This window comes from Phyllostomus hastatus, unplaced genomic scaffold (assembly GCF_019186645.2).
Source record: "Phyllostomus hastatus isolate PE091 unplaced genomic scaffold, TTU_PhHast_1.1 phas_scaffold_46, whole genome shotgun sequence".
NCBI classification, from domain to species: domain Eukaryota; kingdom Metazoa; phylum Chordata; class Mammalia; order Chiroptera; family Phyllostomidae; genus Phyllostomus; species Phyllostomus hastatus.
In genome coordinates this window covers 16,828,732-17,117,089 of record NW_025334032.1, presented here as the reverse complement: position 1 = coordinate 17,117,089, position 288,358 = coordinate 16,828,732, and the positions used below count along the sequence as shown (strand labels likewise).

Sequence of the window (288,358 nt, the reverse complement as noted above, 5' to 3'; positions counted from 1 at the left end):
CTCTAGGCAAAACCATTTATTTAAATTATTGTTTACATTTCCCAGAGTGTTGAGGTTTTTTCTTGAAGTTTCATTGACATACCGTTTATCTGGTGCTCGATGCACACATAAGCTTGAATGGAATTTTTTAAATTGGGTTTTTCTAAACTCCAGTGTCTGAAAGGATGTCATGTTATACTAAATTGACATCCCCAGGTAACAGAGGAGACAATTGCACTAAAAGTTAAAACAAGACCCAGATTATATATGCTTCCTCAATAGCAGAGTCGGAAACAGTCCATCGTCACAAAGTTATATACCTGAAATTTGTATACTCTTGCAAACAGAGAACACAATCACATTCTTATTCAATCCACACAACTAGCTTTGTGGTGCACGAGGAAGAGAGTTTTATACCCATTTTATAGATGAGAAAACTGAGACCAGGTTCATGAACTCCAACAAGTATTAGAAGCTGTTTCATTGTTTAAGGCCAGTGGGTTTCCAGATTCCAATGTGGACTTTTTTTTTAACTGTAGTAAAAAAAAATTTAAAACATATAAAGTTTACCATCTTAACTATTTCTTAGTATACCATGCAGTCCTGTTAACTGTATTCACACTGCCGTCCAAGAGATACCTAGAACTATTCCATCTTGCAAAACTGAAATTCTGTACCCAGTTAAACAACTCCCTTCTCTCCCCTTCCCAGTCCCTGGCACCCACCATTCTAGTTTCTAGTCTCTAATACTCTAACTATGTCAGGGACCGCCAATAAGTCCAATAAAACAGCATTTGTATATTTGTGAGTGGCTTATTTCACTTAGCACAATGTCCACAGGTTCGTGCACTTCATAGCATATCAGAATTCCCTCCCTTTTTTATGGCATTGTGTGTGTGTATCTATACCACATTTTGCTTACCATTCACCTATCAGTGGGCATTTGGATAGTTTCCAGTATCTGGGCTGCTGTGAACAATGTCACGATGAACATGGGAGTGCAGGTGTCTCTTTGAGACGCTGATTTCAGTTCTTTTGGATATACACCCAGAAGCGGGACTGCTAGACCATAGGCTAATCCTGTTTTCAAGTTTTTGAGGAAACACCATACTGTTTTCCACAGCAGCTGCATTTTACCTTCCCACCAGCCCTGCACAGCTCCCAGGTTCTCCACATCCTCGCCAATGCCTGCCACCCTCCGGTGTTTGGATAGCAGCCATTCTGGTGAGTGTGAGGTGGTATCTCTTTAGTAGATACACTTGGAGACATAAAAACAATCTCAATTTAGTGTACTGAAGCCTGCAGCCCATGATTTTAGATGATATTAGGAAATTATCATTAATTTTCTTAAGTGTGATTGTATAATTGTGATTATGTGGAAGAATGATCTTACTAGGAGATGCATGCTAAAGCACTTTGAGGTGAAGTGTCAGACTATCTGAAAATTACTATCAAGTTGTTCAAAAAGTCCAGACAGATAGACAGACAGACAGACGGACAGATATCAATGGGCAGGTCGGTAGGTAGATAGACAGGCAGACAGACATAGGCAGGATAGGACAGGGAAATTATAGAGTGAACAGAGAGGAAACAAGGGTGGCCAAGCCTATTGCTGAATCTAAGTGAAGGGTATTTAGGTGTTCATTGTTTCTGTTTGAAAATTTCCCAGACAACAGCCTAGAAGAAACAGAACCAGTGTGGCATGCACACCCACACACACACCCAGTCCTGCCGACCCACTGCTCTCCTGCCCTCCTCTGCCCCAGCTGTCTCTACTACCAGCTGGGCTCTGTTGGGCCTGGAAAGGGGGCTGCTGCCCCCACATCACTGTGCCCCAACTCGCTGCACTCTCAGGGGCCACAGGGCCTCCCTGGAGGTGAGTGTGGGCACCTCTGCCCTGTGGGTCCCACAGGAAGCTTCATACAATTCCATTGGTTCATATCCCCTGACTTCCCTCCTCTTGATGCCCTAAACCCTCTACCAATGAAGTGAAAGGTGCCTGCATCTCCTCTGGGCCATCTGTCAAGGCCTGCGAGTGGTCTGTCCCAGCACAGCAGACAGGCTGGCACCTAAATACCTGAGCTTAGATGTTGCCATCCTCTCCCAGCTATCTGCGGCATTGCTTACTAAGCCCTTGTCATTTTTTTACAGTGACTGATAATCACATGTTCATTAATCTTCACCTGTAGTCTCGACCTTATCTTATTTGTGTTCAAAGGGGTTTGCGTATTTCTCTCTAAAACGACAAGAAAAATTATCTTCAGAGGTACTTGTGTACCTCAGAAACACATATTCTAAACTAGGTGATAATTAATTGTCCCAACTCTTTTCATTTCCACCGTGAGGCAAAGGACACGGGACAGAACATGGCAGTGTGTAACAGAAGTATGGTACACCACCATCTTTCTGCACCAGACTCAGCAATGTCTTCCAGCATCTCATCACTAGATGGCAGTGACCCTCACAAATTCCTAATCAATGAGCCACTGTGGTTACTCCAGACAGGCCGTTGGTTGTTTCCTGCAGTTTTCCCTATGGAAAAACACCCCACACAGTGCTTCATTTTGCCGTGACTGCTTAGAGCCTCTCCATCAGGCTGGGAAACATACTCATGAAGAAACTTAGTTTAAATCCCTCAGCTCAGAGCAGGACACTTAGAGAACTGGATGTTCAAGTCTTCCTCTGTACATGGCAGAGATTGCTATACTGCCTGCTTCACAAACAAAATGCACTACTTCAAACCATTTTCCAGCTAAACACAGTCGAGAAAGCCAAATATACTACTGTAGAAGCCTTCCTCCCCCCACCCCATACCCCACTTCACTTTGAGGGCACTAGGCCCTAGAAGACAGGAATATCCCAGGCTAATTTTACAGTTGGTGTGGTCAGCATGGCAGAAACTACTTTTTATCTGTAATACAGAACTTAAAATCTTAAGTTAACCCACCTTCAGTCATTAATATTTTTCCCCTCTTTATCTGTCTCTGTCTCTCTGTCTCTCATACACACACACACACACACAGCACCATCTCCTCCTTTCCCTCCAAAGCATTCATGAGTTATTTCACCAAAGAGCACAAGGAGAAAGCAACACTGAAGGTCAGGATCTCAGGCCATGCAGGCCCACGCAACAGGAGGGCAGGCAAAGAGCCTTGATTCTGCCTCACTCTTTGCAACTGGGACCTTCCCAGGTGAACCTGTACCTGGGAGTCAGCCAGCCTGACATTGGAACCTGGGGGCAGCTGTGCCAGTGTTTTGTCAATGGTGAATCAGAGCTAGGTGGCATGGGGCTAAGGAAAACATCTTGCAACCCAAACTCTGAGATTCTCTGATTTCACAGATACTCAATGTTAAAGGTGCTAGGAAGACTTGTTTTTCAAAAGAGACTCCATGCTTAAAAGCCACATAAAATTGCTGGATCCCAGGGGCCGGTCAAATATGGGAACAAGAACATTCCCAAGAACTGTGATTCATGCAAATGCCCAGGCCCTACGCTGAACTGGAATACTTAAATGGCACACAGCCAGGATTAGAGTAGGCAGTATTTAGTGAAATGAAGCTTTGAACCAAAGTGAGACTCAATTTGTACCAAAGTAGTTTCATACTTTTAAATCTGCTCTTTATTTTAGTTTTACAAAAATACACTTCTAAAAACCATTTAAATGTTCCCATTAGTGATCATTTATATATATATACTTATGATTCCGATAGAGTTTAACTTTTACAGGGAACTATCTTTAGAGTCTCTCTGTGTGACTGGAGGCTCTCAACTGCTTCTCTGTACCCGAGTCACCAAGGATGTGCCAAACACTGAGTTGAGTGCTGAAGACGGAGACTGGAACTCTGCATGCTAACATGTTCCCTAAGTGGCCCTTCTGCTCTGGTCTAGATCATATACTCCAGCCAGCTACCCCTGGAGAAGGCTCAACCAGTTGCTTAATTGGGCCACACTGACAAGAAACCCTCAATCCAGGTAAATACCAGCTAGCCAAGACCTACTGAGGATATAGCTACTCCTTGGGCCCCTGCCCATCATCACCTCCTCAGGGAGGGCCTCTGGACACTTGGGTCCTCCTTCCCCTGCTTTAAGTCTGCATCTCTCAGCACAGACATCAACCTTTTGTTGTCTTTGAGTTTCTGGCAGAACACCTTGTCCATTAAGTACCCATAAATGCTTCGAGATGGAAGAAAGAGAAGGATGGAGTTCCTGCTACCATTTGGGGTTTGAAGGTTGACTCTAAAATGGTAGCAGATGCCACGCCTACACACGTTAAAGATGTGGGGATGTGTGGTTAGGCCAGCACATGCAGTAGGTCTAAGTGGACTCAAGTGCTGTGCCTGTGCAACTAGGGAAGCAGGGTGTACAATGAAGAGGAAAGAGCATAGGACTGCACCTTGGACACCTCTGAGTTTAATCTTGACCCACTCACCAGCAATAAGGCCTTGGTTGTCTGGCCTAATGTCGCTGGAAATTCCTACATTGGCAAAATAAAAATACTTACCTGGCAATGTGAATGTGAGGAGTAAGAAGGTAGAACAAGGGCTTCAGCTAAAACTTTGGGACCCCTGGCTCCCAAAGTTTTCAGGTCAAAATCCTAGGATTATTGACCTATAATTGACTACAAAAATGAAAAGTCTAGAAAACATGGCTTATTCATCACCAGGTAATGTTATTCATTTAATAAGTATGTACTGAGTCCCTATTATTTTCCAGGCATGGTACTGCCCACTGGGGAAGACCCCCTTCCTGCCCTGGTGGATGTAAAAGTCCAGATTTCCAGACTACCAGCAAATTGCAGACCTTTCCTTAAGAACTGCCAACAGTATGAAATGGAGGAAAATCCAAGAAGATCCTATCATATTTACTTATTGATTTTTGAGAGAGAGAAAGAGAGAGAGAGAGAGAGAGAGAGGAAGAGGGGAGAGAGAGAAGGAAAGGGAGAGAGACATTAATTTGTAGATTCACTTATTTATGCAATTATTAATTGATTCTTATAATGTGCCCTGACCAGGGATTGAACCCACAACCTTGGCATATCCAGATGATGCTGTAGCCAGTGAGGTACCTGGCCAGGGCTTTGCTGTGAATATTTATATTAAGAATAATAGTTGCCATAGTATCTAGGACGTTCCCTACAAAAGAACAGCACTCTACCTAACCAGTATATTCACTGTACAGAAGTTTTATGTGCTGGATATTCAAGACAGAGTGGTGATTTAAGTCACTATTTAGGAGCCATTAACTCAACAGATAACGATGTAATTAACATTAGGTTTCATTATTATTGGGAGGGTACTTGTGACTTTACTTTGAGTTAATTTGCTATCTTTGCTACATATAAATAATTCCAAAGATACTAATCCAGGGTCTTTGCAGGCTATGTATTGTACATGTTAACTTCAAAGAAAATCATTAGAGGAAAGGTAACACATATTTTTATGGAATTAAAATCTCCATTTTGTAAACTTCCACCAAAGAGTTATGAGCTCCCTGGGAGCATATAGGACTGTGGAATTAAATCCATATGTCAGTGAAGAATTTTCCTGATACTGACTTTGATTTACAGCATACCTCTCTGGTATAGGGTTTGCTTCTGGTGCACAGTGAGCCATTAGAAGCTTCCTGAAAAGTTATTGGCTGTGTTTTCTGGGAATAAAAATGAAAGAGTCCTTCTGCCCCATGAAACCAAGTTAGCTGGGAGTAGAAAACAAGGGAGACATCGACTAAGGTTTCAACTGTGGGCCATACACTTATGAGCTTGGGGAACGATCACTTTGTTCATTATCTGGTGAAATTCATTACTAATTTGTAAGTCACACACAATAAGACTGCTACTACCCAGACCTATACTTGTGGGGATAAGAGAAAATGACAGCAGGTAAGACTCAGTGCACCCACCCAGACAAGTCCCTTGCCTTTGGTTATTGTCCAAAATGAAAAGGGTTTCTGGTGGAGAACACCCCCTCCCCACCAGAAAATCCCTCCCCAACTGTTTTTGCAGAAACTACTTGGCACCAGCTTCATTTACAAATGCTGCAGATTTGCACAGTTGGCCTTGCCCAGATCGTGGTCACACTGGGTAATCTCTGAGCACAGTCTCACCAAATATACCCATACACGTTCTATATTTTGTGTCCTGTAAGACCCTGTTAAGAGGAGACTAAATTATTGCACTGTTTCTTGCATGTGGTTCAAGAACTGATGCCTTTTCTTCCATAGTCTCCCTCAGTATGGTTCACTTAGCGGGCACTCAGTGCCCTTAGGTGTTGCCAAAGGGGAAAGGTACTCTGGAAATAGATGAAGGGTGAATGTGTTCTTCAAAGCTGACACTGTCTAGAGATAACAAAGTGCCGATGATGGAGTATAGAAGCCAGACATAAAAGAGTGCATGCTCCCTGAAGGTGAGTTCAGGGCTGCTGGGAAAGCAGAGACAAAGAACAGAGTCATAGATTGAGATTACCTCCCTGCTTGAGTCCCACAGGTATAATTACATCTTTAAACTTTTTTATTAATTTTGAGAGGAGAGAGATCTATTTGTTGTTCCACTTAATTTACGCATTCATTGGTTGAATCTTGTATGTTCTATGAAGAGAGATCAAACCTGCCACCTTGGCAAATCAGGATGACACTCTAACCAACTGAGCTTCCCAGCTAGGGCTGATAATTACACCATTAAAAACCCGAGAACATTTCAAAAAAAAAAAAAAGGCTCTTCAGTATTTTACTACATGTCTATCTGATCATCGAGCCTTGCTCCAAATCACGTGAAAGTATTTGAAAGTTTTAGTATCGCATGCTTTACAGATCAAAATGTTAGTGTCTTCCCACAAATATCTGCCCTACCCTAATCTACACAGGAGAAACTTTGAGTAGATAATGTATAGATGTATGGTAATTTGAATTTTTATGATGTGATAGGGAAGGAAACTAACATTTACTGAGGGCACATTATGTCAGGCACTATGCTAGATGCATGAAATATATAGCCTCACTTAGGTTCTGCCTAAATACATTTCTCTTATATACAGTTTTATTTGATTTTGGAGAGAATAATATATTTTTTACTGAAATGTAATTAACATACAATGAGCTGAACATATTTAAAGTGAGAATTTGATGCATTTTGAGGTATAAATATACACCCATAGAGCCATCACCACAGTCAAGACAGTGAACATACCCATCACCCCAAATTTCCTCCTCCATCTTTATAATCTTTCCCTCCCACCCTTCCCCACCCACCCAGGCCCAAGACAATCACAGTTCTATGTCTGTCACTGTAGATTAGCTTACATTTTCCAGAATTATATATATATGAAACTATAAAGGGTGTGCTCTCTGGCTGAGGAGCATTTGTGTTGTTTCCACTTTCGGGTTATTACAAATGCTATGAACATTCACGTCCAAGTCTTTGGATATGTGATTTGTTTCCTTTCGAGTAAATAGCTAAAAGTGGATTGCCTAGGTAAGGATATGCTTAACCTTTTGAGAAAGTATCAGATTGCCCTCTGCATATCATCTCTGAGTTCTTTTTATAATCTAGATGCACGTTATCAGAGATGTGTTTTTCTCCCAGGTTGTGGCTTGACTTTTCATTCTCTAAAAGGCATTTTTTGAAAAACAGAATTTCTTCATTTTGATGAAGCCCAATACAGCAATTCTTTTTTTTTATTATTGTGCTTTTGATGATATATCTAAGAAATCTTTGATTATCAAGGTCATGAAAACTTTATCTTATGTTTTCTTCTTGGAGTTTTATAATTTTAGGTTTTATATTTAGATATTACATTTGGGTTTATTTAGTATATTTACACTTAGGTTTTACATTTACATTTAGATAACAATATATTTTGAGTTCATCTTTGTGGTATCAGGTATAAATTGAAGTTTTCCTTTTGCCTGTAGATATTCAATTATTCTGGCATCATATTTTAAAAACAATCCTTTCTCCACTGAATTGCCTTTGTTGAAAATCAAGTAATATACATGTGGGCCTATTTCTGCACTCTCTATTCTGTTTAATTGATTTATTTATCTACCTGGATACCCCACCCATACTGTTTTGGTCACTATAGCTTTATAATTAGTCTTGAAGTCAGGTAGAGTTAGTCTTCCAACTCTGTTCCACTTTCTCAAAGATGTTTTGGCTATTCTAGGTCCTTTGCACTTTCATAAATGCAAATTTTCTGAATCATTTTGTTAATGCTTTTTTTAAAAGCCTTCTCAAATTTGGTTGGTATCATATTGAATCTTCAGATCAATTTAGGGAGACTTGAGACCTTAAGAATATTAAATCTTCTGACTCATGAATATGGCATATTTTCCCTATTATTTAGGTCTTCTTTAAATTATCTCAGCAATATTTTATAGTTTTCAATGAATGATTCTTTCACATCTTTTGTCAGATTTATCCCTAAATATTTCATATTATTTTATGCTATTGTAAAATAGTATTTTTTTAATTTCTCTGTGTTATTAGTACACAGAAATTCAAAATATTTCTGCACATTATTCTTGAATTCTATAATCTTGCTAAACTCACTGATTAGCTCTAATAGTTGTTTTAATAGATTCCATTACAGTCTGGCTAAAGGAAGCTAAACTAAAAGTAGTATTTACATAAAACCCTAGAAAATATAAACTATAGTGACAGAGTATTATCCAGGAAAGGGAAGTGGGGAAGGAGGTTAGGGAAAGGAACCAGGGAACTTTTAGGGGCTGTGGATGCATTAGGGGCTACGGATGTATTAATTCTCTTCAATGTGATGATGATTTCCTATTTATATGCAAATGTCAAAACCTTATAACAAAACCTTATACACCTTAAATATATACAGGTTATTATGTATCAATTTAGCCTCAAAAAGTTGTTTAAAAATTTTGTAATAAGTTGGAACTAAATCTGATCCAAATACATAGAGTTACAAAGAGAGAATGGTGGAGCCAGGAAGGAAGAAAGCAAAGGACTGTTGTCTTCTTTAGGGCTCAAAGAGGAGGGACTGTGAAGACTATTCAGTCCTAAAATCCATGCTGTAGAGAATGTGGGCAAGGTGAGAGTAGTCAGCTGGATCTATAACTGCTTAAAGGCTTGATGCACCAAACATTGTGGTTGGGATCAATTCATATAAGGACACTCTCTTCCTGGACTGTTCTTTCCCATAAGTATGAGTGCCTTGAATCATGACAGAGAAGACATGCTTTAAGAAATTTACAGATAATTTCACATAATTGTGATTGGTGGCTAAAATTCTAGATGCGAAACCATGATTAAAAATCATTTTAATACACAAAGATGATACTCCAAAATTAACATTAAATTCATTGGGAATAAACATAAAATACTGATGCTATGTTTAAAAATTTATTGTACAAGGTCAGCATAGGTGATATCTTACATGATAGTAATTTTTATCAAAGAGACCTAGTAAGGCTAGCTGACCAAAACCAAAACATAGGGAAAGAATACGGAAAATAGAGACTTCCAGCCAAGATAGAGGCATAGGTAGGTACACGTTGCCTCCTTGCACAACCAAAAGAAGGACAACAACAAATTTAAAAATAAAAAATAACCAGAACTGCCAGAAAACTGAACTGCATGGAAGTCTGACAACCAAGGAGTTAAAGAAGAAATATTCATTCAGTCTGGTAGGAGGCGTGGAGATGGGCACCTGGGGTGGAAAGGATATGCAGCAAGGTAGTGCCTAGCAGACTGGGCAGTCCCACATTTGCATGTGGATAAACTGGGAGGGACAACTGGGGCACAAGACAAACCACACAAGCCAGGGTTCCAGTGCAGGGAAATAAGCCTCAAAACCTCTGGCTGTAAAAAACCTTTGGGGGTTGTGGCAGTGGGAGAAACTCCAAGACTCACAGAAGAGTTTGTTGGAGAGATCTACACAGTTCTAGAATGTACACAAACCCATCCACCTGGGAATCAACACCAGAAGGACCCAATTTGCTTGTGGGTAGCGAGGGAAGTGACTGAAAGCCAGTCAAGAGCCTAGCAAGCAGTACTGTTCCCTCTTGGACCTCTCCCACACATACACTGCCACAATGCAGCAATGTGGGCTACCCCATGCTGGCAAATACCTAAGGCTCTGCCCCTTATATATAATGTAACAGCTACACTGACACAAAGAAATATGGCCCAAATGAAAGAATAAATCAATGCTCCAAAAATTGAACTAAGTGATGAATAAATAGGCAACCTATCACATGCAGAGTTCAAAACACTGGTAATCAGGATGCTCGAAGAATCATCCTGATTACCAGTGTGAGTTGAGTATGGTTGCAAAATGGATGAAAAAGTGAAGCTATGAAAGTGAAATAAAGCAAAATATATGGGAAACCAACAGTGAAGGGAAGGAAACTGGGGCTCATACCAATGATTTGAACCAGAAGGAAGAAATAAACATTCAACCAGAACAGAATGAAGAAACAAGAAATCAAAAAAATGAGGAGAAGCTTAGGACCCTCTGGGACAACCTAAAACGTTCCAACATCCAAATCATAGGGGTGCCAGAAGGAGAAGAGGAAGAGCAAGAAATTGAAAACATATCTGAAAAAAAATAATGAAGGAGAACTTCCCTAATCTGGCAAAGGAAATATAGTTCCAGGAAGTCCAGGAAGCTCAGAGAATCCCAAAGGTGGATCCAAGGAAGCACTCACCAAGGTACATCATTATTACATTACCCAATATTAGAGATAAGGAGAGAATCTTTTTTAAAATATATTTTATTGATTATGCTATTACAGTTGTCCCATTACCCTCCTTTATTCCCCTCCATCCTGCACACCCTCTCCCACCCACATTCCCCCTCTTTAGTTCATGTCCATGTGTCATAAGTTCTTTAGCTTCTACATTTCCCATACTATTCTTGCCCTCCCCCTGTCTATTTTTTACCTACCATCTATGCTACTTATTCTCTGTACCTTTTCTCCCTCTCTCCTCTTCCCACTTACCTGTTGCTAACCCTCCATGTGATCTCCATTTCTGTGCTTCTGTTCCTGTTCTAGTTGGTTGCTTAGTTTCTTTTTGTTTTAGGTGTGGTTGTTAATAATTGTGAGTTTGCTGTCATTTTACTATACATGTTTTTCATCTTCTTTTTCTTAGATAAATCCCTTTAACATTTCATATAATAAGGGCTTGGTGATGATGAACTCCTTTAACTTGGTCTTATCTGAGAAGCACTTTATCTGTCCTTCCATTCTAAATGAAAGCTTTGCTGGATAGAGCAATCTTGGATGTAGGTCCTCGCCTTTCATGACTTGGAATACTTCTTTCCAGCCCCTCCTTGCCTGTAAGGTCTCTTTTGAGAAATCAGCTGACAGTCTGATGGGAACTCCTTTGTAGGTGACTGTCCCCTTATCTGTTGCTGCTTCTAGAATTCTCTCCTTCATTTTTACCTTGGCTAATGTAATTATGATGTGCTTTGGTGTGTTCCTCCTTGGGTCCAACCTCCTTGGGACTCTCTGAGATTCCTGGATTTCCTGGAAGTCTATTTCCCTTGCCAGATTGGGGAAATTCTCCTTTATTATTTGTTCAAATAACTTTTCCACTTGTTGCTCTTCCTCTTCTTCTGGTACCCCTATAATTCGGATGTTGGAACGTTAAAGATGCCTAGAGACTCCTAAGCCTCTCCTCATTTTTTTTTATTCTTTTTCTTCATTCTTTTCTGTTTGATTGTTTCCTTCTTCCTTCTGGTCCACTCCATTGATTTGAGTCCCAGTTTTCTTCCCATCACTATTGGTTCCCTGTGTATTTTCCTTCATTTCACTTAGCATAGCCTTCATTTTTTCACCTAATTTGTGACCAAATTCAACCAATTCTGTGAGCACCCTGATCACCAGTGCTTTGAACTGTGCATGTGATAGGTTGGCTATCTCTTCGTCGCTTAGTTGTATTTGCTGTGGAGCTTTCATCTGTTCTTCCATTTGAGCCATTTTTTTGTGTTATTGCACCTGTTATGTATGAGGGGCAGAGCCTTAGATGTTCACCAGGGTAGGGTAACCCAGTCACTGGGTTGAGATGTTTTATGTGGGGGCAAGATCTAAGGGGGAACAGTAGCTCTTGTTCCACTCTCTGTCAGATTTCAGTCCCTTTCGCCACTTCCCCCAAGCAAACTGGGCCTTTCTGGTGCTGATTCCCATGTGGGTGGGTCTCTCCAACAAACTCTCCTGTGAGGCTGGGAGTATCTCCCTGTGCCTCAACCCCCACAGGTGTTTTCAATTGGTGTTTTGAAGTTTTATTTCCCAGCACTGGGACCCTGGGTTGTGTGGTCTGTCTCACTGTCCAGTGTCACCTGGTTTATCTGCACTTGAATGTGGGACCACCTGGTCAGCTAGCCACCTTGTGCGCCATGCCTCGCTTCACAATTGCTGCCTTGCTAGGTCTGCCCATTGCCCCCCCACCCCCAGCATCCAGGGTCCACCTGCTGCCGTCTTGTGCACCTGGGGTTTGTCAGCTGCTGCTTTGCGCACCCAGTGCCACTGCTTTTTTTACCACAACCCCTCTCCGCCCATCTCTGTCTCTCCTACCGGTCTGGATGAATGTGTCTGTTTTAACTCCTTAGTTGTCAGACTTCCATACAGTTCAATTTTCTATCAGTTCTGGTTGTTATTTTATTGCTAAATTGTTGTTGTCCTTATTTTGGTTGTATAAGGAGGCACAGTGTGTCTACCTGAACCTCCATCTTGGCTGGAAGTCTAGCGATAAGGAGAGAATATTAAAAGCATCAAGAGAAAAGGAGACAGTTACCTACAAAGGAGTGCCCATACGACTATTAGCTGATCTCTCAAAAGAGTCTTTACAGGCAAGAAGCGGCAGGAAAGAAGTATTTGAAGTCATGAAAGGCAAGGACCTACAACCAAAATTACTCTACCCAGCAAAGCTATCATTTAGAATGGAAGGGCAGATAAAGTGCTTCCCAGATGAGGTCAAGTTAAAGGAGTTCATCATCACCAAGCCCTTATTATATGAAATGTTAAAGAGATTTATATAAGAAAAAGAAGGTGATCAAAACTATGAAGAGTAAAATGACAACAAACTCACAGCTATCAACAACTGAACTTAAAAACAACAAAAACAAATTAAGCAAACAACTAGAACAGGAACAGAATCACAGAAATGGAGATCACATGGAGGGTGATCAGCGGTGAGGGGGAAGGAGGAGAATGGGGAAATGATACAGGGAATAAGAAGCATAAATGGTAGGTAGAAAATAGACAGGGTGAGGGTAAGAATAGTATGGGAAATGGAAAAGCCAAAGAACTTATATGTAGGACCCATGGACATGATCTAAGTGGAGGTGGGGTGGGGGGAATGCTGGTTCGAGGGTGGTGTAGGATGGAAGGGAATAAAGAGGAGAAAAAAATGGGGAAATTGTAATAGCATAATCAATAAAATACATTTACAAAAAGAATATGGAAAATAAGTGATGCTGTGGGTTATATTAATAGAAGCAATAGAAGACTCTAAACCTGGTGACAGATAAGGCCTTTCTCCTTTACCACATCTGGAAAAGTGCATCCAGCCAAGTCCCATATTTTATGAGAAACAGGAACAAAAGGGAAACATCTAAAAGTGAGTTAGTGTTGAAACAATCTTGAGGAATTATACAAACAAGAATAGAAGGAGTTCCATGTTTAACTGGAAAGAGGGGGCTCAGGACATCTGGTCGTAGCTGCAGATATGTGTTTTTATAATATGAGAGAGATCTGTAAAAATCAGAGCAATAGAAAAGTCAATGGGTGAGAAGTGGAAAAGAAGAAAACCTCTAGAAGCACAATGGCAGCCTCACAAAAAGATGAGTGTCTCATCCCTGGCAGCATTCCAGATCTTTCCAAGTCGATATTAGAAGGAGGATTGCCTTTATTGGACAAGAAATGCACTGAGTATCTGCTAAACAACTTCCCAAATCTGACAATCCATGACATAGGGAACTCAGTGGGTAAAGGAAAACATGATTACCTTGTTTTTCTCATATTATTAGTCTTAAAAGGATTCACATCAGAGTCCATAGTCACAGTTTTTATCTTAATGTAAACCTCATACCTATCTGCTCCACAAACAACTGTGCCTAACCCATTAGCTTTTCCATAACAGCAAATGTGATTCACAAAAGGGATAACAGAGTGTTATTCTAGGTTTCTCTTTTAAATCTAAAGTTAAGGACATTATTTTCCTCATTAGAGGCCTTAAGGCAGGGGTGTCAAACTCCTTTTCACTGGGGACCACATCAGCCTCATGGTTGCCTTCAAAGGGCTGAATGTAATTTTAGGACTGTATAAATGTAACTACTCCTTAACAGTTAAGCAAGAGCTCAGAACTACTTCGAGGTAGAAACAAGGTGCTGGGCTGGATAAAAGGTGGAGGACCAGATTCCACCCACAGGCCTTGTGTTTGCCACCTGTGCCTTAAGGAATATTAGTTTAGAGCTGATGCAGAGCATGAGGTCTCAGAGGACCAAAGATGAGGGCAAGACCTACATACACTGAGCACCAGCCACATGCCAGCAGCATGACCTCATGGGAAGTTGGCTTCACCCCCACCTGCCTCCTGAACAAACAGCTGCATGTCATGTAAACCACTAGGACTCACACAGGGGTTGGGCAGCAGTTCCCAGATTCAAATCCACACCTGAAACCATTGCCGGGGACTTTGTCCCTGTACCTGCTTGTCCTGAGCATAAAGTAAGCCTTTGATAAATGCTTTATAAGAGGATCCCCACAGCACAGTAGATAAATGAATACAAGCTTGGATATGTCATCCCAGGGGTAGAAATGTTCTAGTTCACCTCTGTATTGTCAGGGCACCATACAGAGTGTGGTACACATAGTTCCTTTAAAATCATTTATTAGTTATGTAAGCAAGAGTTACTTGTTTAGCATGCATTTGAGTACCAATATTGTCCAATGCACTATGGGCAATGAAAGATAAGACAAGACCCTCTTCCTCTCAGAACTCATAATCAGGAGATTGAAAATCAGAGAAAGGCCTCTATGACAATAGAAGGAAAAAGAGAGGGCTTCATAAGAAATCTCTGTTTGGAATGTTGATGAGAAATCTTTTAAATATTTTTGTAAACTAATTATGAGAACAATAATACTATACTGAACACCACTATGGTCTGGACACAAAGCATTCTACATATGCTGTTGTACTTCTCTCTCCTGATTTTGACTTGATAAAATAACCAAACAGTGTCAGTTTTAGACCTAGAAGCCAGCTTGTCCAACCTCTCATCAAAGGAAGACTGTCCTCTTCATAAAACACCTAGCAAACAATTGTCCAGCCTCTGCTAAAAACATCCCCAGTGATGGACCAGTAGTAAACATCTTGCAAAATCTGACCACATGCTGAGAAGAAAGACACAACAGTCTTGTGCAAAAGCCTGATTAGATCACAGAACTGAGGACAGTGCCCCGAAATAAGAGGGAAAGAGAATGTATCATACAGACTTCTGGTCAAGATGGAGGTGTAGGTAAACACAGCTCACCTCCTCACACAACCACATCAAAATTACAGCTAAACTATAGAACAACCATCATTCAGAACTGTCAGAATCAAGTTGACTGGAAATCCAAAACTATGGAATTAAAAAAACTACACCCATCCAGACTGGTAGGAGGAGAGGAGAAACCGAGTTGCAGAAGAGGCTGATCCTATACCCACATGTGGTGGTTAAGAATCCCAGAGGGATACCTCAGGAGTGAGGGGCCCCAGCCCCACATCAGACACCCCCAGCCCAGGATTCCAGTGTCAGGAAGATAAGTTCCCATAACTTCTGGCTGCAAAATCCATCAGAGGCTGAGTCAGTGGAAGAAACTCCTGAATTCCTCTTAAATGATTCACACGCAACTTACTCAGACTCACTCCTTCTGAGCTCCAGCACCAGGGTAGCAGCTTGAAAGGCACCAGTGGCATATGGGGAGGAACTGATGTGTCTGGCATCAGGGCAAGAGCTTGGGGGCAGTTTTCTCCCAGAGAGAACAACAGGCATAGGCCACTGTTCCTCTTCTGAATCCTCCCTGCACACAGCCACAGAGCTGGCCGAGGGTGCCATATCTGAGACTCCATCAACCTGGTTCACACTGTTTGCCCCACCCTAGTGAGTATCTGAGGCTCTGCCCCACCCAACTTATGGCCCCAACAAAGCTGTTAATGATGGCTTTACCAGAGGAATGGCTTGTCATGGTTCATGCTTCACATCTCCCTAAATCCTCTCAAACAAGCAACAGCCAGTCTCAGCAAGCCCTCACCCCCCATACTTCTCACTAAGTGGCCCCAGGCCTGGCACTACCATCATCCAGCCTAAGTTTACAGCTGGGATTTGCTGGGAACCTCCAACTCCAGAAAAAATAGCAGCCATCTTGGATAGCTTTATAGCTCATGCAGGGTGGCCCCAGGCAGAACACAGGTGTGGGCTGACCTTGGCCTGCACCACCCAGGAAACCCCAGAGCTTACATACCCAATGGAGAACAACAGACCACATGGGAGCACCACCACCCTGCCCCTGCACAGCTGATCCCTCCACAGAGGATGGAGGTTAATGGTCAGTAGTTGCAGCCAGTCCTTGCAGCTGACTGGCCTGGGTAAGTCCCTCCCATTGACCTTCAAACAGCAATCAAGGCTCAACTACAAAAGGAGAGTGTACTCTGCTCACATACATGGTGCACCTCGAGTACCCAGCTTGTGTGATAGGAGAGGCTGTACCACTGGACCCTATAGGACACCCACTAATTAGGCCATGCTACCAAGACAGGGAGTCATAGAAGTTCTACCTATTACATAAAAACAGACATAGGGAGGATGCCACAATGAGGAGACAAAGAAACACGGCCCAAATGAAAGAACAGATCAAAACTCCAGGTAAAGAACTAAACAAAGTGGACATAAGCAATCTATCAGATGCAGAGTTCAAAATAATTGTTATAAGTATGCTCAAGGAGCCCTTGCTGTTGTGGTTCAGTGGATTGAGGGCCAGTCTGTGAAGCAAAGAGTCCCCAGTTCGATTCCCAGTCAGGACACACGCCTGGGTTGTGGTCCAGGTCCCCAGTAGGGGCAAGTGAGAAGCAGCCACACATTGTTGTTTCTCTCTCTTTCTTTCTCCCTCCATTTCCTTCTGTCTGAAAATAAATAAAATATTTTTTAAAAAAAAAGGATGCTCAAGGAACTTAGTGAGGACCTCAACAGCATAAAAAAGATTCAATCAGTTAGGAAGGATACAGTAATTGAAATAAATAACAATTTATAGGGAATCAACAGGAGAGTAGATGAAGCTGAGTATCAAATCAATGATTCAGAACATAAGGAAGCAAAAAAAACTCCAATCATAACAAGAAGAAAAAATAATTTTTAAAATTATTTTAAATAGGAGATTATTTTAGTAAGGAGACTCTGGGACAACTTGAAGTATTCCAACATTTGCCTCATAGTGTGCCAGAAGGAGAAAAAAAAGAGTAAGAAACTGGAAATCTATTTGGAAAAATAATGAAAGAAAACTTCCCTAATTTGTTGAGGGAAATAGACATGCAAGTTTAGGAAACACAGAAAGTCCCAAACAAGTTGGACACAAAGAGGCCCATACCAAGACATAATCATAATTAAAATGCCAAAGGTTAAAAATAAAAAGAGAATCTCAAAAGCAACAAGGGAAAAGTAGTTAATTACATATAGGGGAGTTCCCTTAAGACTGTCAGCTAATTTCTCAAAAGAAACTTTGCCTGTTAGAAGGGATTGGCAAGACATATTCAAAGTCATGACATGCAAGGACCTACAACCAATATTAATCTACCTAGCAAAGCTATCATTAAGAATTGAAGGCCAGATAAAGAGCTTCACAGGCATGAAAAAACTAAAGGAGTTTATCATCACCAAACCATTATTATATGAGATGTTAGAGGGACTTATTTAAGAAAAAGAAGATCAAAACTGTGAACAATAAAATGGCAACAGATATGTATCTCTCAACAATTAAATCCAAAAAACAAACTAAGCAAACAAGAAGAACAGAGACAGAATCATGGATACAGAAAGTGTTTTGATGGTTGCCAAATGGTAGGAGGGTGTGAGGGAATGGGTGAACAGGTGAGAGAATTAAGAAGTACATATAGGTAGTTATAGAATAGCCACAGGGATGTAAAATACAATATAGAAAATAAAGTAGCCAAAGAACTTATACTCATGACCTATGGCATGAACTAGGTGTGGGATTGCCTGAGGGAGTATGGGGGTGCCGAGTGAAGGGGGCAAAGGGGAAAAAATGGGGCAATTGTAATAGTGTAATCAATAAAATATAAGTTGTTTAAAAAGGGAAAGAGAGAGCAGCGTGAGGCTGGACACACTTGCTTTAAACCACAGATCTCAGTGGTAGTCAATTTCCTGCAGGCTCTTAGTCCCCAAATTTGGTGCCATGCTTAGCTGATAATAGTTCCAAAAAGATTTGTTCAGTGAAACCCATGAAGCACCATCTAGAGGAGGACGCATGGCTAAGATGAGTGGTAGCTTCTTTAAGATTCTGCCCTAGATCATTTCCCTGGGAAAATCCAGTCCCAAATTCTCAAGGTCAGACTCCTATAGTTCTTGGCTACTGCATAAGGCAACTGATGTTAGGTATTGGCCTTTGGAGAAACTACTACACATTTTAAAGATGAAAGAAGTAACAGATTGGCAAAATTGCTCCTCAATGACTGAATGCACAATTATTGCTGAGAAATAAAACATTCTGGAACTGAAGCCCAGAGAGAACAAAGCGTGAGTGTGTGATGTTGGCTTCTATGCCAAAAACTACAGACTGTAAGCGACTTCTGGATCTATTACTGGGTGTCTGCTGGCAGAAATCTTTGTTGTTTCTGGTACAACAATAAGAAGAGTTCTTTCTGTTTGCACAGGCGTGAGTTCATGTGTGGGATGGAGACAGAATGCACAAAATAAGTCTTCTGTCATTTCTAGACACAGAGAAATTAAACTAGTTCTTCTGGGTCATAGAAAACCTCCAACTCTTCAAGATCCAATCTCCAGATTAACACAGAATAAAAGGGCTGAATCGAAGTCTGTAAATACATGCACACCTTCACTAACAAAGAGGCTCCTGCTCAAAATTGTTAGGAGTGTGAGCACCTAAGTCTACCTCCCAACCACTCAGTGCAAACATCTGACCCCCACTTTCGGGTAGCCACACAATAGGCCTGCTCTGTCCACCCACTCCGAATCTTACCCCTTCCTTTCCCTGGATTCTAGCTCCAGCTGAACTAAAGGAATAAAAATAAAAATAACAAAGGGGCCATTTTTTTAGTACTTCCTATCAGACACTATATATGGTGTATGCATGTGTGTGTGTTCATGTATATATCTGTATCTTTTTGAGCTTGCGTGTGTGTTTATATGCATATTTGTATGTATTTATGTGTTTGCACACATGTGTTTGTGTGTGAAAACATTTGGAGATTTTGAAGAGCAGTTTTTGATTGAAGAAAGGAAAGTTATTTAAGAAAAGACATCACAAAGGAGATGTCCTATACAGGAAGTGAGGCCTTGAGACACAAAGCCAAATTTTCTGTGTGGTCAACTCTGGACTCAGATGCTCTGTCTGGTTCAGTCCATGTACTGCTAATTACATCTCTCCCTTAGTATCTCTCTCTCTGAAAGTAATGTTATTTCCCAGTTAACATATGATATAACAGATACACGTCTATAATGGTCCCGAATAGTGCAAATATTCCATAAGAATCCCGGCTTTGCCAGGCCAGGATCCCTCAAAGATTTCCAATTATTTTCTTAGGCTATCCAAAAACATCCTCTTCTTAAAAACCCAGACACCAAATGCATGCTTTAAGCCAAGCCTGAGAGCAAGAATGCCTTCCCATGTCATTTGTGTATAACAAACTCAGTAACTTCAGTAGCCATAGCACATCTAGAGTCCTGAGAAGACTTGCCTACTCTTAAAATAGTCCATCAAACCCAAACCACCCTAGAACATCAGCTGTGTGCGGGAGCATATAGAGGTGAAACCAGTAAGACATCAGCTCATGAAATTAGCTGGGAGAAGAAAAACACAGTCATTTCAATAACAAGAGATAAATATAGTGCACCACATGTTTGTTGTTAAGGGGGTAAAAATTGCTGTAGAAGATGGAGTTACAGGTGCCGAGCAGTGGACTGGGATAGTAAAGCACATGCGGAGTTGGAGCCAGGAGACCAGGAGCTCTGGCCAGAGAAGGAGGAGGAGGTCAGGGTAAGGAGATTGATGCCCATACACTGGCACAGGAGAGCCTGCTGTGGGCACAAGGTCACAGGTCACATACAGTTCATCCCTACAAGTATGGAAGAGTAACCCCCTGGGGCAGAAGGACACACAAGAAGGTGTCCTTATATGCCCTTCCACCCACTGGGCCCAGGGATCACAGTTCCTCAAATTGTCTTAGGTGTCGATTAAACACAAAGCACCATACCAAGTATTAAAGGGATACAAAAGAAAGAATAAAGGACACCTTCATAGTCCCCAAAGAAAATATCTCTCAGTCTGGGGAGAGCGCAAGCTAGCACTTGGTGGCACCATGTGGAGCCAAAACAACCGAGATTGCGGATGAGAGTTTTAGGGCTACAAAGGTGTGCTGCAAGTTCATGTTCAGTGAGCAGACAGGAGGGAGGGAGAGGAGGAAATAAAGGTCCTGCAGCTATCAGAGCACTGAGTCAGGACACCAGTCACCCACTGAGCACAGTGCCACCTAAAGCACAAGACACCTTGGGTACCAGCAGGTGTCAGCCACAATCACACTTACTGGGCAAGTGCCTTCCTTGTCCTATCCTATGATGAATTCCACGTCTGGTGGCAATTATCCTGCAGTTTGGAATTTCTCCTGAGTCAATACGAACTTTGGTTTCTGAGACAGAAATGGGAATACAGTTAGATATAAAAATTCATCAAATGGTGCTTCTATCAACCCTAGCAGCTAGAAACAGGTGAGATGGAAGGGCTGGAGGATCTGCTGATGGCCTCCTCATTGCATTCTCCCAGGAAGTCGATGTTCTGTCTACAGCCCCCTACCTGGCCATGGCAAGACTCCACATGGAGTGCCTGAGTGGATGGAGGGGTCACTCCTGGCTTCTATGTGAAGTGGCCACATGGCCCTAAACATGTCATATTATTTCTCTGGGCCTCAGTTTCCCCATCAGCCAAATGGGGTTGTCATTCCTACTTTCTTGAGACCTTGCAGGGTGCCTAGTTTTGAGCCTCCAAGTTTCTCTGCCCTCCAGACTGCCGGTACTTTATCCCACTCCCTCCTCTAAAAGTCATCCTGCCCATATCCAACAAAATCCTAAGTGGGAGGAATGTCTCATTTCAGGATGCTAGAGCAGAATCTGTCATCCCTCACTTTGATTTCCCCAGAAAGCTACCCAAACAAGCAGGTTACCTACCACCCCACATGAATGGCACCCCAACATCACTTCTTCAGAAGCTGTCCCACCTTCCCTTGATCCTATCCTACTCAGTCTCCCTGCTTTGTATTCCCATGAACCCCTTACTCTGCTCTATCATTTAACACAATACAGTAATTATCACGCATTATTATCTGTCTTCTCCCCTCAGACTCCGCACTCAGTGAGGGCAAGGAACGCATCCTTCCTGATCATTACGATACTGCCTTGTTGAGCACAGAGGTGACCAGCAAAAACTTATCACACTTAATTTTCTTTAAAACTAGAGATTGACAGCTTTGTGCAGTGACAGCACCATAGCCAATGAGGTTTATCTGAGACACGATTATTGGTAATTGTACACTAGAGATTGAATGGGATTTCTGGAATTCAGGATTTCTATATAATCACCCAGCTGCTCAGCTTAGGCAGTTGGGGGAAGGGATATGCAAGGGAAAATGTTCCTCTACAGGTTTCCAATCTGCAGGCCTACCTGGCAGGCTTTGGACTTGCCAGCACCCACAATCATGTGGCCAGTTCTTTAAAATAAACCTCTTTTGTCTCTCCTCTCCTCTTCTCTCTTCTTCTTGCCTCTGAGGAAATGCTGTACCTGAACAGACCCCAGAAAGGTTTGGGACCCAGAAACACCAGGTTTGAAAAAGAACACAGCTGAGAAGAGGGACCAAACATGCAAGGATTAGCAGAGAATTTGTGAAAGACCTGGCTACACAGAGACCTCCTGACCTCACACAGAGCACAAGCCACAGCCAGGCATGTGTCCACTAGGCTTTCCTTTAAGAAAAGTGAACATGGTAGAGACCAGAGCAGCGAATATTGACCACAGAATGAACACTTCCACATTCTGCCTCTTAGCAGTCTTCCAGCTTAATAATGGTCTCCTAGCTTCCTCATCATTAGCAAAGTCCACTAGCCAGCAAAACCCAACCATCTACTCTGAGCTCCCATGGAATGTTCTACATTTCACTCTTACTATGCATGAACATGCACAGTTCTCCAGATATTTGAGGGGATCCAGCTACATAAAAGATAAAGTACTAGGCAAACGTGAAGAAAATAAGATAGTACAGGATACAGGTAATTCAGGAAAGATAACAGAACTTAAATTATTTTCTGTTTTCAGGGATATTCAATGGAACACTGCCAATGAACAAAAGAACTGCATGTTATAAAGAAAGTACTGAACAATATGAAAGAGACTTTAAATGTAAAAACAAATAGTTGGCAAAAATGTAAAACTATAGAAAATTAAGGAGCTAAAATTTTGTAATTCTTCTAGAAAACAGAATGAAATACAAAGAAAAGAATAATGAGTGCCAGCAGAATGAGACAGAAATTTCAGAATATCAAAGATAAAGACATGATCCTAAACCCTTACAGGGGGAAGAAACTATCAAGATTTCCTATGTGTCTTTCCGGCACCAGTCTTCTAATCACCATTGCTAGATACCAGAAGGCAATGAAGCCAAAGTCTTCAACCATAGAATGTTTTTTTCAAACTAGATTTGTACATCTAGCTAAATGACAATCAAATGCAAAAACTTAAAGATACATTTTCAAACATGGCAAATAAAAAGAAACTTCACCTTGGATGTACATTTTTTAAAGAAGCAGAGAAACTAGGAATACATTCCAGGAAAACAAACGCATAAAACAAGATACAAGTTCTGGTTGTGCTCATTAGTTTTTATTTTTCTCCCTCTGCCTCCCAAGAATATTCTCATGGTTAGGGTAGTTTTGCTTTGTTCTGCTTTTTGGATGGATGGTATTTGTAACACCAAATCAATGGGAGAAGTAGAAAGACAAAAGATAGAAAAGGTTAGAAGTAGAAAATAGGTTTTGAAAGAATTTAATAGAGATATTGAGACACTGATTAAAAAAAGAAAACATACAGGGGAGGAAAGGAGAATTTTTAAGAATTATTGTTGTCTATAGAGCCTCAATGTGGTGCTTGAGAAGTCAACTATAAGTAGGAATTTGAGTTATTTTTAAACAAATTTTCAATTGGTGGGATATCTTCCTTTAACCTCAAAGCTACTACAAGGCTAAACCACTTGGGTCATGTCCTTATAATGTTATCAACTGACAACAATAATCTCAGTCTCAAACCACAGATTATATAATCAAAGGATGTATGTGGTAAGTCTGAGAAGAGAGGCATCTGATTTAAGTGGAATCAAGATATAACATTTGAGGACTTCCTGCCAAGATGGAGGCATAGGTAGTTGCACTGTGCCTTTTCACACAACCAAAACGAAGGACAACAAAAATTTATAAACAAAAAACAATCAGAATAGAGAGAAATGAACTAAAAAGAAGTTTGACTACCATACATCCAGACTGGTAAGGAGGGGCGGAGTCAGAGGCCTACAGAGAGGGGTCGAGTGGTCCTGGCAGGAAAAAGTGGTGGCAGACCCTGGACCTGGGAGGCAACAAGCAGACCCAGTGAGGAACTCAAGGCAGCTGGCTGTCTGCAGCCACACATTCTCGCGCAGACAAACTAAGCAAAAACAGGCAGCAACACAGACCACACAACCCAGGGACCCAGCACCAAGAAACAAAGCCTAAAGGCACCAATTGAAAACACCTGTGGGAGTTGAGGCTGGGAGATTCTCTCAGTCTCACAGGAAGCTCCTTAGGGAAACTCACAGAGTCCGAGAAAGTGCACAAGCCCACCTGCCCAGGAGCCAGCACCAGAAGGGCCCAATTTGCTTGTGGGAAACAGCAAAGGGGACTGAAGTCCTAGAGAGAGTGGAGCAGGTGCCATCGTTCCCTCTCAGACCCCGCCCCCACATACAACATCACAACCCAGCAACTGGGTTTCCCTGCCCTGGTGAACACCTAAGGCTCTCCCCTCATACGTAACAGGCGCGACCAGACCAAAGGAAAAAATTAACAATAAAATTAAAAAGATGGCTCAAAAAGAATTAAAAGCCCCAGAGCCAGTATTTTTAGCCAACCTATCACATGCACAATTCAAAGCACTGATGATCAGGATGCTCACAGAATTGGTTGACTTTGGACATAAAATAGATGAACAAATGCAGGCTACAATAAGAGAAGTGAAGGAAAATGCACAGGGAACCAATAGTGATGGAAAGAACACTGGGTTTCAAATCAATGGAGTGGACCAGAAAGAAGAAAGAAACAACCAAACAGAAAAGAATGAAGAAACAAGAATTCAAACAAATGCGGAGAGGCTTAGGGACCTCCAGGATATCTTTAAACGTTCCAACATCTGAATTATAGGGTGCCAGAAGGGGAAGAGGAAAAACAACAAGTGGAAAAGTTATTTGAACAAATAATAAAGGAGAATTTCTCCAATTTGGCAAGGGAAATAGACTTCCAGGAAGTCCAGGAATCTCAGAGAGTCCCAAAGAACTTGGACCCAAGGAGGAACACACCAAGGCACATCATAATTACATTAGCCAAGGTAAAAATGAAGGAGAGAATTCAGGAAGCAGCAACAGATAAGGGGACAGTCACCTACAAAGGAGTTCCCATCAGACTGTCAGCTGATTTCTCAAAAGAGACCTTACAGGCAAGAAGGGGCTGGAAAGAAGTATTCCAAGTCATGAAAGGCAAGGACCTACATCCAAGATTGCTCTGTCCAGCAAAGCTTTCATTTAGAATGGAAGGACAGATAAAGTGCTTCTCAGATAAGACCAAGTTAAAGGAGTTCATCATCACCAAGCCCTTATTATATGAAATGTTAAAAGGACTTATCTAAGAAAAAGAAGATGAAAAAACATGTATAGTAAAAAATGACAGCAAACTCACAGTTATTAACAACCACACCTAAAACAAAAAGCAAACTAAGCAACCAACTAGAACAGGAACAGAAGCACAGAAATGGAGATCACATGGAGGGTTAGCAACAGGGTAAGTGGGAGGAGGAGAGAGGGAGAAAAGGTACAGAGAATAAGTAGCATAGATGGTAGGTAAAAAATAGACAGGGGGAGGGCAAGAATAGTATGGGAAATGTAGAAGCTAAAGAACTTATGACACATGGACATGAAATAAGGGGAGAATGTGGGTGGGAGGGTGTGAGCAGGGTGGAGGGGAGTGAAGGGGGAAAATGGGACAACTGTAATAGCATAATCAATAAAATATATTTTAAAAAAGAAAAAAGATATAACATTTATTCTTTTATCAAAGAAAACTGAAAGGTAAAATTAACTGCAGATATATACATACTAAATAACAGTAGAAGATAAAATAAACAAAGGATTTTTTTAAGTAATAGTAAGAAACACACAAAAAAAGGACTTGTACACCAGAAGAGGACTTGGAAAGCTCTGCCTCTTGTTCCTTGCTCTGCAGTAGTTTATACTGCTTCACAACTGAATGTTCCCTGAAATAGGGCATCTCCTCAGCAAACTCCCCAGCTGATTATTTGCACTGGAAATCCACTTGCACTCTTGATAGCTAATGCAATGATACTTGAAGTGAAAATAAGAATTACTTATGTTAAAAAGTAAAAATTACATTATAATTTTCAAATATTAATATAATTATTTGCTTAGAAAATTCAATAAAAGCAACATTAATAGCAACCACCACAACAAAGCCACCTTAACTATGAGGAATTAATAAAGTGTCCAGAATCAAAATCAATCTACCAAAATTATAAGCATCCTAAGGCCTCTTGCCTCATATTTGTAATTGTTCAATGTTTTTGTATTCTCTTGTTAGCTCTTCTGAATTCCCTGATATAATGATTATGAGAAATAACAATAGTAACAATCATTTATCAAGTGCTTACTATGTTCTAGAAACTGAGCCACAGGACTTATTCATCACATGTAATGTTAATAGCTTTCAATAAAGCATGCTCTTCAGTTTGTAGACTGGGATACTAAAGTTTAGCAAGGCTGAATGCTTCCCACACAGTTGCATTTATAATAACTAGAGCCCTGGCTGGTGTGGCTCAGTGGATTGAGTGCTGGCTTGTGAACCAAAAAGGCACTGGTTCAATTCCCAGTCAGGACATATGCCTGAGTTGTGGATCATGTCTTCAGTTGGAAGCATTTGAGAGGCAACTGATGGATGTTTCTCTAACACACAGATGTTCTCTCCTTCTCTTTTTCCCTTCCCTTCCCTTCTCTCTAAAAATAAATAAATAAAAATTATTATAGTGAATAGAAAACCTGTATTTTCAGCCCATGTTTCTCTGGATACAAAGTCTGTTTCCTTTACTACATAGACCTATCCTAGGTATGTGTACATGTAAATGTTGCCTTCTCACATTTCATCAGTAATTGTTAGCAGAAGGTATGTTTGTAAATGTACACATTTACATGTGTACATGTAAATGTTGCCTTCTCACATTTCATCAGTAATTGTTAGCAGAAGGTACGTTTGTGGGAAATGGGACCTTACAAAAAGGATGTCACCTACACAAAAGATTAAACACTTGCCAAGTACATAGGACCCTGTGAATCTGGGGCTGCAGATGCATGAAGTTCAGCTACAAGTAGTAATGATTCTTACTCTACCAGAATAAACTTCTCCAGCACCTGTTCTATACTTTCAAAAGATTAAAATGCATACTGCTGCTTCAGTGATCTCTAATTCAATGCCTTTCTGACGATGATCAGCAGTATTTACTCAGAATGTTTTTCCAGTCATTTTATTTTTGTCCTCATCCAGCTGACAGTCTATTTTTCACTCATTTTATTTAGTTTCTTTCACATTTTGTATTGTTCTTCTTTAAGTTCTTATTTTTACTCTAACTTTTATACTCATTTTAGCAGAACAGAGATGGTCTACCCTTTGTCCCTTTTAGACTCAGCACCCTATCCTCACTGGGTTTGGTTTAGGACTGAGTTTAATGTCTACCATCACTATTGACTGTGGGAATGTCAGCAGAGGGACATCAGTTTCCAGGCCCAAGTCCTTCAAGGACTCAGGCATAAGCTCATGCAGCGGTCAGTGCTCACAGGCACAGGTGAAGCTGTCTGGCATGGGAAGTTCAGTAAGCAGTGCTTGGGGACCAGGGCCTTCACTTTCCCTAAAGTTAAAAAAGAGAATGAATACTTAGGGGGGAAAATTAAAGAGAAAAATCTATGAATTTCCTCCAGAAGGTCACTGACATAGACAGCTGCACATTTTCATAGTTACTTTTTTTAAAATCCTCGTCCAAGGATATGTTTGTTGATTTTAGAGAGAGGAAGGGAGAGAGAGAGAGAGAAACATTGATCAGTTGCCTCTTGTTTGTACCCAGACCATGGATCAAACCTGCAACCTAGGTACATGCCCTGACCAGGAATCAAACTGGCAAACTTTTGGTATACAAGACAACACTCCAACCAACTGAGCCATCCAGCCAGGGCTCATAGTAACTTTTAAAATAGGGATTGTGTATACCTAGAAAGTTCTATCTATGCCTGTTCATCGAAAAAGGTAAATTTATATTCTTAGAAAAGGGAATGTGTACATAAAAAGATCTCAGCATCACTACTCACTAGGGAAGTGCAAATTAAAACTACATTCACACTCATTAGGGTGGGCCTATCAAAAACATAACCCCACAGAATATATCAAATATTGATGATGATGTGAAGAAATATGAACACACACAGTGCTGGTGCAGCCAGTATGAAAAACAGCATAGCGGTTTCTCAGAAATGTAAACATAGAATTCCCATATGATCTAGCAATCCTAAGTATGAGTATATATATAAAATAATTAAAAGCAAGGACTCAAGTACTTGCACACCATATTCATAGCAGCATACATACATTAGCAAAAAGGTGGGAATAACACAAATGTCCATTGACAAATCAACAGATAAACAAAATTTGGCACATTCATACAATTGGATATTATTCAGCCCTGAAGAAGAAAATGCTGACACATGCTACAATATGATGAACCTTGTAGACATGGTGAAATAAGCCAGTCACAAACTGATGAATATTATATGGTTCAACTCACATAAGGTCCCTAGAGTAGTCAAATTCATAGCAACTAAGATTGAATGGTGAGTGACAGATGTTGGGGAAAAGGGACATGGGACAGACAGAGTTTCAGTTTGGGAAGATGAAAAATTTTCTGGAGATGGACGATGGTGATGGCTACATAACAATATAAGTGTACTTAATGTGACTGAACTCTACACTTAACTATGGTTAACATGGTAAATTTTATTTGTACATTTTATCACTATTCAAACTAAAATTTTAAAGGGGTTATCAATTTATTCTGGTGGCCTCCAAACACAAATTCAATGCAGACAGAGTTACTAGGGATCAGCATGGTGGGAAGCAAGTCAAGAGACTAGCAAGGGGAGAATTTAAACTGAATAGGGCCCAGGGAGGTCAGCTACAATGAGAGGGCAATGGGGACAAGGAGGAAAGGCACCAAAGGTAAAAGGGACCAAGATGGTATGCAAAACAATGAATGAGAAGCAAACCACTGAGTGTTCCAGACTTATCCCTGCCACCCCTGACATCATTAACCTCTCAGACTTACCATCTTGCATTACCATCATAATTCAGTAAGGAGTTGAGAGGAAAAGACAAGCACACAGACATGTACACATTCACACACACATTCACACACAGCCTAATATCTTTCTGTGGCTGGCAACATCCTCCTTGGTGATGCATGTGTCACAAGTGGGATGTAAACAGGCTGACATGTGCTGAGAATTGATCCTGACATGTGTTTTACAGAGCTCAGTGGAAGCTCTAAAAATGGCTTTACCCTTTGTCCACCTCATTCATATCTGCCTACCACGTCATCCCCTGGCTCAAAGCATTCAGTATTTAAGGATAACAAGAACAGAGGAATCAAAAGAGAGGCTCATTGGCATTCACCCTGCCAACATCACTATTCTCCCATCAGTGTCATATGCAGGTCTAAGTCACCTTGAAATTTGGTGCTACTTGGGAGAAAAGAGTTACTTATAGTGGATAAACCTGGTAGAATTTACCTTAACCAACTAATAAAGCCAACATCACCAATATTGAAACAAATGGATAATTTGCACCTCCTGATATGATATACTGAGAAGAACATAACCTCACTCTGTGGTATACCTGCCCAAAATGCATAGCTGGAATCTAATTATGAGGAAACATTAGACAAGCCCAAATTAAGGGATATTTTACAAGATAACTGACCTGTTCTAAAAATATCAAGAAAAACAAAGAAAGTTTAAAGCACTGTTACTTATCTACAGAGATGATTCTGGATGAGAAAAAAACTGTATAAAGGACATGATTGAGACAACTAATAAAATTTGGATATGTACTGTGTATTAGGTAATATCATTGAGCAAAGTTAAGTGGGTTGATTTTAGATTATACCATTGCTGTGATATGTAAAGGCAGAGGCAGAGGTTGTTGTAGTGCATTTACAAACCAAGGAACATCAAAATCACCAGCAAACCATCACAAGCTGGGGAGAGGCCTGGAACAGATTCTCCCTCACAGCCTCAGATGGAACCAACTCTGCAGACAATGTGATCTGGGACTTCCAGCCTCCATAACTGTGAGAAGTAAATGTCTGTTGTTTTAAGGTATCCAGTCTCAGTACTTTGTTAAAGAAGCCTGAGCTGGCTGAGATAGTGATCATTTTAAGGGCTTGGTTTCTGGTCTGAATGCAATAGGAGGGAGGGCATTGGTGAGTTTTAAGCAGAGGAGGACCATGATTTGAGTGACTTTTAAGTGGATCTCTCTAGCTTTGGTGGTAATAAAGACCATGGGAGGAAGGGGCAAGTAGGAAAGCAGAAAGGGTGGTGGCTTAGGGCAGGGTGGTAATGGTGGTGATGGAAGTGAAAAGTGGACAGATTCTAAATATTTCTATGGGTGGAGACAATAAGAACTCTTGATAGGTTAACATGGGGTCTGAGAAGTTTGGTCTGAGCAACTCGGAGGATGAAGTTGCCTTCAACATAGTTAGGGAGATCTGCAGAGGGCAGGTTTGGGGAGGAAATTGGGTCCTTTGTTCAAACAGGACTGAGATGACCATGAACATTCGACCAAAGTTGTCGGCTAGCCAACTGGTTGTACTTGCCTTGGTTCAGGAAAGGACAGGGCTAGAGATCCAAGTTTGTGAGTCATAAGCAGGGAGGTGGTATATAATATCACAGGTGGGATCCCTAAGTGGGGAGTACAGCAGAGAAGCCCCCAGGTCACCCCAGCTATAAGAACACTCAGCAAAGGGGAGTGCACAGATCAGGGTGGGCTGGCTGCTATAACAAACAGGGCAAAATGTTCATGGCATATCACAATGGAATTCACATTTCATTTACATGACATAAATTGTGAGATTCCTCAGTACTCCTAGTCTAGGGGCTCCTTGGCAACAGAAACTGCATCTGTGCTTCACATCTTCACATCCTTCCACTCAGGTCTCCTACACTGATTCTGTGTGCTTCTAGGCAACTGTCAGTCTGCCGACACCAACCTCAGGTAACAGGCTGGGGCTTTGAAGACCATTCCCTGTTCATCAAGTCTCTTGCCACCTTAATCCCATTCACTTCCCTTTTGCCCCATTCAAGAGAGCCATGGCACCTCACAGAGGTAGCCCACCAGCCTCATTTGTGCTAGTGTCCACTGTACAGTTCTGAAGGAAGAGAGGATGGAGGAAATAGTCACCAATCATCTCTGACCTGTCCCCAACAAATGGTATCTATCATGCCTTGAATATCTGCCTTGCACATTTGACTGGCAAGCTGGAGGAAGAAGGGAAGTAGGAAAGCTGCCCAGTAGATTGACTAGGTTCATAATACTCACTCACTGTGCTGGGCTCATTAGCCAGGTCAGAATGAAGGGAGGCAGCCAGGACTCTCACATCCAAAGCAGAGGAAAATTGCCTCAGAAAACCCATTCCTTGCCTTAGCCAGGTGGTTCAGTTGGTTGGAACATCATCCCATACACCAAAAATGTTGAGGGTTTGATTCCCAGTCAGGACACATACCTCAGTTGCAGGCTTGATCATTGGTTGGAGTGTGTAGGGGAGGCAATTGATGTCTCTCCCTCTTTCTCTCTGTCCCTCTCTCCCTTCCTCTCTCTCTCTCTAAAATTAATAAACATATCCTCAGGTGAGGATTAAAAAGAAAGAAAACCCACTCCTCACACAAATCCCTCACTGCACCACACCCAGTGGGCCCCAGAAAATGCCTTTTTTTATAACATAAGCCTGAGCTAAGTCATGAATATTTCCCAGAGTCCTCCTGTGAAATGTCAAATCTTCAGAAACACAGGATTGCCTAATCTCTAAACACAGGGAAAAAAGAACCAGAAATCCGGCAAAGTGCCTTCCCCCAGGTGGGAAATAGATTGAATATTGGAAGAAAGAGGAAAATGAAATGTCTGTTAAAGAGAACGCTGTGCCTAAGAACAATGTATCATTGACAGGGGAAGTAATACTTTAGAAAAATATGAATAAATGGAGATTTTATTTATAATTGGCAATTAATATGGGCTCATTATGCTAATCTAAGAATTAGGAGAAGGCCAGGATTGCCTTTAATGACTTTTAATTGGGTTAATTTGAGGCTGCTAGCTTATTTCCCACAGAGTGGGACTGCAGTTGAAGGAATATGTTGTACAAATCACATTGGGGTTGGGGAGCCCATCTTCGGGACAGAAGGATGGAAGAAGAGGATGGGAACATACTGTCCCTGTGACTTTAGCCAATACCCTGGGCCCTCCTGAGCCTTTGCTCAGTCCAGGGCAGAGAGGTCCATGACTCAGCTTATGGCAACAGTCCCATGGACTCCAAGATAATGACACTGCATGAGGAGGGTGGAAATGGAGGAGTTGGTACAAACAATACCCTCCACAGGCTTCCTTTCATCAGGTTATTAAACAAAAGGCACTTAAGTCTGCATGTGAACTTTATCATTCTCTGAAAACTGCCTCTCACAATGTCAGGCTTATTAAAATCATTGGTTCAATTGACTAAAAGTTTCATGTCTCCTAAACACACCATTTTATTGGTAACTACACAGGCCCATCCACACTGAATATCGACAACATGGAGCCTTGCCAAGGGCAGACTCTGGGCCAATGACTGTTACCACCTTACACACACATTTTACCTTCCCCACAATAGCCACACAGATTGCCACTTGAAAAATGAGGAAAATGATGTCCAGCCAAAAACTCAGAGCTGGTCAGTGCCTGAGCCAGGATGGCCTGCCCCCTTAGCCACTAAGCACCCCTGCACCTAGAGAGTGAGCACCTTACTCCTGAGCCTTGAGAGGCCAAGTGTTCCTGCTCACCTTGTCTTCTATCCTATTGACCCAGGCACTTCCTGCCTGGCCCTCATCTGCCACTTAAACCAGTGAACTGGGAGCAGAAAGGCTCCAGTTGTGCCCCAGACCCATCCTGCTCCCAGAGACAGGATGGTGCAGCAATGATTATAGGTTCTCCTTTCATGAGAAACATGAGTACAGAAGCATGATGACTGCAGATACCAGGAGGAGCAGGAAAGCTGAGTGGGACCAAGCAGGGTACGCCCCAGCACCTTCTCTTTATGTTTGGAGACTAGGCTTGGGAGGAATAGGGGCTTCAAAGAAATGAAGGCCAGTCTAGATGTGCTTAGTTTGGACTGCCCAAATTTCAGAACATTCAGCTGAATACATCCAATAGACAGTAGAAATTTAAAGCTGATGCTTAGCAGAGAGGTGAGTCTAAAACTAAAGATCCAGGGTGAACTTAGGTGCAAATTGCAGTTGAAGGCATGTGAATGTAAAGTAAAAAATAAAGAAAGCTGAGGATGGAATCTGAAGAAGGAGAAATTTGAATGTTTGCCCAAAACCAGCCTTTGAGGTCAACTAGTCCCTAAACAACCTAAATAACCTAACCTTGGCCTTTGCTCTACATTACTAATATAGACCCTTATGATTAAAATAATACATGTGATCTTTTTCCCACTCAAATCTCAGATTTTGAAAAGAATAATCATAGGAGCAAGAAAAATTATGATCTTTAAAATGAGGAATTTAAAATCTGGGATTGCATTACATAAAAAACAATGTATGTAATGATTATACTATCCCCCCTCAAATCCTTAGAAAAAATAAAATAAAGACTTCCAAGCAAACAGAGAGAGAAGGCACAAAGGTCACCCCCCACTGCTCACCTCCCACTGCTGCAGAAGAGACACCAACCTACATGCCATCTCCACATGGTAATCCATAGTTAATATGTGCTGGGAGTTCAGGAAACAGTCCGACTGTGAAAAATGAAGTAAGACCTCTTCAGTGTTTAAAGAAAAGGAAGAACTACAGCCTGTTAACTCCCATGCCACAAAAATATGAAATATATTTCATAAAAGTCACAGCTAGGGTCACCAATAGTTCTTTTTCGTCTACATCCAGTGTCCTCTTTGCACACCTGACCTTACTGCCAATGACATTTCACACAATGACAATCCCTTCTGCTCTTTGGGTGTTCCTGCTTTGTGATTTTGGTCAGTTTCTTCAATCTACCCACTACCTTCATGTCAGTGTCTTCAGACCTCTTTCCCAAGTCTGCTTTTGTTTTCACGCTTCATGCTCTCCCTAGCTGATGAAGTCACTCGACTTTCCGTCAATCTCCCCCTACACTCAATCAATCACCAAGTCCTGTCAATCATAATTCCTAAACATTCCTCAAATCTGATCACTTCTCCCCATCATGGCTGTTGCCCTACATTAGATCACCAATATATCTCATCTGTTTCTGTAGCAGTTTTCTCATTCATCTACTGTCTCCAGCCCAGCAGCTCCATTTCACAGCTTCCTTTTCATCCATTCATTTATGTATCTATGTATCTGTGCATCCATCCATCAATCCACCTCCCTATACCCAACCATGCACCCATGTATCCACTCATTCATTCACCCATCTACTCATTTATTCACTACCCATAAATTAATTCATTAATTCATCTATCCATGCACTAATCCACCCATCCACCTGTCCACTTGCCTACCCATTTACCCATCCACCTATCCATTCACTCACTCATTCACCCATCTCCCATTCATCACCCATCTACTGACCCAAACATACATCCACCTACCCATTCACCAATTCATTCATTCACCCATCCCCCCATCTATTTATCCATTCATACATACACTTACCCATCTATCCATCCATCTATTCACCCACCCAACTATCAATCCATCCATTCATCTAGTCACATCCACCCATTAACCCACCCATTCATCAATTCATTCATCCACTCATCTATCCATCCATCCCCCAGACCTATCCACCCATTCATCATCCATCCATTAATCAATTACCCATCCACCCATCCATCCATCTGGTGGCCATACCATAGTCAGTGTGCCCCACCTAGAAAGAAGGCTTGTAGCTTTTCCTACAATGGCTCTTCAGTGCTCTCAGATGGAGTAAAACTTCTCAAAGTGATAGATAATGTCCTCTGTGGTTCATCCTTGTTTACTGTCCTGACCTCATCTCTTGTTTTCCTTCCATTTTTTGCTTTCCAAGCTTTACACGAGGAGTTCATCTCATTCCCAAGCAGATTACCCTCTGAGTCTCTCACCTCTATCCAGTTCTCAGCACAACCTGTTATAAGGTACATTCTTGACCACCCACATGCCCTTATAGTTAGCTATAAGAAGGACAGGGTAGGGGAAGAATAAGAAATCTTAAGGTCAGATTGAGTGTCCTTGAATTTTAAAATAAGGAAGTTGGCCACTTTTAAATGAACTACCTAACCTTATTTATGGAATTGTGTACATCAAAACTCTATTTTTTTCTAATAATAAACAGTGTGTTAGAGTAAATGTATACACAAAAACCTTCCACAGTGCAGTTTTGGTGTTAAAACAAATGTTTATAGAAAGATTTCACACATGCAATGAGGAAGTTTAGTAAGTGTTTTTCCACTAGTTTTTTTTTACTAGGAAGCTTCCCTTATCTTGATGCAAGGCACCATCCAGATGATGCACCTCTGGAGAGGAAAAAGTGAACAAATAAAAGCATTCACATCTGTGCCAGATGCTCTTCTCAATAACACTTCATCCAGGGAACACGATAAAGAGCACACCAGGTACAGATTTTTTTCAACATTTCCAAGTGGAATTCATTTGAATATCCTGACTGTGGTGTGATGTTCAAACTTGCAGTATTGCCATTGTGAGAGTGCAGATGAATGGTCTCTGTCATAAAGTCCCCTTTGGCTCTATCTGACATAACCTACACAATGCCTTCACTCCTCTTCCTGTGACTGAGGGGAATTTGCAAGGCTGACTTTCTCCACTTCTTTATTAAGGCATATCACAACAATGCCTAGATATCTAGAAGAACTATTTTCATTCCTAACATCACATCACTTTTTTCAAGACTCACTTCACAATCAGCATTTTTAACAATTTGTTTTAATAATTAATGAGGTCAAAAATGCTAACTCATTGAAGATGTTATTTCCATCTTTACTAAGATTTCCCATGGGGTCCAATCCTATATCACTAACGTGACTCCAGAGACATTTCCTAAAGACTCAAAAGAACATTTCATATTTAAGTTGAGTTAAAATGTCTATGAAAAACAAATAAGCAAATAAAACCCAACAAAAAGTGTGCTAAGGCTTAGTAGTAGTGGTTGTAAACTACTTAAATATGCAAAGGTGCCCATGTCACAAAAACAAGTAAATCACAGAACAACCTCTCTTTTTTTTGGAGGTGGTTTATATGGGGCTCTTCATAATGGTAAGAAAATGAATCTTTTAATGTCTTTTTAAAGTAGTTGATTTTTCTAATAACAGCTGTCATTCTACTGACATTTTCTGTGTTAATTCTGTTATATAAATTCTTTCAGTCAAGCTAGTGGGTCACTAAGTTTTCATCCAGCAAAGCCTTGTTGAACATCAGCTGTGTGTCAAACACTAATCTAGGTAGGACAGATTTAAAGATGATTAAAAGATTAGGACAAGTTGATAGGCAAGGACAGTCTACTGGGCAAGATCTAATGTAAACAAGTAATTAAGTCTGGTGAGATGCATAACCTAATAGAGGTTGGTATCATAAAGTGACTGATGCTTGGAAGAAAGGCAAGGAGGGAAGCAACCAGCAACTGGATCACAGAAGAAAATAGGTTTAGCCTGGAAGTGGCCATGTTAGGCAATAGCTCTTTACAGGAAGACAGGGAGAGATCAGCATGGGCAGCACCCAGAGAAGAAGAAAGCAGGAATGGGTATGTTATATTAGGGAACAATAAATACTGCAAAGCGAACAAATCATGGGCATCCTCTGAAACAGCCTAGGAGATGGGGTTGCAAAGGCCAATGGCAGGTCATAGATGTCAGTCAACCCAAACAACCCAGCTTGCACCAGATGGGAAGACATGAAAGTTTTAAACAGAGGAGTAGGATAGATAGGTTTGCATTGGATACAGTCAATCCAGAAGCAAAGTGGAGGATGGACTAGGGTAGGTGAGAAGCATACCAAACAGAATCAAATTATGAGACCAGTAGAATTGTTGTAGCTAGAGAAGGGAAAAATAAGGCAGCAGTTATGGGAAGAGGAAAAATACAGGGACTTGATATGATTCAACTAAACTAACATATTTTTTAACAAAAATGTGTAAAAACTACAAGGTTTATTGCAAACAGGTCTTTAAGGATAGGTAGACAAGATCTTCATATTGCGAAAGAGGAAGAACAGAATAAAGCTCCATGGAGCCAAAGGTATTGAGTTAATTATCACAAAGTTGATTGATAAAATCTACCTTTGATGATAAAGATAATTTTTAATTAAACTTAACTCTGACAGACAGAAGATAGTGGCGAGATCAGTGGGAGCAGAGTCCACTTCCCCCTGCGCAGGAATAGAACATCTAGCGGATCTTCTGAGGAACAGAGTGAACAACCAACAGTATCTCAGCATATATGAAGATTGGAGGCCAAAATAGTCGAGAACATTGAAAAATCAGATGGTAAGGAGAGTGCTTCGGGACAATAAGGTCCCGGGACCAGCACAGACACCAGGGCTGCTGCAGCCCCAGGCCCCGTGCCCACCTTGTCTGCTGCAAGATTCTTGGTTGAGAGCCAGGTCAATAGCTCCCTCCCCTGACAAACAAGGTTTGAGCAGCACCAGGAGGGCCCTGGATGCTTGAAATCACTGGCAGAATAAGAACAAAGTGGCAAACACACAAGGGTGATGTGCACCGGCTGAGACTGTGGACCCAGGCTGGGAAGAGTTGGGCCATAATGGGACCTGACCGGGACAGTCCCTGGTCTGATTGGAAAGTTGGGCTGTGCAAGAGGCCAGACCCTTTTATGGAGCAGCAAGCTTGAGCAGGAGGAATTTTTCAAAAAGAAAAAGAAAAAAAGAGGCACTCAGCAGCTGCTTGGAGAATTCTTCAGATGCAGCCACCCCCACCTTTCCTGGCTGCACCTGAGTAGCCTCCACAGACTCAGCCATGGGCCCACCTCTGCTGCCAGGACTTCAACTGTTCCCCTAACCCCAGTCCCAGTGGCAGAGGGCACCCAGCTGCACCTGCAACCCCAGAGGTATACCACCAACCCAGACACCTCCTACCCGGCCTGGCTGCCACCACATTGGCTGAGCACTCACACCCAAAACCTCCAGGATGGTGCACACCAAAACCCACTGCCCAGCACCAGTCCCACTCAAGCAGAGGAGGCCAAACACCCACACCTGCAGCCCAAGAGCAGAGTGAGCCTGACTCTACCACCCCAGCCACCACAGCAAGGTGGCAGAGGCTGAGCACTCACACCTGAGGCCCACAGGACAGTAAGCACCCAGACCCGTGGTCTAGCAGATGTCCCTCACACTCCAAAGGAGGAGGCCAAGAGCTTATGCCCACAGCCTCCCCAACCCTGGGGGCGGAGTGCGCTTGACACCCCTGACACTACAGCCCAGAGTTACCTCATGCCCAACTGCATCAATCTCCCTTCAGCTTGCTGCAGCCAGGAAGACCAGCAGAACTAGTTTGGCTTGTGTAAAGCCAACAGGAGACTTCCTTTTTTTTTCCTTTTTCTTTTCTATTTTTTAATGCCTTCTTCCTTTCTTTCCTTCTTTCCTTTTTGACTCCTTCCTTCCTTCCTTTCTTTAATTCCTTCTTCTTTCCTTCCCTTTTCTTTCTTTCTTTTTTTTATTCCCATAAGTGAGACTTTAAAACGTGGAGCTGTGAAAGGACCAGAGTTAGACCCAAAAAGGGGTCATCCCAACAACTGAGATGGTGAGACAAATTTTACTTTGCTACTCCAGAGAACTTTCAAGTTATTGTGTATTTGTATTATTATTATTATTTCATTATTTTTACATCTTTTATTTTATTAGTATTTTTTATTTTCTTTTAGTCATCTTTGCTTGGTTTGTTAAGTTGCATTGTTTGACTTGTTTCCCTTGTTCTTGCTTTCATAGTGTATTTTTAATTTTCCACCTTTCATTTCACATGTGCTTCAATAGCACACTACTCTAGGTCCTGTACTTTCTATTCTTGTTACTCAGATCACATATATTCTATCATATGATTGTTGCTACATTATGATTGTAAATAACTGCAGTTCCATACAATTGTAAACACTACACAGCACCACTCTCAGACCTCATTTCACTTCACTGTTTCCAGAACTTCAGTACTGTTGTGGTTAACCCTATTCTCTTGCACACTACACCTATTTTTTATACTCCTTTACTCTCTTGTTACCTCATAATCTGACCTCCCACAAGCTCACTACTTTCTAGATTCAACTCACAATCCATTCCCCACCCTAACAAGAGTCTTATCTATTTTCCACCCTTTTTAAAAAGTGACTACTTGGGTGAAATATCACAGTTCACACTATACATATCCAAAGGATTTCCTATGTCTTCTCTATTGGTTGGTACTTTAAATACTATAGAATACATTCCCACTGTATTAAACCATTTTGCCTTCTGCCTCCAACTGAACACAAACAAACAATGAGAAGACAAAGAAACAATCCCCAAATGAAAGGAAAGAAGGAAGCCTCAGAAAGAATGTTAAATGAAACAGAGGCAAGTCAATTATCAGATACTGAGTTCAAAGCAATGGTTATCAGGAAGTTCAATGAGCTCGCAGAGAATTACCAAACACTAAAGGGAAACTAGAATGAACTCACTGCAAACTGTATCAACATAAAAAAGGAAATAGAAACTATCAACAAGGACCAAGAGGAAATGAATAATATAATTTCTGAATTGAAGAACACAGTTGAAGGAATCAAAAGCAGGATCGATGAAGCAAAGGATCAGATTAGTGAGCTGGAGGACAAGGTACAAAGAAACACCCAGAAAGAGCAAGAAGAGGAAAAGAGGCTCAGAAAGAATCAAGAGGGATTAAGAAAAAAGCAGGACAACATGAAACATAATAATATCCATATAATAGGGGTACCAGAAGGAGAAGAAGAGCAAGGGATAGAAAATCTATTTGAAAAAGTAATGATGGAAAACTTCTCTAATTTGATGAGAGAAAAAGTCACGCAAATTCAGGAAACACAGAGAGTCCCAATCAAGAGGAACCCAAAGAGGCCCACTTCAAGACACATCATAATTAAAATGGCAAAATTCCAAGACAAAGAGAGAATCCTAATGGCAGCAAGGGAAAAACAGGAAGTAAAATATAAGGGAGCCCAAATAAGACTAGCAGCTGAATTCTCAGTGGAAATGCTCCAAGCCACAAGGGAATGGCAAGAAATATTCCAACTAATGAAAACCAGAGTCCTGCAACCAAGAGCACTTTATCCAGCAAGGCTGTCAATTAAAATAGAAGGCCAAATAAGCTTCCCAGACAAAAGAAGCCTCAAAGAATATATCCCCTCCAAACCAGCTCTGCAAGACATGCTAAAGGGTCTGCTTTAAGAACAGGAAGAAAAACAGTGAGAGAAACAGGAACACAGGTACAAAAAAATGGCAATAAATAAGTACCTATTGATAATAACATTAAACATAAATGGATTAAATGCCCCAATCAAAAGACACAGAATAGCAGAATGGATAAGAAAGCATGACCCTCACATATGCTGCCTACAAGAGACCCACCTTAGAACAAAAGAGCTACACAGACTGAAAGTAAAGGCCTGGAAACAAATATTCCAAGCAAATGGACAGGAAAAAAAAGCCAGGGTAGCAATACTCATATCAGACAAAATGGACTTCAAAAAAAGAGCCATTAAAAGAGACCCAGAAGGTCACTGCATAATACTCAAGGGAAGATTCCATCAAGAAGACATAAACATTGTAAATATATATGTACCCAACATTGGAGCACCCAAATACATAAAGAAAATCTTGGAGGACTTCAAGAAAGATATTGACAATGACACAATTATAGTAGAGGATTTTAACACCTCACTGTCAAAAATGGATAGATCTTCCAAACAAAATATCAATGAAGATATTGTGGCATTGAACAATGACCTACATCAAATGGACTTAACTGATATATATATATAGCCTTTCATCCCAAAGAAACAAAATACACATTCTTTTCAAATGCACATGGAACATTTTCAAAGATAGACCACATGATAAGACATAACACAAGCCTCAACAAATTCAAGAAAATTGGAATCATATCAAGCATTTGCTCTGACCACAAGGGACTGAAATTAGAAACCATCCTCAAGGAAAGAGCCCAAAAACATTCAAACTCATGGAGATTGAATAGCATGCTATTAAACAATGAATGGGTCAAAAATGAGATTAAGGAAGAAATCAAAAAGTTTCTGGAAACAAATGAAAATGAACTTACAATAATCCAAAACTTATGGGACACAGAAAAGGCAGTCCTAAGAGGGAAGTTGATAGCAATACAGGCCTACCTAAAAAAGGGACATTTCAAATAAACAACCTAACCATACACCTACAAGAACTTGAGGACCAACAAAGACAGCCCAGAGCAAGTAGAAGGAAGGAAATAACAAATATCAGAGCAGAATTAAATGACATAGAAACTAAAAGCACAATTCTAAGGATCAATAAATCCAGGAGCTGATTCTTTGAAAAGCTAAACAAAATCGACAAGCCTTTAAGCAGACTCATCAAGAGAAAAACAGAGAGGACCCAAATAAGCACAATCATAAATGAAAGAGGAGAGATTACAACTGACACCACAGAAATACAAAAGATTGTAAGAAATTACTATGAAGAACTGTATGCCAAGAAATTTGGAAAACCTGGACAAATTTCTAGAAAAATATAATCTTCCACAACTCAGTGAAAAAGAAGCAGAAAGCCTGAACAGACCAATATACAGCCAATGAAATTGAAGCAGTAGTCAAGCAGCTCCTGACACACAAAAGCCCTGGACCAGATGGTTTCACAGGAGAATTTTACACAGCATTTAAGGAAGAGCTAGCCCCTACCCTTCACAGATTTTTCAAAAAAAATCAAGAAGATGAAAGACTCCCAAACACTTTTTATGAAGCCAGCATCATCCTAATCCTGAAACCAGATAGAGATATAACAAAGAAAGAAAACTTCAGACCAATATTGCTGATGAACATAGACACTAAAATCCTCAACAAAATATTGGCAAACCACATCTAGTGATACACTAAAAAGATCATACACCATGACCAAGTGGGATTCATCCCAGGGATGCAAAGATGGTTCAATATTCACAAATCAGTAAATGTAATACATCACATAAACAAAAGCAAAGACAAAAATCACATGATCATATCAATAGATGCAGAAAAGCATTTGATAAGGTACAGCACCCATTTATGATAAAAACACAGCAAAGTGGGAATAGAGGGAGCATTCCTCAACATAATAAAGGCCATATATGAGAGACCTACATCCAACACCAAACTCAATGGGCAAAAATTTAGAGCTTTCCCACTAAGATCAAGAACAGCACAAGGATGCCTGCTTTCAGCACTCCTATTCAACATAGTGCTGGAAGTTCTAGCCACAGCAATCAGACAAGAAAAAGAAAATAAAAGGCATCCAAATTGGAAAGGAGGAAGCAAAACTGTCATTGTTTTCAGATGACATGATAGTGTACATAGAAAATCCCATAGACTGCACCAAGAAACTACTCTACCTAATAAGTGAATTTGGCAAAACAGCAGGATACAAAGTCAATATTCAGAAATCAAAGTCATTTTTTGTACACCAACAATGAAACATCAGAAACAGAAATGGGTGGGGGGGAATCCCATTTGATATAGCAACAAGAAAAATAAAATACCTAGGAATAAACCTGACCAATGAGGTAAAAGACCTGTACTCAGAAAACTATACAACATTGAAGAAAGAAATTAAGGAAGACACAAACCAATGGAAGCATGTGCCATGTTCATGGATTGGAAGAATTAATATCATCAAAATGTCCACACTACGCAAAGAAATTTATAGATTCAATGCAATCCCTATTAAAATACCAATGACATATTTCACAGATACAAAACAAACATTTCAAAAATTTATATGGAACAATAAACAGCCCCAAATAGCTGCAGCAATTTTGAGAAAGAAGAACAAAGCAGGAGGGATCACAGTACCTGACATCAAATTGTATTACAAGGCCACTGTAATCAAAATAGCCTGATACTGGCATAAGAACAGACACATAGATCAATGGAACAGAATAGAAAGCCCAGAAATAAACCCAAGTCTCTATGGCCAATTAATATTTGACAAGGGGGAAAGATGCATAGAATGGAGTAAAAATAGCCTCCTCAACAAATGGTGTTGGGGGATCTGGACAGCTACAAGCAAAAAAAGAAACTCAATCACCAACTTACACCATACACAAAAATAAATTCAAGGTGGATAAAAGACTTTATATAAATCATGACAGCATAAAAGTCCTAAGAAGAAAACATTGGCAGAAAAATCTCAGACATTCCATGAAGCAACATCTTCACTGATACATCCCCTAAAGCAAGGGACATAAAAGAAAGAATAAACAAATGGAACCTCATCAAATTAAAAAGCTTCTTCATGGCCAAAGAAAACAGCATTAAAATGAAAAGAGAACCAACTATATGAGAAAACATATTTGCCAATGATACCTCTTTGTTTGATACCAACAAAAGGTTTGTTCTCCAAAATATATAAAGAACTCACATGACTCTACTCCAGGAGGACAACAAAAAAACAACGATTAAAATGTGGGAAAAGACTTGAACAGACACTTCTCCAAGGAGGACACACAGAGGGCCCAGAGACATATCAAAAGATGTTCGGCATCACTAGCCATCAGAGAGATGCAAATTAAAACCACAATGAGATACCACTTCATAGGAGTCAGAATGGCCATCATAAACAAATCAACAAACAAGTGTTAGAGAGGATGTGGAGAAAAAGGAATCCTACTGCACTGTTGGTGGGAATGCAGATTGGTACAGCCACTGTGGAAGACAGTATAGAATCTCCTCAGAAAATTAAAAATAGAACTGCCTTTTGACCCAGCAATTCCACTGCTGGGATTATATCCCAATAACCCTGAAACACCAATCCAAAAGAACTTATGCACCCCAGTGTTCATAGCAGCACAATTTACAATAGCCAAGTGCTGGAAGCAACCTAAGTGCCCATCAGTAAATGAGTGGATCAAAAAACTATGGTACATTTACACAATGGAATATTATGCATCAGAGAGAAAGAAGGAGCTCCTACCCTTTGCAACAACATAGATGGAACTAAAGGACATTATGCTAAGTGAAATAAGCCAGGAGGTGAAGGACAAATAGCATATGATCTCATCTTTAACTGGAACATAATAGGCAAAAGAAAAAAGCAAGCAAAATATAACCAGAGACATAGAAATTCAGAACAATTTGACAGTAACCAGAGGGGAAGTGGGAGGGGATAATGAGGGGAAGGGTTTTCAGGAAATACTATGAGGGACACATAAACAGAACCAGGGGAGTAGGATGGAAGCAACGGGGGGATGTGGGTTTGGCTAGGGTCGGGGTGAATGGTTGAGGGAAAATGCAGACAACTGTAATTGAACAATAAAATAATTATTAAAAATAATAATAAAATAAAATTAATTTTATTTTCTACAACAAATATTTTCAGAAAAATAAATTTCTAAAACAAATACTTCTCAAGGTTACATGTCAACAGATTTTGGAACTAGTAAAACAAGACTTTAATACATATAGGTGCCTTTCTCTCTTCATAGATTTAGAAACTCAACATCATGATAATAAGATGTGGAATGCATATGGTTTTAACTTGAATTTTAAAACAACAATTATATAAATAACCCCCAACTTATTCCTTATCTCTCTAACAATATACAGTGGATTTGTTCCCTCAGGGCAAGTTTTTCATTGTTTCAATGAGCTTCATCAAACTTCAAATTAGAATTACAATTTCTAGCCAGTGCTAAATTGAAGATTCTAGGATTTCTGATATTATGTCCATAACTTAAAATGAAAGCTGAGGGAGAAGCAAATCTAGAGTAACTCTGGTTTGGATAACTAGGAAAATGGCAGTACTGTTAACTGAGAGAGTTAATAAGAGAAGAACACAAAGTTGGTAAGGGAATAACAAGTAATTCAGGTTAAGTGCTTGCAGACTTTCAAGTAGAGAAGATGTCTTACTGCATTCAAGTAGAGACATTCAGTCTAGTTTGAGAAATCTGGATTAAAAATATCTATTAGGAAGCTGTTAACCTAGTGGCAGCAACTGAAGACAAAGAAGTAACTGAGGGAGCTCAGGGTGCAGATAAAATGAGAACAGAAGAAGGGGGCAAGCTGATCCAGGACCTTAAATAAGGACCAGGTATGCAGGGATAATCATCCCTCAGGAGAGATTGGGAAGAGTAGAGAGAGAAGGAGTAGGACCAGAGAAAGTCATGCCACAGAAGTCAAGGAAAAAGGAGTTCCAAGTGTAACAGTGAGGAATTGTAACCCACCCCACCATTTTTTTGGCATTGGTTTAAATGCTGGCTCTAATATATAACTTGTAGGTGAACAACATATTTGTATAAGACTTGTAGGAACTGACTTCAAAAGACACTGACTCTGACCTTTGGCCATCCCAGCCCTGGGAGATTTGCTGACCTTCCATCATAAAGCCAGAATGAGGCACACCAGACCATCGTTTGACCAATTGCAAGGTCCTTATCAGAATGGACTTTGCTGGTCTGCATGCAGAGAACTTTTCAACCCCCAATCTCTGTTCTGCCTTCCCTCTCCCTTCTTATTAAAAATTCTGCCAGCACTGAGATGTTAAGATGGGCTGTCAGACATGAGTCCATCATCTTCTCAGGTGGCTAGAACTTGAATAAATACCTTACTTTTCACCAGCACCTGTCTCACGAGTTTGGCTTTCACTGTGGCAGGCAGCCAAACCTGGCTTCATTACACAAGGACAATGTTGTCAATGGAGCTGCAAGCTCTAGAGGGAAATAGACATGAGAACTGGAAAGTCTCCATGGATGTGGTAATTAGGAGGGCATTAGTGACCATAGGAACACACAATTTAATTCATCAAAATGTCCTTTCCTAATGTCAAGTTTTAGGTTTCTGAGAAGGTGAGCAGAACTGTAGAATATCAGCTTAGTTCCTGGCTGCCAAAGATTTCATGACCATAGGTCATGGAATAATCAAACAAGTTTTATGGACCTCCCAATGGCCAAATCTGGAAAAATTTGATTGCTGAAATAAATAATAATAGCAATGAATTATAACTCATTGACTAAACTAAGAATTTAAAATCTGTAAAGATGTAAATCAATAAATAAATGGGAGAAAGAAAGCTCTGATAGTAGAATGCATATATCTGTGTCATGATATGATGTGATATGATATGTGACATTTTGTTATGTTGTATTATATCCTATTATATTTGTTATACATATATTAATACCTAACAATAGATAAAGAAGAAATGAAAGACTTAGAAAATCACCGAGATGTTAAAATTAGTGAATAAAAATTGAATGAGGAACAGAATATGTCTAGGCTCAGTGTATGTCCCCATAAATTACTAATTAAATTGGGTAACATGTAAGTTTATAGTAAAGAAACCTGACAGACACATATTAACCAAGTGCTCAAAGCCAGCATCACCAAGATTGAAACAACCAAAGTCAGTGCCTCCTGGAGGAAGACCCAGCACACTTCAGTAGGCACTCTGCCCCAAGTGCAGAGCTTGAATCCAGTTGTTCAGGAGAACAAGATACATCTAAGTAATGGGCTGACCTCTTCAAAATCAAATGCATCAAGATTAAGAAAGACCAGGAAAAGCTGAGAAATTGTTCTAAAGTGAAGAGCACTAAATAGACATGATAACTAAATGTACCTCATAATCCTGGATCAGATTGTAGGTAGGGAAAATATGGATATAAATGATGCTGGGTTGATAGATAACATCTGAATATTACCTGTGAATTAGACCAGCAATTCTAAAACCCTCACTGCATCAGAGTCACCTGGAGGGCTTGTCAAAACAAAGCTTTTTGGGCCCCATCACTAGGGTTTCTGATTCAAAGGGTCTGGGGCGGAACTGAGAATATGCATTTCTAATAAGTTCCCAGGAGATGCTGATGTTGATGGCACAGGGACCTCACCTGGAAAACCACTGGGTTAATAATATAACTGGGTCAATGTTAAATCTCCTGACCTTGATAACTAAATTGTATGTATGTGAAAGAATATCCTGTCATAGTAAATGCACACTGGAGTAGAAGGACTTGACTTAATCTCATTAATTTCACATGGTTGCAAAACTGAGCATGTGTTTGTGTAAAAAGAGAGGAAACAATGATAAACAAATGGTGCACAAGGTAAATAATTAATGAACCTAACTAAAAAGTATATGGAAGTTAACTGAGCTATTCTTTCAGCTTTTCTTTAAGATTGAAATAATATCAAAATTAGAATTGGCCAAAAATATTTTTTTTAAAAATATCATCCCTTGTGCAGTCCCCAGCAATGGTGAAAGCTGATTGCTACCTGACTCTACTAGCATGAGATCAAATACCTGCACAGGAGGTAACAGAACTGTCTTTTGTCTACCTCCTCGCTGCAGATAAAGTGCTCTGTGATACGTGAGAACATCAACAAGCCTATAAACCCTTCAATTTGTAAGCAAAATTGAGTTTGTAAATACCTTTTTCTGGAGAGAGTGTCCTTAGTTTTCAAACTAAGAATATCACACTACAGTAAGTTAAAAAAAAATTACTGCACTACAAAAAAAATACCATAAAATTAGCAGCTTTTCTTGCCCTCTTAGTTTAGTAAGACCTGGCTGGAAAGGCTAACAATGATCTGAGAAGCAGCTGTACTGATGTTCACTGTAGTCATCCTTTCTGGCTAGTGGGTGCCCCGGCCTTACAGGTTGCTAAATATTTAGAATATCACCCTACCATGTAGGGTACCAATTGTGCACCAAGGAAAAAAGCAAAGGACTTCCTTGGCATACATAAAAGTCCAAATAGGTAAGCAAAATTTAGTTAATGACAAGTGCACCAGACACAAGTTGCATCAGATAGGTCATAGAATCTGAAGGCAATGATGTTTGTCAAAGTCCTCTGCAGTTATCTCAGTCATTCCTTAAAAGGTACAGGAAGGGATAAACCTGTCATTAATGCCTGTGCATTCAACTGTCTTCAGGTATAAGCACAGACCAGGCTGTTCTGTAATTACCTGGGAAAGAAAGGGAATTCAGCTGTCTAAATATTCCATTTCTCCAATACCTCCTTTAACACCCCCAATGCAGAACATTATAAAGGCACTCACAAAACACAAAGCATTTCTATAACCATTTAAAGCACTACACATCACAGTGGTTGCCGTTCCTGATGTGGTACAAGCAAGCACCAGGCAGGCAGCTCCAGCTCAGAGGAGCTCCATTTCCATAATGAGAGTCCACTTTGTGCCTCGGGAGCATAGCGGTTGTGAAACAATTGGAGTGGACACTTGGGAGTGCAACTTCTTAGTCTAGAGTCAATTTTCATTTTACCTGCCCACCCCCAATAATTATGTAACATCATTAATTACCTGCCCTGTTATTTTGTTAGCAATATATGAAAGTCCTGCTATTTTTATATAAACAAACTACCTGGTCCCCATTCACAGCAGTGGGGTAAATTCTGCCACTTTCTCTCTGCTACTGATATTACAGAGTCCCTGAGCAGGCTGAGATGGCTTTTTTGTTAAACAGTGGCATATTAAGAATTTGATGTTTAATGCTGGATGGAACTAAAGGCTGTTGGAAGGAGACCATGGCTGCAAACTTGGGCCCAAATATTCAAATGATTATCTGTAGGGTTACTTAACTTCCCAGGAGAGGCATGTGTGAGGTTCTAAACACCTTATTATTGTACTTGGGGAAACTTGAGGGTTGTTCTAAGGCCCTCTCCACCATGAACAAGTTTGCCCTTGAACAATTTTTTAAAATATTTTCTTTATTTCAGAGAGAAGAAGGGAGGGAGAGAAGGAGAGAAACATCAATGCATGGTTTTCTCTCAGGCACCCCCTACCGGGGACCTGGCCCACAACCCAGGTGTGTGCCCTGATTAGGAATCGAACTAGTGACCTTTTGGTTCACAGGCCAGCACTCAATCCACTGAGCCACACCAGCCAGGGCCGTTAACAATTTAAAGACATCTTTCAACATGTAATTTAAGCTTTATTTTTGATACCTACTACAGGTTACATATCATAGGGTAGGTCTTTCTCACCTATACTTTTCTTCAATTTGCTTGATAGGAAACAGAAGAGAAAAATTGAAATTAAAGAAAATGTTTTTTCTCAACATGTCTCTTTCCTATAATGGGAGGGAAAATGCAAGTTTTAGAAAAGTGTGATTTCAGCACACAAAGGGGAGCCGTGGACTGGAACACACCACAGTCGCTGCAGTCAGAAACCTCTGTGGGATTGACCATGAGATGTGGGGTTATTTCTGATCCCAGCACTGACTGATGGTGAGAGCCAGGCAAGCTCAGGATCTCTCCACCTCAATCTCCTTGTCCATGGCATGAAGGCGACAAGAGCAGAACTTCACTAGTTATTTGTGTGGATTAAAGAAGATAGCATTTAGCAAAATGCCGGTAGACATTAAACAATAAACGTGAGCTATTGTTTCTTAAAAACTGGGCAAGGCTGTCCATGTATCTCCCCACTCCTGTTGACTTCGGCCATATCTCTTTCCACAGCGCTGCAGATAAATTTTCCCACAGCAACCAGAAGGCCTATCTATCCAATAATCCCTACCTCTGATGGAGTCTTTGCTTCCTTTGGTCAAAAAATCTGAAATCTTAATAACTGAGGTTTTCTTTAAGATAGGTGAGTCCTTTACCAAATGCCACTGCAGAGACAGGGGCACTGCTAGGTTCTGTGAGTTGTTGTCTTGGGGCAGGAGGTGCCAGGAAGCATCAATTCCCAGACAGCGGGTCCCCCCAGCAGAGCTGCAAGGAATGGAGGGAAGGGTTCAGTGGAAAGTGCCCATCAGCTGGGGAACTGTGGGCACCTGGTTGCATCAGGTTCCTCAGGAATTGGAGAAAACTGAAGGTGAGAAACATCACAGGCTGACAGCCCCATCTCACTGTCGCATCTGTGATTATTCCAAGCCTGTGACTCATCCCTCATATAACTCACACCAGCTTTCAATGATGGGATGAGTTAGTGGAGTCCACAGAACACACTAATCACTGAACATCTGCCAAGGACCAGACCTGAGAGGTCTTCACTGTCCAATATGGTAGCTGCCTACCACGTTTGGCCAACTAAATTTGAATTAATTAAAATCAAGAACTCAGTTCCTAAATCGTATCAGCCACATTTTAAGTACTCAACAACCACACACAGCCCATGGCTATCATAGTGGACAGCACAGTAAGAGCATTTTCATCACCACAGAAAATTCTTTTACTGCAAAGCACTGTTACTGATCCATAAAATTACACAAAACAAAATGTGAAACAGTGCCCAGCTGGGATGACTGCGGGGAAGAGGTAACAGATGAAATAAGAAGATATGACAAACAGAATAATGGTTTATTTAGATTTTACTCTTCTTTCTTCTTCTTTTTATTTCATTTATTTTTAGAGAGAGGAGAAGGGAAAGAGAAATATCAATGTGAGAGAGAGACACTGATCAGTTGCCACTCATATGTGCCCAGTCCAGGGACCAAATCTGCAACCCAGGTGTGTGCCCTGATCGGGAACCGAACTGGCGATATTTTGCTTTAAGGCACAATGCTCAACCAACTGAGCCATATTGGTTAGGGCTTCTTTCTGCTTCTCCCAGTTCTTTCCTCAGAATTTAATTAAATTTTATGTACAATTTATTTCTCAGAAAAAAAACATGGAATATGGGAATCTTTATGGGTCAGGTGCTTTCATGTACAGTTGATTCTTATAATTTGTGGTATGTGTGTTGTATAAAGTTGCCTTAAAAACAGAATTATCCCCAAGAAAAATGCAGGGATAGGCTCCAGCAAGCCTCTGATCACATTTTCATCAACAGATCAATACATAGTCATGTACTTTATGTGTATTTCTTTTATTTGTCAACTTGATGGGGCCATGGGTGCCTACATATTTGGCCAAACATTATCTTGGGTGTGTCTGTGAGGGTTTCTGGATGAGATTATCATTTCAATCAGTGGACTCAGTAAAACAGATTGCCCTCCCTAATGTGAGTGTACCTCATCCAATCAGATGAAGGTCTGCATAAAACAAAAAGCTGGGTAAGAGGTAACTCCTGCCTGACTACTGAGCTGGGATAGTGATCTTTTCCAGCCTTCAGACTCGAACTGGAACATTGGCTCTTCCTGGGTCTCCAGCATGTTAACTATAGATCTCGGGACTCTACAACCTCTATAATCATATGAGCCAACTTCTTGTAATAAACCTGTTTTCCATACATATATACCCATCCTTGTTGGTTCTGTTTCTCTGGAGAATCCTGACTACTTCAGACACTTTATTTAGTATATACTGTTGAGTTATTAACATGGAACTCATAGTCAACAGCACTATAACAAATGACTGAACAAAGCTTATTTAACACATGTATTTTCTCTGCAAGGCACATCACGGTCTTCTAATGTTTAGGAATACTAGACAGCATGCCAGCACTCTGCTTGGAGACCAGTTTAAGTGACTAACTCACCAACAAAAATCACAAACATGACACCAAATAAAAACTAAAAGAGCCTCAGTCTCCTTCAAAGTAGGCATGTTGGGACCTCACACAGTTCTCTCACCAGGAGCACAATGTTCCTTCTGCTCTAGTAGCAGAAGCAGCAGAACAAACTTTGTCACAATATGTTTCATGCCAAGATCCTGCACCAAAATCTCTGACACAGTAGTTTTTGGAAACCCAGGTCAGCTTCTAGTTCTCACACTGTCAGCTGCTAGTTTTCGTTGATTGCAATACATGGTCAACATTCTCAGGTCTTCTGCTTATTGCAGGCCTTCCAGAAGGTGGATCACTTTCAACAGATTCTTGACCATCTTTGAAGCATTTGTGTCACACTTTTACTTGTGCTGCACTCATTGCATTGTCCCCAAAGGCCTTCTGAATCATCCAAATAGTTTCCACAGAGGAATGTTCAAGCTTAATGCAAAATGTGATACAGATTCATTTCTCTATTCATTCACTCAGTCATTTTGAGTGTAACAGCCATACAGTACACATGCTCACACCGTGCCATCTACCACCCCCCTGACTAGTACAGTAAAGTCGTCATTGTCCATGCATGCACATTCCAGTCTACTCTCCTTGGCTGCCAGGTTACATCAATGTCACACAAACTGTTTTCATTATATTAACAATGGCTGGACTTTTTCCGGGAAGTCCTCATTGTATATTGGAATAGTATGCAAATTCTCTTGCATGCAAAGACCACAGCTCCAGATTGCCCTTCTCAATCAGTATTAATGTCAGTGCCCCTCTAAGGCTTTCTTTCCTATCCAGGTGACCCTGAAACTTTCCAAATACTTACAGGTAAGAGTTTAGAAAAGGCATACATAGAGAGCCTGGCACACAGGAAAGAGTTGGAGGAATCTGGCTTCCCCATGTCCTCCAGGTGACCTTGCCAATATCTGAGAGACCTGGGTCTCTTCAACCTCCACTTTTCATGTCCAGTACCCCTCCAGTGAGAGCAATCCTCTGCAGTCTGTCCAGCATTGCAGGCCATGCACACAGTCCCTCAAAATTAACAAGATGACAATATTCTCTTTTCTTGGGTACTAGCCACAGAGCACCTATTCCTCATTTTCTTCAGAAAGCTTTCTTTTTTTTTTTTTTTGAAGGCTCCTCAGGAACAGAACCTGGCTCTTTGGAGAAAAGGAACCAGGTTCTCTGATCGTGCCAGGGCAACAGGAGCAGAAAACAGACAAGCTGTGGAAAATGTGAATGCTGCAATCCTAGTCAGAGAGAAAAAACACGTGGGTCATTAGAGTGCCACTTTGAAGTTTAGCATGTGGGTGAGTATTGTCAGTAGCACTCAACAGCACTGTGCCCTAAAATAAGATGAGGTAGACATGAGAAGCTGTGCTAGACATCTGGTGCGGGATGTCCATGTGTTTGGAATGAATAGGAAAGGTGAGGATTCTGAGAGAACTTTCACTTTGTTTATAATGCTACATCATGAATATAATTGATCTCCTTCCAAGGAAAGGGCAAAAGATTTCAAGTCAATTATCTTCTGCTTATAAACTCAGTTTGTGCCTAGGACAGAAGACAAAATGTTTTGTCCCTTTCAAAATAGACTAATTTATGTCTTCTTGAACATGAGGTGCTCTGGCAATGATTGTGTGGCTTTTTGCTTCAAGATGCTGCTTGTTCAACATCTCAGTTTCAATGATTTGACCATTGTAAATCTAAATACTCACTCCATGGTTTCTCTTTACCTGAACATTTCATGGAAATGGATTTTGGAAGGCAGATTTTCAACAATAATTAATTCAGATATCTTTCCCTTCTCAGAAATCCAACTAATCCTCAGATTAAGGAATTCATTCATTGTTGAAGAGTTAATCAGATTGATTAACCATATTTCAGCAAATCCAAACTATTACAGTAGAGACATCCTGATTTCAAAAATATTAAAATCTTTAAATGTTCATGTTAGAATCAATGAGGTACAGCAATAACAATAGCCAACATTTAATAAAAGCTTATCATGTACTAACTGTGATTGTAAGACCTTTGGATATATTAGCTCATTTAAACCTCAGCACATACCTGTGAGTTAGATCTTATTGTCTTCCCAGCTTCATAGATGTATAAAGCCAGGATCAGAGAGAGAAAGTGACAGAGGAAAGGGGTATCCAGACAGTTGGACTCTGGGTCCTGAGGCCCATTGTTCCCCTGTAAATTATTCCTGCTACCAACTGAAGGGATGTCCACTCTCTGTGGGCAATGTTATGTATAAATTCCAGCATCTACTTAAGGTTCAACAAAGTCCATGTTTGCTAAATGAAATAAATATTATTTTAAAGACAAATAGCCTTTAAAAAATAGTACTAATCAAGAGTTGAATAACCATAATATTAAGACTTCATAGACCAAGAGAGATGCAGCCCACAGTTTTGTATTCTGGCCCATTTTCCACAGAATGACATAGCAAAGGAGATCACTGATTATGTTTAGACCAAGAACAGAGGGTGGTTCCTGCTCTGGCCACCACCACCACCCCCCAGTCAACCCCACCCCAATGGACAGTGAGGGACCAAGAGAAAATACTCACTCAGATTGGACCTTCATACCACACTAGGGCTGCCAGAACCTCTGAATTCCCTGGGCAAATGGACTCAAGCCCGTTCCTGGGCCTGCACAGACCATTTCCTTGACTCATCATCCCAAAGAAGGATTAAGACAAAGCTGCTTGTGGGTTACAGACATAGCTGAGATTTGCAGGGCAAGAATGGAGCGATTGGCTGTGGCTCTGCGGCCAATTTGCCTGAACCTACTAGGTTCCTGTGCCAAGTTCCTGAAGGTTTGAGTTCCACATTCATACCAGGCCTTCAGGTTATCATGAAGGCTCTTTTGTCAAGGTAGAAGGCAGAAGCTACATTTGTCAGCTTTATATGTAACTGAAATATCAAGACATGTAATATATGGGCCTCCATTTGTACTCTAGCTCTGGGCCCACACATATTAAGGGCTGAGAATGCAAATCAGCCTGCTTTGAAGTGTGGCTGTTTGAGTGCTGGGTGTGTGTTCATTGAAAACAAGAATCGTGAGAATTTAAATGACCCCAGGGACCAGTGCAAGTAACTCCTTTATTTTCAGCTAAAGGTCATAAGGCCCAGAGAAGCAGCTAATGTCAGGAATGGAAACGATGGGCAGTTTCAAATAATAAACAAACCCAAAAGAAGGGAAATTATCAATTTACATGCAAAGGTAATAAACTACTTCTATTTTTTATTTTTAAAGAATTAAAATGACCCAGGGTGAAGGGACTCTCATGCTGCCAGACGGCATACTTAATGTTCAGTGTTGTTCATTGAGGGCACTGCTAGGGCCTTAATTATTTTTTCCTTTAAACGTACATTTTCAAATCTCTACTTCAAATCTATCATAGGTTAATAGCAAAAAATGTTTTTTAGCAGAACTCAACTACTATAATTTAAATAAAGCCAATAAATCCAACTAGATAGATGATACATTTCATAAAATGTACTCTTACACACATTCTTTAAAATTAAAGATACCTGCCATATAAGTTAATACTGAGAAAAGAATAAAAATTAACTCTAGTAATAACAAACATTGTCTCCATAAATAAACACACTTGTAAGTTCTTAAACATCAATTCTAAAGGACACTCAAAACCATGATGTGACAAATAACTGTTCTTTATATTGGAAATACACACTAGATATTTCTACAGTGACATAGAAAAATTCTCTAACTGAATGCTTCATACCCAGTACCAGAAATTTTGATATAACAATTATATCCAAAAACATTGTTTTACCTTTTCAAAAACAAAAGAAATAATATTTGGAGAATGTATCCAATATCTTCCAAAGAATGTCAGAGTCATTTTTTTTTTTTTTGCTTTTTAGATAAAAACATTCCAGATACCTGATGGACGCCATCCTCAGTAGCGTACACTGAGGCAAAACTAAAACTGGGTAGAGTAGATGATTGCATATTTCAGGTTTGTCTTTCAGTAACCTGCAATTTTTCAGAAATAGCTGGATGAAGATTCAGCCACTAGGTTTATGAAATGTGTGCTTGGATGAAAATACAACATAAAGTGGGGCTTGTAAATCTGATGTGCTGGCTGTGTACAAGAAGCAATCATCTGTAAATAAGCTCTTAATTTTCAATAGCACAAAGAAGTCGTCAAAGTCATAACAGGCTTTGTACCAGATCTTTGACCTTTAGAGATGTGATTTGCATAGGGCAGTGGAAAAGCATTTAACCTAAGCCCTTAAAGTTTCAGAGAGGATAAGGTCAAGTAGTGCCAATTAAAAAGAAAAGAAAAGGAAAGGAAAGGAAAGGAAAGAAGAGAAGAGAAGAGAAGAGAAGAGAATTCAATTTTTGATAAAGGATTATCTGCATAATATTCTTTGAAATTGTTGATATTGTCTGTTAGTGTTTTAAAAACTGCCTACATTGTACCCAGTTTTTATATATAACCTTTTTCTGGTGATCAAAAGTCATCATTAGTTTTAATCTACCTTCTGGTTCCTTAAAAAATAAAAATATGCATTCAAACATTTCTATTACACACATAATACACTTCCTTGTCTTGTAGAAAAGCTACTCTGTCCAACATAACCAAAAATCAAGGCTAATCAAGTATTAAAAGGTTTAAATGATGTTAGTGGGAGAATAGAGGTCCATAAAAATAAATGATAAAACACCTTTAGACTTCATTGACATTCACCTTAGTACAAATTCACATTACTTGCCCATGCATTTACAGGATCAGCTCACCTTGTGGTAGGCAACATTACTAATGTGAGACAAGTCACAATGGAACACGTCAGTGTTTTCCTCCATGGGTTCTTACCCCCTTTTTGTTATTCCTCCATCCTCCACCTTGCTAGTCAGTTCTACTCTTAAAGTAAAGATCATTAGAGAAACACTTACTCAATCTCTCAGCGCTGATCTACGTCACCTGGCAGTGGGAGGGGCAAGTGACTGCCTATGTTCCACAGAGCAAGCTCACCATGGTGGAGAGTCAGCCTCCCTCTCTTCATGGAAACCAAAGAAGCTACTGCCACCCATACTGGTCTCAACAGCAAGTGGGCCCAGAGCATAAGAAGGAGCCTTGAGGTGGTGGTGGACACTCAGCCTTAAAGGGCCTCCAGGTTGGAGACCAAAGACTTGGTGTCACCATTCAAAATGAGATGAGCATGATGCTGCTATGATGCATGAGCTGGCAGAATCTAGTGGGGTTGCTGCTCTAACCCCAACCAGCAGTTGGAGGTTTACCAAGACAGGTTTCTGTGCCTCACCTGAGAAAGCTCTAAACTAAGACCCTGCCTTGTCAGTGTGTCTGCCATCTGATTCCTTGAGCCACTCATTTTTCTCACCCCATCTGCCCTGGGAATTCCAAATCCCCAGGGGAGAAAAATGGCTCCTCTTCCAACAGAGATGGACAATCACCTCTTGAGTGTGAGACTGCGATGGGGGCCTCAGTAGGAGAACAAGAGGTTCCTTGTCCCTAGACCAAGGACGAAACCAGAGCAAGGATAGAGCGTGGGTGTAGCACACAACTGGGGAGTGAAAGAACTGACCTCGGTGGTCAGCAGAGAGGGGTAGAGGATACCTTTACATTCTCCCCTCTGCTGTTACAAATTTTATAGACAACCATGCATCCAACTTGTCTGGTAGGAGACTCGCCCTCCATGGTGACATCCAGTCTTCGATTCCAGTCTGAAGGCTGCTTGGGTGGAATGTCCAACATGCTCCTCAGTGCAGCCCACCTTTCATGCTCTGGGGAAGATGTAAGAGGCTGTGCCGGGACCAGTAGGGCATGTGGAAACTGTAGCTCACTGCTGAAAGATGGAATGCAGGAAAAAAATCCACTTGGTCATAACCAACTCTTCTCTTTTTAAATAACTGGAGAGAAAAATCGGACACAAGACCAGAGTCCCACACACCAACATTCTCCTTTTCAGACACCTACCCACTGACTAGGCACCCCTCCTGGCATTGTTGGTTCCCCAAAACCAGCCAACAGAAACTGGTTATCCTTCCTCTCTCCTTGCCACACATGTGTCAGGTATACAAAAGCAAAGCCACTGCACATTAAAACAGGAATTAATTATTAAAAGGACAACTTTTCAACAAGACCACCAAATAGTTAAAATGAAGACAATTATAATTTTCAAGTTGAAAACAAGCTGCGATACTTGATCAATGGTTTCCATAATGAATAAACTCTGTATTTCTTCATCATTTCTTCCATAGTAAAAATACCCCCATGAACTTTTCTTTGTCATTTCTTTTACATAAAGCTGAAAGGTAATTCTCTGACAATTAGCAATCTTCTCTTTCACAGGGATTCAACTTTAGCATAAGAATAAAGCCGCCATGCAATGCAGCTCTGTCAGTGGGAGAAAGTAAGAGGAAATTGTCAGGGGGGTTCTGACAAAGTGTATAATGAAAGCCAAAAGAATCCTGGCTTCTTTCCCCCAAAAATGAATGATAAATAGATTTAAAAATCAAAATTGATTAAGGTGCTCAAGATTCTGAAAAGCACAGAAGACTAACTGCAGCAGAGTATAATATATACAATTAGAGTTCTCATTCTGAAAGACTTCGATGAAAGTCATGTTTGTTGGAGTTGAAAACACACAGAGGTGTGTTAAGTAAAGCATAGAAACATACACTCATGTAAACTAATTGGATAATGGCATATATTACCACGACTGTCAATTTCCCCTGTGCCTTTAAAAGTTCCTTTTGTTAAGCACACAGTTTCATTGTTTAAATACCCAAACAACACAAAAATACCTGTTAGCCAGCAGTAAACCTAGCACACATTTCTGCCACATCTGAGTGCAAAAAAACACTTTGCTATTCTCCCATTTTGTTTTCTGATTGTTTCCACGGGGTAGGTTCACTGTCTATTGATTCAGGTTCTTTGAAACAGTCAAAGTTTCATAGTTAAAAACTGCATTCTGTGGTATTCATTTCAATTTCTCCATTCTTCACTTCTGAACTAAAAATCAAGTTTGCAGAACCTTGAGGCTAAGCCAGAAAAATACCAATTATTGCCTCAGATCCTCACAAAAAGAACGTAACCCAGAGTGAAACTATCAGTGGACATAAAAGGACCGTTGTCCGCCAAACAATCAAAATACAGCAAGAATAACATTATTCTGACCAGTGTTAACCTACCCACACCACACTGTACAATTCTCAGCATTCAGGGGTTTTTTCCTCTTTTCTTTTCTGTTAGTCCATTGAACTCTTTTCAGATCCAAGAAACTGGAACTTAAAAGGCAACCAAAAATGATTCCCAAATGAACAGCTAAAGCACTTTATCAGAAGGAACTTCAGTGGTCAAGTTGATGCTTCATTATAGCTCTGTGTTAAATGGTAATAGAAAATGACCTCCTTTATCTGACCAGCCCAGGCCTCTAAATCTGGGTCCAAGAACACCATGGCTATTTTCATAATTCAACATAAAGATAGGGCTTGCACATATTTTTGCAATCACCAGAGCCCAACTTTTTACCAACTTGAGAGAGAGAACAAAAGTCACCATTGCCCAAGCAGCAACAGTCAGTGATGAGTCTGTGCGTGGCGATCCAGCCCCACCTAAATCCCAACAGCATGTTCCTCCTGCACCGGGGCTTCCAAGCTGAGTTCGGCAAACACAGATCTCACCGGAAGAAACAGTCGTTCTGCCCCCAGGTCACACACTGCTCTGCACCCAGGTTCCACCAGGTCCTCAAGGACTCCAAGCGTAGCCCCAGTGGCCAGCAGACATACACCCCAGTCTCCCTCAAAAAGGTCCTGCACCATTTCAGCAACAGAACCACACTGGCTTCACCTGTGACACAGTTGGAAGTCACCGCAGTTCAGACAACCAGACACTCTCTCCCTCCACACCTCCGAGCACTCAGTGAAAAGGCACAGCAAATTGTCCCCCCAACATTCACCCTCTTCCCATGGAGCCCAAGGGCACCCTCCTCCTCTTGCAGCCTACCTCCCGTGCCCACATCCAGCTGCCTGTCTGTCTGGTCCAGGGCTCTGAGACTCCAGTCCTCGTGGGTGCTGAGAGCCAGTTCCTGTGAATTGCGAACGTCCTGTGGCAGCAGGCTGGGTCTCTAGCAGCCGCAGCAGCCGTGGCCGTGATGAGCACAGCTGGAGACCAATTAACCAAACATTGTATGGCAGCAACAAATCAACAACTAAAACCTGCGCACAAATCAAGCAAAGTACCATTTCAGAGGGATGCTGAAAGCTGAAGTCACCGACCGCTACATTTCTTCTTCAAGATCATTCCAGCCAGCTCCTTCTGCTATTTTTACTGTACCATAATGCACTAGGTCTGGCTTTTACCCTATTGAAAGAACATGAATATATTATTATCCACACAAAAGAGCAGGTTATTGTTTATGAATTACCAGCCTTCCCAGCAACAAAGGCTATTTTCATAAGAAAACTCAATTTCATTTTAGCTCCAATTTGATTACCAGCTGAAGAAAAGAAGCTCTGCTCCTAACCCTCAAAGGATTTTTATTCATACCATTGAATGGGCTTTATTGCTTCCTTTTCAAAACTGACGTAGAAAGCTTTTAGAGTAAAACATTGACAAAAAATTATTGCGCTGCTATTTTGTGCAATAACAGAGCTGAAGAGGGCAATGATTTCTCAGCCATCCTTCACTGTACTTCAGAATAGCAAAGGCTGGAATTAATGACAGACCAGAGAGAGGAGGCAAGCTCAGGTCTCACAATGCACGTCAAATCTAAATGATCACTATACATTGAAAGGCCCCCAAAAAAGCCCACAGCTGATTGATTCATGGCTTTCACAAGAAAGACAGGCTTGAAGAGTTTATTGCACCACAATTTACTCGGAATTATCATAAAAATAAATGTAGAGGCTGAATGTCACCCTGGCACACTCCAAAACACACACCCAGGGACAAAGTTCACGCAGGCATTGTCGTGTGCACACTGTTGCAGCCGGAGCTGAGGCTGGGAAGGTGTCCATGATTGGAGCTTAACTTGCTGTTGAAATGTTGGACCAGGCTTGATCTGGGCTCTGTGGAGGAGAATATTGCCCTCCCCACTACAATTTTTTTTCATCTTCACAATTCAAATGGGAAAAATCTGCAGCTGTGAATAGCCTGGTGTCCCTGAGGCCAGACCTGCTTGCCTCACACCTGGACTGTCCTGAGGCTGCCCTGGAGGGTGTGGGTCTGTCAGTTGGTTTGTGTTCATTCCCCGAGGAAGCTGTAAGTTTGCAAGAACTCAATCGCCCGCAAGAACAGTTTGGGGGTAAATGTTTAAATGATACAGGTAGTTGTTGCTAAAATGGCTTTCTCTGCATGCACAGCACTTGTCTTTTCATTAAAATTTGAGCAATAATGGCTAAGCTAGCAGGGTTGCCAAAGAAACCTGCACTTGATATTATGCAAATAGAGTCTACTGTGTAATAACTTGGTGTTCCAGGTACCCCAGCCGATGGCCTTGATCATGTAGGTACCTCAGGGAGGGCTGAACCAACCAAAACTGAAAGGAATGTATTAAAATCTATTTATTAGCCAAGAGGTGAATTCTTCTACTTGCTTATATTTATGGCATAATTGGGATTTGTAAGTGAAGAATGTGCAATGTGATGTTGTATTGGATGTTGTATTTATATTTTAAAATAAACCAATGAAAGGCAAACTACCCCAGCTGGCCATGACATTTTTTGAAGGGTATTGAACTCATTAGTCAAATGCTGGTGTTTTGCACTTCGCTGTCAGTCGAGTGATCTGAGCTTCACTGTTTAGTAGGAAACAGGGAGATTTCCAGTTGTTTGTTATTAGTTGTTTTCCATAACTCCCCCCGCCCCACCCCCCTCATTGCTCCAGAGCAGGAGCAGCCACTATGTTGTAACCACTAGCACTGTATGTTGACAATGTCAAAGAGCCAAATAACTAATGCAAGTTGCACCTTTCTTCGGGTTTTTTGGCATTCTGCATACACAGCCTGTTCAATTAAAAGTATATAATCTATTCCATAATAGAATAGTCAATGTAATTATGTTCTATAAAGCCGCCATGATCAATATATTAGCAAATCCTGACCATAGTCCCTGGGGAAATAGAAGTGTAGGTTCCTGTGAGCCTCTGGTCACAACATGTTCATCAACCAATTGTATCATAACCTAGTTTTACATGTTTCTGTTTAATATACAGTGTTGATTCATTACCATTGAACTCAGAGTAACAGCACTATAACTCATGCCCAAAAGAAGCTTATCTAGCACACACATTTTCTCCATGAGACACATCACAGCTTCTTTGACTTAGAAACACCACACAGCACCTGTCAGCACTATGCTCAGGGCCATTTTAAACAGCAAAATCACCCATAAAAAATGCACAAAAATTTGGACAGTGCAGCACTAAGACTGTGAAAAGGACAGGTGCTTATTGTACTAGAATTGAAACAAGAAGGGAAGGTATTGTCTTGTTCCACCTCAGCCAGGAACTTTTGAGATGATCGACTCAGATTTTTTCACTGTACACACTGTGCATGTCCACAAGTGACCTCGAGAGCTCTACAACTAGGACGTGGGGTACAAATAAATTTTAGCAAGTAGGCAAATTTGCAGATACAGAACCCATGAATAATGAGGATCAACTTGATTCTTTTTTGACTTAAGGCCATTTGCTATGTATTGAACTGTGTCTCCCCAAAGTCCATATGTTAAAGCCCCAACCCCCAATGTGATTGTATCTGAAGATGATAGGTCCCTTAGGGGCTATTTAAGGTTAAATGAGGTCCTAAGGGTAGGTCCCTGCTTGGATAGAATTGGTGTTCCTATAAGAAGAGGAAGAGACAGAGAAAGCTTTTGTTCTCTTTATATAACTCACAGGTGGCAAACACAAGGCCTGTGGGCCAAATCCAGCCCTCCACCTTGTTTGATCCACTCAGCACCTTGTTTCTACCCTGTGGCAGCACCAAGCTCCTTGCCCCTAGTTAAGGAGTAGTTACATTTATACAGTCCTAAAATTACATTCAGCCCTTTGAAGGCAACCATGATGCTGATGTGGCCCCTAGCAAAAATGAGTTTGACACCCCTGGCATGAATACACTGAGAAAAGGCCATGTGAGGACTCAGCAAGAAGACAGCCATCTACAAGCAAGGAGAGAACCCCTACTAGACACCAACCCTGCCAGCACCTTGATGTCGGACATCCAGCCTCCAACACTGTGAGAAATAAATGTCTAGTGTTTAAGCCACCCAGTCTTAATACACTGTGTTTCAAAATTATATTCTAGACAATTTAAGTCTATAACTTGATTATGTACCTACCTCTCTCTATTCTCTTTTTCTCCCTCCTCCAATTATGCAAAGAGAGAATCTGTCCTCAAGTCATTGGTCAGAAGCTCTTACAATAAATGCACATCCACAAATTAGAATTCAGATGGGCATGAGCCATGTTAGCCTCTATTTACATATACAGAACAGTCAGAAAATGGACCAGATTCAACACAGAGTATAAATTTAGGAAATTGTAATTTAAAATCCTTCTGAATTTTGACAGGAGTGTTTTGAATTTGGTCCAGTGCTATTACTTCATTGATGGGCTAAGTTTTAGGCTCAAAGCCTTCTCAGGAGACATGTTAGAACAGGTATGGCCATCTTATGCTCTTCCAATAAAGTACACCCCCAGCTATATGTATATATGTATACATACAGAAAATGCATCAAAACAACCTAAAGAATGACCACTACAGTTGTAAAAAGAAAATGTGTGCCCAATCACCCACTTCCACTCAACACCTGTCAGGAGGCTTCCCACTGAGTTAAAGCCTAGCATGGCCCACTGATGGGTTTCAGGACAAATGCTATTTTAATATGAAGAACACACATGACTTTGGAACTAATGATGCATAGTATTAACCAGCCCTGGAGCAGTTATATTTTTACCCAGTATGCTATAATAACAATTCTCCAACACCAACTGGGTGTCATAATTCAATCTAGTTCTGGCACTAACTACCCAGAGTTAACTTATACCCTACAGGTTAAGGACTCAGTCCCACAAGACTGCCCCCACCTCATATTCCAGGTCTCTAGACCACCAGCATTTCTGTCCAGCCAGCTACAAAACTAGGGTTTCTTCAACCCCACTTCAGGTTCAGTAAATCCACTAGAACAACTTACATAACTCAGGAAAACACTATATGTATGACTTTTTTAATAAAGTATACTAATGAGTATCCAGATGAACAGATACCCAAGGTGGCAAGATCTGAGGAAGAAGGTGAGCACAGAGTTTCCATGCCCTCTCCAGGCATACTACCCTCCCAACCCATCAATGTACTTACCTACCAGGAAGCTTGCAGAACCTACTGAGAGCAGGGTTTTTACATGGCATTTCAGTACACAGGCATGATTGACTGAATGCTAGTTCCAGTCCTTTCCCCTCTCAGAAGTTCAAGGAGTAGGGCTCAGAGTCCTAACCCTTTTATTGTTTCATTTGTGGATGGTTCCTGGAGACACAGAGGGGCTCGTTATGAATAATAAAAGATACTCCTATCACTCAGGAAATTCCTAAGGCTTTAAGAGCCCTGTGCCAAAAACTGGAGCAAAGACCAAATACACTTTCTAGTCTACCACATCTAGGCCCATAGCTGAGCCCATGCCCTTGGATTATCACCCAAGCACACAGTAGGTTTGTGGGCCTCTCTGAGCATCCCATCAAGGTTGGCCTAGCTTAAGGTTTTTACTAACATGAGGTTGACATGAAGAACAGAAGTAGCTCAAGTGTGTAAGTTGGGGTTGGAGCCACTTTGCCTTGGAGGAGGTGGTTCTTCTCACTGCCTGTCCTTTTCTGGGTAACACACTCCGTCCTGCCAACACCACCAGACCCAGTATGGCTGGCCCAGGACTGGTTACCTGTGTCCCATCTCATGCTCCTCTCTCTTCCAGTTTATACTCAAAGGCATGAGGATGAGGACTGGCCTCTGTGGTAGGGGCATGAGATCTAAAGACCCCTCCAAATGCAAATATTAGCTAACACACCCTCATCTTATTGTCATCTGTCCTGTATGGGTAAGAATGGAGTGGAGGTATGTGGACATTACAGGAGAGCTGGAGTTAATGCCAAGTACTCACAGAAGTATAAACCTCACCAGTATTATAGTGTGAGTCCTATAGTGTATTAGTCAAGATTCTTCAGAACCAAAAGGATATAGATAACACAGAGATTTATTATAAGGTATTAGCTCACACAATTATGGAGGCTGAGAAGTCCCACCATCTGTCATCGGCAGGCTAGAGACCCAGGAAGGCCTAACAGCTGATAGGTCAATGGTATAGGTTCCAGTCTGGGTCTGAAGGCCCGAGACCAGGAGTGCTGTGGGCTGAAGAAGATAATGTCTCCTGATCAACAGCCAGGCAGAGAGAGAAAATAAACCTTCTTCCTCCTTTTGCTCTTCAGCCCTCTACAGATTAGAGGAGGCCCACACCTGTTGGGAAGAGCAACCTGCTTTAATTAGTCTAAAAATTCAAATGTTAGTCTTATCTAGAAACCCCCTCACAGACACACCCAGAATATTGTCTAACTGGATATCTGATCACCCTTTGGCCCAGTCAGATGGACACATAAAATTAACCACAAAATGTGTGCTATGCTGTGTTGTAAGTGCTTTACATGTCTTATCTCATTACTCTCACAACAACCCTGGGGAATGGGGATAGCTCTTATTTTACAGATAAGAGTCTGGGTGCAAATGATGAGTTATGCAGCTGAGAAGTGGCTGCTATGGGATTCCCAGGAGAGCCACCCAGCAACCTGCTCTAGTTCAGACTCTGGCTTGGAAATTCCTCCCAGATGTCAGTGTTTCCCTAGCCCACTGGACCCCACAGCCAGATTTAGCTTCGAGTACTACTTCACTCTTCTCTCTCCTCCTCAGTACCTTCCATTGCCTCTGTGTTTGCTGGGAACTACCTGACCAAGGTAGCTCCTCACACTACTGAGATTCCATGCAACAGTGCTCAGCAGCCTCCAGAGACTAGCGGGAGGCAGGGGCCTCAGGTCTCCTTCTTCCTGACCTGCACCAGAAGGCTGATTGCCCATCTATGTGCTAATGAACAGCAAGCATGGAGCCCAACTTCCTGGCCTAGCAGCTTAGTGAAGGCCCAGCCCCCATCCCTCAAAAGCTCTAGGTAGTTTGCATAACACTCTTACTTCAAGTGGACAAGACAAGAGTCAAGTTCAGTCTCATTGAGGCCTCTGTCTGGTAAGTGTGGGAACCCAGAGCCACAGACCAAAACCTTCACTGAGTCACACCAGAACCCACACTCCCTCTGGACTTGGCGCTACCTAAGGTGCCTTTATAAGTTTATACGTATTTGAACTGTGCCACCTAAGGGATACTCCACATTATGATGAGCTGAATGGCACTGGAGATGAAGTCCTGTGACTTCAAACACTTTCTCCACCATCCTCCCAGGTGTGTGCCCCATAAAGTCTTACTGGAGTTATGGCCCTACAGTCTGTGCCTGTGTCCTGCTCCGGGCCTAGTGATACCCACAGGGCTCTTGAGAGTGCATCACGAGGGTCTGTACTAAATGGGAGAGAGCTACACAAGGTGCTCCATGGGCCCTGCTGGGATCAACAGCCAGGTCAGCAGAGGGGCCAGTTACACAAGGATGAAAAGAGCATTAAGTCAGGATAGAGGACAGGAGGCCCTGATGGCTGAGAGGCAGCAGTCTGGGGCAAGCTAAAATCAGGTCAAGCTATTGAGAGATGTTTACAGGCTTCAGGGGGGATGAGACACAGGCCATTGTCTTTGATTGTGGCATCTGGTTTGTGCTTCAATCCAGGTTAATCTGCTTCAATTGTACAAATAGGCCCCAGACTGGCCAGTCAGGTGCACCTTTTCCCAGAGCATGGTGGATGGGGGCAGAGGTGTTAGACACAGACAAAACTGGCCTTGAATCTGTATCCTGTGGCCTTTTCATACCCACAAGCCAGGTGTTCTCAGCAGTGAAATGATCTCCTATGGTCCCCTCATGGCTCACATTTCCCCGTCCCAGGGACGGAGTCCCAGAACTGTTACTCAGCATGTTATCTATTTTTTTCACCTACTTTAAGGAGTGTGGTTTGAGTGCAGACTCTACTCACCCTCAAGCATTTCACATGGAAGAAGCAGTGTGTGGTCCATATTATCAGAGGAACTTCCCCATCCTCCAGAGATGTGGAATGCCACAGGCGTGCTAATGTGTCCTCACCTTGGATACTCCTAGCCCTGTGGGTCACATCTGAGTTCAGAATCTCTTTATATCTGAACACAAATTCATTATGAAAATAATCAGCCAGTACATCAAGAACAGCTATAGGTATTTTCTTTTACTAAGAAAGATAAATAAAGATAGAAAAAGCCTAGAGAGAGTATAAAAACCAGGGAAACAGAAGAATAAGTATTTGAAAAGAAGAGACAACCGGTCCATATTAGAAAACATTGGCATGGGACAAGAGCATGGGGAAAGTATGTGGAGGGTGAAACATCAGAGAAAGATTAGGAAGCTCATGAAGACTCAGGGCCAAGGAGAGGGGTCAGACAGAAGAGAACACAGTATGATGATCTCTTAATGGAGATGGTATATGTAGAACCCATTAAGCATAGGAGAATGCAGCACTCACTAATAAAAACATCTTTTCTCTTAGAGAAATCAAGATATTACTGCAAAAGTCAAAATCGCCCTTGTAAGTCAGGCTTGCAATAAAAAAAAAACATAACTTAATGGTCAGCTAGCATAGGAATAGCTAAACAAAGTGTTGACACCAAGTTCATTTTCATCACACACACACACACACACACACACACACACGCACACCGAGGCCTTAGAAAGAAAGTCCTGGAGATGCTCCTGTGTATCCAAATCAAAGAAAGGAAATAAATATTGCTGAAGGTTTTTAAATGAGGAGGCAAAGCTGTTAGAGAGAGTTAAATGGCAGAAGCACAAAGCCTCTTCACAATGTAGGAAAAAAGTAGCTGTCAATGAGAAGAATATTCCAGAGGAAAAAGAGGGGATAAAAGGCAAAGGAGAGGTTAGTTCAAAAGAACACTGTGGTAAGTGATGGCCTGAAACAAATGTGCATTGTAGAAAGTGTCTTCAAGAATATCAGACAAGATTTGGCTTCTACAAAGGCCTGGAAGCAGAGTTACAGACATAGCTGAGTCCTGCCTGCAAAGCTGTTCCAAGGTAATTTGGGTAAAACTGGTGTCGTAATGACTGAGAACCCAGTGAAAGCTGAATGAAGGACAATTGAAAATCTTAAATTTCACCTGATAATCCATCACCAATGAGCCAGCTACCTTGCCTTATTGCTTATCCATCAATGGAGACATTAACCCCTGACCTCAGGCTCAAGGTCAGGCTCCCCTCTGTATCATTTGTTTGATCAGCAGCAATTGAGCAGCTACTATGTAAGACCAGCACCCAATTTACAGGACATTGAAGCATCGTCCCCATTTCACAGGTGAGGAAACAAGGGTTCCCACCACAATCCAATGGCTTGGTTCCAACTTGGATCTTCAAACTCCAGGCCCAACACAAGAGACCTCCCAAGGAGTTCTGCTGGCCCCTCCACCTTCTTCTGGCCCCACAGGATTTGAGGGGCTCTGTGGTGACCATGTCTTTTGTCTCCCAAATGGGACAGTTTAGAGAATATAGGGGGATATAAATGAACACACCAGGTGACAGGCTAGAGCCAGGACTGGCCTGGGTGACAGGAGGTATAGGGGTCCCACGCACAGCCCAGCTGCCTCAGCCCAAAGAGAAATGGGCATGTCCCTTGCTGGCCTCTGCAAGTGCTTAACACACATTCTATGTTGCTTGTATGTCAGAGTAGCCTGAGGAAAAAAAAGAGATGAGGCTTGGGAGAGGCCGAGCTGAGGGCCAGCTCAGGTATGGACACAGCCAGCTGCCATGCAGATGCCCTCCCAGCCCAACAGTTGCTAATGGCAGGGGTGACAATCAAAATACTTCACACCATTGGCATGGGCACTGACCCTAAAAAAAAAAGACATTGTACAAAGGCAGGGGCCTGAGAGCCCTGATTCACTAGTTATTACTCCTCCAGCTGCCCCAGGGGTCCCAGGTGATGTGGTGGCAGAGGAGTGGGGACTCAGGAAGCCTGAGAGAGTGTCTGTTACCACCACTGCAGGAGGGTTTCAATTTCTAACAACGAGCATAGCTATACCACAGTCACTGAACTGAGATAAACCAGGAAAACATAGGGGGAAACCTGTAATGGTCAGTTTTTGCTGCATAAAAAACCAAACTTAGTGACTTACACAACAGCAATTGATTTACATTAGATTATGGTTCCTGGGGTCAGCAAACTGGGCAAGGCTCAGCTGGGAGGCACACCTCATCCATCTGGGCTCTGTCACACATCTGCAGTCAGTGGTCATCAGCTAGTACTTCTGCAGGTTGGCCAGCTCGGGGCTGTGTGGGAGGTGGCTGAGCTTGGCATCACCAGCCTCCAGCAGGAAAGTGTGGGGGTGTTCACTGGGTGGCAGCTGCCTTCTAGAAGTGGGAGGAAGAAACAAGACCTCTGGAGGACTGGGCTCAGGACAGAGACAAAGATAATCCTACATCATTCTGTTAGCCACAGTGAACCACAGGGTCAGTCCAGATGCGAGGGATGAAGAAACAGACTCAGCTTCTCTGGGAGGAGCATTGCAGAGAAAAGACAAGAACCATCTCTTCAATCTATCACAAAGTTCTAGAAACAAATGATGTCCCTATAGCCTCGAGACTTAGTGAGGCCAGAGAGAGGGTGCCAGGCAGGGCCTAATCTGGAGAGCTATTCAATTTTCAATTCAAAATGTTAGAAGGAATGGAGAAGAGGTGGTTCTGGATATTTCCGCCTGGAGACCAAGAATAAAACCTTAGGCCAGTGAAGTCAATTTTTGTTTAATGTATTTGTTATTTTTTCTTTTACTTATTTATGAAATAAGCTGAATCCAGGAGTAATTTTCCTCTGTGCTTTCAAATAAGGCTGTAAAAGGTTATGCCCTGGGCTTTGCATTTCCCTGCCAGAGCCACCGAACACTGCTTTGTAGACAATTGAGGGAGGATGTATTTATATTTAATGCTGTCACATTTGATGGATATTTGGGGGAGGGATTTTTAAATAGGAAAAAAAGAACTGGGTGCACAAAGGATCAGAAAGGACATGCATAGCAAAGGCTGAAAGAGACACAAAGGAGGCCTGGGATTCTGTGATTGTTCTTCAAGTGCATTAAGCCCATTATGACAAAAGCGAGTTTTATTGCTCTCTGCCCAACCTAATGAAGCCAGAAACTCTTGACAGTGGACAAAGCCATTTTTCTTTAGATAAAACAAAATTCTTCTATTGATTTGTTTTGCATATAATCTGAATAAATCAGAATGTTTAAAATGTATTTAGTTTGATGAAATATTCACCATTTCATGTAGAAAATAGTTGCAGGCAGCTGGGATCCTCTTGGCATACTGGGGAAGCTTTTTTTACTAGTGTTCTAATGACAGCCCTTCAGTTAAGGACCATGGCACCTCCAGATTGCAGAGCAGAATGCCAAAGACCAAAGATGCCCCAAAGTCCCAGAATATGCACCTGCTGGTGTTGCCCACAGGCATGATGTGTGTGAGCTTTCCTTCCCGTCGCTGCTCTGCCTGCTTCCCAAGGATGACCTCCAACTTAGGATCCATGACCAACCCAAAGAACACACTGTGACAGTTCACTTCAGCAAAATGTCCCCAGCAATGTTTGTTTGTTTTTCCTTCAGTTTGATTCCATGAGGTGATTATCATACAATTCTTTCTGGGCTAGCTATGTGTCAGCATAGAGTGTTCTGCCCTGAGACGGAGGCTCTGAGCCATGGGATTTGCCCAGTATGCCCTTCGGAGGCCCTCAGTGAGCCCACCCTGCAGGAAGGGACACTGCTCCAGACCAGCACCCAGCAGACCTGACTGACGGGGTTCTCTAGCTTCACCAACGATAAGCTGTAGGCGTAAGTTCTGGCTTCCTTCTCTGGGTTCATGTTCTTGATAAGATGAGGAGCAAAGAACTCCCTCTCAGTCCCATTGCTCTGGGAATTTTCTCCCAGGGATGTTGACACCATCATTACCACTTCTTGCAAAAATATTAAATACAGTGAAACCCTTCAGCTCTCAAAGCATTTGTCTTAGACACCTGAGCTAAGAGGATTCATGGACATTGCCTTTATCTTGTACCCTCCTCCATCTCAGAGGGGTACATGGAGGCTCAGAGAAGTGACATGACCTAGTCAAGTGGCCCAATTCCTCAGACAAGAGGGTGGAAGAGTCTGGCCACTTGTTTACTCTGCATGGGGGCAGGCATCTCCGGGGGCTCAGACTGACATTTTGATTCTCCCAGGGTGGTTGCCCACATGAAGCACAGAGCTGTCTGTGGGCAGGAAGAGGGGACCCAGATCCTAGTTTATGAAATAAGGATTTTGTTGGGATGTAACCAGGGGGTGTGGCCTGAAACTTAAATAACCTGGGGAGTCCTCTTTTAAAAAAGAATCCCAAATTGCAAATACAAAATCACGAATAGGCCTTGGAGGGTGCCTGAATCTTTCCATGTCCATAGCTTCACAGTAAATCCACTTCTGAAAGTAGTCTGAGGAGAGATAGAGAATTGGACCAGGAAACAGACCTGCCATCTGAATATAATAGTAGTCATCTTCAGATATAAGTCCCTAAACCCTGAGAAAGGAAAGAGGAAGGCAGTCCTGACAGCTGGATTGGCCCACAAGCAGCCAGGTGGAGTGTTCTCCTGTTGAACATACACAGATACACAGAATGTCAGAGAAGCCAGCAGTGGTCCAGAAGGACCCCAAATCGCTCAGTGCTTGCGTCTGTGCCCACACAACACATGAACATAGCCCAACAATGATGACGCATCCTCTCACCCTTGCTAACACAGGCGATGCTGCTTCTTCACCAATCACAGCTTCAGACAACTCTGGCCTTTCCTCCTCACAGACCAGATTTATGAACATTACCCCTGCTTCCTGACAGTATCCAATCCAGAGCAAAGCACTTCCTTAAGCCCTCCCTAAAATCTTTGTTCAGTTTCCTGATGAGCACCTCCAACCCCTCTCACTGAGATGCCCCACAATTCCCCACTCATGTGCTCTCTGCAAGGGCTCACCCACCATACCACCTCAGGTGTGTCCTGGGGTCTTTGCTGAAGGCGCCGACAACACGAGAACCGCTAGTGCCAAAGCTGGGAGGGGCTGCCTTGCCTGGTGTTTATTTTAGCCTTGTCCCACCCCTCAGAGTAAAAAAGAAAGAAAGTGAAAAAAGGAAGAGGTGAGAAGGGGAGGGGAGGGGAGGGGAGGGAAGGGGAGGAGAGAGGAAGGTAAGGGGTGGGGGAAGGTAAGAGGGAGGAAGAGACAGTATTTCCTAGACACTGGAAGAGGGAGGAGTACAACTGCCCAGGGCACTGCACCACCCCACCCACCACAATGTCTAGGACCACCCACATCCAAAGAAGACCACAGGGCATGCCTCACCCCTCCCTGACAGCAACCCTGATCTTCCACCTCAGCCTTGGCACCTTAAGGCTTAAGCAATCCATCTAAATCCACAGCATGGCCCAGAAGGGTGCCTGATCCCAGAGTTTTGGGAGCCTTCCAAGGTTGGCCCCAGTCCCCCAACCACTGTACTCTCTCTCAGCTGGCAGGCTCCTGGGGACCCAACCTCTCTGGGTGGGATCTATTGAGCCCTATATGTGTTCCTCAAGCAAACATTTCCCACAAGACACTGAGACCAGTTCCTCTCATATAGGTCACAGCACCCAGAACCCCCTCTGGCATCAGAGCCTGGACCCTCCCCTTGCCTGCACATCTGGAGGTGCCTTTCTGATTAGCCTGATTCAGAAGTCGCATGGCACAGAAGTGTAGAGGGTGTATGACAGAGACAGCTAATATTTGAATCCTGAACTATGTGACTGTGGGACAGTTTCTTAGCCTCTCCGCTCTTTAATGTTCTACTGGGAGTGGGAAGTGGGAGTGATTGTTGTACTTCATCTTGCTGGCTGGTTGTGAGGATTAAATGAAATAATAAAAAAAATAATGCTTAGGATAGTGTCTGGCATTGAGGAAGCACCCTAAATGAGCTGGTATTGATGCCATTATCAGAAGGGGTATTGCTAACCATTGCACTTCCCATCACAGGTACCTATAAGGAAATAACTAAGATCACATATTGCTGATGCTGTATCAGCTCTTTGTTTTCTCTTTCCCCTATTCTCCATGATCTCATCATTGCATTCTTTAGGACTCATCCCACTCTATTCAGTTTCCGCTGTGCCCAGGGGACTGTGGTTGACAGATTCAGTCCACCTCGATTCTAGATGCCCTGTTTCCAATTTTGATTCTGCCATAGGGATGAGCAGAATTCATCTTCACTTCTTTATGTCTCAAATTTTCCATCTGTGAAAGAAATGTCATTCCTGCCAAATACCTGTCCTCCCAGAGATGGGGCCAGAATGAAACATGTCTGCTCAATAGTTTGATATTTGGAAACAACAGGAGCCACAGAAGCAGAAAGCATTGTTTGTATGTGTGATGGGTTTGGACTTGTTTTAAACAGGGTGGATATATCCTGCAGAAACAATGTGAATGCCAGCCTTTACTACCATCTCATCCCCATGGGTGAGCCCAGGTCCAATTCTAGCCTCTCTCCTCATGAACCCTCCATGACTTAGGCTGAGGCACACCTTCTGTGCCACAGACTGGATGTTCGTTTGCCCCAGACCCTGGCCAGCTACTCCCATCAGTCTTGGCCATGAGGCAACACAGATGATATTGAGAATATAGTTGAAAGTTCTTGTCTTCCTGTTAGCAGTCCTTACAGCCATTTTCACACATACTCCTACAGTATAGTGACCCTTCAATACCTTACGTTGTGACATCTCACACAGCATGGGTTTCACCTGCATATTCTGAAATTCTAAAACCATTCATCTTTTCAGTGACTAATTCAGTGCTAAGCATATTGCATATTTCTATTCCTGAGGTGGAAATATTCATGGTGAGTAACCTTGGTTCTCTAGAGATGGGAAGGTATGCCAGGCCTGATCTCACAAGTCCTGGATTACATTCTCTACAGTTTAAAATTTACTTACCAATCTCTTACTGATTATCCTGAGGTCAAGGAAGAATCTTTCAAAACCTGTTTTTTTTTTTAAGTGATTAACCAAGATGATTAACTGTTGCCCTGACCTCTTTCCCTGGAACTCTCTCACATGTCCATGCCTCTTCTTATTACTCCATACTGTTAATTTTTTTAAAAGAAAAGGAAAATAGAACAGGGTCCCAAAGTTTCTATTTTTCAAAAACACATTTTTGTTACTTGGAGAAGCAGATCAAGTCAACGAAAAAAGTGCCAAGTTCTGGAGGGTGGCATCCCTCATTATTTTTGGCCTCTGCAATGCACACGACAGTGCCACTGCCACAGTGTAAATGATTGTTGTCAGCCCAGGAGTTAACCCAACACACAGTGAAAAGCAGAGCCTGCTACCTTCCCTCATTAGGTGTCTGGGCTACATGCACCTCTGTTTCTAAGAGGTGAGGTTCTGCTGACTTCAGGATCAGAGTGAGTGGGAGGTTTGTGGTTGCCGATTGTTCTAGAAATCACTTACAAAGCAGATAAAGCAGCCATCTGGAAAGAGCAGAAGGGTTTGCTCTCACACCATTCATGTCATTCATGATTCTGAATGTGAGACGCATCTTTGAGGTACATCCTCCAGTGTGTGTCCAGAGTTTACACACTGACCTGGTTTCACTCAAATGGGTCCCTAGGTGTCCAGTGGACTGAACTGACAAGAGAAATTAAATAAATGAAATGACAAACAAAGGGGAAAAGAGGAAAGGAGAAAACAAGTGGACGAAGTGTAGGAAATGGGAAGGAATGAGACATGTATACTTTTGTTATAGCCTATAAAATTCATTCCTCCTAAGAACTGAAATCTGGAGCCCACATTGAAATGTGAGCAGGGCCCCCTGGCTCTTGTGCTATCAGGAGACAGTGGCTCACCTGGAAGTGTGTCTGGCCCCTCACCCCACAGTACTCTCATGTTTACCTTTCTAGGTTCCTGTCACCCCTTATCATTTATGCCTCTTAGTCACAAAACTAGGCAGTTGGGTAATAGTAGGAAACAAATCCGTTAATGGATTAAGAATTGAGAGCATATTTTGTTCCAACCCCCTAAAAATCAATATAGGAAATACCATAATATTTATTAATGTAATTCATGATGTATTAAGAGTAGCCAATTTTCTTTCTTTGGGGTGAGGGGGTAGATCAGAAGCGTTGTGTTTTACAAGACCTCTAGCTAGGTTCTCATGTCTGCAAATTAGAGATTTTTTTTTCCACTTAACACTGTGGTCCTGGGGCCTGGGGGTGGGTAGGGGGTTGGGCAAGAGAAGAACAAATCACAGTTCCTGATCCCAACCAACTTGGAGATTAGATGTTTGAAAGGTTATATCCAGGGCACTATTTTTCACACAAGATATTGCCCAGGAATATAGATAAACAAGAAAGCATATAAGAGTGGAGCTGCTCTGCTAAAGTGGCAGGGTGTGGGGGGGGCCTGGACCTCCAAGTCAGGCAGTGGGGGTCCTCTCATTTCTCTGTCTCCAGGATTTAAGAACCCTTAGAGACCCTAGGAACACAGCTTGCAAACCACCAGTCAGCTCACGACAGTGCTTTGGCAGGAATCTTGTCCCTGCCCTCACCAGGTTATGTACACTCAGAAACGTCATTCGTCCTCACTGCCTCATGTGTTGAATATCATCAGATTAAGCAATCTCCAAAATCCTGTATCTTTCATTTTCAAGTGACAGAAACTCCTCAACTATTTCAAGCAAAGTAAAACAAACAAACAAAAAAGAAAGTTGGGGAGACGTATTGACTCATGTACCTAAAAAAATTTAACAACCATGTTACAACTTTGTTAACTTAATATCTGTTTGTATATCTATATATGTGTATATACATATATGTGTATGTGTGTGTATTCTTAAATAACATGTAGTTAACAGTTAATACTGAACTTGAAAATTTTTTAACAGAAGAACAACCCTAGACCACAAACTCCCCAGGTGACAGCAGTTTCTTCTGACTTTGCCAAGCAAGCCCTATAGAGATAGAGCATACCAGAAGAGAAGCCGCACGTGTAAAGTATCTTCTCTTTCACTCATGTCAGAATACTTCAGAAAGCTTTCCCTACCAAATGGGAATTGCAATTGTGGAGGTTCCCTGGCCATCAGAGGCCTCTGAACCCCCACACTTGTACCAAGAGATCCTCACTCACCACCTTGGGTCCCAGCTTCTCTTGGCCCCGATCTTGATGTTAACCCTCCATCCAGCTCAGGTTCCCAGAGGCCATCTGGGGTGAGCATAATTGTGTCCAGACACTCAGCACAGGAGTTCTTCCATAGACAACTCAAGTGTCAGGTAGTACCGGACAGAAGGAAAAGCCTCACTCTGGACCACCACAGCCTGGCCATTGTCACCCACCCATAAGGTCAGACCCTGCTCCACCCTTGGTGACACAGAGTGGCAAACCCACCATTTCTGCCACAGTGCTGTGCTCTCAGGAATTCAATCTTTTGTAAATGTGAGTTATGAACTCCTTGTTAGATGGTTGCTCTGAGGATGAGAAAGAATGTGTGTAATGTGTTTGGCACACATCTCACTCAACACTGGATGGTACATGGGATGATGGAGCCCTCTCCTCCTACTTTCCGGAAAAAGTCAGTTGTTATAAAGCTACCTCTCCAGTGGATCTCAGCTAAGCCCAAAAATATTTCCCTAATCCAGTCAGTGCCTAGACCAGCAGCATCAGGAGCACCTGGGATCCTGGTAGAAAGGCAGATTCTGGGGACCATCCCCAGAAGTGCTGAGTCAGTAGGGCCCAGCAATCAGGTTTCAACAACATCAAGGCAATCTAAGTTTAAGATCCTCTTCCCTAACTCAAGTACCTTCTTATAATTCATACAGATTTAGAATCCAGAGAATGTCTTTCCAAGGACACCCCTGCTTGTCATTTCTGTCTCATCTTCCTATGAAAGCCACAGAAGGCAGCTGTTGTTACCAAGCCACAAACAGAACGTACAAGGCTCCAAAACCAAGGTTTCTTCACTTTTCATCACCATGGACCACCCTGGGCTGTGCCTTGTATCCAAGGAATATTTAAACTGTTCATTTACATTTATGAAGCATTCATCTCCATAGTACCAGGCATTGCAACAGCAAACAATCATACATGAATGAAAATGTATTTGTCAATGTGTTAATCCTCCCTAGGAGCTGGGTTGGCATTATTTTATAAATAGATTAAACTGCTTTCTAGAAACACTTCTAAGAATAGTCACAGAGCTAAGCATACCTTAGTTCCTGGATCCACAGCAGTTCCCTGCTTGGCGGTACCTCAGCAGATAGGAAGTGGACAGAAGTTCACTAAGAACCTTGTAGTTCTGTTAGCTTGTGCAATGCTATCAGCAAGGAACCAGTCAACTGCCTTCCTGTAGGGAATATTAAACTGCATCCTTGGTTTTGCCTTCTGCACACATTTGTGTCTTTAACATAATACTATAATGAGGGAGGAAGCAGGCAGGAGAAGGCTGCCCTGTACCTGCAGCGAGGTTCTTGAACTGGAGGCTGACATGTTCCTAGCTCACTGAAAGTTAAAAAGGAAAACTAAAGGCATTGACAAGTGTCCAACAGGGCACCTGACCCAAGCTCAGGGTCAGACCTTGGTGGTCCCTAATTAAACAAGCTGATCTTTATCATAAGATCAATGGAACATTACTGAAGGGTGAAGCCCAAAGGAGTATAATCAACTTCGCATTTGGGAGAGCTATGTGCAGCTGCAGTGTGAAGAGTGAAGAAGAAATGGAGGCTCAGTCAGGAGGCTATTTTGATGTGCCAATGAGTGATGGAGCTTAGTTGGGCCAGGAGCTGGGAGCACAGATTGGGAGAAGCAGGGAGACCTCAGAGCCATGGTGGGGGGAAGGGGGGAGGGGGGAGGGGTGGGGCCCCTGTCTCCTTTCTCCGCTGCAAATCTGGACAAAGGAATTAAATACACATTGTCTCCTAACAAAACTGAGGGCAAATATGTAGGTGTTTCCAACTGTTCTACAACTGAATTGTAGAATCATAATGTTTTAGACATGGAATACCATCTAGCTGTGGTTTTCCACCCAACTGACCAAATGCCCCTTTTTTTCATGACGATATTTGGTAACAGACCTTTTACTGTCTCAAAATGAAAGTTAAAAATATATTATCTTCCTACAGCTATAGTTCCAGATATATATATAATACTGTAACTATAATATAAATAAGAAATGAAAGTAATTCAGTCTGATAACACGTGCACCCAGACCCAGGTGTGTACCATAGGCATAAAGAAGGGCCTGCGCCGAACCTGCGTGTGGAATCACGGTGCATGCACTGACACACCCGTGAGAGAGCAGCTCCTCTTCTGCAGATGTTCTACAGTGCTGAGTGACACCTGGTCAATCCCAAATAAAGCATATCTCCATTTTATTATAACTGCATTCTTTAAAAAAGTAGTGTATGTTAAAGTGTGCAAAAATGCAGTGTGCATATGTGAGATGGGGTTAAGGTTTAAGTTCAGATAATGAACAACTTTCTTACCTACATGAATATCTGGCAGGATATTCAAAAGGAATGAGGGATACAGAACAAATCTGCTTTTCCTCCCACACTTCATGAGTTAGCTGAGGTCTGGCATGGCTGAACTCAACCCACTGTATACCCTTTCAGCCCACCCCACATCATTGGGACACCCAAAGCGCCCCCTTTGGTAAAAAATACTGGTGTAGCCCAAGCCTGTCATGGACATGTGAGGACATGAACACCCAGAAAGTGAGTGATTTGTCCAGGGATATACAGCTGCTCAGTGGCAGTGCTGAGACTGGAACACAGATCTGCCTTCCCTCTCCCAGCACCTCCCGTGAACCTTCCAGTTTCGCCCGTACTGATGTCTCCAGTGACACACTGGGAAGAGGAGGAGATTCCTGATGTTCCAGGAAGAGGGGAATGTCAACCTCTCAAATATATCACTGTTGAACAGCCAGTCCTAGAAATACCAAGAGTCAAGTGGATTTCACACAGTAGACTTGGGGCCCAAGAGTTGTAAAAGTGTGTTTTGTTGTATTATTTCTCATTGCAAAATAAAATGTGTTCATTGCAAAAAAATTTAGAAAAGGCAAACATGCAAAAAAAATCAACAGGTAAGCATTTTGTTGTATTTTCTTTTATTTTTATTGATTGTAAAAAGAGAGAGAGAAAAGAAGATCAATTTGCTGTTCCATTTACTTATGCATTCATTGTCTGCTTCTTGTATGTGCCCTGACTAGAGATCAAACTCACAACCTTGGCTTATCGGGACAACACTCTAACCAAATGAGCTACCCAGCCAGGGTGATATATTTTCATATATATAATTGTGAGGGTTAATTTCATGTGTCAACTTGGTTAGGTCATGCTGCCCAGATGTTAAGTCAAAGGTCAGCCAGTCTGGACATCGCTGTGAAGGTATATTTCAAGATGTACTTAAGATTTAAATCAGTAGACTTTGAGCAAAGCAGAGTACCCTCCACAATGTTGATGACCCTCATCAATCAGCTGAAAGTCTCCAGAAAAAAAGACAGAGGTTTGCAAGGAAGAGAGAATTCTGCCTCCAGACAGACTTTGGAACTGCAGATGGTCTCTTCCCTGGGTCTCCAGCCTGCCAGCCCATCCTGCAGAGTTTAGACTTGCCAGACTCTATAATCATTTGAGTGCCATGGAAGCCAATTCCTTAAAATCTCTCTCTCTTTCCTCCTCTTTCTAATATATATAATATTATAATGTAAATTAAAGACATATATCATATATATTTGTCTATTTAACTGTAGATAAATACACACACATATTCTATTGGTTATGTTTCTCCAGAAAACTAGAGAAAATTAGTTTCCTAATTAACACATACACACACACACACACACACACACACACACACACACACACATTTTTAATAAAAATAGAATCTTATTGCTCTTGTTGAAGTAAATCTTGATTTATTCACTTGAGAGTAATGTGGATATATTTGTTCATCATGAATGGTTCTCCCCACCTTGCTCTTTTCCAACAGCTACCATTCAATTGCATGGATATGCCAGAGTTATTTAACCAAGGGCTTACTGATTTTACAGATGACTCTCCTTTCCTACTTCCCTTCAATATTTCTTATAAACTCTCTTTCAAAGGTGACAAAGGGAAAGCCATCCAGGACCCAATGTGAATAGGCCTCTACCAAGGCTCCTCCCTACCTAATGTTGAGGAGTCTCAGAGTTTGTGGCTCTTCTGCCCTTCATTGGCTTTGGGGGCACAGGACATGGAGGGGTATGAGGAGACCAGTCCATTCCACTGGGACCCAAGTTCCCCTTCATGATGCACCTTGGACCTGCTGCTTGACAGGTCTTTCCAGGTAAGTAGTATGAGCCCAATGACAGCCTACACCTAGACTGCACCCTCGTTGATAATGTAATTATCAGGACAGTCATATTGCTGCACACACAGCATTTTGAACCATTTATCACAATGTTGATCTTTATTTTAAATATAAATCAGGCAATCATTTATGTCTTTTATGTTCTTTGTATTTATTCAAGAATATTTAACTGTAGACAAAAGGTGACTTATTCATTATTCATCCTGAACAAGGCAAGTATGGCAATTTGAAAAGGCTGACATTTGAGCTTTTTGCCAACACTAGCAAAATTATATCCTTCCCATTGTAAATCAATGAAGTAGAATCATTGTGCACAAAGGAATTAAATTGCCTTGTCACTTTAATAAGGCCACCTTATATACAACCTTCAACCAATGCCATTGTGTAGAGAAAGGGTGAATCCTCGTCCTCAGCTGCCTCAGATCTCAGCTGGCTTTCCAATTACACGGGCATCCTCTAAGTCCTTCTCTTTCCTGAGAGACCATGTCAGAATGTCACAGGCACAACTTGCTATCAGTGACATGCACGCATCGGAGCAAATTAGCATGCCAGCCATAGCCTTGTTTGGGATTTTGTAAACTTGTTCAGTAGGTCTCCCTAGACTTGCACCCCACTTCTATCACTTTGTTTACCACTTCTTCCACCCATGAGTGCATCTTCCTCTCTCTCTCCCTCTCTCTCTCTCTCTCTCTCTCTCTCTCTCACTCTCTCTTGCTCTTGCTCTCACTCTCTCACACACAAACACAGACATACTATTAACTCATTTTTCTTTATTTCATTGAAAAAGGTCCAAATTTTCCAGGCAGGAAACATTTTGGTAACAACAAATGACAATCCCCCAGATTTAAACATCTTAGGTAGACAGTCCAGAAAAAGGGGAAAGTAGATTTGAGGAGCAAGGCAAAATTATAACATAAAGAAAATTTGATGGCAGCACAGAAGACAGCTTCCACCTTAACACAGCTGCAACATCCTTCATCCCTGCTCCTCTACATTAGATTCATCACAACAGAAGGGAAAAGATGGGCACAGTAAAGACAAAGGGCACAGAAAAGGCACTGATAGTAGATACAAAGTACTAATGCATTTTTGAAAGATGGAAATCAGGTAGATAATGGCAACGGACATAGAAAAGTAGATAACGTCCCTGGCCGAAGTAGCTCAGTGGATTGAGCTCGGGCCTGTGAATCAAAGGGTTGCCAGTTCAATTTCTATTCAGGGCACATGACTGTGTTGCAGGCCAGGCCTCCAGTAGGGGTCACACAAGAGGCAACCACATATTGATGGTTCTATATGTCTTTCTCCTTCCCTTTCCCTGCTCTCTAAAAATAAACAAATACAATCTTTATTTTTAAAAAAGTAGATAAAGGTGAAATCTGAGAGCCTACAGAGTGCAAAAGGCAACAAAAGCTAGCTGAGTCACCCCACAGGATCCCAAAAGGCTCAGGAATTGCAGCCAACACTGTCTCTCAAAGTAGAAGTATGAGAAAGTGTTCAGGACAAAGATTTGTTGAAATTCTGATGAGACATATTTAGATCCCAGGTCCCCTTTTCTAGTGTCTACCACCAGGATACAGATCCCTCTCCACCCCAGCCCAATGCAGGAAGTTTCGTCTCTGAGGAGTTTGAATCAATAAACTCTAGAATGAAGGACAAGAGGACCAGCATGAAGGATGTAATAAAAGACATTGTTCAGAAAGCAAAAGAGAAAATATAAGACTTTTTTTTTAAGTTATTGGAGGTAATAGAGAAAAATCATTCAGATAAGGGAAAAGACATGGGAATTTAGAGAGAAAATGTTCAAGGATTAATCTAAGAATGTTAACATCTGTTTTCAATTAGAATTTTTTTTAAAAAAATAGAGAAAGAGGTAGTAATGTTTCCCCTGTTCCAGAGAGCTGGAGCCTGAGTCCCTGGTGGGTTGTGAGTCCCAGGAAGTCACATCCAGGGCTGTGACTTCTCCTCTCCAGGCCAGAGAGAGGTTGTGCTGGGGGCCAATTCTGTCACCCAGTGAACTCCCCATGTGGTGACTCTAAACATCCAGATTCCCTCTCTGGGCCTTGAGTGTCTCGTCAGGTGCTGGCACCCACACCTAACAGATGAGCAGCAGCATGCTGAGGAGAGGAAAGATTCCCTGGGAGGAGTAGAAGATGCAGGACTGTTTTCTCTGCAACAAAGAATTTCACTTCGGAACCAGGCTGGCTGTGAGCATAGGGGGTTGAGTTGAGTCACATCTACTGGGTAAGTGAGCTTGAGTGACATAAAGTGACTTGCTCAGGTCACCCCGTAGATGAAGGAGAAGTCACCAGATATCATTTGAAGCTAATAAAAAGAACATAGAGGATGCCTAAATAAGAGGAAAAAATACTAAAACATTATGAAAACTTTTAGTATAGAGTACAAAGAAATAAGCCTCCTAATTACTGAAAGAAAACAAATTATTTAAAAAAATAGATTTTGTTATGATATAATATACACATAATATAACATTTAATAATATAATATAGTTGAGATCAAACATAACATCAAAAACTCAAGATTTTCAAATTGGTTCACAAAGTAAAACCCAACCGTATATATACAAGACACATGTCTACACCAAGTATTTCCCATTGCTAAATCAGCAAACAGTTACCAGCACATGCAACCAATAGTAAAGCAGGGAGGTGAATAGTCACTATAAAATAGAGAACATGGTCCTTTTCAAATGCTTATGGGGTAGTCACAAAAATTTACCCCATATTAGTCACAAATAAAAATTTAATAATAAAAGGCAAATAGAAATACAAAAAACTTAGAAATTAATACAGAATCAAAATACCAAAAGGCCTTTTCTCTTGAAAATTAAAAGGAAAAAAATAATGCTGTATTAAACAACAATTCACCAAAGACAAAAGTACAAATAAAAATTTCAGAATTACTAAAAATTAGTGTGATAAAAATACTATATCAAAATATATGGTGTATAATTAAAATAGTGATCAGGGGAAATTGCATAATTTTAAATAATTGTGCCAACACAATAAAAGAATTAAAAAAGGGACTTAAGTTCCTAACTCAAAAAGATAAAAAATAATAGCTAAAATAAACCAAGAAGGAAGAAAATAATAAAGGTAAAAGCACACATGACACAAAATAGAAACTAAATATTTACTTAATATTTATTAAATAACATTAAATAGCACTATTTAATTGTTTCTTTTTTAACAAATTAACAAATAGACACTTTTATAACTTGCCTTATCAAGAAACTAATGAAAAAAAAGAAATGATAAAGGATAAACAACCATGAAAAGGATAAACATAAAAAACAGAAAAAAATACTTGTACAACTCTATGCAACTTCATTTAAAATCTATAACTTCCTAGGAGAAAACAATTTGCTAAAATTGACACAAGTAAATATAGAAAGTTATACAGATCTATCTCTACAAAGAAAATACAGAAAATTATGAAAGAACTGTCTCATAAAAAAGGATAACACCTAGATGATTTCACAGGGACAAGATGACCTGGATGTTATATTATTTGTCCCAGAGTATACAAAGAAGGAATTTTCCAAATTGTTTCTTGAAGCAAACATAACATTGATATCTAAACCAAAATGTAGCTCCAAAAAGAAAGCTATGGACCTAGATTTTTTTATAAATTAATATAAAAAATCTAAATAAACATTAGCACACAGAATCCAAAAAGATGTTAAAAAATAGTACATCAGGTCCAAGTAGAACTTATTCTAGAAATGTGAGGCTGCATCAGTATTATAAAATCCATCCATATATATATACATATATATATGTAAAATATAATTTGGCATGCTAATACAAACTGTAAGGAAAAGATTATACATTTTTCCCCATAACACTAAAAAATGCCTTCAACAAAATTTAATAATTCCTGATGAAGAATAATCAGTAAAAATCCATGGATACTTCTCTAAATATACATATATACATATCTATATCTATATTATCTATACACATGTATATACATGCATATATATGTATATACATAGATCAATGTATGTATGTATATATTCATAAAACAGCCTTTAAATCATTATCTTAATTTCCTAATAGGAAAACAATGAAGGCATTTCTTATTAAGACCAGAAACAAGGGACTACTATTTAACTGCACTGAAAACAAAATGAATACAATTAAATAAAAAAAAGTCAGAGGCCAGCCAAGATGGAGGTGTAGGTAGAAACCATTCGCTTCCTCGCACAACCAAAAGGAGGATAACAACCAATCTAAAAACAATAAACAATCAGAAGTACCAGAAAATCAAATTTCATGGAACTCCGACAAACAAGGAATTAAAGAATCAGTCAACCAGACCAACCAGGCCAGTAGGAGGGAGACGGGCAGACAGGACCACAGAGAGAACCCAGGCAAGGTGTGGACCTTACGGGCAGGGCTGGCTGAAAGGACCCTTGAGAGGTGGCAGACCACATGAGCAGACCTAGCTGAATGGGAAAATGGGACTTAGAGCTGACTGTGGACTACTGCGGGGGTTGCCATGGTGGGAGAAACTCCTGGTCTCACATGAGAGTTTGTTGTAAAGTGGGCTAGAGCCAAGCAGGTGACCTGCATTGTTCCCTCTCTGACCTCTCCCCGACAAACAGAACCACAACACAGCAAAGACGGTTGCCCTGCCCTGGAGAATATCTAAGGCCCCACCCCCTACAACTTAACAGGTGTGCCAAGACAAAGAAACATGGCATAAATGAAAAACAGAGAAAAACTCCAGAGAAAGAGCTAAGCAATGAGGAGATAGCCAACCTATCTGATGTAGAATTCAAAACATTGGTAATCAAGATGCTCACAAAACTGATTCAGCTCGGTTGAAAAATGAAAGAACAAATGAAAACTATCCAAAGTAAAATAAAGCAAGAAATAAAGCAAGTAAATAAATCTATTTAGGGAACCAACAGTGACAGGAAGGAAACCAGGACTCAAATCAACAACTTGGAACTAAAGGAAGAAATAAACATCCAACTGGAACAAAATGAAGAAACGATAATTCAAAAAAATGAAAAGAGGCTTACAAACCTCTGGGACAACTTTAAATGTTCCAATATCCGAATTATAGGGGTGCTAGAAGGAGAACAACAGCAAGAAATTGAAAACTTATTTGAACAAAAAATGAAGGAAAACTTCCCCAATCTGGTGAAGGAAATAGACTTCCAGGAAGTTCAGGGAGCTCAGAGAGTCCCAAAGAAGTTGGACCCAAGGAGGAACACACCAAGGCACATCATCATTAAGTTACCCAAGATTAAAGATAAGGAGAGACTCTTAAAAGCAGCAAGATAAAAGGAGACAGTTACCTACAAAGGAATACCCATAAGGCTATCAGCTGATTTCTCAAATCAGGCAAGAAGGGTCTGGAAAGAAGTATTCTAAGTCATGAAAGGCAAGGACCTACATCCCAGATTACTCTATCCAGCAAAGCTATCATTTAGAATGCAGAGACAGATAAAGTGCTTCCCACATAAGGTCAAGTTCAAGGAGTTCATCATCACCAAGCCATTATTATATGAAATGTTAAAGGGACTTATCTAAGAAATGGAAAAAACTGAAAAACTATGAACAGTAAAATGACAACAAACTCACAACTATCAAAAACTGAACCTAAAAAAAAATGCTAAGCAAACATCTAGAACAGAAACAGAATCAGAGAAATGGACGTCACATGGAGGTTTTCAGTGGGGAGGGAGAGGGGAAGAATAGGGGGTGAAAGGTACAGGGAATAAGAAACATAATTGGTAGGCATAAAATAGATTGAGAGAGTTTAAGAATGGTACAGGAAACAGAGAAGTCAAAGAACTTACATGTACAACCCACGGACATGAATTAAGGGTGCAGGGTGGGGGAAGGCTGGAGGGTTGTGGAGTGTGGGGCAGAGAGGGATAAAGGAAGAAAATTGGGAAAACTGTAATAGCATAATCAATAAAATATACTTTAAAAAAGAGAAAAGTCATTATAGAATTATAACTTTTGAAAGAAATAAAACTCTATTTGCAATATGTAATGATAAAAGAATTCAAAAAATAGAATACAAAACAAATCTATAAAAATAAATAGTGTGTGTGTGTTTGTGTGCACACACAAACAATAAACAATATAATGGAAGAGAAACTCTCTATGTACAAAAGCAACAAAAACAATAAATACTTAGGAATAAACTTACCAAGGAAAATACAAAACCCACATGAAAATAATTTCAAACCAATTATTAAAAATTCAAAATGACTTAAACAATCACAAAAGCATCCCTTGTTTTTGGATAGAATAATTTAATATTATAAAAATATCAATCCTTCTAGAGATAATATATAAATTTAACAAAATTAAAATAAAACTGCCAGGAAATTTTCATTCTGGACTAATGCAAGTTGATTCTAAAGTTTAAATGAATGATTAAGCATGTAATAATAGGAAAAACTCTAAAATAAGAGTAATGAGGGAGGATTACTCCTGCCAAATATTAAAACATACTTTAAAATCTCAATAATTATAACTGTGGCATTGGCAAATGAATAGATAGACAATGAAAAATTCTAGGCATAGGCCCAAGTATATATGGAAATATAGTACGTGATAAAGGTGACATCTCAAATTACTGAGAACAGATAGACTTTTTAAAAAATATATTTTATTGATTATGCTATTACAGTTGTCCCATTTCCCCCCTTCACTCCCCTCCACCCTGCACACCCTCTCCCACCCATATCCCTCCCCTTTATTTCATGTCCATGTGTCATAAGTTCTTTAGCTTCTACATTTCCCATACTATTCTTGCCCTCCCCCTGTCTATTTTCTACCTACCATCTATGCTACTTATTCTCTGTACCTTTTCCCCCCTCTCTCCTCCTCCCACTCCCCTGTTGCTAACCCTCCATGTGATCTCCATTTCTGTGGTTCTGTTCCTGTTCTAGTTGATTGCTTAGTTTCTTTTTGTTTTTGTTTTAGGTGTGGTTGTTAATAATTGTGAGTTTGCTGTCATTTTACTATACATGTTTTTTATCTTCTTTTTCTTAGATAAGTCCCTTTAACATTTCATATAATAATGGCTTGGTGATGATGAACTCCTTTAACTTGGCCTTATCTGAGAAGCACTTTATCTGTCCTTCCATTCTAAATGAAAGCTTTGCTGGATAGAGCAATCTAGGATGTAGTTCCTTGCCTTTCATGACTTAGAATACTTCTTTCCAGACCCTTCTTGCCTGATTTGAGAAATCAGCTGATAGCCTTATGGGCATTCCTTTGTAAATAACTGTCTTCTTTTATCTTGCTGCTTTTAAGAGTCTCTCCTTATCTTTAATCTTGGGTAACTTAATGATGATGTGCCTTGGTGTGTTCCTCCTTGGGTCCAACTTCTTTGGGACTCTCTGAGCTCCCTGGACTTCCTGGAAGTCTATTTCCTTCACCAGATTGGGGAAGTTTTCCTTCATTATTTGTTCAAATAACTTTTCCACTTGTTGCTCTTCCTCTTCCCCTTCTGGTACCACTATAATTCAGATGCTGGAACATTTAAAGATGTCCTGGAGGTTCCTAAGCCTCTCCTCATATTTTTTGAGTTCTTGTTTCTTCATTCTTTTCTGTTTGGGTGATTCTTCCTTCTGGTCCACTCCATTGATTTGAGTCCCAGTTTTCATCCCATCACTATTGGTTCCCTTTGCATTTTCTTTCAGTTCATTTAGCATAGTCTTCATTTTTTCATCTAATTTGCAACCAAATTCGACCAGTTCTGTTAGCACCCTGATCACCAGTGCTTTGAACTGTGCATCTGATAGGTTAGCTATCTCTTCATCACTTAATTGTATTTGCTCTGAAGCTTTGATCTATTCTTCTGTCTGGGCCATTTTTTTTTTGTCATGTTGTGCCTGTTACATATGAGGGGCAGAGCCTTAGGTGTTCACCAGGGCGAGGCAACCCAGTCACTGGGTTGTGACACTTTATGTGGGGGTGGGGTCCAAAAGGGAACAATGGTGCTTGCTCTGCTCTCTGCCGGATTTCAGTCCCTTATACTGCTTCCTCCAAGCAAACTGGGCCTTTCTGGTGCTGGTTCCTGGGTGGGTGGGCTTGTGTACATTCTAGGACCCTGTGGGTCTCTCCAATGAACTCTCCTGTGATGCTGGGAGTCTTTCCCTGCACCTCAACTCCCACAGGTGTTTTCAATCAGTGTTTTGAGGCTTTATTTCCCTGTGCTGGGACCCAGGTTGCTCAGTCTGTCTTGCTCCCCAGTTTCGCCTGGTTTATCTGCATGCAAATGCAGGATCACCCAGTCAGCCAGCCACCTTGTGCACCATGCCTCACTTCACAATCACCGCCTCGTTGAGTTTGCCCATTGCCACCCTGTGCCAGGGATCTTCCAGCCACCACCTGCGCACCCAGGGTCCACCCACTGTAATCTTGCGTGCCTGGGGTCTGTCAGCTGCTGCCTTGTATACCCACTGCCACCACTTTTTTTTGCCCCGACCCCTCTTCACCCGGCTGCCTGACTCCACCCCACCTACCGGTCTGGATGAACGTGTCTATTTTAACTCCTTGGTTATTGGACTTCCATACAGTTCAATTTCCTGTCAGTCCTGGTTGTTATTCTGTTTCTAAATTGTTGTTGTCCTTATTTTGGTTGTGTGAGGAGGCACAGTGTGTCTACCTACGCCTCCATCTTGGCTGGAAATCCCAGATAGACTTTTCGATAATAAAAAATAGTGTGATTCTAGGATGGTCACTTGGAGAAGGGTAGAAATGGGCACATACCACATACCATCCAAGGTCTGTCCAGAAAAAGTCCAGCCATAATTAATATGTTGAGCATTGTTTGTGCAACATCAAAGTAACCTGGCAGCCAAGGAGGTTGGGCTGGAATAATATGCATGTGTGAACAATGACAAATTCACTGGACTAGTCAGTGGGGTTGGTAGACGCCATTGAATGAGCATGTGGTTGTCGAAATCAAAACGACTGAGCAAGTAGAACAATAAATCTGTATCAAATTTTGTGCTAAGCTTGAACATTCCTCCATGGAAACTATTCAGATGACTCAGAAGGCCACAAATATGGGCAACCAGTGATGGGCAGCTTTATCAGAACAATACACCCACTCATGTATCACGTCTCATGCTCAGTTTTTTTGTGAAACATCAAATCACCCAGGTGACTCAGTCCACTACATCACAGATTTGTTGCCCTGTGACTTCTGGCTATTCCCAAAACTAAAATCACCTTTGAATGTGAAGATGTTTAAGACCATCAGTGAGATTTGGGAAAATATAACAGGGCAGCTGATGGTGACTGAGAGAACTGTGTGAGGGCCCAAGGTGCCTACTTTAAAGGCAACTGAAGCATCATTGTCCTGTGCATAATGTTTCTTGTATCTTTTATCTTCTTCAATAAATGTCTCTATTTTCATGTTATATGGCTGGATACCTTCTGAATAGACATTGTATACCAGAATAAAGACCAAACAGATCAGTGATGTAAATGAAAAAACTTCAGGAAGAAAACATGTGAATTCTTTTATATTCTGGATATGAAGGATGTGAAGAAAGGTTTTAAACCATAACATCATTAACATGCAATAAAAGAAATGATTGGTTAATTTCACTATAAAACTCTTTTAATATTTAAAAACCACTGTAAACCAGGCCAAATACCAAGAGATAAACTGGTAGAAAATCTGTGCGATATTTCTCACAGATAAAGTACTGATCTCCCTAATATAAAAAATAATCTCAAAAATACAGGAAAGGAAAGATTTAAAAAATTCAGTAGAAAAATGGACATAAACAGTTGACAGAAAACAATATACAAAATGGTGTTAACGTATGAAAAGATGCTCAACTTCACCCACAAATAAAAATTAAAACTACACTGGATACTGTCTCTCACTTATCATGTTGGCAAAAACGAAAAGCATGACCATGCACACTGTTGGAAAGACTACAGGAGAAGCAGGCAGTTGGACACATTGCTGGTAGGAATGCAAAGTGGTACCTTATCTATGGAAGGATGTTTGGCAACAACTAAGAAAACTATGCATTTATGCTTTGACCAAGAAATCCCACTTCTAGGAACTAGCCCTGAAAACATCTTCACAAATATATGCCCAAGGTTATTCACTGTGGCAATATTGCAACTTATAACAACTTAAGGGCCTGCTGATAGGCAATGAGTTACATAAACTATACTACAGCTGCAAAATGTGTTGTGCTAAACTGGAAAATATTATAAACTACAGAGTGATTTCCAGGATATGTTTTAAGTTAAAAAAGTAAAATACAGAGGAGTATATATAGCATACTACCTTTTATGTACAAAGGAAGGTTAAATAAGAAATATATATAATACATATCTAATATACATATATATTCATGTATATACACACATATTTACACAGAAGGATTAACCAGAAACTAATAAAAACTATGACCTAGAGGCTGGTGGATGGGAAATAAATGAAAGGGATATAGATGGGAATTAGAATTCTCTATCATTTTTCATATAGTTTTGTCTTTTGAGCATGTAAAAGCTTAACATGTTTAAAAAGTAAGTCAAGTATGGTGATAAATGCATACTCTAAAACTATAAACCCACAGAAACAAATGAACTCAATGGCATATCAAACTGATAACACAACCACATAGAAAGAAGAATTAATGCAAGTGAATTTTTAACCAAGTTCTTTGGCTATCCTCACTTTCTGTTATACATTCTAAGGACAAAAATTATTCCAACAAAATCTTGAATTTTTCTTTATAAGTTTGTTGTTAGTAGTGGTATTGGTATAGTAATCCTGAAGTGCGTTTGTGCATGCTAGAGCAAATAGGTGAACTATATTAAACTTCTGGAAATCCAGAGTCTTAAGAGAAGGGAAATACAAATAAGGAACAAAAAACCCTGTGGTATTAGACTTAAATTGGAGTAGCTTCTAACTCTGTCCATCTAAAAGGCCAGAAACAATGACATCCCAGTTGCAATTAGCACACTTAATAGCCAGGTCTTTATTTATAAAACAACTCCCTACACAAAGTAACCAGGAAGCCTTAGAAAATTAGGTAATTCCAGGTCTCATGCAGAGAAAGTGCAAAGTGGCATTGAACCATCTTTTATGTCAGAAAGCAAAGATGCATTTCAAAATGAATGGGCATATCAAAAAGATACAAGAACCTGAGTGAAGAGGCTCCTACTGGCCAAACTTGGAACAATTTCATTTAAAAAAATGACTATAATCAATTATAAAACATTGAATTAAAAAAGAATAATTGAGTCTATGGTGAATTAATTTTTTAAAAGACTGAAGAGATAAAGTTATTCTTTACAGAAGAAAGTCAGTTAATAAATGGGAGAAATGATAGAATTAAAATATCATCATTCCAGAACTATAATTGATTTAAGCAAAAATCACTGAATAAAAGGTTATTGGGGAACAGAGTATTCATATAGGTTTAATATATCATCCCACAGATTTCTTACCAATTACAAAAGGAAAAGGTTTTTACACTAGAGTAATCTGGTAGTCATCCTAAACAAATGATTAAATATAATAAATTGTTATACACTCCTAGTGCAATGAAATGGGAAATACACATTATCACTGATGTAGCAGTCTTGCCACAATATTTGACCTGAATCAGATTTTGAGGACATAACCAAATAATCCCAATTATAGACATTAACCAGACAACTCACATGACCATGATGGCTTGGAAGAGGAAAAAGGAAGGTCACAGGTACTATTCTAGATTAAAGAAAATTATGGAAACAATAGAAACAATCATCATGTGTGATCTTTAATTATACCTAGATTGAAAAAAATATGTAAAAGACATTTTGGAACCCACTGAGTAAATTGGAATATGGGTGTCTATGATTTGGGGGAGATGAGAATAGCACTGTCAGTTGGGAAAATGTCATTGTTCCTTGTAGACACAGGCTGAAGTAGTTTCACATGATTCAAAACTTGTGTGTGTGCCTCTGTGCACAAGTGTGAGAGACAGAGAGATACAGAGAGAGCACACAAAAGTGCACGAATTAGTGTTCTATGCAGGAAAAATCGAGTGAAGGAAAGGTATGAGAATGGAGGATGTGAGAGTAGTCTTGGCCTCCCACGACAGTAAGTCAGTACCTAATACACAGCACTGCTAAGTCAAAAAGGTGGTGTCAGAATGTCAGGGTTCAAATCCCCGTCTTAGCCTTTCACCCTGTGTTTGGGCGACCTACTTAACCTCTCTGTGCCTCAGTTTTCTTATAAGCCAATAGCAGTACCTACCAAGTTGGGTTGTTGAGAGAATGAATAGTTAGAACACATAAGGAACTTCGGAGAGTGGCACAGCGTAAGCCCTGGTGAAACAGCTACTTAAGTAGATATAAACAGTGATCAAGGAGATTGCTTAGAAATATGAAGACAAATACCGAAGTTAACACTAAAAACAATTAGCAGTGGCAGCCTCTGGGGAGCAGGACCTGGGGTGGGAAGAAAAGAGGCAGGGGGCTGCCGTTTCTAATTATGAACTGCATAAAACTATTCGCCTGTTAAACTATGCTCATATGTAATTATGATAGGAAGTAATTCTTAAGAAAGAAGAAGCACAAGAGTAGAAGTGCAGCTTTCAATACCATCTGTATGGAAATAAGCTCTAAGGCTGAGGCACCTCTGTGCTTCCATTTCTTCCCCTAAAAAATAAAAGGGTGAAAGATCTGAGCACCCAGAACACAGCTGAGGTGATTCTTCTTGTGAGAAACAAAAACCCATAGCCACTGAAATGTTATATAAAATCTTGAGGTTAAATGAAAAACAACAACAACAAAAATATATTCCATTGTCTGACCCACTGCAGGCTCTACTATAACACTCAAAGTTAGCTGGTCTGCCCAGAGTCACCTGGGGGCACAGCTCTGTGGAAGTCGGCGCCTCTGGAAGCCACTCTGCCCACAGGGTCATTTCTCCCATTAATTAGTGCCAGGCACATTCCATGTCTGACAAAAGCAGGGAGCCTCTCTCAATCTCAGCCCACACTGGGATCAAGGAAACTGCAAAATGTCATCATCAAAAGCCAGTAAATCTTGGCCTGCCACCACAAGAAACAAAATAAATACATTTTTTTTCAAATTTAGAAACACACATACACACACGTTGTAGCATTAGAGCTCTTTCTACTCTCAATATTTAGTCCTGTTTTGAGAGTTTCCTGAAAATACATGACTGAAAACAGACCCACAGAAGAACAGTGTGTGGTGACAATGTCTTAACACTACTTACATTGCTAGTTTCAGCTGGAAAACATTAATATCGAATGACCTTTTTCTGAAGGGTACTTTATGGAGACAAAGCAATTTTTTGTAATATGGTTACCATAGTGATTGGCCCTTTTAAAAGGCTGGGGGAGAAATGATGTACATCTGTAATCAACAGCCACTGAAACAACAAATGGTTTGATAAAGCCACGTTTGGGAATTAATTTGAAGCAGATAGATAAGCAGGTTTTTTAAAGACAACCAAAAAGAAAAAGAAAAGAACACTGTGGTGCTGCACAGCGGAGCTTTGGTGACTAGCATGGACCTCTGCTCAGGAAGAAGGGGTAACTGCTTAGGGACCCAGGGAGGGCTCACTGAAACACAAAGGCCTGTGGGTTCTCACAGGTGACAAGTCAGCAGCCTCCACCCTGTGGAGTGAGGAAAGATCCTCCTGCCCCCTCTCCTAGTCAAGTTTGGCCAGAGCTGGCATCTCCTCTGTCTGAATAAAGGAGGCACTACTTATAAGAACCAGGGCTTCTTAGAGAAAATGCTGGCCCCAGGGCTGGGGACAGAAAGGTACAGGAGGAGCCTGAAATATTGTGTTGTGTCAGAAAGCAGGAAACTGCGCAAGGAATGATGCCAAAGGGATGAGCAAGCCAGCTTGCAGGAGCTTCCTCTGGCCAAACATGAGAGGATTTAAGCATCAAAATAAATAATGATAGTAACAGATTATAATCCATAAAACCATTGCATCATAAGTCCATACAGACTGAATGAATGAATGAATGAATATACAAATTGGAAGTTTAATGAGGGTACTTACACAATTTCAAAGTACCTGCACACAAAATACTAAATAAGAAGGAGAAAAGAGTAACATATAATGCATTAGCCTTAGAGATGTCATCTTAATCTAGTGATTAAAATGACAAATATATGATTTCATTTATGTGTGGAATCTAAAGAACAATAATAATGAACGAACAAAACAGAAACAGACTCACAGATACAGAGAACAGACTGATGGTTGCCTGAGGGGAAGGAGTTTAGGGGAAGGGTGAAAAAGATGAAGGGACTGAGAAATACAAATTGATAGTTACAAAACAGTCACAGGGATATAAAGTACATCATAGGGAATGTAGTCAATAATATTGTAATACCTAGGTATGATGTCTGGTGGGTCCTGGAAATACCAGGGAGAACACTTTGTAAAGTATATAATTATCTAGCCACTACGCTGTACACCTGAAACTGATACAAAATAATATTGAATGTAAACTGTAATTGAAAATAAGTAAAAATTAAAATAAAATAAAATTACCATTACCAGCAATGGAGCTATTTAAAAGTGATACCTGATAGATGAAGACAAGACATAGCACCTCTTCTGTAGTGTTCACTGCAAAGATGCACAGCCTAAGTGTATTCATGAGGGAAACATTGGACAAATCCAAAGTAAGGAATCCTACTAAGTCATTGATCTACAATCTTCACAAGTGACTTTTCTATGGTAGTCCAGGCAATGTTCCAGAATGAACAAGACTAAAGTGACCTGACAGGCATGCTGAACCAAATTCTTTTTATATAAATGGCATTACTGGGAGAATGGAAACATTTTCATGGGGTCCAAGGATTAGATGGTAGTAAATATCAATGTTAATGGCCTGATATTGATAGTTGGATTATTGTTATACAAGAGAATGTCTTTGCTTATTGGAAATACACATTAGAATATTTGGGAGAAGGACATTATTTCAGCAATTCTGAAATGGTTCAGTGTAGAAAAATATTTTGTACTGTAACTTCCAACTTTTCTGTAAGTTTGAGAGTTTTAAAAAATAGATTTAAAAAAGAAGGCAGAGGCTTCAGGCCAAGATGGAGGCATAGGTAGATACACTTTGCCTCTTCGTACAACCAAAAGAAGGACAACAAGTTTAAAAACAAAAAAAAGAACCAAAACTGCCAGAAAATCAAACTGAATGGAAGTCCAACAACCAAGGAGTTAAAGAAGAAACATTCATTCAGACTGGTAGGAAGAGTGGAGATAAACAGCAGTGGGGGAGGACATATGGCTTGGCAGTGGCTAGAGGACCTGGGGGGCAAGGCCGTGGCTGGCTGAGCAGGCAGTCCCACATTTGCATACAGATAACCAGGAAGAACAACTGGGGAGCAAGACAGACCACACAACCTGGGGTTCCAGTGCGGGGAAATAATGCCTCAAAACCTCTGGCAATAAAAACCTTTGGGGTTGTGGCAGTGGGAGAAACTCTCAGCCTCACAGGAGAAATCATTGGAGAGATCAACAGGGTCCTAGAATGTACACAAACCTACCTACCCAGGGAATCAGCACCAGAAGGGCCCAATTTGCTTGTGGGTAGCAGGGGAAGTGATTATAAGTGGGCAGAAAGCTGAGCAAGTGGCATTGTTCCCTCTCAACCCCTCCCCCACATACACTGCCACAACACAATGACATGGGTTGTCCCACCCTAATGAATACCTAAGGCTCTGCCCCTTACAATGCAACAGGTACACAAAGGCAAAATATATATATGTCCCAAATGAAAGAACAAATCAATGCTCCAAAAACAGAACTAAATGATGAAAAGATAGCCAACCTATCAGGTGCAGAGTTCAAAACACTGGTAATTGGGATGTTCACAGAAATGGTTGAGTATGGTCACAAAATGGAGGAAAAATTGAAGGCTATACAAAGTGAAATGAAGGAAAATGTACAGGGAACCAACAGTGAAGGGAAGGAAACCAGGACTCAAATCAATGACTTGGACCAGAAGGAAGAAATAAACATTTAACCAGACTAGAATGAAGAAACAAGAATCCAAAAAAAAGGGGACTGGCATAGGAACCACTGGGTCAACTTTAAACATTCCAACATCCAAATCATAGGGGTGCCAGAAGAAAAGGAAGATCATGAAATGGAAAACTATTTGAAAAAATAATGAAGGAGAACTTCCCCACTCTGACAAAGGAAGCAGACTTCCAGGAAGTCCAGGAAGCTCAGAGAGTCCAAAGAAGTTGGATACAAGGAAGCACACACCAAAGCACATTATAATTACATTAGCCAAGATGAAAGATAAGGAGAGAATCTTAAAGGCACCAAGAGAGAAGGAGACAGTAACCTACAAAGGAGTGCCCATAAGGCTATCAGCTGATTTCTCAAAAGAGATCTTGCAGGCAAGAAGGGTCTGGAAAGAAGTATTGAAGTCATGAAAGGCAAGGACCTACATCCAAGATGATTCTATCCAGCAAAGCTTTCATTTAGAATGGAAGGGCAGATAAAGTGCTTCCCAGATAAGGTCAAGTTAAAGGAGTTCATCATCACCAAGCCCTCGTTATATGAAATGTTAAAGGAACTTACCTAAGAAAAAGAAGATAAAAAATATGAACAGTAAAATGACAACACACTCATAACTATCAACAACTGAACCTAAAAACAACAAAAACAAACTAAGCAAATAACTAGAACAGAAACAGAATCACAGAAATAGACATCTCATCGAGGATTATCAGCGGGGGTGCCAAGCGGAGAGAATAGGGAAAAGGTACAGGGAATAAGAAGCATAAATGGTAGGTACAAAATAGACAGTGGGAGGCAAAGAATAGTATAGGAAATGGAGAAGCCGAAAAACTTATATATATGGCCCATGGACACGAACTAAGGGGGAGTGGCAATGCTGGTGGGAGGGGAGATGCAGAGTAGAGAGGAATAAAGGGAGAGAAAATGGTATGACTGTAATAGCACAATCAATAAAATACATTTTTAAAAATCACAGAAAAATTAAAAAGAAGGCAAATTACTAATATCAAAAATCAAAGAAAGGACATTACTAAAGATTTCATGGACTTTGAAAGTATAATAAAGGAGTACTATAAAAAACTTTATACCCACAAATTGAATAAGCCAGATGAAATGGACCACTTCCTTGAATGAAAATCTTAAAGAATTCACACAACCACTCCTGGAACTAATGAGCAAGTATACCAAGGTTGCAAGGTACAAAGTCAATATGCAAAATTCAGTTCTTATGTACCAGCAATGAAAGAATGAAATTTGAAATTAAAAACACATACCATTTCATTATTACCTCCCCAAATGAAATACTTAGTTAAAAATATACCAAAATACATATGTGCAAACCTATATGAGAAAAAGAACAAAACTGTGGTGAACAAAATCAAACTAAATAGAGAGCTATTCTTTGTTCATGGATAGGAAGTCTCAGTATTGTCAAGATGTCAGGTCTTCCCAAATTGACCTATGGACTCAATGTAATCCCAATCTAAATCCCAGAAAGTTGTTTTGTGGAGACTGACAAACTGACTGTAAAGTTTACATAGAGGCAAAAGATCCAGCATAGCCAACACAATATTGAAGAAGAGCAAAGTTGGAGGACTGACACTACCTGACTTCAAGACTTACTATAAAACCACAGTAATCAGAACAGTTTGGTATATTCAGGGTGATCACTTTGTAAGTTATATAAATGTCTAATCATTATGTTGTACACCTGAAAGCAATATAGTATTGTATGTCAACTGTAGTGGAAAAAAATTTAATTTAAAAAGGTAATAAAAATTAAAAGACAGTGTGGTGTTGTTAAATGAATAGACAAATAGATCAACGGAACAGAACAGAATGCCCCAAAATAGACTCACACAAATACAGTGAACTCATCTTTGCCAAAGGAGCAAAAACAATACAGTGAAGCAAAATTCTTTTCAAAAAATAGTGCCAGATCAACTGCATATACACCCACATGCAAAAATTAATTTAGAAACATACCTTACACCCTTCAGAAAAATTAACTCAGAATGGATCACAGACCTATGGGGAACTGTTCCGTGTGGCACGGGAAATGTATCCCAGCCCCTGATTCAGAAAACTGACAGGGAGCAAGGTTGGCTCACAAAGACCCACACCCACAAATAGGTTTTCCCATGGGGAATTAGGCCTGCATTGTACCTAAGCTGCTTTGAGGCTTGCTTTTACTAAAACTCTCTCACCTTCAATTGAAACAGCAAATGTTTACTGCATATCTCTAAAGTAACTTCCTAAAATCTGTGCTAAGCCTCCCAAGTATGGAGTGTAACCAGTTCAACCACTTCTCCCCTTGGTCTGCAACATCCTTCTCTTTGACGTAATTTGCAACATTCTTTCCGTTGTTATCTGTAAAAGGCAATCACCTACAGCAAACCTGTGCATAGTAAATGAGGACCATCCTCCATGTAATGTACCCAGAGAAGCAATAAAAGCTTGTCCAGGCAGGGGTCAGAGCCCTCTCTCTCAATTAGAGAGTGGCCATGCTGTCCCTTTTTCTCCACAGGACTTCTGCAGTTCGTGTGAATTTGTTCGTCACATCCACAACACACAGACCCCGCGGGCCAGGGTCCACATCACAGACCTAAATGTAAAATGTAAAACTATAAAATTATTATTTTCCAAGGTCCTTTTATTAGAATTTCATTTATACATCCTTAACCCCCTGGCTCCCCCTTCTTTCATCGTACTTTATTGGCTAAACTACAAACCTAGGTGTCCATCATGTCTTCACTTGCACCCACAAGACTAAAAGAGTTGATGCAACCCACAACTCCCCTGACTCATCTCACCTTAAATTCACAACCACTTGCCTTGCAGGTACTCAGAGGCCCTTGCAGGGCCTACCTGTCTGTACGTACCCAGTCCCTACTTTCCTAGCCTGAGCAGATGGTTGCTAGGAACACTTGTAAATGCACATTCTGACCTTGTCTGTCTGGTGTGGGCAGTGGGGGCCTGCATTTCTAACAAGCGCTCAGATGATGCTGACACAGCTGCATCTAGCACACTTGGTACCCAAGGTCCTAGTGGAGACTTTACAGGAGTCCCTCTCTCCTCAAAACTCCAACATCACCATGTTAGTTTTCTATTGTTGCCATAACCAATTACCCAAGATTTAGTGGAACGATACAATGCAAATGTGTTATCTTACAGTTCTGCAGGTCAGAAATACAACAGTCTCAATGTACCAAAGTCAAGTTGTCCACAGGGCTGCGTTCTGTCCAGAGACTCTGGGGAGCATGTTTCTTGCTTTTTTCTAGCTTCTAGAAGTGCCCAAATTTTTGGCTCCTGGCTCATCCTCCATCTTCAAAGCCCACAAGGAAACATCCCTATGCCTTCCTTCCATGGTCACTTCTCCCTCTGACCCCTGCCGGGAGAACCTCTGCTTGTCGGGACCCTTCTGACTAGTTGGGTTCTGCTCGGATGATCCCAGATTATCTCCCCACCTCAAGGTCACTATCTGCCATCACACCTGTGAACTAATTCACATATTCACCTCGTCCAGGAATTAGGAAGCGGACATCTAAGGGACACTTATTCTGTCTCTTGCCTGCCCTCTCTCCCAGCTGAGGACAGTGCCTTATCCTCAGGATGTAGTCAGTTTCACTCTCACTCCTGCAGACCTCGGCAGGCTCTGCATTTCCCAAGGGTCTCACCTAGAACCTGGTATGTGCAGACGCGTCATCAGAGCTTCTCCCTTCATTCATCCGAAAGCGCTGATTGGGTGCTGCTCTCAGTCGAGATGAAATCCTCTACTCTCAGCGACTGGACCAGAGAAAAGGCTCCACTCCAGCTCGCCCCCATGTCGCCTGTGGCCTTGTTCACTCCCTCCTGTGATGACACAAACAACGTCCCAGACCAGGATGTTCCACATGGAGCATCCCCAAGACCCACCCTCATCCCAAGCCTCAGCCAATTGCTTTGTTCTCTGTTTCTATTTAAAGATATATCCACAGACGTGAAGGTACAAATTGTGCTCATTCCACTTTCCAACCACTCTTCAGAAAGAAAAAAAAGCCTCCAGGTAGAGGGAGGACAAAACCTTCCCAGCAGAGGGACTTCCGGTGACCTTTATTCTAAGTATCCATGTTTAATTTATAAGCTCTCTCTATGAAGGCAAGAGATTGAGATTCATCTTTTAAAATCTATTTGCAAGCTAAAAACAACTTTTTAAAAAAATTCTCTGGAAATCATCATGGAAGGGAAGGAAGGGTTTAGAACCAGAGAAAAAGCTCTGACTTTATTTTTCTTCTTTGTGAAGAACCAATAGCAGACTCTGAGTGGATTAGACCCGGAAATCACCATGTGCCCATGGGGTGACAAGTCAATACTCGTGTACACACAGAGAATGGGGGAACTTGCTAAACTGCCTCAGGCAGTTAAATGCACTGGCTCCAAATTAAGACTTATCAGCAAGTTCATTATCTAAAAATAAATCAGCTTTTCTTTGCTTCATCAAAAGATCAGATTATAGTGTATGCAGCCTTACTTTCAGAATAAAATGCTTTTATTCTTAGACAAGTGAGAAAAGTGAAAATTATTACATAATCTGTTAGGTACTGTATGGGCCAACCGTGAAAGGGGACTGTCTGTCTAAAAGAGGGTCATCTGGTGGTTCCCCCCACTATAAAAGTAGCAGAGACTTCAGCAGTTAAAAACGACTCCCAAGTTCAGATGTAAAACAGAAAACATCAACTGCAAGCCTCAGCCAGGACTTCAGGTTTCCTTCAGGCTCAGATGGTCTTGGGCCCCCAAGATCAGACTTTGGTCCTCTTCCACATTCTGCACGATCTTGGCTAAGTCTCTTCTTTTTTGTGTATGTTTACAAACCTGGGATGACTCTACATAGACCTATCCCCTTCCAGTGTGATGAGAGCAAAAAAGAAGGTGGGTCTAATGTTCCCCACTGTGGGCACCAGAGCCAATCTTTGCATAAGCATGTAAATCTACCTCCTGCCCCAGCCAGTGGGGGGAGTCAGGCACTAAAATTACTGCAGTGACAGGGGGTACAGGGACTGTCATCAAAGTGCACCATCTGAGGGAGCAATTTCCACAAGACGGCTCTCACTTCAGGTGCCAGTGACAAGTCAGGGGGTCCCCAGACCACCCATACACTTCAGACCATCTGGTTGTGAATTCAAGGGTCTTCACTATCACACTCATGTTCCATAATTTGATAGAACAACTCATTGAACTCAGGAAAGCACTATAATGACTTCTATTTTATCATAACAAAGGATGCAAATTGGAGCCAGCAAAAGGAAGGGTGAGGTGTGAGGTGGGACCCCACGGGACATGCTTCCATGTCCAGGACACGCTTCTATGTCCAGGACACATCTGCTGGCACAGTGGTGTAGGTCACCAACCAGGGATGCTCAGCTCAGCCTCAGTGTGCAGTGTTTACTGGGGCTCCATTCTAGAGACATGACTGAGTGAATCAATATCCATGTGGTTTAACCCAATCACCAGCCCTTTTCCCTCCTGGAAAGGGGGCCAAGATCACCTGGTTGGTCTTTTTGGAGTGACCAGCCCCTGTCCTTAGTCACCTCATTAGCATAAACTCTCCAGGGGTCCATTCTGAATCACAAAGACACTCCTTTTCTGAAAGAAACTCCAAGGGCTTTGAGGTTACCTCCCAGGCATGAGAGACAAAGGCCAAACCTCTCTTTGATTGAGGCCAACTTCTTTATTCCACAGCGGATAAACTGGTCAGTGTTTTCAGATAAAGAGAACCAACAGGAGATTTACTTATATACTTATTATAAGAAATTGGCTCATACAATTGTGGAGGTTGCTAAGTCCCAAGGTCTGCAGTCAATACAATGAAGACGCAAAAATCCAATGGTTTAAGTTCCAATCTATAGGTTGGCAGGCTGGAGACTCGAAACCGCCCATGTTTCAATTCAAATCCAAAGGCAAGAAAAAGCTGTTGTCTCAGTTCAAAGGCCATTGGGCAGCAGAAGTGCCCTCCTACTTGTAAGAGGGTCAGCTTGTTAATTTTAGGCCTTCAGCTCAGCTGAGGCTCACACACAGTGAGAAGGACAATCTGCTTTCCTCGGTCTACTGATTTAAATGTTAAACTCAACCCAAAATGTCTTCCCAGAAATACCCAGAATTGTGTTCAACTAAATATCTGGGTTCCCCCTGGACCAGCCAAACTGATAAGTAAAACTAACCATCATAGAGGGCAAAGACAAGTGCCCATTATTGTCCCAGTGGACAGGATGGACTCCAAATACTGTGCTGTTAGGGAAGGAATGGGAAGAAAATACGGTACCACCTACAATCAAATATTAACTATGGTAATTTGAGATCCTGGGAACAATTTATTTTTATCTTCTTTTCTGGATTTTTCATATTCCTTCTTTTCTTCTTGAGGGCATTATGGCAAGTAAAATAAGTCAGACAGAAAAAGGCAAAGACCATATGATCTCATTTATATGTGGAATCTAAAACCAAAAAAATAGCTCGTGACTATAGAGAACAGATTGGTGGTTGCCTAAGACACAAGTTGAGGGGTACGCAAAATGGGTGGAAGAGATTAAAAGGTGCAAATTTCCTGTTACAAAATGAGTAAGTCCTGAGAATATAAAAAATATTCTACCATCCTCTTCCTTAGGTTATAAGTTCTAAAAAGGCAAGAACTTTGTCCTAATTTTATGCTGTTTATTATGGTATTTTCCATTCTCTCCATCCCACCTCTTACTGATAATTCAAATATAAAGTTATTCAAATTTATGTAGCCTTACTAATAATTTAAAATTAATTTTAAAAATTAAGTTTGACTTGTAAATCATGGAAAATATTCCCAATCAAAAGACATTGCTTCCCTTCTCTATCAGAAACATCTTTCCCACTGAGCATATACTAGCTACATAGTATTTTGTAATCATTCTTTCCAGCTGGTGTTAAGTACTGTGCATCCAGAAACTCTGTTGTGTACAGTATTTCCAGCTTGTATTATGTGTGAGACTGCTTTACAGACTCGAGTTTTTTAAGGCCAACAATACAACACAATCTTGACACCTCTCAGACCTCTGGTGTTCATGGTATGGAAAGGGTATATTAATTCCTGGAAGTGGCCTGTAAGAGCTCACATTAGATTCTAGAATTAAATTGACCTTGTTTCCATCACCCACATCAGAAAAAGACAAGAGGGCTAGGCTACCATTTGCCAGAAGACTCACCCTTTTCAACACGCTACTCCATTCTTTGGGTAGATGATGTCTCTGTCAAGTTTATTTGAGTTCACTCCAGACAAAGTAATCTGGGCATAAAACACTGCAAGATATTTCCCACCATTGAAAAGAATCACTGCAGTTCCTAAACCTAGAAGACATCTGAAACCACTCTTGGGGCTCTTACCAACGTTCCAGGCTCCAGAATCAAGTGTGATCATGGTCTCTGTCAATCTGGAGACCTCTGAGGTCAGCTTCACAGCCATGTCGCTGTCAAGAAAACATTATTCAGCCAACTTCCCTCTCCTGCTCTAAATATTTGCAAAATTGTCAGAGTTTCACTCCCCAAACACCCAGAAGCTCTGCTGTGCACAGTAATTCTTTGTGGTAGCCTCCTCCAATTATCAGGTATCTCTTCAGCACAATGAAGCTCCAGCTATTTGTGGCTCCCTGGGAAGTGTCTTCCACTCTCCCAGGTTTTCTTTGGGGGAGTAAGTGTGCAGGTCATTGTGCTCTCTACACCTCTGCCTCTATTATCTACAAGGAAGGTTGCACATTTCCTTGTTAATAATTCCTTTATCTTTACTGCGTAAGTTTCCACCTTGCCAGTTTCTATATCATCAGTGTGTCAACCTAATCAAATGTCATTGCAAAATCTCTGGCCTCCCTGTTTATTGATGTTTTGTTCCTATACGATGACATTTTACAGACCGTATTTTTGGATAAGTAAATATGTTTTTGCCATCACTTAGTTTGTGAAGTTAAAATATCTAAAACAATTTCTTCATAAAGGACTTACCATAAAAGTCTATTTATTCTGAAGCATTTGGGGATACTTAAGGAAACTGGGAAATATAAACCACCTATGTTGGGGTTAGAGTGAATATAATTCTAGATGTATTGAAGAGGGAGGTTCAAGTCCATAGAGTAGTTCATGGTTATAAACTCGTAGTTCACAGTCTAAGAAAGAAGAAAGAAGCAACATTCAATGTACCAGGCCAAGTTTGATAGTTTAATCAGAAATTAAGTAAAAGCAGGGTCAAGACAAGGACACAGAGGTACAGTATTACAGAAGTGACAGAGAAGAAAATAAAGACACTTGGTTGGTGTGGGAGGGGAAGGTAGGCAAGATTTTTCTGTCCTTGAGAGAAAATGTATGTGTAGTCTGGGTCACTGGGCATTCAGAAAAGAAAGGCCATGGGACAAAAGAGTTTTTACACAGGGGCCTGAAATCTTTTATAGAAGAGTCCTTTAAAATTTTCTCTTTTATCATCCTGATCAATATGAAAAGATACTCAAGCATAATTAGTACAACACTCTAAATGTGGAAAGACTTTTTCCTTTTTTTTTTTTTTTTTTTTTTGCAAAATTGTGTCACAGTGAAAATACAGAAGAAAAGATGCAGAATAATTAAGGAACCGTGAACTATTGCAGGGAGCTCTGATCTTGTTAAAGATTCATCGTTGACTTTTTAAAAAGTAAAGGATTGTGTTGGTAGGGTAAAAAGCAGAGCTCCACTCCAGGGAACACAAAAGACATATGATATATCACATGTGTTTGTGTAACTTATTAGAATTACAGTGGAGGCCTGTATTTTATCATAGTAGTTTAATTCTCGTCTGATTTACAGCTCTCAAAATGCATAGTAACTAGTACTTCCCTTTTGCTGTTTAGACAAACATCGCACCCATGTTTGTGATCTCTACAGACTAGTTTCATGCTGGTTGACTTTTTAGAATATCATGGCCATTTCATTGGTCTTCTTTTCTATGTCAGAAAGACTTCTTTTAACATTTTTTAACTTTTTATTTCAAAATAATCAGAGTTTGCAGAGGTTGAATAAGTAGTACAGAGGGGTCCTGTGTACCCTTTACTCAGACTCTCCTAAGGGCTACATCTTACATGGCTACAGTACAAAATCAAAACCAGGAAAGTAACTGGTCCAGTGTGTGTGTGTGTGTGGAGCACTATGCCATGTTGTCATATGTTGGGAACCACTCTGCCTGGTTTCAGAAGCTGTAACCACCACCCCCCCCCCACTCCATGGCTAAGGCTGAGTGAGCGACCTTCAGGCCATAAGCCACTAAGGAGACAAAGCTTATCTCCTTGGCAGGAGTGCTGCTTCTGCTCCTTTTACTTCACCCTGCCTGGCCCCCAATGCTTGATCGGTTAGCCAATGACGGGTAAGATTCCTCAAGGGGGGAACAACCTAAGACAGGCACGATCATGGGAAAACCCCAGGGAGGTACTTGGGGGGGCTATAGCAAAAGGGGGTGATGGACCCTCACCCCTCAGCTTTGACAAAGCCTAAGTCCTCATTCTGTCTGCAAGAAGTCTTCTAATCTCTTGGCTGCCTTACTTTCCCCTGCCTGACTTAAGCCTGAAACAATGACAGAGGGCAGTGCAGCCCTGTGCTGGAAAGGGCAGGTTCCCCGGGCAATCAAGCCTAAGAAAGAATATGTAAAACCCTGTGAAACCTGCTTTGTTTAGAATGCTCTCAGTTGAATGATAAGGGTCCAAAAAAGAAGTAAGTTTGTTCTTCAAAAGTTGTATTGCTTTTTAGCTATCAGGCCCTGACTCAAAATAGGCCCTCAGAGTTCTTTGTTATGTATTGTTTAATCCTTATTGCCTGATAATGATTAATGAGCTTTTCCTGTATTCTAGTGCAAATGAACCCAATAAAAGCCCATTGAGGAAAAGGCTCTTGGCCCTTCTCCTTTGAGAGATCGGCCACCTTTCCTCCCCAAGCAGATCATGTCTTGGTAGACTTATTCTAATCCATGGTGGCCAGGGGGGCCCTGTGGGTGGAGCCCCCCCACAGGGAGTGATTTGGTATACACCTAGTGGTCAATTTGGTATATTTCCCAACTATTGTAGAAATACAGGCAGACGCTATAAAGTAATATGTAGTATTAATTAACTTTTGGTACTTCAGAGAATTTTTGGACCTGTATAGTAAAAGTAGTAAGTAATAGTTAAAGTGCTACATCTAGATTATGATAGTTTTCCCCTCCAGAATCTTAAACCATTCTCTACACGCTATCACTACTCCTCAGCTCATGATAACATGAAACATGATGTAAGGATCAAATAGTTGGCTGCAAATAGGAAACAAGTGAAGATAGTAAAAGACTCAGACGACACAGCAGTGGGTTGTGCTGAACCAAGCCACAGGGCTATGTGCCTGGGAACTAGAAGCAGACATCATTCTTTTTTTCCCGGATGGTCCCAAACACCACCAGACCCACAGCTAACCATCCTCCCAGAAAAGTGCCCTCCCAGGAATCAGCTCAACTCCTCTCCAGTGAAAACTGAGCTCACGCAAGGCTTTTTGTTTACAGCTCCTCCATTGGAGAACTGAAACCATGGGTCTGACAAGGAAGGGTGTTAGAAATGATGCCTGGGGTTACCAGCCACCTGGTGGATATGCAACTCTAAATCCTATTCCTATCCCTTTCTCAGTTATGGGCAGTCCAGAATTTCTTCTTTTTTTCTCCTTCTCTGTGCCTGGCTAGAAATTGTAACTGATTCAAATATTTAAAACATAGGTTTACATATTCTGGCTTTTTAAAAGTGTTGCTACTCTTGATAAAAATGCTGCTTTTGCTAACTGAGCACCTGTCAGACCACTAATACAATGCTAAGACAGCTGGTAATTCTCTGTTGCGGGGCTCTCCCATCCACTGTAGGATGTTTTGCACCTACCAGATGCCAACAGTACCTTCCCCCAGTTTTGACAACCAAAAATGTCTCCAGGCATTGCCAAATGTCCATCAGGGGTTAAAACTGCTCAGGGTTGAGCACCACTGGTATAGAGGAAGGTGAACAAGGATAAGAATGCTGACGGATCTTTTATAAGCCACTTGCTCAGTCAAACCTCCGGAAGAGAACCAACAGAACATTCCATTCACATTGGCATAAAAAATGAATCCTTGAAAAGCTCTTTGAGGGCCACCCTGTGCAGGATGTAAATGAATTAATAATGTTAATTCCTGATCTTATTAGAACAATGGGATATCAGCATGAGAAAGCCAGGTGTTGGTTGTTAGCAGAGTCAGGTTGGACGGTTACAATAAGCTATAGGAATAAATTGACCATTAGAGGTTTTGAACTACAGAGATCACAGAAATGTCTAATTATGGAATCCCTAGAAAAAGATGAGCAAAATAATAGGGTTGTTATACCACAGCTTGCAGACCAAATCCAGCCCATCACCTAATTTTATATAGCTTTATTGGAACCTGGCCACATCTGTGCATTTCCACTGTCTCTGGCTATCAGCAGAGTTATCAGAACTTATGGGCCACAAAGCTTAAAATAGTTGTTGCCTAGTCCTTTGGAAAAAGCATGCTGACTCCTGACATAGACAAATATTAGGGCCAATGACTAAGGCAGTAAGGCCTTCACCAAACTTCCACTGGTCACATGCACAGAATTTACCAGCTAGGGATATGTATTTATATATATAAAATATTTTTTTTGCTTGCAATGTATGGATATATAAGTTACAGCTGCTCTAGAGAATACAAGCTTCCAAGGTAAAAAACAGATCCTCCATGGGCTGACTTGCATGACCCACAGTTGGCACTGTCAGTCTCTGGAACCTATGTGCATACTGCCCTGGTTGAAGGACTTGGAGGAAGAAGCTGCAGAGGATGGTTCTGCATCTCTCCGAAACTGATGCTGCTCTTCCTATTAGCACAGCTTACTGCTGGGCCAGCCCTGAATTTCTTGCACACCTGACTGACAATTGCACCCTATGAAAGTGTAGCCTGTCTTCTGAAAAGGGGGCCTTGGGGACATCACCTTGTGTCAATGCTATAAGCTACCTTGATTTTGGTATCAGTAACAAACAGCGCCATTGAAAAAAATCAAAGCTTCTGGTAATGTTCTCACACTCCAAAGTTTTTCTCTCTCCTGAAATAAAAATACAGCATTGACTTAGGCAACATGAAACAAAAGCACTTAAAATACTTTTATTTTTATTTTTCCTAATTGGGTTGTCATTCCATCACACATGTTAACAGTAGTTCTCCAGCTATACCATTTCATTTGGATATTTCTGCCATGCTCCTCATTTTCCTCATCATGCATTTCAATCCTCAGTTTCTTCATCATTCATTAGTATCACTGCTGCTGAATTTAAAACAAAAATAGATGGTTTTTTAAAAATGGAATATTCAGCAATGCCAAGGAAATTTTATCAAGTTCTGTGAACACATCTATATGGCCTTCGATTGGCCATGATCTACTCAATTATGTTTGGTAGGTGGGTTTGTCCTGTTCTCTCTCTCCACGCATTCCTGGGAGGGAATGAGATTACTGAGGGGAGAACAGGCTCCCCTCTTGAGGCCCCACTCTGCAGAAAGCACCCTGAGAAGGCGGCATCGTGCCCTGGGGGAAAGCATTGTTGCAAAGACACAGCCTCAGTTAGGGGCAAGCGTCCAGATCCATCCAAGCGACGTTTAGGCAGGCTGCTTCTCTCTGCCTCTTCCTTTTCCCATTTGTTCCAGTAAAATCAAGTCATTGTGACTAATGGATAACAAGAGACCTAGACAGAGTTCCCATACAAATGTCACTTAAGACTGAGCTGATCATTTGGGATGTTTCCTTCTCTACCTGACAAGTTGCTGACCTGTGAAAAGCATCAAGGAACTGCCACGGCCTCCTAAGAGTTAATAACATGCAAGAAACTTTGCTTCCTGAAAGTCAGAGGTGTTGGGAGATCCAGCTATTATTCATATCTCCTCAACCACGGCCACCAAGCTGTCGAGGAGCCACACAGGAAGTGGTGTTGTCAGGCAGTCCTGCCAGGGAGCACCTTCTTTAAATCTGCTGGGGCCGCAGATACACCCCAACACCACCACCGCCCTGGACCCACTCCCCACCCACACAGCTGGCCCAGCTGGAGAGTGTGGGATGCCAGAAAGGCAATGAGGGGAAGAAAAGGTAGAAAACAGTATTTATAGAAGGAAATAGGCCTTTATTTTATGACTTTTATTTATTTTTAATCCTCACCAGAGAATATGTCTATTGATGAGGGAGGGAGAGAGAGAAACATCAATCAGTTCCCTCCCATACAGGCCTTGACGGGGGATGAAAACCCACAACCAGTTGCTGGGGATGACGCTCCAACTGACTGAGCAACCCAGCCAGGACAAAATGTGCCTTTAGAGCAGGAAACCCAAGCTGAGGGCAGGACCCACCGTACAAACTAGACCCTCCTAGTTGGAAAAGATAGATTAGAATTAGTCCAAACTAAAAAATAAGTGCAACTCTTGTTGAAAGGCTAATGCAGCTGCTGAGTGTCTTTCACAGATAAGATCTCTTGAAGGAATAAATCTGTGCCCTGTGCCCTGAGTCTGGGACAATCCCAACATCTCACCACTTACCATGCTTTCTTCACAGTTATCACTTTTCCATGCTGTGCCAGTCCAAGCCTTCGGTGCTGCCTGCTTACCCACGTGGGCTGCCTTAGCTTTACCACTGGGCTTGGATGACAGAAGTAATTTTCTATAGACTTCCTTTTCTCTCCTCTCTTGAACAACTCTGAGGGGAACAGAGTTTTTTAATCACAATCAAAGAAATTGAAATGGAAAACTATGGGCCATCCAGTCCTTCACCAGGACGTCCCCCCTAAAAATGCAGGGTTCCTGATCACACATGTAGAAAATTTGTCAAGGTAAATGCTTTGCCTTACTAGTTCCCATTTTAGTTTCTTATACAGGCGCTGAACAGATGATCTGTATGCGGGACCCAGACTCGAAAGGACAAAAACAGGAGTGGGAAAGGTGCACATTGTGCATAGGTTACAGCCAGGTCAGTCACTAAGAAGGCCACCTAGCACCTATCAGAGTAGGAAAATAGTTTTCCTTATTGCTGGACAAAGCAGCCCAACTAATCTCAGCAACTTTTATTCATGTCCCAGGGACAGACTAATGGTGGAAGTCCCCGGAGTCAGAAAGCTGAATTCCAGTCCTGCCTGTAGGCAGCCACCAGCTTCCACAGCCTCACTGGGTAGACGTGTCCTCAACATTGAAAGAAGGAGGGAAGAGTCGCATCCCAGAACATGCCTACAACACATCTCCATCACAGCATGAAGGGATGTGGTCAGCCTGGATCAAGAACATCAGCCAGCCAGGGCCCTGCAGACACAGCCAGGTGGGAGCTGCCCCCCTGCGAGTTATAGGAGGGCTGTAGAGTGAAATGTTAGGTGCTCATTAAATACTGGCTGGTATTATTATCAAGCTCTGGGAAAAAAAAAACTTGGATTCTCAGTCCTGCTGGCTCACATTCCTGGCAGGCTGTCCTCATGGCCCTAACAGCACTGACAGAGGAGGGGAGTTCCCCAAACACCCACTCCTCTCCCATCCACATTCTGCATGGGAGTTTGAAAGAACAAAGCAACTGACTTGTAAATAACGGTGAAAATAAAGGCCCCAGTGATGATCACAATCAAGGCAAAAAACACTTGCACATGAGCTGGAAAACAATGTCCATTTATCATCATTTGGGTTAATGACTAAAAGGCAGCCATCCCCCCAAGTTGGGCCTTGGCCCCCCACCCTGCTGCCCTTCTCCACCAGCTCCTGCCTGAGCACTGCCTCTCCCCACTCCCACTTCCCTCTGGAGACCCCTCTGTGGAATCCAGGTTGCCCACAGACAGATGAAAGCTCCCCATGAAAGGTACTCAGGGTGGTGGTGGGCAGCTACCCAGGTGACACCTGAGGACCACCACTGAGGGGAGTACTGTAGAGATGACTGTTCCTCAGGAAACAGTGACATTGGCCTCCGGTGATCTGGGCAGCTCACCCTGCCCCCAACTCCATGAAACTGGTCCCTCAGTGCACAGGTCAGTTATCCCCAAACTGAATATAGGGAAAATAAATGCTTTTTGGATGATAAATCCCATTGGTCTGATTTCAAATTTTATTGACTGAGTTTTTCTGTATTAACAAGGGGCTTCCACTGTGCTCAGTTGTTCACATCTTCTCTAAACCCACTCCCAACAGAAGAACCGAAGCCTTCGAAATGACTCTTAGGGGCCAGCCTCCATTCGCACGTTCACCCACTGTAGGGGCATCAGCTGGTATAAATTCTCGGCCCTTCTCCACTCCCTGGGAGGAGTAGGAGGGAGAATTGGGCACCACCCACCCCCCTGAGCTTTCTCATAGGGATATAGGCTAAGGCACAGGGAAAATACTCTTTAAATGATGTTGAATGAAATGAATTGAAATGAACAAATAAAGTTCATTTTACCTAAAAGAGTGAAATTTTAAAGATATAAAAAGATAAACCACAAATTCTTGAATTCCAGGGAATATGTGTTCCATAGTATAATCTTGTGTCTTTGCTCATGAAATAAACTCAGAATTAATATGTGAGTGAAGTACTGTTAGAGACACATATTTAAACAATGTCTTAGAATTCAATTATAATCATATCTTCTATATCTTCATATGTACAAACATTTTTGGTCCTTGATGTCAAGCCCCTGGAGGCAAAGACTGAAGCTCTTTGATTTTATCTGTACAGTGTATGGCCAGATATAAACAATATGTATGGTTTTCAATAAACCATATATGATTATTGCTCATTCAGAAATAGCAGCAATTGAGGAAAGCATTATTTTCTTCAAGCAATATCTTGGAAAATTCTCCCCCAAATACAGTTAAACAAAAGTTTTGAAACATCTCAGCAAGTCTCATGAAGAAACTGAAATCAAACACTTAGAAGAAATGACATGTTACATAATATACCCGAAGTCAAGACTGAAGAATGAAGGCAAGTCACTGTCTTTGAATTCCTTGATTCTTTCTCAAAGATCTAATGCTAATTCCCCAAGTTCACATTCTTAATAATACAGATTATGCCATAACACAATGTGAACTTCAAACGAGCCAATTTAAGAAGGTGGTGAAAGGTTTTCATAACATGGAATTATGTGCACAAAGAACTCATAATACCCTGTCACTGAATACTACAACTTACACAGCACAAAGGTTCATTCACCGTCTTCAATGCATACGATGTCAGAGAAATGAGAAATGATTTGAGGGCACAGTGAGAACCCAAATGCAGGGCTCACTGCCCAGACTCTTCTCACAGAGGGCCCAACCCCTCAAATGTGAGAGAAGTCAAAAGGTAAGAAAAGCCTAGCCCACACAACTCATTTATTAAAATGAGGATTAGGAAAGAGGATTAATACTTGCCTCCATTCAAAAATGGCATACCCACTTGCAAAACAGTGGGCTCTCTTCAAGTAGAACAAAATTCTTGAGTTTGTGGAAGGTTTTGGTAGAGGAAAATTGGTCCTTAAAGACATTAATTATTAAGGTGCTGTAAGGAACAAGTCTCATTTTTCAAATGAATGACAGGCATAAGATGATTTTACTAATCTAAACAATGTTTGTTATACATACTAACATCTACAAAATGGCCAACTCCCGTAGAAAATTCTAATGAGAAGAAATTAAAGAAGACCTAAATAAATGGAAATACATCCCCTGCTCATGGATTAGAATACTTAATATTATTTAGATGGCAATGACCCCCAAATTATACAGATTCAACACAATCCCTGTTAAAAATACAAGATGGATTTTTTTTTGCAAAAATTGACAAACTGATGCTAAATTCATACAGAGATGCAAAGGATCCATAATAACTAAAACAATGTTGAAAAAGAACAATTGAAGAGCTTACACTTCTCAATTTCAACACATTACAAAACTATAGTAATCAAAGCAGTATGGTACTGTTTAAAAATAGATATATAGAATAGAATTGAAAGTCCAGAAATAAATTCTCACATTTATGGGCACTTGATTTTCAACAAGAATACCAAGATAATAGTAATAATAAAAAAGAACCGTCTTTTCAACAGGTGATGCTGGGACAGCTGCATATAAAAGAATGAATTGGATCCCTGCCTCACACCATATACAAAAATCAACTCAAAATGGATGAAAGGCCTAAATGTATGAACTAAAATGCCAAAGTACAAAACTCATAGAAGAAGATACCATAGATATAGATCTTTGTCCTTGGACTAGGCAATGGTTTCTTAGATATAACACCAAAAGCACAAGCAACCAACAAATAGATAAACTAAACATTATCAAAACAGAAAACATTTGTGCTTCAAGGACACTATCAAAAAATAAAAAGACAACCAACAGATTGGGAGAAAGTAGTTGCAGATTATATATCTGGTAAGGGTCCGCTATCCAGAATATGTAAAGAGTTCTTACAACTCCATAATAAAGACCCAATTAAAAACTGGGCAAGAGGCTTTTAAAGATTTTTCTCCAGAGAAGATATACAAATGGCCAATATGCACATGGAAAGCTGCTTGATATCATTACCCATTAGGGAAGCAAATCAAAACCATGAGATACAACTTCATAACCATTACAATGGATATAATAAAAAAAGATAGACAGCAAGTGTTGGTGAGGATTTGGAGAAACCAAAACCCTCATACACTGCTGGTCAGACTGTAAAATGGTGCAGCCACTTTGGAAAATAGTTTAGCAGTTCCTTAAAAATTTTTAAATACAGTTAATATATGATCCAGTAATTTCACTTCTGTCAATACCCAAGAGAACTGAAAACATATGTTCATAAAAGCTTGTACCAATGTGTTCACAGTAGCATTATTCAAAATAGCTAAAAAGTGGAAACAATCCAAATTTCCATCAACCGATGAATGGATAAACAAAATGTGGCACATCCATACAATGGGATGTTATCTGTCTTTTAAATGAATGAAGTACTGACACCTGCTACATCCTGGGTGAACCTTGAGAAAACTCTGTAAGTGAAAGCAGACAGACATAAGAGACCACAGATTACATAATTCCATTTACATGAAATGTCTGGAAAAGGAAAGTCCAGAGAGACAGATAATCAGTGTTTGCCAGGGGCTGGAGGGAGAGGGTAATATAGGATGACTACTTAATGGGTACAGGATTTCTTTTGAGAATAACAAAAATGTTCTAAAGCTTTTAGTGGTGATGGTTGCTCAACTTGGTGAATATACTAAAAACGACTGCATTATATACTTTTAAAGGTGTATTTCATGGTATGAGAATTTTATCTCAATAAAAACAATAACCAATAAAGAGGTAGCTTCCAGTTGTTTCTGTCTGCAGGTCCAGGGGAGGGTGTGGGATCCCAGGGAGGCTGGGGGCTCCCGCAGGTAGACAGTGGATCAAGTAAGGAGGTGTGCTCTCAAGTCTTCTAATTCACGATCTAAAGAAGAAATTGCCATCAGAAAATCTTTCCGGCTATAAATGGCATTCCTTGTGACCTCTCATCTGCCATTTTTTGAGAAGCTAAATTTCCTTTTCTTTTGCCCAAAGGCCAAATCTTCACCATGAAACTAGACAGATGCTCCCCCTTCGGGTGAACCAGGATCCTGCTAATACTTGAGCTTCTTGAGACATTTTCCCCAGAATATCACTTACTTGTTAAAAGAGCTAGCTTCAAGTTTTAAGTCTTTGGGATCAGGTGGTCCCATGGGCCAGTAGTTGGTAACACTTATTGGTCACTAATGTTTCTCACTTCCTGGGGTTTTTGAGTCCAGGAATGAGAAGGCAGACTCACTGTCTTGTGTCTGAGGGGCTCCGTCTAACTGGGGCTTAGAGGAGAAAAGAAAGAAGGAATCCTACCAGGCCAAGAGAACAAGCGCACTTTCAGCCACTGCAGGTGGTAAGGATAGGAGAATAGCCTGGGACAGGGAGGGACCAGGACACAACTTTCCACAGCATCAGAGCTGTTGAGTGTCCCCAGCCAGCAGCCAGCTTTTCGTATCTGTGGGAAAACACTTTCCTCCTCTTTGGTGAAGTCTTGTGCAGGCTGCCCTGGTCCACAGACTTGTTCAGTCCCGTCCCAAACAGCCCTGGAGCCCGCTCACCCTCATTTCTGAAAGGGCCACAAATGGCAGAAAAACGCATCAGCCATCAAGTGGAATTTTTGAGCATTTGGAAATATTAATTTAGAAAATTCCAGTCACAGAAGGCCAAAGCTCTGAAGTGCGAGAAGATATCCAGAAGGTACGTTAGAACACCCCTTCAGGGCCAGGCATCCTAACTTATATCCTCATCCGCACCCACTTCCTCCCCTGCCCTCTGACCACTTTCTCACCATGTGCCTCCCCTGGCGGTGGGCTGGGAAGCAGGCCCTGTATAGAGGATGACAGACCCTCCCCCAGTCCCACAGCCTCCCTATCCAGGAGTCCCTGCTGGCCCTGCCTCCCCAGGTGCATCCCAGGCTGGAGTATCTCTCAAGTCTGTGTCTTTGTTCTGACGATGATGAGCCACAGGGGTCCTCTTGTCATCCTCATGGTCCCAGCTGTGCACGCTGGCTTCTGCCCTGGTCAGATCTGACTGTTTGCACAGCCAGCATCCAACCCCTGCCCTGGAGCAGGTGCTTTTGTAGGACGGTGTCCTCAACTCCTGCCTAAAACACCCCTGAGAAGGCCACAGGTCTTCCAAGGAGGAGGGACCTCAATTAGTCTTCTTCAATAGCAAGCCTACCCATCTGGAAGTGGACATTTTCCTGGTGGCCTAAGTCCCAGTCACCAACCCTCAAAGCCCTCTGTTTTCACTACTGCAGAGAGATGTGACCAGGGAACAAAATGAAGGGCCTGTGCAGCGATGACACCCAGGACAGAAAAAGCGGGACAGGCCCGCTCCTGGGCCTCTGTGACTTTATCCCTGTGGGGTGGACCTGCCCAATACTTACTAGGAACTGCTTTTTCATAGCAGACACCTTTACGAAAGCAGCACCCGAGTCCCTGACACTGATCTCTGCTGACATTGTGGTCACACACGATGTACAGAGGAATGTTACACACTGCAGAGCACAGATACACACAGACCAGTTGTTAGCAAGAACACAGGCACCGCTTGTAATTCTAAAAATCATGGGACTTGGACAGGACACTTAGAGGTTTCTGTTGTGGGTTTTGTTATGTTTTTAATTATGCATCATTCAGACCTCACTTTGAGACTAAGATCTGGAATAAATTGGATTGCTGAACAAAATAATGTCACGTTAATTACACAGAATAATGCAGGGTCCGCTAACGATGAAGGAGATAATACATCTCAGCAGGGCACTCGCAAGGCTCAGTGCTCTACAAAGAAAACGGGAAACAAAGATCTAGTACAATGGATACTTTGCAGTTCGGGTTATAATGTGTAATTAATTCACTTGTAAGTAGACGGTGAATTAAAATTATCAATATGGGCCGAGGATTATTTGAGAATTTAAAAATTGAATCAGAAGGAAATTTTAATGCCAATTTTGACAAAAAAGAAAAAGATAATGAATGTGCAATACACTGTAAGAGACAAGTGACTGTTTTCAGCAAAGCTCAGCTACCTGACATCTAATAACACTGTCAGCTTGGGGGACATGTGATTCCCCTGGCTGGCAGCCAGCAACGTCTGCCCAACCCTGCTGGGGTCTCTGTCACAAGGGGTGGGGAGCCCACCCACCTCTCTGACTTCCCAGGGAACTATAGTCATTTTCTTTGAGTTGACTTAGACTTTCAGACCCAGGGTTTCCAGAGAAACAGCTGTTTCTCATGCCCCTCCCTCCCTACCCAAAACCCCCACTCCAGATTTGACAAAGACTGACGCCATGGCCTCCCACACCTGTCAAAGATGCAATGGAACTGTGGCAGCCCTCTGAATGCTACCACAGCCCCTGCAGCACACAACTGGACATGCCAGCAGAGTCAGAGGATGAGAGATCCAGCTGTTAACCTTCTGCACCACTGCCCTCTCCCAAAGCTGGATCCTAGTAGCCAGAGCCAACTTTCTAACTGGGAGGGGCAAGGGAGCCGGGGTAGCCAGAGGGGCCTGTCCTTGGCACAGCTGGACTAGAGAGGCTCAGAGCTGGTCCCCGGAGGGCCATGGTGCGCTGGCCTCCCCAGGGGCCCTTGTGGTCACTGAGTTCTCAGTTGTTCCACAGAGTGGCCATCAGTTTAAAGGAACAGGAGCTGTGCAGGGTTTTGCTCCTGGTGTGGTCCAGACTGCCACCTAAGGCCCTCAGGGAGGTGGCGGTGGTCTCAGGGACACAGCAGAGAGAGTGCCACCACACCAACCTATGGCTCCCACAGAGTCTAGATGGGGCTGCTGATGACAGTTACGGTGGCAGCAAACACTGGCTCCTGCGTGCTCAGGTCCTCCACCTCACCCGGAAAAGTCTAGGAGACCCAAGACCACTCAGCTGGTGGGCAGAGTGGGGGTCCCCATCACCCCCACTGTTTCCACCCCCACCCATGGGGTGGAAACACCTAATATACATATACTCCTCCCCATGACCCAGGGGACAAGGGCTCCCAGATGTGCTCAAGGTATCAGCAGAGGTTTATTTCAACAAACACCGTGGGAAGAAAAAAACTCATTAAGAGAAACATAATGTGTTCATACTGATTGTTCTCTTCAACATCACCACACAGGTGAGAAAATCTTTATACATATTTCCCATTTTGGCTGCCTTAATGGAATATTTTGGAATAGTTGTTGGTGCCCTACCCCCACCTCTGTGGAAGCTCAGTCTCCCCATCGCACCTGAGACCCCCGGGGAGCCTCCCTGTCCTCCCTCCCCCTCCTCTCCAGCACCGTGTCATCAGCCTGGGCCCACCCCGATGATGTCTTAGTGCACGTCCTTCAGGTCGCCACACAGAAGAGTCTCTCGCATCTCCATCCCTGGCCATCCCAGCGACCTCCCAGTCAGTCCCTGCTCCAAGCCGAAAAAAGAAAACCAAATTTTTTTCTTTCTATTTCCTTATTACCATAGTCACACATAAAGAAAAGCTCAGCTGAGAAAAAAATTCAAGAAACACACATCTGCTCAGTGGAAGTAACACAGCCCTTCTCTCACCCACTCCCCAATGGTCCCACATTCCTGGAAGTTTTCTCCTCGTGGTTTTAAGTGACTGTAATCACATTGTGTATACACACTAACCATGTGCCTTGAAAGAAGTCATGTTTACATAAAATTTCCTTCGACAGATACAGGTGTCCAACTTCGCATCCTGGGCAGGGCTGGGGAAAGATGAACTTCACTGTTAAACATTTTTTCTTAAAAAAAAAAATCACTCTTGCCCTGGCCAGTGTGGCTCCGCTGGTTGGAGAGTCGTCCTGTAAACCAAAAGGTCACAGGTTCAATTCCACATCAGGTGCGTGTCGGCTGTGGGTTTAGTCCCTGGTCAGGGCACATGTGAGAGACACCAACTGATGTTTCTCTCTCACATCAGTGTTTCTCTCCCTCTCTGCTTCCCGTCTCCTCTCTCTAAAATCAATAAGCAATCAATCAGTCCTTGGGTAGGGACTTAAAAAATCATTCTTGCCATAAAAATTATGAAGTAGCTGAAGTATATGGTTGGCACATCATATGAAAACATCTTTAACCCTGAAGCCCCCTAAAAAATAGATAGATTCCTTATGCTGAAAACCTCAGATTCAGGGGGGTTTTGAATGAAATTTTAAGAAAATGAAGACTTCCTAGTATTTTCCTACACACTTTAAAAAAACAAGTTTCTTTGCCTTTCCTTCTCAGCCTGGTGGTTAATCGTCAACACCTTGGGTTGAAATAGGCTCCTGTCGTGGTCTTTTCTCATTACCTACAAATTTCTTCAGGGGATGTGAAGGAGACTTCTTGAGTTCTGATGCATCTCTCATTGTAGCAGTTGAAGGATGGGCGAGGGTTCAAGGATGCCTGGGAGGGAGAGAGGTTAACACAGGCTGGACCTGAGGCAGCCAGGCTGATGCGGATCCAAGTCTCACCTGTGGATTTTTGTCCCCCAGCTGAGCCCGCCAACCATACATTTTTCAGTGACAGTCTAAGTGAACGACTTTTGAATCCAACAGAATACTGGCCACCACCTCCCTCCTGCTGCTCCTGGCCAGTAGAGTGTGGAGCCAGTGGCTGGCCTGCTCCACCTTGTGATGTCACACAGCCCCATGACATCACACAGAGGGCAGGACTGTGATGCTGGCCCTGTAGGGCACACAGAACACTTACAGGGCTGAGGAGGGTGGGAAAGCCTCATGGCTTGCCTGCGCCAGACCCTGCACTCAGCCACCCTCGCTGCCCAACCAGGCCGGCTTTGCAGCCAGGTGTTTGAGTCCCACCACTCCCATCTTCGAGGCACAATTCTCCCTCTTGGAGAGCCCACTTCTGCTGACACTGCTGGGACACAACAGAGTCCCCACCTTCGGGGACATACATTCTCATGAAAAGAGACAGAACAGACATATCAGATCAGACACGTGCTGTGGAGAACAGGAAAGCAGAGCACACTGGTCTGGAAGTGCCTGGGGCAGGAAGTGCCTTTCTGTTTCACAGCGTGAGCAGGTGGCCTCTGAATTCGGCGGCACCTCAGCAGGTTTGCAAGGAAGTGAAGGAAGGCATTATGTGGGTGTCCAGGAAGCACGAGCAAGGTGCAAGGCTGAAGGAGCAGCAAGTGCAAAGGCCCTGGGGTGAGGCAGGCCTGGCGAATCTGAAAACCGAGAAGGCCAGTGTGGCCTGAGTGAAGTGACAGAAACCTCACAGAGACTAAATCATGGGCACGGGAGTAAGTCACCCTTCCCACTTTGGCCTTCAGGCTGAGTGAAATAGGGCACTAAGGCAGAACTGTGCGCGGAGGAGAAACTGGATTATATTTTAACAGCAGCACTCTGGCTGTGCTGAAAGTACATAGTAAGCAGGCAAGAGTAAACTTGGGGAATGACATAATAAGCCAGGAGAAAAATAAGGGTAGGACCAAAGTAGTAACAGGTTGAATGTTTTTTGTGTGTCGTTTTAAGTCAGTAAGATTGGCTGACAGATGTGCGAGAGGAAACAAGTCAGTGAAGGGCCCAAGGGTTTTGCCTGAGAGGCTGGAAGGTGCACCTGCCAGGCAGATACTGCGTCTGTGGCTGTGGCCGAGGCCGAGGTCCCGGCAGGGCGTGCACGGTGGGCAGCTGGATAGCGAGCCATCAGCGTTCAGGAGAGCACCCAGGGGAGTCTGTGTGGGGTCTGGGGGCGGGGGTGCCCTGGGCCGCCAGGGACAGAGAGCCTGCAAACTGGAGGAGGCAGCTGGAAGCCCAGGAGGTGGGAGGCACAGTGTGGCATGCTGTTCCAGAGATAGGGGAAAAAAAGCTCATCTGTGAGAAGAGGAGGGAAGAACACAGGTGCCTGGACCAAGTGGCAGCGAGGAGTTACTGATTAGGCGATGAGGCAGGGGGAGTATGATCAGGAAGGGTAAGTGGAGGGACCACCACCCAGGGAGCAGGCATGGCTGTTGGTTGATGTGTCACACTCGCCAGAGCACTGGGGGGAGGAGCAGGGACACTGGACTTAACCAGGGTCAAGGTTTCTGCAGGACAAGGGTGGTGTTTCTGGCAGGATTTCAGCAGGGAACAGATGCGAGGACAGAAGATGAGCAGAAGGGTGCAGCTGTGGGAGGAGTTGCAGAGAGACAAGAAACTACCCAGCCTCCTATCATCCAGTTGTCTGAGCGGCTGCATCTTCTGATGTCTCCAAACTAAGGCAGTCAGGTTCTCTCTCCTGGGAATATTAACCTACAGCAGCAGAAACCCTGCCAGAGGTTGGTTCAGCTTCATTCTTGACAAGCTTCCAGGGAAATCATACAGACAGGGAATCAAGTGTGGCCCTTGAAGGCTGGGGTTCGCACCAGGAAGCTGAGAAAGCCCTTGGGTGGCAGGAGGATGGATGCTCACGACAGGTTCCAGGAAAAGGCAAAGGAGGGCCGGAGATTCCCAAGGACTTCTTCGAGTGAAGACAGAGACAAGACAGGGCAGCTCCAGGGGACAGTGTGGGCAACTGCTCTGGGCTGGGGACAGGGGGACAGGCAGCCTACCATGGGGTTGGTAGGACCAGGAGGAGCAAAGAGAAGGGTTACTCTCCCTCCACCATCAGAATCCACCTGGGGCCACAGGTCAAGGGAGAAGCCACTTCACCCCAACCTGGGCGGCCAGAGCCCACAGAGTGCCGTTGTTTAGGGGGATCCCCCCAACCCACTCTCCCAGGCATGTCAGTGCCTAAAGCCACTGCCCACTCTGGTGACTGGCCAAGCCAGGCCTGTGGAGGATGGAAACTTAACAGTCCATGGGAGGGGGAGCCAGAGTGGCCGGGGCTGTCTCTCCCTTTATTAGCCCTGAGTCCTGTTGCCACATGATAACCAGCGACTGCACTTACTGACTTCATTTTAGCTAAGAGCGAGACATTTGCTGTTAGCTAAATGTGGGCTGTGGGCTGTGTCGCTGTGTCGACTTCCCATGGGAAAATGTAGGTGGTGTAGTGAGTTTTCTGAAACAGGAAAAGTACCTTGGGATCCATTACAATCTTGAGGACCCCAACTACCAACCCCTTCATTAGTTAACACCTTAATGGGATTTAAATAACCACCTACAGCGACACTGGGGCCTCACTTCTGGAAGGGCAGGTACTCAGGTTAGAGTTAGGGGACCGGGCAATGCCCAGACGTGAGAGTCCACTTTCCCTATTGTTATGAGTTGAATTGTGCCCCAGCCCCCACCAAAAAAAGAGACGTGTTGAAGTCCTGATGCAGGCATGTACCTGTGCACTTATTTGGAAATAGGGTCTTTGCACATACAGTCAGGTCAGGATGAGGTCATACTCGGGGCGGGCCCCAATCCAATGCGACTGGTGTCCTACTAAGAAGAGATAAATAGACACACAGAGGTAGTGGCCTTGTGAAGACACACAGGGAGGGAAGACGGCCATTTGCCGACGGAAGCAGAAACTGGAGCCACAGGACCACCAGACAGGGAGCTCCAGACTGCTGCAACCACTAGAAGGCGGCACGGGCAGGCAGGATCCTCCCCTCGGCCTCCGGAGGGAGCGCGGCCCTGCTGGCGCTGTGGTTTCAGACTTCTGGCCTCAGAACTGCGAGAACCAAGTTCTGCTGGGGTCCACCCAGTTAGTGGCATTCCTTACAGCGCAGCGGAAAACACCCACAGCACACTGTGTTCGCCATTTTGCTGGGACAATAACCAGAGAAGAAACACCTGTTACTACAGCTATCAGAAGACAAGCCCAAAGCATGTCGCTTACAGGTGGACCTTGGTCAGACAAGGGTCTTTGACTCCTGGGCCCCCTCGGGCCTGGACCCACAGGCCAGTGGGGTCTGAGGCCCAAACAGCCCCACCCTCCTGTCTCCGAGCCTCTGTCAACTACACATCACAAGCCAACCAAGCCAACCCATCAACTGTACAGTGACGCTGATCGCCAGCTCTGTCAACAGCCCTCACGCACCACTGTCAGAGCGGGGCTTCCCTCAACCATTCCCTCCTATGACGCAGCACCTGCTTTTAATTTTGCAGTGTTGCCATACTCAGGAGTTGCCACTACCTCCTTTCAGTTATTAAATGCCAACCCGTTTTGTTTACAAATAAAATCAAGTTAATTAAACACTGCATCCAAGAAAGAAGTTAGAACAGCATCCACCTCAGCCCAGGCAGAGCTCAGATCGGCATGCAGCATGTGCTAGGGGAAAGGTGCCCTGCAGAAGCTAACTTGTTAGAAGGACAGCACTGCATTTCGTCCTGTGCAGCCGCTGGTGCAGTATTCAGGGACAGGGCAGCATCTGGCTCCTCGGCCAGCCATGCAGCTGACAAGCTGACTAGAGGGCCTGACTTCAGAGCCGAAGTCCCACAGGCTGCTGACAACCATCTTGGTAGGGACACAGTCACATGGGCTTCCTGGGGGATCCTGCCGCTGCCAGTCAGAGCCCCCGACCCTGCCCTCGTGGGAAGGACAACAGCAGTGCTCACTGTAGGTGAGCACATTCCAGCATCACAGAGATGACAACTATTTTTAAAAGCTCAAAAGGGAAGAGAACCAAACCTGATGGCCACAGAGAAGGTGCACATCATTTGCACTACAGGTTCTCCTGGCCTTTAGCTCACTCAGCCCTTCCCCAAGCAGCCATGAGCAAGCACTGAGGCATGACAAGCAGAGGATGAGACTATGATGAGGAGAAAAACAGATGCCACCTGGACTTCAAGGGCGAAGAGGGAATCCATAAAATCATCACATGCACGTGAATGTAACCACCACTGGGAAGAAGGGATGTGAGGACTGAACTGGGATGTCAAGGAATCCGGGTCCACCAGGCACAGGACGTCCAGACTGTCCCCAAGGGCAGGGAGGGGCAAGGCCAGCCCAGGGAACACACCAGTGAGCACAGCTGGGCTGCAGCAGCCCAAGAGCGCAGGAATGGCCGTGTGTACAAATCCATGCCATTTGTAGGTACGAGCAAGGTCACCCAATGAGCACCAGAACAGCAGCGTGTCTTCTCGGGCAGGCGATGGGGGCAGAAGCTGCAACTTGTGCACATCCTCCGGGTCTACTGGGAGGAAAGGAATCATTTGGTGGCCAAGGGGAGACCATGAAATTAAAGCAGCTTTGTGAAAGCATGCGTAAAAGCCCAAGGATAAAACTTCCCTTGTTTGTAGTAAGGAGACCAAGCCTTCCCTGGCACCGAAAGGACCAGAGGCCACCGGTCTCTGCCCCCAGCAGCCCTGCAGTCACAACGACAGCACTGTAACATAAATCAGTTGTTCTTGACCGTGCCACAGGCACGTGGCCTGGAATGTTGACTCCTGAAGTGGTTGCCATCATTACATTTTCATATATGCTTGATACTTTCCATAGTAAACACACACATCACCACCACCACAAGAAGGACCTTGCTCAGTGGCTGTACTCAGGAAAGAGGAATAAAAGGGCACACGAGGTTAATGAGGGGAGAGGTGTTTCGAGGGGTGCTGGCTAGGTGAGGACTCACCCCTCTTCTGAAACGAGAACAGTGCAGGAAGGTGGTGCCACACCAGTGCCTTTTTTTTTTTTTAACAAAATCTGGTGAGAGTTGTGTCACATTTAAGAAAGAGGTTTTTAAGTGGCCTCTGAGAGCTAGAGACAGAACCACCAAAAAAATAAAAATAAAAAGCTGTATTTCATCTCATCTTCCTCCTACTTCCTGAACAGTTTTGACACCTTTAAAACTTGGACACACCTGAGAACTGGGAACTGGGAACCCTCTGCAACTGCGATGGGCACAAGTGTTCTTAGGGGCACAGCATCTGAGCCCGAGACACATGGGCCAGCTGTCGAGTGCTCTCCCACCTATCAGGACAGCAAACATGCTGACTGCATGCAGACGCGTGGAAGACCCACACAGACCAGCCACCTGCCTGCGGACCCTGCCTTTCCTCCCGCTTCCCGGTCACTGCTCAGAGTGCTAGGCGGCTCTCGGCCCACACCCTCAGCAACCACCCGCCCCCCACCCCCCTGCCTGGGGCCGGCACTGACATTTTCCACAGCACCCAGGAACTGGGGAGGAAAGCAGCCCGCCCACCCCTCCACTTGCTGAAAACCTGCTTTAGAGGAATTTGGAGAGGGACAAAGCTAGACATGAGTTCATGGTGGTAGATTGAGGGCTTGTTTTATTTGTTTTATGAAGAAAATTACTGCTACATAAAATCTGGTGAGACTAGGGACAAAAACACACACATTTGTAGAGCCCACACCTTCTCCCCCAGCAGCATGTTCACTGAAGAGTGGGGAATGAAGCGCAAGTTCCACACGGCATTTACTACCTCGACTCCTTTTTTGAAAACCTCTAAGTGTAAAACTGTCAATGTCATTTCTAAAACATCTTCTAGGAATGTGGCAAATTCTATCAAAGTCTAAAAAGTGCACAAACGGGTTGCAGGGGTTGACCGCACAGCTGCACTCACGCAGCTGCACAGCCTCGCACACTGGCAGGTGCAGCGGGCGCATCTGCAGCAGGAACAGCCCCCACCGAGTACAAGGTGACAAAGGCAGACGCAGCCCCTTCGACCCAGAATATTTCTGTAGCCCAAAGGTCACAAAAAATCTGAATTTCTGAAATGTTCAAGTTTTGTTTTTCATATGTAGGTCTTTAATATCCCTGGAATTAACTGTTTTGGATGTAGCTGTTATTTTTCCCACATGGATTTTTTACAAATATAACTTAAAGTGTGACCTCGTTTGTGGAGAACAAAACTGTACGTACGCACACAACTACATACATTTGCATTTGCCCAAAATAACAAACAAAAATACATAAGACACATGGCATTGGTTACTTTTGTGGGAGGAGAAGGTATTGGGAGGGAAATACTCTTTACATCCTTGGGTAGTTTGTGTCTTCCCTATGAGCAGGTATTCTATAATTAAAGACTAGCTCGAAAAATAAATGCCTAAACTTTCGCCCAAAGATGAACAATCCAAATCAGAGGAGTCGAACACACCATGCCTTCTATTCACAATGCGATTCAACACAGTGATTTTTGAATGCCTTCTTGTTTCAGTCCGAAATGGAAATCCTCTAAACTCTGGGTACCAGCTGCATTTGGGTTCTCGGCCCCCAGCACCCCGGCCTGTCACTGCACCCCAGGCAGCTGTGAGCTGAGCCAAGTGCATGGACGTACTGGACAGAGGCTACTTCATCTTGTTCTCAGAAACTCCCTTCCAGAGAATCCATTACCTGCTGTCCAGGGGGGACACTGGGCTTCCAGTTCCAGGCTCCCTTGTCCCATCGGAGGTCTGGACTGGGACGCACCATCACTCACAGCTGCAGGGGTGGCCTGGATACCTGTCCTCACTACCTTGGTAGCCTACCTCCTGGAGAGTTGGCAGTGTTAGGGACTGAAAAATGTCAACCACCACACAGATGCCAGTTACACCAGCAGGAAGACAGAATGACTTTTCCACAAGATATCCATCCTATCATTCGTCTCCCAGAAATCTGGTAGAAAGACAACGAAATAGTAGTTACCAAATTATCACAGAGAAAACCATAGTGACTGAGATGAGTGTGCCACTGGCTCCATTCCACAGGTCTCAGGGTAGAGATTCTGAGAGGGGAAGAACGTTCTACACACCACCCCCTGCCCCCTCGTTTGGCAGTTTAACTCGTGGCTTGTTTTCTTCCCTGACCACTGTTCTCCAGCCGCTTACCTGGATGGGAGGCCCTGCCCGCAGGGAGTGTCAGGGAAGGGGAACTCTAGTGACAGACACACAACCTTCTGTGCTGTCATGACCTTCCTTTAAGGGCCCACAGGAATCTTGAAAAATCTTTCACTTACTCAACCCCACACCATGGTTTACTGAGCATCTTCCAGGACCACAGTCATTCTACAATGACAGACAAAGTGGAGGCCATGCCTAATGTCAATTCCATTTTCTAATCTGTCTTCAAATATTCACAAACCCTAGATTTTAAAGGCAAATATGGCACTTCCCAGTGTCAAAAATATACCTCGTAATTAAAATATATAAAAGTCAAAATAAAGTGTAAAGGTAATATACACACACACAAAAATACATCATGGAAAATAAAGTGACATATCTGTAACGTAAGAAAAATAATCAGTTTAATAATTACAACAATGTAGCATAAGTAGTCAGTGCCAGGACAGTGTGGCCTTGACGTGAAGGTCCCCACAGCTGTAAATGAGGACGGTGTGTCCTGGAGACAGGAAGTGGGGGACATCAGGAGGTCCACACAGAGCCAGGAGGTCTCCGATGCCCGGGCACCCTGGCGCACGTGGACAGGCACACACACCGCAGAGCACAGTGGACAGAGCTTCTGATGCCACGTCTCAGCATCGTGTGGGACTGAAAGTGCTTCACATCTCAGGGTAGGAATGGCTTGGTCTCCTTGTCCATGAAAGGTGAGAGCAGAGAAGTGACCCTTAGGGTAAACAGTGGCCCTTTTACTGTTCCCATTAACCCCCAACCCCTCAGAAGGTCACATGGAGAAATGTATGCAGTCTATTTACAAAACAGAGCAGGTTTGTAGAAAGAATTGCTCTCAGATGCATTTTCTCTGCTCCCTAAAAAGCTTAGTAAAATATTGGATCCACGGGGAGAAAAGGTAATGCATTACAGAGGCATCTCAGCCTTCACCCTCCATCAGGGGAAGGGACAGTGAAAACACACGTGTTCTCACCTGTCACTTAAACAACAGTTAAGGCAGGTTCTGTAAGAGACCCGTCCAGGGTGCTGACAGCAACACTGTCGTCACAAAGCGGTGGAGAGATCAGGTGATGAATGTTGTTCCTGAGGTAAAATTTGCTGAAGATAGCAAACTTCAGTACACTCAAATTTAATTGTTTTTCACTGCAATGTCTTATGCATCACCAAAAAACACTACTGTAAAAATAGGGCTTACCAAAAAAACACACAAACTTTTCTAGTCCTAGCGCTAACGAACAAATGCTAAGTACAGAAGGTTGGCAAGTCTACTTGAAAGGTCAAGTGTGGGCGGGCCAACACTGGGTCCCAGATACGTGAGCTTATAGCCTGGAGGGGGCCAGCTCAAGTGACCACCCTCGGCAGGGAGATGGGTGGGGACAGAGACTGATTAGCATGGGCATGGAACAAGACCCACGAACAATCAGAAAACCAAGTCGCTCCCAAGTTGCCCAGTTCATAGGCATCAGAAGATCCAATGAAATTAAAGGGTCACTTGACCAACAAAATATCACAAAATGTCACATCTGCTGCCAAATGGGTTTTTTTGAGAAGTCTCTAATGCACAGGGCTGAGATTTTGCTTTTTAAAGGTGTAACACCTAAGAAGAAGTTATCTCACTTAAAATGACCTCTTCACAAGAAGGAAACGGAAAGAACACTTCCCTGTGACATCTTGATCCTCTCTCCAAGGCAGAAGGACAAGCTGGGCTCCACAGCTGATCTTCCTGCCCAGGCTGCTGAGGCGTCTAGAGCCCCTGGCCCAGGGGCCAGCAGAGCCAGAGTTAGGACTGGCTGCCTCCTCCGTCTGCTCTGCCGTTTGGATATGGGGCGGGAATGGACCCACATTTAAACGTTCATCACTTAGGTGGAATTTTAGGTGGCTATTGCTTTACTTTTGCTGAAAGAGGGAAACACGTCTCTTTCCCAGTGAGCACTGCAGCAATGCTTGCTGCACCCTACGGTCAAACACAGCTCAGGGACGGTGGCCTGACAACTCCTACCCAGCCAGGTCAGCTCCCAGCATCACCTCAATTTGTCTTCATCGGCTGCAGTGATGTGTAATACATTTTATTTACAGGTTCTAGTGAAGCTTTCTCTTTTGAGGGAAGAACAAAACAGTGCACTTTGTCAAGTTATTAAACTAGTCTACGTATAAAAGTCTGTTATGATCTATCTCTCCAAGTGCAGTAAGTAAGTACACTCTGATGATCACAGCGTTCACAAGAAGTGGACAAGAGGGTGCACCTGCAGCTGGACACGGTGGTGTGTGTGGGACTCCCTCGGGTTCTTGGCTGAGGCCGAGGCTCTCCTTCAGTCAGCGGGAGCATGGCACTCGGAGCCACCCACGTTGGTGACCGCAATACTGCTCTAACAGAAGAGTTTCAAATGGCATTAAAGTGTCTCTGCAGCTATAAATAAGGTTAAATTAGTTAGGCATACCAAAGTGGGCAGTAACTTTAGAGCACTGTGGACACTACGGTGGTGGATAGCACTTAGGCATCCACCAAAAGCCATTCGGGCACCCTCTGTGCCTCTGCCGTCCGTGTGTGCACTAACACGACTTCTAGTTCACGGGACCAGAAAATTAGTGGGGAGTGTCCTAGCGTGGGTATCAGCCCAGATGTAACAATCATGGATATGCATTCAAAATGGGGTATTCACAAGAAACATGTATATATATTTATATATATTCAGTAAAAGCCTAAAAGACCAGGATTTGTAGTCAGTCACTGCACTTATTGCAAAATGAGGTAATTAAGATGTTACCAGAGTAAGATTAATGCAGTTCGCCCTCAGTGTCTACACCTCATGTTTGGGTTCTTCAGGAACAATGTGACTGTTTCTATTTGCATGATGAGCTCCAGCTTTTGTATGCACAGAAAGCAAGACAACTTCCATCAGCCCTGCCCTGTGGTCCTGAATTTCACATCGGCTGGGGTCACGGGGCTCCCAACTTGGTCTCATAACTGGTCTTTGAGAAAGAACCAAGGACGTTCCTTAGAGGTTGGTCTCGTCCCAAGCAGGATCATTCATATTCTTTAGAACTTTCCTCACCAGCTTCTCCAGCTCTTTGCGGGCTCTCTGTTCTTCCTCCAGAGATTTCTTCATCTTCTTGTTATCCTGTAAATGAAGCAGACAAGATATTTATCCTGTAAATGAAGCAGATTGTGTTTGGCCCTGGAGAGGACTTTCTTTCCCCCAGGAGACTTGGGGGACTCGTGGACTGAAATCTCAGGCTGGGGATCCGCCCTGCACTGGTCATGAACGTGTTCAACAGGACCATCTGAATGTCTAAACAGACACTCAGGGCTCCTTACCGCACAGTTGTTCCTGGGAACCAAGGCAAATCACAGATGGAGAAACAGTCCTGACATCTCTTACAATTTAAGTTCCAACTATTGAAGGAGAGAATCTCTATATGACATACCATAAGCAAATGGCTGAAAATAGCAAATGAAACAACTTGCATCCCACCTACTCTTCACACATTTGTAAAGATCTTACAGAGTTATGTAAGAATGGAAGTAACAGCAACTGAATGAATATACAAGTGAATGAGTAAGTGCCTACTTCCGCACAGCCTGCACCCAGCCGCTCCTCCGCATGGAGAAGATGCATACACAAAGAGGTATCCCACTGCCACCAGTGAAGCACAAACCCAGGAGCCCCTCAGAGGAAGGAAAGCATTTGGAAGCGGCCTCAGACACTGCTGAGGATGGCTGAGAGGGGCAGCTCTGAGCACATGCTGGGGTTGGACCACACTGTGCTCCTGCCTCTCCTCAGCCTCCCCTCTAGTGGGGCAGCCCTTACGACCCCCTCCTTGGAGACCAAAGCCATTTGTGCAAACAATGTACATACACAAAATGCATTTGATCTGACTTATTGCTTTGATTTCTCAAGAGCAAGGACCATGTGTTACACCAGAAAGTGACAGAGAAGAGTAGAGTCACAGTAGGTAGTTAATAAGCCTTTAAAGCAGTTGGAATTTTAGATTTTTTAAATAATTATTCTATAAGAATTTGAGATGGTTTCTGATGCCAAAAACAGTATAGTAAAAAGACAGCATTTAAACAAGTCACTTCAAAGATTTATTTTCTGGTCTATCACATTTATGGAAGACTGATGATTTGATCTGAAATTCTGAAAGGCATGATTTCCTTTCTATATTACAGAGCTGGCCAAAAGTGCATTTAGTTTTTTCCATACAGTGGCTCCAGTAGTACTGAGTTGTCTTTAACTTCATTCGAAATAATTTTGTTAGATTGCATTGTGACAGATGTCATATCGGTGTGCATTTAAGAAAAAGCTTATCAAAACTGGTGAATTTTCATGCAACCATTTTAATATTGGAGATGGAAGATGATATGCAACATTTTCAGCGTAATATGCTTTATTATTTCAAGAAAAGTAAAAACAACTGAAATGCAAAAAAAAAAAAAGATCTGTGCAGTGTGTGGAGAAGGTGCTGTGACTGACTGAATGTGTCAAAAGCTGCTTGCCAAGTTTCTTGCTACTACTGACATTGTGGCCAAAATATTCTTAGCTGTGGGGCTGTCTTATGCACTGGAGGATGTTAAGCAGCACCCCAGTCTTCTACCCACTAGAAGTCAATAGCAGGAGACAGTAGACATACTCAAAATCACCAAATCAATAACATTACTGGTAAAAATTAAAATGTCTTATATTTTATGGAAAAAAACTAAATGGGCTTTTTCACCAAACCAATAATTTGCTCAAAGGACAACCGACTTCATTTTCAATATAGTGTTCTCTTCTTTTCCCCCATAAAAAAAAAAGAGATTAAAGAACTGATTACCACTCACCTGTCTTAATTCTTGGACTTCGTCCTTCAATGCATAGACAGTATCAACAAGACTCCTAGAACAGAAAATGGAATGAAACCTGAACAAGGATGAGGAATGAAGAGGACAGAGAAGCACTTCACCAGGAGACACGCCGCCACCAGACGAGATAAAGCTCTTCTGCCCTACTTACTAAACATCTAAATTCATATGCTTCAGATCAATCAACTTCTTTCTGTGGGAAGTTACAGCCTGATCAATGTTAACTCTAGTCTATGAGGACACAAAGTAATTGTTTCTGAAGCCATACCCCAGCCCTCCTGGGATTTTTCTGACTCCAGTGCTGGACCCCTCCCCTCCCCACCCCTCCACTCCACACACACCACCCTGCTTCAAAATACTGGAATATGTCTTACTTTTCTTCTATCACTGTCTGACCATTGCTTTTAGTTTCTTCAACTATAATTTTTTCTTCTTCTGGAAGCAAAACTTGTGGAGCGGATTCTTTACGTGAACCTATCATCATTGAAAAAAAAATCCACAGGTGAATACCACAGTAAAACTAAAAAGAATGATATCATACTATTTAAATATTGGTATTAAATCCCAAGGACTGTACATTAAAAATTACTTTCTATATAACATAGGGAAAGGCAATTTTTACCAACTTTCTCTATTTCCATCTATTGAACTCTTCATTCCTAAAACATTATAAAGTCTTTTTCTAATTTATTAAGCTTCAGTTTCTATTCTGGACTATGGATCTATTAAATTGAATTTCTTCATAGGCAGTAAGTTAAAGGCTCTGACCATAGTGCCCTGGGTATTTGGGAATAAATATCCAAATCAACCAAACTGGCCACATTCTAGGAATCTTAGGAAGCTGTGTCAGACTTTGAAGTACATATGCACTGAGTGTTTAATAAATTAAAAAAAATGGCAATTCAAACATTTAACACTGTTGTGACAGTTAAAAGCACAGCAGCTTGCCTAGGACAGTGTCTCAATAAGTGTTTGCCACAAAATAAGTGCTTTAGAAACTAACTGAGAAACCCAAATGTTTATTTTAAAAGGTGAAAAAAGAGAACCAAATCTTACTTAAGGATACAAGGAAATCATCTTTTCTTAAAGAAAATATTAAAGGTTATGCAACACTAGACCATGTACCATTTACATTTTTGAAAAGTAACGTCAGATGCAATTGAGGCACACAGTCCACCAGAGAACACCAACACGTGCAAGGGGTATTGTGATAAACGTGTCTCCATTAAAAACTACACTTCCGTTTGATATATGCTACTGACGGAGATGGTGGCTCAACTTGCTTGATCTTGTTTTTTCCGGTTTATCTTTAATTTGCCTTCCTAAAAGTTCATCAAATTACAAGATGGCACTCGTACATCCTTTTATTATGGGAACGTTCCGCATAACGCCAATGTTTTAACTGTTTGATTTTAAAGAAGAGTTTCACCAGTACTGTATTGTAAGCTTTTCCTCCTCTGAATGGAACAAGATTAACAATTACTAACAAGGCTTGAAGAGAAGAGGGCTCATAAAGCATTACTGACGTCCCAAGAATACCTCTACCATTCCCACGGCAGCATGCGCGGGAACAAGGACTGGTGGTACAGGCCTTGGGGCCCTGGCCACACGTCTCCCTGCTGCCTCGTGGACATCTGCAAACCTTCCTCTGTCCCAGCCTCACGGACTGGGAAGGGCATCAAATACAAGCACGCTGGGAGACCGTAAGGTCCAGAACAGCACAAAATTAAGATGCTGACTTTCTCCTTTGTTATGTCAGATACAAGAAAATTAAGCTCTGGGTAAGCAAATACAATTCTATGTTACACAGTACAAACTTCTCTACGTATATATTTTTTATACCAATAAAGGGAAGGACCTTTTTGTGTACTGAGAATAACTTTAGTATTATAATCAAACACCGTACTTAGAATTTTGTCACAAGCCTTAATGAGCTGGTATATAGAAGTATGTTTGTACATGGGTTTGTCAAATATTATTTCAAAGACGACCCTCTGCTAGTGTGTTTGTGTTCACACCGTGCTGCACGTCCTAGATCAGCAGCTCTTGTCACTGTCGGGCAGGAGGCGGCGCTGGTCACGCATAACCGCCCACCCCCACCCCGCCCCCGTTAAGGCCACACTCTACCCTTTCACACAGTAACCTGCAGAGCCAGGAAATTACTTTTAGACACAGGCGAATGTCCTTCAAGACATGGCCCCAGAGAGGGACACATCTTTAAAGGCATTATTACACTGGCAATAATCCACCTCCCCTGGGTAATGCCTGCTCCAGGTGCCATGGTGCCATGTGGCATGTGACATGTCTGTGGGCATGTCTTCTTCTAGGCCTTTCTGGGTTAAGGGAGAATGCTGGGGGGACATCTGGGTTACTTAGAGAAATACTGCTTAAGAAGAAAACTAGCGTTGTGAACCAAATTACTGAGAAAGTACAGGGATACCAGCCAGCTAAAAAATTCTAGAGGCTGAGGAAAATCCTGTGCCTCTGATACAAATGCAAATGTTACCCACATTTTTATAAGGAACTTAATTCATGTGCTATTTTCCTAGAAGAACAGAAAAGCATTCATAAAGATTCGGATACACAGAAAACAAATTTAATTTGTGCTGTGAAGAAAACTGATGACATCAGATAATTTAGATGGCTCACAAATTTTCCAACTAGTATCTGCTTTGAGTCCAAACAGTTGACTGTGTTACAGTCAAATCAAAAATGTTATCAGCTGTATATCTGTCACATTCAGTTTGCAATACAAAGCTTCAAATGGATTAATCAGGTAAGAGGTTGAAAGTGTTTTTATGTAACAGCACTTGAGGGAATATTAACCTCTATACATTTCAATTTTTTCTGCATTTTCTAGCTTCCTAAGCAACCTACTTACATTATGTTTCCAGCATTAAAATGTTCAAATAACAAAACACAATCACAAGGGATGTCTGCTGTGTAAGGTGCATCAGACAGCAGTCGGCTGTCCTGCAGGGGTGCCAGGACTGCCTAACTCGCACCCACACCCCGTCTGTGGGAGTCCTCAGGCAACTCACGCCCCTCACGTACACTGAGCCACACAATCCCATTATTGGTAAAACAGAAGAACAAAACCAACCACCTCTGCAGAGATGTTCTGAGGATTCATTTTAAAGTTACATTTTATAAATGTCTTTTACCAGATGAATTCATAAAGATAAAAGCCTTAAATTCCGTTATGTAACATGTATCAGAGAAATTAAAACCTGTAAGAACTGGTACAACAGTTGCACACGCATGACATGGCTCTGATTTTTAACACAAGTACACAAGAAGAATTTAACATATTATAAAACATTAAGTTTGAGAATACTATAGGTAGATGTGCCAAACTGCTTAATTCCTGAAACATGTAAATGCCAATGTAAAAAAAAAAATGGCATTTACAGATCTGATGGTGAGCCAGGAGGCTTGTAAATGAGTATTATTTATTGCCTCCAGAGAAATCGATGGGCTGCTAATAATCTGCCTAGATTCAGTGTAACATTATTTTTCTAAGATGACTGAAAAAATGTTAGTCTTTCAACAAAACAGTAAAGGAATATTCTCCAGCCAGATTTATAAGTAAGTTCACTATTTAAGGGCAAAGTTTTAGAAAGTAAACAGATTTCATGAGTTACCTCAAAGACTACTGACGTTATTTGCAGGGGTATCACAGTGTGTTCCCTGAATTACTGAGGCTGCAAAACAATTTAACAGCACAACTACCAAAATGTTCTATCGCTTTATTGAAAATCGTCTAAAAGGCCTGAGACACAGATGAACAGGTTCGTGATGGTTCCAGTACACTCAAGAACTGTGTTTCCCAAAATCTGTGTTTTACAGGAGTTAACAAGGATTTCTGCAACACGTCATTTTGGAAAATGCTGACTGCTACAGCAAATGTGCACCGTGACTCGAGTCACGGTGCACATTTTAAGGTTCTCAGAAGGTTTGCAGTAAAAATACCTGTTGAACTTTAACTCAGCATCTCCTTAATTCACCTGCGCACTTAACTCTTTCTTCAGCATCAATATTAAACATTTTGCAGTTTTCTGGGTAACAATTTGAAGAGTGCTAGACCTGGCCTAAAATACATACACACAAATGCTATCTGGTTTTGTTGCACTTCAATATGGGGTAAATATAAAGAAAAAGTAATTTATACTTAGCACCAATCCAGCATTTCCCAAACCTGTCTGCACGCATCTGCACATGCTTGGGATCCAGCACCCATGATGGCTGCTGACAAAGAGGCAACAACAGTTCCCAACTGCCACCAGCAGGGGTCACGCTGCACCACACAGCTGGAGAGCCAGTAGGCACTGGGATCCCTGGGAGGAAGTCCCTCAGAAGTGTGATCCAGAAGCTGGAGACACACTTAGAACCTTGCCCCCTACAACTGTCACAGATCCCCAGAGCTTAGAACCCTGCCCCCTTAAACATCCAGAGCCCCCAGAGAACTATGGGCCTTAGTTTAAGAAACACAGATTAATCAAACATTTCTGTTTTATAGACAGATGACTTGCCCAGGCAAGTGTAGGGTTCAAGCCCCAGGGCATGATCGCCTTGGCTGGTAGAGCACCGGTTAGGTGCCTGGTCTCATGACACATGACTGTCAAATCCAGGGCATGCGTATGGGGTATGTGTGTGTGTGTGTGTACATGAGTGAGTCAGCTCCACCAAAGGCTATCAACACTTTATCAAAAAGAATGTCTGCCTATATGGCTGGTGGTCTATTACATTTGCAGCAAAGTTCACAATCTTTCTAGTATCTGCATCTACTTATACCAGGGGTGTCAAACTCATTTTCACTGGGGGCCACCTCAACCTTGCAGTTACCTTCAAAGGGCCGAACGTAATTTTAGGACTATACAGGTAACTCCTTAACTAATTAAGTTAAGGGCAAGGAGCTCTACATTTGGCCCTTTGAAGGCGACCATGAGGCTGATGTGGCCCACAGTGAAAATGAATTTGACAACCCTGACTTATACTCAACTGAAATTAACATAACATTCAGAATAAAGTAAAATATTACATTTTTCAAAAGCTACTTTTAAAAAATCTCTCCAAAGGGCCACTTTGTTACTTATAAGATTCTAATTTACTTTTCTTAGGAAAAGAAGATGTGAGGATGTGAAGAATGATTTGTATTTGTATGAACAAATCTGTGACTTGTCCTAGCCCTGCACTGGTGCAGATGCTTCTTTTCCTTTCATTGTGCTTTTCCCAGTAAGTTCTGCATGCACTTTAAAAACAATCAAACAAAAAGTAACCTTAGTCTAAATAAAAAACTATTAAAGTTGAGTTTTTTTTTTGTTTATGCATGCACAGCTTCCCCCAAACCAAAAATGAGAATGCTTCATTCTGAAGACAAACCTCCCGGTGATTAAAAACTTGTTTAAAAAAAAATAGAGGAAAACAGATGACATAAAAATGTTCAAGGAGTGACCTTGTATTGTTCAGGACACATTTAACCTGAGAAGTACAAGCTTTTCCATCAAGGCAGAGAGAAAGGGCTCTACCGCCTGGCCTTCCAACACATCGTTCCAGAGAACAGCCAAATCATATTGAACTGCAAACTATGCTACTCCCCCGCCCCCCATGTAACAAATATTAAAAGCCACAGGCTAGCAAAGGCAAAATTTATTTCAACTGTACATAACAGATGTCTTTTTTTTAAATAAAACAAACACTTCATTGCCATATGCAACCACAAACAATAATATGATACTGTACAATACAATGCAACATTCAGGTATACATCCAACTGAGTCTTCAAATGGCAGTCACCCACTAAAAATGGCTTTCCCATTCACAGATAAAAAGCACAATATATAAATTTTTTCCAGGTCTTATACCACTATATACATATTACTGTGTTTTGGCAATTTTATGCAAAACACAATTAATATAGCTTATATACTTGTGGCAAATTAATTCAATGGGAACACCATTTAGGCCATTTGCAAAGGGCCTGATAATGGCTTAAACCTACCTTCTAGTTCAGATTCTTCATCCTTTCATTATAATACTAACTGTACACATAGATATTACAGAATTGTATAAACATAAAATACTATTTCAGCATGACTGAAGTTCCACAGAAGTAAAAATACGGCCCTTTAGGCGCCTCATCACCACTGCCACACCACTGTTTTCAGGCCTGTGGCACTAATACTTCCAACCAGGTCACAAGAGCTCATGGTGCCAGACATTCAAAACAAATCCAAACAAACAAAAAGCCAGGTTGTTACTGTGCAGTGATCTTAGCATCAACAAAAATCGTTGTCCAAATAGCTTTAACTGGTACAAAAAGGAATCATGGGAAAGTGTCAAAACTTTGGTGTATAGAAAATGACAATGTCTCATTAAGACAACCCAAATGATACTTAGTGTTAAAACTCCAAGTGCAGCAACTGTACTTCAATGCTGTGGTATACATTGCACATGACATAGGCAACCCAAGTTTACTAAGGCATGGCAAAGGCATCAAGGCCAATGCACCAATTATTATAGTCTCAAAGCAAACAAAAAATGTTCTATTAATAATAGAAAAGATGACTACTCTACATGATAGAGAACAAAACTGCCTCCAAATTCCTTGCATGATACTGGGTAAGCATATGAACTCCATAGTTCTCCAAAAATTCCATTTGCTATTTGGCTTAACACATACAAACCCTATCTCTACCATGAGTTAATAGGGGGCTCAAATTTTAAAAGATTGCTCCTCGACTTTCTTATTTATACTAATTAATACAAAAATATGAAATCTCCAGATGGCATAAGCCTGGAAACAGACAGATATTTGGAATGATCAGTTTTCCTAATGACCTCATTGCATGCAGTACTGAAGCAGTCTGAATTTCTAAGCAATATGCTACTGCCGGGAGTTCACTAGCACCTCTGGGCTCGTGAGCCACAGGACCCAGCTCCCAGGAAACAAGGACGCAGTGCATCAGAGATGTCTCTGTGCAAACAAGATCAGGACACTGAATACATGGGGCTGGCGAAGGAGGTGTGGTGAGGGAAGAGAGCATTCACAGCCACCTGGAATTACAGCCACCCTGAAGAAAGGAAAAAATGTTATTCCCAATTTATAATGGCATCTTGTTTTCTGAAGCTGGTTTAATGAATACTTAAAACACAACCTTAAGGTTTCATTTAACACCAAATATAGCATGCAAGGGAGAGAACACAGTGCTTCCCCTCTAGCAATGACCAGATGTGGATTCAGATGCTACAACTGAATGCAACATGTCACATTCAGTTCTTTTTGAAGCAGAAATTAGTCTTGAGTGAGGCCAGTGAAATCTCCTTACAACAAATCCCAGGAAAATGGGGGAGTCTGCCCCAATCTGAGATTTCCTATTGAGTGAGTTACATGGCAACTTAGTAAGTCTTCAACAGACTCAGATATCCCCATTACAAGCAAGAATGAGGGCTACATAAGACAGGGTTGCTGTAAATGGAGTTTCACTGCAGCTAGTTGCTGAAAACAAACAATGTGTCCATCACAGGCAGTATAAGTATGGATGTCAGGGTAAGCCAGGTTGTGACTGAAGCCAAAGCACTCGCCTTTTTAAGTATACCACATGCCTCTCTCTGAAAGCAGTCTAATCTATACTTTCAGAGGCTGGATGCTTCAGAGTTTGGACTTTACACCTTCAGTAGAGTGGTACAGGCTTGCTAAGTGCCATTTAAGAGAAATTACTCCAATTAGGGAGAGTTTGGTGTGATGACAGTGTCTGAGCTCTGACAGTAAGTTGGTCTTTGGCAAGGAAAACTCCCACCCTGCGGGCCAGTGCGGGGCATGAGAAGACCATGTGTGGCACACTGACGGGCACAGAGCTGTGGGGGCGCACACAGCTCTTCTGTGCTGCCCAGGCCCAAAGTCCACACCAACACATGGTTCTTCATGGTCACCTCAGAGCGCAGCTGCCTAAATTGAACTCACAGTAGTTTTGTTGCATTCCATTTTCTTCTTATCTCTCCACAACTACTTGACCAGTGTGTCCATGCTGCATAAAAAATTTAGATCCCTATGTATAAGGCCAGAGTCTCCGCCATGTTACTGGCACTTAGACCACAAACCTGTATGGTTTCAGTATAAAATATCAAAGTGTTCATATAGCTGTATCCAAAAAGAAATGAGACAGTTGCTACACTGAGAATAAAAAACCACCACCATTTGGGGCTATAAAACCATCACTACTCACTAAGAAAAGAACTCTTAGGTATAGGCTGTGTGAATTCACCATCTCCTTCAACAATCGTTAAGTAACTTCCAACGGATATTTGAATTGGCAATTAAGCCTCCACAAAGTACATGGGAAATATCAGAAATGCTCTCAAAAGTTGTTAAAATATCACATAAAAGAGACAAGGAACAGCAAGAAAACATCTAAGAAAAGCAGGCTGCGATACAACAAGCGTTTGTTAAGAAAGCTCAGAAGTGCATTAGTTCTGGTGAGAGATATATGAGCAACAGCTCTTACGAGATGTAGAACCCATTCTGTAACTATGGGCTGTCCATATACTGTCATAGTCAGAGTCTTCCGAGAGGTCTGAAGGCTCCAAACGAGAAAGGCTACTGCGACGACCCAAGGAGTCTAGACTTGATTGGTCATCATCAGCCAAGACGTGATTATGCATCAGGTCAGTGCCTTGCCATGCTAAGACAGGGGTGGGATGGAGTGACAGGTGTAACAGGCAAAGATGGGATGAGAAGGAAGACGGACAGGAAGAGCCACAACCAAAAACATAAAAACAAAAGCAAAAGGTGATGGGAAGAGAAGGAAAAGAGAAAATACTGTTAAAAAATGGCAACAATGTTCATTTATTTCTCCTTATTTATGGCTGAGTTTTAATAACAAAGTTAGCACAACCCTTAGAATAAAACCAGATTAATTATCATTTAAATAAACCTAAAGCATGATATTGTTTCAAAATTTTCTTTTAAAAATATGGCTAAGTTCTCAGTTAAATCTTTTTCCAATTAATGCCATGTCCACAAATGCTTCTATATATATTTAACATGTAACCAATTCTATCCTACATTCTATTAACAAAATAATCTCACTGAGGACATTACTTATAAAAGGAACCATTTATGTGGTTAATTAAAAACTGTTTCCTATTTATTAAGTGGATATTGAGTGCAAAATAGTTTCAAAGGATTTTTGACTTACTGCTTCAGCTCTTTGGCAGACTATAAATCACCAGAAGTCATCTTAATGATGGTGGGGTGGGGGGGTGTCTAAAACTTACCTTATCAAACTACAACCACTGTAAAAATTTCAGAATGGAAAAAGGAATTAAATAGGGTCCACTTCCTTCTCATTGCCCCTTTCCCGTCCCCTACATCTCCACTCCTTAGAGCCCTCAGCTGGTGGGCATGGATAAAGGAGGAAGCCATGTCAGTTCAAATGTCAGCCACCCTGACGCAGCCCCCCTTTCCTGGCAGGAAGACAGACGTGAGCTGGCAATGCCACGATGTTGAAAGGAGGACAACTGAAGGAAGTGGGCACCAAATGGGAGAACAGAAATAAGCCCATGAGTGGCTGGCACCTGTGAGCAATGACACTAGGCAGGCGGCTATGTGTGAGACATGCAAGCTGGAATGGGCCAGGGACAAAGGGCGCTGGAAGAACACACACTGGGAACCAGGGGCCCCTCTGTGCGGGGAATGGCACAGACAGCAACCACTGGACCCATCCTGTCTCTGCTTCTGATCAAAGTTAATTCCATTCCAAATTCAGAAAAAGCAGTTGACTGGTTTGGATTTATTTGAATCCTTATAGTCTATACATGTCATTATCTCCTTAAAACAGAAATCAATACCAAAGATGTTTGGTTTGTAGTCTTACTGGCATCTAAATGTATACTGAACCGAGCTGAATTTTAGGCAAGATAATGGTATCCTAACTGTCTTCACTAAACACTTACTAGGAAAAGAGCTGCTTTCACTCTGATCCCATTTCCAAATGTATTATGGATATCGCCTTCCCAGCACAACCTGTTCTTAATTAGATTTAAGGCCATATATGATTGTGTATAGGAGGCTCCAGAGTGGTTAGCATGTAATATCACTTAAAAACAAAAACCAGTGCTTTGTCCAATGCTTTTCTTGCACAGGAGAAATGGAAACACATAATACAGGCTATGTGGTAAGAAAAGATGTGCACAAACTATGGGCCATTCCTTCCAGGCAGCCAGAAGCAGCAAGGCCGCAGGCATGTCACAGGGCGCTATCTCTTGGATGGAGAAATGCAGCTTGCACAAAAACATACCTAAAGTCCACGTGACCTGGTCTATTCGTCTGAGACTAACAGGTTAAAATTTTACTTCAAATGGTTGAAGTTGAGATGAGTAGTTCTTTAACATCTCAAATTCAAAACCCAAAAAACTATGGCCACATTTTATAGCCTATTACTTCAAATACAATCTCTTATCAAGTATATGAAACTATGTAATATCTTAAATGACAATAATCTGTATTTACAAATTATTGCTTGATTTTATGCATACATACTCAATATTCATGCCTTTCTGTTTCTCTCCTCTGCTGACTAGTCACTATGAAAGGCATTGTCACTGGTAAGAGTATGGACAAAGAAGTTATAATGTCATAGGAGGGGTATGTAATACACTCGCCACAAGAGTTTCTAGATTATCTGCAGATGCCACCTAGGGTTTAATCCTGTTAGCCCTATTTTCATGTTTAACAAAAGCTAGAGCAGTTGAAATTCCTTTTCCCACCTTTTCTTTTTTTTTTTTTCTCATCATTAGTTTAAAACAGGACAGGACACTGATCCCAATCACCACACTGCAAGTAGTGGAAATGAAGGTGAAATAAGTGATTTGCTAGGTGTCAGGGTGGAAAGAGAACCAAAAATACAAAACCTTAGTAAGAAGTCAGTCTTATGCCACAATATATATATTAATCATCCAGTTCTCAAAAAGAAGAGCCCACGTAAAAAACAGCGGTACAAAAGGACGCCCCGTGGTGCCTGTGACCCAGGCACCAGTAAAGGGCGGACTTGGCCCCATTCTTCTGAACAAATCACATGCACTGTTCCACCCGCCCCGCCATGCTGCACTCCACTCTCAAATGCCAGAGATGTTTCAGAAAAAAAAGAGCCCCCTTTTTATTATTCTCACAATAGATTAAGGTTTTTTTCACTTAAGACATTAAACATAAGATGCAGGTAAATTCAGTAGTACTGAAATCTAATAAATTCATTATTAGTGTCTACTTCTAAAAAGTTTTAAATGCAATCATTTTTTAAAAGGGGGTGGACTACAAGAAGCCTTGCTCTAGGTTTATGTTTTTAACAATAATTCTAAAAAGCTAATAAATAAATAAATCCCACTGTCATACCAATAGCTTAAATAGCTTAAATAGCTGAACTGAATGAATGTTCCACTGATGTCTAAATATGCATTCTGTATGCAAAAGAAAGCTTTATATATTCTGGCAGTACCCTATATTTAAAGTTTTCCCAGTAGGATCTTCTCTGAAGTCAATTATTTTACTGATAGCTCAGACCCTTTTCAATGATTTAGGGATGTCAGGCTCAAGCTGTTCTATCCCCTGGGCAGGACCCTGCAGCATCACTCCCCCAGGACCATTTGAGCAGCGCAGAGGAACTGTACACAGGCCCCTACAGCACAGGTTCCTTCTGACTATGATTTTAAACATAATGAAGCACCACAATTCCAGTACATTACTGCAGAACTTACTTGAATTGAGTGTTTGCCGTGTTTTGGCGCTTGTGCAGTAAGCTTCAATGACTTTCAGAATCTGTGCATCTTCTTCCAAAGCAGCTGTGCCTGTCAAGACATACACAACACGTCACAATCGAATTAAAAACGACAAGTACAACACATCACAATCCAAAATAACTAGTACCATTAAGTAGAGCAATGCAAAGTCATCAACTCAACCAAAATGAGGACAATCAAGACAATCTCTCCTTTTATTTTCTTGTCAGATAACTATTTTCCAATATTTACAAAACAATTATATTCAAAATTATTTTTAGCTTTGTAAAAGTTGTATTGGTCTGCAACATATCTGAGAAAGGGTAAACTTCCTAAATATATGAAAGTGAAAATAGTATATAGGAAATATACTAATAGTATATAGGAGATAAAGTATATAGGAAATATACTAATCCATAAGAAAACAGTATCCCACATCCTCAAATTGAATAGGCAAGAACTAGAAACAAGAAATTTACACAAAGAATACAGTCTGCAACAAAAGATATTCAATCTCACTACAAAAGACATGAAAATTAACACATACCACACTGACAAAAAACAAAAGAGCCTGACAATTCCCAGTGTGCACGTGGAGAGCAGAGAGGAAAAGTCTTCCCTCCAACCACAGCTGTAGGAATGAAGACAGGCAAAACCCTCCAGAGAGGCAATACGACCATATTTATTAAAGGCTTTAAAAAGAGTATTTCCTCTGATCCACAAATTCCTACTAAGGATTTCGTCTACCACTCCAGAGCTCTTCCTTAAACAATGGATTATTCCAGACACGGGCCTCACGGTCAGAGATCACAGACACAGAACAGAACCCCTGTGGTGAACAGCATCTAATGGTATCAGATGGGCACAGAGCCTCTCACCCAGCACACTTTTCATGTGATTCTATGGTTAAATTGTTTCTGGTTTGTTTTCCTAGATTTTCTGTATTTTTCTACATTTTCTAAGATATTACTTGGGTATCTATTTTTAAAAGGCTCACCTGCTGTAATAAACATGTGGAAAGAACGGAAAGCTGAAATATTTATAAGTGCACCATAAAGCCTCAACATCATTTTACGATAGTAGGATATACATTCGCAAGCCAAAAATTTCATACTCAAAAACTTTAGTACCCTGAGTTTAAAAGCAACTGAGAAACTGACTTAAATTTCAATAATTGGGACCAATCACTTAACAAGTTTCCCATAATAAGCTCCTTTCTTAGGAGTAAGAAAGGTAACATTTAACTAGTATAATTTCAGGACAAAGTGCAAGGTAACTTCCAGGGACAGCCATTCCCTCTTGGCCAAAAGAAAAACAACCTGTCCAACTGATTTAACGGGATTATCATTTTCACATGTGGGTTAAGTGCAGCAGCATCATCCTCAGTGCCAAGAAAGGGTTTATGATGCCAGAAAGGGCACTGGCTTCCCTAGGAAGGTTGAAAAAGGTAAATTAACGAGAGAACAGCAAACATTTTTTATGTGGCACAGACTGTTTTACCAACTAGAAAATTTTCTAGGATTCTGAATGTAAAAAAAGTGAAAATAACTCACAAGATTACAATGTAACTTTAGCACAGTCAAGTTTAGGAAGTACTTGCTCACACAGGCACTAGCTACATGGAAGTCCACATAGATAAAAGTTTCTCCTCCAACCTACACAAAAACCCTTGGTTTTCTTATTACCTCTTGGTTCCTCTTCTGCGAGCTCTTTACTTACCTTCCTACCTCCCTCCCTCATCTCCTAAGACTCAGACCCTTTTCTTCTCTATTCATTCTCACAGCTTCAGAAACCATCTTAAGCACATGGAACAACTAAATTTTCACCACTGGCCCAGACCTTCCCCTGGGCCTCAGAATCCTGTTAACCCTCTGCCCTATCACGGGACCTTCAGGCTGAAAGGCTCACTCTCACACGCTGAGTCCAATCCAACAGCTCATCCTGTAGGCCTGGTTTCTCAACCGTCGATGGCGGCACTACAGACATTTGGGGTCAGATACACGAAGTCCTCACTCAACATCATCAAGAGGTTCTGCGACTCTAAGTGAAATGATGTATAATGAAACCAATTCCACCATAAGCTGATATAAACAAGAATTCCTATGACTTCTCATCAAAACTGTAATGTAATGTTGTTCGAGGACCTGCTATAATTCCTTGCTGTGGGGCTGTCTTGGGTGCTTAGCACCATCCCTGACCTTTACCTGCACCCTCACCCAGCTGTGACACCAGAATGTGTCCAGACATTACTAAGTGTCGCTGGCAGGACCAAGTCACCCCCAGTAGAGAACCACTGCTGGAGGCTCCACTTCAAAGAAATCTGAACTCTGTCCATGTTTCACCTGCTGTCATCTCCTCGCCTAGGCCAACATTATGCCATCCCCCCTGGACTACTGCACAATCTCCTAACCTGGCCTCCCTGTCCCCATCTCTACCTGTCTGTCCTCAACACAGGAATCAGTGGTCCTATTAAAACCCAAGTCCCATCAAGACCTCTGTTCAAAACTGGACTAGCTGCAAGTTCGCTCGAAGTACCTCTAGGAACCATCTCTCACTATCTCCCTGCCACCCTCATCACCTGAAGCCCAGGCCAGGAGGCTCTTTCCTGTCCCCTGAATATACCACAGGGGTTCCTGGCTTAGGCACTCTAGAACCAGTGCCTGGAAAGCTCTCCCCAGACAGCTGCTCAGCTGGCTTCCTCAACCTCTTCAAACTGCTCACTCAGACAACACCCCCACACCCATGTCTCCCCAACCTGCCTATTAAGAGCCCCACTGCACCTCCCTCCCCTGCACTTCACACAAACACGCTAACATTTGCCTATCTGGTCTCCCTTCTATACCTGCATCTTTGTATGAAAGCAGCGATCCACGAGGACAAGGGTTTTCATTTGTTTACTGCTATGCACCTGGCACACAGAGGCACTGAATAAATCTCTGTCGAGGGAATGGCACCTCATCTGCAACCTGTCCCAATGCACAGCACAGAGCCTTCGCACAGAGCAAATGCCTGCTGACAAAGGCACCCACCAAACACTCCACAGTCACAGCTGCTAAGTGTGGAGCAGATGCTCAATCCCAGGTCTGACTCTCCTCACTAGAATGCACAGCCTCATTACTCCATTTTATGAGCTGCCCTAGAGTATGTTGAAATCTGAAGGAAATGACCACTGGGGTGGCAAAATACATGGTGCCCACTGCACCGTGTCAGGTGTCGGGGGCAGTGAAAGTTTATGTTCACAGAGCAGCTGCCTCTAGGCCGTCACTGCATTTACTTCTCCCAGCTTATCATCACCCCTGTTCTAAGGACGAGGAGGTCCCACAGTGACTAGTGGCAGAGTAGGCTCAAGTGCAGGCTGCCAGACCTCCGGGATCACCTATAGCCACTGCCCCCTCCTCTGGGTGATGTCTGCCACACATTCTGACTAAAAACATCTCTCCTTGCAGCCTTCTTCTGGAAATGAGTCCCTGAAGGGCCCCAACGAGTGTGGCAAAAATGAGGAGCAATGCTCCAGAGAGTCAGGAAAACTTGTGAAAAAGCATGGGGTGCATGCAGAGCAAGGGGATACAGAGATGAGCAGGCTGAGCAAGGATAGAGCGGTAGGGAGGCAGAGCCCTTTCAGACAGATCCCACAGCTCCCGAGACTCCTACCAGGCAGGGCCATGTCCTTATCAAGGCTCTCCTGCAGTGCCAGACAGCCCCACAGCCACCTGTTTACATGAAACCCTTCTTGCCCATGGCATTGGGAAATGGGTGCGACACTGGGAAGAAGTGGGTGGGCATATGCTAAGCTCTCTAATCACCTGCTTCTAGAAACAGCTCTACTTATTCACATGCTGTCCAATGAGCATCTCCTGTGTGTGAGGTACCCCCTGTACCTGAGGCTGAGAAATCCAGAGCTGAATTCGATACTGTGCCTAGCGTTTCACAAGTTTACACTTGAGCAGTGAATGATGTGTGCCCAGAGGCACACAGGCCTGGGGAAAATGGGCCCTACAGTGAGAGACCCCTGGGGGAGTGCAGCCCTGTTGTATGAAAACCTCAGGGCAAAGGTGGGCAGGAAGAACAGGTGGTCTCAGGTCACCCCGCAGCCCTGGACTGGTTGCCCAGACAAAATGGTTGACACAAAGGCCAAGAGACAGCCAATGGTTCCATTACAGGGACAACCACGCACATGCTTCATCACTGGTGTCTCTCTCCGGTCGGCGAGTATCTACACTGGTTTGTGGCTATCACTGCTCAGTCCCCTTTAGAAGTAACACCAAACTTCAGACCCTGACTTGTGTTTGAAGTCTCTGAAGAGCCACCCCCCTATCCCAGGAACGCTGTGCTATGCCTGTGTGAGGCACACAGACTCGCGTCTTCACGCACAAGTACTCACTTTTCCTCAGTGCAAACTCTTCGTCTGAAGGCTTCCGCTCAGGTTTACGCTTAGGTAGCAGCTTTTTCATGGTTTTGGGACTCTTACTAAGATCCTAAGGAAACAAAAAGCAAAAAATTGCTATTTCCAAAGGCAGTAATTCTTACTGGCATATCAGTAAGGGTCACTGTGAAGGTGTGAAATATTAAATCACTACAATTACTCACTGTTAAGAGTTTCCTACTTCTCTCCTATTTTGATTTTTTATTTGCCAACTGCTGAGCATTACTTTAAAGTCAATAACAAGGCAATGACTCTTATGAACATCCTCATGTTACTTGGATCCATCAGCATTGTCACAACACACAGCAGAGGTGTTGCAGGCTTGCAGGGAAGCTGGCAGCTTCTGGAGAAGAGGGAAGGGACAGCTGGCTGATGCGTGCACAAAGATCCACGCATGCTGCTAATTCTGGAGCAGCCCCATCTGCTGCAGCTAACTAGAAAGAGATAAGGAAACTAAGGCTATTTTTAAAGGAAAGGTAAGTAAACCCCTTTAAAAATATATTTGATGCCCTGAGGGAGAAGAAAAGGAAAGAGTAAAATAGATCAGCCTGTCAGCCTTCAGTGCAGATGCACAGATCAGACACGGGCTGTCTACGGCATATTCACGCTAATTCAGAGCTATGTTCACAACGTAAAGGTCAACCTCTTGCCTCTGTAACACAGCTTCTAAAAACTGCAGAAAATGAAGGTGCAAACCTGACGGCAGGATGACGTTCAGGGAAGTGGGCAATGTTTCCACTGCCAAACATGTATTAAATATCGGTATCATTTAAACTACATAACCGTTTGTTTATGAACCTTATAATGAGAAGCCAAGACTCAGGAGGTGACGTGTGCTATGGGATGAATCAGACAGAGTACACAGGGAGCAAAGCTTGATTTTTAAAGGTATCTCTTCAAAATATATTCCATAAATATTAAAAAGCTGTTAGAAATGCAGCAGAAATCAGTTCACAAGGAAATAAACACAGTACTCGTTCTAGGTTTTCCCAATTTCTGAGCCAACAGAGGTGAGGCTCCTGGCAGCGCAGCAGACGAGGCACCACATGTGCAGAGGGCGCAAGTCCACTCACGCTGCACCCCATTCCTGGACCCAGGCAGAGCTGGCTGCTCCATTTTCTGTGATGCTCTGTAACATTACTTTCCATTAAGTATTTTGACATGCTCAGTAACAACACTGTACAATGATGAGAGTGTGAAACCTTTTATCCAGCATAGGGTCCAGAATAGCAACTGCAGCCAGACTTAGCAAAACTGGATGCTCATGTTCACTGCCATACTTCTTCCCTTGCCTTTCTGTTCCTTTGCTTAACACTTTTACCCCAATTTCCCCCCTCCAATAATGAAATCTCTACCAGTACTTGCCTGTGCTATCTGTAAACACTAGCCTACGTAATAAAGAACACCAAGATTATTTAAGTAATTTCCCATTACAAAGAAATTTCTGACTTGGACATATGACCACCAGCAAGACATGTATCATAAAAAAATTTGTTAAGAACAAAAAATGTTAAGAATTGATTATAATTCATGTAGTACTTTTCTGGGTGTCTTAAAATACTTAGGACGACCAGCAGGGATGGAAGGAGGGTCTGCTCCAGATACTTTGGCAAGTCCATCCTTGTCGGGATGTGGAGACTCATACCAGGCAATGGCACTGCACCACGCCCACATGCACACCCGTGACCATCACAGTCATGACAGCCATGCTCATAATAACCACATTCACATGCTCACACAACGGATATACCAACGCTCATGACAGCCATATGCATTCTCACACTCACAACCATATTCACACTCATGCCAATAGTCACACATACCATAACTAAACTCGCATTCCTGCTCACTCACCATCCTTACCCAGTCACGCTCATTATAACCACACTGACACTCATAATAACCTTACTCACTCATGCTAAACAATAACCACACTCATACTCACAGCAGCCACATTCACATTCACGAAGACCACACTCCCAATTCATACTCAAGATAACCACATTCACTCACGCCACTCACACTTGCAATAGTCACACTCATCATTTCAATTATCAAGCTTCCTCGTGTGCTAACAGTTCTCAGAACATAGTTCTCAAGACACTTTCCTCATTAAAGCAGGTTAAGTGTATGAAACCTGGTATGAAAGTATAGGAAACTGTTAATACTGATCTATGGGTGGGAGTAATATCTTAACTGCACATAATACATATAAAAACACCAGGTTAGAATAGAAAAAAGAGCAAGGTGCACAATCACTCCTAACACAAAGAGAAAAGCTGTCAATTTTCTTTCGTTGTTACTTGTAAATGTTTTCATCTTAAATAGCTTCTGGTGACAAAATGTAGGGCTCCTGAGCAAGATCTCAAACTTGAATATGGGTTATGAAGGCACAGCAGGACAGTATGCAGAAATAAAGCAAGACCCATCAAAACTGGAAGTTGAAAATAATTTCAGATTCAGCTAGAGGCCCAAAGGAAGCCCATGTGAAGCCTTCTGATTTCTCAAGGCAGGGCCACAGTGAGCACAGAAAAGGCCCCTTCAAGGAGGGCACAGAGAGGGTCCAGTGCAATGCTACACTAGCCGCCCCCCATGAGGTTCTCCACGGCCCTCCCAGGCTCCCAAACAGAGGAAAAACTGAGAAAAGGCAGAGCCTTCAGAGTTCAAAGAACCTGATCTGTCTTTTTCACACCACAGACAGAAGATGTGATTTTCCATATTTCTGAATTCAATGGAACACAGCCCACAATGACCAATAACACATCCAGGTGTGAAGTCATGCTCACTTTCGCTCAGACCTCACCTCTTTGTAGCACAGAGCAGCTGAGGGCCGGAGGGGAGGTGCGGGTCGCAGACAGCTCAGGCTCCATGGCTTCTGGGTCTTCGGAGGCTCCAGGGGCCCCCAGTTGATGGTGGTGTGCGGAGTGCCATGGTGGGAGGGGTGAGGCAGTGTGTGGTAGGCAGGTGTCAGTGGCACAGGCTTGCTGTCTGCATGCTTGCTGGATGGAGTGATTGAATGGGAGGGGAGCTGCCCAAGAAAAAGAACAAGATCAGAAATATTCACCATCAAAGATACCTCAATCAAACACACTTAATTTTGCTAATTTTTAAAAACACTCCCAGTGAAATAACCCCCAGGTTATCGTTTCTCCTTCCTCTCTGACTCCAAGCAGCCAGACTCTGGGATGCCCCCATGGTGCCAATGCAGGCTGTGCACAAACGGGGGTCAGGAGGCAGCAGGATGCTGGGGGGCTGGGACCTGGACACTCCACTGCCGCTTTTATTTGCCATGGAGTAACACTTGTAAACAGGTACCTCATTTAATGTAGGTATCAGAATGTTATGAAAGAACAGGCATTCCTGTACTAGGAGTGTGGTTAGCGGGGAGGGTAATCCTCCCCATCCAATACTACTCAGTGCCTGGTGATTCAGGGGTGGGCAAAGTTTTTCTTTAACAAAGAAGTGGCATAGCAAGGCCCATTTCTGTTGATAGCTGCTTTTGTTACAGAAAGCACGTTGCCTGTTAAAGCTGAAAATATTTACTGTTTCTTTACAGAAAAAAGTTTCCACTCCATGGAATAAAGTAAATTTTCTCACAAAAATTTAATCAAGACAACATTTATAAAAATCTAATTTCTCAGAAGACATTATTAATGGGGTTTATATTCCTGGAAAACCCATCACATTGACAATTAACTAAGAAAAGGTTAATTAAATAATTCAAAATTAGCCAATGACCTCATATTAGTCCAAAGCAATAAAGCATGCTTAACAGGAGAAAGAGCAGAATGGTTCTGTGAGCTAGAAGCCTGAGCAAGGCCATTATTAGAAAGAACTGAACAATATTTGAAACAGAAGCTTAAAATAAGGAAACCTTAGCCCTAGCTGATGCCTCAGCATTCAAGAACAGAAAAATAAACTTTCTATAGAAACCACATGCCTGTCCTGGTGTGTGAATGAGTGTCTTGTAATATGTTGGACAACTACTACAAAACTTTTTCAAACTAAGTAATTCACAGAAGGAGAAAATTGTGCAAAATATCCCTTCTAATAATAATGTAGTAGTAAATAATATTTGGTGGTGTTTCTCCTTACTTGAAAGAGTCAAAAGAGGTACGCTTTGTGCTAAAATTAAAATAACACTCAAGCTAGACACAGCCAGATCACAGGGAGAATAGAGAATGACCCAAAAAGGAAGCTCCCTAATAGCACACATTTCAAAAGCGTGTATGTGAGCAACAGTCCCAGCGGACAGGGTGCCTCCTTGGCCACCAAGGGAGATAGAAAGGAATATGAGAAGCCAGGCTCCAAATACAGAACAAACTTTTATCTGATAAGAAATTTAATAAAGTTTAGTTTCGGACTGTTACTGACAATCTGAATGAAAAGGCACTTCAATTTTTTTCTTTATAAACACACATTAGGAAAAGTCCTGACACACATATACACCTATGTCTTAGGAATAAGTTTAGTACCATAAAATCATCTTTATTTTTTGAAGTATTGGAGGAGTTAAAAATGGTAGAGCCATTTGAAATGAAACATAAGCTAAAGCAAGTTAGTGGTTTTAGCCTCTCAACTATTGAGAGATTTCAATAAGATGATGATACTGCGATCAGAATGTTATGCTACAGCCATCCTTCCAGAGCTAAAACATTAATGCTAAAGATACAAGTGCAGAAGTTAACTAACTACACGGTAGGAAAAGTCCTAATACAGATCACAACAATCTAATAAGAATGTGAGGAAAACCTACCAGCTGGAAATGTTGTGTAATCGTAAGTCATTTGTAAAAGAGGTGTGCCTGCTTCTTCAATAGTGTTTGATAAAGATGACAAATGATTCAGTGTCTTAGCAAAACACACCAATTAAGAGAACTTTTAAACACTGACACTTTGGTACTGATCAATTCTGAAATGTTTAAGTATCTAAAAAGCCAACAAGCTGAGCTGTTGAGGCTTTCTAAGTGGATTTCTTTAAATCAAAATGAATCAAAAATTACATTTTAATGCCTTCAACATGAATCTGGTCCTTTTCATCCTCACAAATACTCATTTTTTTGTTTTGCTTTTTGATTAAACATAACAAGTACAGTTAAAACGCTCAGAGAAACACGCATCAAGGGAGCAGTTATTTAGTCTTCGAGGCCTCCTCGGAGCACAGAAGCACCCTCCCACCGGAGCACCACTGAACTGCATGTGACGAAGCACAATTCTGGGCTGTTTCACAAAAGTGATCACTGTGTGGCTATTCACTATTCAATGGAGAGAAGTGAATATCTGCAGAGAAATATAAGTATTGTACATTCTGGATCCAGATTTGATAACATTTTAAATTACTTGACACTTGCTGACAACTCAACCAAAAGCTGACCCTGGAGTGTGGACACAGGAGAAATATGGGGGTCCTTACAGTATGAGACGGCACAGAATGAGGCTTAATGGGGGGGTTGCTGACAGATGTGACTTTCGTGTGCTTCTGCAGATGGTCCACCCATTCATGGAGATCCTGCTGGTTGTTGCATGAAACTAATATCCGCTCAATCATGCTGCCTACAAGAGATGAGAAAAACAGGGTGAAATGGGAATACAGGTAGAAAGCACACACATGCACACACACACATCCAGATTATAATTCAATAAGGCTTAAACAGCAGCCCTCTGAAATAAGCAAAAGAATCTGCACACAAATGGTAAGGTGCCTCTCATCACCGCAACAGACAGCATCCACGAAGTTTTTGCCTATCACCTGATATTTCAAATGCATTTCTATGATTTTCACTGTCCTCAAGCTTTGTGATTGTCATTCCTGTCGTTGGTAGCTTTCCCTAAAAAAGAACCCCCACCAAAAAAAAACAATTAGTGCTTTTCTGGTAAAGAAAATACCATCAATTAAAGTAAATACTAAAGTATTTTAGAAATGGCAGAGGAACTACATTTGTAAACCACAAAAGCTATTTTGTTTGTCCCAGATGCACGCAAAAGCTTTTATCACAAATGAGTAATCATAATACTATAATCAAGATATTAAGCCAGCAAAAAGGTACAGAGCAGCAAACTAAAACACAAATTCCTAGAACACAAATAAATTCCAACTGATGAGTTACTCTAAACATAAACATGAGGACACAAAAACATTACACATTACAATAAAAAAAAAAAAAGAAACCAGAGCCTGTGGTAATGATTTTAAATGACATGTTTATGGAATGGAAGCACTGATCTGCCTCATAAAAATGCAGAGAAAGTCCCATGTCTGAAGGCAAAATAAGGGGGAAATTTGAGCAAGAGGAATTGTACAGCAGTTATATACTTGGTTGTCCGTCACACAGGAAGTCAACAGCTGTGCTGAGCACGGTCCAAAATGCAGAAAACAGCAGCCAGCCCATCCATCCTGAAAACAGAGGACTTAGGAACCAAAATGGGGAATGTCACTGGAGAGATTCCAGGAAAGGACTGCAAACAACCTTGCAGGACATTAGTCCTGTCTGAAACATCCACTGAGACATCTGCTTCACACCGAAAGGTCCCTGAAATTTGGTCCTGTCAAAAACGTCTACCCTTAACAAACATCCCTGGGTTAAAACAGCCCATACCATTTATCTGTACTTTTGGTTTACAGGATTAATACACAAACAGTTATCATGTCTTATTGGTCCAAAGACTGTGTTGTGGCTGTATAACCAATGATAACTCTTCTTGCCTCGGTAGCCTAGCTGGTCATGGCACATGAGGTTAGGTAGATGGGTGGGCATGGACCAATTGTCTCCACTGATATAGCATGGTACCTGGTGACCAACCAAGTCTTTAGGAAAAGTCTCTCAGTGTTGGGGGCCAATGGCTTGTGAAGAACCTCCAAAAGCAGCAGTTCTCAGCGAGGCAAGGGAAAAGGGCTGCCCTGCACAGGACACCGGCAAAGTCCCAGAGATGTGGATTGCTTCTGATACCTATACAGGAGATGGCCAGCAGTGCTGCCGAATACCGTACAGTGCACGGGGCTGGAATGATCCAGTCCACCGCATCAACAGCATCCAGGCCAAGAAAACCTGTCCTGACATTTGGTAGGTGGGACATTAGATAATGCTTGGTCCTTCTGCGGTCAGATAAACTTGAAAAACGCTGCATGCTGCGCACTCCTTCCCAAGATTCATAACACACTGAAGTGCATTAGTATCTCTGAGAAATCCTGCAGAAATAAAGCTGTGTGACTGCATCTAACCTAGCAAATCAATACCAAGAGATAGAATGTTCTGGTTGTTGCTAGATTTAATGCTTTTTAATGTCCCTCAAAGCAAGAAATAAGTATTCACAACACATAGTTCACAGCACTCAGAGACAGACACCCCCGAGGCAATCGTGCAGAGCGGGAAAACAGGTCCCGCTGGCGGCACATCCATGCCTACATCCAGAGCAGATGCACCAGCCTTGTCTCTTGGGGCCTGGCCTGACCCAAAGGGCAACCGCTGCTTCCTCAGGTCAGAGCAGAGTCCCATCTCAGCCTCTCAAGGCATGAAACATGAAACCAGAGAGAGCTGAAGAAAAAGGACTCAGCTTTACGTTTATTGGGGTCATTTAACAACGCAGGAGCTACCGGTGTGAGGGAACTTAAGTAGCTGCTATATTAGTGACAGACATCTGCTCAGAAGCAGCTTTACAAATTAAGAGGCATTATTTTTCTGGGCTGCCAATATATACTGGCTTTATCAATGTTAAAGCGCTCCTTTTGGAATAAAGTGTGATGACAACTCCTCTTTGGATGGCAGGCAAAGCTTTCTGGAGACACCAACAAGCTGGAGACAGACTCAGGGTTTACTAGTGTTCTACTGAGGATAATACAAAATAACACACTATGTTCTAAAAAGTGAAACTCGGAGGACAAAGTGGTGGCTTATGTTGAAGCAGTACAGTGATTGGCCAGGCCTTTACGTATTGATGGGAAGGACATTAGTTTCTATAACTACACAGGAAAAAAAAAGGCAATAAAATCTTGCCAGAAGCACCTACTAGACATACAGGGAAAATATAATCTACTTAATACCGCCATTTTAAATTACAGTCGGACCTCCGTATCCATAGGTTTCAAGTCCACAGATTCAACCAACTGCAGATCAAGAACAGTATTTCCTATCCATGACTGGGAATCTGAGGATGGGGAGGGCCGACTGTACGCATATTCCTATGCCATTTTACAGGAGACTTGAGCAGCATCCGTAGATTTTGGTATCTTAGAGGGGATCCTGGAACCAGTTCCTTGCAGATACAGAGGGGCAACTGTGTAAAAAAACAGAAAAGGTCTCCCCTTGCATTTTCTTCTTAAATCAACTCTCACACCTCAAAGAAAATCAGTGAAATATAAAATATAAAGAGGTTAACTGATCGTACACTACTTACAGCACCTGCCATCTGTCAGTGTCTCTCTCAGCGCTGCATTGCTTACAAAACATCTCAGCCTGAAGCACTACCCCACTCCACCCAGCCCACAGGGGCACCCACGACGGCACCATAATGACTGGGAATGAAGTGGCAACTGCAAGACAGGACTTCAGGGGCTGACGGAGCTGGCCTTGCACCTCAGTAGCTGTGTCCTTAGGAGCGAGCTCTACAAATTTCATTTGTCTCCTTTTTTTTTTGCTTACAGTGTTTGTACAGTGACATCACAATACAGAGACAGGAGCTTTGTGTACATATTTGAAGGTATAACACTATACACACATTACACAAACACATAAATATATACAGGTAGCATTTAATGTAAAAATTCAAATTATGCCTGGAAATTATTCTCAGACCCACAATAAACAATAGAATATAAATTTAAAAATGTGTTTTACCTGATAGATAAAACCACTCATCCTGGGACTAGCAGACAACATAAGCAAAATATTTGGGAAGAGTAGAAGATATCTTTCATTCTTTTCCTAATATAAAAGAACAAATATGAATAATTTTTATTAAAAAATACACTTACAGATGTAAGAACATATATTTAAATTAAGCCTTATAAAACATACTATTTTCTTGCTTAGATATTTCTCTCTACTAAATTCTATTAGCTAAATTAAATGGAAACAAAATTACAATGAATTCTTAGACTCACAAGTAGCCCATGTAACATCTTTTTAAAAAATTTGGTTAAGGACTGCACCTCTGCCATTAACTCTTTTTAATTCATCTAAAGTTTTCTTTTTGTGATTGAGAGAAAACAGAACAAGAGAACATGTAAAATTTTAGTGGGGAAGGAGAACAGGTGGACCTTTCACGCTAAAAGATGGGTGAGATAAAATGTTAAAATCAATTTTGGCCTATTAAAAATTCCTAGCACTTACCTAAAACTCCCTATATTATCAATTTAATGTTGTTTGCATCTATCCTGTAAACTTAATCTAGTTTACATGAAAGACTTAAAAGTATTATTTATGTATTAAAAATTATTCACTTCCATAAGGTAAGAAAAGCCCAAGACCACAACTAAAGGACAAAAATTCCCAGAACCTGAAAGGAGACACAGAAAGAGAAAACACAGACATCCCTCATCACAAGCTGCCACTTAATGAATGCCCACAGAAGTTGTATAATACTAGGGAGCAGTGTCCCCAGGCAGACTGCAGAACACCAGCCATAGGCAACATGCTTTAAAAGGGGGCTCTATACAGTAAGGAAGTTGCTGAAAAGTACTTGTTATGTTATACTCCCTCCTTAAAGATGCACAACATACACTTTGAATACTCAGAGCAGAGCTCTGAGAAGCCCTGTCAAAAAGAAATCTTTACAACTAATTACAATCTTTTCAGTCGTGATCACAACTTTGCATCATTTTTTTGGAGTGGCATCTATTAATATTTTGTAAATCTAATATCACGAGAAAACACTTTGGGAAATGTTTTCATTGATTTTTAAATAAAATTTAAAAATGCATAATTTAAAAATCTGTAGGGCTGATACCATTTTTAAATTTCATAGGCAGGAAAGAATATGTTTGTGAGTAGAAGTTTCAGTTTTCTTACTGTTCTAAAAATCTGATGTTTGAAATGGATCATTAGCAATTTTGTTCATGTTAATTATGTTTTTACAAAGGTAGAATAAATTCAAATCAAGGTACTAGTTAGTGACCCAATGAACATAAAAGTCATGTGAATGCTGAAGCACAAACTGCTCTATTTTCACTGTGTGAAGGATATCAGAAGATTCTGGTTTCATCTCTCACCTAAACCAAACCTGTAAGATAACAATAATTCTGATAAGCAAATGCCAATTAGGATTCATAACAGAAAAGTATAACGAACTAACCATCGAAAACAGATTTCTTAGAATGGCAGTATTGGTAAGAAGTCACGGCCAGAGAGACACACACTTCCCTGTGGCAGATACCTGCAGAACCGGGCTCTTAATGAGAAATCTAAAATCCTGTCAGGATGCCTCCTCTTCGCCGACACTGACACAGACTTGGATCATAACTGCTCTCTGGCTGCATCTGAACCAGCCAAGCGTCCACAATCAGCTAAGCCTCTCTAACACATGGAAACCACTTTCATATTTGGCCAGGACGAAAGACAGACAACACATATGAGACAGGAGTCCTATTCAGATGTTGCCATCACTTCATATTCCTTAAAAATCTTGTATTACACAATCATAAAAACATAACATTCTAAAATATTTATAATCTTGACCATAATTGAGGAAACTTAAAAAGCATTTATAAAATATAAATCACATCTAATACAGATTATGTTCAGCTCTTAGTTTTCACACAAGGCACTTGAACGATTTCAGGGAAAACAACTGAGACACGGAGTAGGAACACAGTCCACCAGCACACGGCTGGTGTCCCCTCATGTGTTTCTTCCACAGCTGTTCCCACCTACTCTGCACAGTGGGACAGAAATGGTCACGGCACGCACTGCAGTACCTCACTTCCAGTACACTGAATCATGACCTGGGACATGTAAATGACATTGCCCAGGGTCTTGATGTCATCTCCCTCCCAGCTCCGGATGGCTTCCGTCAGGATCTGCAACTCCAGCTCCTTCCTTTTCCGTACATCTTGACACTGGGCCTGATAGACACAGAACACTCTTAAAAGAGACAAACTTCCAGAATCGTGAGTTTGGCCATATTGCTTTGTATCTTACTTCCTCTTAAGACAGATAATCTACTGAACCATGTGTTTAATTCACAGGTATGAAATGAGGTCAAGAGAGGCAAAACATATAACCCTCTCTGGAATCAGAAACACTGTTTTAGAAAATTATAGATCTTGCCACCTCTAAAGGTATAGACAAATATACTCTCTGATTTTATAAATATTCTCTGACTTTATTAATATAAAACCATTCTCTGATTTTATTACTTGTCGACAGAAAAATATTCTGATTTTATTAATATTTGTCAACACAGAAGACTGAAAACAGGGGGGGGAAGACTAAGTCCCATTTGTGCTATAAATAAGGAGTATATCTCAGAAACAATAAGAGCACATGACAAAAAATAAAGCGGAACCACCAGTATCCCACTTCACACCCCATCACTAGGATGGAGGTTAAAAACATGTTTAAATCATTTTCAAGTAGCTATCACATCAATTATGTGGTGCCTTTTAAATATTTAAATAATTATCATTTCATTGTTCCAGTGTCCAAAGTCTAGTAAAGCATGAGAATGTATCAGCTATGGAATAACTACTACAGGTATACTCATTTTTATTTCATCAAAGTAAACCTGAATTATACATCACAGGTAACTTTTTATCATTTAATTTTTTAGCTGATAAACAACTTTTCTACATTCATTTGCCATAACAAAATCTAAGAAAACCACTCCATAATACGCCTAATCACTTACTGAAAGGTTTTTGAAGGCAGTCATGGATTTCTGAATGTCTTGTCTATCTGGGTGGTAATCCTTTGAATAAAAGAAACGCACCATTAGCTTTCATAATGAAAAGTTTTTTCTTAAGAAGGCACTCTCTACAGGCTAGCTTCAATTTTCCAATACTTTTCAGCCTGTACTACGTCCTCTTTTTCCCAGCACTGGAGTGCCACCTCTCATTCTTGAAGGGAATTATGGAGCCAGGGGACTTAGGGGAAATAACAGTCTGGAAGACAGAGCTGCGGTCAGGAGAACGCTGCTGTGTGAGTGAAGACAGCACACACCACGCCCAGTCCTCACACACAGCCTCTGCTGCTTCGGCAACAGCTGAGCCGTTGTGGAGAACAACTGACTGCCCTTTACAGACAAAGTCCACCAAACCCTAGCCTATAACACGAATCCAAATTTCTGCAAGGCCCACAGCCTATAACTCAGAAATAAGATAATATGTACCTTCAATTAAATGATAGTTTTAACACTATATTACTCTACAACTTACACATTTTATATTTGTAGCTATATGTTCCTGATATGACTCCTCAATATTATTATCATTTTCTACATTTTGGAACTTTTCTATCAGCAGCAGTGGGTGAAAGAAAAGATAAAGGATCTGGGATAAGAAGAAAAAACTTAATATTTAACAAAATCATTCTGAAATCTACTGAATTAAAAGCCTTGGTAAACTCTTATTGTTGGTTCTGGCCTAAAATAAATCATTAATAATCATTTCTTTGACAACGGGTAACAAATGCCAAGTGACAGACACGTGACAAGCAGTACCTCCATGTGTCTCTCGAGCTCCTTGAGCAGAGTGGGGTACTTATCCAGGCGCATGAATGGTTTGCTGAGGCCGGTGGTCAACACGAGAATCCCCGGACTGTTGGCACCTTTCATCTCCATGAACTCTCCCAACTCCTCACTGAGCAACACGCAGCCAGCAAAAAAGAGTAAGACATCGCTATTAAGAGTTCAGCATGAGGATGTTCTCTTATCCCCACTAGCAATCACCAAGAATATGAAATATTAACAGGGTATGTTTAACACTGTTAAAATCACCACTTTTCTAGCCAAACATGTGCTGGTTATTTCAAAACACCAAAGAGGAACCCCAGAGGGTTCATGTTATTTCTCTCATTATGAACAAAAACAGTTGTACATGACACAGAATTCACGTGGTTTCCTATGCAATCCCGCTCATGAAAGGCCATTTCAGCAAGTCGATTTCTTACAGAAGTGCTCAAATGTCAGCATGCATTCTTACAGCTAGAACAGATTTCAGTGATCTGGGTACTTCAAGATGGTAAAAAACATAAGGGAGAAAAGAGGCTTTAAAACTACAATAAACTGGATCACGGCATTAACACTTTAGACGCTTATCAGTCCACTAAACACCGCCAGGTGAACTGCACCCAAAAGCATTTTGTGAGAGAAATAGGCCTTTCTGACCTTCAGAGTGTACAATGTGGCACAATGAAATCATTAACACTTATTTAGGCTTTAGAATTTCCAAAGTATTTTCACACCATCATTTCATTTAATCCGCACAATATACAAAGAAGACAGTTATCTCCATTTATTTAGTGTCGAGGAAACGGACTACATATTCAGAAAATTAAAAAGCTTAAAAAGAACTTTTTAATAGTTTACTACTCCTCTTTCTCCAACAACTTCACTATTACTCATGTACCTTTTACAGCCAACAATGCCCTCCTGAGGCCTCTACCATCATGCACACTACCTTTGCCCTGGGGGACCCAATTCCGCAGCCTTGGCCTTCAGAAAGACGGCAGGAAAGCCTGGGGTGCAGTGGGAGTCAACTGTCACTGACACATTTATGACTCGCATCAGTGACTGAAACTCTGTGTTTCCGTCTCTCCACCGCAGGACAGATGATATTTAGGGTCCATGGGAGGACCCAGGTCTGTGTTCCTCACTGCTGCTGCACGTGTCATTCCAGACAGGGGAAACTGAGGGGCAGACAGGCTGGGAGAAAAAGGGGCACCCACTGGGAAGAGGACAGTGTGAACTCTGAGTCCCCATGTCACCTACTGGGAAGAGCAGTACCATCCCTACCCCCACCCAGCTACACTTGGCCCCCTGCCCAAGCTGCTTGGGAACACACCAGCTATACTAAGGGCTCCTAGTAAAAATATGTACAGTGTTTAGGCTAAACCATTTGAAAGTGCTAGCTGAAAAGTGGTGAATATAAGTTTCCTATGGTTCAACCTAAAATGACTCCATGTGGAGAGGTATGAGAACGAGAATTGATATTGACACTCCCCCCATTGCCTCATCCTCGACTCATCGTCTAAAGGAGAAATCATTCTACTTAACTAAACCAACTTAGAAATATAAGGTTTCAAATATCAGGTTGAAAACAAATTAATGAATCACTAGGAAATCAGCCTTACATTGCTTAAGCATCCATAACCCTAATTATAAAAACTTAACACATATAATAAACCTTTTCTCATTTCTGTAAGAAATAAGGCTATGCTATGATTTCCTTAGTGAGCCATCATGATGACGCAATTTAAGATGCTACCACCACAGAAGCTGTCAAACTACTTCTAGGGTTGTGGGTGTGCCTGCTTTCATAATCAACACACAGTTCAAGAGCTCTGTGGGTAACTCCGTGCTTTCTAAGAATGGTTTTCTCAGGAAAATCACAGGGCTAGGATTACTGAAACCGGGAATAGTGGTATTTCGGAACCTTGTTGTGGATCAGTCTAGTGTTTATCCCAGAGGTCATAGTGATTTAAAAGCCATGAGGAGTAACCTGGAGTACATGTTTGCACAGTTTTATCGTTTTGCACTTTCCCTTCCTCACAAGAGATGGGTGGGGGAAGCGAAGAGTGCTCCTAAACTGACTCCTACCTGCAGCCTCCTCTCCCACCTACCCCAGCCATTTGCTGAGCTCAAGCAGAAATGAGAGCGGCAGAGAGAATGGAAACAAAGAAGAACGAAGAAAAGGGAGAGACACTATGGGACAAGCACTCTGAGCAGGGCACCAGAGCAAATGCTTCTGATCATGATTCTGGTAAACAGCACTCTGGGCCTGTGACACAAGCGTCATTATGCATGTCTGCAGATGAGGACGCACAGTGAAGGCCACTCCGTCTGTTCTCACTGCCGGCTGGATGGCTGAGCCCAAGTCGGGCCCGAAGCCTGAGGAGACACTCTGTGTCTGGTCTGGCCTCTCTGACCACACCAGACTGCTCTTTCACACTCGCTGTGCCCTCCTCACACTTCTCATCAATCCTTACTCAGAAATGCTCCTCCTCAAATTACTCTGTCAATCCCTAAAGCACAAGTAGAGTAAAATGATGGATTTAAGAAGGAGCAATTTATATTTTCCATGCTTTTCTCTAATTATTGAAAAATTCATCAAGCAAAATCCCCCAAAAATGAAACTTTATGGTACCAGAAGTACATTTCAAATTCTTTAAATATAATCTATGCAGGGCCTTTTTACCATGAGAAAAATCACAGAAAAGTCTGTTCATGTGATTTTTGATATTTCAGAACTGTATGTTAAATTTTGTAACTACAGTTACAGCAAAGAAAAATTAACAAAACTAAGTTATTCTTATTATCCCTCCTCCCCAAAACCCTACAACTTAAAATATAAGTGAAAAACTTTTGCAAGCAAAAGTAACTTCTTTTAATATACTCGACATTTTTGTAATGCTAGAACATGGACGGTTAAGAAAAAAAACAACTTTATAAATCTTTATAGGTTACTTTCATTTTTTCAGTTTTTTTAAAATTTAGTACAATAAAACAAAAATGGTTACAGCTATTTTCACAAAACAATGGCTCTTTCAGCTTAACTTCTACTGATGTGAGCAATCCTTATACAGTGCAGCTCTGCTGTATTTACTGAAATGACACTGTGGGCTGCAAGAAGGCAAAAAGGGGGGGAACACAAATAAGAACTACCATGTAGCCAAGAAAAAAGTAACAATTAAAAGTGCTGGAAAAAACAAAACTCATTTGACAGACTAAATTATGAAACCCACAATTCATTCAAAATAGGCAGTCATTAACATATGATATCTACTATCATTATCACATGATAATGCAAAAAGTACATATGAGTTCTAATTCTAGAATTGGTGGTTCTGTAAATGCATTCACAAGATTCACACTAAGAATTTAAACTAACCCATTATAGCTGCAAATAGGCCTTAAAACTTCAAAACACTATACTTAAATCAATCCTTAAAAAACATATTCAAGCATAAACATAGATTAATCTACCCATCAGTGTGGCAGTTTTACCATTTCAACAAATGCAGGGAAGCAGGAAAGTGGTTACAGGTAAAGATCCCAGAATGAAAAGCGGTGACTGCTGACAGAAGCTACCAGCCAGCTGCGATCCTCATCTCAATTCATGGACTTACACTTTAGAAGTGGGGTCTGACTGGTGAACAGAGTGGGGACTCTCGCTGCTCAGAGACTCCAGGAGGGCACCTGGGCACACTCCAGGAGGGCAGCATGACCTCAGTCCACCCACCTCCCAACACTGGGACAAGCCACATGGAGGAGGCACAGTTTCCCCCCTCAGATACTGATCTGTATTCTTACCCTGCTATTTTGGGAAAATGCTACACTTACACTTCAGCTATGGTGCAGTCATTAAAGTAACAGTACAGAAGAGAGGATAAACAGCACATACTTGTAGGCATTTCCCTTGAAAGTATTACTTCAGGAAACTTTAACAGTCTGAATTTATCTTAAATGTCTTCAGGACAGATCCTCACTTTCATGGGAAAAGTATTTAGTTAGAATTTTTCCTTAAAATTGTTTACCCCCCTCCATACTTCTAACCCAATCCTAGAGAATGAATCCCTCAAAAAAAGGAGAGCAAAGATAAAAATGATTATAATTTTCCCCTAATACTCTATTTACTTTCTGTATATCTTCCCCCATCACTGTATCAACGATTCCTTTAAAATTTTTCAGAAACACAATTAATCTTTGCATTTCACTTCTGTAAAATTTCATTTAATTTGTAATCTCCAGGAATAGACAGCAGAGAGCATAACTGAATACAGGTTTCATGGTTTCAGCAAGGTGCAAGCCACCCTCCTGGAAAGGTGAGGAAGGGTGAGGTAATTGGGGGCAGGGGGTGTCTTTTAGGTTTTCTGTTTCTGTCCGACACTGTTTATCCTAAGGTCCCTTCTCTTCATCACCATATCAAAGACTGTAGTTTCATTTCAGGACCTTAATCATGTTCGTTCACTTCTGATCAATTCACACATGTTTTGCTTAAGGCTTACAATAACCCTACGAAATACTTTTAGAAGTGTGAGGTGACCCAGGCCCACCTGCTTAAGAGCTATAGTCAGGGCTCAAACAGGGGTGACTGATCCAGAAGCCCTGTTGCCACTTTCATACTCACAAGGATGCCGCACTTGAACCTCAACTCAATCTCTAAACAGCTCAGCAATGCTTGCTTACCAAGAGTTTCTAGGTTTTAAGTTGAAATATTTAGAGTGAGATGAAGTTAAATATTAGAATTAAAAGCACGGGGCACTTATCTTCATGCTACTAATGCTATTTTTCCATTTATGGTTTAATAAATATTGAACTGTTTTCAAAAGAAACCATGAACATTTTTCTAAAGCACTTATTCACACCAATCTGTGCCTCTGCGCCCTCTGACATCTGCTCTTGACTGCAATGCTCCCCAATCTTCCTACAATTTTCGGGAAACGGACGCGGATGGCCTTGTCTTAAAAAACTGGCAGAAAATCTGTATATTCTGATTCAAGTGTTTTAATTTTGTTTCAGGTCGAAAAGCTAAAGCTAATAGTTTCCAATTTAATGTTCAATACACCTATAAAACCCAATCTTAATTTTGAAATGGGACATTTTCTCCTAAAAGAAATCGAATGCAGTCTCATGTACCTCCAGTTGTATGACCTGAGAGAAACATGATTCTGGTAGCCTGGATTTAGCTTGCAGCTACACTCTAGAAATCTTACCAGCTTCCTTCAATCCACTATCCAAAGGGTTGTAGGCTGAAGGGAAGACTTCAAAAAATATCCTTTTCTATTACAAAAATATTAATATGCATTTTGAAGACTTATTACCAGTACTTTTCAGGCACTAATTTTAAGAGGCAACTAAAATTTTCATTGTTGAATAATCAAGTGAGTACTAGCATTGTTTTGGAGGTACCCCAAGTCCTTTCCCTTCAGGTAAGGTGTCTACGTGAACGCACCTGTGTTCCGTGAGAACATTCACTGCAGATGGGTGATTGGCACAATATGCAAGGTACAAGGTTTTCATTTGTGGCATCAGATTTAAAAAGCAGCCTCCAACTCTCTGCTGAGTTTCAGGCAACCTGGAGACATACAACACAAAGAAAATAATCCTAAATTACAGGCAGAAGGAAATTGCTAAGTAACAAATAGAGAATATTTTGAATAAGAAAGACCTCCTTGTGTACCACCCTATGAAAACAAAATATACAAATCCCAGAACACCACTGTTCACAACATGGTTATAACAGGGAGAAGCACCTACCTTGAAAGCTGCTCTGCTACAAAACAGGGAGCTAAACCCCTACCTCTTCTCCAGCGTCCAGATGCCAGCACCTGCACACAGCACAGCTACAAACCCACAAGTCCAGGCTTCTTTGAGCAGTGAGGAAAACAGATGTCTTACATTTTGCATAAAACAAGAAGTATAAAATGTGGCTATTTGGTCCGTAAGTTTTCCTACCAAAGTAGCATCAAGATGGGCACACAAAAAATACAAAAGCCACCTTTCCCTGCAGATGAAGACCGGCACCGAGCACATCTATCAAGCCCTCTACTTCCCAAACCCACACTATGACTGCTGGCTTGATTCTTCAGAAGGCATAAACTGACAAGAACAAAAAGAACAAAAAAAGAGATGATCAGAACCCACTTTGGAAGCTGAAGAGCAGATGATGAGCGGTCATAACTGGCAGGTAAATCCCACTCTAAGACCACACCTTAGGCCCCAGCAATCAGGACACCCTTCAGCAGCAGAGCCACAGACAAGGCTGAGTAAAGGTCTACAAGGCAGCAAGACGCGCATCTCTGCGCACCAGAAGGTCACTGGTTGGGCATCCCAGCAGTGAGTCTGAGCAGGGGTCCTTAGAAAACAGTGTGAAAGAACATGACCAGCCCCAGAGCACTGACAGGAAGGATTACAACCTTCGAAGCAGGAAAGCTGAAGAGCCTTCTCTTCTCCTGAGGGAACCTGAACCAAAGGAAAAGTGACCAAAAAATAGTCATACCAGGAGTTCCCCAACAGAACAGTCAAAAAGTTTCAACCCACAACCTGCACTTCCACTCAAGTGTTTAGTGCACCAATCTTAATTATTAGAAGACACAAAAATATGACCTAACACTTTAGGAAAAAAATATAACAAGAATAACAAAGGGCAAAAGATGGGGAATATGAATGGGGAGAAAATATGATAGTCTGCAGGGAACAGAAAAATATTCAAAAGAAATTTAATCCTGAGAGAAATAACACAAGATCTATGAAAAAAGAAAAGGATGCTTTTGTGGATGGAAAAAAGGGGGTTCTATGGAAAGTACCTCACAGGGTGATCTGATCGTAAATTCCTAACTGGGAAGGCCATGGTCGGTAGTCATGCCCCAGCACATACCTTTTTGGTAAAAGGTTTATCTTTTCTTAAGCAAGCTGTCCATTTTTTCTCTGCACCTAGGTGAGTAACCACCCTCAGGACAGCACATAATCTTGTTAACTACACAGTAATCCATTCTCCACCTAGATTCCCCCATCTCCTTAGTTCTCTCCTTAATGCATAAAAAGAAACTACAAACTGTTATTCCCAAAAGCACTTAACTCAGTCTGCTGACAGGATATTGTATCCAGGTATATCCTCAATTTGACTCAAGTAAGTTTTCATATAAATTCTCTACAGGTTTGGATGATCTTAGATTGAAATCTTGAAAATTAGAACATTGAGGACAAAAATAAAGGAGCTTTTGAAAATCAAAATGAAAGAGCAACTGAGAAAGTCAAAGAAAATCTGGAAAATGAAGTTCTGAAATCTCCCAGATTAACAAGAAAGAGACGAGAAAATCAAGACAAGCAGTTCCACATCAGGTTAAAAATTCCAGCTATAGAAAACAAAATAAACAGAAGTAAATTGAAGAAATGACCATAAAATTTGGCAGACTAAAAGACATAAATCTCGAGACAGGGAGAACTCAGAGTGCCAGCAGGAGGGATGCAAAATGACTCAAATGAAATTCAGCAGCATCAGAGTTGAGAGTTCAGAGTTCTAGAGACAGAGTCTAAAGGCTTTGAGAGGGAGAAACACAAGTTTCACACAAAGACTTAGGAATTAGAATGGCCTTGGACTTCTCAACAATACTGACCCTTCAAACAGTGGACAGAAGCAACCTAAGTGCCCATCAGTAAATGAGTGGATGAAAAAACTATGGTATATTTACACAATGGAATACTACGCAGCAGCAAAGAAAGAAAGAGCTCCTACCCTTCACAACAGCATGGATGGAACTGGAGAGCATTATGCTAGGTGAAATAAGCCGGGCGGTGAAAGACAAATACACCCTATGATCTCACCTATAACAGGAACCTAATCAACGAAACAAACAAGCAAGCAAAATATAACCAGAAACATTGAAATAAAGAACAGACTGACAGTAAACAGAGGGGAGAGGGATAATGGTGGAAAATGGGGGAAGGTCCATCAAGGAACATGTATAAGGGATACACGGACGAAGTCAAAGGGGGTAGGTTCAAGGGTAGGAGGTGGGGATGAGTGGGGTGGGGGAGCCATGGTGGAGTAAAAATGGAGACAACTGTACATGAACAACAATAAAAGAAAAAAATAGGAGTGGACCATTAAAAAAAATAGCAGATAGAAATAACTTCAGACAATTCTATCTCCATCCATCATAATTAGTATGAACATGGATTAACCACCTTCCAAGCACTCTTTCCTCAGGACGTTCCTAGGAAATGAAAGTCTACAGCAACAAGAGAGGAAGACACCAGCATCTCACACTGAGGTGGTAAAATGCAGGGTGACAGTCAAGGGAGACCCTGAGACCATGCAGTAGGGCTACAGATAAAAACCAGTAGGGTCCAGAGTGACTTCTAGAATACGAGCATAAAATTCATAAGCACCTAATACATATAAACATATTGAAAGAAATGAACATAATACAAAAAATAAATTAGTATAGAAAAAACAAGATAAGTATAGAAAAAAAACAAGCAAACAAAAACATGAAGGCAATTATCACCATTACTATCCTGAGAAACAGTGGGCAAGGCACACTAATTCTGGCACAGAACATGGCTCAGCTGTCAACAGCGTTTACCTAATACAGTAACCATCTCGCCCTGAACAGGCTTATCTGGAGTTGTACTGTTTAGTTCATTTATCCTTATCTGAAGTCAAAGTATCCTAGCATCAGTACTGCCAGCAGACTCTTTCCCAAGCGTGAACTCCTAAGTGGGTTTTTAAATAGCCTTCAGGAATTAGCCACAGTTCTATCTGCAAGATAGTCACTGACCTAACAAATAAACTTCAACTACTCAGGCACTGGGAATAACAGATTAAAAAGAGTAAGAAATCTTCTTTTTTACCTTAAAGGTGGCTGTAATTTTTGTGGGTAAATATCAAACAAGAACAAAAATAAGGGGAATATAAAACAGCCAATGATGGCTCAATTTTGCGAGATACAAATGCTGCCAGCCCAGAGAAGAAAAGCGCACACCCTCCGCCAGGAGAAGGCACAGAGACCAGCACCCCTTTCTAAGTCACCCAAAGACCAGTCATCACACACAGCAAGGATGCTGCACACAGGACCACCTGCTTTCTATCAGGATCCAGACACCTAAGACACAGTATTTTGAGACTATAACACACTGACATTTGAGCAGGTGATGTGCATACTCAGGGACACAGTGAAACGGTAGAGTCTGGCTTCTAGAAGGGGAGGGCTCTAGCAGGAAACCCCAACTGCCTAGCTGAGGGGACTGAAGGTAACTGAAAAGATGGGATAACAAAGTCTCATGAACAAGAGAAGAACACTGTCAGAGATGTGTGCATGGAAGTGATTAGATTTTTGTGATTGTATAATATTGCTCAGTGCTATGCCATATACTGTGCCATGATTTCACTTCTCACCTGGTCTAATACCACAGCCCAGGGATGCATTCAAAGGAGAATGTACCTAAAATCTAAATCAATGGATTTTCATTTCTTATATTTCAATCGATTAATTAAAATTAAGTTATATGTTAACATGACTTATACATGAACAATTACTTCATTAAATAAGGTTTTCTTTCTTCCTTTGGCCCCACTGAGCCCAGCCCTAGAGTTTTATTACCTCTCTCAAACCAATTCTGCAAGAATTCACTATACCCACCACCACCATATAAACTGCTTTACAGTTTATAAAGCCATCGTAGTCCATACTCACTAAATGGCACCAGCAGATGGAGCTCAGAAAGCTTACATGCGTCACCCTAAGACTGGAACCTAGGTCATGTGCTAACATGTCTCACACATGATACCATCTAGGATCACTAAATAAACAGAACAAGCAAGCGAAACTTACAAAGATCATCAATGCAGCATGTGACAGAATTAAAATTGAGAATGTCCATTTTGGTTCTCCCTTGTGCTTCTAGAGGTTGTTTCTCAGAGAATGGTACTATTTAGGCAGGGCACGGAACATGGTGTTGAGCTCAGGTACAAAGGAACAAATGGCTCACAAAGCTGTTATTGCTAGCAACTTCCACCTGTGGCCTTCTGGTAGCGCTAATGGCCAAGAGAGTGGTGTCATGAGTGGTGTCAGCAATGCTCTGACAACAGGTGTTACCAATGATCTGGTAATAGTTGTGTTGACACAAACAATCCAGTCTCTAGTCTTTGCAGTAAGAGTAATAGCAAAGGACACAAGGGGATGTCCAAAGGGCCTTTTTCCTTTCCCAAAGTGCAAATGAACAAATCCCAGAAAATGCTTCTGAGAAATCATAAAACTGCTAAGCAATTTTCTTCCATACACATTCATTCCTGTTGGTATTGCTAACTAGATAAAATGTTCACAGCCCACAATTCACTATAGATTTCAGAGGGGAGACTAAGATCAACATGAAGATATCACTATGAGCTGGGTAAACCTCAGCACACTTCAGTGTTCTCAATAAAGCCCGAGGTGTCTGTCCATGATTGACGGGCAACTTCAAGAGAAGAGACTATGTAAGCAGCCTCAGGTTCCCTTTTAGGGAGGTGCCTTGGAGACCTTGGGGACTGTAGCCAGATAGACACCATGGCAATGGCCTGAGACAGTCCACAGACAGTCCTCCTCTCTGGGGAAATCAAAACCCTGAACACAGAAAACTCTTTCAAGGATGCCAGAGCTGCCCTGGCTGGTGGCTCAGTTGGTTGGAGCACTGTCCCATAACCAAAAGGTTGCAGGTTCAATTCCAAGTCAGGGCACATACCTAGGTTGTGGGTTTGATCTGCAGTCTGGGTGCATATGCAAGGCAACCAATTGATGCTTCTCTCTTGCATCAATGTTTCTCTCTCCCTCCTTTCTCTAAAGGCAATGAAAAAATGCCCTTGTGTGGGGATTAAAAAATAGGATGTCAGAGCCCCAGGAAGGCTGCGGAATCTGAGATTCCTCCCAGAGTCCTCTTCTCACCAGTAACCAGCCTTCTTGAGCTCCTTCCCTGCCAGGATCACCTTTCTGTGTTCCTTGCACATGCCACTGGTTTGCCATCAGTTTCTAAATTCCCAGACTTGTAACATTCTGGCACTGGAAATGTGCTTTGAAATCATGTTTCTATGGGATCATGCAATCTAAACACGTAAGGAAATTATGGAAAGAGTTACCCAGGTGACAGCGCATGGCAACCCAGGGGCAGAGGGCAGACACTGCCTCCTGTACTGACACACAGGAGGTAAACCCTACAATCTGAATCACACGGGTCAGCACCTGCTTCTACAAATGTGTACAATTAACCCCAAATCATCTCCAGATAAGCTCCACTCCTACACCCTGCTTCTTAATAAGGACAGCCCAGGCTCAGAAACGTGCTCTGGGTCCAAGTGAGACTGCTCTCCAAAGTTAATTATTATCTCTACATCACCCAGGCTTCCTATTATTTAGATAGTTTAAAATGACAGCCTTCAAAAAATAAATAAATGACATCCTCCTGTTTAAATCTGCATTTTGACAATAATCTAAAACAAATACATACTATTTTACTGTGAAAACATTACTATAACAGTCCAAAGAGTATTTATAAAAATGAATATATGTATATATTAAGATAAGCTTTAAAATTCACTTTTGAACAAAATCAGTGTGGTTATTCAATCAATATCAATTAAATACTTCAGTATATACTATATGAACTATTTTATTCAATAATCTGAATTTCTTCTGTCATATACAAGGGAACTTGGTCTACTTATATCTATTATACATCAAAAAAGAGTTTGCAACTAAAAACCCATCAAAAAAGAGTTTGCAACTGAAATCCCAAACATGCATGTAAGCAAATGCAAAGGAAGAAAAGAAGGCTGTAATAAGTGATATATATTCACTGGGTCCGAAAGAACAAGCAGTTTTTAACAAGAGGAGAAGAAAGTAAATCCACAGGAAGGGAATGGCAGGGAGAACTGAGTGGGAAACCACACTTCTTGGTCCCCCACAGGACAGAAAGAAAGGCTTTCCTGCTGAGCTAAGGCACGAGGAGAGGAAGGGACAGGAGAGAAGTCTGGTGCCACTGGACAGACAGAAACCCACCTAAGGGACTACCACAGATATTAAAACTTTGGACCTGATCTTCTGAATCAGCTTTTACCTCCACAAGATGTCCCATTCAAATATCTCAGAAACAGGTTTCTAAAACACTGCTGTGAATAAGTAAAGTAACTGGGAGCCATCCAAAGTTTCCGAGTGGAGTGTTGACCGAACGAGGCCCACTGCAGAAGGAGCCTGGGCTGATGGAGAGATGGGTACACAGGGGGCCAACAGGAGGCCAGAGCTTGGGTAGGAGGTTCGTACAAGGGCACAGCAGGGATGAGGTCACCTAAGTCAGGGCAAGTGGCAGCAGTAAGGGCAGCGCAGGGGCAGAGCCAAGAACACAGAAAGCCTTAGACAGGCACCTATTGTTTCTAGAAAGGACAGGGGGCCAGTGGAGTCTTTAACCAAAATAAGGATAAAAAAGGTGGGGGGAGAGAGGCTGGTAACCAGGGGAGAAGAAAGGCAGGGACAAAGATGTGGATTCCTGCTGAGCTGACTTGAAAGACATGAAAAGTTGAGAAGAGTAGCACGAAAATATCAAGCAGATAGTGAAAACACACATCAAGAGATCAGATCTGGAAAGGCAGACTTAAGAGGCAGGAGCAAGAGCTGCCTTAGCTCAGCTCAGGACGGTGGCCACTAAAAAGCAAGAGGAGAGGACTCGGGGCAGAGCCGTGAGATCTATGCAGCAGGTAGAAGGAGCCAGAAGCAACTGTGTGAGAAGAGGAAACAAGGCAGCTAAAAACATAAAAGAAAATTTCTACAATTCTAATCACTCTGACTCTTCAAATTACCATTTACAATGCTCCCTTAGTCATCCCCGACATTTCTTTCCTAAACACTTAGTCATTTTCTCTTTCACATTCCAAGTGAAACTGTCCTGATTTTTTAGTTTATGACACAGACACAGCCTCCAAGTAACTAATTAATGTCTGAAGAGAATAAGATTAAAAATATTTTTGCTACTTTCTACCACTCCAAATAGAGGCAATGATGGTTTTAACTAAGCTAGTGGTTAAAAATGAGTTGTCTTCCCTCCAGCTGTTTTAGAAGAAAAATAATAAAAACATCCACACTAAAAAATAAAATGTAGAATAAGGAAGTGAATTCTCATACCAATTAATTAGATCACTGGACTCACTACAGTGTTCTCTAGTTCCAAAATGATTCCATGGCTACCTATTAGCTATCTCCAAAAATGCTATGGCTGCCCTGGCTGCGTGGCTCAGCTGGTTGGAGCATTGTCCTGTGCACCAAAGGGTTGTGGGTTTGATCCCTGGTCAGAGCATATACCTGGGTTGCAGGTTAGGTCTCTGGTTGTATGGGGCCTATGAGAAACAGCCGATTGGTGTTTCTTTCTCACATCAATGTTTCTCTCTCTCTAAAAATCAATAGGCATATCCTCAGTGAAGATTTTTTTTTAATGTTACAGCAAAGAAAAAACTGAGGAAACACAATTTTATCACCTTCTTCTACAGAACAATTTGTCCAAAGGTAGTAATATCTAAAGTCATATATCCCACATATTTCTTTTAATGTCCTAAATTAGTCTGAATCCAGGCAGACATTAAAACTAATGGAAAATAATGCCTAAGAACTGGAAGGGTGAGGGGGAAAAAAATCTTTCAATTTGAAGAAAAACTGACCTTTCCTTCAAGAATGTCAGCGACTCACCCACGGACATCCAAAATCAGTGTTTCATTTAGTACTGAATCACAAATGGCTCTAACAGAATGGGAGGGAGAGTGTTGCAGAATTAGGGAGAATGCATTTCGACATCAAGAAACAAAGCCCAGGCAGTCACCACCAGCTACTGACTTTTATTTAATACTCACAGTATACTCTACTATACCCAATTTTACAGATGAGGAAACTAAGACATAAAGAGGCAAATATGCCCAAGCCACACTTCTTCACACACGGTTGAGTGGGATGGGGTGGGGCACTACATCTCCCAAATCTCCACCTCCAACCTTATGTGATTCTAGGGCTGGCCAACTGTCTGTCAGACCCCCTCACTAGAAGGTACACAAACACCCCAGAAAGAACTTACTGCCTTATCCTAAGTCCTTTCTTTAGTCTCGCCTTCATCAGTTAGTAACACAATATCCCTTTCAATCAGCTCAACTCAAAAATCACAAAGTTTTTTAACTATCATAGTTCAAACAACAAATCTGCTCAGAAACTATCCCTAGAGGAGTAAATTCTTCCTTTAGCTCTATTGACTTGATAATCTAAGACCATCTATTTACTGAAAATTTACTACATGTTAAAATTCAAAAAGTAAATAACTAAGAATATAAAGAATAAGACACTGTCTTGCTCTCTAATAGCACCATGAAACACAATTCTCCAAATGCTGCTCCAAAATGGGTATGTTTCCCTTAGAGTCATCCACAGATGGCGGCATCCTATAAATCCATTTCCAGCGAGCCAAGGACTATCATCTGTTAGTATCTGGCAGACCAATTCATAAATCTGTGTGAATCTTTTTGATGAAATGGTGCCCCATGTATCACATCTGAACATAAAGCAACAGCAAGGAAGCCATGAGACATTTTCATTCACACAACTAAGATGTATTTGATTATTTAAACTCAGATATACTTTGTCAGCCCTGAGTGTCACGACAGGGGCTAAAGAAGCATGAAGTATATGCAAAAGAGGAGGAAAAGGAAGGACCTTGAAAATGAGGATAGAGAGAAAGTGAAAACCCCAAGACATTCAGCGAGGAGTGGTGATGTGGGTCGCATCCACCCCATGCAACACGTCTCAAGTTATATACCCAAAAAACCCAAAAAACACCACACACTTGAAAGTTCCAGGCACAGGACTGGATGTGGGGCCAGCAAGTCAGGCGCACCCACATCTCGAGAGCTGCCTGTCAGAGGACAAATGCGGCAAACCCACTTACCACTGCTGCCTGCCTGCCGGCCGCCTTGGCCTCTCTACCCAACAGAAAGCTAACGTCTACGGCTCACTTCTTCTGCCGCTGCAACTTTCTAAACAAACTACCACTTACATTTGAATTCTTGCCTGTGAATTCTTAGCTACACTCAAGGACTGAGGTCTAACACCTGGCACCGTTTGCCATTACCGTTCCTTGACCACTCAGAACTTCAGTTTTTACATCTATACTGTGAAGATAGCAGTATCTGCCCTATTTCACAGGGCTGACAAGAGGCTCACAAGAGATACTGTAAAATGTGCTACACAAGTATTAATTTATTTAGTCTACATCACCTATAGCCAGTAGGAAAGGAGAAGCAAACATTTATTCCATTATGCGCCCAACAGGCTAGCCAGCCTCTTGCAAAAAGACCCCAAATTGTGGCCAAATGATCTTCATTCACCAAAAGGAAAGCAAAGTGATTCTCAAACTACTCTTAATGATCAGGTAAGTAATGTCATTGTATGCAAACCAAAAATACTGCAAAAACAACAACTGTGAACTTCTGTTTGAGAGCTAGTGTTTCGTTACACTGACAAGCAGCTTTCATTGCCACAGCTTCCGACATGAAAGGCCTCAATGGGGCCTTGAAGCCAAAGGTAGGGGAGCAAACCTACTTACAGCATGGCAAACTGTTACCAACTTAAAGAGCTGCTGGTACAGCAGGCAGGCCCTCACCACTTACAAGACTGAGAAAGACATAAGCAAAAACCTGGAAGAAAAACCAGAGACCAACCAGAGAGGAAAAAACTTTCTGGTCCTTCTGGTGACTACAAAATTAAAGAGAATGCAAAAATAAAACACGCTGCCCTCCTTTATCAAACCCACAAATACATAAACATCAATATAACCTGATGGACAAGAATCTCAAACTTCTCATGTGCATTCTGACTTTAAGTCATCTAACACCCAGCAGGCATTTCATAAAGATCCTTTAATATCTGTTAACAAAGAACATAAAATAGTCACACAGAAAAAAAAAATATCATGTCCGATCATCAGAATACACCTGCCCCCTAGTCCCAGGGGGAAAAACAAGATCTTGGAAACGTGACAAAACCAAGTCCTTAAGAGATCTCAACAGCACATTACATGTGCAGTGCTTTACAATTTCTCAGCCTCCTCAGGCCAGGAACAACACTCGCTGGAAGACAATGCTGGGAAGACGTGGCCTTCAAGGGTGTGTGCACAAGCGCCCCCCCGTGGAGCACATGGCAGCACGCAGGAAACCAAGCCACCGGCACCTCCATGCTCTCACATGCCACCCTCTCCGCCACCAGAGTTACTCATCACCTACTTCCCCCCAACACCTTAAAAATCATCACTCACGTGAAACCCTTACTTTTCTCTGACTAGTCAACAGATGCCTCCTCTAAAGACCACTAATGTAAAATTTAGATAACGTAAAACACAGCTTTTACGATAAAAGATAATATACCTAAAATTTTCAAAATAACCTAGTTTCCATCTTTGGAAATGTAAATTCTAAAATTATGTTAAACTTAATCCTTTAAATAACTGTCACACAAATCTGAATTTTGTGAATTTTAGCATCTTACTTACTTGGTGCATTCTTCTAAAGACTGTACAAGCATTTGCTGGAAAGAACATATTTCTTCTAGATTTCCCATTAAATATGAAGTGTTTGCTGAACTTAACCTAGAGCCAAGAAAAAAAACAGTAAAAATAGGTAAACAGTTTTACTTATACTCCTCTGCTTTCCCATCCCAATGCCCCATTAAAATCTTAACCTAATAAACAAATTGCTTATGTCTAAGGCAAACCAGTACACTAACTTCTGTTCCAGTACTTCATCCTCTATTCTTTGAAAATGCAAGGGAACACCTAAGGTCATGACTACTCTACAATTAACCCAATTTATCATCTAACTTACTTCTCACTGGTCTGCAATGGCCGTAGATAGGTTGAAAGCATAGTCTGAAGTTCTTTAGAATATTCATTTTCTGTTTCCAAAATATTCTGTAGCACCTAAAATAAATGATGAATAAGTATTATTTGACATTAAGATTTATAAACTTTCAAAAATTCACCACCATCGAGCTTTTGTTCAATTCACATTGTTGCTTCTATATAATATTAATGTGTTTACTATCATACACAGATACACATACAATTCACTACCACTTAGTTACTATTACCACAGCTACACCACTGACTTCATTTTACACCCAAGCATTTGGCACAGGTATACGCAGAATGAGGCTAGCATGAATTCCTTCATCAGATAAGTAAGTAATGCCAAGCCTACAGATAACAAGGGAAACCACTGATAATTGCAAAAGCACAGATGTGTGGATGAATCTCTAAACACTGTGTTGTGCAGAAACCATTCACAAAAAGCATCTTCTGCATATTCCATTTTTTTTAAATCTTCATTCACCCGAGGACATTTTTTTTTCATTGCTTTTAGAGAAAGAGGAAGAAAGACAGAAGCATCAACTGGTTGCCTCCCATATATATCAGGACCAGGAGTTGCAGGAGCCTCCACCCAGACCAGAGATCAAATCTGCAACCTTTTGGTCTCAGGATGACACTCCAACCGACTAAGCCACATTGGCCAGGGCTGCATATTCCATCTACAGTAAGTCCAGGAACAAGCAAAACTAATCTACAATAGCGGAAATGGAATAAAAAGTGGGGGAAGGGAGTGTAACAAGGGGGAAAGGGACATGAGATAAAATTCTGGGGTGACAGCCATGTTGTAGATCATAATTTGGGAAGTTATTACATAAACATACACACCTGTCAAAGCTCACTGAACTTCACTGAACTGCAACCTTACAATCTATACATTTTAACACATATAAAGTATATTTCAACTAAAAAAATGAAGTTTGCTCATTTCCTTGATCACATCTAAGAAAGCTAAATCGATTTCTTACAACTACAACTACAGACCTTCATCAGAAATATGAGAGCTCAGATCATCCTACACACATTTATTAAAAATTGAAGGTCTACCAGTATAAAACGACCTTTAAATAGCCACTACAGGCACACCTCATTTTATTGCACTTCTCTTTATGGTGCTTCACAGAGGGTGTGTGTGTGTGTGTGTGTGTGTAACTGTAGGCAAGACCCTCCTCGACCAGCAAAAAGATCACAACTCACTATTGCAATCCTCGCTCTATTGTGGTGGCCTGGAACTGAACCCACAAAATCTATGAAGTATGCCTGTACTTTATTTAGAGACAGCAGATTAATTATAAATCAACCTAATAATTAAAGTGTTTCCTGGCATCCTATATTAGTGTGGCAAATTTAGCCAAAAATCACTGAACTCCTAAAAACTGAGAGTTAAATATAAAGTGCAAAACAGCTGAACTGAAGCATGAGCCTCTTCCCACCAGTCATCACCAAGAGGCTCCTCACAGGGCAAGGTGAGAAGGTGCTGAGGTCTGCAGGTAGAGCCGGGATGCACGAGCAGGCTTAAGACTAATTACTGATGCTTATTCTATTCCCAGCACTGAGCAGGGTGCTCTAGATACATTATCTCTAATCCTCACAAAACCTATGCCCTTTTCAGAGGAAAAGACCAAAGTGTAGGTAGATTAAGTAACTTACCCCAAATCAAATAGCTAGTGAATAGCAGAGGCAGAATGTGAAAGCCTAGGTCTCTCTGACACTACACAGCCATCAGACTAAGGGCAGGACTCAAGCCTCCTGTGTGACCTGACGTGACTACTAAAGAAAGTGAAAGCCCTTCCTCAACTTCATTTTTTATTCCCCTCTGTTAAGAGAGTCAGCATCTTCTTTAACCAGGAAATCATGTTACATGTTTTTTTTCTGAGGATCCACTACATGCACTAACATGTGCTCTGTCTTCCAAAACTAACAAGTCATTCTAAATTAACCATACAAAAAAAATTTCTTACAGAATAAAGCTATCGAACACACTCAGGTTTTATCCTCCTCATTTTTGATCATCAAAATGTATGTTTAAACACTTAAGAAAAAAAGTACTTGTTAAGCTAAAAACTTAGATTACAGCATTAATAAATACCACATAGATTATTCTGTTCACTCCTGTTTTCTGTGTACTCTGAGGAGAGACTACAGTCACTCATGAGTAAATGCAAACCTGATTAAATAACTTACATACTACACTATTTAATTTGCAGAGAATCAGAGGTTCTTTCACTCTGACACTGAACACTGGTTTTGCCCCTGAATGGCTCTATTCATGGAAGACGGTGGAGTGAGCCAGAGGGAGGAGGGGCCACTCCAGAGTTCATTCCTTTGTGGGGGAATCTGGGTGCTGATCCTATGATTATAATGTCTTCCTTCGAAGAAATATACTCATTAGACACAAATATCAAAGGACTAGTGGTCAGAGAACACAGTGCGACGTCAGCCACTGCATCACCGGAGAATTATACTTAAACCAGATCTTACCCTTCAAAAATAATGTGAAGTAAGCCAAGTATAATGGATCATTGAACTAAAAATAAAAACAAAAATGTCACAGACGTGTACAATGAAAAGTCCTTTTGCAATGTTACAACAAAGGTTAAATTATATGATTTCATGTCTCAATTACAAACATTAGGAATTATTAGCAACACTAGCTAAAGCACACTTGAAAAACTAAACACCTATTTTATAAAACAGAAAACAGTTCCTAGGTAACATAAAAGGAAAACTGTGCAAGAAAACATCACTAGTATGAGTGGAAGAAAAAAAATGGCATTTCCTTAATAGTAGAATTAATCACAGTAAGCAGATACGGAAGCCTCCACAAGAATGTACCAAAAGCAATCCTGTCAAAAAGCTACACAATTTATTAAGGCAGTTCAGTTGGTTCATTTCTACTACTAGTCATAAACATTATCTTCAAATACAGGCTAAAGACAAGTTCTATAGTACTCCCACTCCAAACAATCCAAGTTACACTTAGCTTTTTCCACCGAGGCAAAACCAAGACTTGGCTAACTGAGTCATGCTCAACACTGACTGGCCACTCTGTCAGGAGGCCACACATCCCTCCACCCTATGCTCAGCAGCACGTCTGTGTACTCCAGTCATCACCTTTCTTCCCTTTCTTGACTTCTGCAAACTCTGGCTGCTGCAGGACCCCATAAGACCTAACAGCCAGGTTGCCAAATCTCCATCACAGGAAGGCAGGACACCAGCAAACGCGTGCCGTTTTCACAGAAAGAGCAGTCTTTACTCCACAGCCCCGCCTGAGCTCAGCCAGCATGAACTCTCCCTGAGGCATAAGGCGTGGAGAACCAAGTCCAGTCAAACAATGGTGCCACACAGAAGGAGGACATCAGGCAAGCCACAGAGACAATCCCTGAACTATCAGCCACTACAGCAACGCAAAACAAAGGATGACTGATTTCAGTACCTTGCAGACACACAGAAACTCATTTTATTATTACCACCATTAAAGGAGAACTTAGTATCACTGATTTTACAAACGAGTTACAACTTCAACTGCAAATCTTGGAAGATGTCATGTTTTATTTTACATGGCAGTGATGGTCCTTTAAAAATGAACAGAGAATCTACATATAAGGAAAGAAACATTAGGTAATTTTTAAAGATTTGATCCAGATAAAAATTGTCATCATAAACTAAAACCAAATTTCAAAAACATAACCCTGGTTCATAAGCACAATGGGAAAAATGAAAGAATGGCACTATCGGCCTAAACCTTCTCCTACTCACCTAATCAGCCCCGCCCCACACAAGGGAAAATAATCACTGCATGTTTCCTTGCAACCCAGTCCCTGTATTTAAATTGTAGTTAATACTGAAATTTTCAAACAGTGTATTTTAAGGTGGAACTTGAGCCACTAATAACTATCAATCAGCCTCTAGGGAAAGGAGAGGAAGGAAGGGCAGTGCTGCCAGAGGAAGTAATTCCTACAGTTCTGCCTGGCTCCACAAATCCAGAGGCCAAAAAAACACTCAGAAGCAAACCCACTCCATCCCTGGCAATCACTGATTTAATGTAGTTTGTTGATCTCTGCATATACTTAATAACATTAACTCTCAAAAAGAGGTGCCACGTAAAAAGTTTGTCTGATGTGACTATAAGAAGTTACGTTACTACAGTATTTCTAAATTTGGGGATTCACACATCTTGGGATGCTATTTCTTCCCAACACTAAAAGGTTAGTTACTAAGACAAGAGCAAAGGCTGCAGGTTCACAATGATGACATCACAACAGAAAGCTGTCCTTAGCAAGCAACCTAATATGCATGACTGCATTCTGATGTGTAAAGAGCCAGAGTTGAGAGCAACAGACCTGGGCACAAATCCTGGCTCTGCTACGTCCTACCTGGTACTATACTTGTCTACAGATCTAATTCCTTTTTTTTTTTTTAAACAAAAAGGGATTCCTTTCCTCAAGAGTGTCAGGTCCATGACTTAAGGTAGAAAGGAATCTTACAAACCACCTAGTGCAGCTTTCCAACACAAACCTGGAATCCTACTTGAAGCTACTTTTTACATAACTCCATTATTCAGGAGGTAATTATTTTATAAGCCAGTCTTTTCCATGATTAAGTAACTCAGTTATTCCTTCATTCATTTACCAAATGCTTAGCTACTACTCTGTGCCAGGCTTCTACTACCACCTGAAAACCTTATGTACATCGTGATCAATATAAAACAAGAAAATTATATAAAAACAATGGGAGCAAAATTTGTCAAAGACATCAGCAGACCCCTGTCAATATGAAATGTGGGTGGGATATTAGAAAGGAGGGCAACAGCTTTCTAGGAGAGCCACAGGGAACAAGCACATGAGATAGTGGACCTTATCCACACACAGGCCTGGGCAGAGACATCACATGTCAAAGGATTAAAAAACAATCTTGGTAAAGATGGAGGGAAGCCGAGGGACAAGTAAAAGATAAATGCAGCCCTGGCAGGGGGACTCAGTTGGTTGAGGCTTCATTCCATACACCAAAAGAATACAAGTTTAATTCCCAGTCAGGGCACATTTGTAGGTTACAGATTTGATCCCTGGCCAGGGCGCATACGGGAGGCAATCTTCCTCCCTCCCTCCCTCCCTCCCTCCCTCCCTCTTTCTCTCCTCCTTCCTCAGGGATTAAAAAAAAAAAAAAAGATAAAAGCAGCAAAACTAGGGCTGAGTTTGGGCTGTTCAATGTACACATTCGATGTCAAGTCAGAAGCTCAAGGCATTCTCCCTGACCCAGCATGCAGAGAGGTTCATGGCCATTCAAGGATCAAAGGGCAAAGACAGATGTACTATTTCTCTGCAGCACAGAAAAGGTCCATGGAAGTCTGCTACAACATTTTATGAAAGAAAGATGTACATCTATTTTGTATACTTATTAAAATTAATGATTGCTATCTATTATATCATCTTTACAATGTTTCAAAGGCAAAAGCTGCCCTGACTTTTCATGATATTTGGCATGACTGGAAGGATAACTGTTTGCCCTTCCCATACAAAAAGAGTACTGATATACTTTTAAGTCAAAGTTCAATAAAACCTGGAAAACAAAACCCCAATATATCACTGAACATGTAAGATTTTAAGAACCTGTAACTTCTAGATCGACATATTGAAGAGACCTCATTTTTTAACGATGACTGCAGAAACTCCTGATCCTTCAAAAGAGGTGATCAAGACCTTCCCCCCTCTAGGGATGGGCATCAGCTTCTACATCAGAAGTGCTTTCTCTCATCTCCATCAGGAAGGAGGCCTATTACCATCCTGCAGGTGCAGTTAATGTTCTTTCATTGTCAAAATCCATCAAGCTCGAGCACATCACAAACATGTTTTCTTTAATTAGAAGACCCCATCATCCTTGACTACAGCTCTCCCAGGTAATCCTCAAATGGAATGTCTGTTTGCAAACAAAATGCTATAATGGCCTCAGTGATGCCTAACATCCTAAATGGCCCTAAACACTCTTCCTAATAACCCTGAAAACCTCTTAAGGGCCAAGTATTTCACCAGACACCTCAATACTTCAAGGTCAAGTCCAGCACTATCAACCTCATTTTATAATGTAGTGTCTATATAGGCAGCTAGGGGCTTCTACCTGACCAGCCTACCAATAGGGCACACAAAACCTGAAACCCACCCCCACCCCATTGCCCATCCCATCCTATCCCATCACCTAAGCAAGGGCACTCCTGATTATTCATTGTCCTAAGTCACTGAAAACATACTGATGCAAATAGTTTTCACATTTGAAAATAAAGATAACAGTGGTGGCTTTCTATAAAAATTAATCTACTCTTTAAAGTATCTTAGATTTTTTTCTCCCTTCCACTGTCATTCTCCAAGTCTGAGGCCCTACTGCCCCTAACCATGGCCTCTGATGCCCTACTGCCATTTTCAACAGTGATGCCAAAGTAATCTTCCAAAATCACTACCACTTGTATTACCCAGCAATACAATTCTGCCACTCAAACCATTCTCCGGCACTCTCCCTTCTATTTTCTGACAACATTTTAACATAATCACATTCTGTATGTAATTCCATAGTACTGCTCATTACACTTAACACAAAAGCATTTTTTATATTTTTAAACTGCATTTTTAATTATTAAAAATGGATGTACTCCTGGTTACTTAATCATTCCTCTACTGCTATATTTTTAGGTTGCTTATAACTTATTACCATAACAAATAATCCTATGAAAACACCTTTGCACAAACTTTTTAAAATAGATTTCAAGTAATTTCTCTGGGATGGATTTTGAGAAGTATAATTACTATATTAAAAGGCTTTAGTGTTTTCAGAATTTTGTCTATACCTGCCATATTACTTTTGAGGAATCCTACATAGATTTACATTCCCACCATTATTACAACTGAAGATTCTCTTTTTAAATCGCTGCTTACTGGACACATATAATGTTGCTGTCAAATTTTTTATGGTAAGCTTAACTATTTTGTCAGAGTGGTATGGGCTGCATGTCTGTATCCAAGATGGAATGTGCCAAGTCTCAGTAGGAATTAGGAGGTGGGGCCTTTGGAAAGTGATCAGGTCATAAGGGCAGAGCCCTGGTGCATGGGACAAGTGTCACAATAAAGGGATGAAAGGACCAGAGCTTGCTCTCTCCACCTTGTGAGCACATGACAGAAGGTGGCCCTCTATAAACCAAGAAAAGGGACTTCATGGATAACCCAACCTTGCTTCCAGCCCCCAGAAGCTGTTCAATCCACTTAATCTATAGTATTTCTTTAGAGCAGCCTGAACTGATTAAAACACAGCCATCAGTATTTCCCCAGTTTTATACTGCTGGCTTCATTTCCTATTTATCTATTAATCTTAATGTATTTGTCTCAATGAGCTCCTCACACATTGGTGACAGACTCATAGATGGGGAGCAGGATGACAGCTGGGGGTGGAGGAGGTTAGCGGGTTTAAAGATTGAGCAAAAAGGACTCTTGAACATGGACAACAGTGTGATGAGTGCTAGGAGAAAGGGGGGAAAGGGGACTAAATGGTAATGGAAAAAATACAATAAAGATTAAATCGAAAAAGAAAACTGAACAGAGCCTCAGAGACCTGTGGGACCTCCCATGCTTATCAACAAGTGTACAATGGGAGTCCCAGACAAAGAGGAGAGAGACAGATGATGAATCTGCCATGATAACAATCATAAATCACTAAGAATCACTTTTCACTTCCCAGTGTTTTCTGGTATGTCTTGATCATTATACACCAGCACAAAGATTCATATCCATCCCCATTAATGCTTATCTCCTTTTGCATCTTAATTTCAAAATGTTTGTTCCTCCAACTACAACACTCTCCTCATTGCTCTCCACTGATCCCAAGTTTAGACTTAGGTCTTTCATGTAACTGTGTTTAGGAACATCAGCCCAACCCCAGTCTTAACCTCTTGGAGAGCCTTATCTTTCAGTAGGGTTAAATATACCCATACCTTAGTAGTTTCCTGCGAAAACAAAACCACAAAAGTTCAAAAATGACTAACATGCTATCTACTATACTTGTTCTCTGTAATATTCTGTCCTATATTTTACTTTCCTGTATAATTTAGAAATACAGAATTCAGAAAAGCTAAGACTGAATCCTAGGTGAGTCACTAATCACTGTGTCACCTTGGACAAGTCATTTAACCTCTACAGCTTACTGTTTTTCTCTACTATAAAATAATGAATGCTACATCAAAAGTCGATTTTCTATGAATTCCATGAGTTTCTGCCCATCCACAACAACTGCAATTTTAACATTCGCTATTTGCTAATGTAGTATATCTGAATCACCAGCACCACTACTCTAGCACTTTGGGGCTGTGATTAAGTAAGATAAGGGTTACTTACACACAAGCACTTTGGCAGCACAACAGTCAATACGAAAACTGAGGCGATGGGTAGTATAAACAGCATGTATACACTGAAAGAAGGGATGATTCCTATATACTGAGCAAGACAGCAGGAGATTTCATCACGATACTCAAAACAGAACACAATTTCAAACTTAGAGGCTATTTATTTCTGAAACTTTCCATGTAGTAGTTTCAGACCATGGTTGACCATGGCTAACTGAAACTGAGGAAGGCGAAACCACAGAAAAGAAGGGACTACTTTAAACTCTAAATGCAAATAAGTAGCTCCTCTCTTGGGAGCATCACCACAGACTATGACTGCATTATTCACCACATGAAACCCTCCACAATAAAGAAACCAACATCTCACACAAGAATGCATGAGGAAAAGGAAGCTCCGTGAGATAAAAGTTCAGTTTTCCTACTAAGAAACCTTGAAAAACCATAAAAAGACTTTAATTGTCACTTTTGGCTACATACACAAAACCACACATATGACACATCACACACTAAAACACAGAGAAGTTAGTGGAATCGCATCCCAGGAACAAACATCCAGCAGGCACAGGACTGAAGAGGATGTGCTGAGCTAAACATAACCGAGGGAGGATGAGCAGAGCAGCCCCATGTTCTGGAAGTCAACAGAGTTAAGGTGGAAGTCAGAGTCCAGATGAAACAGGTGAAGACTAGTAAAAAGAAAAAGAAACCAGGGGACTAGAAGGAGACGCTTAAATGAAGGACTTCTCAAGAAAGGAAGATCTGGAGTTGACCAATACAAGGAAAAGAAGTCAAACACTGCTAATGGCACACGTCCAGCAGTATCATGCACAAAGCCCAATGAATGAGGAGTAGAAAAGTGAATTTATGAAAAGAGGCAATAAAATGGACACAAAAGGAGAGAGTCAACAATTCACTGTATCCATGTCCTAGAACATCTGCTGACAAAAGAAAAATTCCTGCCATTTCCATTTACTGTTTTATGCCCAATGTCTTTAACAAGGCCTGGCACCCAACAATAACTTGTAAAGTGAGAAAACTTCCCCTGAGGCCAACTTGTTCTGTAAGATTTGGGTCAAATGGAAGGTAAATGCCTAGAAGAAAGCTGAATATACAGACTCACAGCAAAGACTGTGGCAATAGGTCAGTGTAGTGGAACTGTCTCATTCAAATCTGTCATAATTTTTCACCATTTCTTCATACCAGTTCAGCAAATTAAACAAGGGGTAAAAGGGCTGCTGAAAATAACAACACTTAACCAGCTGTTATTTCACTTCAAAAATTCAAAAGGTCTCATGGCCACAGATTTATATATCCCCTGATCAAAAAAATAAAAAACTTGAAGTAGAAGAAAAATAACAAAATAAATGCACACTTTCCACAGAATTCAAAACATAACCATATTTAAAGAGCCTACTCTGCTGGTTTATCATATTAAATAGATATATAATAGCAATGTAAAATTTTACTCAAATAAAGAATATCATTTTTATGTTCTGTACAATGTGCAACTGTGTAGGGACAGAGAAGGTTTCTATTAGACACTGGATTTTATATCACAGATGTTTTTGAAGCTCACAAACTGCTCATGTTATGTTTCAAAATGCAGTAAGTTTTGGGACTCCGAAACCTTGTCTTTACTATGTATGATCTTTAGACACTCTCCTCTAATTTCATGCTATTTGATATTTTTATATACACATATCTGTACACAAATGTATACACACACACACACATACCCCAATCCCAGGAGAGACTATGTTAAGATATAAAGAAACTATATTGATCTAAAGTACTTACAGTCTACTCCAAATATAAGCATTATGGCATTTGATGCACATAAAATCTTTAAAACACATTATATACCTTTTTAAAATCTCACTTTTAAAGACTTGGTACGGGGATATGATCACAATACCTGGTTATATGACAAGAACAAGGTACAACTGCAGATTCACAGTATTTAAAATTTATTTAAGATTATAAAATATAGAGATATTAGAATGAAACATACCAAAACATTAATGGTGGTTACATGTGTGGAGCAGATCATGATTTTTATTTTTATATCCTTATCATACTCAGTAGTTTACCTATCTGCATTGCTGAGTTTTAGTGACATTCAAAAAACCAGGTATTTTAAAAAAATATTTTGCAATTACTCACCACGTTATAATAGCTTTTGTTAATGGCAGTCGTATCGAATCCTTTGGGAGGGCTCTTCAATGTTCCAGATTTGGGAGACACAGGCTTTTCTGAAATATAAATGTAATGTAGTTTTACTGATCAAAATTAGAGACACCCAAATATACCAGCCCCCACAGAGAGCCCACCATGACTGACCCAGCAACCTCAAATGAAATAAACCCAAAAGGGGGCGCTGAGCAGAAGGCCTGCACACCTCCAGGAGGCATCACAGTGCCCCCATCTTCTCCTGCTTGACAACCTGAGTTCAGGCTGAAAATCTCTGAAAGCTTACACTCCATTGTTGCCAGCAAAGAACACTAAATTGTTAGCTATACATGTAGCTTAGCAGTGTAGTGAAGATGAAATATTACCCAAACAGAATTAGAGAAAATGTTGGCAGATATCTGACAAAATTAACACATCAAGACCCACAGTCTGAACAGTATTTCAAGGATTCTGATCACTCAGAATGCAAAAGTCTCTCAAAGTCTCTCTGAACAATATGGTCTGGCTGAAGGCGACAGACAAAGGAGAAGGAAGGCCACTCCAAACAGGCAAAAATCAGGAAAGCACCTCACTGCCTTAATAACTTCCACATTAAGTGACAACAATGAAAGCAGCCATGAATACTGCAAGGATTAAAGTAGTTTTAAATTGCATGGCTTTCATTCAACATCCTTCAAGAGACATCGTCGAGCATAATCAGTACTGAAGAAGTGCTCGCTAAGATCATGGCTCTCAGAATGTATATATATATATATATGTGTGTGTGTGTGTGTGTGTGTGTGCGTGCGCGCGCCATTGGTTTTATTGGGAGAGGTATGTCTGTCTACCCTTAGTTCTCTGTGTAGGTTTGTCTGTCTATCATTGATTCTATGGGATAGGTCTATCACTGGTTCTGTGGGGGCAGGGTGTGTGTGACAGCTACAAAGTGATACTGTTCACTACTGCTGAGGGGTGAGGAAATGGCGAGAATGTATTCAGTGCTACCTTTCCAGGGGTCAAGTGAAGAAAGGTTTCCCCTTTCTTTAAATAAACTATAGGAATGCTGAAATCAACATAATTTAAATGCAGACATGCTAAAGAAAAAGGGGGTGGGGACTCCCTAGGTGCAAAAAGTAAAGGGGATGAAAAACACCAACAATGACAGGGAGGGGCCTGTGAGGGGTGGTCCCAAGGACTAGGGTGCAACCAATGCAGGAGTAAGACACAGCCCTGGTACAACTTGGGCAGAGTAAAATGAGATGAAACTACTGCTGACCTGTACAAATGAAAAGAACCCTAGAAGCTTCTGTCCAAGCTGCTTCTCTCCTGGTCCAGAGAAACAGCAAGGAAGTGTGCTAGCTACTCAGAGACTGGATACACAACCACTGAGAAATCAAAACCCAGAGCCTGACCCTGCCATGGTGTCCATTCCAAATCTACACCATGCTCCTACAGAACCACCAGGATTTGCTTACTGCAAGAAAACCCCTGGGAGCCCCTGAGGAAGCCAATGCTATTCCTCTCTGAAGGAATACTTCTGCAACCCCGGGTACAGGGGATCCTACTGAATAACCACCCATTCCACACTAAAGAGTGAGGACTGGAGAACACCTTTATTTCCAGCAATACAAAGAAAAACAAGATTCTGTGTAACCTTTGTCCCTTTCCCTGAACAGAAAATATTTATTTCAAACACTGTTCTGTCACCGCTAAATTAATAACTGTCCAACAGCTTGCATTTTATGTCACTTTTTGATGTCAAGATAAACAAAATAGTAAAAGTGACAAACTTAGGAAGTGGCAGTGTAATTGCTCATTAAAGATCTGTGGATGGGCAAATCACAGTCATGTCTAAGTTCTTACATCACTGCCAAGCATAGGTTTTTATGCATCTCAAACTAACCAGCACCTATAGTAAGATTTTTTAAAAAAGAAAATGTTTACTGTACACAGATAATGAGCTACCTAGAAATGGAAGAAATTAACTCAACACATCAGAAAAAAATCATTTGAAAGAAACCTGGCGAATTTGTATGCATACATGACAGTGTACTTGTGAGAATATGGAACATGATTTGCTCACTCAGCCAGCTTAGCCCTCAGTGGGATGTATTTTCCAACTGCACGCATGCGCCTCATCGTGCTGCCCACTAATGACTGCGGGGCTCCATGTTCACTTTGCAAGAGCAGCAGCCAATGTCACTTACTCCCAGAATCGGCCCTGTTGCTTCCCTTTTCTTGCATCTCCCTTGAATGTTAAGAAACACATACATATGTCTGTGTATAAAATATGGCAGATACCCATGGGTTTTATATACCCCAAAAATGTGAAAATAAATATTAAGTAACAATAACATATCTTCCATAAAATAGTACAGATTCAGAAAGAATACACAGGGCGTTTGCAGCAAAGCATTAGAAATACCCTTATGCAGACTCTTGGAAGATATTTGTCTTTAAAGACGAACAATTTCAAATAAGAAACCACAAACAGGTCAAAGGCACAAATACATGAACTTGACCAGAACATGCCCTCTGTGACTACCAGAAGGCAAACAATCACAGCTACTTATACTTCCCTAAGAAGTGGAAGAAAGAAACTGGACATGCTTGAGAACTTACCTGGATATTACACAGGCCAAAATATGTCACTTAAAGGTTGACCTTAGTTTTGTTTAGTCGATAAAAATATTTATACATCAAATGAAAAGAGAAACACAATTTGAAGGAAGTCAGTGTTTTTGTTTCACAAGGAAACAATATCCTAACAATATCACCATCATTTAGAGGAGTCTACATTTAAGATCTGGCACATTTTGCTTACAGAAAATGAAGCATTAATTACACTATAAATTACAAGGCTCACATTATACATAACTTTCAAAAAACAAAGCCTATTTCAAAATCAGAAAGCCACATAAATTACTGAAAAGATGCAATACTGAAGTGTTATTGTGATCCTAGAATTTTAGTCTAAACTGTTATAAAGCAATAGGTAAAATATGTGGTTTTACGTATTCCTGTCTCAAATGCCAACATTTAAAATCAGGTGGGGATAACTTTCCTTAGAATATACTCAGGTAATCTGAAAACACTACAGATGGAAAGTTTTTCCCAAAAGAGATTATTCCTTTAGTTCAACCGTCAGGTAAAGAAAAATTAGCATGGTGGATCGCCAATTTGAGCCAATGTTATCCCTTACACCTTAAAAAATAAACAGAAAATGGAAAAAGAAAAATGTCCAAAGTTACCTGAATATGCAAACTGAGGAGCCCATGTGACCCCCACCAAGGGCTCGTGAGCAACAATGCAGTCAGGCACACTGGTTTAAAAAGGTAAAGGGTCTCTTGCACACATGTGCATGAAAGCCCAGGTAAGATGGAAATTTCAGAGAGAACAAAGTGGTGCAGCCACCATGTGATGGCTGGTTCTTCTTAGGGCCACATCTGTCTCCACCAGCTCTCAGACCCTACACTCGACTCCAAAAACAGGACCTGAGAGCAAGATGTCCACGCACCACTGCTGGACTTAAAAAGGGGAACCATGTGCTATGAAATCAACTACAGGTGACCCTTGAACAACATGGGTGTGAACTGCACAGATCCACTTTCATGTGGATTTTTTCAAGAAATACTGTAAACATGTATTTTCTTAATAACACTGTCTTTCCTCTAACTTTATTGTAAGAATACAACACATGACACACATAACATGAAAATTATGTGTGAACTGACTGTTTATGTTATCAGTAGGGCTTCTAGCCAATAGTGGGTTCTCAGCATTAAGTTTGGGGGGGTCAAAAGTCACTTGGATTTTTGTCTGAGAAGAGGTTGGCCCTGTTTGCCCCCAAACTGTTCAAGAGTGGACTGTATTACCAACAGATGATGTTGATGATGTTCAAATCAATTTGAAAATAACTCCCAAAAGTCACCAAAAGAGAACTTCGAGACCCACAATCTCTATCTTTCCAGGCTGACTTGCAAAGGTTAAATTTGAAAACTCTGTGAGGAGAAATACATAAAAAGTAAAATTCATTCATTTGTATTCTTACTATCAAACCAGAATTCCCATTTAAATGAGTCATTCTCAATGGAACTCAGAAAAAAGCTGATTTAACTGACATCTGCCCAATTAGCAGGCTCCACTCCTGATATGTACCCATTACCAGCTCTGTGACCTCCTGGATGTGCCCATTATTAGCTCTGACCTCCTGATGTTGTGCTTCATCATACCAGCTCTGTGACCTCCTAATGGTGTAGCCATTACCACTTCTATGACCCCTAGGGTGTGGTCCACTACCAGCTCTGTGACCACCTTATCCTCAACAGTGAAGGGAAAAACCACCTCATCCTCGCCCTCCCTCGACTCCAGCACCCTCCTAGAAAATGCCTAAGTGCTACTCTCGCATCCCCAGAAGAATGAATGACCAGAATCCGAGAGTAGCAGAGAAGCTGCTCTCAGAGCCTGGACTTAGCCTGCCCTAGCCCTCAATCATGAGGGCCAGCACCACGACTGCCCAGCTGTCCCATGAACTAACCAGGTAACTACTGGTAAGTCCAACCACGTTACAGACTGAGCCACATTTCCCAACAGCTGTGTCTATGAAACCAAAATGCCATTTCCATTCTGATCAACCTGACACCATTGCCGCACCCTTGGCTGGTTCTACACTTAGATAGATTAAAAGATTATCATTTATTTGTACCATATGCTCTGACTATCCCACCACTATTTGCCTTTTGGGATTGTGGTGAAGGCTGAATCAAGTCACAAATACAAAGCACTTTATGTAATAACCAGAACATAATAAGCAACCACAAAATTTTGGCTATTGTTAATTTTATTATAATAATGAAAAAATACTATTTTCATTATCAACAACCACAGAAAAACAACAACAATGAGCTACTACTCATACCCATTCAGATGGCTATTATAAAAAACAAAACAACAGAAGAAAAGTGTTGGCAAGGATATGGAGAAAACAGAACCAGTTTGCATTGCTGGTGGGAATACAAAATGGTTCAGCTGCTGTGGAAATAGCATGGCAGCTCCTCGGAATTTAACACAGAATTACCATATAAGCTTCAATTCCACTGCTAAGTATATACCCAAGACAACATAAAGCAAGGACTCAAACAGATACCTGCATATCCATGTTCACAGCAACATAATTCATAATAGCAGCCAATAGGTGGAAACAACCCCAATGTCCAGCAACAGATGAAGGGATAAGCAAAATGTGGTTATGAAAAAAATATATACATATTGGTCTCCGCCTCTGGTTCACAGCACAGAGAGCTAAACCCTTGTAATTTCCTAGGCAGTAACAGCACTAGGAGCATCTTTTGTTCTATTGAGGTGACTTGGGGTCGACTGCTGGATGGAGACTGATCACCAGAAAGATCCAACCAAGATTATAAGCTTGGAATTTTCAGCCCCACCCTCTACCCTCAGGAAGGGGAGAGGGGCTGGAGATTTGAGTTACTGATCAATCATGCATATGTGATAAAACCTCCATAAAAACCCCAATAATACGAGGTTCAGAAAGTTCCCAGGCTGGTGATCATATCTACATGCTGGGAGGGTAGCACACCCCAACTCCATGGGCACAGAAAGTTCTACACTCAGAACCCCCAGGACCTCACTCTATGTACCTCTTAATTTGGTTGTTTATCTGTATCCTTTATTATATAATAAACCAGTAAATGTAACTAGTGTTTCCCTGAGCTCATAAGCCATTCTAGCAAATTATCAAACCCAAGGAGGGGATCATGGGAACTCTGATTTATTGCAAGTTGATCAGAAGTCAATATATCCCCAATGTGGGGGTAAAGTAAAAAAATCACTTCCATTCAACAACAAAAAAAAAAAAAAAAAAGGAAAGAATTTGAATTCCAGTGTCATTTACACAAGGTCAACGGAATAAAAGGACTTAGCATATATTGAGCACATTCATTTCTTTCTGTTACTTCTCACCTAAAGGAAAAGCATCAGTCCATTCTGCCAATATTCCACTTACCACTGGGCTTGATTTCTCGCACATAGTTGCTGGGGAACCATCCAGTCCTGCCGTTGTGTGTGCCTTCCCACCAGCCCCCTTCCTCCACTCGGGTGACATGGATGACATCTCCTTTGGTAAAGGAAAGCTCATCTTCATTTGTCTGCTGGAAGTTAAACTTTGCTCTTACTACTAGTTGATTGTTGCTATTATCGGTCATGTCCTAAAAAAGGGAGATGGGATGAAAAATTTCATAAAGTATAGTTTTTATCATACAGTAATCAGATATTTTACTATTATAAATGTAGCACGACAGCCCTAAACAGCAGGGGAAGGTTTAAAGTCAAGAAATTTCTGTTTCCTGCCTATCTCCCGCAGTATACCTTGACCACGCCATCACCCCATTTCCAGTCCTGGAGGGAACGCTCTTAATGGCTTGAGTGGTCTTATTCCTGCCATTGTTATGTCTACATCTACACATTTTCATGTATATTTTTATGGAATTATACATCTGTACAATTTATAAAAAGTTAATACACTGTAGTCATTTTTCAACAGTATTTATAGTTACTTTACTTTTAACTAACTGTGTAATAATATACTGTATGGCTATGCCATTAATTACTTAAACAATTCTTCATTGATTAAATAATGTTAAATTCAGGTCAGAGAATATGTATGACATATTTTAAATTTTAATACCTATTTATAAACTACCCTCCCAACTACAAACTTATACCAACCTACATTCCAACCAACAGTATCTTAGAATTATTTCTTCAAACATTCACCAATACTAAATATTGTCAAGTATTTTTATCTTTGCGAAACTGATGGGAAGAAATGGTACCTTCTTTTAGTTTGTACTTTTCTCAGAGACCAAGCATATCTGCAGATCTCTGAAATGTGGGAAGAGAAAAGCAGATTGGCCAGAGTTTCTTTTTATCTCTGTCTATCCCAGAGTGGGTGCTAGAGGAGCCTGCAACCCAGAAACACCAATAAGAGTAAACAAAAAAGAAAATCCCCAAGAAAACTGTGCCTTCCTGACGGAAGGAGTCGTAGCAAAGGGGCAGCAGGCACTGCCTGTGGTGCAGGCACTCAGCCTGCACCTGGGTGTCTACAGGGACTGAGTAGGACATCCCACACACCACAGAGCACCAGCACTACCTTAGCAGGTGACATTAGCAAGTCAGACGGGGACACCCAGCCTCCCACCAGGTGGCAGCAGGCTGCTACATGTGCCCACAAGGCACCCTTCCTCACCCCCTTTCCCTTCACTTAGCCTTAGGGGACAACCCAGTCCCAGAGTTCCCGCACCTTCCACCCAGCCTCAGGAGAGACCAAGGTCCCAAATCTCCCCCACAGCCTCCCAACCCCTACCCCTGCCCAACAGGAACCCCAGCAACACCAAGAAATGGGCCTGACCAGAACCACTGGAAGAGCTCTGGAACTAAGTTGTCACTGGAACCACAGCCTACCAGCCTAAGCCAGGACCACACACTATACCTAATCAGGGCCACAGACTGCTAAGATACAAAATTTAAGTAGGATCTATCATTTCCTACCTAACACACTCTCCAAAGTCTCCAAGATATAATCAAAAACACTCATTATTCCAAAAACCTGGAAAATCACAGCTTGAATGAGAAAAGAAAGACATTGACACCAACAAGATGAAGCAGATGCTGCGATTATCAGAATGGGTTTTCATTATCAGAATGTTTCAAAAAGCAATTACAAATTCTCTCAGAAGAGAATGAAATAGAAAATCTCAAAAAAGGACAGAACTTATAAAATTTACTAAAACTGACCGAGTGGGGGAAAAAATGACGAGAGCTCCAGAGACCTGTGGGAAACGACAAAGATGTGACACAGGTACCATCCGAGTCTTGGAGGAGAAAGAACAGCATTGAAAAGTGGTGTAGAAATACGCTTGAAAATGTCCCGTATTTGGCCAAAGACACAAACATACAGATTCAAGAAGCTGAGTGAACCCCAAACAAGACTAACCTAAAGAAATCCAAACCAAGTGACATCATAATTAAACTTTAGAAAACTAAAAAGAAAGAAAAATCTCAGTAACAGGATAAAAAAGACATCTGCAGATATGCAAGATCTCACAAACCTTACCTCCCACACACTCTTTCTCAGGAAGTTAGTGAAAGAAGTGCTCCTTCAAATAAGGGGAATTATCCAAGAAAAAAACTGATGACGAAGAGAAAGAGGGAGAGAAAATGACTCAGGACACAAGGAATCGACAGGATGACGATGAAGAAAATCTCAGAGAGGGCGGCTGGCAACAGCCTGGCTGACAACCAAGAGACTCAAGTGGGCCAGAAGACTTCAAGTTCCTTAGAGAAACAAAAGTGAAAAATGTTATCATGTCTGAATGAACAAGAAGAGATTATTTTTTAAAAAAAGCAAAAGACTAGGACTATAATCTGCAAAAGGTACACAGAAAACTAAACAAACAGGCGATAATTATTAAATCCAGAAAACGAAACGTTGTTATGAAAGGAAGAACAGTCACTGCACAGACAACGGCTACGTTATGAGTCCGAGTGCAATAATGCTACACTGAACACCGGCCCAACGCGAGCCACAATGAAGTCCTAAGGAGGAAGAGCAGGGAAGGGGCCCAAGGGCAAAGGAAGAGCCCTAATCCCCCTCTTCTGCTGTGGGAAGTCCACACTGATAACACTTTAAGTTTAAAAAAAAAAATCAAGCTTAATATAGGCATTTTATTTAGAGACTCACAGGCTCACCTAAAGAATCAAGGGAAAAATAGAAAGTTGTTGTCTCTTCTGATTTTTTTCATTATCTCAGGTCTTGGAGAATTAATTAATTGCCTGATGCTTTAAACTAGGTATATGTAACAATAAACAAAAAAGATAAAAGCACAATGTTAATGCAGATCTTCAAGAAGAGGAGCTGATAGAATTCCTGAAGTATTTAATGCTTATTTATCTATTTAAATATTAACAATTTAACTATTATATATTTAACACTATTGCATAGTATATTTAATAATTCAAATTAATACGTTAAATATTTAATGTATACTTAATATTTACACTTAGAATACTCAATAAAGAACTGTCTTCGACATTTGGCAAAGAAAGCTCAGGCTGACACTGTCACCGCAAACATAATAGTCGCTGGCACGCTTGAATGGTGAGCAATGGGATAAAACTCGCTTGTCCGTGTGACGCTCACACTTGAAAAAATGGCACACGTTGTCCTTGTTCTGGTTCAGTGAAACAGTATCAGACTTTCTATGGCTGTATCGGGTTCTTTCTTTCTGCAAACCATTGTCCTTGCTCATCAGTTGACTACTCTGATCTTCATGACATTCTCCTTTCTTGTGGCTTATCATGGCTTTTTCTAAAAGCACACAGCCAATCCTGGTGATAAATTCCCACAACACGTAACAAACAAACTCGCAGAGCAGGCCCCTAAGGAGATCAAACTGCCCCTGGCGTGACCCTACTGCCAACCATCCACCTCAGCTCAACAACCAGCACTGAGGCCCTCCTCTCTGCAGACAAGTTCGGCCTGAGCCTAAGTCAAGGTATGGTGGTATCTCGTCAGGACCTTATAAACAAGGTAAATTACCTTCTCCCTACACTTATGAATTTTCTACACTCAAGGCACAAGTTAGGCACACACCACTGACACCATCTCTGCTTCAGAAATAGACACCACACTAAGGAAAAAACAGGGAGATGTCTAAGAGGTGGAGGGAAAGACAGAGTATTGGCAGCCAGCCTAGAGTCACTTAAAATTTGATTCTACAAATTTCCACTCCTTTAGCAGGCATTACATTGAAGGATATACAGACTTTCACAACACTGCTCTAAGGAGTGCTGATTTGAGGGCAAGATGCCAAAGACAGGCTGAAAGGAGGGTGCACTACCAAGAGCTGTACTCCAGCGACTCTGCAACACCAACTTCACACTAACATTACAACTGAGTAAAAAGTGCTCTGGTCATGTCACTAGTATCACTGGAACCTGGGAAGGGTATATTTAATAACTATCTTAAAACTCTGGAATGTTTTCCTTCCCTTTTTTTAAAGTTCTCATGAAACTATATCTTATCATCCATCTGGGCTCAACATGACACTCCACAACAGTCTAAAATGTAGTGAGCTGAGCAGAAGAGGCCAGTTAAAAAACGAGTATATGCTGGTGGAATTCCATTTACGTAAAACACAAAACAGGTAAAACCCATCTTTACTATTAGAAATCAGGACAGCAGATGCCCTGGGGAAAGGCAGACACAACAAAGGCAGGTGGTGCCAATCAAGTTCTGTCTCTTGATCTGGGTGCTTACACACAGGAAATGATCAACTTGTGAAAATTCATCAAGCTGTTCAATTAGGATACACAGCCTTTTCTATTTGTATGTTACATGGCAATATCAGCTAGTGATGGAAGTAAAGAGGGAAAAGGTAACCCCCACCCGACCACATTCGTTCTTAATAGCTTTTTTCTGATTGCCATAGTCAAAGCACCACCCATCAGTATCATGCATCTATAACTTAATCAAGTACTTTATTTTATCCAATGTTCTGAAATTATCCTAGTAATCCAGAACCAGGATATCCTGGTGAGCTGCCTTCACACAAACGCTACCTTCTCCTCCATTCCCTAAAAGTACCTAGAATCTCATTTAAAGAAGAAAAGGTTGTCAAGGAGTGAAAGACCAAACTTCTACTCCAATGGTTAACTATTTCCCAGTCTTGTGATATTGTGTAAATATCTGAACTTCTCTAAGCTTCAGTTTTATCATAATGCATTTATTTCATCAAACATAGAAGTCAGAAATTAGACATGCCCCATGGTTTTATATTCCACCAAATACTGTCAATTATGACATCAACTGTAAGACATGCTACTTTAAGACATGCTACTTTTTTAAAGGTCATAGAACTGATTAAATACAGTACCTTAGAGGAGCACAATATTTGTTTATAGTACAGATGAACTAAAAATATTTTTTAAACATGTAATACATTTTACTGTCTTACATGCCTTAGAAATACATTTTGTGAACTCAATGACCAGTGCTGGCCCTGGTCCCAAGAGGCAGTGGGGACTACAGGGAGAGAAAATGCTTTAAGAGCTCAAGTCTCATCTCCAGTAAATGAATAATCACAGGAGCAACAACCCCACTAATATTCTCCCCAAACTTTGAGGAAAACTTCAGGATCCCAAGGTCATACTTATTAAGAGTCAACAGATTAAGACTTGGAGCACAGCAGAGACATGAGAAATCCCAGAAACATTCAATAAAAGTTATTTAAGAATTTAAAAAAAGGATGAATTCAACCTTAAATACAAGAAAAACAACAACCCAAGTCGACAGGCTGGAACTCCCCCATCTCTAATTCAGTTATGGAGTTGTTCTTTCTAGGGGGTAACAGGCACATCATGTAACACAGGGCCAGATGAGGAGCTTATTTTAGTGCAGGGCATTGGAAATTGGGTAAATAGAAATCAGCCCAAGAAAGGAATAATCAGAAAGCAACTGGGAAGTGCCGTAACAAAGTTAAAACTTCCATTTCAATGCAAACAAACACTAGAACTTTTCAAATCTGCCTTCATTATAAGGCAGGAAATCTGTCTGAGAACAGAGAGATACGTTCACAGACACTGAAGCAACATTATGTGAACCCGCACCACGGTGGTGGTTAGGGGAGACATTCTTAAGTAGAGGTGCAAGCAATTACAACAGCATCTTGAAAATACTGACCCTTGCTTTGGAGATGGTAGTGCCCCACACAATTTCAAAGCTAGGCTTTATTTTAATGAGATCACAAAATGTTCAAGACACTACAAGTCACTTGTTTTAGCTCAACTTTTTTATTATGGAAAATTTCTAACACAAAAGTACGGAATGACAGGTATACTTCCGTGTTACTATCACATGGAACACTTTGCCATTTTCATTTCATTATAAATTATTTTTAGTCCAAGAAAATTACCTCAAAGTACTACTAATAACACATACAGAAAAATTTAAGGGCAAATAATTATTCCTACCCAGCACAGTAAGAGAAGCCTTGCCATGCTCATTTCACTAGCAGATAACTGTGTCTACCAATCACAGACACAAAAGCAGGTGAGATGACTCTTTTTATTTCTAGTGTAACTTAAAAAATTTCTCTAGCAAATGAAAAATTAATCCTATACTTAGTAACAATCTTTATTACATTTAACTTTATTTTACTTCAGATTATATATTGCTTCATAGCATTTTGGCTAACATCAAGTACAGTACTTCAGATTATGTATTTGCAATTTAGTTCTTATGTACTCAAAAATAAAAGAAAATGAAAACTGCTGTGGGTACATGGGTGAGACAGCAAAGATTTCTTCACCCAAAGTTCGCTGATTTCCCTTACACTTCATATACTTAATAAAGCTAATTTAAAATATTTTAAGTGGTTTGTGTATTTTTTTCTCCATTTAGAATCATAGCTCTTCCAATCCTCTACAAAATTCCTCTACCATTAAACCCTACAGTTCATGGGGTCGCTGTGAGGGTTGAGTTAGTCCAGGTAAAGCACCTAGAACAATGCCTGGCACCGGGAGAAACAACTCCATGCATGTTGTATTCCACACAGAATCAGAGAAAGGCACTGGGACTTCTCTAAGAGGAAAGAGAGTCAAACATAAACAGCAATCAGAGTTCGCTTGAGTTTGGAAGTCCAGGGACATGTAAAAACTATATTCCTTCTACAGCTTTCAGTTTTTAACACATCTTCATGAACTAAACTCAAATTTCTTTCCCTCTACAAAATATGCCTTTAGCCAAATTAATTTTTATTTCTTTAGGATCACCATTAGCTTACTCAACAATATTTCTTTCTGTAACAATATTTCTGTGTTAAAGTAAACAGAAAGCCTTGGTCCCCTAAAAACTAGAAGAATTGGCCACTCTTCAGACTCAGATTGCAAGATAATTTGTTTCTAACATAAAATAATTTACTAAAATATTGCAGGAAACAAAGTCACATTACTTGCTAATCAAACTAAGTGCCAATCACCCACTAGCTCAAAGGAGGGTTCAGCGAGTTTTCACAATGACAACAGGGAGCAGTCTCGTCCTGCTTAGCTGATGTGGTGGCCTCTGTCCACACTTTCTCCATTCAGTACTACATTTAATCCTTTCCCAGTTTCTCGGTAACAATTTCACTGTTAATCCTGTGTTCTTCGCTCAGAGCCTGTATCCTGATGATCTGTAAATGGATTTTTCTTCACTTTCCAGGACGTCTGTTAGTCTAAGTTCCTTACCCATCTCACAACCAGCCATTACAAGAGAGCCCCTCCTTCATATACTGCATCCTCACTCAGTAAAGCACTCTAAGTCACGCCTTTATTAAAGGAAAAACCTCCCTTAGGTCTTTTCAGCTTTCAGCCATTTATTCTTTATATAGCTAAGTACTTTTACAAATATATGTATCTTATTCCTCCAGTTCTATATATACATACCGGATGAGAAAAGACTACGCAAGTGGCCAGGGAAATGTTTTAAAGCACACATCTCTCTAGATTAAACTGATTTTGCATCTTAAAATATAATGCCGAAATTACACAAGTTTCTCAAAAGCAGTCATTAAGCAACACATTGGGATAATTCGGTGATGAACTAACACCAAACCCAAGTAAAGGAAAAATGGGGTACGGTCAAACCACTCTTCACTCCGCGACTCTGTTAGCACAGACACATGCATCATTCCAGATACACCTACACACACTCACTTTCTAACATAGTCCAGTGTTAATAACCACCTCCCTCAAACTTACCAAACTTCGATACTGGCCCTGGAACAACTTTGAAGTCCGACTGTGGGAAGGCTGGGATCCCAGGGAGTCAAAGGACTTTGTCCGATGAGACGAGGGCCGGGCACACACAGAGTCACTTCCCAGTCCAATGTCTGAAAAGGTCATGAAAGGAGAAAAGAGTGAGCTGAGACGCCTGACACCATGCACCCTCGCTGCACACCAGACTCTAAACTGGGGCAGCCCCCAAGGGACACACCGCAGACCACAACAAAGCAGGCCATTTATATGCAGTAAACAAAGCGCAGATTCTGCCTTCTACAGAAATGACTTGCACACTCATTCCCCAATCACCTTTCCAGAAATTAACTGCAGATAACTATTACTTCTTTTCTCATATAGTTTTCAATTTTGTGAAACGTTCTGTAACTTGTTTTTAATACTTTCCCTTCATCTGGAAAAAATAAACCTCTCAAATTCAATTACTTAGCAGAGCACCACCCAGAACTCATTCCCAATACTTCACCACCATCACCCACTTCTCCAGGATCACTCTTCTCATAGTAAGCAGCACGAATTATTTGGCAACAAAAGAATAAGACTTAAACCTAACAGAAAATCCCCTTGTATTTTTCAGACAGAGCCTTCTGAGGATTGTGTTCTCAAAAGGAAGGCAGCCCATGCTTTACTCACCTCACGAAGTTGGTGAAAGGATCAAAGTAAATGGCTATTAAAGGGCTTCGTTCTCTCCCTAGAGTCTCTTCATGATTAGACACTCCACTTAGGCCAACCAATAAGTAAACGTTAGCAACCCACTTCTCCAAAGCGATGTTTTTTTTAAAAAGGAGGCCATGAAGAGTTTCTAAGGAAACCACTGTTCTGAGATACATGTGCCTAGCAATTTCCTAAACCTACATGGGGAGCCTTCTGTAAAAATAGACTTAAACTGATGGTCTCCGGGTCTATTTTCCTGGCAGATGTTTGGATTGGCTTATATAGTGTCTTACAAAATTTTTGAATTAGTTGTCAACAACTCCAAGTCTGATAATATCACAGGGAAACACAAATCTTCAGTTGTTCTTGAAGCACAGGCAGCCCCTGGACAGCCATTCCAGCAAAAACATGCTGTGAGGGGCACCAGAGTGGTTCCCGAGCGCAGAGGCCCTCCGAACCAGGGTTGTAGCCAGATGTGTTCTGACTCAGCTCTTCCCAGCCACAATGAGGTGAGTACACCCCATGTGAAGCACCAGGATCAAAGGGGAAGAAACCGTGACAAAATAAACTTAAGAGGTCTCTGATCAAGAGACATCAAAATCTAATTTTCTCCCAGAAATCTGAAACTAAAGTTTATAAATTGGAAAGTAAAAATGACTTTAAAACAAAAGAGTCACTAAGTCCTTCTTTTAGATGCACAAGATAGAACTTCTCAGAGTTTGTGGGACAGGCACAAACTCCTCCCTCAGGAATTTGCATAGAAGCTCTCCTTGTCCTCACTTGGGTCTGGAGGGGCATGCTGCGTCCTTACCTCCACTGGCCCTTCTCCATGAGATATGACTGGGGCTCAGAACACGGTAAACCAAGTACCCTGAGCACATACTCTCCCAGCCCTTAGGAAACCTGGCCCAGGTGTTTACTTTAGAGGCCAATTCACTGGCTCTCCACTGTCATGATCACACCTCAAAAAGAGTCACCAGATCTGCTAAAAATGTGAGTTTTAAACAGCATAATAAAAATTCAGAGAAAGGTGCTTCTAACTCCAAGACAACCCATGAGTGCAGCCACATGAATGAGACGTTTCTTCTCTGCTCTATTTTCAGGTAGTAACTGTTCTGCCCACAGAAAGGAAAACATCTGATAGCCACCTGAGGACCTAAAAATGAAGATTCTATTCTAGTAAGGAAGAAAAAAAATCACAGCAAAAGTGACAACTAAAAATTTAATGCAATAAAAGCTTATTTTTTTGAATTTGATAATGTTCATTTTGTCCCGCTAAAAGAAAAGCAAAAGTTTTTGCCCTTTTGTCTTCACACCCCCTCAATTCAATTTATAAAAGGTCTTACCTGCTGTTACTTTATTTAGAGTCACTAAGGAACTGAGGACCTTGTTAAAATTCTGCCCCTGATACAAATCATTTGCATCAAATGTCTGAAAGGAAAAATTAAACAAAATTAATACAGTCTTGTGTTGGGTACAGGATAAACAAAGTTCTTGCAACAATGACAGAACCACACATAGGATTTCCAGATGAAATCCTGAAGATGCAGCACAACCTGAAAAAGCAGGACCAGTGAGCTCAGCCTCTAGTCTGAGGGTGGGAGATCCAACAGAATTCCCTTCAGTGTACCTTAATCCTGGGCCTGAGACCCACCAACTCCCCACCTTCCTTCATAACCTGGAATGGGGTTCCTTCCCAAATGAGGGAGACAACTCTGCCAGCACTCAGGGAATGCTGGAGTGGTTTCCCAATCTTTCTCTCCTTAGATTAAGGCAGAGGCCGCAGGACATGCATACTCCAGACTTCCTCTCCTTGTCAGTCAATTCCAAAGCTAACAGTGGCAAAAGAGAAACACGGGCATCAGAGTGGATGTGAGTAAAATGAGGGGAAGACAAAAACTGCAGATTCCAGAACCAGGACAGATATGGGGGGAAAGGGAGTCCTTGACCCTCAGGGCAGAGGGCTGAGACCAGACCAGTCATGTCTAACCTGAGATTCCTCCAATCTGGGTGGCCGACAAGGGGAAGGACGAGTCAGCCCCACTGTGAGCGTGCAAGCACGTGCAAGCATATAAGCAGGCACACACACACAGGAGGTGAAAAATAAGGCGCAAAAAATAGCTTGTTCAGAAGCCTTACAGCTAGTCTACAATGTGTATGTACACACACACAAACACAAATCATTCCCAAATACTAAATGAAGACTACACACAGCTTTTTATCACCAAATAACCCTGGCAAAAAAAAAAAAAATTCAATAGTCAAATCCACAACCCTGCCGAAAAATTATGAAAAAAACTTCTTTCAAAGATGCAAATAACAGAAAGACACAGTATTTAGATACAAAATGTAAATCATGTTAACATACTAGAAGTTTCAGTGGGACAGAAATGAACAAACATGACTAGACAGCTAGGAATGAACCATCAGCAAAGGAAGGCCCTGGCTTCCTCTCCCCATTGACTGCCGCCTCCTTCCCCATCTGGTCAGTTCCTCTATCACACAGGGCCTGCCAGAACCACCCCCACCCCCTTCCAGCCTCCCGACTGCCACCTCCTCTCCTGGCTAACTCTTACTCATCTGACTTTTTCCCAGCCTCATTTCCTTCACCAAGACTCAGTGAGGTCCCCTCACCAGGCTCCACCAGCACATTCATCACAAAGACAACTTTATGTCCCGTGTGTGCATGCCACACTGTAGAATCTACAAAAGCAATTTTATAGCACCTAACATCTAGCAAAATGGCCAGCACAAAGTAAAAACTGAAATGTTTGCTGAATAAATGTACCAATCCATCCACCCATCCACCATTCACAATGAAGAGCAGCTAAGAAGAGCCGTTCCAAATCTAATTATTGTTCTCTTCCTCAAAAAAGCATCTTCAATTAATGATCATCTGCTTTTAATTTCTGAAGTGAGTAAAAAGTATCATGAGGTATGTTTAAACATGAACTAAAAAAAAAGGGAAAAGAAAATCTGGAAGTTGAAACACTTCAAGAAAGGCCATCAAATCAATGAGTCAAGAAGAGCTGAAACCACAACTCTCTTTTTCTAAAAGCTTGTGGCTCCATTTACTTTTTTTCTAAAAACTTAACAGAGCCACAGACTTAAAAGATGTGAATACACCTAAACATTCTGTATACAATCATTGATGTCATCTCATATAGTTGAAGTACAAAATAAAGCTAATTTCATGATGCCAGACACTTCCTGTAAAAAGAGGTATCCCTCACAATAGTCTTAAAAATCATAATATACAGTTTAATTCATTTATTCTAATATCTATTTTTTAGTAAGTTGCAAGTCAAATGAGAGCATTATCTAGGTGACATATCCACCTACATTTTAATGAGGTTTTTAAAAAATAATTAAAATTATTAACCTCTGTAGCACTCAGTTTCCTTATACGTAAAACATGGAAGTTCCCATACTTGTAAAATTCTAGAGTAGCTAATCTGCATGTCTTTCAGCTCTAAAGTTATAATTCTGGAGCCCAGAAAATTAAAACTGTGGTATTCCACAAAAAGAAATATACATAAAATATCTACTAACCTTCATTGTGGTGAGACAGCGAGTCATAAAACCCAGAAAAACAGGATGTTGAAAACTGAAGTTTCCTGTTATTCCAGAACTATATATCTTTCTTACTTGGATACCAGGAAGCGTCTGGTTGGCTAAAACTGTACACCAATGGGGTTCAATGTGACATCAGAATTTAAGTGAATTCACATACATCCCACATTTCTTAACAGGAAACTACACAATGACATGAGACAAATGCTTGCCTCTAAGAGGAAAAAAAAAGCATATTCTGAGTCAATAAAAAGTTTTGACTAAAGTGCTTCTCCAGACAAAGATAACAGACTATTTCCTGAAATAGGAATCTATTCAACAAAAAGCAAGACCAGAAAAATCTTAGGGAACTGAGAAAGTTTGTACTTATGAGAACAAAACAGAAGTCTCATTAGAACTTTTATAGACTATCTCTGCAAAAATAAGTCAGCCTGTGTATGAGAATGACCAGGGCATTTAGCACCCTCAACTGTCCCCTGGATCACTCGGCACTGAAGGAGATGAAAACCCTGGAAGCCTGGCCCACCTTATGACCTAACAACCACTGATGCTCTAAGAGCATAACGCTCTCACCTCTGGCCAGAGTATGGAGCAAGCAGGAAGGAAAGAAACAGAGAGGTCCCTTTTCTTCAGGTGGTACTGGGAGAGTGATTATCAAAAGGGGCTGCAATTAGGATCTCCTAGAACTTTACAAAACCCAGATTACTTTACAAAACCAAGCCACATCTCAAATCAATTTAATTAGAATCTCTATGAGGGGATCCAGAATCAACACATCAACACATTAACGCTCTCCAGGTGATTCTGAGCAACCAAGGGTGAAAACACCTCCCTGGAGACATAAGGAAAGTGTCCTGAATCCTCTCCCTAGGCAGGCTCCCCCTCACACCCACCCCTTATAAGTACAGTAAGAAGAAAACACTCAATACCCCATAAATCTCAGAATCTATTCAGTTGGAATTATCAAAAACTCACCTTTGTTTTGACATTTAAGTGAATTAAATATGCAGAGTAGTCCAATATTCTCAACAAATTATCTTACCAGTATTCCATCAAAAAACTCTTAATATTGAATAGAGTTTAAATATTTTACTTTTAATAGAAACAATACTATATAATGAAATACAATTACAAACCATATAGAAGCCAAGATAGAAGGGGCCCGGAGTATTAAATGTAGGACACAAAACACATTCTAAGAATTCTCTCTAGTCTCTCATGGGGGGAGAGAGGTAGGGCTGAATTAATGTTACAAGGCATGCAGTGAGAATGAAGCAATACTGTTCCGAAGACAGATAACCCTTCTGAACTGGAAGACTGCCCCCTGCTGGCTATTTTCTGAATAACAAAATAACTACCAAAAAGCTTCCTCAGTCACCTAGGTGCTCAAGAACACTGTAATTACCATCCTGAGAAGGAGCCACAAGCCTCCACTCTTCGCTACACACACCAAAAGCACACACTACTTCCAGAGCACACTCCACACAATGCACGCAGAACACATACATTCACTTTTGTAGCACAGCAAACACTGCCCCCTGCTTCTGCAGCACACATCACAGCATGCACTGCACACACTATACCAAGCACACTGCTTCTGCAGCACACTCCACACACAGCACATGGATGTGCTTTTGTAGCACAGCAAACACTGCACACTGCACATGCACACTGCTTCTGCAGCACACACCACAGCATGTGCTGCACACACTATACATATGCACACTGCTTCTACAACACACTCCACACACTGTACACGCAGCACATTCACGTGCTTTTATAGCACAGCAAACACTGCACACATACCACATACACACTCCTTCTGTGGCACACACCATACTGCACAGCACACACACTCTCTGATGTCCACCTCCACTAATGTACATCAGCAAGATTCCAGCTTATACGCCAACAGGAGATCACCTCACTCCATATAAAAGTTGCTACGGTTCCCATCCAGAGTACCCACCCAAGCTGCTGCTCCTGACACAGACACCAGCCCCCACACTCAACTTTCAGTCTCAACAACATGGACTCTTTCGCCACCCCAAGACTCATGAAGGGAAATACAGAAAGACACCAGCATGAAAGAGAATGCCCCCACCAGTCAGCACCCTGGGTCTGGCTCAGCATTGTGGCTGTGATAAGCTGTGCCAGCTGCCCAACACCAAAATAGTGGCCCCATTTGGGAACACTTCTGTAGAACTGTCACTCCCTGCCTGACACTGAATTATCCAAAGCCTTTTCCACTAACTCTCAGAGCACAAATCATGGGTGACCTCCCCTGAGCCCATTTTTAAACATAGTATGAACAATGCAAAATCACACAATCCATGCAGCACTGTCAACAAAGGTGGGGGTGTCAGGCAAAGGTTTTGGATTTCGTTACCAACCAAAAAAAAAAAGCAGGAAATGAACTACATTTAAGGGAAAAGTTCTGCGATCCAGGTTGATGGAAGTGTATTCCACAAATACAATTACAGGCCGAGATTTGTTAAAAGAAACATGCAAGTACAGACGTGGCAGAATCATCCCAAAACCCACAACTTCCTTCATCAGGAAAAAGCACCAAATACCAAAAAGCTTCTAGCCAAGAATGTATCATTCTCCTTGAATCAATCAAAGCAGGAGACTGCTATAATCTTCTAAGAGCATCAGCATAAATACTCTTCAGAGGCATGGCTAACTTCCCCAGGCAGGCAGGAAGCACAGGCAGTCACTACAGTCCCTGCCTGCAAAACTAAACTTACTGGCCAAAAAATATCTTCGAGACAAAAAGCACGGAGATGCTCTTAGGTGTGGCCTCTTTTTTCTCCAGTTTCTCTCACAAGCACATACATCCTATTCCTCTTTTGGAGGAAAAGCCAGTACCATATAATCCAGAGGGTTACAATTATCTACATAAACAAAAACAAGCTGATCACAAGCCCAGCTGATACCAAACCTAATAATGAAGACTCCAGGCTGGTTTTTTCCAACATGGGCTAGTCCTGGATATTATCTTACACAAGGCACAATTTGAAGAGAAACTTGGAGGAATATTAAAAGGACCACAAGAGGGCTCTGAATGTAACAAAAAGCAGTCCAGCTGCCTACCTCTACAAAAGCCAATACTTGGGAAGCAGGTTTATTTTCAGGTGCCAGCCATCTAGAAGATGGGGGACTCGCGTCTCAAAGCCCATCTCCTGGAAGATGGTGGACTCATGTCACAAAGCCCATCTCCCCCTCTCAGCGGAGGCAGAGGTGTTTATAAGGAGGGAGAGGGGAACCAAAGAGATCAAGGGAGGGGGTTGCAAAGTTCTCTACATGCAGACGAGCACAGTGCATTCTGATAAGGCAAACGACAGTGCAGTGTGCATCATCCTGGTTTAGTCATCCTGGCTCTGTATCACCTCAGCTCCACGGTCGAAGGTCAGCGAATCTCCAGGAGCTGGGATGCCTGAGGGTTGGAGTCTGTATTTTTTGACTTAGTTCCTAGGATTCTTACATAAACATGTTGCTCATCTACAAGCTACATATTAGTCAAAGTCAGCACTTATAAAAACAATGTCAAAAGAATGGTGGGATGGGCTATACTTTCCCACCATTACAATTTTCCACTGTTACATGAACACAGGAACAGTGCAGAGAAGACAAAAAGTCAAGACTAAAAGGACAACAAGCCAACTGGACGTGGCGGTCACTGCAGGACACCCTGGACTCATCAGACACACTGAGTCACTTTGAGAGAATGAGAGCTCTATTAGAAAATACATCAAGACACTGACATACACCAGGCCACCCCAGACAAACCAGGCTCTATGACCTCCAGAAACCTATGATTTCCCAATCCAAGCCCAAAAGAAGGGCGGGAAGGGATGACAAGTAAGCACAAGTCTTCCGAGGCCCAACCTCCCTCTCAGCACTGGCCCCCGTGGACAGGTGTCACTGCACGCCTGGTAAGGGAAAGGAACACAACTAGCTGGCCTTCCCAAGGCACCCCTGACACCGTGTACTTTTTAAAGAATTATCACGGACTTTGAGCAAGGGAGAACCAGGGTCAAGAGACCTAGAAGAAGGAAAAACATAAGATGTGGGAAATTCAGAAGATGGCTTTCCTGACAAGGGTGAAGCAGAAAAAAAAACAAAAAAACAAAACGGGGAAAAATGAGTTACAACTCCACACAAGGTAAGGTATTCATTCCTCTGTTACAGAGCGGCATCCCCTACGACTGGGTTCCAGAGAAGAAGAGTCCAGGCTCAGGATGACTGGGAGAGGGACAAGAGAAACTGCTGCTGGGCCTGGAGAGACGAGGACGACACCAGGTTTGTGTTAGCACTCTCCCAGAGAGGACACTTCTGAAGGCCTGACAGCACTCTCTTCCCACCTAGCAGAGGGCAAGAGAGATGCTTACCGAAGCTGTGGCCTGCCTCAGAAGAGACTGGGGGCTGCTGCGGGCCCCAGCTCACTGGCAGTGTGCCAGGCGCCACAACTCCACGAGGAAAGAAAGCACTTGCTGTAAGATGTCAGAAAAGGCTTCTAAAAGGAGTTAACAACTCTGTGTGGCCTTAGCAGATGTGCAGACCTCAGCTACAGACAAGAGGCAGAAAGAGAAGTCCCACCATCCGTTATCAGAAGGACACCATCTGCCCTAAGAGGCTCTCGCCCCTACCCAGTGCTCCTCCCTAATCTGCCCAGCAGTGGCCCAGAGTAACTAGCCCCTCAGAGCACCCTGCAACCTGACTACTACTCCACCATAAACGCTGTCAGTGACACGTCACTAAAAGGGCTAAAACTGACCATCAAATATTTGGCAATCTGGCTCAGCCTTAATTTTTGCTAGTCCTCTAAAAATATCCTATTTTGACATACTCCTTATTTATATGGTCACATCTAATATCAAGTCTGGTTTCTAAGCACACACCTAAAATAAGGACGGCTCACCTACACACAAGCAAAATGAAGTGGTGTCACACACGTTAACCAGCTGTCACGAGTGCCTATCTGGCAGGGCGATGCTAGCTGGGTGACACGCTATGTGCTTTTGTGAGAACTCCCACATGGAGGAATGTTTAGCCAGGTAGAAGATAACTTGGATTTAGGAGAAATTTGGATTTAGGAGAAATTTGTTGAAAAATACAGGTTTCAAAGGCACAAATTATGAGAACTGATGCTGATCCGATCTAGAATTTTCGCATTCATCACACTACTTTCAGCCTCCTCTGTCTCTAACTCGAGGCACTGCAGCTCCCTGTGTCACTGCTTTCATCCCTTCACACCCCCGTCCCCCAGAAGAGAGTTGTGCACCTTCACCAACCACCACGGCTCCCCATGGGCTCCAGCCAAGGAGATGTGAGTGCACATGACATGCACCAGCTATGAGCAGGATGAAGTACATAGGCTCCATGCAGAAGTGTTTGGAGCCTTTGAGTGTGTCTACCAATCTCTCTGTTCTTTTCCTTTAAATGACCGGAACACCACAGTTAGTGAGAAAAAAGTCATCAGTGCCACCCAGGGAAGGAAGCCACAGCCCTGCCTGTAGCAGGGAGGAATATCCAAAAATGTGATGACAGTGCTTGAAAACCACCAGCATGCCTATCCACTATAGGACTTCTACTTTCCCATGGCATGCTTTTCTCTTTCAATTGAGATACCACCCCTTCTAATTAGATGAATCAGATTATCAAATCCATTCTGTAGAATGACAATACACCTGGCAAAGAAGTGGAACAGGGCTCCCTAAGGTAACTGGAAGGCACCTCAATCATTGAGTTTGCCTCAACTCGGCTTCACCCGTATCTTAATGGGACCTGAAAGGTTCCTCATTATCACTGAGTTTGCCTCTCTTTGGCTTCCAAATTCACAGATGGTATTAGAAGTTAAAAGTATCTCCCCCATAAAAATAGGAAAAATAAAACATTACATCACAAAATACTGTGTTATACATCATATAATGAATATCTTATTAGCCAGGAATCGTTTGAGTGCAAGTGAAACCCAACTCAAATTGGCTTAAACCAACAAAAAATTATCGGTGCACATAACAAGTCAAGAATGGCAACAGCCACATTACAAAAAAGGAAAGCTTAGGGCCATCTCTTCAGTCTGCTTTCCTCAGTGTGGGCTGCAGTTTCAGGAACGTTCTTTGTAAGGCACCACCACTGCCAGTAGCCCCAGACAGACAGCCAGTCCACAACCTCAGCAGCACCTGGCTGTACCTGCCTGAGTCCAACTGCACAGCCACTGAGGCAGAGCATCAAGTAAAGCTGTGCGAGGCGATAACGTGCAGAGCCTCCGAGCAAACCTGCACGCATGCATTACTCACAGTGCAAGAGGATAAGGCGGCCCCTACAGCACCAGGACCAGCCAGATGCAGACCAACGGGATCAATACACAATAATAACGGGCAGTATCACAACTGCTTTCTCACACGCCCTCCCTCAGAGTCTCATCAATAATCACAGCAACCCGGACATCACCAACCAAAACAGACCCTGACCCACCTGGCCATACCGACAATGAAAGCAAAAGTACATGACTCTTACCTAAATGATGTCTCTGGCTGGTAACACCCATTGGTATACCCAAAAAGAAAATACCAAAGAATGTGGGGAGAAAAAAGTCTTCTCTCCACCATCTCTGTCCTGATAGAAAGACCCCTACATCGAAAGGCCAACTAAGTGCTGGCTCAATCATGCAGCCAATATTCCAAATGGCAAGAACCAGGTCAGCTCTCACAACAAGTTTATGAGGAAGCTATTCTTGACAAAAGAAATTGTTACTTTTGGCACAGTTCTAGAGTGTGGTTCGTGAAGTTTAAAAATATAATTCTGTCCTATCACACTGTCAAATGGAATTTGTGATTTTAGATCAAGATGAGTAAAAATGAATCTTAAATAAGTTGTGCTATTTAAGTTTAATGCACATGGTCCCTATTGTTGGGATATGTGAAAAACAGAGATCTAGCAGTGAATTTTCGCTTTCTTGGCTTCTGTAGGTTTTGTACTTAATTCCGCCTACTTCCACACTCCAGGGATAAAATTAAAGTTTCATGATGGATTCTATCAATACATACAACACTTGTACCCAACATGCCTCCAATTTCTTTCAGTTTAGAATGAGAATTAGCCTGGCTGGTATGGCTCAGTGGATTGGGTGCTGGCCTGCAAACCAAAGGGTCACCAGTTCTATTCCCAGTCAGGGCACATGCCTGGGTTGCAAGCCAGATCTCCAGTAGGAGGCATGCAAGAGGCAACCACACACCGATGTTTCTCTCCCTCTCTTTCTCCTTCCCTTCCCCTCCCTCTAAAAATAAATAAAATCTTTAAATAAAAGGAATATTTTTAAAATGAGAATTAAATCATATTCCATTTTATGGATTCTACTATATCAATACCCAAAGCACAAGGGCGAGACCACCTACAAAACAAATAGCAGCCAAATATTTAAAGTACATTTTCCAAGAAGTACTGGGGGAGGGGAGAAGACAAAGTTCTGAGAAGAAAGCCAAGATAACTGAGCAATGAAAGCATTTAAGTGTGGGTCACAAACAGAAATCACCAGAGGCTGAAGCACACGCAGCAGCAAAGAGGAGTACCCACCAAGACCAAAGCCCTAGGGTGCCATGCTGGAGACTTCATGCCAGTCTTACTTCGCAAACAGGTGTGGAGAGGAGATGAAGACTGGCTAAAGGCTTCAGGACCAAGACACAACATGGCAGTGGGTCCTCTAGATTTTCTTTCCTCTTCAAATGCCCCAGACTAGGTGTTAGGGAATACTGCAGCCAAGACACACCGAAGGGTACAGACCAAAACAGCCCCGAGAAAAGCCTGACCTCTCTGACCAGGGCACCAGGAAAAAGGCAGCCCTACAGACTAGAAACTTCTAGACACTAACACCAGGGGAAATGTGGCCCACCTTGCCCACTGTGACAAAGTGTCCCTCCCTCCAGCCTGCCCACCATGCCCTGTCCACCGTGCCCTGTGGAGTTCCTCATCTTTCACACAGGAGTAAAGTTGAAAATGATATATCAAGAAATACAGGTTTCTGGTATATTACTTAAATTCACTGAAGTAACTACTGAAAAATTAAAAATTACCAAGCAGAGTAGTTAGTAAAAACTGGTATAGAGAGGGGTTGTAAGGGACTTGGGAGGCAGGGCAAATATACTTAATCCTCCCCTTTCATGGAGATCTAAATGAAGGAAGTTGGGGGGGACATGGGAAGTGAATTAGAAAATTTTAGAGGGCCTTGTAACTGTTAGTTATTACGAGGATAACATGAGAAAGTATTAGTATTTCATAAACTACTCAATACTATGCCAATATAACTTTTACCATGCAACACGAAAAGGTCAAGGGAAATTTGCGTGACCAGAAAAGGCAGAACAGTAGATGGTGCCTGACATTGGGCTTGAGGGTAGATGCCGTGAAAACATCCTGATGTGCAGACACTTCCAGGGAGAAAGAAAAACATAAGCTTAAGAACAAATATTTTCATTCAGACCATCTCTGTTTTGTTTTGTTTTTTAAATTAGGACCCAGTACTTTTAAATGCTTCTCTGTGTGACCTCTAGCCCCCAGGGTCTGCGCACTGTGTACTTACTTCAAAAGAAGCACCACTCATGACGCCTGCCAGCACGGGCACAGACACAACGTGACAGCTGGCCCCAGCCCACTTTACCATTTACTGGTCTTAGCGCTACCTTTCAGGGCTGTATTTGAGTCCCTAGTGCTGAGCCCAATCTCTATTAACTTTAAAAAATATATAGGCTTTCCAAAATGTCTGGTACCTGTCTAGGCTGAGCATTCTCCTCCCATGCCCAGAATAGCCTCCAACACACTAACACTGCCCCCCAAAGTAAGAAGTTATCACGTACCCTAAACAGGCCCCAGAATGCCAAAATTCAGCTTCCCCATCAATTCCTATTTAGGATGATTCATCAAATCCAGTACATTCTGTTAGTTCAACTCAACAAACCAACTTGAGAAGCCTAAAAGCCAACCAAGAAGAAGTGACAGACTTGCCCCACCCCCCTCAGGTGCTCTGTCCACCCACTTTTTCAAGCCTGGTCATCTGAAAGGTCTCTTTCTGTCCCTAAATCCCAACCCCATATAACTGTCCCTCTCACAGGCTTAGAAGAGCTGCCTGTATCCCAGTAATGTGCATTTATTTTATTTGCTACACAATGCTCTTTAATGTTTCCAGCAGAGAGACATCCTGTGCATCTGTGCACTCCCTCCCTCAGGGCAGGGCAGGGCACAGGAGTGTCCTCATAAATTGTATGCAGACTGACTAACATCGCCCCAAGAAACACCTCCCTATTGTCCACTAGAATGAAACACAAACATGCTCTTCTGTATCACATGCTTCAGAACACAATAAATGCTCTGGTCAAAAAAAAAAAGCCATGTTCTCATCCCATGGGAATGATAGAGCAATCTTCCTAAGAACATTCCAGTCATATATGAAATTACCTTCTTCTCATCCATGGGCCAGTTCTTAACTACAATTCAGATGAGTTGCTGGAAACCAGGAAGGAGCTGAGTTTCCAGGTCTTGTCTTGGCAAAGAGATCTCAAACTTGAAGTTGGGACAACATGAAACTTCTTACTACACACACTTCCAATACCCAAACTGCCTTGTCCTGATTCTTCAAACACCTGCAATTAATTGATGTTCTTTAAACTCCTGACCATGATCCACAATTTTAAAAAATGCACTTTACATTATAACCAGGACACACACACAAAATTCAGTTATTGGGCAATTTGAATTCTTAATAAATTCACCAACAGAAAAAAGTTAGCAAATACAAGGATAGAATTCACTCAACCTTTTAATAAAGTTGCTAATACTCCATCAGCTCTACTTTCTTTATTCTCCAGGTTGTAAATCCTTCACTATACTGAATGGCTTTAACTAAGTTATCCACCACACCCAAAGTGATGGGAGATATATAGAAAACTAACAGTTTACAATTAAACATCCTAAATCTTAGGTAAATTCCTTCTCAGTTGCATGATGGAGATTAGTTAGCACATTTATTAAGAATTCAAAATACATGAACGTTATGGACACTACATCTGCTAGATCCCTGAAAAGATCAACTGTCCGAGGGTCCCTAATCTGCCCTCCATCCTCTTCCTATTTACAGAGCTTCCACCAACTGTACTGCCACCATCTCCTTGGTTCAGCTGAGCTTCAATTCTAAGTTTAGAAGTTATAAAATCTCCATAAGCCTGATTCAAATACCAACTCTGCCACTTAATAAATGTCACATATAAGGCATATTTCTTAGCCTCTCTAGATCTGTTTCTCCTCAGTCTACTGAGGCTACCTTACAGCATTGGCCTTACAGCATCTTAAGCTGCCCTTACGGCTGCACCTACCTTACAGCATCGCCCTGTGGCTGTTCTAGTATTTAGGAGACACTCAGCAAGCATTTGATATTATTAAGTTGCTGGTATGAAGTTTTTAAACTTACTATTACATTTCTACCTTCTCTGCATTTCTATCATTTCTTTTCATTCATACAATGGAAATGTCTTGTTTGTTCCTTCCTCTTCAATCAACTTTTTTATAGTCACATCTGAATCCACATGGATGAAACTGAGGTCATGGCTTCAGTATGAGTCAGAGACTGATTGGTTGCTTGATGATGAAAAGCTTGTACAAAGGTAATACAGAACTCAAAAGCAGGTGACTAAATTTACAAAACACAATGTTCAGATTCTTGAAAGAAGACGTAATGTCTTCTCTTCCACATGCCAAAATGCATCCAGCTTTCTAGATGGGTATCTACCCAACAACACCCTCAAATGTCCTTTCCTGAACAGAGCCTGAGGTTCCAAAGGCAGTCTCATACCACCTGGCTAATACCATGAGTAACACTAACTCAGGAAGGATGATGAGGGGTTCTAGGAGCATCAGGTGAAAGGTTTTGGGAGCATCACCCACAGAATACATATTAAGTACAAAAGAAAAGGGCATCTTTACAACTGAGAGATGTGGCGAACATCACCTTAGCTAAGTGAGGGAACTCAGCATGGCAGTATGGAGTGTGTTGACAGTAAACTCACTGATTTGACCCATGGGATTACAGAACATCACTTGTGTAGGACTCCTGCATAGAATCAGATCCTGTCTAGACTGTGACACTCTACATAACCACCCCTGTATTCTTCAAAACTGTTGGTCATAAATTATAACCGTAGAGGAACTCTTCTGGAAATGAAAGAGACTAACAAGACATGACAAACCAAATGCAATGCATGACCCCTTGTTTGGAGCCTATATTAAAACAAAGAAAGAAAAGAAAAGCTGTAACAGTCACTTGGAGACCACTGCACAAGTGTGAATATGGACCGTATATATGACGTAGTACTGCTAAAGCAACGGAAAAGGTCTTGGGTGTGCAAGCAGTACCTCGGTTATACATAAGAATGTTCTCGTTTAAACAATATACATACTAAGTATTTAAAGGCAAACATTATGAGGTGCACACCACATTCAGGGGTGTCCAACCTTCTGGCGTCTCTGAGCCATACTGGAAGAAGAGTTGTTCTTGGCCCACACATTAAGTACACTGTGACATGTAATCACAAAAAAATCTCATAATGTTTTAAGTAAATGTGCAATTTTGTGTTGGGCTACATTCACAGCCAGCCTGGGCTGCATGCAGCCTTACGGCCGCAGGTTGGACACCCCTGGATGGTTAACAAAATACGTGTGTCCAAAGACTCAGAGAACAAAGGGGCAAAAGTGTCTACACAGCAATCTAAGTGAAGGCACAGGATGTTTACACTAGTCTTCCAACCTTTCTGTTAGTTTTAAATTTTTCAAAGTAAGAAAAAGGGTGAGGGCATATTATGAGGCTCTCTCTAGCATTCCCTAACCACCCCAACACCTCTTTTAAGTAGAAGAGCATTTCACTCATCATCCACAGATCTTCCCTATAAATAAGAATGCAGCTGAACAATTCTGATAGGCTCAACATCACTTCTTCAAGATCTCAATTGCTGCCACATGGATTTCTCTCAAATTCCCACCACAGCTGGGCTGACCTGGCTTTGCAATGAGAAGGACAGAGAAAAGCATACCTTCCTCTCTGCCTCACCTAAGCTGGGCAAGATTCTTGGCTCTCCAAGCATAGGAGAATCATGTGGTTCCCTCTCCCAGCCTGATCTCTCCTGACCCTACCACACCCTAATTTTAATGGTCTAGCTGGGTCAGCTTAAACACCAAACTGATTAAATCAGAAAACTATCCAAGGGGACCCTGGAATCAGTATTTTATTATAGAAGCTCCACACTATGCAACCCAAGAGGATACTACCCATTCTAACTTCTAAGTCTCCATGGAGAGCAAGCTTATACACTCCATCTGTATCAAAGAAAATATCAATGGTCACAGGAAGTAATATTGTATCATTTCTCAACTCAAGGACCAATCAGTTGCTCTAAACTATCAGAGAAAACACCCAATATAGACTAACATAAATATTCTGGTTAGAAAGTTATTTTTTTTAAAACATAATAAATGCAGACTTCACATCTAAATATGATCTGAAAGGCCCTGGATTTTATTTTGTAGTTATTCCCAGGAACTTGTCCTCACTGGCTCCTAGGACTTAAAAGGAATTCTTTGGGGACACAAACTGCTTCAGGACAAATACCTGTCAGAAAAAACAGGGGTGAGAGCGAATTTCTCCTTCCCACAAGACCAACTGGGATTTTTCTGCTTTGTTTTTAAGTGAAAGTAAGAAAGTGATGACTAAAAGATATTCAAAGAAACCTGTTGTACTAGACTTTAAAAAGGTGAGAAGCAGGAAATACAGAAGGGAATGATGTCAAAAGGCAAAACACCACACCAAGTGTCTGGAATTTCCTATGGCCAGAGAAACAGGCAGTCATCTACCTCAGCACTCTCAAGACCACACATGCACATGAGTTCCAGATTCTAACTGTTTCCACTCATTGCTCATGACTGACACTATTTCATTTTTCACAAGGCCTTACTGGAAAGTAAGAACGTGAACCCTTGATAGAGATTTTTCCCCACCAAACTGATTGGTGTGGCTCTATGGATTGAGTGTTGGCCTGCAAACTGAGAGGTCACCAGTTGGATTCCAAGTCAGGACACATGCCTGCGTGGCCAGGTCGCCAGGGAGAGGTGTGCGAGAGGCAACTGACTGATGTATCTCTTCCACATGGATGTTTCTCTCCCTCTCTCTTCCTCCTTTCTCCGCTCTAAAAATAAATACATAAAATCTTTTAAAAAAATTTTCTCCTCCAATTGGCCAACATTGGACATCCTTGTTGAATTGTAAAATGAAAAATATACATGTGACCTAACCATATTCAAAATAATGCATGTTTCTCTCTCTCTCACACACACACACACACACACACACTTTTTCCCCCCACTCTGGGCCAATGATGATGTATCTGAGGCTAGTGAGAGGCCTTCCCATCAATACCCATACATGCCCATGTGGTGGGTTGAGCCAGCCCAGAAAAGCCAGCAGAAAGCAAAAGCAGCACCTGAAGTGATGGCTGTAAGCACACCACTGGCTAGAAGAGTCTAGCACAGCCCCACCCCACCCTCAGTGAGCATGGCCCTCCTTATACTCCGCATACATGCAGAATGCATCATATCTAACACCTGACACATCTCACCTTGATCAGATGCCTCTACCTGAGCCAAAACCACCAACAGGCTATGGCCAGTTTGTAACAGGAGAAAAAGATTCTGGGCCCCTTCCAGCGTGGAGACAAAAGGTTGATAACAGAGACACACATGGAGTTCTTCAACACACATGCCTCCCCTCCCCCAGATTCTCCTACAGTCTCCCACAGTGGGAACTACAGAAATTTCCTGTCCATGTGTAAGGAATCCGAGACAGCTCTGGCCATTTGGCTGTACACCGCCCCTAACGGAGGGGGAAAAGGCTGCACAGAGCTTCTGTTCCACTGCTGCTCTCTATGGGACATCCTCAGTTTCTCTTATATCAGAGAGAAATTTGTCAAATACAGTTTTCTGACCAGGCTCAAGGTCCTTTCTGATCTTAAAACTCTGGGATGCTAAAACCAGGACTGCCAGGCCCCCAGGCTGCCTCCTGCTGTGCTCTGCAAAAGGTGAGCCATCACTAAGAAGAGCCAGCACCCATAACAACGCCTCAGCTACAGTCAGGCTACACAGCATGGCTAGCTGCCCAGCCTCTCAAGCTGACCCTCGTTTTTATTCAGATCAGCAGACGGCTACTTCATAAAATGAGGGAAAACAGGCTACCTTTTCAGTTTTACTTTAGCTGGAAGGAGTTCATGAAGCAAGGCCCTGAAAGAATAAAACAAAAAGTTAAGGAATGATGATAAAAAAGAAAAAATGTGAATGGGGTTGGGAGGTGGGAAAGAAAGGCTACATTGGGAGAGAACAGATGAGACTCTACAGAATGCTGAGCCCCTTTACCAATGGTCTGGATGGGGCGCCCCGTACGGTTTTTACCAATTCAACAAATACCTGCTTGGTGCCTGTGAAGTGAGAGACACCAGAAATCCGAATAGTAAGCAAAGACACAGAATCTGCCCTCAGGGAGCAGACCAGGGAAACATAGGTACAAGTAATAATGCTATGTTGACAGAGGCAAACAGCAAAAACAGGCTGAAAGACCTTGGGAAAACCATGCAGATGGCCACCTGAAGAAGGGGATCCTAGCCCAGAGACAGGATGGGCATCAGGAATGGCCCCCACAGTAGATGCAGGCACAGCCCATTTGAACCTGGCCCCACCCCTCAGCCACTGAGTGACAGTGGCTCTGCCCCTAAAACCTCTCTTCTAATGTGAAAGTCACATTAGACTTAAAATCACAAGGTTTAAACAAGTTAATACAAGTGAAGCCAACAGAACAGTGCCTGGTACAGAATACAGGCCATTATTTGTAAAATTAAACAATCAATAAATGCTACTCAGACATCTCAAATAGTCTGATATGCCTGGAACAGAAAGTCCAGAGCACGGGGGATGACAGGTAGGAGTGGACAGGTTCATGTCATGATAAGTCCCAACCACTACGGCAAGGCTCCTGGGCATGACCTTCTGAATGATGGGGATCAGGGACAGAGAGACCCACAGGACACCGGGCTGGACGCCACTTGGGCTATCCCACAGATGGCAGCACTACATGAGACACACAGCAGGTGGAATCAATACTAAAGTAAAGACCAAGACTAATGGCCAAGTGTTACAAGTTTGCTTCTGGGGTAGGAGAGACAAACAGTTTCTAAGCCTTGGAATATGCTACATACACATCTTACTTGAACAAAAGGAAGTTTTTAAATGCAACCTAAGGACATGCCATTGGCATCCTCTAAGTCCTATTCCTCTAGCCCAGAGGTCATATTTTCATGGTAGCAAAATGGCCTCGCTATTGTACTACATGGGGTAAGCAGTGCCAGTACTTACTAAATAACTAATCAAGATACAAGTTATACAACTCTTAGGTGATCCTGACCGGCTGCACTGAAACGACTTACAATGGTTACCCAAGGAGGCCTGGCAGGCAAACCTGAAGTGTGTGTCCTACATCAAGTGCTAAATTAGAATCATGGGCTAGGTCCTGTTACTAAACAGGTAGCTAGGGGAGGAGGTAGAAGTTTCACTAAATACTACAACCCTGGCTTTGCAGAAACCTTACAAATATCTGGCCTGATGCTCAGCTCTAGCTAAGACCCCTTCGTGGAGGCACTGGAAGAGTTAGACGCGAAGTGAGAACGTGCCCTACGAGCCTCTTCCTCCCCTTTCACCTTAAGTTCACCCACTGGGAAATGCACACTAGCTCCCACTTCCCTGCTTCTTATCATCCCAATGCCAGAGGAAGGCTTTCTCAAAAGGATCCTTAAACAAAACCTTGAGTCTATCTTACCTCCTGTCATTACACTGACAGACAGGTGGAATGGTGACTGCCTAGGAAGCTGGGGCAATTTTTAGTGCACAAAAGATATTATCTTGAGTTCCTAGCAGACACTCACAGCAGGAATGGATGTGGACTGAGATACACATCACGTCTTATTCTTGTTCCTCCACCACCTCTTGCCTAGGGTCAGGAATACAGTTTATTAAGCTTACCCAGCCTGCCTGGGCTTTAGCCTTATTAACACAAGAGATAATAGGTACCACCTTCACTTTTCCCTTTTTACACCTAATTCCAACTTAATCTATTCCTGTGTCTCTTTGGGGTCTTCACTGTTCAGGTCCTCTAGTGAGGAGGGACAGTGGAATGTTCTCCTGGACCTTGGGAAGGTGCTGTACTTCCCAGTGCCTTAGTCTTTCTAATCATAGTTTGGAGATAATAACCTAATACAGTTGCTTAAAAACTGAGTTTAACACACATTTAGAACAGAGTCCAGGACATAATAAGCACTGAGAAAATGCTGCTTATTCTTGTTATCTATCATACACCTCTAAGAATAATGCCACCAAGCTAAACCAACTACACAATTTACATGATTCAGCACAAACTGAAATGCAGAGTCCTGTGTTCAGTATGTTTTAAGAATTTGAGATGGGGATAGCAGAGCATTAAACCAAATGCAGGGCCATGTGTCACTGACTACAAGGGTCACAGACCCACAAGGCCAGCCCTGCCACCAGCTGAATTCTCCTGAGAACTCACCTATGGGCCTTGCCAGAAGTCAGGCTAACAGTACTGCCTTACAATCATTAAACAGTTCAACTACCTCCACTCCAGGTGGCAGCATGCTTGCAAGAGCCCAATCTGTGGAGCCACGGGATCCAAGTTCAACTCCTGACTCTTTCACTTGTTGGGCTATGACCTAGGACCTCTTAACCATCCAAAGTCTCAATCACCTCATCAGCAAAATGGGGAAAATGCCATCTTCTTTGCAGGATATTTGGGAGGATTAAAAAAAAGAGTATAAATAAAATGCCTAGGCACATCATTTGTACTCAACAAATGTTAATCCCATTTAATTTCAAAGATGACTGTATTTCTCCAGCCTCTTCACTGATCTACACTTGCACTGTCCAACATGGGACCACTCCCTGTGTGAGCTGTTGAGCACTTGAAATGCTGCTAATCCAAAGTGAGATGTGCTGTGAGTGTGACAAATACTCACCAGATTTTATAATGTGAAAAAACAAAGAAACAAGCCCATTAATATTTTTCTATTAACTACATGTTGAAAGAACATCATTACGGATATAGTGGGCTAAAGAGAATGCATTATTAAAATTAAAAAAGTAAAAAGAAACATGAAGTTAATGCGTTACTGAAAATTTTAAATTACCAATATGGCTTATATTATATGTCTATCAGATAGTGCTCATCTAGACAGACAATGCAGTCTATGTGAATTGCAAAAACAGTACACACCCAGTGGCCTGACACTGGAGGCCAGGTCTAGTTATCCACACTGGAAAAGCAGCACAGACGCAGAGGTGACTAACTGCTCACCCTACAGGACAGTTTGACAAGAAGCTAAGAGATAGGAAAGAGTCAACTCTGATACTTTGTGCCAAGAAAAATTAAAATAGAATTATAATACCTGAGCAGAATTTGGCTTTCTTTGCTTTTAAGTACCTACAAAATGTTTAGAGAATACCCTTTTCACCTCTCAAATGACCCCTTTTTAATTACATAACTTATAACAACTACTTTAAAAGGCAAATTCTGGAAAAGGCATAAACTGATTTCAAGTTTATTCAGTAAGTCAATCAATAAACACTATGTCATTGCCTACTATTTCCAGCTTACCACCTAGTCCATAATACAGAAGATGACTAGCTAAGAAGAGAGACTGCTGTGTGGCCTCATAAACCTTCAATGCAAAGCTACAGTAAACACCTTAAAACTCTGTCTGAATCCAGGATGAAGGTAGCACTTGGATGGGGTATTCCATCCCTAGAGAAAACACTATAGATATACTTTTCTCTTTATTCAAATTAATTCTTAAGCCTACATCAACAAGTTTTGAGTTTCCACATAAGCATGTGTTAATTATTTTGATAATATTTTAAAATATTCTTTTGGATGACATCTCAATCATAACCTTGGCTAAAAATCTAGAGAATTGAGTGTCAGGGCAAAGAAGTATCACAACAAGTTTGTCCTTCAGGAAAACACACAGAAGATGAGTGTTTTAGGATATGTAAGGCAATTTCTTTCCCAAAACCTCACTCACTAAGTCAGCCCAGTTGATCACAGTGCTGGAGAGCCCACCTTTCCATACTCGCAGCAGTTACTCGTGAGAAAGTGGAAGGTAACTGCAAATGTCTAAGGTTTTCAACTCAGATGTCCTATTCTAGCAGCTTTTCTTTCACGTCCCCTTTCAAAAGTTCAACGCAAGAAATCCTGAGTACCTCACTTTGCCTTAGTTTACCATGTACCTAGGAATATGGCACCGTCAGCAATACAAGAAAAGCCAAAATGTTTATCCAAAGAGGTTTTCATCTTCCCAGGTGAAAGAGAAAGAAAACAGTACACGCGGTCACAGGACTGGAAAGGAGTGCTATCATACTGCTACTGGGCAAAGGCGAAGTGGTAAAAATGTCTCTGGAGAAAACTGGGCCGTGAGGTGTTCGAAACCTTTAAAAGACCCCACCTTTGACCTACCAGTGCCCTATCAGGGAATTTCTACTTAAAACATAATCAACAATGAAGGATTTTGTTCAAAAATGTCCATCACACAGTTCAATGTTTACAACAGTGAAAACTTAGAAATAACCTCTATGTCCAAAAATGGGAATTACCACTAGGAACTATGAGGCACTCTTTAAAAGTAAGTAGACAAATATTTAACATGAGAAAACAGTCACACTATTATTAATTCAAAGCATGTTACAAAACATTATGTATACTATGATATCATGAATATTTTAAAAGTATATTTACATATGTACAAAGGAAAAAAAAGACTGAATAAAATAATAATAATTTTAATACTATCTCTAGATGTAACATTACACTTTTTTTCACTTTTTTCTTACATTTCTCTATTTCTTGAATTTTATATAATGAATATGGATTACTGGGTAAAAAATTTTTTTAAAAATACACAGCAATGTGGTTCAAACTACAAAAAAACTATTATAATAATAGCTACTATCTATTTAGCAACTAAAACACAAGGCACTGTTTTAACAATAAGTGCAAATTGTACAATATTCCTTCAAAATTAAAATTCCTTTCATGATCCGAACAACTCATTGGGGCATAATACCTGATTTTCTACAGGTAATTAAATGCACATGCATTAAAATAACAGAAAAAGTAATTACGATGTTCAGTTGCTCTTTTCTTTAAAAAAAACCTTAGGATGGTTTAAAATGGTGCCAAACAAGAAAATACATACACCAAAATTAGACAGTCTGTTACAAAGAAGTCAGTCTAGCCAAATCCCTGGAAAAAAACACTTTGATACTTATAACTATAAAACAAAAACCAATCTAGAATACAAACTATCAGTTTTAAGTTTTGTGTTTACAATTTCAAAAGGTTTCTTATCAGTCTTCCAAAATTTTACGAAAATGTGTTAAACCTAGAATGCATTTCAAAAGTGCCAAGGCCCTTCCCCACTGACTTTTTTCCTACATATTTTTCTTTAAAATCACTGGGAAACTGCTGCACTGTGGTCCAAGGGCAAGGCCATCTTCTAAGGAACAGACCTGTCCCTTCACACCACAGATGAGAGCAAGCCTGGAAGCCCAAACTGGGTCCACACAAACTCCTTTTTCAGAGTAACCCCATAAAAATCAGATAGAAAATTTACAAGGTTTTTGATGTGCCATTTTTTTTTATTTTTATTATCCCCAATGTAATTAGGAGTTTCAAGGGTGACTTACAACTGATTTTGATAGAATTCTAACAAAATGTGTCTCTATTTGAAGTTTAACAGAAGTCATACTTAGTCTTTAAAAATAGCACAAAATAAGTCATAATTTCCCTTTAGCTTAAAAGATTGCTATCAACTAAACTTCAAGTTCATCAATCAATTATTGAAGGTCTACTATGTGTCAAGCACTATTCTAGATGCTTGGGATTATGTCACTCAAACTCTTTACTAAAACATCTTTAAATAAACTCTTAATTCTTTTTAAAAAGTCACTATATGACATTTCAACAGCAGCCTCTGGAAAACTAAGGATATTTTTTTAACTTTCTTTAAAACAATACTTTATTTAAAAGTCTTATACTGAAGTTGTCAGATTATAATCTTACATGCAAACTGGAATGTAATTTATATTAAATTCCAATTTAATATAAATAAACAAGAGTCATTAGTTTGAAAAGGATAATAAAATCCCACAACAAAGGTTAAGAAAAAGCAAAAATTACTACAAGCAACGCATATTATCACAGCCCAATGAGGAAGTTCAACGATAAAACAACAAAACCCATGGAGCAGAGGAAAAGCTCCCCACCCCCCAACCCCGCCCATCTGAAATCCTGTCTCCCCTCCTAGATAGCCCCATGGTCTTTGGAGCCTCCAAAAGGCATTCTCACTTATCTGGACATGATTTCCTCATAGATATCACATTCTACCCACATTAAAATATGTTTTCAATCATTATAAAAGTAGTTATGTTCATCTCTATGAATTCCTACGTGTCATTTTCAAATAACCGATAAGCTTTCCTTATAACCTTCCCTTATACAGTGGATGACTTCTTTTTTCCCCAAGAAACCTACACTGAGAGACTACCCTTCTGCGACAGAAAACCTTTATGGGTGCGTCTTACACCAGGTTCTGTCAGGGATGCTTTCATATGCTGTTACCTAGAAGCTTAGTATAACGCTCACTTCTCACATAATGAAACAAAGGCTGAGTGCGCTAAAATAGAAATGACAGAAAAGGCAAGATTTAAACACAGAAATGACTAAAGCCACATCAGCCTGTAATTCTGAAGTAAAAGTGCAGCTACATTTCTGGATCTAAAGCTCTACCCCAAGATTAAGACAAATCACATGTTAAAATAAGATGAAAAAGAGAAGTTTCCAGAGAGCTTCCCCTGAAAGGCTCGATTTAGTATAGTGACAAAACCTTAAGCAACCTGGAAGAGACATACCACCCAGTGTGCTCCCCCAGACATAAGGTAGTATTTCTCTAAACTAAACATCAAATATTAGAATAAAAACCACCTAGTTTCTGAAAGAAAGAAAAAAAACATTAAGGAGTGAGGCAGGAATATGATTTTGGGACCCATTTTATTTCTATATGGCTTTCCCTTCTAGGGATTCTGACGCGCTCACCCAGATTTAGTTGTGAATTGTTGGAGAACCCCTAAAAGCAGTTAAAGCTGAGGCAGGTGCCAAGGAATCAGATCGCACCCATGACAAATAGTTGTCGAAAATGCGAATCACCGGCACTACGAGCTACTGGAATCACTTTTCCTCATTGCAAAAAGGGCAAAGTATGGGGCTCCGTACTGCGGCTCCTCCCTGTCCTGGGACCGCGCTCACTACCTGGGGCGGCCCGCGAACCGGGTCTCGGGCCGGTACCCCGGCCATCTAGCCCCTGCCAACGCCCGCTACCCCGTGCTCCGCCACCCCCGAGGCCGCACCCGCTCACCTCCAGGCGCAGGGAGGCCCCGCAGCCTCGCAGAAACTCACGGATGTTGCTCAGGCACTCGCTCTCGCTCCGGGGCTCCGGATAGACCTGCAACACAGAGCACAGAAACTGAGCAAAGCAGAGAGGCCGCAAACGTGCCCGAGAAGAACGTGCCCGAGAAGAACCTGCCGCAACCCCAGCAGAGGTTCCGGCGGGGGAATCCCGGTTGCCCGGAACACCCCCGGTAGCCCTGAAGTTCGCCCGCTCGGCGCTGCCTCTCCTCACCCTCTTTCCTTCCTCCGGGATGCACCAATCTCCAGCCCTCTTCCCTCACCAGGAAGCGGACAGGCACAGGAAGTGACGTATTCAGACCGCGCACCGGACAGCCCCTCAAGCGACCTCTTCCGGTCCTCTGCCTTGACCTAGCAAACTCGGCGCACCTAGCTCCACGAGCAGCCAACTCCTCCTGGCACCGTGTTCTTCATCCTCCGACTTGGCCCACCTGGCCTGGCCGGCTCCTGCAGACACCTGGTGCCCCACCTCAGAGGCGGCCCGCGTGGACATGGGTGGACATGGACCGCCAGGTCCAGAGGAGCCCTAGTAGGCTCAGCCTCAGTGACTTGAGCAACCTCAATGGAGCTGGAGAGAACCCGGTGTGCCTTGAGTTCTTCCATGCCCTGGGCTCAGGGGAGAAAGGAGCTAGCATTCTAATATAACTTTAAATAATTAGGAACATAAATTGCGCTTGTTGGAATCACAATGCAACATTTCTTGTACCAAATACAGACCATGCGCTTCATGAATGATTAACCAAAAGAACCGGTTACATAGAAGTCGGCGCGTAAGTCAGCTGGGGAGGAATTGTGGCGAATGCAGCCCCTATCACCGGTAAAGAGCAGCAAGTAGGGCTCCTGCAGACTGCCCGGTGCTTGGTCCACAGTAGAATGGTGACGGCTATCCGTCACACATGTAAATAATTATTGGCAGCATCCCAAGGCAAAAGATATTAAGGAAACCAGGAACAGTACCAACTACACAGAACAATCAAAGGAGAAGTCTGAGACATCAGAAGAGCTTTTTGTTGTGTTCTGAACTGCATATGAAGACTAAGTTTTGGCAGTTACACTTAACTGTCATCCAGAACTCTAGCATTTTTGAGAACATTGAAAGCCCTTTGTACTGTCCTCTAGGGGGAAATCAGGCCCTTCCATTAGGCCTCTCTCGGGAATACAGTGGTTTCATCTCAAAGTGCTCAGATCTTTTACAAATCAAAACCAAACCAGCGTGTTGAGAGGTGTGGAAAGGGAGGAAATGAGACTTCCGCCCATACAATGTGAAAATTCTTCGAAAAAAGTGCTAACGTATTTCCCTCCAAATTGAAGAGATTTGTTTTGTTTTTGTACAACAGCAAAACCAAAGTGGCCTCCTCCTTCATTTTGCTTCTCTCCCTGAAAGAATCGAAAAGTCTATATACCAAATGTGTATTTAGTATCTAAAATCTTAATGTTAAATAGTTGCGAAGCATTAATTTCTGACATCCTGATGACATTTTTAAACTGAACTGTTAAAAAGAATGTTTAAGATTTTATTTATTTATTTTTAGAGAGGGAAGGGAGGGAGAAAGAGAGAGAAAGAGAAACATCAATGTGCAGTTGCTGGGGGTCATGGCCTGCAACCCAGGCATGTACCCTGACTGGGAATCTAACCTGCGACACTTCGGTTTGCAGCCCGAGCTCAATCCACTGAGCTACGCCAGCCAGGTAAACATTCTTTTTAAAAAATATATCCAACAGACCCTAAACACAGTAAACATAATACCCATTTTTCCACCTAAGGGAAAAAAATTATGAACATGCTCTTTAAAAAGTCAGAAATTTCACATTAATATCTTTCTCCTTTAACTCATTTCCTTTGAACTTTCCCCACAAAATTGTGCTCTGGGATAATACATGTTTGTGCTTTAAAATGATACTGCTCACACTGTTTTCCCAAGAGGCCCACACAAATATAGTTGGTCCTTATTCACTGATTCTTTGTTTGCAAACTCACTTATTAGGTTAAATATAAGTGTAACTCAAAAATCAGTACTTGCAACACTTTCTGTTATTTATGGATATGTGCACTGAAGCGAAAATTTGAATTGCCTTATGCACTCATTCCCAGCTGAACTTGAACCAAGGCCATGTTTTGCGCCATCTTGTTTTAGTCATAATGTTAGGCAATGTCCTTTTCACAGGCTAGTAATGTCACATTTTTCACATTTTTGTGCTTTTTGTTGATTTCATTGTTTTAAATGGCCCCCAAGCTAGTACTAAAGCACTGTGTAGTGTTCCTAAGTGTCTAGTGCTCCTATAATGTGCCTTACAGAGAAAATACATGTGTTAGATAAGCTTCCTGCAGGCCTGAATTATAGTGTTGTCTGTGAATTCAATGTTAATGAATCAACAATACAGTATATCCAGGAAAAGGACAAGATTCACTAATCTGTACATGAGGCCATTGTGAAAGTGCTGAAGGAACATCTGTAGTACATGATGGATCTATGGAAAAGATGGAAAAGCAGCAAAGTTTGTGGATTCATAAAATGACAATCAATGAAAAGTATGTAGTGGACAGCATTGTGAGGCTAAAGGCCAAAGAAATTTACAGTCATGTTACCCACAGTCAAGAAAAGGTTAAACCTTTCTCAGCTATTGCAGGTTGGCTTGCACGTTGTAAAAGGCAATACTACATGAAAAATGTTGACTTTGCAGGCAAAGCAGGTTTGGCAGATCATGAGGCTGCAAAAGGATTTTTAAAATATCTGCTAGGCATTATACATAAATAGGGTTAAATGGAACAGCAGGCTTTCAATGCTGATGAGACAGGCTTGTTTTATAACAATGTTGGCAAATGAATCTATATAACACAAATGGCCTCCAAAACTCCTGGCTTAAATCATGCAAAGACCATGCAACCTTGCTATTATGTGCCAATGCCAAGGGAAACTAAGTGCAAACCCTTAATGGTACACAGAGCACAAAACCCACGAGCCCTTAGAGGGAAAAACCTGAACTATATGCCAGTTCACTAGAGGTGGAACAAGAAAGCATGGATTGAGTCTGAAATAGCCTGGGATTGGTTCCACAACTGCTTAATCCCAGAAGCTTAATGCTATTTCCAAGGCAAAATCTTTGCCCTCAGGATTTTGTTAATTTTGGATAATGCTCCAGTTCATTGCCATGAAGAACTCAAAAATGCCCACCCTGACACAGAAGCTCTCTTCATGCTCCCAAATGCTGCATATTTCATCTAACCCCTCACTCGGCATAATAAAAGCTTTCAAGGCGCACTACACCAGGAAGCTTTATAGCAATGTTTTTGAGGCTCCTGATGCCAATGAGGAAACCACCATAATGGACTACTGGAAGTCAATCACTATTCACAGTGTTATTGATTACATTGGCATTGCCTGGGATGGCATCAAGCAGCCTACTATCCATAACTGTTGGGGAAATGTTTGGCCAGACTGCATGAAAAATTTTGAAGGTGTTACAGAGAATATTAACAACAGTGTCAAAAACATAATGCATATTGCACAGCAATAAGTGGAGATGGTCGCAATGACATGAAGGAAAAAGATGTGGAGATTTTGACAGAAACAGCAGTAGAATCCACCAACAATGACCTGGATAGCAGAGGAAACCTGGATGTTTCCTCCAAAATGGAAGGAGTTTGATGACGTAACTTAACTCTTTGAAGCCTTCTGAGCTACACAGCCAAAGTTCAGAAATAATCTATCATAAATAAAGAATTTTAAATCATCAGTTAACAGTTTGATTAGGGTCCCTTGCAATTCTGTGAAAGCTAAGTAGAAATCTGAGCTGCAAAATTCCAGTCCTTAAAGTTACTCACTTTTCAACATCATGAATACTTTTACTTGTCCCTTTGTTACAAGGCCTTGAGGTTTTCCATCTTGCAGTAGTGTACCTCAGAAAGACAACATATGGTCTGCCCTTTTATGTGCTGCGGGAGAAAGGCCATTGTGAAAGTGGAGGTGAGACAGCTGAACCAGCACGATGCCCTCCTTGGTCACAGGCACCTTCTCAAGCTAGTCAATTTTAGGTAAGTGCATATGCAAGTTGAGGATCTGGAAATGGATTCCCTTAAAACTATCCCATGCCTTCAAAAGTCAGCATGTGAGTGTGGCTAGCTAGTTCAGTGTATACTGTACCTCAAACAACATATCTGTTTGGAAAACTAATGTGAAAGAGTCAAAACTTTATTGGAAGCAGTCCCTGACTCTGAAACATAACATGCTGACCTTGGACAAGTCACTGGACCTTTCTGGGTCTATGCCCTGATCCCCAATTTAAGTCGAGCATATTCAGCCTTTCTCATAAAGCCATTGGGAGAATCAAATGGAAATGCAAAGAAGAGCGAGACAAGGTCCCTGCCTTCAGTGAGGCCAGGAAGAACTGCACACAACATGACATGTAAAAACACAGAGATATACACTCAAGACCATGGAAGCACATAGAAAAGAAACAAATGTTATAGACATATGGCAGGGACTGAGGCTTAACTAACCCAAAGGGTGACATCTAAGTTGGGGATAAGATGGTGAGGAAACACATGGCACTGCATTTTCAAAGGTGTGACATTCAAGAAGTCCATGGTGTTTTGAAGGCTGGTGAGCAATCAAGGGCAACTGACTGCTCAGTTGATCAGTCAGTTCATTGTTCAGTTGATCAGATCATAGGTGAAACTACAGTAGAAAAAAAATACGTGTGAGATGTGATGGTACAAAAGAAGATATTTCAAGTCCTTATTTCACTAAGGAAGCTATATGAATGATAAGTGAGCACATGAAAAAAGTGTTCATCATTAGTCATCAGGGAAATGCAAATTACAACTACAGACAATACTACACACCACCAGAATGGGTAAGATGGAAAAGGCTGACAATATCAAGTATTTGCAAGATGGAAAGCAACTGCAACACCCACATATGACTAGTAGGAGTTTAAAGTGGTGCATTTGGAAAACTGCAAGTTTCTTTAAAAGTTCAACATACCTATGCCCCAGCAATTCCTCTCCTAGGTACTTATCCAAGAGAGATGAAAACTTGCCCACAAAAAGGCATGTACAAGAATGTTCGTAGCTTTATTAGTAATCACCAAAGGCAAGCACTCTTCAGTACACTCTCTAAGGTATTTAGAGAAGAGCTCTGGCCTCAAATGACCAACTGCCCAGTTCACTTACCAGAAATCCTGTCCCAAGTTCTCCACATTAATAAACTCCAGGCTTAGCCCAGGCTAGTGTAGCTCAGTTGGTCCTGGAGACTGAAAAGTTCACAGGTTCAACTCCTGGTCAGGGCATATACCCAGGTTGTAGGTTCAGTCCCCAGTCAGGGTATGTATGAAAGGCAACCCATCCATGTTTTACTCTCACATCAATGTTTCTCTTCCTCCCATCCTCTGTTTCTTAAAAAAATATATCAATAAGTATGTCCTCAAGGTGAGGATAAAAAATTTAAAAAAGAACTCCAGGTTTTCCCATTAAGAACTCTAATCAGGCAGAGGCATGGGAAGTCCCAAAATCATTGTCAATTTCCTTTCAAATATGACTTTTGTACTTAATAGTTGATAAAGGGTGTGTCTGATGTTCTGAGAATATGCTACAATATAAATCATGAAGCAATGTTAAGGTCAGACTTCAGAGACCTCCACAGCTGTCCAGTTTCCTTCCCAACTCTTCTCCACTACCCATGCCATGCCAAGAACAACCTGCTCCACCCTTAGTCCACACAAGATGCCAACTCAGGCAACTGCCTTCTCTCTGACTCTGAAAGTTTAGAGACCTTGAGTGTAGAGAAACTGTATGAGAAAAGAGAACAGGCAGTTCTAGCAAGGCAAATACTTAAAGTTCAGTGCCATCACAGCGATTAAGATCAAGAGTATAGAAACACAGCTGATACTATCTGGGAAACACTTAACTCCCCAGGACCCTAGTCCTCAAAAATTCTGATTGGGTTGGTCTGAAATACAGCCCAGAAGTCAGTGTGTGTGTGCATGCATGCATGTGTGAAATTTCCCATCTGAGTGACTGTGTATGTGCTTTTGAAATACCCCATCTGACTGATTTTCAGTCAGAATACTATATAACTCAGTGTTTCTCAAATGGACATATGCATCAAAATCACCTGAAATAACAGTTTACTAAAATCTGCCACAGAGTTTAAACTGTAGGTCTGCAGTGGAACCCAAGAATTTGAATTTCTGACAAGGTCCCAGAAGATGCTGATGATACCAGGACCATACTTAGAGAACTAGTGGTATAAGTAGACTGGTTATTAAAGACATGTTCTGTTTTCCCCCATTGGAAAAACAAATTTCCAACTTCAGAACAAAGGTCTTCCCATCTCTCTGCCATCAATAGCCTCATCACCCCAGCTACAAAAATCACTTCCTCTGAATACCTGTGGTTCTGTCTGCAGCCCCCACCCTGTAGCTGGACCTATTGGTGCATGTCCTATTTTCACTATAAGACATAAACCCTGAGTGCAGGGGCCCATAGCATCTCCTGTTAAATAGATTAAATGACCTGCTCACTCAGGTCACTGAATTCACTAATCACAGAAGTGAGAGAACCTCAGTGTAGAAAGGTTCTACATTCAAGGCAGACTGTTCTTTTACAGAGGAAGATACAGTAATTCAGGATAGATGACCTGCCCAAAATTATGCAGCTTGCTTACTTCACCCACCTTCTCTGTATTCCAGAATGCTAACCTGTGAAGACTATAGCAACCAAGCTCCCTAGTGCATTAGCTTCTGGTGAGATTCAGCCAATCACTGGCCCTAGCAGGAGGAACCAGGCTGGCAGCCGCTACGCTGAGCAGCTGCCTGCAATGGCTGCAGTGACTGTGTGTTCCCCACCCCAACTCTGCAATCAGTAACATCACCTTGGGAACTTAAAATCGGGCACAGAGGAAGTGTTTATACCACAGAAATTGGCAAACCCTACAGATCAGAGATCCTCATCACAGAGAGCCCATTGTTAAGCCTTTACCAACACACCACTGACCGTATTCCTCAACTGAAGACCACAGCTCCTATCAGGCCTTCTCCTGTAGCTGTACCTTTCACTGACTCCAGGAACCTGCTTCCCTCACTTTTCCCTTCAGGCCCAGGGGAAGCAGTGGCTTCCCAGAATACTTCCACATCATTACAGGTTGTTCTTATCCCTGCCCACACTTAGTAAATATCCTCTTCATTAAGCTCCACCCAACCAGTTTAGCATGCTATCTGCTTTCTGCTGGGACCCAAACCTACTGAGCTTCTAGTGGTACAGTTAAAAATAGAGCAGTGTCACAACAGAAGATGGGGAATAATTTAGAGAAAGGATTGAATCAATTATCATACTTCCACAAAACAGAACACCACCCACCACACAGCCTTTTAAGAAGAGGCAATTTTATATACTAATATGTTACAATCTCCTAGTTACAGTAAGTAGGGGAAAGGAGCATAGGGAACAGTACACATAACATGCTACTTTTTGTATAAAAATAAGGGAAAAGAACAGGCAAGAAGAAAGTGTGTGTGGGAGTTTAGAAATGCATGGATTATCTCTGGAAACACATGTCGCCTGCCTCCAGGGAAAGGAAATGGGGCCTAGAGGATGGGAAGAAATTTGCTTTTTACTCTACTTTGTTGGACCTCTTCAGTTTTGTACCACATGCAAGTATTACTAAGTAAATACATTTTTAAAAGTAAGAAGAACAATTTAATGTTCCCCTCAAGCCACGGCGCCTTCCCAGCCCTTAGTGCACCCAGCCATCAGTGTGTTGGGGTCCTTCTAGGACCAATCTCCGCCACTTCAGGCCAAGGTGCAATGCCATGTTTAAAATCCTGAGCTCATCTTCTAAAAGCCTAATTAGCACTTATTAATACATTTAATTTTTAATTACCTGGTAGCCACTGCTTTATTCTAATTAGACTGAAGCCATCTCCTGGCCAGGACTGACCGCACTCTTCCATAGCACTGTGTGCTCATTTACCAGTCAGTGATGTTCAACAGAGTGAAAATGTAAGGTTGACTGAGCCCACTTGGAAGTCTATGGGGCAGCCCTTTCTCCAAATCTACTGGAAAACAAATGAAGCACCCAGCAGAAATCTCAGGGATTCAGTTGCTAAGGATCTTCCCAAAATGCATAGCCAAGGGTTACAAGCAGTTTACTGAAAGAAACCCAAGCCTTTAATAAAGTATATTTTTCCTTTGTTTTCCTTCTTCAACTTATCCCAAAGCCCAACTCTTCTATGGAAGCTGCAATCATCTGGGGAAAAAGAAAATGTCTCCCATCAGTTTTGAACTAGCCAAATTATAAATGGCAATAAGAAATATGAATGTATAAAATCTCCAGTTCCCAAGCTAAATTCAGATATCCAAGACATGTGAAACATCAAGGAGAGGCCCAGCAAAACTACACAAATTAACTCGTGTCCCTTGAGGTTTGGTTCCCACAAACTGCAAAAGCATATTTTATGTCCTTTAGAAATGGTCACACCATCCAAATTCATACCAATGCCAAAAGTGGATTTTTTAAAGTGTAAACATAAATCATTCATCAGACAACCAAGAATAAACTGCACTGAAATTATATTTTGTTCCCCCAGGAATGTTAGATCAAAACAGGCCAATGGGTATTCACCGAGAGCACCCTGGAAAACAGCTCATGCGCTGTCTTGACTCTGATGCGGGCACCAGGGAGGCATAAGTGCACGGAATGGGTTGTTGTCACTGTCTCATTACATCCCCTGATCAGATGCCATTTCTTATGCCTTTGAAGGATCTTGATACAAGAACACAGAAGAGGACAAACTTCCGGCCAAGATGGAGGTGTAGGTAGACACACTGTGCCTTCTTGTACAACCAAAATAAGGTCAGCAACAATTTAGAAACAAGATAACAACCACATCTGACAGAAAATTGAATTGTATGGAAGTCCGACAACTAAGGAGTTAAAATAGACACATTCATCCAGACGGGTAGGAGGGCCGGAGTCGGGCAGCTGGGTGGAGAGGGGTCGCGGCACAAAAAGCAGTGGCACTGGACGCATAAGGCATCCCAAGCACAAGACCACAGTGGGTGGACCCTGGGCGCACCGGCGGCTGGCAGACCCAGCGAAGCAGCAACTGTGAAGCAAGGCACTGAGCGCAAGGCACCTGGCTGTGCAGACCACATTCGTGCACAGAAAAACCAGGCAAAACTGGGCAGTGAGACAGACCTCGCAAACCAGGATTCCAGAGCCGGGAAATAGAACCTCGGGACACTGATTGAAAACACCTGTGGGGGTTAAGGCGCAGGGCGAGACCTGCAGCATCACAGGAGAGTGTGTTGGAGAGACCCATGGGGTCCTAGAACAAACACAAGCCCACCCCACACAGGAATTAGCACCAGAAAGGCCCAGTTAGCTTGGGGGAAGCAACGTAAGGGACTAAAATCCAACGGAGAGAGAGGCAAGCACCATTGTTCCCTCTCAGACCCCGCCCCCACATACAGCTTCACAACCCAGCGACTATGTTGCCCCGCCCTGGTAAACACCTAAGACTCTGCCCCTCACTACATTAACAGGCACAATCAGACCGAAAAAAAAAAAAAAGGGCTCAAATGGAAGTACAAATCGAAGCCCCAGAGCCAATACTTTTAAGTGACCAAGAGATAGCCAACCTATCAGATGCACAGTTCAAAGCACTGGTGATCAGGATGCTCACAGAATTGGTTGAATTTGGTCACAAATTAGATCAAAAGGTGAAGGCTACTATAAGAGAAATGAAGGAAAATGCACAGGGAACCAATAGTGATGAGAAGGAAACTGGGACTCAAATCAATAGAGTGGACCAGACGGAAGAAACAACCAAACAGAAAAGAATGGAGAAATAAGAATTCAAAAATAAATGAGGAGAAGCTTAGGAACTTTCAGGACATCTTTAAACATTCCAACATCCAAATTATAGGGGTACCAGAAGGGGAAGAGGAAGAGCAACAAGTGGAAAACTTATTTGAACAAATAATAAAGGAGAATTTCCCCAATCTGGCAAAGGAAACAGACTTCCAGGAAGTCCAGGAAGCTCAGAGAGTCCCAAAGAAGTTGGACCCAAGGAGGAACACACTAAGGCACATCATAATTACATTAGCCAAGGTAAAAATGAAGGAGAGAATCCTAGAAGCAGCAAGAGGTAAGGAGACAGTCACCTACAAAGGAGTTCCCATCAGACTGTCAGCTGATTTCTCAAAAGAGACCTTACAAGCAAGAAGGGGCTGGAAAGAAGTATTCCAAGTCATGAAAGGCAAGGACCTACATCCAAGATTGCTCTATCCAGCAAAGCTTTCATTTAGAATGGAAGGACAGATAAAGTGCTTCTCATACAAGGTCAAATTAAAGGAGTTCAGCATCACCAAGCCCTTATTATATGAAATGTTAAAGGGACTTATCTAAGAAAAGAAGATTAAAAACATGTACAGTAAAGTGACAGCAAACTCACAATTATTAACAACCACACCTAAAGAAAAACAAAAACTAAGCAATCAACTAGAACATGAACAGAACCACAGAAATGGAGATCACATGGAGGGTTAGCAACAAGGGAGTGGGAGGAGGAGAGAGGGGGGGAAAGGTACGGAGAATAAGTAGTATAGATGGTAAGTAGAAAATAGACAGGGGGAGGGCAAGAATAGTATGGGAAATGTAGAAGCTAAAGAACTTACGACACATGGACATGAACTAAAGGGGGGGAATGTGGGTGGGAGAGGGTATGCAGGGTGGAAGGGAGTGAAGGGGGGAAATGGGACAATTGTAATAGCATAATCAATAAAATACATTTTAAAAAAAGAACACAGAAGAGTACAAATTCTTAAGACAACTCAAATCAGACCTGTGGTCAGAGACTTTTCTTACCTGAAGTTGTCACCTGTTCGTGTGGAATAATCATTTTTGTTTTTTCTCTCTCATTCTTCAGTTTGTGACATAACAGAAATAGCCCATGAATTACAGCACAGTGTTTTGTGAGTCTGAGCCACTGCTTACTTTCTTCTAGAGCTCCATTTCTATGTTGTTTCTGATCCTTTGACATCCATTTTGCCTCCTGCTGGACACATTTCAGGATGGTCGTGGTATCTTCCTGCTGTCCATCAGTGGAAAAGCCTATGGATGAGGTTTCTGGTCTGGTGGAAAGGTGCTAAAATATCTAAAGCAGGAACTTGCTGTGTATCCTCATATTATCATTATGGCAAGGGTTGAGAACCTTGTAGGAGGAGAGGAACACCGGCAGTCTCCTCTCTGAAAGGGATGCTGGTGGTGGCTTGGTCTCATAAGTATCACATCCTGACAGTCCTACCTTTGACCTAGACAACTCAGGTTAAAATGTCAAGTCCTACCCTACAGACACGGAGGGTATTCCAGTGTTTAAATCTGTGCTCTCTGCTGTCTCACGGGGTTTTATGCCTGCCCTGCCAGTCCCCGTTTGTTTTACCCTAGCTATTCATGCTCGCTTCTGAACCCCCTCTCCATGTCTTGCCCACACACGACTGAAGGGCTGCAGTAGGAGCTGCAGAGCATCGCACTGCCTTGTGCATGATCCTCCCGCCTAAAGGATCTTTTATTTTTAACCTGCCTGAGAAGCTGCATCTAAAGCAAGAAGATTGGACACTGACCACCTAGGAAAAAATTCTATTTTAAATCACATGATAGCATGTGGGAGGTTTGAAGGCACGCAGAGAGGGCTGGCTGACTTTGGAAAGTGACTGGGAAGCAAAAGGGAGCCTTCATTTGAGGAAGAAACCTGAATAAGGGGATAGAAAACAGCTGAGAACATTCACTGGCAAGCATGCCTCTATAAATAGCAGCTGAGACCCCCACCTCCCTAGAGGGAAAGGCAAGGGGAAGGAAGCCACCATGGCTTGGAATACTCACGCTGCAAAAGGCTCTTACACGAAAGAACTCAGCAGCCCATTGAGACTTTCATTATAACTGAGTAATAAAAAGGTGATAAAAAGATCATTATCTCTCAAAACTCTTAAGTATCAGCAGAGTATGGCTGAAATAAATAGGGCTGTGGCTGTGAAGAAGATGTCTAGTTGTCTGTATTTGGAAAATATGTTCTCCAAAATCACTTTAAAAAACCAGCCTTCATTAAAGAAAGGCTGACAATATATACTCAGGAATTTTATTTCTTTCATATTACTCTAACTGGAATATCTTACTATTATGAAAATATTTATAATTTGCCTGTCATATTTGATCATTCCTGTGCTTAAAACCCTCAGAAGTGCCCCCATTTCATTCTGCAAAAGCCAAAATCCTTTAAGAGAATGAAAAGACAAATCAGACTGAGATTAGATATTTGCAAAACACACATCCACTCAAGGACTTATATCCAAAACATACAAAGAACTCCTAAAACTCAATAATAAGAAAACAGACAACCCAATTTTAAAATGGGCAAAAGACCTGAAGAGATGCCTCACCAAAGAAGACATACGGAGGGCAACTGAGCATATGAGAAAACGCTCCACATCAAACGTCACTAAGGAAATGCGAGTTAAAACAGAGACACCGCTACACACCATTAGGTGCCACCAGCCCAACACCGTCAACACCAAACACTGGTGAGGATGCGGACCGACAGGAACACTCTCCTGCATCACTGATGGGAATGCGGAATGGTACGGCCACTTTGGAAGACAGTTTAGCTGTTTCTTACGAAACTAAACATCCTCTCACCATATGATCCAGCAATCACATTCCTTGGATAAATCTGCTTTACCCAAATGAGTTGAAAACATGTCCAGGCAAAAACCTGCACACAAATGTTTATAGCAGCTTTATTCATAACTGCCAAAACCTGGAAGTAATCGAGATGTCCTTCCACAGGTTAGTAAATAAACTGTGGCACATTCAGACAACAGAAGACCATTCGGCACTAGAAAGAAATGAGCTACTGCACCACCAGAGACAAGGAGGAACCTTAACTGCATATTACTAAATGAAAGAAGCCAATCCAAAAATGCTACCTGCTACATGATTCCAATTATATGACATTCTGGAAAAGACAAAACTATGGAGACAGTGAAAAGATCAGTGGTTGCCAGGGGCTCAGCAGGGTGTGAGGGATGAATACGCAGAGCACAGGGGATTTGGGGGGCAGTGAAACTATCCTGTATGATACTGCAATGGTGAAGCCATGTCATTATGCATTTGTCCAGACCCACAGAACGAACAACACAGTGTACACTATGGACTTTAGTTAATAATATATCAGTATCAGTCCATCTGTTGTAACAAGTGTACCAGACTAACACAAGATATCAATAACAGGGTAAAGTTGGGGGAGTCGAAAAAGAATATATGTGAGTTCTCTGTACATTCCACTCGATTTTGTGGAAACCTAAAACTGCTCTAAACAATAAAGTCTATTGCTTTTTTTTAACACATTGTTTGCGGGTAGTTTTTATCGCACACTCTACTACCGGTCAACGTAAAATGTATAAATACATTTCCCGCATACAATGTGTTAAAGTCAAAGTCCTTATGAGAGCTGGACAGGCCCTGCACAAGCTGCTCCCTTGTTCCCTCTGTGGTCTCATCAGCCAGTTACTACTTTTCCCCCAACTCACACTGGCCTCTGCTGTCCCAGGCTTGCCAGGCTGACTCCTACCCCAGGACCTTTGCACGGGCACTCCCTCTGCCTGAAATCCTCTTCTCAAAGTCAGGTCACACCTTCCCTCATACTCAGCAAGTCCTTATTCAAATGTCACTTCTGATGTAAAACTGCAACATCGCCCTAATTGTTGACCCTCCCCATCTTCCTCACTCTCCTGTTTCTAACACTTATCACTGCCTAACATAATATGTAATCTACTTAGGTACTATCTATGTTTACAGAACAGCTCCCTGCACTATGAAATATATGCTCCATATGCACAGTAGTTGGTCTTTTTGATGACTCCTTTATCTCACACCCAGCATATACAAGCACTTACTATTTGTTCAGTGAATTAATGAATTAGTTAAGGACCTATACCTATAACACTAATTAGTGACCATAAATTATTTCATCATAGTTAACAAAAGTGAAGTTGAGTGATACTGATATAGCACCTAGAACCAAAAGGAATGTAATTGGTTTAATATGAGAACTGAATATCTGAGGGAGAAACTATCCTGCAAAAAAACTTGGAACTATAATCACCACAGGCAAATGAAAGAGAAAAGATGCCCTTAGAGTTTACCATAAAGCCCTCAATCCCTTTCTGTCGTGACTGACAGATGCATCTCGTTACTGCCGGCTCCGCCTGAGGCCGGCTGCCCAGCTGCTGCCCAGCTCTCTCCAGGACTGCCCACATTCAGTGTCCAGGGCTCCATTTTCTCTTTGTGTGCATCAGGGCATCGGTGAGCCGGGTGCTGCTGAGAGCCAGCACTCTGGTTTCAGCTGTCATCTCTCTATCACTAAGGAAAATCGCTGGCTCTGAGCTGGTTTCCCCCTAACCAGCTGGTCTGCTCCCTCAGGCCACTTCGGGCTCCTGCCAGCCAACACTTCATGCAGCCGTCCACAGACCTGCATGTTTAATAGGCTGCCTTATATTAGTTTCCTGAGCTTCACAAACGGGCTGAAACGAACTGATGAAGACCTCATGTGATTCTAACAGTTCAGAGATGTGAGCCAGACAGAGACACACAGAATGAGGAGGAGAGGGAAGGGAATGAATAAGGGCAACTGCCCGAACTGCAGTTATGTTACTGTTTTTGTTATGGCACATTGTCATCTATTTTTGTCTCATGGCAGCCTCAGGGGGAGTGTACAGCCCTTAGCAACTTCCTCATTTTCCCTTAGACTGTTTTCTCTGTTTAGATTGAGCCAATTCCATCAATGGGTCCCCAGTTCACTGGTTGTCTTGTCATCTCCATTCTACCTTTTCTTTTATCCTCACCTGAGGACATGCTTATTGATCTGAGAGAGGGGGAGAGAGAGGGAGAGAGAGAAGGAAAGAGGGAGGGGGGGGGGAGAAGGAGAGAAACATCACTTGGTTGCCTCTCATATATGCCCTGACTGGGGACCACACCTGCAACCAGGCATGTGCCCTGAAACCAGCAATCAAATCCATGCATGACCTTTCAGTTTACAGGACACACTCACCAACTGAGCCACACTGGCCAGAGCTCCACTCTCCTGAGCCCATCCACTGAGTTTTATTTCAGTTATTTTACTTTTCAGTTCTGTAGTTTCCATTTGTTTCTTTTAAATCCTATTTCTTTGCTGAGATGTCCTACTTTTTTCACTTGTTTTGAGAGAATTTGTAATTGTTTCTTAATGCTACCTTACAAACCCTTGTCAGGTAATTCCAACATCATTCACTGGAAGGAGAAATGGTCACTAAAGGTCACCTCAGGGATGATATCTAGAAAAGCAATCCTCTAGAAAAAGCAATCATCAAGAAAAAGAGCTTCCTGAGACCAGGCTTGGGGTGGTGGAGGTTGTCAAATATTGTCATTGTTTTCTCCATACACAATAGCTCAATGAATTCTTAAGAGGCTACTGAATTGAAAAGCATAACCTGGAATGAAAACCACAGTGCTTCTCCTCAGTGCTGGTGGAAGGCTGGTGGGAGCTACACAGACTCCTCCAGACCTTCGGGGAACAAGAGTCCCAGTTTAAGGGCCACAGACCCACCACCCCTTAGAAGCAGCCTTAGAATGAATCTTAAAGCTTAGCTAACCTCTATTAAGGAAGAGCAGTGGCTGCCTGGTTATGTTTTGATATATTCCAGACCATTTCCAGAGGCAACTCCCTAACCCCACAACTCGACATGAGTGATTTACTTTTCCCTTAAAAGCCTGTATTAAAGGAGAACCCTTACCTAGAAGTGTCTCCATATGTCTGGGTAGCTTTTAGTGACTCGTCATCTTATTTAGCCTCAGTTCTTTCTTCCAGGCCTCATTTCAATATTTCAAGGATCTGTCTGTAAGTGCCTCAATTTAGGTAATATAGTCATCAAGTCTCACACAAACCTCCTGAGCTGATCTCTTCATGGAGACTGTGTTTCCCTCCTGTTTTACATAAAATTTTCCTAGATGCACAGAAACAGGTGAGTAGTCCCATTTTTTCAGGTATATTCCGAGTGCCCCTTCCAACCCCAGGCAGGATTTCTTTCCGACCTCTCCACCTCCATGCTTAATGCTCCAAAAGCCCACAGGGCGGCAGCATGGGGTCTGCTCTATCTCCAACTAAAAGGCACTGGTTAGGAAACTTCTCAAGTATGAGGCGGTATCCCAGGTAGGCAAGCAGCCAGTGCTCACCTGGGGGAAAGCCCCCAGCTGATCACACCTCAGTCTCCCGTCTCCTTAAAGGGCCATGCATGCAATCTGGCCGGTCCAGATTATGGTACTGATGTGCTGATCACTAGGCTGTCCGTGGCTCTCAGATGTGGTCCCCTGGACCAGCCACATCAGCACAACCTGAGAACTCATTAGAAATGCAGATTCTCAGCCCCCACCCAGACCTACAGAATCAGGAACTCTGGGGTGGTAGCTTATGTATTTTCACAAGCCACACACACGTAAATGTAAGACCTACATAACCACCTAAAATCAAAGGCACAAAATGATGGAAAGCCCATTCTTACTCAAAAACAACTTGAAATGTGCATACTACTAATTCTGGTGTCGGTAATACGACTAACATTTTTATGTATAATGGACAAAAACCAATGTTGGGCAGCTATGCCACATTCGGCTCTAAGAGAAGAAAAACCAAACCAACCCAGATATTTCCAGTCTGTAAGCTCCTCAGTGAGTATGTGGGTCTCACACATCCCTCAATATCCCTGCCCCTCCTCCCAGTAACACTCTGCCCACCATCCTCTCAATGAAAAGAATTAAGGGGGAAAAAAACTGGTGGACTTACTTCTACACATGGAGACAGAGCTGAGCAGTGCATTTTTATTGCTTTGAACTGGAAAAAGAATACCCAGAGCTAAACATTGCTTACATTTATTGTGATTATTAAGGAACAATATTTCTAATAAACACCACTTGATTTACTTTTACTTCCCTTCATTTATTATAGGTAACAACTTGTTAGCATTCTCTAAATGAGGGAAAGCAAATCCCAGAAGAGATGCATGTATATTCATAAAATTATAATACAAATAGTCCTCAATATGAACCTGAACTTTCTAAAAATTACACATTTACATCCTGATAATGCCTTATTCTGCATCAGAGCTGGACTTTCAAATATTAATTGTAAAATAGAAATACAAAAAAGAGCAATTTTTTTCAGTAGTATTGCCAACTTTACCTCAAAAGCCACTTACTGTACATTTAATAGAAGATGGAAGTCTCAGAAGTGCTCAAAGTGACAACTGTTCAGCCTCAACACAACACTCATTGTACTTAAATGAACACGTTCAAACATATAGGAAATGAAAGAAAAAAGCATGATAGATATATTTCCCCGAAACTATTCAAAGGGATACCGTTTAGTTCTAGAGTTTCCCTTATCAAGGAAAAAACAACTGAAGGTCAACTTCCTCTTAACAAAATTTTCAAGAGAGGTGGTAAGTATCATAATCCCCAGCAAAATCACTATAAATTCACATCCCCACACACAACAGGCTCTCAATGAACTCCCAGCCACCTGACCACTCTCCTCGAATGAACCCACTCACACGCCATACTCTATTTCCAACATTTCCTGCTCCCCTCAAACCTGTGCTCAGAGCTCCCTGATTTTAACAAACCTCCCTCCCCACCCCTCCTCTCTGTCCTGAACCCACCCTCGCCCCAACCAGGTGCCCACCCTCACTACTTCACACGGGAGCCCTCGCTAATAAGGTCACTAATAACTGGGGAGACCACTCAGTGGGGCTTGCCCAGACAGCCCAGTGCATTCCTATTGTCCTAGAACAATTAACAACAGTGGCCTCTTCCCCCCCACCCCCAGCACATTGCCCGAGGTTTTTTGTTTTTTTGAAGCACATGGTCTTGGCCATCCTCTTCCATTGGTCACCGTCCTCTCTTATGACTTAACCACCCTTCGACCACTGTCCTTAGCCTCTTCAGGCTCGTCAGCACTGCCTGGCCATTTGAGTTCTCCAAGGCCTTCTCACATTTTCACTCTGTAATTTCCCCACAAGAAATCTCACCACTCCTACACTTCAGTTCACATCTCTGTAGTGTGACTCCCAAATTTATATTTCAGGTAGGTGTCCTCTCTGAGCTCTGATTCAACAGGCTCTGCACTGAATCCATTCATGATCTTGCACCAAACCAAGGCCCCACCCTGCCTGGCTGGTATCTGTCTCTACAGATGCCCTTGCAGCCTAATTACAGCCTATTCACGTAAGAGCTCAGCTCAAGTACCACTTCCAGAGGACAGCCTTCCCTAAAACATCACCTATCCCCCTCTGCCAAGCAGGTTCCTCTGCTACACACTTTTAAAAATCTGTTCTTTTCCTTCAGAGCACATATCTCAATTTGTAAAACAGCAAGTTCATATAATTACTTTAATGTTATTCCACCCCACTAAGAGAGTATGCTAGCTAATTTTTGGTAATTATTTCATGTCCAATGTCTATCGCAATTCTTAAAACATAGTATATACCCAACAAAAATTTGACGAGAAAATACACAAATAAATAAATGAGCTCTCTGGCAATAAATCTAAGTATACTATTTACCTTTGTGCATTAAAATTCTATACATGGTTTCTGAACTCACAATTAGGTTCAAAAGTAGGGTACTGTCAGTCAAGTGAATTAAAGCTCCATTACACACAATAAAAACTTAATTACGCCCTGGCTGGTGTAGCTCAGTGGACTGAGTGCAGGCTGAGAACCAAAGCATCGCAGATTCGATTCCCAGTCAGGGCACATGCCTGGGTTACAGGCCATGGCCCCCAGCAACCGCACATTGGTGTTTCTCTCTCTCTCTCTCCCCCCACCACCCCTTCCCTCTCTAAAAATGAATAATTTTAATTCATTTTAATTCAAAAAGAAAAAATTTAATTACAGCCAGTGTGAATACTGTCATATAACACATATTAAGATATAAATGACATCCAATAAAGTGCTCCTATTTAAAGTATACAATTGATAAGTTTTGACATGTGTACACTTTTGAAACCATCCCCAGAATTATAATAAGCATACCCATTATCTCCAAAGGTCTCCATGTGCCCCAATGTGTCCCTAAGCAAGCACTGATCTACCTTCTGTCACTACAGGTTACCCAGCATTTTCTAGATTTTACGTAAGTGGAATCATACAGTATGTACTTTTTTGTCTAGCTTCTTTTACTCTACATAATTTTCCTCCATTCCCTTTTATTGCTGAGTAGTATTCCATGGATATATCATACTTCATTTATCCATATACCAGTTCAAAAACATCTGGGTTGTGTCCAGTTTATGGCTAATAAAAACGAAGGTGCTATGAACATTTGTGCCCAAGACTCGGTATGGGCATGTTGTTTCCATTTTCTTGGGTAAATACATAGAAACAGAATGGCTAAATAATTAGGTGAATGTATGCTTAATGTTTAAGAAACAAAAAAGCTGGTTTCTAAATGAATTCTATATCACATACCCACCAGTAGTTCCTCCAAATCCTCACCAATACTTGGTATGATCAGTCTTTTACATTTTAGCCATTCTAATAGGTATGTAGTGGTATCTCATTGTCATTTCAGCTTATGTTTCCCTACTGACCGATAATGTTGAACATTCTTTCATGTGAGTGTATAAGGCCTGTTTGAACTGAAAAAGTTCAAACATTGTTAATACAGAGAACAGTCTGCGTGACATTGATGTAACCTGGCAGCCGAGGAGAGTGGACTAGGATGCGCATGCATGAACAATGATGACTTCACTCACTGTACTAGTCAGTGGGGGCAGTAGATGCCATTGAGTGAGCATGTGTACTGTGTGCCTGTCGCATTCAAAATGACTGATTAAGTAGAGCAATGAATCCGCATCAAAGTTTTTTTTGCCTTAAGCTTGAACAGTCCTCCGAGAAACTATTCAGATGATATAAAAGGCTGCAGCTATGAACACTGCTGATTGGCAGCTTCATCAAGTCAACACCCCCTCACATGTATCACGCCTTGTGCAGAGTTTTTTGGCAAAACATCAAATCACCCAGGTGACTCAGCCCCCTACAGCCCAGATTTGGCACCCTGCAACTTCTGGCTTTTCCCAAAACTAAAACTTCCCTTTGAAAGGAAGAGCTTTCAGACTGTTGATGAGATTTGGGAAAATACAACAGGGCAAATGATAGCAACTGGGAGAACTGTGTGAGGTCCCAAGGTGCTTACTTAGAAGGGGACCGTGGCGTCATTGTCCTATGTACAACTGTTTCTATCTTCTTCAATAAATGTCTCTATTTTTCACATAACATGACTGGATACCTTCTGAAGAGGCTTCATGTATCTTCTTTGGTGAAATGTCTGCTCAAACCATTTGTCCATATTTCAAACTGGGTTGTTGGTTTCCTTATTATTGAGACTTGAGAACTCCTTATATGTTCCTTAATTGTTTGGTAGATTTCACCAGTGAGGCCATCTGATCTGGAATTTTCTTTATGAGAAACTTTTTAACTACAAGTTTAAATTCTGTATAGATATAGTAGGGCTATTAAGGTGATCCATTTCTTCTTGAATGAGCTTTGATAGTCTGTGTCTTCCATGGAAATTATACAACTTCATCTAAATTGCAGAGAGGACCCAAGATGGTAGCAGAATAGGAGGAAGTTTCACTAATCTCCTCCCAGGACCAAACTGAAATTACAAATAAATTATAGAAAAATCATCCTGAATAACCAACTGAACGTTAGTTGGAGAGAAGCCACACAACCAGCGACTTACGGAAGAAACCACATCACCACAACCAGACTGGAAGGAAATGTGGAGGCGTGAGAGGTCTGGCTGGGCTCCTATGAGCAGCAGCTGAAGCTCCAGAGGGATGTTTCAGCAGCTGGGGGGCAGGGTTTCCCCGGAGAAGCATGGGTTCTAAACCCCAACCTGGGTTCCCCAGCCTAGAGCACTAGAACCAGGAAAGGAACCCAAACAACATGCACTGTGAAAAACAGCAGGGTTTCTGTCCACCAAGGAGAGATAGCTGAAGACATGGAGAGCATTGGCCTAAGAGGCCAATGCACAAAATTTTGTTCACAGCCACTTACCCGGGGCTCCGGCAGAGGGAGCAAAGACTGGACTAGAGCCTCATGAGGAGAGTCTGGGGTTGGTGGCTCTGGGGAGAAAACTGAAGAACTGAAGGAACAACCACCAGGATCCCTGTGCTGAGTCAGACCCCATGCTGCAGAAGCCATCTCTCTCAGGCAGAGCACTTCCCTCTGAGAGGCATCAGCCTGAGGGGAAGCAATAGCCCCACCTGCAGGAATTACTCTCACCTAAAGGTGTGGAGCTTAAACCAGCTGCTGAGAAGTACAGATGGAAGACTTTCACTCTTCAAGCCTAACAGAAAGCCTGCAGTTGGAGGCGGATCTCTGGAAACTGAGACTTTAGCTGACCCTCCCCCACACCCGGTGCTGGCAAAGGTCAGCCTTGGTGTACAGCTTGGTTCTTTCTGCACACACCAGACTCAGCAGCAGCAGCCACAAGCTGTGGATTGTTGATAGCTCCAAACAGGTTGCCCTGGACCATTACAAGCAGTGTCTGACACAGGCCTGCACCAGAGTCTTTACAGATCTACCTAATACATAGAAACAAACATAGAGAGACAACCAACATGGGAAGACAAAGAAACAGGCCCCAGAACAAAGAACAAGAGAATTCAACAGAAGAACTACATGAAATGGAGGTGAGCAATTTATCAGGTGTGCAGTTTAATGAAAAACAGCACATCTGTTTTAGAAATCTAAATTGTAGAATTTATTGATGTTAAAATAGTCATAATACCCAATTATTATCCTTTTAATATGTGTATTGTGCCTTCTCCATTTTTCCTGATCACTCTAAGAGGTTTGTCAATTTTATTGATTTTCTTAAAGAACCAGTTTTTGGTTTTGTTGATTTTCTCTAGTAATTTTCTGTTTCCTATTTTACTGATTCCTATTCTGTGGTTTGTTGTTATTCTCTTTTGTCTATTACTTACTTTGGGTTTATTTGCCCTTATTTTGCTAGCTTCTTAAGGTGGGAACTCCACTAACAAACAACAAAAGACTTAATTATGTGCAGGTAAGTACCCTCTCACTCCCAGAATATTATTTTAACAATTCATAAACAGTATGCTCAAGACTCTCTCTCTCTCTCTCTCTCACACACACACACACACACACACACACACACACAACCATGATTACTCTTATTTATTTGAAGAGCCAACTGTGGATTGCTGACATGGCAGTTACTCGGATTCAATCTACTATATTTTTCGGACTATAAGATGCACTCCCCCCCACTGAAATTTGGGAGGAAAATTGGGGTGATTCTTATAGTCCGAATGTAGCTCACCTGGCTCACTGTGGGGAGGAGGGGTGGCAGCCTATGTTATTTATGTTATTAAATATTTTACCACATTTTTTGCTTCAAATTTTTTCCCTATTTTCCTCCTCTAAAACCTAGATATGTCTTATGATCCAGTACCTCTTACAGTCTGAAAAATTCAGTAAGTAAAAGTAATTTGTCTGAGGTACAATAAATGAACTCTTATTCTCCATTTGTCTTCAGTTGATCCAAGTCTTCAAGATACTCCATTCCGGTCTCTTGTCACTTAAAAGTACAGCTTCTGTGGTACTTTCTAGAAGTTTAATCTCTGCCACACTCTTTCAAGAATTTGATTACATTCTATTCATAGAGCTTGTTTTCAAAAGAAACAAAAATGCACTATCAAACAGGAGACCTATGTCCAGACAATTTCATGTTTCCATGAGAAGAAATCTTTTACCAGCACCAATGTTTTCTGTGATTTATTGTACAAAAACACAGGTCTTGAACAAGGTGATTTCTTCAGCACCACAGAAAGATCACAATGAAGTTACTCCAGTAATAAAGACCTAGAATAAGATTCCATATGTTCTGATGGTCTCTTCCTTCTCCTGGAAAGCCAACAACACAGGTGAACAGCACCAGCATGATTCTTCTGAAACTCCTAATTTTCCATCAAAAGCACTATAACATTCTTCCTTAAAGTGAATGACAAAGTCATAATTTTTTGGCATGTGTTCAGAAAGCAACAGGCTTTTTTCAGAAAATCTGCATTCCTGACAAGACTTCTAAATAAATTTGCTAACTGCATTTGGATACTTAAAAGTCTCTTACAAACTTAAACTAATTTTAAAGACAGGAAATAGATGAAAAAGCATCTTCTTGGCATAGGATCTGAGTAGTGAGACACTCAGAATTGAGAAAGAAAGGCCATCGCAGGCCAGGGTATTTATAAATAATCCCAAACTTCACCATTTTAACACAGGCATTACTAACAAAAACCATACTGCCAGAACAAGACTTCAGTGCAAGAAACTATGCAAACTCAAAGCAAACTTGAAACTGTGGATTCACATTCTACTAGACTAAAACAATATAAACTGGATGAGGCTTAAATTGCTTCTATATACCCTTTTTGGGGTTCTGAATTACATACAGCTTCTTTGAAAAGAAAAGATAGATTATGAGCCCTTTGTTAAAAAGCTACTCCAAGTATAACAACAAAGTTATGCACAATATTCCACTTTCACTCTCCATCCTTGTACCCACTATCTATTGCCACAGTAAGAGTGAATAACAAGCAGCCACAAAACCTCAGTGTCAGATTGAAATAAGCATCTGTTTATGTTTATGGGGCTATGGGTCATCTGGGCAGTCTTGGTCTCTACCAGGCTTGCTCATGCAGCACTGGTCAACTCTAGCTCAGGTGGCAACTCAGCAGATCTTAGCTGGGCTCTGCCCAGTATTTAAGATTGGTGGGCTACAGGTGGGTACAAGAGGCCTCAGTAGAGACAACTGAGCTCTCTGCCATGTGGTCTCACATCTCTCAATAGCTAAGCCCCAGGCTTGTACTCAGGTGGAGGCAGTCTGAGAGAGCTGCAAAAGAAGCAAGGCCTCTTGAGCCCTGTGCTTGGAGCAAGCACCTGTCACTTCTGCCACATTCCACTGGCCAGCTGAGATTCAAGAAGTGAGGAAACAGGCTCTACTTCTGACAGAAGCTGCAATATCACTCTACAAAGGGCATGGCTGCAGGAAGAGGTGGCCAATTCAGGCCACTTCTGTAATCTACCACGACCCTCCTTTAATTTGCTTTGTGCCCTAGGAGACTGACCTCTATTGAGACTAACATCTCTACATCATATCCCCAAACCCTTCCCACAGCACAGTCCTGGAGAAACCATTCATTTAGACTACAGTGTGAATGACTGTCCCTAGACTGTGTACAACGTGCACAATCACAGTCAACTGCCCTCAGTTTATCCAGCTGTAAAATTATGAGTTTGGGCTAGATGATCTCTTGAGAATTCCTTCACACTGAGAATTCACAAATACTTTATACTTAAGGACCAAAGGCCCTGGCTGGGTAGCTCAGTTGGTTAGAGAATTGTCCCAATATGCCAACGTTGTAAGTTTGATCCCTGGTCAGGGCACATACAAGAATCAACCAATGAATGCATAAATAAGTGGAACAACAAATTGATGTTTCTATCTCTCCCTTACTCACTCTCTCTCAAAAAAACAAACAAACAAAAAAAAAAACAACCCTCTGGTTACTCTTATGACCTACTTGAAAGGCAGTGCAGAAAACACACATGTGTGTACAGGTATGTATGTAATACATTAGTAGCATGGACATAATATGAACCCAATAAAGACATGTTTTTCTGTGCATATGATGTGTACACTAGCACACAGTGTGAATAGTAGGAACCCAATAAATATTAGGTTGGCAAAAAAGTCCTTTTAGTTTTGTCCATAAAATAAAAGACACATTATTCATTTTCACCAATAGCTTAATAGATTTGGATATTTTGAGTATGTTGGCTGTCTCCCACATTGGCTTCTAGTGGGTAGAGGCTGGGGGAGCTACTAAACATATTCTAATGCCTAAAACAGCCCCACAGCAAAGAATTATTTTGCCAAAATGCCAATAGTACCAAGAAACTTCACAAACCACTTTTGACACGTTCAATCAGTCACAGCACCTTCTCCACAAACTTTTTTGTATTTTAGTTGTGTTTTTACTTTTCTTGAAATAATAAAGCATAATATGCCAAAAATGGTGCATATTTTCTTCCATCTTCAGTTTTAAAATGGCTACACAAAAATTCACCAATTTTGATAAGTTTTTTTAAAATTGCACACTGCTATGACAACTGCCACAATACAATCTAACAAAATCATTTCGAATGAAGTTAAAGACAACTAAGCACGACTAAAGCCATCCTACAGAAATAACTAAGCGAACTTTTTGGCCAACCAATACATTAATTAGATTTAAATAATTTAAATAAATGTGTTGGAAATGTATCTTCACACATCCGATCTAAAAATATCCTTAGCCTTTCTCCCTGGCCTTTAGACACAGAACTATTCTACAAAAACAGGGCTGAGAACTACCAGTCTAGTTCATAAAACTAAAAATTCAGAGCTAAAGTTAGAAATACAAAAACATTAGGAAATAAATTCTCCTGCCCTAACTTGGTAGAAGTGATGGAGAGAAAAGTCTCCCAGGACACGGGCCCCAGGGACAGCCCCTGCCCTCCCTCTACACACACAGGCGGCTGTCAGGCCCTCACTGCCCATCTGTCACTGCTCGCCCTTCTCAAGCATGAAACTCTATATGGTGAAACCTGAGCCCCCAGCCTGGCCCTCCACCCCTCGGAGCCAGCAGCTGTGTACACTCAGCAGCTGCGCAGGGACCTGGTGCTAAACCAGAGAGCTCTGGAAGCCAAATTCAGGGGTCCCACCAACCCAGACAATGGAGGTCTGTCAGGGTGGAAAGGGAGGGGTTGCCAGCCCCCTTAGGTTGCAAGAATCTATCTTGCTGTTGGAATAAAGAAGTATTCTTAAGTTTTGGTGGAACTGAGGTTCGAATCCTGGCTTTGAGTTTCCCTGGACATGGCAGGGAAAGTTTTCAACATCAATCCATAAAGTAATAACTATCATGTACCGAGGGCCTACTTCACCCAGCACTGCACAAAACCCCTTACACCTATCTACTCATGGTAATTCCTTCCAAGCATATACATCATTAACCTAGTTCTTAGGAGGAAGAAATTGAGACTCAAAGAAGTTAGGCAGGTTGCCCAAGGTCACACAGCGAATGGATGAGTGACTCTAGGGCACATACTGGGACCACCCCATAGACCAGCAGGGGTTGGGGACCACTGAACCTCCCAGCCCTGACACTGCCCATAGCAGAGTTGAGTCCCACAGGGATGGTGTGCCTTTGCTGCCTTTCGCTGAGAGTAACAGGGACAAGAGAACTCCAGCTGGGCCACATCACTCAATCCAAAAGGCTAGAGATGCCCCACCAAACAAGAACAGCTCTTTCCACAACCCCTCTTGTGGGCCCCAGTCCCCTCCAATTGTTATTTTTTATATCGAGCAGTTGCCTCTAAAGAGAAAAGAAATTCATTAAATACACACACACACACACACACACACACACACACACACAGTGCTTTCATTTTAAAAGTTTATTATATGCATGCATATGAATTTGTATTGCATTGTTTTAAATCTTAGCATAGATGGACATCCAATAAACTCAGAGTCAGATGGCCCAGGAGCCACAGTGAGTGTTATCAGATGCCCGAGCCAGAGCTTAACTGTAGTCCTTGGGTGTGCACTCCCGTGGATGAGTGAGAAGATTCAAAGTGAGTTTTCCTGGGGCCATTCCCCAAGGACAGCACTCCCTAGAGCAACGTGTCCTCTTCCAGTTGTCTCTGAAGTCCTGTCCAGCCAGGAAGCAACTTTGCTTTGCTCTAACGGAGAGCCACCTACCCAGCTCTCCTGAGTGACCCCACTGTGCCCCTGCCCCCTGGGGAGCCCTGCTGACCAGCAGCCTATGCTGCACAATCTAGCCCTGGACTCTGTTCTGTCTGCTGTGGTCCCTCACATTGTCTGGCTGGCTTACTGACGTGCCTTGTAATTCCTGAAGGCATAACTACCTATCTCCCCTTGATTTAGTGCAGGTTGGGCAGCCAGCAGATGCTCAAACAGCAGCAATATTGTCATCACCTGAAAGATACGGGGCTCTGGCAGCAGGGTTGGAAAGTTCTGACATAGACTGGAAGGTTCTGCTTCCATGTGCCAGCTGGGTGACCTCTGTGTTCTCATCTGTAAAATGGGTGCAACATGGGATCAGCAGTTTAGCATAGTGCCTGCAACTCAGGGCACACGTTTTTTTCTTTAAAGAAATCTATATAAAGGCACAGTGGGCAGTGCTTAAAAAAAAAAAAGAGATGAGAAAGCCATTACAGGTGTTATTTCTATTAATAGAAGGAGGTCCTGGGATAGCACAAACACCCAATTCCTCCAGAGAGTTCACAGAGGCAGCTGCCCCTGATGAAGGCCATCTCATGATCCTTTCCACTGGTGTCCTCCAACCCAAGTCTGATGTGTGTGTGTGAGTATGCAAACACGTATGAGAGTGTGTGTGCATGTGTGATGCCAAGAGCAACACTATAGCACGTCTAGTGTGGCTCTTGGGAAATCACTTCAGGCATTCCTAATCTCAGCTGAATTTAGGTTTGTTTGCTTTATGTTGAATGAGCCAGCAAACGTTGTTACAGCTGCCTCTTCTTTGGGCCTCAAACCCGAAACAGGAATCAGCCTGGTGCAGGGTTGAGATGCTTCTTTAAAGTCACATGCTTCAAAAGCAGACGTTTATTATTGCAAAGTTAATTATTCTGAAATTGTAAGTAGTTTCATTAGAAGCAATTTGATATAACCAATAATTCAATTTGCAAGGTTTAAAGAAGTCTCTGTAAAAACACAACAGGAGATACATGTTTTATAACTAGAACTTTCTCTATGAGTGCTTCACAAGCCGATCAACAGCTATGGGGCACAGCTTTCCAAATCAAAGCGAAACTCTTACCACCATACCTCAGTGCCATCACTGACCACAGCTTTAGGACAGCAGTCCCCAAAACTTGTTGGCACCAGGGATCAGTTTCATGGAAGACGAGGTATGGGGGGACAGGGAGCTTCAAGCTTCATTGCTCATCTGCCGGGGGTGGGGAGACAGAGACAGGAGGCAAACTCAGGCCATTGACCTGCTGCAGACAACTGACTTGGGGCAAAGGGACCTAGGAAAAGGTAAATTTCTCACAGTGGGCACTTAGAACTGCTGTCCAGCAGCTACTGAGACTTCATTTCTCTCCCTACCCTCACTCCTAAACACCCCAGAATCTTAGGACTGATCAGAAAGCAAGACACGTATTAAAAAACAGAACTGTCTTTTTCCTATGCTGTATCAGAATTCACTGATTTTCTGTGCTGTGGAAGATCACCAAGGGCTGCCAGATCACAATCTGGGGAAACACAAACCATATTCTAATCCATGTGTCAAAAAAAGTCATCAGAGGCTGGACAGCTCAAACGCAGTCTCCTTGAATTTTTTAAATCTTCTGTTCTTTTTTATCTACATCTGACTTCATGACTTTTGGTTCCCTTCTGCCTCATGTGGTTCTTGTTCTTATAGTTATGTTTTCTCCTGTAATAAACTCCCCCAAACCTATTAGTTTAGTCTTTTTATCTCCCATAGGGCCTGGCACCTGCAGGTAGGCAAGTGCTTAATAAATGGACTTGGTTCAAATTTATTACACAACCTGCTTTAGGATGAATTGTGTCTCCAAAAATGTATGTTGGAGTCCACACCCCCAATACTTCAGAACATCATCTTATTTAAAAACAAGATCTTTGCAGATGTAATTAGTTTAGATGAGGTCATGCTGTGGGTAGGATGGTCCTATTCCAATGACCGATGTCCTTATCAAAAGAAGAGGTGTAGACAGAGAAGAGACCACAGGGGAACACTGCGGGAAGACTGCAGTTGTGCTGCCACAGCCCAGAAACCACCAGAAGCCTTGGTGAGGCCAGGACAGATCCTCCCCTGGCGCCCGCAGAGGGAGTGCGGCACTGCCCACACTTGATCTGGGACATCTGCCTCCAGGACTTTGAGAAAATAGATTCTGTTGTTTAAGCCACTCTGCCTGTGGCACTTTGTCATAGCGGCTCCAGGGCACTAATACACAGCCCAACAGTTTAAACCAGTTTAAATGCACACACACCTGCACACCCGGGACACTTAGCAAGACCCTAAAAGTAGCATCTAACTTTCAATTATATTCCACAAATGTTAATTGATGGGGAGTCTCCTATGCCGCACTTTATGGATTCATGTATGTTACGAGCACAGAGAGAACCAGGTTCCTTGAGGTTTTCATGGTGAATCAAGCAACTTCATCTGCTGATTTACAGGTAAAATTAATATATATGCATTTCATGGTTTTTCACTATTTTAGTGGGTTTTATTAATCTTACAGTAATGTTCCATCCTCTAAAACTTCAAGTGTCAACTCGTGAGCTCAAGGCTAATGGGACTCACTGGATTCTGTATTTCTGCATTCTGTGGCCTTCACAACATGTTTCTCATCACAGGAGGAATGAGGGAAGCAAAGAGTGCGGGTGGGTCAGCAAAGCATCCTGGCCATTCCTGGAGAAAATCAGTGCCAGGTCCTCATATACAAAGATCTGGGAAACCCTGTGATCCCCATTTTTCACTCCCCTGCAGTAGGGAACACATACTGTCAGCAGTCATGAAACACGCCTCTTTTCTGAACTGCTCCTGTAAAGTGTATAATCCCCTCTTTTCCCTGTCTAACCTTCCATTTTAAAGAAAAGCAGAACTGCATAAAGGAGGATCTGAACAAAAAAAACTTCTTAACGCAAGCAGAGCAATATGAACCAAATGGCTGTCCTCTAGGTTCTCCACCCTTTTACTGGCTCTAAAATAGAACAAATGAGCAAAATGCAAGAAACATATTAGAGCATGTTTTCTTAATAAAAGGCACATGGGAAATCTGAACCATCCCAAAACTTTTCTCCATTATGCACTATCCCCAGTTTAATGATTCAAAGTTTTAAATGATAAACGTGCGAATGCTGAGCTGCAGGCTGCTTACACCCCATTAACCAGTTGTGTGCTCATGTGCCACACAGGCGTAAGTGAAGATCCTCTCAATTCCATACGAATGTTCGGTTCAGCTTCCAAGAGTTCCTTTTTAAGGAAAAAAGTCCTCAGACCAACATTCCCACATTCCAGTGAAAGCTGTTCAGCATGCGTGCTTCGTGGCATATATTATTTGGTATGCATGCAAACATTAGAAAGCTCAAATAAATGACTCTTCTCAAAAAATGGAAAAGGCTCATGGAACTTCTGAAACCCGAGGTTTTCCGAGGCAGAGAATAGCTAATATTTTACTCCAAAAACCTACCTTTGAACCACAGAAAATCAGAGGCTCTGTCTATAATAGGCTACTTTGATGTTCAATTTTGTGATAGAGCCAGTCTAAAACAAACCAACTGGGACCTAACAGGAAGGAAAGGATAGCTTCAGTGTAAGAAATTGCCAAATGACTATAGTTTTAGAATATGTTGGGTTGTTTCAATTTGGCTTCAACAAGCTAAACGTTGTATTCATTCCTTTCTTTGTTGTGTTAAAGATGAAAAGCATGCTACAGCATTGTAAGAAAATAATTATTGAAGTCTGCCAATCAATATTAATGTAGTTAATATGCCAAATAACATACATTGATAGTGATATGTTTTTATCTAGACAACATACAAAGTTTCTTAGAAACTTGCTCTCAGGAATGGAACAGTATTTCATATAAGCCTATTTTGGTTAACTTAGCATGCATGCATTTCCAATTCTTTTCAACATCTGTCTTTTATTACCAGAGGTTCTGATACCCAGATGACAACAAAGTATTTTGAGTATCTTGAAAGTTAAATCCTGCTCCTTATTCCTGTTTTAAATCATAATTTTACTGTGACATTAGGTTCATTTACAAGCAACATTTTTTATTTCCTGCACAGGCAGACAGATACTCACTCTAAAATGCAGATTATGTTTTCATAGATATGTTCCAAGTAAAAAAAATACCTAAAATTAGTATGCATGCAAAATTCAAATTAAATCTTTACTGTTCTTTAAATGTAGCACCAGGACCTGCACAAACTTATGAAATTAAACATTTTACTTTTTAAAGTCACCTAATATTTTTATTAGCAAATTGTTATTGTGTGTTAGGGCCAATACACCCATTTAAAATATTAAATAGATTTTCCTAATTATATAGCGTAGTTTAATTTCTTCATTTCACACCTTTTAAGTAATTGCTGATCTTAAGATTTTATAGTGGCCAAAAAAAAAAAATGAGGTAAGATTGTAGTGTTTTTGAAATATAGGGACGCATCGGTTTTAAAAGCGCGTGTCTCCCCTCACCCCTGCTTTGTCAGCTGTGGGAGAGGAAAGCAAACTTTAATCACTCACAGAGATACGGGTCAAGGTTCACACTCCAGCCCCGGGGAAACCACCAGTCACGAAGACGAGAAGCAGGGTCTACAGGGCTAAGGATTCTGTTCAAAATCAAGTAGTAACCTGAAAATGAAATCTAGAATTTTAAGCCAACCTTGAGGAACGCCAAGGTTTTTCCAACACCGTGTTTGCCATCCTCTGGGCTTGGAGACAGGAGGAATTCTTTCGCGGGGAGAGTAATATATCATTTCAAAACCCGGCCCTCAGCTATCGATGAATGCATCTTTAAAAAATGCCCAGCAATTGGTCAATTAAATGGGGGGCGAAACTCTCATACAATACCACCAACAAAAGCCGTTCAAACAAAGCCTCGAAGGAAGCAGTGCGCTTTACTGGAGCACAATTTTTCTGGTCAGGTCACCGAGAGGGGCGACTCCACCTTAGGGCGTAGGAGAGCACTCCCCTTTCCTCCCGGCCTCCTCGAGGTCGTTCCCCTTGAACGCGGCCCGGCCCCCTCCCCATCCCACACCTCACACAATGGCGCCCCGAGCTCCCGCCACTGGATCCTCGCGCCGCCAGCGCGCCCCCCGCACAGTCGGCGTTCCGGTCCTCGCACAAAGGAGGCGCGTGGGCTCCTCCGCGCCCCACGCTCTCCCATCCCTGCGCAGCCACCAGGTGCCGACGCGAGCTACCCCGTGCCGCGCGTCTCCGCGCATCCCGGTCACCGTGCGGACAAGGCGGGGCGCGGGGCCTCCCATCACCCCAAGCTCCCACTGCCCGGGCCTGTCGGCCGAGGGGGAGCGGGCCCGGGGGACACTCACTTTCTCAATGGTCCCGGGCAGCAGGCGCTCCAACAGCCTGCAGAGGACCACTCCATCCTTCAGAGACGCCTGCAGGAAGCCCTCCGGGTCCGAGATGGTTTTCTTGGGAGACTCTAGCACCCCCAAGGTAATGAGCCACGTAACGGTCTGCTCGGCAGAATTCATAGCGGCAGCGCGCCCGGCCTCCCAGCGCCGCGAGCCTGTCTCCGCGCGGTTCACCTCGGAGCGGCCGCGGCCGGGCCGGTTGCGCTCACAGCCCCCTCCTTCTGCTCGCCCATGGAGAGGCCGACGACGGCGATTGGCTCGGGCGCCGCCGCGGTCCGGCCGGCTTGCGCTCCCTCGCGTGCGTCCTGGCCGACTGTCAAGTGCCTTTTCATTACAAGCACATGAACCTGCGGCGGCCGCCCGGCGCCGCCCCCGCCGCCGCCTCCTGGCTCCCAGCCGCTGCTGTCGATGACATCACTGCGAGAAGAAGAAAAGACGCCGCGCCGGAGCAGCCCCTTGCCCGGCCCCCCACCCGCACACGCACCCCACGCTCGAGCCCCGCAGCCGTGCTCCCTCCACCCCCCCGGCTGGGCAGTGCGCGCGCGTCCGCACCTGCGCGCCGAACAGTGGGCCGCAGCCCCAAGGGCCTGGTGACCTCCAAGAGGCTACAGCCAACCCGCCAAAGACGGCTCACCAGGACTCCCAATCCGCGTGCGGCGCGGACCCTTAACCGTTTGCGCCCTGCGAGGCCCACGCGCAGCACCCTCCAAACCTGAGAGCCCAACCAGGCTCCTCTCACTGCCCTGTCCCTTCTTCTGCCCTCTCCCCCCCTTGAAGGACTGGGAACCCTTTATTTATATTCTTAATTGATGAATGTTTAAATTATTAAATGCTTCCCAGAATGCTCTTTTCATTTTTCCCAGTTTTATTCCAGGAGACTGGGGGTGGGGTGCTGGAAACAAGACGTTTGCTTCTCTTCACTACCTTGCAAGCCAATAATTACAGAATACAAATGATAATTAAATGTTAACCAGATGGGTCTAATTTGGGGAGGAATTGATTTTCCGGACACTGCTGCGATCCTCGGGGGAGGAGGGGCGTAGACACTGCCCCCCCCACCCCCCACCAGCTGTGCGGCTGGCGGCACGCATGCCCCCTACTGGGAGACCCACTCCTGCGCTCTTGTGGCCTCACCTGGAATGCGGCTGGCTGACTAGCCAGGACCAGAAAGAAACCTTGGAGTGACTCCACTTAAAACTGATGTCAATATTTCAGACACCGTGGGAGGAAGATCAAGAAAACAGCAAACCCTAAACTGTATCTGTGCAGATGATCTGGAAGGAAAGACTGTGAAAACAGCTCAATCCAAACAGACCACTTGGCTAGGCTTTTGGACAAGATGCTGTGAACTGGCGCGGACCTGACCTAAAGAACTCCGATGATCTAAATGACGCGCAATGAACGAGCTTCTTCAAACAACCAGCGACGCTGACGTATATATGCTAACCAAGGAAGAGAGCCTCTTCCTAAAAGAAGCACAGTGTGAAGGTGTACATATATGTCCATTTCCTCCATCCGGTCTCGGTGTGCTTTTTGTGTTTGCTTGCTGTGACTGTCCATGACAATTTAGAACGGCATTAGCACTCCCCTACAGAAAGCTTGCTATGTGCCAGGCACATACGAGTATATTAATAGGAGTAATGACAAAAACTTAGAAACCATATAAAGATATTTTTTAGAGCAGAGGTTTAACTCTCTTGCTCTGCCTTCTTTCAGAGTACTTCTGTTGTAATCATGAGTTGCATTTATTTCCAGCTTCAAGTCAAGTGGTTAACTTCTCTTTCCAATTGTAAAATAATTCAAAGAGCAGTATGAATTCTGGAGTATGAGGGCTGAAATTTCGGTGGCAACAGCTACCACTGCCTGAGCACCCTGTGTCTCTGCCCAGTGTTTTCTCCCTGCATTATGTCACCACCCTTACTACAGTCACATGAAATTTCTCTCATCCCATTTTACTGGTCACATCCAATAAGTAGTAGAAATGGACTCAAACCTGGGCTCTGACTCCAGGACTAACACGCCTCACCCATTGTCTAGACCACTTCCCTGTATACTTTCTAGGAAGCAAAGCAATTAACAGCTCCATCAAGTTTTGTGGCCAAAGACTCTTTACCAATGGAAGGGTATTGACCTAAGAATAATTGTCCTCTGAGGCTCCTGTTTACTCTCATTACTGCTGAATTGGAGACATAATTTAGAATAGTCATTTCAATTTCAAATTTCATTAAATTAGGTGCTTATAATCTGGTAAAGAAAAATAAGATTCAACTTGACTCAATCAAATGGTCCTACAAAAAGACAGCTCTAGGCAGTGAGTGACCTTCAGTGACCAATGAACCTGGCAGCCAGTGAGACCCAGAAGGGAGACCCACAGGACATTTAAATACTCGATAGCTACCAGTGGTACTCTTTTACTTTGGATGGGCATTAATTTCAAAAAAAAGTTTATTTAGAAGGGATTCTAGAAAGTAACGTTGTTCAATGCTAGTTTTGGGGGTGTTCAGTAAAGCTGTTTTAGTATCTAAAGTGGGCATTTGGTTAAACTTAACATTTTTCCAAGTTCTTATACAGAGGATATGTACTATGAAGAACTTCTTGTTACATTGGTTTGGAGCCAATTAAGATTGTTGTCAATGTCAGCACAGTCGTGTGTTCTTCAGTTTCCTCATCTCTCCACAGAGGATTTCAGCCTCACATCCAGCTCAGCTGCCTGTTAATGTCTGATCCCAGGCATTGTTAGAGCAGGAAAAACAGTTTACAAACATAGATGACTGAAAAATTACTCGGGACCAGAAGGCACTTAATGAATATAGTATATTATGAAACATAATGCCACTGAAGCACTTATCCTAGTTTGAGTTTCCCCAGAAGCAGATCCTGAGCCAACAACTTGGGTACAAGTAGTTTATTTGGGAAGTGACCCCAGGAAGGACAAAGGAAGAAAGTGAAATAGGAAGGAGAAAAGTGGGGCTCAGTTCCTCTGGGGAGCCTTGAGAAGCAGTGGAGCAGGTCTCAGAATCTTTCCAGAGGATGAGCAGGCTTAGATTTATCCCTAACCTGCCATCTCCTGTGACTGAGGGTCTCCCCTCAGGGTCAATGATCTCTAATTCAGCAGAGCCTAAAGTTGCAGAGCAGGAGGCACAAATCCTCCAAGTGCCCCACTGGGAATGATGGTAAGAGGAGCCAATGCTACTTCTACCCCTTGGTGCTGGGTGCTGCTTTTTAGCTACTGGGGGCACAATGCCATATAAAAGCGATTGGTATAATTTATATGCCACATCTTAAAGGATAGGTCTCTAATCCTGCAGAAAGTCATCCTCTAGCTGGTTTCCTGCAAGTACCTATCCAGTGAGATAAATTGCTTATCCCTCCAGGACTGCAGGGCTCTGATGTAATCATCTTGAACCAAGGAGCCAGTGTTGCCGTATCATCAGGTAAGAAGCAACCTCCCTTGTGGATAGCTAGGTTGCTCTTTGTAGAGGGAACTCACAGTGTGGGTCTCTTGCACACTTCCATCCCTGACACCATAACTGAGCTGTCCATGACCCACTGTGCAGGGCACTGCGCTGGTACACAAATCCTAGGCTGGCTGTACTTGGCTACAGACACCACTATGTGCCTGGTTGTTAGGTGCCCCTTCTTCAGTGATGCTCTCTAGGGATTGAAGCAGGACTTAAGACCCACAGGCCTGCATCTGTACCCACAGGTTCCTTCACCACCCCCCCACACATGCCTCCTTGCAGCCACTCATTCCATCTTGCCCCTTCTAGGCACCCAGGCAAGGAGCCCAGTACAGATACGGTCCAAGCATCTGTGCACAAAGGAGATGACCAGCAAAACGCTCAAAGCTTTGCCAGTCAGAGTGCTTCTCCTCACATTGTCCTTGAGCACCACCCTGGAGTTGGGCGGTGGCAAGGCAGACATCCATGTTTGGTTCACACCAAATTATCAGCCAAACCCAGTCCTAAACCAGGCTGGTTCCCTATCAGCTGGTCATAGTAAGTGTTCCACAAGGTCACAGGAGGAGTCTAACCAACAGAGGCAGGTGACTTAGAGGTCTGGACCATTTGTGTCAATGGCTTACTGCGCTCTCAGAACATAGCCATGCCCAGTCCCAAGTGTACACAATTCCTGATAGGATGGATGGCTGTGGTGCCACTCCCCTCACCTGGCATTCCTCCCTAACTGTGACTTTCACCTCTTCTTTACCATTTTGCTTTAAGTTAGATTGTGTAAAGGGCATAAGCTGTGGTTTATTTTTTATGCCTATTTGATGTCTTTTTTTTTTTAAGGAATATAAGTGCATTCAGGTTTAGTGTGTTGTCTGATACACTTAATTTTTTCCTACTACTTTAAATAAATTATTTATTTTACATTGTTGTAAACCTGTTTTAAAAAGACAATAGGGAAAAATTGAAGATTAAACTATTTCAATCATTTTGGGGGGTGTATAAGTACTAATGGTGCTATAATAGACAAGTCTTGTTGGAAAACAAAATGTTTCACAAGGCTGTTTTCTCCTCCCTGTAAGTTTACCTTGGGGATACCAGTGAGTGTTGTTCCCAGTGCCCTTGACTGGATGCTGTATCAAATAATGGAGACAGGAGTGGACAACTAGGCAAGAGAACCCTGCTGATCTCTTATAAAGTCTGAAATAAACATGGGCCTTAAAAGTGGGTGGTGCTTTGATTTTTCTTTTTGTTAAGGTTCTATTTATTTGCTTGTTTTTGGAGAGGGGAAGGGAGAGGGAAACATTGGTTATTTGCCTCTTGCACACCCCCAGCTGGAGATGTGACCTGCAACTCAGGCACATGACCTGACTAGGAATCGAACTGGTGACCTTTTTGGTTCTCAGGCTGGTGCTCAATCCACTAAGCCACACTAGCCAGGGCTCGTCCTGCATATTCTTGACTCCTAATTTTACTTAAAAGTTTCCTGTGCTCTTTGGGCCTAAACCACCTTGCTCCTGGCTCCAGCTACATGTTCCAGTCTCCAGAGTCCTGTGTCAGCTAGGGTCCCACCAGGAGAACAGAAAGCACACTGGCTATTTGAACAGATAGTTTTTAGTCTAAGGAATTGTTGTTGAATATGGGGTATGGAGGATGGCCAAGGGGAAAGGGCATTGAGGTTACACAGGGTGATCCTGCTGGAGACAGCTGCCAGCTAGGGCTGGGAAAAACAAGGGGAAGTTTGGGCTACTAGTAATGAATACTGAAGATAGTCCTGGCAGAACTGACAGACCTCTGCAGGCAGGGACACCAGGCTGCTGGCAGCTCAGTGGCAAAGAGGACGCTGCCAAGAGCCTGGTGCACAGTCCTCTGGAGAGGGGTCATCCCCGTGGTGCTGGATCCTCCAGAAGACTACAGAGGGCTTGCTTCTAGGAGTGTGGAAATAGACTGCAAAACACCACAAACAGCCCATGCCAGCAGGAGGGGTGGCAGGAAAACAAGCAAACAGGAAGGTATCTCACCTTCCTGCCTGCCACCTTCCAGCCCCTCTGTGTAAGCCTACCTCTGGGACACTTACCCAGAAGCAGTCGATGAGGGAGACCTGAGTTATGCAGGGTCCCAGGCCCAGCATGGCAGAGTGCAGTATAGTGGGTGGGTTACAGACCTGTGACAGGTAGGATTCCTTTTTAGGGAATGAAGCAATTCAGCTCTGAATTTGTACCTTCTAGATAGTGACCGTCGCTCTGCAGGAAACACTGCATTGTCTTCAAACCTGGGGAATGATTAAGAATGTACCTGCACCATGTTAAGAATCAAAATTCTTCACTATTCTCAGCACCTTAGTCATGGTGCCTTTGGCCTTTTGCTGGTGCTCAGTGACAGTTATCACATAAATGATTCTGCCTTTGTTTTATATATACATATTTCACACATAAAACTTACCATCTCACTGATTTCAAGATATCCATAAAGTTACTGCTCTAACTTACCAAGCCCTTTCCCAATTATATGAATAATTTTCAGTTTCCCACATTAAGAAATAATGCTGCTATGAAAACATGTGTGTATATTTTTTTTTCTTCATTGAATGTATTTCTTTATCCTCCCACTTTCCTTCTGTATCATATTACCATATGTTGAAATTACTTGGTGTCCCACATCTGCGTTTCATTAGAACCATCTCTGCTCAGCCTAACCTCTCTATCTTTGCATTCTTTCCACCTTCTTTCTTAGCGTTTTTACTTAATTACTTTTCTACTGGGCTTGTCATTGCAGCCCTTATTTTCTTAACTTTTTAAAAAAAATTCGTATTTCACTTTGTCACATTCATCTCTACTGGAACTAGAAGAACCATCTCCATCAGAAATTGTTCTGTGGCAAGTGAGGCTTCTTCACCCCAGGCTAATTTGCTCCCTGTCCAGCCTGAATCTTAATGAAATTTGGCACTTGGACAAGTACATGAGGCCCTGTTCCCTAAGGGACATCTCTATTTTCAATAATTAGTGGCTTCTAAAAATTGGGTTTTAATTAACCAAACCTATAATTTGTTTGATGTAGCTTCTTCTGGAATGAGTCAAAAGAACAGAAAAAGGGGCAATTAAGAATGTTTCCCTTTGGAAATTGACATTACATTCAAATAAATGGATGAGGACATTTACAAAGCAAAAAATTTTCTTGTAAGATTGATTTGCTGCCCCAGCACAAAATATGGCAGACAATTAATTATGTCACCAAATATATGTTGTTATCTGTTTCTTTCCTTTTCAAAAAGTATTTCTCCAACAGATTTTTTAAAAGTTTTGCATGGAATATAGATAAAAATATCAATAGGTATTTTAAAAGAAAAATCAGTCTTGGCCAACATGGCTCAGTTGGTTGGACACGTTTCCGCAGAGTGAAAGGTCATCATGCCTAGGTTGCAGCCCAGTCCCCAGATGGGGCATGTGTGAGAGGAAACTAATCGATGTTTCTCTCTCACATTGATGTTTCTCTCCCTCCCTCTCTCCCTCCCTTTCCCTCTCTCTAAAAATAAATAAATAAATCTATTTTTAAAAGAATATCCAGGATGAAATAATCAACTCACTATAAAAATCATTAGGCAAAAGGAAAAAATAGAGGGACCTGAGAAGGCAAAGGAGTAAGTGGAAGCTACACTAATCTCCTCCCAGGACAAATCTGGAATTACAACTAAATTGTAGAGAGATCATCCTGAGTAACCAATGACCACTAGCTGAAAAGAAGCTTTATAACCAAGGACAGACAGAAGAAACTACATCACCACACATGCGACTGGTAGGAAGAGTTGGGGAGGGATGAGAGGGCTCACTGTGCTCCCATAGGTGGCAGCTAAAGTTCCAAAGGGATATTTCAGCAGACAGGAGGGGAAGTTCCCCTGAGAGAATAGGGTCTAAACCCTAAACTAGGCTCCCCAGCCTACAGAGACAGAAAAGGAATCCAGGTAATAGCAGATGTGAAAAGCACTGGGGTTTCTGTCTACCAGGAAGAGATAGCTAGAGACACGGAGAGTCTCCTAAAGGGCCAATGCACAGAATTTTCTTTTGCAGCCACTTATTTTGGGCTCTGGCAAAGGGAGGGCAGAGTAGACTATACATGCTTGAGAAAGTCGGAGGATGGTGGCTCTGGAGAGAGAACTGAATAAACAGCCACGAGGATCCCTGTCCTGAGTCATTCCCCACACTGCAGAAGGCCTCTTTCTCAGGCAGAGCACTCCCCTCCAAGTGGCATTAGCCTGAGGGGAAGCAATAGACCTCCCCAGCAGGAATTACTCTGCCCCACCCAGGGGAGCTTAAGCCCTGCTGCTGAGGACAGCTGGAGGCTATTTCAGTGATTAGTTTTACAAATAAGGTGGATCTCTGTGAACTCGGAGGCTTCAGCTGACCCTCCCCCAGACCTGGTGCTGATAAAAACCAGCCTTGGTGCACCACCTGGTTCTTTCTGCACACAAACAGGCCTTGCAGCGGGAGGCCACACAATGTGGATCACTTTCCCAGGTTGACCAGGACAAGTCACAAGCAGCATCTGACAAAGGCCTACACATGAGTCTTTGCAGATCTACCTAATACATAGGAGCAAATACATAGGAACAATGGGAAGACAAAGAAACAGACCCCAGATCAAAGAACAAGGGAATTCTCCAGGAGAGTTAGACAAAATGAGGGCAAGCAATTTATCAGATAGAGAGTTTAGAGTAATGACTATAAGATACTCAACAGCATGAAAAAAACACATAGAACCCATTAAAAAATACCAGTCAAAAAATAAAGAATGCAATATCTGAAATAAATAGTACACTGGAAGGAATAAACAGTAGGTTAGATGAGGCAGAGGACTGAATCAGTGATTTGGAAGACAAGGTAAAAAAATGTCTAGGCAGAGCAGCAAAAAGAAAAATAATTTCAAAAAATGAAGACAGCTTAAGAAACATTTTGGATAACATGAAATGTAACAACATCTGCATCATGGGAATGCCGCAAGGAAAAGAGAGAGAGCAAGGGATCAAGAAACCATTTGAAGAAATAATGACCAAAACCTTTCCTGATCTTGTGAAGGTAAAAGACACACAAGTCCACAAAGCCCAGACAGTCCCAAACAAGTTGTACACAAAGAGGCCTACACTGAGACACCTCATAATTAAAATAGCAAGGCTTAAAGACAAGGAGAGAATCCTAAAAGCCACAAGAGAAATGCAGGTAGAAATACAAGGGAGCACCAATTAGACTGTCTGATTTTTCAGCAGAAACATTTCAGGCCAGAACGGAGTGGCATGAATATTCAAGGTGATGAAAAGCAAGGACTTACAACCAAGGCTACTTTACCCAGCAAGGCAATCATTTAAAATCAAAGGAGAAATAAGGAGCTTTCCAGACAAGAAAAAAGCTATAGGAGCTTATTAATACCAAACCAGCACTGCAACAAATGTTAAAGGGCTTGCAAGAAGAAGACGACGACGACGACAAAGGAAGAGTCTAACAAAAATGGCACTAAATATATATCTATCAATAATCACTTTATTTTTTTAAAGATTTATTTATTTATTTTTAGAGAGGGAAGGGAGGGACAAAGAGAGAGAAACATCAATGTGCGGTTGCTGGGGGCCATGGCCTGCAACCTAGGCATGTGCCCTGGCTGGGGATTGAACCTGCGATGCTTTGGTTCCCAGCCCATGCTCAATCCACTGAGCTACACCAGCCAGGGCCACTTTAAATGTAAATGGCTTAAATGCTCCAACCAAAAGACATGGTGTGGCTGAATGGATAAAAAAAAAAACAAGACCCATATATATGCTGCCTCCAAGAGACGCACCTCAGATTGAAAAATACACATAACTAAAGGTAAAGGGATATAAAGATATTTCATGCAAACGGAAAGGGAGAAAAAAGCTGGTGTACCAGTACTTATAGCTGACAAAATAGACTTTAAAATCAAGGCTATAGTAAGAAACAAAAAAGGTTACTACATAATGATAACGGGAACAATCCAACAAGAGGATATAACCCTGGTAAACATTTGTACGCCCAACGGAAGAGCACCTAAATATGTGAAGCAAATCTTGATGGACATAAAATGAGAGATACAAAGAAATACAGTCAGAGGTGGGGATTTTAACACCCCTTGACTTCAGTAGATTGACCTTCCAGACAAAATCAACAAGGAGACAGCAGCCTTAACGGACACACTAGATCAAATGGACTTAATTGATATCTTCACAGAATTTCACACCAAAGGATCAGAATATACATACTTCTAAAGTGCACATGGAACATTTTCTAGGATAGACTACATGTTAGGACACAAAACAAGTCTCAATAAATTTAAGAAGATTGAAATCGTATCAAGCCTCTCCTCTGACCACAATGCTATGAAACTAGGAAGACATTCCTAGGAAGAAACTAGGAAGGCCAACATTATCTCAATTCCAAAACCAGATCTCAATCACAAGAAAAACACTGAAAAACAGGCAAAGACATGGAAGCTAAATAACATGCTATTAGACAATGAATGAGTCAACAAAATCAAAGAAGAAATCAAAAGATACCTTGAAATAAATGAAAATGAGAACACAATAATCAAAAATCTGTGGGACACAAGAAAAACAATCCTAAGAGGGAAATTCATAGCATTACAGGACTATCTCAAAAAAAAACAAGAAAAATCTCAAATAAACACTGTAACTTTACACCTAAAGGAACTTGAAAAAGAAAAGCAAACAAAGCCCAATGTGAGAAAAGGAAATAATAAAGATCAAAGCAGAAATAAATGAAATATTGTTTAAGAAAACAATAGAAAAGAACAATGAATCTAAGAGCTAGTTCTTTGAATAGATAAATGAGATCAACAAATCTTTATCCAGACTCATCAAGAAAAAAAAAAACATGACCCAAATAAATAAAATCAGAAATGAAAGAGGAGAAATAACAACTGACACTAAAGAAATACAAAGGATTCTAAGAAAATATTATGAACAACTATATGCCAATGAACTGCACAACGTGGACAAAATGGATAAATTCCTAGAAACATACAACCCTCCAAAGCTAAATCAGGAAGAATCAGATCTGAATAGACAGATAATAACTAGTGAAATTGAAGCAGGCATCAAAAACTACCAACAAACGAAAGGCCTGGACAAGATGGCGTCAGAGGGGTATTTTACCAAACATTCCAGTAAGAACTAGCACCTCTTCTTCTCAAACTATTTCAAAAATTCAAGAGAAGGGAAGACCCCCAAACTCATTTTATAAGGCCAACATTATCTCAATTCCAAAACCAGATGAAGACACTACAAGGAATGAAAATTATAGGCCAATATCTCTAATGAACATAGACACTAAAATCCTCAACAAAATACTAGCAAACTGAATACAATAATGCACCTAAAAGATCATACACCATGATCAAGTGGGATTTATCGCAGGAATGCAAGATTGGTACAACATTCCCAAGTCAATAAATGTGATTCACCACATAAACAAAATAAAGGATAAAAACCACATGATCATATCAATAGATGCAGAAGAAGCATTTGATAAAATCTAGTACCCAATTATAATAAAAATTCTCAGCAGGGTTTAGAGGAAACATAACTAAACATAATAAGGGACATATATAACAAACCGACTGCAAGCATCATACTCAATGGGCAAAAACTAGACGCATTCCGCTTAAGATTGGGAAGAAGACAGGTGTGTCTGCTTTCACCTCTCTTATTCAACATAGTACTGGAAATCCGAGCCACAGCAATTAGACAAGAAGAAGAAACAAAGCACATCTAAATTAGAATGAAAGAAGTAAAACTGTCTTTATTTGCAGATGACATGATACTGTACTTAGAAAACCCAAATGATTCCACCAAGAAACTACTAGAACTGATAAATGATTTCAGTAAAGTAGCAGGATACAAAATTAATATCCAGAAATCAGTTGCATTTTTATATGCCAATAACAAAATAAAAGAAAGGGAAATTAAGAAAACAATCCCATTTACAATTACTTCAAAAAGAAAAAAATAGCTAGGAATAAACCTAACCAAGCATGTAAAAGACCTATACTCAGATAATTATAGACACTAAGAAAGAAATTGAAGAAGATATAAATAAGTGAAAGCATATGCTGTGTTCATGGTTAGGAAGAATTAACATCATTAAAATGTCCACATTACCCAAAGCAATCTATAGATTCATGTAATTCCTATCAAGATTCTAATGACATATTTCACAAAACTAGAACAAATATTTCAAAGATTTATATAGAACCACAAAAGGCCCCACACAGCAATAGCAATCCTGAGAAAGAATAACAAAGTTGGAGGAATCATGAGACCTAATATGAATTTATACTGTAAGTCCACAGTAATCAAAACAGCATGGCACTGGCATCAAAACAGACACATAGATCAATGAAGCAGGATAGAAAACCCAGAAATAAATCCACACCTTTATAGTCAATGGATATTCAACAGAAGATGCAGGTACATACAATGGACTAATGATAAGTCATTCAATAAATGGAGTTGGGAAAACTGGACAGATACATGCAGAAAAATGAAATTAGACCACGTTCTTATACCACACACAAGAATAAATTCAAAATGGATCAAAGACTTAAATGTTAGACCTATAACCATAAAAATCCTAGAAGAAAACATAGGCAGCAAAATCTCAGACCTTGCTCATAGCAATATTTTAGCAGATATATCTCCCCAAGCAAGGGAAATACAAGAAAAAACAAACAAATGGGATAACATCAAGGTAAAAAGTTTTTGCACAGCAAAGGAAAACATCAACAAAATAAAAAGACAACCCAGAGTGGGAGAATATATTTATCAATACATCTGATAAGGGGTTAATACCCAAAATTTGTAAAGAACTTACAAAACTCAAGACCCCCGCCCCCAAATAAAAAGCCAATTAAATTAGAAAGTGGGCAAAGGAAGGTTGCTGATTCAGTTCCCAGACAGAGCACATGACTGGGTTGCGGGCCAGGTCCCCTGTTGGGGGTGCACGAGAGGCAACCACACATCGATGTTTTTCTCCCTCTCTTTCTCCTTCCCTTCCCCCCTCTGCAAAATAAATATTTTTAGAAAATAGTGAGCAAAGTGACCAGCTTCAGTTCCTCTCTCAATGTTCCTGCCTTCGAAGCCTGCCCTGTTTTCCCTTCCTTAGCCACTTTTAAGTTATTTATTCTGTATTTGTGGTTTGGGGCTCTGAGGAAAATCCTGATCTTTTACCTCTTCCCCTTTGCTAGGAGTAGGGTGGGAAGAGAGGGTAGTCTCCATACTCTGGGTTATCTATCAGTGGAGGGGAAGGGGGGTCATGTCTAGACATTGCCCCTCTGTGAACTGTCATGCCAGTGTGCCCGCCTGCCTGGTCTACATCCTGAAGAGATGTACCGTCCCACCTCCAGGTGGGCACCATCACTCCCAGGAGCTGAGCTGGAGGAATGCAGTCGGGGCTGGGTGCAGAGCTGACTGTCATGGGTGTGGCTGACCCTAAGCCAAGTTGTCTGGCATTTGCTGGATGTGTCCCCTGCCCTCCTCTCAGGAGGAGTTACCCCACATTGGGTAGCGAGTACCCAGGACTGGTGGACCGATTTGGGATAGGGATCCTAGGGGGATAAGGGAACAACAGAGATGGGGGTTGTCGCACCCTGTCTGGAACCCCGACCTCCCGCTGGCGTGGTTCTACTTGTGGTTGAAGTCTGGTTACAAATTGGTTTTTAACCCACAAATTGTGATTATTTTTAAAAAGCCAAACAGATTTTGGCAGGAGTTAGAATAAATCCTGGGGCCTGGGCTCCTCTGTTCTTGAACCTCCACAGTCTTCTCCCTGTGAGGAGACGCCAGGGGGGAAAGATCTCAGGCTGTCTCCAGCATGCTTCCAAATGACCTCTTGGAAGTAGGTTAAAGGTGAAGGGAGGAAGGCCAGGGCCATTCTTCCTTCTGAGAGGCAGCTGCAGTTCAGGCCCTAATACATACTTTCCCTTCTGGCCTCTCCCTTTCCCACTTCTGGTGGAGGAGGGAGAAGTGGGAAGTAGTTTGGGAACTGGTTTGTCCACATCCACTTCCCCATTGTTGCTAGGCCTGCCCTCAGGGCAGAGACCCCGCCCAGGCTGGATAAGAGGTGGGCTTGGTCAAGCAGGGACCCTGAGGGAACAAGTCCCTTTCCTTCCTGGGAGAGTATGCTCCCTTGCCAGGTAGTTTAACAGAGACTAGGGGCTCCCCCACTCCCCTCCCTCTAACAACAGGCTGTGTGGGTTTCAATTCCCATCCTTCCCAACCTGGCTAGGTGTTGTTCACCCTGTATCCTATCATGTGTCTGAGTGTGTGTGTGTGTGTGTATGTGGTGGGGGGCGGTTCTGTACTAATTTTCATGGCCAGTGGCTTTTCCTTCCATGCATCACTCTCTCCGCCCAGCCCCCGCATGCCAAGGGGCCACCCAACAGGCATTACCACATGCTGGGGTCATTGGGTGAGGGGGGTTGGGCTCACGCTGTTCTGTGGTCTTGAGATTTTTATTTTTGCGTATGTAATCCATCTGGTACAGGTAGCTAACTTTGTAAACACTGTGTATTTCCCCTGCCCTCATGGTTGTTCCTGTAAATAAACTGCATCTCCCACTGAGGGGAAAAAAAAGAAAATAGTGAGCAAAGGAACTGAATAGATACTTCTCCAAAGAGGGCATACAGATGGCCAATAGGCATATGAAAAGATGATCAATGTCACTAATCATCAGAAATGCAAATTAAAACTACAATGAGGTACCATCTCACACCTGTCAGAATGGCTACCATCAATAAATCACCAAACAAGTGCTGGTTTACAGAGGATGTGGAGAAAGGGGGACCCTTTGCACTATTGATGGGAATGCAGATTGGGGCAGCCACTGAGGAAAGCAGTATGGAGACACCTCAAAAAATTAAAAATGGATCTGCCTTTTGACCCAGCAACCCCATTTCTGGGAGTATATCTGAAGGAACCCACAACACTAATTTGAAAGAGTATAAGCACCCCTGTATTCATTGCAGCATTATTTACAATCACCAAGATATGGAAGCAACCTAAGTGCCCATCAATAGATGAGTAGATGAAACAACTATGGGACATTTACACAATGGAGTACTACTCAGTATTCCACTCAGTATTTCACTACACAATGAAATGTCTACTCATTAAAAAGAAGAAAAGTTTAACCTTTGTGACAGCATGGGTGGACCTGAGCACATTATGCTAAACAAATAAATCAGTAAGAACAACACAAATACCATATGATTTCACTCATACGTGGAAAATGAACTAACAAGGAAAACAAAGACAGACTCACAGAGAGCAGGATGACAGCTAAGAAGGGAAAAATAGGGGGTGGAGGGATTAAGCAAAAAGGAAAAAGGACTCATGACATAGACAACAATGTGGCAATTGCTAGGGGTAGGGTGGTATCAGGGGACTAAATGGTAATGGAAAACAAGACAATAGAAAAAAATTTTTTTTAAAAGGATTGAGAAAACTGGGGCTGATTCTGTGACTCTGATGAATATCATTCAACTCAGAACCCAGAATGTTAAGGGGAGTAGAAATTAGTTTTATTTAAAAGTTTTCAGAATGAAGAAAAAGAAAAGGAAAAACCAAGAGAGCAGCTGTATTGATAAAGATAAATGCATAGAGACCTTACCTTCTAAAATAAGGGGCCAGGGGTGCTGTGAAACAAGGGTTCTGCCAGTCCCCCCTTGTCATTCACCTCCAGGCTAAACAAGAGAAGGCCGAGAATTTTGCTGAGGGCTGGAGAATAGAGAGAGAACCTCATTTGGAAGGAGCACTGAGGCTCTTTCTCTTCCTAGCCTAGAGAGGAAGGTATGTGCTTCACCCAAGCAAGAGAGGAGAGCTGGGAGATAAGTTCAGCGCTTCCCTTGCTCCCTGGCTTGGTGGGATGTAGTGACAGCTTCCCCAGCAGCCTATGGCTGCCTTTGGAAGAGCTCAGGTTCTTCCAAAGGTTCCCTGAGTGTGGTAGGTCAGGGAACACTTATGTTTCCCTGGGGCTGAGGAGAACCCTGTATTCAGAGTTGGGTACTTCTAAAGGGTCACCTCCGAAATGGGTCTCTGGAAAGATGAAGTGATACCAAAAGCAGGGTCTGTGTGGGGGGGAGGGATCCGCTGATGCTCAAGGGCCAGGTGCTGGAGATGCCCTGAACACTGGGGAGCTATAGGTGGAGGGTCCCTGCAAGGCTGTCTAGTAAGGACCCACACAAGCACTTCTACATGTCAGAAGATGCTGATTCTACCCACGAATAGGAACTTTCCTGTCCTTACAACTCTCTCGTCTGCTCCCTTAGCACCCAAACAAGCCACGGGTAGCGTGGTGATTGGGGCAAGGAGAATATTCAGGAGAGAAAGAGCAAGAAGCCAAAGAGCCCCACTCCCCCACTCCAAGTCCTGGGTCAAGGTTGGGGTTGGGCTAGGGGAGGAGAGAAGGTTAAAATTGAATGAGAAAGGGACGACTTAATACTAGAATAGACTGGGATTTTTTTTATACTGAAGAGATGTGATTCTTTGTTAATACCTGACAACCCCAGAAAAGCTGTGGCTTCTACCCTAGACCTCCTCCAGTGTGTTTATGGGATGCCCACAAAGAAAGTGGGGGCAGACCTGTTTAAAGGGGCTGTGAAGAAAGAGAATAAAGGCAATTTCTGTTTTCATCCTACGGAGGCCAGCTTATTCATAAACTGGAGGCAGTTTTCTGACAACATGGGGAAGTCAGCATGAAGCTAGAACATGGAGCCCAAGGAGCTAGAAGCTGCCCTAGCCTCCAGGACTGATAGGGGAGGGTGTGGCCAGCTGAACAGACCTCAGCCTTCCTGGCAGCACAGGGGACAGCAATGGACACTGGCCTGTAGAGCTCGCTGGTCCTGGCTGTGAGGTGTTCATCCACTAAGTGCTGCCCGCACTGAGGCAACACTGTCTGGGTTTCCCTCAAAGACCTCCCAAAAGAAGACACTTGAACTGGCAAGAAGACTTTAATGGCTCGTCCCCATGATTGTCACATTTTTATAAGTTAATAAGTTGGCATTGTGAGTCTAGATCTATCTCAGGTTTAGTTCATTTGAACCTACCCATTTCTACACATGGCCAAATTCTAGTTTCTAGTCCTTCAGAGTTTGGGTCCAGACATCAAACAAGGTGTCTACAGATAAATTACCACCTTCTAGCAAGACTCTATGCCACACCTTGGTCAGAGAATGGCTCACCCTCCATGTTTCTCCTCCAAATCAGCTCAACATTGACATGCACTTGTGGGTCAACCAGAAGCTGAATCATGTGCTTGTGGCTGGGACAGTGGTGAGGAACACACAGCCACGTCTTGTCTGTGCTGGCCTATCTCAGCTGTGTGCCAGTTAACCAGGGACTGCACCACAAAGCTGTCGCCATAGACTCTGAAAGGCAACCTCCCTCCACTTCCCACCTGCAGGTTGGTGATTTTGGATGGCAGGGTGTCTAGTGGCATGAGGGCCTCGGGGAAACAGGGAGAGAACACAGGTTTCAACACAGACCCAGCAGCAAGAGAACCTATTTTCCATCATACCAACGTCTCATCTAATTCCATATGGCACAATCTTCACAGTTTCTGAATAAGCTAAAAGGATGAATAAGAGCATTGGATTGACCAACTCATCAGCTCAATGGTTCTTTTGTTATGTACAAAAAAACACAAACTATATGGACAATTTCCATAAAAAGGCTATACCAAAGTTAAGGTGTGTACACCCACTTTTATGTCCAGAATTTATTAGTAACTCAGGTGTCCAAAACCCAGATTTACAGAGTATGACTTTTCATTTTCATTGGCACATTCAAATTATTCTCCATGTGCCTGAATATCTTACATCTTAATAATTTTTAATAGTCTGTCCTCAAGCTTGTATTTACTATTATACAACAATAGAAGCGTTAAACACAGGTGCATTTACAGCCTCCCTGAGACTGAACCACCCAGGTCAGCTGTTTGAGAACACAATGGAACACTTATATCCCAGACAATGGGCAGTGTGACTAAAGTATTTGATACCTGCTCTGTTACACCCCCAAAATACAACCACCAAACCAGTTATAAGCTGGAGTTTAGAGCAGTGTTTTTCATATATTTTACTCATGAAAAACTACTGCAGCTTTGCATATTTTTAATTTAACATTTAAAAATGTTTATAATATACTGACTTAAACTTACATCATTCCTTTAACAGTATCCAGTGGAATCTGCATATCATAAAAATTTCATACTCACCATTACCCATTTAAAAAATGCGCTGACAAGTTCTTTAAAAGTCTCTAATTTTATATTTTTCCTTAAAATTATATTTTAATGTACTTTCTATGCAGAATTTATCTTAGTGTAACATACTTTTATACTTAAATGACTTATTAATCACCCTGGCATGATTTTCTACAGACAAAGACATATGCAAATAGTAATATATATTTTTAAATGTGATCATAAAGCTCTAGGTGTCAAAATATTTATCTAGATTGTGTTACATAACTTTTATCAGTTCACAACTGATCAAAAACAATACAGCATACCAATTTTTATAATAGAATATTAAATATAAAAATGTAACTCTGGAAACAACTGTTTTAATGAGATGGATGGGGCTATTTTATTTTTAAATTAGTTCATGTGTCTGGGGATAAATATTTCTTATTGCTAGCCTCAGACAAAGTTCAGCAATTGTGTTAAAGATTTCTCCTTTGCCATGAAAATTTGACCTTGGGTTAACTTCCTATCTCTGCTCCCCTGACAGCTTTATGAAGGCGTCACCCTGTGTCAACAGTTAACATGCTGACGATGAGAATGACTGGTGATTAGCCCTCCATACAGACTGGGAGGACTGTGAGTGGTGGGAGGCCACAGTGTGGTAACAGTTCTTTTTTTTTTTAAGATTTTATTTATTTATTTTTAGAGAGGGAAGGGAGGAAGAAAGAAAGAGAGAGAAACATCAATGTGCGGTTGCTGGGGCCGTGGCCTGCAACCCAGGCATGTGCCCTGACTGGAAATCGAACCTGCAATGCTTTGGTTCGCAGCCCACGCTCAATCCATTGAGCAACGTCAGCCAGGGGTGGTAACAGTTCTAAGTAGGCATGCCTCCACCTCATGGACTGTAAGACCTAAAATCCCATGTGCTGTCTGCATGTCTTTGGGCCTCATAGGGCTCCAAAGGCCCAACTACCAGTTCCCTGCTTTCACCAGCTATGCGCCCCACCCAGCAGGAAATGTCCCCCACCTGCCTACGTCTCCCATCATCTGGATCAACTGCACTCCTCCTGGTCTTTGACCAAATGGGTTTTACCACCCTGCTAGCTCCTGAAATTATTCAACAAGGCTATCGCGTCTTCCTGTGGGTATCAGAGGATGCCCCTCCTCTCATTACCACAAAGCCCGACCCTCTCCTAATAGGTTGGTTCTCTATGGGGTCAGCGGCTCTGGCCCATGGCCACGGACCCCCTCCCAACATTTAAGCTGGGAATTCTGCAAACCTGGCTGTGTCCACAAGATGGATGGAGATGAGCCACTGAGGAGTATGACTTATTCTGGAAAATTAGCCTAAGCCCCAATGAGTCACCAGTGCTGCTGGGCTTATTCATCATGTTTCATGCTCCTGAGCCAGAGGGTAGGGCAGAGGTAAATGAGAGGGCAGGAAAGGCCGTGACTAAGAGGCGGTGGGCCTGCCTGTTCAGAAGTCTGGCCAGATGTGTTTGCCTCTGCTCAGAGAAGGTCTGGAACTCTCAAAGATGGTATGCATAAGAAACTTTGGTCTCCTCAAGTCCAGAAAAGGCATCATTGGTTCATAGTCAAAAAGAATGAATTTAGTAACTCAGCTCACTCTGGAAGTATCTCTAACTTGTGGACACTCATGGAATGAAGTGCGCTTGACTAGAACATGCAGGCTCCTCACCAGTTTCCTCCGTGTTAACACATTCGAGGAAAGATCAGGGAAAAAGGTGAACCAGTCCTACTTATACGCTGTTAACCTCAGCACTCTCTTCTTCCCACATCTTGATTACTTTGATTTCATTTTCAAACAACGTTGAAAAGATAGTGGCATTGGTAACACAGGTTGTCTCTGGACAAGTGAGATGTGACAGGACCGCATTGTCACCTCTCATTGCTGAGCTTTAAGACACCTCCTTGGTTAAAAGGAGCTGATTCTGCCGAGGGAAGTTTAACCGCCTCTGTCTGTCCCAACACTGATGCTCCGTTAGGACTTAGGGTTTAATCACTGCAGCAATTTAAATGTAACATGGGCTTACTGTGTGTAAGAATAAAGGATTTTATTCACAACACCTTGCCTTGATCAAGAAGAGACCCTCCTAATTTGAGAACACTCCATGGGCTAAATACATATTCTATGTGCTTTTAATTTGCACAGTTCCTGTATCTTCATTACTGTTTTCCTAGTATCTAGCTAAAGTTACATCACTTGGGAAGCCCTTGAAAAGCTATATATCATGTACCATAACAATTTCACACAATAAAAAAGTAGTTTACAATATCAAGTATTGGTAAGGATGTGGAGCAACTGAAACTCTCATGTGTGGCCAGTGGGAGTGTAAATTGGTACAACCTTTCCAGAAACCTTTTAGTGATATCTCCTAAAGTTTATATATGATGTGCAAGAGTGTTTATAACAGCATCACCCATAATAGTTCTTAACGGGAATCAGCCCCAAAACCTGCTAGTATGAATAAATAAATGGGGTATATTCATGCAGTCATGTATGCCACATACTACACCTTGTAATATTGCTTCGCTCAGGACCTGGACAACCTCATGAACATAATATTGAACAAGAAATCCAGACACAATTACACAATTCAGATAGAAAGTTTCAAAATAGCTAACCTAAGTGATGATGAAACAAGCCAGAAGAGCACTTGCTGTGAGTGGGGATAATAACTGGGAAGGGGTTTGAGGGAATCTTGTGGTAATATTTTATATCTTGCCCCATGGGGGCGTGGTCCAACAGATGTGTTGCCTTTGTAAAAATTTTTCCAGCTGCACTTTTATGATTTGTAAGCTTTTCTGTACATACACCATGCTTCAATTTAAATGTTGACTTAAAAATATATCTATATCTTTTCAAGTTTATTTGTAGACATGTAGGAAAATTAGTTTTTAAACTAAAGAATACCATAAGTGAAATTAGTGATAAAAATTCTATAAGATTCAAGAAGTTAAATTAATATTTACTTTTAATAAATGAATTGGCACTTGCGATCCTGTAATTAGATATGAAAACAGTAATAAAGCCATTGATCAACGCCCCCTATTGGCAATCAACAGTAAGTAGGATAGAATCCATAAATGAAATTAAATCAATGATCGCTAGCTCTAAAACACGTTTGCTCAGAGGGATTACAAACCGGCATTAAAGTTTAGGAGAAAAAGTGAAAAAAGAGGATGGGCTTGTAATACTTGTATCTGTTAAGAGCACAGAGCTGTAACAAGTGCAGCTATATTTCAGCACCTATGCACCTCATTAGTTATTTAACCATTTGGGTGCCCGCAGGACCAAGCCCCTCTGTCCCGCATTCTGGGGCACAGTGCAGAGCCATCTGAGAGGAAAGCAGCACGAACGAGAGCCCAGGGCTGCACTCCACTTTACTCTGCAATCAGCTTCTGCATTGGTGCTCAGAGCAATTCAATGTTCAATGCAAGACAGATGCTCCCAGGGAAGTGCAGCTATCTGACTACAATGAATTGTCAGAGGGAATTAAGGGTGTCTCTAGAATAAATGTGGGCTCTCCCGCATCACATCTTGTTAAAAGGCCCAGATGCAGGCTGATGTTGTTTCTCCAACATCTGGATTCTGGCTTTCCCTTCATTGGTAAACATCCAGCAGCTGTAAGGGTGGGGTTAGGGGGTCGGTAATTACCTCCAGCACCTCCTAGCCATTGGGACAGTGTGTTGTTCTTTAACTCACGATTCCACATAAAGGCTTGATAAATAGTGACAGCTTTTACCCAATGAAATGAACAGTTGATTCTTTCATACTGATGAGAGTTAGTTGGCACTCTGGCTTAAAGCAGCCATTTGCTTTTTTCCTCTGTGACCCTCACTGCCCGCTGCCCATGAAAGTATATGAAGATGCCATGCCAGGGGCCTTTCTTGGAACTTCTAGAGGAATCTGCTTGTCCCAGTGCACACCCTGCATCTAGCCCCTGGTCCCCTCCCTTCCTAATTGGCTGCCAAATGCTCTCTGTCAAGACTGGCCTTTGGATTTCCTCAGCATTTCTCCCCATTCCTTTTGAAATCTTTGTTGACATATGTGGAAATAAGATTGGGGTCGTCATTCCCTTCTCACCTTTCAAGATAGTTTCTAATATGTAGCACAGAAAATAAAGCATTGAACAAAAAATGAATACTACAAAGATAAACTGAGAGGTGAAAGGCAAGTGGTTTATATGTTAACCAAAGAACATGGTATATGTTTACTCTTAAATTTTACAGTTGTAAAATATACCTAATGTTAAATTGACTAGCTTAACCATTTTAAATGTACAGTCTTACAGTGTTAAGTGTATTCACATTGTTGTGTGACCAACAGAACTTCTCATCTTGCAAAATTGAAACTGTCCCATTAAACAATTCCCCACTCCCCTCCCCCAGCCTCCCTCCCCCACCCCCACATTCAAGAAGCTCTGATTCTGACGACTCTAGGACCTCATATAAGTGGAGCCATACCAGATTCGTCTTTTTTGACTGGCTTATTATTATACATTTATTTTAAACGAGAAAGTGTTGATAGAATTTTTAATACACTCTGGCTGTTTCTATATAACTTGTTTCATAAATGCTTCTTATTCTCTTTCTGATATGTTTTCTTTTTCTCTCTGTTTAAATCCTTTATCCCACTATTTCTTCCCACCTCTTGCTTTTGGTGCATTTTATTCTCCCTTTCCTGTTTTTTCCTCTTTCTTCCTGTTTTCCATAACACAGCTGGATGGAAACTTTAAAGAATTAGTGTTCAGCAGAGTGACTTCTTGAGGACTGGCCAGGTAGGGAGGGTGTCCTGGTGAGAAGTCTGTGCTTTCTCTCAGCCACTTACCTGAAATCACTCAGAAGTGCTTCTCTTACCCCAAGGGGGCAGTCATCTCTCGTGTTTCAATGGAAAGGACTGCAAGTTGAGCTGCCTTGAAGAAAATGAAAAAGGTTCACCAAGGCCACAACAGATTTTGTTTTCAGAGAAGGTGAGACAAATGTGACTAGGTTGCAGGGGCCTTCTGGGGACTGGGAGGAGGAAAGGGTCCTGGGTCAACACTTGGCCAAGAGGGAAAGAGGAATCTTCCAGAGGGTGGGTGACAAGTAGGCACTGAGAGGGGCCAGAGGCCAATTTGGTCCTGAGTGGAGGCCTCTGTTGGGAGAATCAGCACCCATGGACACATAGGACTGTGCCAAGTGACAGGGCTGGGTCACATAGTGACTGGACTTAAGGCAGAGAGCCCAGAGTCTGGTGGAGTCTGGGGTCTAGAGATACCGTGACTCTCCAGGGTCCCTACACAACCCAAGGAAGCAATAAGGAGCCTCCCATGATATACTTTATGCACTGAATTGTGTCCCCCGAAAAGGATAGTTCACATTCTAGCCCCCAATACCTGTGAATGTGACCTGATTTGAAAAGAGTCTTTGCAGATGTAATTAGAGATGAGGTCTTATTTGGAGTAGAGTGAGCTTTTGGTCCGTGTGACTGGAATAGAGAACGAGTTCAGTCCTCCCCCCCAACCCACCGTCTTATGTGTATTTTGAGATTTAAATTGTATTGCCAACAGAGATAAAGCTAAGTACTTTTTAGCAATATATTTTACATAGAAAAGTAGAGAAGATATAGACTAAGAGCTTCATGCTTGTTTTGCCATACTTTGCATTTTCTCACCTCATTATTTAATTTTATGTAACCTAGCTATGACAATGAATTGGCATTTTTTGTGGATGACAGATATGATTTTTCTATTTTATAGACTCAACTCATATGAGCAAAAGCAGCTGAGGTGGTGATTGAGCTACTTCTCTTGTCTATTATTAGGTAGAAATTTAACAAATCTTTCCTGAGCACCTCCTCTTTATCAGGGGCCCTCAGAGGGCTCATGTTTTACTTGTGTCGCATTTCACGCTTCCCCTTTTCTGTGCATATTTGTCTTATTTCTCTATGTAAATTGAGTGTTTTAAAAATTCATGATGTATCATATTCTATGTAATCATGGGCAAGTTACTATTTCTCCACTTTTCAACTTACCGTAATGCAAAAGTTGTCCTCATGCTTTCTGATTTTGACTGCAGAACTGAGAACATCTTGGTGATTTCCCCCCTTAATTAGCATAAGTTTCATGTTTATTTATAGGTGATTGGAGAAGTATGTCTATGATATATAAAAAGATAAAATATGACAGTTTCCATTTTATGGAACAAGAAATATTAAATAAACTGTCAAACTTGCCACCTTTCAGTTTAAAATTTCCATTTACTCTTTGAAAGGCAATTAGATGAAACAAGACAACAGGAACTCAGTCTAGGCTGGCATCGCAAGAGGAGTACAACATGGAATGAGTCATTGTCATGTAAACTATGTCCTAAAAATATGGAGTGACGTGCCCACCTCAAGATAGAAAGAGCCAGGAAATAGGGAAAATGGAATCCCAAGTGAAGTCATCTCCTCAAAATCTTTTCTCAACATATAGTTGGGAAAGAGCCCCAAATTTTCTAAGATGACCTAATTTAACCAGGGGTGGTTTGGGGACTTGGTGAAGAATCCTAAAACATACGAGCCAAAGGCGTGGGAGTAAGGGCAGCAGCTGCGACAACTGCAGCTTATGAAAAGAAAGTTTGCCTCACCACGGACCAGGAGCCCTGGTTGTTGCTTCCAGATTGCATGTGGCCTCATTGAGCTCTGACACCAAGATTAGACAAGATGAGGCAGATCCAAAGCCAGGACAGATGGAGAACCAAACTACCAGCCACAAGAAAAACAGCCACAGCAGGTTTCTGTGCTCTTAACATTTTCAAAACTATCATAGTTCTTTAGATTACCTTCTATTTTACCATATGTGTGTGGCATTGTGCTGGGTACACCAGCTGGGGACTCTGTCAGTTGCTGAGTATGTTTATTCCCAGGATGCGCCCCAGAAATGGGGTGAAAGCTAGGATGAATCTGGGAACTCATCCTAATGAATCCTCCCCCCAAATCCCTAAAGTACAGGATTCAGAGTTTCCAGGTGGAGATGCTAGGAGGGTATTTCTCCCAGAGAGGCCATGGAAGCTCTGTGCCCCTTCCCTCATAACTATACATCTATAACTTTCATCCTCCAAAACTGTGAGGCAATACATTTCTATTATTTTTCAGCTACCTAGTGTGTGGTACTAAGCTAGTGCACCTCAGAAAACAAATACTCTATTTATTATGGCCATTGTTTATTAAGTGCTTCTTATTGAGTTTATCACTGAGCTAAGTTTTACATGGGTTATTACATATGTAATAACATTTAATCTTCCTAAAACCCCATGGGAGGTTCTAATGTTATCCCTACTTAACAGATGTGAAATAAGCAGGTCTCAGAAGGATTAAGTACCCTAAGTCACACAGCTAGTGAGTTGTTGATCAAGACATGAGTCCTGGTGTGCCAGGCTAATGCTCTGTCATTTCTCCTGCATGACAACACCACCACAGACCAAATTACTGTTGCTTTTGGTCCAAAACTATTTCTAATTTCATTTTGAAGAAATTTCAATCTTATAGAAAAGTTTCAGGAATAGTACAAAGAGCTCCTGCTGATCCTTCACCCAAGACCCCCATCCAGATTTCTTCCATCAGTTGCCCCATTGTTGTTTATAACAAAAGACCCAGTCTAGGATCAATTACTATGCCTCTCTAATCTCTTCAATCTGAACATCCTTTATTGTCTTTGATTCTCATGACCTTGACATTTTGGAAGACTTCATGAGGGGGACCCTGTCCCGCAGTGTCCCCCAGCATCACAGATGAAATAAGACTGCCAAGACATGATCTACTTGGGGAGAAAAGGCTGGGTAATCTCTCAAAGGAGAAGAGCCCTGAGCACCTTTTTCCTTGGGCTTTTATTGAGTTTAGCTTGCATAGGAATACATATCAAAGAAAGGAGATGTGGTTTACAGATAACATTTCTGGGACAATGAGGGGCCTTTTCAGTCAGGGTTTGGTAGACAGAGTGACGCCAATCAGCCATAAAACCTGGGGAAACAAACTCATTTTGTGCTTGGACCCTAAATATTTAGTATGCATACCTTGAGGGCATTCTTAGCAAAGCAGGTTTCACAGGCTTTAATGCATTCTTTCTCAGGCCTGATTGCCCCAGGAAACTGCCCATTCCAGCAAAGGGCTGCACGCCCTGGAGGCATTGTTTCAAGTCTGAGTCAGGCAGGGGAAGCTAGGCAGCCAAGAGAGTAGGAGACTTTTTACAGATAGAATGAGGACTCAGGCTATAACAAAGCCAAGGGGTGAAGGTTTGTCACCCTTTCTCTAAAGTCCCCTAAGTCCTTCCCTGACAGTCCCTTCGTGACTGTGCCTGTCTTAGGTTGTTTCTCCCTTGAGGAATCTTACCCGTTATTGGCTAACCAGTCATCCTCCAGAGCCAAGCAGGGGGATATGAGTGTGGGGATAGGTTTTTGTGTCCTTAGAGGCTTCTGTCTGCAAGGCCTTTCTACTCAGCCTTAGCTGTGGGAGGCTACAGCTTCTGAAACCAGGCAGAGTGGTTCCCAACAACTGCAGGCATGTCATTTTGTAGAACGATCCAAAATGCAGGCTCATCCCACATTTCCTCGTGATCAGACTGTAAGTTAAGCATCTTGGGCAGGTAAAGCACAGGAGTGTAGTGTCCTTGTTGCATCCCATCAGGTGGAACACGATGTCTTTCTGTCCCACTGCTGCCAGCATTAACGTCAATCACTTAGTCAAGATGATATCTACTGATTACTCTACTGCAAGGTTGTCTTTTCTTCCTTTTTCATTAATAATTATTTTGTACACCTCCTTTTTCTGTGAAATCACCATGGCAGCTGGGACTCTGTACACATATCCTGAAAACTCAAGGGCCTTAAATGCCCTCACTGCCTCTCAGTACAGCAGGACTCAGATCCATGTGCTCTCCATACCACCCTACTTCCACTTTGGGCAAACCAACCATGCCCCTGAATTTCTCCACAAATTTCCTGCCAGCAAGATTCCAGCATTTGAAGCTGACGATGGATTCTGTGTGCTTAAGAGCAATGTCATTGCCTACTATGGAAGCAATGAGAAGCTGCAGGAAGTAGTCCAGAGGCAGCAGCCCGGGTGGTAGAGTGGGTGAGCTTTGCTGACAGTGACATGGTGCCCCCAGCCAATGTCTGGGTGTTCCCCACTTGGGCATGATGCACCGCAACAAGCAGGCCACAGAGAATACAAAGGAGGAGATGAGGCAAGTTCTGGGACTGCTGGATGCTCACTTGAAGACACGGACTTTTCTGGTAGGTGAATGTATGACACTGGCTGACATCACAGTAGTTTGCACCCCATTGTGGCTCTAAAAACAGGTCCTGGAGCCTTCTTTCCACCAGGTCTTCCCCAATACCAACTGCCAATTCCTCACCTGCATTAACCAGCCCCAGTTCCATGCTGTCTTGAGAGAGGTAAAACTCTTGAAGAAGATACTAAAAAATTAGAGAGAGCCAGCCTAAAAAGTACACCCCACAGAAGGAGAAAGGATCTTGGGAGAAGCAGAAACTGCAGACTGAGCAGAAACAGAAAACAGCAGTCGCCTCTGCTCCTGAGGAAGAGATGGATGCAAGTGAGCCTGGGCTACCCACTGAGCCAAGGGTCAAGGACCACTTTGCTCAACTGCCCAAGAATACCTGTGTATTGAATGAATTTAAGTGTTGGGAACAGCCCTGCCTGGTTTCAGAAGCTGTAACCACCCCCATGACTAAGGCTGGGTGAGTGACTTTGGGACCACAAGCCACTGAGGAGACAAAAGCTTATCTCCTTGGCAGGAGCGCCACTTCTGCTCCTTTTACTTCATCCATAACTGGCCCCCAATGCTTGATTGGTTACCCAATGACAGGTAAGATTCCCCAAGGGGGGAACTATCTAAGATAGGCATAATCATGTGGGAGGCCCCCAAGGAAGGACTTGGGGGCTACAACAAAAGGGGGTGATAGACCCTCACCCCTTGGCTTTGACATAGCCCGAGTCCTCATTCTGTCTGCGAGAAGTCTTCTAATCTCTTGGCTGCCTTACTTCCCCTGCCTGACCTAAGCCTGAAACAATGACAGAGGGTGGTGCAGCCCTGTGCTGGAAAGGGCGGGTTCCCTGGGCAATCAGGCCTAAGAAAGAATATGTAAAATCCTGTGAAACCTGCTTTGTTTAGAATGCTCTCAATTAAATGATAAGGGTCCAAGCAAGCAGTAAGTTTGTTCCTCAACGTTTTACAGCTCTTTAACTATCTGACCCTGACTCAAAATAGGCCCTCAGAGTCCTTTGTTATCTATTGTTTGATCCTTACTATCTAACAATGACTGATGAGCTTTACCTGTATTCTTGTGCAAACGAACCCAGTAAAAGCCCATTGAGGAAAAGGCCCTTCTCCTTTGAGAGATCAGCCACCTTTCCTCCCCGAGCAGATCGTGTCTTGGTAGACTCATTCTCATCTGTGGCGGCTGGGGGGTGGGGGGGCCCTGCGGGCAGAGCACCCCCCCCATTTAAGTGCAAGTAGCCCAATGAGGACACACTCTCTATTGCGCTGTCATGTTTTGGGGAGCACTTTGATGAGAATAATTGTCCTTGTGGTACTTCCAGTACTGCTTTCTGGAAGAACTCACCCAGACCCTCATCACTGGAATGTTCCAGCAATTGGCCAAGGTGAGGAAGGATGCCTTTGGCAGTGTCATCCTCTCTGGAACTAACAACAGCAGCTCCATTCTGGAGTTTGGGTCTTCTGAAGCCAGGAGCTTGCCTTTCCTCTAAGTCCAGACAGGCAGTTGGACTAGGAGTCATATACATGACAGAAACTGAATCCTGACAGCGAGGAGTCCCAGACACTAGTTTGAGAGTACTTTTGCTGGGAAGGGGCCTTCCAGCATGTGAGCAAAGCCTTCAATCAGGGCAAGATCTTCTAGTGAACATCTCTTGCCATTGCCTAGCTGCCTGCTCCTGTCCTTCAGGGAGATGGTGGTCATTAAAAGAAACTGAGTATTGAAAAAAAAATTACTATTGTTTTGTGGAGGGATCCTTTCAGACTAGGCAGACATCCCATAACTCATCACACTGATTTA

At 42.0% G+C, this 288,358-nt stretch overlaps 2 protein-coding genes and 1 pseudogene across 10 annotated transcripts; 1 reads left to right on the top strand and 2 right to left on the bottom strand.

Moving 5' to 3' along the window:
* Window positions 1–99,854: 99,854 nt before the first annotated feature.
* On the bottom strand, window positions 99,855–119,034 carry TEX29 (testis expressed 29). The gene is made up of 5 exons (XM_045821787.1): window positions 118,977–119,034; window positions 116,084–116,194; window positions 110,746–110,815; window positions 109,726–109,882; window positions 99,855–99,986 (listed from the first exon to the last, which is right to left on the bottom strand). Exons 1-5 carry the CDS (start codon window positions 119,032–119,034, stop codon window positions 99,855–99,857), a joined length of 528 nt encoding a protein of 175 aa, XP_045677743.1.
* Window positions 119,035–126,761: 7,727 nt separating this feature from the next.
* ARHGEF7 (Rho guanine nucleotide exchange factor 7) lies at window positions 126,762–260,022 on the bottom strand. Of its 9 annotated transcripts, none has more exons than XM_045821204.1 (22): window positions 259,525–260,022; window positions 227,187–227,273; window positions 203,394–203,478; window positions 201,358–201,488; window positions 193,565–193,766; window positions 187,537–187,625; window positions 176,956–177,050; window positions 176,625–176,720; window positions 165,529–165,651; window positions 160,077–160,215; window positions 159,267–159,326; window positions 158,335–158,481; window positions 156,257–156,343; window positions 153,175–153,253; window positions 152,839–152,978; window positions 150,230–150,454; window positions 147,385–147,478; window positions 142,983–143,072; window positions 139,736–139,912; window positions 131,606–131,705; window positions 131,211–131,265; window positions 126,762–129,507 (listed from the first exon to the last, which is right to left on the bottom strand). In XM_045821204.1, exons 1-22 carry the CDS (start codon window positions 259,687–259,689, stop codon window positions 129,385–129,387), a joined length of 2,589 nt encoding a protein of 862 aa, XP_045677160.1. In that variant the 5' UTR covers window positions 259,690–260,022; the 3' UTR covers window positions 126,762–129,384. The 9 variants fall into 9 exon arrangements, with proteins under 9 accessions (XP_045677160.1, XP_045677156.1, XP_045677155.1 ...); XM_045821200.1 differs by lacking the exons at window positions 139,736–139,912; window positions 259,525–260,022 and adding exons at window positions 219,892–219,936; window positions 227,451–227,517; XM_045821199.1 differs by lacking the exons at window positions 139,736–139,912; window positions 259,525–260,022 and adding exons at window positions 219,892–219,936; window positions 227,351–227,488.
* A 26,079-nt stretch (window positions 260,023–286,101) lies between these two features.
* Window positions 286,102–288,202, top strand: LOC123807743 (annotated as a pseudogene).
* Window positions 288,203–288,358: the final 156 nt, after the last annotated feature.

Excerpts from the sequence above, each read along its gene's own strand:
- TEX29 (XM_045821787.1), bottom strand. The coding sequence starts at position 119,034 with ATGAGAGATGCATCAGAACTCAAGAAGTCTCCTTCACATCCCCTGAAG. Across the intron at positions 110,816-116,083 it reads CTATGAAAAAGCAGTTCCTA|CTCATGTGCAAGTGTTTTTT; the intron begins GTAAGTATTGGG and ends ATTGTTTTCCAG. Across the intron at positions 99,987-109,725 it reads ATAACTGTGAAGAAAGCATG|GAGGGAGTGAACAAGGCCAC; the intron begins GTAAGTGGTGAG and ends GTGTCATCACAG.
- ARHGEF7 (XM_045821204.1), bottom strand. The coding sequence starts at position 259,689 with ATGAATTCTGCCGAGCAGACCGTTACGTGGCTCATTACCTTGGGGGTG. Across the intron at positions 193,767-201,357 it reads AGGGCCAGTATCGAAGTTTG|GACATGACCGATAATAGCAA; the intron begins GTAAGTTTGAGG and ends TCCCTTTTTTAG. Across the intron at positions 156,344-158,334 it reads TTCAGTGTACTGGAAGTGAG|GAAAAGAATGAAAGATATCT; the intron begins GTACTGCAGTGC and ends CTTTTATATTAG.